Raw genomic sequence first — 288,358 nt, forward strand, 5'->3', positions numbered from 1 at the left:
GGGGCGGAAGGAAGAAGAGGGCGGGGGGGCGGAAGGAAGAAGAGGGCGGGGCGGCGGAAGGAAGAAGAGGGCGGGGGGCGGAAGGAAGAAGAGGGCGGGGGGCGGAAGGAAGAAGAGGGCGGGGGCGAAGGAAGGGCGGAAGGAAGAACGAGGGCGGGGGGCGGAAGGAAGAAGAGGGCGGGGGGCGGAAGGAAGAAGAGGGCGGGGGGCGGGAAGGAAGAAGAGGGCGCCGGGGGGCGAAGGAAGAAGAGGGCGGGGGGGCGGAAGGAAGAAGAGGGCGGGGGGCGGAAGGAAGAAGAGGGCGGGGGGCGGAAGGAAGAAGAGGGCGGGGGGCGGAAGGAAGAAGAGGGCGGGGGGCGGAAGGAAGAAGAGGGCGGGGGGCGGAAGGAAGAAGAGGGCGGGGGGGCGGAAGGAAGAAGAGGGCGGGGGGCGGAAGGAAGAAGAGGGCGGGGGGCGGAAGGAAGAAGAGCGGGGGCGGAGAAGGCGGGGCGGAAGGAAGAAGAGGGCGGGGGGCGGAAGAAGAAGAGGGCGGGGGGCGGAAGGAAGAAGAGGGCGGGGGGCGGAAGGAAGAAGAGGGCGGGGGGGCGGAAGGAAGAAGAGGGCGGGGGGCGGAAGGAAGAAGAGGGCGGGGGGGGGCGGAAGGAAGAAGAGGGCGGGGGGCGGAAGGAAGAAGAGGGGCGGGGGGGCGGAAGGAAGAAGAGGGCGGGGGGCGGAAGGAGAAGAGGGGCGGGGGGCGGAAGGAAGAAGAGGGCGGGGGGCGGAAGGAAGAAGAGGGCGGGGGGGCGGAAGGAAGAAGAGGGCGGGGGGCGGAAGGAAGAAGAGGGCGGGGGGGCGGAAGGAAGAAGAGGGCGGGGGGCGGAAGGAAGAAGAGGGCGGGGGGCGGAAGGAAGAAGAGGGCGGGGGGCGGAAGGAAGAAGAGGGCGGGGGGCGGAAGGAAGAAGAGGGCGGGGGGCGGAAGGAAGAAGAGGGCGGGGGGCGGAAGGAAGGAAGAGGGCGGGGGGGCGGAAGGAAGAAGAGGGCGGGGGGCGGAAGGAAGAAGAGGGCGGGGGGGCGGAAGGAAGAAGAGGGCGGGGGGCGGAAGGAAGAAGAGGGCGGGGGGCGGAAGGAAGAAGAGGGCGGGGGGCGAGGAAAGAGCGAAGGAAGAGGGCGGGGGGCGGAAGGAAGAAGAGGGCGGGGGCGGAAGGAAGAAGAGGGCGGGGGGCGGAAGGAAGAAGAGGGCGGGGGCGGAAGGAAGAAGAGGGCGGGGGGCGGAAGGAAGAAGAGGGCGGGGGGCGGGAAGGAAGAAGAGGGCGGGGGCGGAAGGAAGAAGAGGGCGGGGGGCGGAAGGAAGAAGAGGGCGGGGGGCGGAAGGAAGAAGAGGGCGGGGGGCGGAAGGAAGAAGAGGGCGAGGGGGGCGGCAAGGAAGAAGAGGGCGGGGGGCGGAAGGAAGAAGAGGGCGGGGGGCGGAAGGAAGAAGAGGGCGGGGGGCGGAAGGAAGAAGAGGGCGGGGGGCGGAAGGAAGAAGAGGGCGGGGGGCGGAAGAGAAAGAAGAGGGCGGGGGGGGCGGAAGGAAGAAGAGGGCGGGGGGCGGAAGGAAGAAGAGGGCGGGGGGCGGAAGGAAGAAGAGGGCGGGGGGCGGAAGGAAGAAGAGGGCGGGGGGCGGAAGGAAGAAGAGGGCGGGGGGCGGAAGGAAGAAGAGGGCGGGGGGCGGAAGGAAGAAGAGGGCGGGGGGGCGGAAGGAAGAAGAGGGCGGGGGGGCGGAAGGAAGAAGAGGGGGGCGGGGGGGGCGGAAAGGAAGAGAGGGCGGGGGGCGGAAGGAAGAAGAGGGCGGGGGGCGGAAGGAAGAAGAGGGCGGGGGGCGGAAGGAAGAAGAGGGCGGGGGGCGGAAGGAAGAAGAGGGCGGGGGGCGGAAGGAAGAAGAGGGCGGGGGGCGGAAGGAAGAAGAGGGCGGGGGGCGGAAGGAAGAAGAGGGCGGGGGGCGGAAGGAAGAAGAGGGCGGGGGGCGGAAGGAAGAAGAGGGCGGGGGGCGGAAGGAAGAAGAGGGCGGGGGGCGGAAGGAAGAAGAGGGCGGGGGGCGGAAGGAAGAAGAGGGCGGGGGCGGAAGGAAGAAGAGGGCGGGGGGCGGAAGGAAGAAGAGGGCGGGGGGCGGAAGGAAGAAGAGGGCGGGGGGGCGGAAGGAAGAAGAGGGCGGGGGGCGGAAGGAAGAAGAGGGCGGGGGGCGGAAGGAAGAAGAGGGCGGGGGCGGAAGGAAGAAGAGGGCGGGGGGCGGAAGGAAGAAGAGGGCGGGGGGCGGAAGGAAGAAGAGGGCGGGGGGCGGAAGGAAGAAGAGGGCGGGGGGCGGAAGGAAGAAGAGGGCGGGGGGCGGAAGGAAGAAGAGGGCGGGGGGCGGAAGGAAGAAGAGGGCGGGGGGCGGAAGGAAGAAGAGGGCGGGGGGCGGAAGGAAGAAGAGGGCGGGGGGCCGGAAGGAAGAAGAGGGCGGGGGGCGGAAGGAAGAAGAGGGCGGGGGGGCGGAAGGAAGAAGAGGGCGGGGGCGGAAGGAAGAAGGGCGGGCGGAGGAGAAGAGGCGGGGGGGCGGAAGGAAGAAGAGGGCGGGGGGCGGAAGGAAGAAGAGGGCGGGGGGCGGAAGGAAGAAGAGGGCGGGGGCGGAAGGAAGAAGAGGGCGGGGGGGCGGAAGGAAGAAGAGGGCGGGGGGCGGAAGGGAAGAAGAGGGCGGGGGGCGGAAGGAAGAAGAGGGCGGGGGGCGGAAGGAAGAAGAGGGCGGGGGGCGGAAGGAAGAAGAGGGCGGGGGGCGGAAGGAAGAAGAGGGCGGGGGGCGGAAGGAAGAAGAGGGGCGGGGGGCGGAAGGAAGAAGAGGGCGGGGGGCGGAAGGAAGAAGAGGGCGGGGGGCGGAAGGAAGAAGAGGGCGGGGGGCGGAAGGAAGAAGAGGGCGGGGGGCGGAAGGAAGAAGAGGGCGGGGGGCGGAAGGAAGAAGAGGGCGGGGGGCGGAAGGAAGAAGAGGGCGGGGGGCGGAAGGAAGAAGAGGGCGGGGGGCGGAAGGAAGAAGAGGGCGGGGGGCGGAAGGAAGAAGAGGGCGGGGGCGGAAGGAAGAAGAGGGCGGGGGGCGGAAGGAAGAAGAGGGCGGGGGGCGGAAGGAAGAAGAGGGCGGGGGGCGGAAGGAAGAAGAGGGCGGGGGGCGGAAGGAAGAAGAGGGCGGGGGGCGGAAGGAAGAAGAGGGCGGGGGGCGGAAGGAAGAAGAGGGCGGGGGCGGAGGAAGAAGAGGGCGGGGGGCGGAAGGAAGAAGAGGGGCGGGGGGCGGAAGGAAGAAGAGGGCGGGGGGCGGAAGGAAGAAGAGGGCGGGGGGCGGAAGGAAGAAGAGGGCGGGGGGCGGAAGGAAGAAGAGGGCGGGGGGCGGAAGGAAGAAGAGGGCGGGGGGCGGAAGGAAGAAGAGGGCGGGGGGCGGAAGGAAGAAGAGGGCGGGGGGCGGAAGGAAGAAGAGGGCGGGGGGCGGAAGGAAGAAGAGGGCGGGGGGCGGAAGGAAGAAGAGGGCGGGGGGGCGGAAGGAAGAAGAGGGCGGGGGGCGGAAGGAAGAAGAGGGCGGGGGGCGGAAGGAAGAAGAGGGCGGGGGGCGGAAGGAAGAAGAGGGCGGGGGGCGGAAGGAAGAAGAGGGCGGGGGGCGGAAGGAAGAAGAGGGCGGGGGGCGGAAGGAAGAAGAGGGCGGGGGGCGGAAGGAAGAAGAGGGCGGGGGGCGGAAGGAAGAAGAGGGCGGGGGGCGGAAGGAAGAAGAGGGCGGGGGGCGGAAGGAAGAAGAGGGCGGGGGGCGGAAGGAAGAAGAGGGCGGGGGGGAAGGAAGAAGAGGGCGGGGGGGAAGGAAGAAGAGGGCGGGGGGGGGGAAGGAAGAAGAGGGTGGGGGGGGGACGGAAGAAGAGGGTGGGGGGGGGAAGGAAGAAGAGGGTGGGGGGGGGCAAGGAAGAAGAGGGTGGGGGGGGCAAGGAAGAAGAGGGTGGGGTGGTTGAGAGAAAGTCAGGACTGCAGGGGCCAGTCGCTGTGAGCAGGTCAGGACGGAGGGGGCAAGACGCTGTAAGCGGGTCGAGACGGAGGGGGCAAGACGCTGTGAGCGGGTCAGGCGTGCGGGGGCACAGTCCCTGATAGCGCGGCAGGCCTGCGGGGGGACAGTCCCTGTGAGCGGGAGAGGGCTGCGGGGGGACAGTCCCTGATAGCGCGGGAGAGGGCTGCGGGGGGACAGGGCCTGTGAGCGGCAGAGGACTGCGGGGGCCAGTCGCTGTGAGCGGCCGAGACGGAGGGGGCAAGACGCTGTGAGCGGGTCAGGCGTGCGGGGGGACAGTCCCTGATAGCGCGGGAGAGGGCTGCGGGGGGCCAGTGCCTGTGAGCGGCAGAGGGCTGCGGGGGCCAGTGCCTTTGAGCGGCAGAGGACTGCGGGGGCCAGTCCCTGTGAGCGGGACAGGGCTGCGGGGGCCAGTCCCTGTGAGCGGGACAGGGCTGCGGGGGACAGTCCTTGTCAGCGGGTCAGGGCTGCGGGGGCCCAGTCGTCAGCAGATGTACTCTCTGAGTAACTACACTGTTTTGAAGCTGAGAGGTCCAATGATATCAGTTAAGCCCACCTTGTTTTTGTATTGTCCACTTCTGATATATGCGCAAATGGACAACCTCACTCTCCTGCAAAGCTGCAGAATGAATAATGCTGCAATATTTGTCAACTCCCAAATGGGCGTTGATACATTCGTAAATCTCACATCAATAAACTTACCTCTCAAGGTTCTCGCCTTCTAGAACTGTTTGTACTAGTAAATAACTCAAGCGAGGATGTTTGGCAAAGTGTTTCTTTGATCTGAACTTATTTCTCAGCACCTTGCTGAAATCACGCACATCTCCACCTGATGTTGTCTAAAAATGTAAAATAAATCAAATTTAGTTAAGAATGAATAATGAACCAATCTCCTCAACTCACTCTATAATCCATGCTTTCGCTGCTAAATGTCTTTGAGGATGTAAAATTAAAGAGTCTGCAATTCTGAGAGAAAAAGTCGCTATCTTTCAGGAGGATTATGATAAAAGTTAGATATGTCTGAATGTGAATTTCGAACAATTAAGCTTGAGTTTCATAGTCATACAGCATGAAAAAAGATCCTTTGGTCCAACCAGTCTATGCTGATCACAATCCCAAACTGAACTAGTTCCACCTGCCTGTGCTTGGCCCATATCTTTCCAAACATTTCTATCATCTTTCTATCTTCTGGCTACAACGTCACCTCAACAGAATTCTCCATCTTGTGGTCAAATACTAAAACTATACAATTAAGTCATTACAAATGATACACAGATCCAGGATTCACATTAGTGGCCTTTCTGGTTGAACTGCTAATTATTTTAACAGTAGCGCATTTTCTGTCCAATTATGCCATGTATAATTACTGATCCAAAATTCATCTCATTGTGTTTTTTTTTGGTTTTTTGTATTGAGTCAAAGATGAGATCAATACATTGGTGAGAAATTATCTTGGTTTGCAGATTCAAAGTCACTATAGTCCCAGACGGGACCACAGGACTGCTCTCACAGTAGACAGAGAGATAACTGGAGATGGTTTAAATTGAAGGTTGCCACACCTCAGATGAGGAGACAGGTTGACAAGGAGACTCCTTCATAGTAACTTCAGACGGTGTAGGATTTCATGCTGTTGGTATCACTCTGAATTACAAACCAGCCAACTGAGCTAACTGGCTCCCAGGCAAAATATACAATCAGTTTGGGTAGAGATATCAACACCAAAGGAAAGTCGTCACAGCTGTGACAGTTTCAGATTCATACATCCCCTGACAGAAGATACAGGCCAGGAGAGCATCCAGTCTATAGACCAAGAGGTAATCGGATCTTCTAAGAAAGATGTTACAATAAACTGTGAATCCAATTGGCACAGGCAGCCTGGAGGATTCTTCTTATATTCACGGGATGTGGATGTTGCTGGCTAAGCCCAATTGTGAGGAATGGATGGCTGGAGGGAGGAACGGATGGCTGGAGGAGGCGGGGGGGGGGGGGAGAAGGAGCAGGACGAGGGGGGGGGAAGGAGCAGGACGAGGGGGGGGGGAAGGAGCAGGACGAGGGGGGGGGAAAGGAGCAGGACGAGGGGGGGGGGAAAGGAGCAGGACGAGGGGGGGGGGAAAGGAGCAGGACGAGGGGGGGGGGAAAGGAGCAGGACGAGGGGGGGGGAAAGGAGCAGGACGGGGGGGGGAAAGGAGCAGGACGGGGGGGGGGAAAGGAGCAGGACGGGGGGGGGAAAGGAGCAGGACGGTGGGGGGAAAGGAGCAGGACGGGGGGGGGGAAAGGAGCAGGACGAGGGGGGGGGAAAGGAGCAGGACGAGGGGGGGGGAAAGGAGCAGGACGAGGGGGGGGAAAGGAGCAGGACGAGGGGGGGGAAAGGAGCAGGACGAGGGGGGGGAAAGGAGCAGGACGGGGGGGGGGAAAGGAGCAGGACGGGGGGGGGGGAAGGAGCAAGACGGGGGGGGGGATAGGAGCAGGACGGGGGGGGGGGGGATAGGAGCAGGACGGGGGGGGGGGAGAAGGAGGAAGGGAGATGAACACAGCAGACAGGCTGACATCACCTCTACACCCAGAATATTCAGACCCTCCAGAAGCGTTTCTCCCTGCGACTCCTGAAACAGACTCTCGCAGCCATGCGCCGGCACCTCCAGGCACTGCAATCCAGCCCCAGCTCAGAGCCTCCCTCTCCCAGACCTGCACAGGACCCCTGCTGTTTTTTATCCTCCGCAGCATCCACAGACTGAACACCCAGTTCCACTCAGCTTTACTGGACACCAAAAATACGAAGTACAACCAACTCACGGGCCCCGGCCACCCACAAGAGGATTCCTGCGCCTCCCAAATCCCGAGTCTGTACCTGTCCCGCCGCCATTGACTATGAAGACACGGCCGGAAACCCCACCGATGACGTCACATCCGCCTCCGCCGGCCACAGAACTTGCGGAAACGCTGCCGCAGTCACCACTTCCAGGTACAACACCTCACACACCACCCTCACCGCAGGTTTGCCGCCCACCCCGATCCTCCCACAGCCGACGGAACCCCGCCCAAGGCCGACGGAGCCCCGCCCACGGCCGACGGAACCCCGCCCACGGCCGACGCCGACGGAACCCCGCCCACGGCCGACGACCTCATCGCTCCGCCCACAGCCAGCAACCCCAGCGGAGACAGCCACACTGAGCCCTGCCGCATGTTCACCTTCCCCCCAGACCTCCCACTGACCGAGGACGAATGGTCAGTCCTCAGTCAGGGGCTCACCTTTGTCCCCCTACAACCAAACATCAACCAATACCAGTCACGATTGTGCATAGAGCAGTTTTCCCACCGTCTTCGCCTCCATGCCTCCTTCTTCAACCGGGAGCCTAACCCTCCCTCCACTGACCCCTTCACCCTCTTCCAACACAAGTCCTCCTCCTGGACACCACCCCCAGGCCTCCTACCCTCCCTCGACCTCTCCATCTCCAACTGCCATCGAGACATTAACCGCCTCAACCTCTCCACCCCTCTCTACCCACTCCAACCTCTTCCCCGCAGAACGGGCAGCCCTCCGCTCCAACCCCAACCTCAGCATCAAACCCGCAGACAAGGGTGGCGCAGTGGTAGTATGGCGCACTGACCTCTACATCGCCGAGGGAAGACGCCAACTCTCTGACACCACCTCCTACCGCCCCCTCGATCATGACCCCACACCCGAGCATCAAAACATCATCTCCAACACCGTTCATGACCTCATCACCTCAGGGGACCTCCCACCCACCGCCTCTAACGTCATTGTTCCCCAAGCCCGCATGGCCCGTTTCTATCTCCTTCCCAACATCCACAAACCTGCCTGCCCTGGTCGACCCATGGTCTCAGCCTGTTCCTGCCCCACTGAACTCATCTCCACCTATCTGGACTCCATTTTCTTCCCTGTGGTCCAGGAACACCCTACCTACATCCGTGACACCACCCACTCCCTCCACCTCCTCCAGGACTTCCAATTCCCTAGCCCCCAACACCTCATCTTCACCATGGACGTCCAGTCCCTATACACCTGCATTCCGCATGCAGATGGCCTCCAGGCCCTCCGCTTCTTCCTGTCCCGCAGGCCCGACCAGTCCCCCTCCACCGACACCCTCATCCGCCTAGCCGAACTCGACCTCACCCTCAACAACTTCTCTTTTGACTCCTCCCACTTCATACAGACTAAGGGGGTGGCCATGGGCACCCGCATGGGCCCCAGCTATGCCTGCCTCTTTGTAGGTTACGTGGAACAGCCCCTCTTCCGCACCAACACAGGCCCCGAACCCCACCTCTTCCTCCGGTACATTGATGACTGTATCGTCGCCGCCTCTTGCTCCCCAGAGGAGCTTGAACAGTTCATCCGCTTCACCAACACCTTCCACCCCAACCTTCAGTTCACCTGGGCCATCTCCAGCACATCTCTCACCTTCCTGGACCTCTCAGTGTCTATCTCAGGCAACCAGCTTGTAACTGGTGTCCATTTCAAGCCCACCGACTCCCACAGCTACCTATAATACACCTCCTCCCACCCACCCTCCTGCAAAAATTCCATCCCCTATTCCCAATTCCTCCGCCTCCGCCGCATCTGCTCCCACGATAAGACATTCCACTCCCGCACATCCCAGATGTCCAAGTTCTTCAAGGACCGCAACTTTCCCCCACAGTGATCGAGAACGCCCTTGACCGCGTCTCCCGTATTTCCCGCAACACATCCCTCACACCCCGCCCCCGCCACAACCGCCCAAAGAGGATCCCCCTCGTTCTCACACACCACCCCACCAACCTCCGGATACAACGCATCATCCTCCGACACTTCTGCCATCTACAATCCGACCCCACCACCCAAGACATTTTTCCATCCCCACCCCTGTCTGCCTTCCGGAGACACCACTCTCTCCGTGACTCCCTTGTTCGCTCCACACTGCCCTCCAACCCCACCACACCCGGCACCTTCCCCTGCAACCGCAGGAAATGCTACACTTGCCCCCACACCTCCTCCCTCACCCCTATCCCAGGCCCCAAGATGACATTCCACATTAAGCAGAGGTTCATCTGCACATCTGCCAATGTGGTATCCTGCATCCACTGTACCCGGTGTGGCTTCCTCTACATTGGGGAAACCAAGCGGAGGCTTGGGGACCGCTTTGCAGAACACCTCCGCTCAGTTCGCAACAAACAACTGCACCTCCCAGTCGCAAACCATTTCCACTCCCCCTCCCATTCTTTAGATGACATGGCCATCATGGGCCTCCTGCAGTGCCACAATGATGCCAGCCACCCAAAGGTTGCAGGAACAGCAACTCATATTCCTCCTGGGAACCCTGCAGCCTAATGGTATCAATGTGGACTTCACCATTTTCAAAATCTCCCCTTCCCCCACCGCATCCCAAAACCAGCCCAGTTCGTCCCCTCCCCACACTGCACCACACAACCAGCCCAGCTCTTCCCCTCCACCCACTGCATCCCAAAACCAGTCCAACCTGTCTCTGTCTCCCTAACCTGTTCTTCCTCTCACCCATCCCTTCCTCCCACCCCAAGCCGCACCCCCATCTACCTACTAACCTCATCCCACCTCCTTGACCTGTCCGTCTTCCCTGGACTGACCTCTCCCCTCCCTACCTCCCAACCTATACTCTCTCCACCTATCTTCTTTTCTCTCCATCTTCGGTCCGCCTCCCCCTCTCTCCCTATTTATTCCAGAACCCTCACCCCATCCCCGTCTCTGATGAAGGGTCTAGGCCCGAAACGTCAGCTTTTGTGCTCCTCAGATGCTGCTGGGCCTGCTGTGTTCATCCAGCCTCACATTTTATTATCTTGGATTCTCCAGCATCTGCAGTTCCCATGATCTCTGACATCAGCTTCCCTGCGTCTCTGATGCTGCTTGTCCTGCTGTGTTCATCCACATCAACACCTTGTTACCCCCCATTCTCCTTTGTTTGTGTTTTCTTGCTCTTCCTCCCTCCCTCTGATTCTCACCCCCTCTCTCACCTCTGCTGGCTCTAATTTCACTCCCTTGTCATGTTCCCTTATTTCCATCTTTCTGTCCCTTCTCTCTCTCTCTCCGCCCACAAACTCACTCTGGCTTTATTCACAGAGAGTACAAGAGGAAAGGAAACCAAAGCACGCAGCGCCTTCGGCTGAGAGAGAAATGAAGAAATGCCGGAGATTTTCCAAACCCTGACGCAGGGGTTGCCTCTCTCTCTCTTGACAGTCTCTGTGACTGCCCCATCAAACCCCACACCCATTCCCGTCCCATGGTGTCTCTCCACAAACCCACCTCCGGGTGGAAATGCAAACACAAGTTGCTGGAAATGCTCAGCATCTGTGAAGAAAAAGTCCCGAGGTAGCGTTTTGGGTGCGATGACCCTTTCCCTCAGAGCTCCGGCTAGAAATGCTCCAGCCTCTGAGACAGGGTCCCCTTGAGGTCGGAGAGCTGCGGCTCCATCTCGGCTGTTCGCTTGGCATCAGGAGCTCCCCTCAGCCCCAGGAAGGGGTATGATCACCCCCTAACCTTATACTGACAGTGGTTGTGTCCTTCCCTCATCCCCGGGAGCCCCTCCTGCCTTCTCACCTTGTCGCCCGGGTGCTATTCGACTACGGAGGGCTGTGCGATAAAGAACCTACTTCCCACAGCAGCAGGGGGAGGGGGCATCCCTTCACTCCTAAAACACCCCCTCCCATCCAATCTTGTGGCAATGGCTGTTCGGCTGCAGAAAGCGGCGCTGCCCGTGACCCCAAACCTCCCTGCAACACCCCTCTCCTAATCCGACCCTTTTGCAGTAGCTGTAGGCCACTCAGTCACTGGGCTGTACAATAGTGACTCTCCCCATGTCCACTCACTTCCAGGACGGCTATCGTCCAACCCCGACCCCATCCCATCCGCCTCCTTCCCTTTACCATGTGGTACGAGAGCTGCAGGCTGGTCGGCTACGGAAACCCGCGCAAGGCTGGATAATAGACACCCTCCCAATGTCCCCAGCCTTCCCCTCACCCGGGGAGGGGAATTCTCACCCCCAAAACATCCATTCCCAACACTTCGCTTTGGGATAGGAGCGGCGCACGATGTGAAACAGGGACCGTGCTCATGTCCCCAATCCTCCCTTCACCCCAAACCACCACCCCCAGCTTACCTTGCAGTAGGACATAGTTGTAGGCTGCTCAGCTACGGAAGGCGTCGCGGACCCGCGGCCGGGTGCTCGGGGAGCGCGGGCTCGGTGCCAGGCAGCTGTGCCCAGGCGCCGGGTGAAGAGGCCTTCTCCCACCTTGGATCCCCGCTCCCGACGCAGGGCCGAGCCACTGAGCAGCGAGCGCTCCAGCAGCCCGGATGCCTGCTCCCAGCCCGGTGGTCATGCTGGAGGCCGCTGGAGAACATGAGGTTGTAGGGGTCCGGGAGCGTGGTGCGATTATCCCCGCTGCCGAACAGCTGGGTCCTCAGAACCCTCCTGGGAAAAGGGATCCAGACAGCGGACTCGTCGCCGAGGGAGATCGGGGGAAAGGCGTGAGTAGGAACAGGAGAGGAAGGGGATTTACTGAGAGGGAGAAAGAGACAGACTCTGTGTGTGTGTGTGTGTGTGTGTCTCTGTGTGTGTGTGAGAGAGAGAGAGAGGGGATTAGAAATGCAGTCTGATTGCGGATGGGTTGGGTTTAAATAGAGATTTTTAAACTTCGTTCAAAAAAACTCACAATGCTCCCTGCAGAGCGGGTGGAGAGGCTCGGATAGAGAGGAAGAGAGACACATGGGGGCGGGGGAGAGGCGACAGAGAGAGGTTCACAGGGAGAGATGGAGAGACAGGGGAGACAGTGGAGAGAGAACGGCAGAAGCACACACAGAGGGAGCCAGATACAAGACGAGAGATCGAGAGGGGCGCACACAGAGACCAAAGAGACAGAGTGAGAGAGGAGAGAGACAGAAGTGCACAGCGAGGTGGGAGAGACAGAGACACAGAGTGAGGCACACACAGAGAGATGGAGAGACAGAGATTGTGTGTGTGGCGGGGGGTGGGTTTGGAGAAAATGGGAGAGAGAGAGAGACAGAGTCGTCGAGTTGTACAGCAGGGAAACAGACCCTTCAGTCCAACTCCTCCAGGCCGACCAGACACCGTAACTGACTAGTTCTGTTTGCCAGCCTGGAGCCCATATCCCTCCAGCCCCTTCCTATTCATGTGTCCCTGCAGGTGACTTCTCAATACTGTGAGTATAACAGCCTCTGTCACTCCTCTGGCAGTTCATGCCACACACAAACTACACTCGGGAGAACACGTTGGCGCCAAATCCCCCTCCCATCCTCTGAGAAAAGGAACTGGAAATGACATCACCAACCCAAGGAAACCGGAACACTTAAAGAGAAGGCGGGACCTAACTCCAGCGCTTCCCCGGATGCTCCCTGAAGATTTTACCCGGAATGGTGCCGAAACGTCTGCAAACTAACCTTCCAGCTCAGTGAGCAATCTTACATCCAGAACCTCAACCCTGAGCTACAAATCTTCTCAAAACTCGATAATGCTTTGCCACTTGATTAACAGGTGCATCCTTTTTTAAAAAAAAAATAAACTTTTTTTGCTGGATGTATGACTGACTGGCCAGTGTTTATTGTCCTTCCTTAACTGAGCCTTGGGAGCTCTGCAGACCAATGCTATCAACGTGGATTTCACAAGCTCCAAAATCTCCCCTCCCACCACTGCATCCCAAAACCAGCCCAGCTCGTCCCCTAATCTGTTCTTCCTCTGACCGATCCCCTCCTCCCAGCTCAAGCCAAACCCCCATTCCCGACCTCCAAACCTCTTCCCGCCCCCTTGACCTGTCCGTCCTCCCCAGACTGACCTAACCCCTCCCTACCTCCACACCCACACTCACCTCTACTGGCTTCATGTCCGCCCCTTTTACTTAAGACCAGAAGACATCGGAGTGGAAGTAGGGCCATTCGGCCCATCAAGTCCACTCAACCATTTAAATCATGGCTCAGGGGCATTTCAACTCCACTTCCCTGAACTCTCCCCGTTGCCCTTGATTCCTCGTGAGATCAAGAATTAGTCAATCTCTGCCTCGAAGGCATCCAACGTCCTGGCCCCGACTGCACTCCGTGGCAATGATTTCCACAAGCCCGCCACTCTCTGGCTTTTCAATTGTCATCTCATTTCCGTTTCAAATTTACCCCCTCTAATTTTAAGGCTGTGCCCACGGGTCCTAGTCTCCCGGCCTCATGGAAACAACTTCCTAGCGTCCACCACTTCCGAGGCAGACATTATGTTGTAAGTTTCTATTAGATCTCCCCTCAACCTTCTAAACTCTGATGAGTACAATCCCAGGATCCTTAGCCGTTCATCATATGTCAAACCCACCACTCCAGGGATCATCCGTGTGAATCTCCGCTGGACACGCTCCAGGGCTAGTATGTCCTTTCTGAGGTGTGGGGCTCAAAATTGGACATGGTATTCTAAATGGGGCCTAACTAGAGCTTTATAAAGCCTCAGAAGCACATCGCTGCTTTTATATTCCAACCCTCTTGCGATAAAGGACAACATTACATTCGCTTTCTTAATTACGGACTCTACCTGCAAGTTAACCTTTAGAGAATCCTGGACCAACACTTCTAGATTCCTTTGTACTTGAGCTTTACGAATTTTCTCACCATTTAGAAAATAGTCCATGCCCGTATTCTTTTTACCAAAGTGCAAAACCCCACATTGAATTTCATCAGCCATTTCCTGGACCACTCTCCTAAACTGTCTAACTCTTTCTGCCGCTTCTCCACCTCCTCAGTACCACCTGCCTGTCCACCTATCTTCGTATCATCGGAAAACTTCGCCAGAATGACCCCGGTCCCTTCATCCAGATCATCAATACGTAAGGTGTACAGCTGCGGCCCCGACACCGAAACCTGCGACACCAATCGTCACCGGTTGCCATGCCGAAAAACAGCCTTTTATCCCAACTCTCTGCCTTCTGTCAGACAGCCAATCCTCAATCCAAGCCAGTAGCTCATCTCGAACACCATGGGCCCTCACCTTGCTCAGCAGCCTCCCGTGAGACACTTACGTAAGGCCTTTTGGAAGTCTAGATAGATAACATCCACTGGGTTTCCCTGGGCTAACATACTTGTTACCTCTTCAAAGAATTCTAACAGGTTTGGCAGGCACGACCTCCCCTTACTACATCCATGCTGACTTGTTCTAATCTGACCCTGCACTTCCAGGAATTTCAAAATCTCATCCTTGACAATGATTCAAGAATTTTATTAACTACCGAAGTCAGGTTAATCGGCCTGTAATTTTCCATCTTTTGCCTTGATTCTTTCTTAAACAAGGGGGTTCCAACATCAATTTTCCAATCATCTGGGACTTACCCTGACTCCAGGGACTTTTGAAAGATCACATCCAAAGCCTCTGCTATTTCCTCAGCCACCTTCCTCAGAACTCTAGGATGTAGCCCTTCGGGGCCAGGAGATTTTGCAATTTTTAGACCTTTTAGCTTTTCTAGCACTTTCTCTTTTGTAATGCCTACCGTACTCAACTTTGCCCCCTGACTCTCCCTAAGTGTTGGCATACTACTCATGTCTTCCACTGTGAAGACTGACGCAAAGTACTTATTAAGTCCTTCAGCTACTTCCTTATCTCCCATCACTAGCCTTCCAGCATCAATTTGGAGCGGCCCAGTGTCTACTTTTGCCTCATGTTTGTTTCTTATGTATTGGAAGAAGCTTTCACTGTGATTTCTAATATGACTAGCTAGCCTACCTTCATATTTGATCCTCTCCTTCCTTATTGCTCGTCTGTCTCCTCTGCACCTATCTTCCCCTCTGTCCATCTTCAATCTGCCTTCCCCCTCTCCCTGTTTATTTCAGAACTGTCTCCTCCTCCCTCTTTTCTGATGAAGGGTCTCTGCCCGAAATGTCAGCTTTTGTGTTCCTGAGATGCTGCTTGGCCTGCTGTGTTCATCCAGCTCCACACTTTGTTATCTTGGATTCTCCAGCATCTGCAGTTCCCATTTTCTTTTTATTTTGGGGGCAGCTGCTGTCAATACCCACCCAAACAAAAGCTTCATTTGTCATTTTCAAAATTGGTAATAGCCCACAATCTGCTGAGTGAACAAAAAAAGTACCCATTTGCCTGTGACTCTCAGATGGATTTCTTTCCGATTTGTTTATTCTTTAATGAGACATAGCTGTTGCTGATTGTCCAGCATGAACTGACTTCTTGAACAGCTTCATGTTGCTGTCCAGAGACCCACAATGCTGTTCCAAAAGAGATTACGAAGATTGACTCAGTAACTACCATTCATTTCCAAATAAGTTTGTGAGTAGCTTGGAGGTGATTTTTACGAGGGTTAGTGCTACCATGTCTGATGTCCTTGCCCTTGAAGATGAGTTTTCTAAGTCTGGAAAGGTGTGCGTCAGAATAGTGGGTAAAAAATGTGGCAGTGCATCTTGTACAGGGACACATTATTGTCTCTTGGAGTTGGCTGTGGAGAGAATGGATACGGTGCCAATCAAGGGGCTGCTTTGGCCTAGACTCAAGATTGTTTTCAGTGTTGTTGGATCTGCACCGTCATTGACACACTTCTGACTTGAGAATTGGAGGAGGGCTGCAGGCTTCGGAGTGTCAGCAGTTTCTACATCAAATCGCAGAGTCGTCTTGCTTTGTCTCTGAGTCTGTGGCCCCGAGTGATATCTAAAACCAGGTCATCTCTCTTGTGAGCTTGTTATTCTAAACTGGACATTGCGGTTTCTTTACTCAGAGAGTAGTAAGGGAATGGAATGCTTTGCTTGCAACGGTAGTAGATTCGCCAACTTTCGGTACATTTAAGTCGTCATTGGATAAGCACATGGACATACATGGAATAGTGTAGGTTAGATGGGCTTCAGATCGGCATGACAGGTCGGCACAACATCGAGGGCCGAACGGCCTGAACTGCGCTGTAATGCTCTATGTTCTAATGGTCTCTTCATTATAGAAAAGAGGTGATTGCATTTGAGCATGTGTGGAGGACATTCATCAGGATGTTCAGAGGGAGTGAAGCATTTTAACTCGATGGAGAGTCTGGATAAGTTTGAGATAACAGGAACTGTCAATGCTGGAGTCTGAGATAACACAGCATGGAGCTGGAGGAACACTGCAGGCCAGGCAGCATCACTGTTTTATCTGGATAAGGTTGGCTTGTTTTCTTCCGAATAGGGAAGGTTGAAGAAGGTCCTGAAAAAATGGTCTGCATTCTGATGGGTCTCGGCGAGGGAAGCAGAACGACCATTCATGGGGTAGGAGGTCGGGGGGGCGGGGGGACGGGGGGGAAGAGATACATACATTTAAGCTAAAAGGCTCAGAAGGAATTTCAGGAAAGAAAAGACACCCAGAAGGTGCTGGGGGTTTGGAATTCATTGTCTGGGACTTTAGTTGAGGTGGTGGATAATCTTTTCACATTGAAGAAAAAGGGTTGGTACAGCACTTAAAATGAAATAACATTCAAGGCAACGGGCCTATTGCTAAAACATGAGCCGAATGTGAACTTAGTGTGGCTTCAGTGGTTACAGACACAATGGAATGAAGTGCTTGTTCAATTCACACAGATGATCCCTGGAATGGTAGGCTTCACCTACGATGAATGGCTAAGGATCCTGGGATTGTACTCACTACAGTTTAGAAAGTTGAGGGGAGAACTGATAAAAACTTACAAGATAATGTATGGTTCAGAAGAGGTGGACGCTAGGAGGTTGTTTCCGTTAGCAGGGGAGACGAGGACCCGTGGGCACAGCCTTAAAATTCGAGGGGTTCAATTTAAAACTGAAATCAGACGACATTTCTTCAGGCAGAAAGTGGTGGGCTTGTGGAATTCATTGCCGCAGAGTGCAGTGCAGGCCGGGATGTTGGACGCCTTCAAGGCAGAGATCGACAAATTCTTGATCTCAAAAGTAATCAAGGGCTACGCGGAGAGTGCAGGGAAGTGGTGTAAAAATGCCCATCAGCCATGATTTAAATGGTGGAGTGGACTTGATGGGGCGAATGGCCTTACCTCCACTCCTATGTCTCATGGCCTTATGGTCTAATTCTGGAGAATTCTCTTATTCTATGATTCTGGAGCAGGGGACAGTGAGTGGACAGCACAGGACAGTTCACCTTACTTCTCCTTTACCAATCTTCTATCTGCCTCCCCACTTCTCCCTATTTTTTTCAGAATCCCCTTCTCCTCCCCCATTTTTGAAGAAGGGTCTCGACCCGAAACGTCAGCTTTCTTGCTTCTCTGATGCTGCTCGGCCCGCTGTGTTCATCCAGTTCTACACCTTGTTCTCTCAGATTCTCCAGCATTGGCAAGTTCCTACTATCTCTTGAGGAAGCTTACTTGTTTTTGCACCCAAACTGTGGTGAGAATGTGGAACGCACCGCCTGTGTGGGTGGTAGAGTCAGAAACCATGATAACATTTAACAAGTCTTTGATTGGGCATTTGCGATGCCAAGGCATACAAGGCTCTGGGTCGAGAGCTGGGAAATGTGATGAGAATAGTTCGGGACTTGCATCTTGTGAGGGCACATACAATTTGCTGAAGGGTCTGTTCCATTGCCATAGCACTCTATTATGCTGTCCCTCAATGATCCTATGACAAGTAAGTGAAGGTTTACAGAAACAGATAGTTTTCAAGGACAATGCCAAGAGGAAAAGTGATGCACAGGCAAAGTGCATGTAAGAATTTAACCAAGGATTAACACCATTGAAGAACTGGAATTTGTGCCAATGCACCAAACCTGCAGATGAAAATGCAGTGTCCAGTTTGATTGCAAACTGCAACAACCACCAGTTAGGAACATGATCAATGGAAATATCTGAATGCCTGTTGTTATGATCTCAAGCATTGACCTGCGTCGAGTGAAATCCACCACCATAGTTCTGTTGCATCGTTGGCCACCTCGCAATCCGTGTTGCATAGTCAATATCATTCCTTGACAATGCTTGAAGCAAGGCATAAGCAGTGGTTTCCACAGTCATCGCAGAAGCCTGTGCTGCTTCAATTGGATACGGCTTCTCGTCCTCCAACAATGGAGGCTTTCCAGTTACCAACATCAGAATCTGTCATTTGTTAAAGGGATTAGCTGAGAATAAAGTTTACATCATATAGATTTTTGTTTGCATTTCACCAACACAACAATGGTTTTGCTGGTCAAGATCCAGCATTATCTCACCACTGATGTCTATAACATTCTCCATACTTTCCGCTCAGTGATGGGTCCTTTTTTTTGGGAAAAATAGGCACCTTCGAATGCAAATGAATCAAGATGAGCTTTAGTTTCTCATCAGGCTACATGGCAGTTATTACAAGATGTTCTGAACAAAAGGTGAAGGAGCAGATGAAACCATTCACCAGTCTGGATGATCTTCTTGCCCTCATCCTGAGGAGGCATCACAGATCTTAACTTACACGCAATTCAAATTATTTCATGCAATGACAAGACTGAATGTTCTGGATACTGCAAATGCCATGGCACCTGGCAGCATCCCACAAATTGTACTGGAACAATGTGCCCCAAGGTCGCCACACCAACAGTAAATGTTTTCCAGTACATTTTTAAACACTTGCGACACTCACATTTCAGAGAAAGATGACCTATCATGTAATAGTCAGACAAATTGTGCTGACCAATTATGGCCTCAATGTATTCTCAATCATCAGCAAAGTAATGCAACATCTGGATGACAGTGCTGTCAAACAGCTGCACACTTAGGTTCAGTTTACTTTTCGTCATGCTACACTTCTCATAACCTCATTCAGGATTTACCACAAATACAATCAGAGATCCTGAGCTTGAAAAGGAAGGAAAGTGCAATCTGTCATTTCCACCAAGGCAACTTCTGATTGAATGTGGTGTGAAGCAGAGGAATAGGAAGTTGAGTCAGTGGCATTCACTGGATACCTGCACTGGTTGAAGTCACGTCTTCACATGAACCAAAGTGGAGACATGAATGTTCATTGAATATTGTCCAGGTGTCCAGCAGAATTCATGACTTTTCCAACAGTGAAGTCAACGATGAGAAAATACAGTGAGACTTGGACAACGATCAGGCTTGGCCTGATAAAGGATAAGTAACATTTGCACCATACAAGTGCGAAGCAGCAATCAGCTCCAACAAGAGCGAATATGACCATATCACAAAATTCCATGTCCTTACCCTCACATCATCCTTACATTTTTTTAAATGTGCAAGTGTTATCCAAGCCATGCAGGGTAATGGGCCAGGTGTTGGAAATGAGGTTAGAACAATTCAGTCCTTGTCTTTGACTCTCACAGAATCCGTGAGCTTAAGAATTTAATTCTCCTGTACTGTAGCCCACTGAGGTGCTTGGCTATCCACTTAATCAAGGTTAACACTGATCTAAAACTAAACTGGAACGGTTATATAATCAGCAGCTGCCAGGTCCGTGGTACAAACCGCCCTGCTGTGGGACAGGGTCAGGCAAATCCAAGTGAGTGATAGTGGTTGGAGACTCATTCGTTGGGGGCATAGTTTCTGTAGCCACATTTGAGATACCAGGGCTGTGTGTTGCTTCCCTGGTACCAAGGTCAAGGACATCTCTGAGTGGTTGCAAGAAATTCTTAAGGGGGAGGGTGAGCAGCCAGAGGCCATTGTGCACATTGTTACCAATGACGTAGGTAGAAGGAGGGATGCGATCCTGTGGACTGTGTACAAGGAGTTAGCAAAGAGGCTGAAAGGCAGGACCTAGAGGGTAATAATTTATGGGTTGCCACGAGTGCCACATGTTAGTGAGTTAAGTCAGAGAAAGATAGGTGAGATGAATGCATTGGTTAAGGAGCTGGTACTGGGGGTAGGCTTTCAGGTTCATGGATAATTGCGACCGCTTCTTGGGCAAGGGGTGACCTGTGTAAGAGGGATGGGTTGCACCTAAACTGAACGGGAACAAATACCTTCACAGGGAGGTTTGCTAGTGCTACTTGGGAGGATTTAAAGACTGGCAGGCAGCTGGGAACCAGAGCAGCAGGTCAGCAAGTAGATGAATTGATGGCAGGTACATGCTAGGACCAATAAATCAGAAAAGAATGGCAGTCAGAGACAGGTACATGAACATGATGGCACGAACAAGCTGAAATATGTTTATTTCACTGCAAGGAGTATTACAGGTAAGGCAGATGAGCTTCGAGCCTGGATCAGTACATGGGACTCTGATGTTGAGGCCATTACAGAGGCTTGGTTGAGACAGAGACCGGACTGGGTGCTCAATGTTCCAGGGTTTCATTGCTTTAGACAAGATAGAGGGGAAGATAAAAGAAGGAGGTGCACTCCTAACCTGTGGGAAATGTTACATCTGTACCTAGAAAGGACATTCTGGAGGGCTTGCCCACTGAGGCAACAGAGGTAGCGTTCAAAAATAAGATAGACACAATCACTCTGATCAGATTAAACTAATAGCCTGCTCCCCTGTTGCCACTGACACACTGAGGAACAACTATGTAGGCAGCTTTTGAAACGATGCACTAACTCAGAGTTGTCACAGTCAGTGAATTTAACCTCCCCGGTATTGACTGGGACTCGCTTACAACAAGAGTTTAAATGAGGCTGAATTTGTTAAGTCTATCCAAGAGAGTTTCTTGACACAGTATGTGGATAGAAGATGGGCCATACTGGACTTTGTCCTGGTCAGGTAACTGGTGAGAAGGGTGGGAAAGCATTTTGGAAATAGTGATCACAACTCCTTAAATTTTAAGATTGCTATGAAGAAGTATAAGTCAGGACCTTGGGGGAGATCAATTATATCAATTTTAGGTAGGAGCTGGGGAGTGTTAATTGGGAGGAGCTGTCACATTTGCCATATGGGAATTGTTTAAAGGCCTGCTTATGAGTTGAGGATCAGGAAGGAGGAAGGACAAGGATGGCAAGGTAAAAGACCCTTGGATAATTGGGGAGGTTGTGAAGTTAGTCAAAAGGGAAAAACAAAAATATGTCAGGTTTAGGAAGCTAAAATCGAACAGGGCTGACATAAAGAAAGCAGAAAAAGAAAGGCGATCAAATGACCTTGGCAAGGAGGGTTGAAGGAAATCCCAAGGCATTCTGTGCATACATCTAAAACAAGGGGATAAATAGCAAGAAGGTACGACCATTCAGGATAAAGGAGGGAACTTGTGTTTGGAAGCAGAGGATGTGGGCAAGATCCTAAATTAAGTCCGTGCATCACTATTCACTCAGGCGAAGGGTGTGGAGGATAGTGGGATTTGTGTGGAGCATGCTCATATGATAACAGCATTTTGAAATCAAGAAAGAGCATTAAGGTGGATAAGTCCTCAGGACCCAATGGTATCTCCTCAAGGTTTTTGAGCGAGGTGAGAGAAGAGATTGTCGGGGCATTCAGCAATATCTTTGTATCCTTGGTAGCCACTGGAGGGGTACTGGAGGATTAGCAAGTTGCTAAACGTTCTTCTTCTGTTCAAGAAGGGAAATAGGGTCAATCCAGGAAACTCTCGACTCGCGAGTTTCTCATCGTTCATTGGAAGCTATTGGAGAGAATTCTTAGGGATTGTATTTATCTGTATTTGGAGCAGCATGGCCTCATTCGGGACAGTCAGCATGGCTTTGTGCAGGGCAGGTCATGTCTTACTAACTTGACTGAATTTTTTGAGGAGGTGACGAATGTGATCAATGAAGGTAGAGCAGTGGATATTGTTGACATGGATTTTAGCAATGCTTTCAACAAGGTGCCTCATGATAGGATCATCCAGAAAATTAAGATGCACCGAGTCAATGGTGGCTTGGATGCTTGGATTCACAACTGGCTTGCCCAGAGAAGACAGAGGCAAGAGGTGGAATGGTGCTTTTCAGGCTGTAGATCCAGGACGATTGGTGTTCCGCAGGGATCTGTGCTGGGACCTCTGCTGTTTGTGGTCTATACAAAATGACTGAGGTGAAAATATAGATGGATGGGTTAGCAAGTTTGCAGACAATAGAATGATTGGGAGAATCAGGATGAGTGTCGACGTCATAAAAGGATACAGATCAGTTGCAGAAACGGCAAGTGGATTTTAATCCATTAAATGTGAGATGCTCCACTTTGGGAAATCAACTATTACAGAAAAATATACAGTTAATGGCACCCCTCAGTGCAGAATTGTTAAGGTGGGGATGCAGGTGCACTCAATCTGTTCATTGAGAACTATCGACGTGATATCACCTCAATTTCTCTGTTCCCTGCACCAAACCCAACCTACGTCCTGCCCAACTGACTGCCCTCCACGCACTCATATCTCACCCTGACTTTGTGATTAAGCCTGCCGATAAGGCGGTGCTGTTGTGGTCTGGTGACCTGAAGTCTACCTTGCAGAGGCTGAGCGCCAGCTCTCAGATACCTCCTCCGACTTCTCCTGGACCATGACCGCACCGGGCCATTGTATCTACTACAGTCACTGATCTTGGTCTATCTGGTGATCTTCCCCCTCTGTTTCCAAGCTGAAAGGCCACAGCTCCCCACAGGTTGCTCCTACGTCCCCCTAAAAATCCACAAATGAGACTGTCCTGGCAGACCCATTGTTTCAGCCTGTTCCTGCCCCACAGAACTCATCTCTTCCGACCTTGACTCAATCTTCTGTCCCCTGGTCCAAGCACTGCCCACGTACATCCAGAAATACTCTGATAGTTTACGCAGTTTTAAAAACATCAGTTTGCCGGTTCCAGCTGCGTCCTCTTTACCATGAACGTGTAATTCCTTTACACATCCATTCCCCACCAGGAGGTTCTTAGGGCTGTCCCCTTCTTCTTGGAGCAAAGACCTGAACATGCCCCTCCCACAACCACCCTCCTCCACTTGGTCGACCTCATCCTCACCCTCAACAACTTGTTGTTTAACTCCTCTCATTTTCTTCGGGTAAGAGGAGCAGCTCCGGGCACCTGCGTGGGCCCGAGTTCAACCTGTCTCTTCACGGGGTACGTGGAACATTCCCACCCACAACACTTTCTCCGATACATCAATGATATCATCCGGCTGCTTCTCTCTCTTGTCTGAAATTGGAAAACTTCATCAACTTCGCCTCCAATTTCCATTCTGCCCTCACTTTCACCTGCTCTACCTCTGACTCCACCCTTCCCTTCCTCAACATTTCTGCTTCCATTCCTGGGGGTAGGCTTCGCACTAATACCCATTACAAACTCTCTGACTCTCACAGCTACCTGGTCTAAATATCCTCACACCCCACTTTCTGTAAAGACTCCAACCTCTTACCTCACTTCCTCCATCTCCATCGAACATGTTCTCATGAGGCCAACATCAACAAGGGAGCCTCCAAAATGTCCATCTTCTTCCTCAACTGAGGATTCTCCGGCTCCGTGGTCGACAGGGCCCTCAACTGTGTCCAACCCAGCACTTCTGCCCTCACCTTTTCTCTTCCCTCCCAAGATAGCAATAAGGTTCCACTTGACCTTACCTATCAACCCACATGCCCACATCCATACAAACATCAGGCACCATTTCCACCACCACCAGCAGGATGCCGCCACCAGACACATATTCCCCTCCCCTCCCTTATCCGCCTTAACCGGATCACCAGGAGGAAATGCAAGCAGACACGGGGAGAACGTGCAAACTTCGCACAGACAATTGCCCGAGGCTGCAGTGCGAACCACTGAGCCACCGTGCTGCCCAGAATCTTGGTGGTGTGGATGAGCAGAGAGATCTCGGTGTCCATGTGCGTAGATCCCTGAAAGTTGCCACGCAGATTGATAGGCTTGTTCAGAAGGCGTACGGCGTGTTAGGTTTTATTGGTACAGAGATTGAGTTTCGGAGCCATGAGGTCATGTTGCAGCTGTACAAAACACTGGTGCGGCCGTGCTTGGAGTATTGCGTACAGTTCTGATCGCCACATTATCGGAAGGATTTGGAGGGGGTTTAATAGGATCTTGTCTGGTGTGGAAGGAAGGTCTTATGGGGAAAAGCTTCGGGACTTGAGGCTGTTTTTGTCAGAAGAAGGTGAAGAGGCAACTTAATAGAGACATACAAGATAATCAAAGGATTAGATAGGTGGACAGCGATAGTCTTTTTCCTCGATGGTGATGGTGAGCACGAGTGGAGATAGGTTTAAATTGAGGGGAGATAGATATGGGACACATGTCAGAGGGAGGTTCTTTATTCAGAGAGTAGTATGGGTGCGGAATGCCCTGCCTGCAACAGGAGTAGATTGCCAAGTTTAAGGGCATTTAAATGAACATTGCTAAATATATGGATGGTAATGGAATAGTGTCGGTTAGATGGGCTTCAGGTTGGATTCACAGGTTGGCGCAACATCGAGGGCCGAAGGGCCTGTACTGCGCTGTAATGTTCTATGTTCTATGTCATAATACTTCAGTGAATTCTGGTTACCCTGCCGTAGGAAGAATGCTGTTAAACTATACAGAGTGCAAAAATAATTACAAAAGGTCATTGCCGGGACTGGAGGGTTTACGAGGAGTGGTGGATAGGCTCGGACTTTTTCCCTGGTGTATCGGAGACGAAGGGGTGACTTTCCAGAGGTGTAAAAAATCATGATGGGCATTGATAAGGGGAATAACCAAGGTAGGGGAGTCCAAAGCTAGAAGGGAGTAGGTTCAAATGTGAAAGGGGAAAGATTTAAAAGTGACCCGACCGGCAACTTTTCCCACACAGAGGGTTGTGCGTGAATGCAATGAGCTGCCAACAGACGTGGTAGAGGCAGATAAAATTTCTGTATTTAAAAGACATTTGGACAGGTACACAATGAGGAAAGGTTTAGACGGATACCAAACTCAGGCAAATGGGACCGGTTAAGTTTGGGACACCTGATCAGTACAGATGATTAGGAGTGAGGGTCCTGATTCTGTGCTGTATGACTCTGAATCTATGACTGAAGAGCTAACTGGGTGTGTGGATGAGGGCAATGCATTTGACACAGTCTACTTGGGCTTCAGCAGAGCTTTTGACAAGATTCCCCATTTGAAGACTGTTAGAACAGGAAACAGTCCACGGGATCCGAGGACACATGTGCACAGGAAATCATAACTCATGTAATTTGAATGAGTTTTTTAAAGTAGTAATGAAGAGCATTGATTGAGGCAGAAACATGGACGTATATGGGTTTCAGTAAGGCGTTCAAGAAGGTTCCTCACAGTAGTCCAAGAGGGAAGTTAAATCACACGGAGCACAGGGAGAGCTCGCCATAGAAGATAGAACATAGAACATTACAGCACAGTACAGGCCCTTCGGCCCTCGATCTTGTGCTGACCTGTCATGCCGATCTCAAGCCCATCTAACCTGCACTATTCCATGTACGTCCATATGCTTGTCCAATGACCACTTAAATGTACCTGAAGTTGGCGAATCTACTACCGTTGCAGGCAAAGCGTTCCATTCCCTTACTACTGTCTGAGTAAAGAAACTACCTCTGACATCTGTCCTGTATCTTTCACCCCTCAATTTAAAGCTCTGCCCCCTCGTGCTCGCCATCACCATCCTAGGAAAAAGGCTCTCCCTATCCACCCTATCTCACCCTCTGATTATTTTATATGTTTCAATTAAGTCACCCCTCAACCTTCTTCTCTCTAATGAAGACAGCCTCAAGTCCCTCAGCCATTCCTCGTAAGACCTTCCCTCCATACCAGGCAACATCCTAGTAAATCTCCTCTGCACCCTTTCCAAAGCTTCCACATCCTTCTTATAATGCGGTGACCAGAACTGTATACAATACTCCAATGCGGCCGCACCAGAGTTTTGTACAGCTTCACCATAACCTCTTGGTTCCGGAACTCGATCCCTCTATTAATCAAAGCTAAAACACTGTATGCCTTCTTAACAGCCCTGTCAACCTGGGTGGCAACTTTCAAGGATCTGTGTTCATGGACACCGAGATCTCTCTGCTCATCTATACTACTAAGAATCTTACCATTAGCCCTGTACTTTGCCTTCTGGTTACTCTTGCCGAAGTGCATCACCTCACGCTTGTCTGCATTAAACTCCATTTGCCACCTCTCAGCCCAGCTCTGCAGCTTATCTGTGTCTCTCTGCAACCAATCCTTTGTCACTATCCACAACTCCACCTATCTTAGTGTTATCTGCAAATTTACTAACTCATCCTTCACTGCCCTCATCCAGGTCATTTATAAAAATGACAAACAGCAGTGGACCCAACACCGACCCTTGCGGTACCACCAGAAACTGGTCTCCAGGATGAACGTTTCCCATCAACTACCACCCTCTGTCTTCTTTCAGCAGGCCAATTTCCGATCCAAACTGCTATATCTCCCACAATTCCATTCCTCTGCATTTTGTACAATAGTCTGTTATGGGGAACCTTATCGAACGCCTTGCTGAAATCCATATACACCACATCAACCGGTTTACTCTCATCTATCTGTTTGGTCACCTTCTCAAAGAACTCAATAAGGTTTGTGAGGCACGACCTACCCTTCACAAAACTGTGCTGACTATCCCTAATCAATTTATTCTTTTCTAGATGATTATAAATCCTGTCCCTTAGAACCTTTTCCAACACTTTACCAACAACTGAGGTAAGGCTCACTGGCTGATAATTACCAGGGTTGTCTCTACTCCCCTTCTTGAACAGGAGAACCACAATTGCTATCCTCCAGTCATCTGGCACTATTCCTGCAGACAATGACGAGTTAAAGATCAATGCCAAAGGCTCGGCAATCTCCTCCCTGGATTCCCCGAGGATCCGAGGATAAATCCCATCCGGCCCAGGGGTCATAGCTGTCTTCACCCTCTGTAGGATTTCAAATACCTCTTCCTTGTGAACCTCAATCCCACCTCGTCCAGTAGCCTGTATCTCTGTATTCTCCTCGACAACGTTGTCCTTTTCTAGAGTGAATACTGTTGAAAAATATTCATTTCACGCTTCCCCTATCTCATCTGACTCCACAAACAACTTCCCACTACTATCCTTGATTGGGCCTAATCTTACTTTTCTCATTCTTTTATTTCTTAAATACCGATAGAAAACCTTACGGTTTACCCTGATCCTATCCGCCAACAAATTCTCAAGTCTCCTCCTGGCTCTTCTGAGCTCTCTCTTTCGGTCTTTCCTGGCTACCTTGTAACCCTCAAGCACCCTGACTGAGCATTCACATCTTATAGTAACAGAAGCCTTCTGCTTCCTCTTGACCAGAGATTCCACTTCCTTCGTAAACCACGGCTCAAGCGCTCTACAGCTTCCTCCCGGCCTGACAGGTACATACTTATCTAGGACACACAGGAACTTTTCCTTGAATAAGCTCTACATTTCTATTGTGCCCATCCCTTGCAGTTTCCTTCCCCATCCTATGCTCCCAAAATCTTGCCAAATCTCATCGGAATTGCCTTTCCCCCAGATATAACTCTTGCCCAGTGGTGTACACCTCTACCTTTCCATCACTAAAGTAAACATAACAGAATTGTGATCGCTGAGGTTGGCAGTTTATTATCTTAGAATTGTGATCGCTATCACCAAGGTGATCACCTACTTCCAAATCTAACACCTGGCCAGGCTCATGACCCAGTTCCAAATCTGATGCGGTCACTGCACTCCAATTCCATTAGTCACTACATCCCACTTCCCTCAGTCACTGCATCCCACTTCACTCAGTCACTGCACCCCAAGGCCCGTCAGGCACTGCATCCCTATTACCTCATTCACTCCTTCCCATTACGTCAGTCACTGCATCCCATTTCACTCAGTCACTGCCTCCCATTACCCTCAGTCACTGCATCCCATTTCCCACGGTCACATCATCCCATTTCACTCAGTGACTGCATCCCATTTCACTCAGTCACTGCCTCCCATTTCAGTGAGTCACTGCCACCCATTTCAGTGAGTCACACCCTCCCATTTCAGTGAGTCACACCCTCCCATTTCAGTGAGTCACACCCTCCCATTTCAGACAGTCACTGCATCCCATGTCCCCAGAGTCACTGCGTCCCATTACACTCAGTCACTGCATCCTATTTCCCTCAGTCACTGCATCACATTTCACTCAGTCACTGCGTCCCATTTCCCTCAGTCACTGCAAACCATTTCCATCAGTCACTGCAAACCATTTCTGACAGTCACTGCAACCCATTTCACACAGTCACTGCATCCCATTTCACACAGTCACTGCATCTCATTTCGTTCAAAAACTGAAACCCATTTGCATTAGTCACTGCATCCCATTTCACGGAGACAGTGAATCCTATTCAACTGAGACAGTGAATCAATTTCCATCAGTCACCGCACCCTATTCCCCACAGTCACGGCATCACATTACACGTGGTCACTACATCCTATTTCACTCAGTCACTGTGTCCCATTACCCTCAGTCACTGCATCCCATTTCACTCAGGCACTCCCTCCCATTTCACTCAGTCACTGCCTCCCACTTCACTCAGTCACTGCCTCCCACTTCACTCAGTCACTGCCTCTCAAATTCAGTCAGTCACTCCCTCCCATTTCAGTCAGTCACTACCTCCCATTTCACTCAGTCACTGCATCTCCTTTCCCTCAGTCACTGCATCACATTTCACTCAGTCACAGCATCACATTTCACTCAGTCACTGCATCCCATTTCCCTCAGTCATTGCATCCCATTTCACTCAGTCACTGCATCCCATTTCACTCAGTCACTGCAACCCATTTCCCACAGTCACTGCATCGCATTTCACTCAGTCACTGCATCCCATTTAACTGAGACAGTGAATCTCATTGAACTGAGACAGTGCATCCCATTTCCCTCAGTCACAGCATCTCCTTTAACTCAGTCACTGTATCCCATTTCACAGAGTCACAGCACCCCATTTCACTCAGTCACTGCACCCCATTTCACAGAGTCACTGCACCCCATTTCACAGAGTCACTGCACCCCATTTCACAGAGTCACTGCACCCCATTTCACTCAGTCACTGCAGCCCATTTCACTCAGTCACTGCAGCCCATTTCACTCATTCACAGCTTCCCATTTCACTCATTCACAGCTTCCCATTTCACTCAGTCACTGCCTCCCTTTTCCCACAGTCACTGCAAACTTTTCCCACAGTCACTGCAACCCATTTCCCTCAGTCACAGCATCCCATTTCACTCAGTCAGCGCATCCCATTTCCCTCAGTCACTGCATCTCATTTCACTCAGCCACTGCATCCCATTTCACTCAGCCACTGCATCCCATTTCACTCAGCCACTGCATCCCATTTCACTCAGCCACTGCATCCCATTTCACTCAGCCACTTCATCCCATTTCACTCAGTCACTGCATCCCATTTCACTGAGCCACTTCATCATATTCACGCAGTCATTGCATCCCATTTCATTCAGTCACAGCATTCCATTTGACTCAGTCACTGCATGCTATTTAACGGCGACAGTGAATCCTATTCAACTGAGTCACTGCATCCCATTTCACACAGTCACAGCATCACATTTCACACAGTCACTTCATCTCGTTTCCCACAGTCACTGCATCCCATTTCCCACAGTCACTGCATCCCATTTCCCTTAGTCAATGCATCCCATTTCCCTCAGTCAATGCATCCCATTTCCCTCAGTCACTGCATCTCATTTCACTCAGCCACTGCATCCCATTTCACTCAGCCACTGCAACCCATTTCCCTCAGTCACCGCACCCTATTCCCCTCAGTCACCGCATCCCATTTCACTCAGTCACGGCATCCCATTTCACTCAGTCACCGCATCCCATTTCCATCAGTCACTGCATCCCATGACCCTCAGTCAGTGAATCCCTTTACACTCAGTCACTGCATCTCATTTCACTCAGTCACGGTGTCCCATTTCACTCAGTCACTGCATCCCAATTCACTCAGTCACTACAACCCATTTCCCACAGTAATTGCAGCCAATTTCTCTCACTGCATTCAATTTCCATCCGTCAGTGCATTCAATTTCCGTCAGTCACTGCATCGCATTTCACTCAGTCAGGGCATCCTATTTCACTCAGTCGGGGCATCCTATTTCACTCAGTTCCTGCATCCCATTTCCCTCAATCACTGCATCCCATTTCATGCAGTCACTGCATCCCATTTCACGCAGACACTGCATCCCATTTCAAGCAGTCACTGCATCACATTTCAGGCAGTCACTGCATCAGATTTCACTCAGTCACTGCATCGCATTTCACTCAGTCAATGCATCTCCTTTCCATCAGTCACTGCATCTCCTTTCCATCAGTCACTGCATCTCACTTCACTCATTCACTGCATCCCATTTCACACAGTCACTGCATCGCAGTTCACACAGTCACTGCATCCCGTTTATCATCTGACGCTGCATTCAAGTTCCATCAGGTACTGCATCCCATTTCCTCAGTCACTGCATCCCATTTCCCTCAGTCACTGCGTCCCATTTCACTCAGTCACTGCGTCCCATTTCACTCTGTCACTGCATCCAATTTCCCTCAGTCACTGTAACCCATTTCACTCAGACACTGCATCCCATTTCTCTCAGTCACTACATCACATTTCCCACAGTCACTGCATCCCATTTCACTCAGTCACTGCATCCCATTTCACTCAGTCATTGCATCCCATTTCACACAGTCACAGCATCACATTTCACACAGTCACTTCATCTCGTTTCCCACAGTCACTGCATCCCATTTCCCACAGTCACTGCATCCCATTTCACGCAGACACTGCATCCCATTTCACGCAGACACTGCATCACATTTCACGCAGTCACTGCATCACATTTCACGCAGTCACTGCATCCCATTTCACACAGTCACTGCATCCCGTTTCTCATCTGACGCTTCATTCAAGTTCCGTCAGATACTGCATCCCATTTCACTCAGCCACTGCATCCCATTTCACTCAGTCACTGCATCCCATTTCACACAGTCACTGCAACCCATTTCCCACAGTCACTGCGTCTCCTTTCCCTCAGTCACCGCATCCCATTTCACTCAGTAAGCGCATCCCATTTCCCTCAGTCACTGAATCCCATTTAACTGAGACAGTGAATCTCATTGAACTGAGACGGTGCATCCCATTACCCTCAGTCACAGCATTCCATTTCCCACAGTCACTTCATCTCCTTTCCCTCAGTCACTGCATCTCATTTCCCTCAGTCAATGCATCTCATTTCCCTCAGTCAATGCATCTCATTTCCCTCAGCCACTGCATCCCATTTCACTCAGCCACTGCATCCCATATCACTCAGTCACTGCATCCCATTTCCCTCAGTCACTGCATCCCATTTCCCTCAGTCACTGCATCCCATTTCACTCAGCCACTGCATCCCATTTCCATCAGTCACTGCATCCCATTTCCATCAGTCACTGCATCCCATGACCGTCGGTCCCTGAATCCCATTTCACTCAGTCACTGCATCCCATTTCACTCAGTCACTGCATCACATTTCACTCAGTGACTGCATCCCATTTCACTCAATCATTGCCTCCCATTTTCCTCAGTCACTGCAACCCATTTCCCACAGTCACTGCGTCTCCTTTCCCTCAGTCACAGCATCCCATTTCACTCAGTCAGCGCATCCCATTTCCCTCAGTCACTGCATCCCCTTTCACTCAGCCACTGCATCCCATTTCAATCAGCCACTGCTTCCCATTTCACTCAGCCACTGCATCCCATTTCACTCAGTCACTGCATCCCATTTCAATCTGTCACTACATGCTATTTAACGGAGACAGTGAATCCTATTCAACTGAGACAGTGCATCCTATTTCACTCAGTCACTGCGTCCCATTACCCTCAGTCACTGCATCCCATTTCACTCAGGCACTCCCTCCCAAATTCAGTCAGTCACTACCTCCCATTTCACTCAGTCACTGCTTCACATTTCACTCAATCACTGCATCCCATTTCCCTCAGTCATTGCATCCCATTTCACTCAGTCACAGCAGCCCCTTTCACTCAGTCACTGCATCCCATTTCACTCAGTGACTGCATCCCATTTCCCTCAGTCACTGCCTCCCTTTTCCCAGTGTCACTGCAATCCTTTCCTGCAGTCACTGCAACCCATTTCCCACAGTCACTGCATCGCATTTCACTCAGTCACTGCATCCCATTTAACTGACACAGTGAATCTCATTGAACTGAGACAGTGCATCCCATTTCCCTCAGTCACAGTATCTCCTTTAACTCAGTCACAAAATCCCCTTTCACTCATTCACAGCATCCCATTTCACTCATTCACAGCTTCCCATTTCACTCAGTCACTGCAACCCATTTCCCTCAGTCACTGCAACCCATTTCACAGAGTCACTGCACCCCATGTCACTCAGTCACTGCAGCCCATTTCACTCATTCACAGCTTCCCATTTCACTTATTCACAGCTTCCCATTTCACTCAGTCACTGCATCCCATTTCCCTCAGTCACTGCATCCCATTTCCTTCAGTGACTGCATCCCATTTCCCTCAGTCACTGCATCCCATTTCTCTCAGCCAGTGCATCCCATTTCACTCAGTGACTGCATCACATTTCAGTCACCCAGTGCATCCAATTTCCCTACATCAGTGCATCTCATTTCCCTCAGTCACTGCATCTCATTTCATTCAGTCACTGCATCCCATTTAGCTCAGTCACTGCATCCCATTTCCATCAGTCACTGCATCCCATTTCCATCAGTCACTGCATGCCATTACCCACAGTGACTGCATCTCCTTTCCATCAGTCAACGCATCACATTTCACTCAGTCACTGCATCCCATTTCATTCAGTCACAGAATCCATTTCCCCACAGTCTCCGCATCAGATTTCACAGAGACACGGCGTCCCATTTCACTTAGCCACTGCAACCCGTTACCCTCTGTCACAGCATCCCGTTTCCACAGTCACTGCATCTCCTTTCCCCAGGTCACTGCATCCCATCTCCATGGTCACTCGTACCCGTTTCATTCAATCACTGCCTCTCATTTACATCACTCACTTCATCCCATTTCCAAAAGTCACTGCATCCTACTTCCCTCAGTAACTGCATCCCATTTCCCTCAGTCACTGCATCCCATTTCCCTCAGTCAGTGCATCCCATTTCAGTCAGTCACTGCATCCCATTTCAGTCAGTCACTGCATCCCATTTCACTCAGTCACTACATCCCATTTCCATCAGTCACTGCATCCCATTACGCTCAGTCACAGCATGCCATTTCCCACAGTGACTGCATCCCATTTCCTTTAGTCACTGCATCCCAGTTCAATCAGTCACTGCATCCCAGTCCACTCAGTCACTGCATCCCATTAACCTCAGTCACTGCATCCCATTACCCTCAGTCACTGCCTCCCATTACCCTCAGTCACTGCATCCCATTTCCAGCAGTCACTGCATCCCATTTCCAGCAGTCACTGCATCCCATTTCCAGCAGTCAGTGCATCCCATTTCCATCAGTCACTGCATCCCATTCCCCTCAGTCACTGCATCCCATTTCCATCAGTCACTGCATCCCATTCCCCTCAGTCACTGCATCCCATTTCCCTCAGTCACTGCATCCCATTTCCCACAGTCCCTGCAGCCCATTTCACAGTCACTGCATCCCATTTCCTTCAGACACTGCATCCCACTTCACACAGTCATTGCAGCTCATTTCACTCAGTCACTGCATCCCATCTCTCTCAGTCACTGCATCCCATTTCCCACAGTCACTGCATCCCATTTCACACTGTCACAGCATCACATTTCACACAGTCACAGCATCACATTTCCCACAGTCACTGCATCCCATTTCCCTCAGTCACTGCATCCCATTTCACGCAGTCACTGCATCCCATTTCACGCAGTCAGTGCATCCCATTTCACTCCGTCACTGCATTCAATTTCCATCAGTCACTGCATTCAATTTCCATCAGTCACTGCAATGCATTCCACTCTGTTACTGCATCCCGTTTCACTCAGTCATGGTATCCCACTTCACTCAGTCACTGCATCGCAATTCACTCAGTCACTACAACCCATTTCCCACACTCACTGCATCCCATTTCACTGCGTCACTGCATTCAATTTCCATCAGTCACTGCATTCAATTTCGGTCAGTCACTGCATCGCATTTCACTCAGTCAGGGCATCCTATTTCACTCAGTCAGGGCATCCTATTTCACTCAGTCACTGCATCCCATTTCCCTCAGTCACTCCATCCCATTTCACGCAGTCACTGCATCACATTTCACGCAGTCACTGCATCACATTTCACTCCATCACTGCATCTCACTTCACTCATTCACTGCGTCCAATTTCCCTCAGTCACTGTATCCCATTTCACTCAGACACTGCATCCCATTTCTCTCAGTCACTACATCCCATTTCCCACAGTCATTGCATCCAATTTCACTCTCTCACTGCATTCAATTTCCATCTGTCACCTCATCCCATTTCCCTCAGTCACTGCATCCCATTTCACTCAGTCACTGCATCCAATTTCCCTCAGTCACTGCATCCAATTTCACTCAGACACTGCATCCCATTTCACTCAGCCACTGCATCCCATTTGCATCACACACTGCATTCAATTTCCATCAGTCACTGCATCTCACTTCACTCATTCACTGCAACCCATTTCCCACAGTCACTGCATCGCATTTCACTCAGTCACTGCATCCCATTTCACGCAGTCACTGCATCCCATTTCACGCAGTCACTGCATCCCATTTCACTCCGTCACTGCATTCAATTTCCATCAGTCACTGCATTCAATTTCCATCAGTCACTGCAATGCATTCCCCTCTGTTACTGCATCCCGTTTCACTCAGTCATGGTATCCCACTTCACTCAGTCACTGCATCCCAATTCACTCAGTCACGACAACCCATTTCCCACAGTCACTGCATCCCATTTCACTGCGTCACTGCATTCAATTTCCATCAGTCACTGCATTCAATTTCGGTCAGTCACTGCATCGCATTTCACTCAGTCAGGGCATCCTATTTCACTCAGTCAGGGCATCCTATTTCACTCAGTCAGGGCATCCTATTTCCCTCAGTCACTCCATCCCATTTCATGCAGTCACTGCATCACATTTCACGCAGTCACTGCATCACATTTCACTCCATCACTGCATCTCACTTCACTCATTCACTGCATCCTATTTCACGCAGTCACTGCATCCCATTTCCCTCAGTCACTGCGTCCCATTTCACTAAGTCACTGCATCCCATTTCACTCAGTCACTGCATCCAACTTCCCTCAGTCACTGTATCCCATTTCACTCAGACACTGCATCCCATTTCTCTCAGTCACTACATCCCATTTCCCACAGTCATTGCATCCAATTTCACTCTCTCACTGCATTCAATTTCCATCTGTCACCTCATCCCATTTCCCTCAGTCACTGCGTCCCATTTCACTAAGTCACAGCATCCCATTTCACTCAGTCACTGCATCCAATTTCCCACAGTCACTGTATCCCATTTCACTCAGACACTGCATCCCATTTCTCTCAGTCACTACAACCTATTTCCCACAGTCATTGGAGCCAATTTCACTCTCTCACTGCATTCAATTTCCATCCGTCAGTGCATTCAATTTCCGTCAGTCACTGCATCGCATTTCACTCAGTCAGGGCATCCTATTTCACTCAGTCAGGGCATCCTATTTCACTCAGTCGGGGCATCCCATTTCCCTCAGTCACTGCATCCCATTTCCCTCAGTCACTGCATCCCATTTCCCTCAGTCACTGCATCCCATTTCCCTCAGTCACTGCATCCCATTTCATGCAGTCACTGCATACCATTTCACGCAGTCACTGCATACCATTTCACGCAGTCACTGCATCACATTTCAGGCAGTCACTGCATTACATTTCACGCAATCACTGCATCACATTTCAGGCAGTCACTGCATCACATTTCACGCAGTCACTGCATCACATTTCACGCAGTCACGGCATCACATTTCCCTCAGTCACGGCATCCCATTTCCCTCAGTCACGGCATCCCATTTCCCTCAGTCACTGCAACCCATTTCACTCAGTCACTACATCCCATTTAACGGTGACAGTGAATCCTATTCAACTGAGACAGTGAATGTATTTCCATCAATCACCACACCCAATGCCACACAGTCACGGCATCCCATTTCATTCGGTCACTGCATCCCATTTCACTCAGTCACTGCATCCCATTTCCCTCAGTCACTGTATCCCATTTCTCTCAGTCACTACATCCCATTTCCAAACAGTCATTGCATCCAATTTCACTCTCTCACTGCATTCAATTTCCATCTGTCACTGCATCCCATTTCACTCAGTCACGGCATCCCATTTCCCTCAGTCACGGCATCCCATTTCCCTCAGTCACGGCATCCCATTTCACTCAGTCACTGCATCCCATTTAACGGAGACAGTGAATCCTATTCAACTGAGACAGTGAATGTATTTCCATCAATCACCACACCCAATGCCACACAGTCACTGCATCCCATTTCACTCAGTCACTGCATCCCATCTCCATCAGTCACGGCATCCCATTTCCATCAGTCACTGCATCCCATTTCCCTCAGTCAGTGCATCCCATTTCAGTCAGTCACTGCATCCCATTTCAGTCAGTCACTGCATCCCATTTCACTCAGTCACTACATCCCATTTCCATCAGTCACTGCATCCCATTACGCTCAGTCACAGCATGCCATTTCCCACAGTGACTGCATCCCATTTCCTTTAGTCACTGCATCCCAGTTCAATCAGTCACTGCATCCCAGTCCACTCAGTCACTGCATCCCATTAACCTCAGTCACTGCATCCCATTACCCTCAGTCACTGCATCCCATTACCCTCAGTCACTGCATCCCATTTCCAGCAGTCAGTGCATCCCATTTCCAGCAGTCACTGCATCCCATTTCCAGCAGTCACTGCATCCCATTTCCAGCAGTCAGTGCATCCCATTTCCATCAGTCACTGCATCCCATTCCCCTCAGTCACTGCATCCCATTTCCCTCAGTCAGTGCATCCCATTTCCCACAGTCCCTGCAGCCCATTTCACAGTCACTGCATCCCATTTCCTTCAGACACTGCATCCCACTTCACACAGTCATTGCAGCTCATTTCACTCAGTCACTGCATCCCATCTCTCTCAGTCACTGCATCCCATTTCCCACAGTCACTGCATCCCATTTCACACTGTCACAGCATCACATTTCACACAGTCACAGCATCACATTTCCCACAGTCACTGCATCCCATTTCCCTCAGTCACTGCATCCCATCTCCATCAGTCACGGCATCCCATTTCCATCAGTCATGGCATCCCATTTCCATCAGTCACTGCATCCGATTTCCATCAGTCACTGCATCTCCTTTCCCTCAGTCACTGCATCCCATTTCACTCAGTCACTGCATCCCATTTCACTCAGTCACTGCATCCCATTTCCATCAGTCAATGCATCCCATTTCACTCAGACACTGCATCCCATTTCCCTCAGTCACTGCATCACATTCCCCTCAGTCACTGCATCGCATTAACCACAGTCACAGCATGCCATTTCCCACAGTGACTGCATCCCATTTCATTTAGGCACTGCATCCCAGTTCAATCATTCACTGCATTCCAGTTCACTCAGTCACTGCATCCCATTTCCCTCAGTCACTGCATCACATTCCCCTCAGTCACTGCATCGCATTAACCTCAGTCACAGCATGCCATTTCCCACAGTGACTGCATCCCATTTCATTTAGGCACTGCATCCCAGTTCAATCTTTCACTGCATCCCAGTTCACTCAGTCGCTGCATCCCAGTTCACTCAATCGCTGCATCCCATTCCCCTCAGTCACTGCATCCCATTCCCCTCAGTCAGTGCATCCGATTTCCAACAGTCCCTGCAGCCCATTTAACGGTCACTGCATCCCATTTCACTCAGTCAGTGCATCCCAGGACACTCAGTCACTGCATCCCCGTTCACTCAGTCACTGCATCCCAGTTCACTCAGTCACTGCATCCCAGTTCACTCAGTCACTGCATCCCATTCCCCTCAGTCACTGCATCTCCTTTGCCTCATTCACTGCATCCCATTTCACAGAGTCACAGCACCCCATTTCACTCAGTCACTGCAGCCCATTTCACTCATTCACAGCTTCCCATTTCACTCATCCACAGCTTCCCATTTCACTCAGTCACAGCATGCCATTTCCAACAGTGTCGGCATCTCCTTTCCATCAGTCAACGCATCACATTTCACTCAGTCACTGCATCCCATTTCATTCAGTCACTGCATCCATTTCCCCACAGTCTCCGCATCACATTTCACAGAGACACGGCGTCCCATTTTACTTCGCCACTGCAACCCGTTACCCTCAGTCACAGCATCCTGTTTCCACAGTCACTGCATCTCCTTTCCCCAAGTCACTGCATCCCATCTCCACGGTCACTTGCACCCATTTCATTCAATCACTGCCTCCCATTTCCATCACTCACTGCATCCCATTTCCAAAAGTCACTGCATCCCATTTCCCTCAGTCACTGCATCCCATTTCACTCAGTCAGTGCATCCCATTTGCATCAGACACTGCATTCAATCTCCATCAGTCACTGCACCTCACTTCACTCATTCACTGCATCCCATTTCCCACAGTCACTGCATCCCACTTCACACAGTCATTGCAGCTCATTTCACTCAGTCACTGCATCCCATTTCACTCAGTCACTGCATCCCATTTCACTCAGTCACTGCATCCCATTTGCATCATACACTGCATTCAATTTCCATCAGTCACTGCATCTCACTTCACTCATTCACTGCATCCCATTTCCCACAGTCACTGCATCCCATTTCACTCAGTCACTGCATCCCATTTCACTCAGTCACTGCATCCCATTTCACACAGTCACTGCATCCCATTTCACACAGTCACAGCATCACATTTCACACAGTCACTTCATCTCGTTTCCCACAGTCACTGCATCCCATTTCCCACAGTCACTGCATCCCATTTCACGCAGACACTGCATCCCATTTCACGCAGACACTGCATCCCATTTCACGCAGACACTGCATCCCATTTCACGCAGTCACTGCATCACATTTCACGCAGTCACTGCATCACACTTCACGCAGTCACGGCATCACATTTCACGCAGTCACGGCAACACATTTCACTCTGTCACTGCATCACATTTCACTCTGTCACTGCATCCTATTTCACGCAGTCACTGCATCCCATTTCACACAGTCACTGCATCCCGTTTCTCATCTGACGCTTCATTCAAGTTCCGTCAGGTACTGCATCCCATTTCACTCAGCCACTGCATCCCATTTCACTCAGCCACTGCATCCCATATCACTCAGCCACTGCATCCCACATCACTCAGTCACTGCATCCCATTTCACTCAATCACTGCCTCCCATTTTCCTCAGTCACCGCAACCCATTTCCCACAGTCACTGCGTCTCCTTTCCCTCAGTCACCGCATCCCATTTCACTCAGTCAGCGCATCCCATTTCCCTCAGTCACTGAATCCCATTTAACTGAGACAGTGAATCTCATTGAACTGAGACGGTGCATCCCATTACCCTCAGTCACGGCATCCCATTTCCATCAGTCATGGCATCCCATTTCCATCAGTCACTGCATCCGATTTCCATCAGTCACTGCATCTCCTTTCCCTCAGTCACTGCATCCCATTTCACTCAGTCACTGCATCCCATTTCACTCAGTCACTGCATCCCATTTCCATCAGTCAATGCATCCCATTTCACTCAGACACTGCATCCCATTTCCCTCAGTCACGGCATCACATTCCCCTCAGTCACTGCATCGCATTAACCACAGTCACAGCATGCCATTTCCCACAGTGACTGCATCCCATTTCATTTAGGCACTGCATCCCAGTTCAATCATTCACTGCATTCCAGTTCACTCAGTCACTGCATCCCATTTCCCTCAGTCACTGCATCACATTCCCCTCAGTCACTGCATCGCATTAACCTCAGTCACAGCATGCCATTTCCCACAGTGACTGCATCCCATTTCATTTAGGCACTGCATCCCAGTTCAATCTTTCACTGCATCCCAGTTCACTCAGTCGCTGCATCCCAGTTCACTCAATCGCTGCATCCCATTCCCCTCAGTCACTGCATCCCATTCCCCTCAGTCAGTGCATCCGATTTCCAACAGTCCCTGCAGCCCATTTAACGGTCACTGCATCCCATTTCACTCAGTCAGTGCATCCCAGGACACTCAGTCACTGCATCCCCGTTCACTCAGTCACTGCATCCCAGTTCACTCAGTCACTGCATCCCAGTTCACTCAGTCACTGCATCCCATTCCCCTCAGTCACTGCATCTCCTTTGCCTCATTCACTGCATCCCATTTCACAGAGTCACAGCACCCCATTTCACTCAGTCACTGCAGCCCATTTCACTCATTCACAGCTTCCCATTTCACTCATCCACAGCTTCCCATTTCACTCAGTCACAGCATGCCATTTCCAACAGTGTCGGCATCTCCTTTCCATCAGTCAACGCCTCACATTTCACTCAGTCACTGCATCCCATTTCATTCAGTCACTGCATCCATTTCCCCACAGTCTCCGCATCACATTTCACAGAGACACGGCGTCCCATTTTACTTCGCCACTGCAACCCGTTACCCTCAGTCACAGCATCCTGTTTCCACAGTCACTGCATCTCCTTTCCCCAAGTCACTGCATCCCATCTCCACGGTCACTTGCACCCATTTCATTCAATCACTGCCTCCCATTTCCATCACTCACTGCATCCCATTTCCAAAAGTCACTGCATCCCATTTCCCTCAGTCACTGCATCCCATTTCACTCAGTCAGTGCATCCCATTTGCATCAGACACTGCATTCAATCTCCATCAGTCACTGCACCTCACTTCACTCATTCACTGCATCCCATTTCCCACAGTCACTGCATCCCACTTCACACAGTCATTGCAGCTCATTTCACTCAGTCACTGCATCCCATTTCACTCAGTCACTGCATCCCATTTCACTCAGTCACTGCATCCCATTTGCATCATACACTGCATTCAATTTCCATCAGTCACTGCATCTCACTTCACTCATTCACTGCATCCCATTTCCCACAGTCACTGCATCCCATTTCACTCAGTCACTGCATCCCATTTCACTCAGTCACTGCATCCCATTTCACACAGTCACAGCATCACATTTCACACAGTCACTTCATCTCGTTTCCCACAGTCACTGCATCCCATTTCCCACAGTCACTGCATCCCATTTCACGCAGACACTGCATCCCATTTCACGCAGACACTGCATCCCATTTCACGCAGACACTGCATCCCATTTCACGCAGTCACTGCATCACATTTCACGCAGTCACTGCATCACACTTCACGCAGTCACGGCATCACATTTCACGCAGTCACGGCAACACATTTCACTCTGTCACTGCATCACATTTCACTCTGTCACTGCATCCTATTTCACGCAGTCACTGCATCCCATTTCACACAGTCACTGCATCCCGTTTCTCATCTGACGCTTCATTCAAGTTCCGTCAGGTACTGCATCCCATTTCACTCAGCCGCTGCATCCCATTTCACTCAGCCACTGCATCCCATATCACTCAGCCACTGCATCCCACATCACTCAGTCACTGCATCCCATTTCACTCAATCACTGCCTCCCATTTTCCTCAGTCACCGCAACCCATTTCCCACAGTCACTGCGTCTCCTTTCCCTCAGTCACCGCATCCCATTTCACTCAGTCAGCGCATCCCATTTCCCTCAGTCACTGAATCCCATTTAACTGAGACAGTGAATCTCATTGAACTGAGACGGTGCATCCCATTACCCTCAGTCACAGCATTCCATTTCCCACAGTCACTTCATCTCCTTTCCCTCAGTCACTGCATCTCATTTCCCTCAGTCAATGCATCTCATTTCCCTCAGTCAATGCATCTCATTTCCCTCAGCCACTGCATCCCATTTCCCTCAGCCACTGCATCCCATTTCACTCAGCCACTGCATCCCATATCACTCAGTCACTGCATCCCATTTCCCTCAGTCACTGCATCCCATTTCACTCAGCCACTGCATCCCATTTCACTCAGTCACTGCATCCCATTTCCATCAGTCACTGCATCCCATGACCGTCGGTCCCTGAATCCCATTTCACTCAGTCACTGCATCCCATTTCACTCAGTCACTGCATCACATTTCACTCAGTGACTGCATCCCATTTCACTCAATCATTGCCTCCCATTTTCCTCAGTCACTGCAACCCATTTCCCACAGTCACTGCGTCTCCTTTCCCTCAGTCACAGCATCCCATTTCATTCAGTCAGCGCATCCCATTTCCATCAGTCACTGCATCCCATTTCACTCAGCCACTGCATCCCATTTCAATCAGCCACTGCTTCCCATTTCACTCAGTCACAGCATTCCATTTGACTCAGTCACGACATGCTATTTAACGGAGACAGTGAATCCTATTCAACTGAGACAGTGCATCCGATTTCACTCAGTCACTGCGTCCCATTACCCTCAGTCACTGCATCCCATTTCACTCAGGCACTCCCTCCCAAATTCAGTCAGTCACTACCTCCCATTTCCCTCAGTCATTGCATCCCATTTCACTCAGTCACAGCAGCCCCTTTCACTCAGTCACTGCATCCCATTTCACTCAGTGACTGCATCCCATTTCCCTCTGTCACTGCCTCCCTTTTCCCAGTGTCACTGCAATCCTTTCCTGCAGTCACTGCAACCCATTTCCCACAGTCACTGCATCGCATTTCACTCAGTCACTGCATCCCATTTAACTGAGACAGTGAATCTCATTGAACTGAGACAGTGCATCCCATTTCCCTCAGTCACAGTATCTCCTTTAACTCAGTCACAAAATCCCCTTTCACTCATTCACAGCATCCCATTTCACTCATTCACAGCTTCCCATTTCACTCAGTCACTGCAACCCACTTCCCTCAGTCACTGCACCCCATGTCACTCAGTCACTGCAGCCCATTTCACTCATTCACAGCTTCCCATTTCACTCATTCACAGCTTCCCATTTCCCTCAGTAACTGCATCCCATTTCCATCACTCACTGCATCCCATTTCCAAAAGTCACTGCATCCTATTTCCCTCACTAACTGCATCTCATTTCCCTCAGGCACTGCATTCAATCTCCATCAGTCACTGCATCTCACTTCACTCATTCACTGCATCCCATTTCCCACAGTCACTGCATCCCACTTCACACAGTCATTGCAGCTCATTTCACTCAGTCACTGCATCCCATTTCACTCAGTCACTGCATCCCATTTGCATCAGACACTGCTTTCAATTTCCATCAGTCACTGCATCTCACTTCACTCATTCACTGCATCCCATTTCACTCAGTCACTGCGTCCCATTTCACTCAGTCACTGCATCCCATTTCACTCAGTCACTGCATCCCATTTCACTCAGTCACTGCATCCCATTTCACACAGTCACAGCATCACATTTCACACAGTCACTTCATCTCGTTTCCCACAGTCACTGCATCCCATTTCCCACAGTCACTGCATCCCATTTCCGTCAGTCACTGCATCCCATTTCACGCAGTCACTGCATCCCATTTCACGCAGTCACTGCATCCCATTTCCCACAGTCATTGCATCCAATTTCACTCTCTCACTGCATTCAATTTCCATCTGTCACTGCATCCCATTTCACTCAGTCACTGCATCCCATTTCACTCAGTCACTGCATCCCATTTCACTCAGTCACGGCGTCCCATTTCCATCAGTCACGGCATCCCACTTCCATCAGTCACGGCATCCCATTTCCATCAGTCATGGCATCCCATTTCCATCATTCACTTTATCTTCTTTCCCTCAGTCACTGCATCCCATTTCACAGAGTCACTGCACCCCATGTCACTCAGTCACTGCAGCCCATTTCACTCATTCACAGCTTCCCATTTCACTCATTCACAGCTCCCCACTTCACTCAGTCACTGCATGCCATTTCCCACAGTGACGGCATCTCCTTTCCATCAGTCAACGCATCACATTTCACTCAGTCACTGCATCCCATTTCATTCAGTCACTGCATCCATTTCCCCACAGTCTCCGCATCACATTTCACAGAGACACGGTGTCCCATTTCACTTAGCCGCCTCAACCCGTTACCCTCAGTCACAGCATCCCGTTTCCACAGTCACTGCATCTCCTTTCCCCAAGTCACTGCATCCCATCTCCACGGTCACTTGCACCAATTTAATTCAATCACTGCCTCCCATTTCCATCACTCACTGCATCCCATTTCCAAAAGTCACTGCATCCTATTTCCCTCAGTAACTGCATCCCATTTCCATCACTCACTGCATCCCATTTCCAAAAGTCACTGCATCCTATTTCCCTCACTAACTGCATCTCATTTCCCTCAGGCACTGCATTCAATCTCCATCAGTCACTGCATCTCACTTCACTCATTCACTGCATCCCATTTCCCACAGTCACTGCATCCCACTTCACACAGTCATTGCAGCTCATTTCACTCAGTCACTGCATCCCATTTCACTCAGTCACTGCATCCCATTTGCATCAGACACTGCTTTCAATTTCCATCAGTCACTGCATCTCACTTCACTCATTCACTGCATCCCATTTCACTCAGTCACTGCGTCCCATTTCACTCAGTCACTGCATCCCATTTCACTCAGTCACTGCATCCCATTTCACACAGTCACAGCATCACATTTCACACAGTCACTTCATCTCGTTTCCCACAGTCACTGCATCCCATTTCCCACAGTCACTGCATCCCATTTCCGTCAGTCACTGCATCCCATTTCACGCAGTCACTGCATCCCATTTCACGCAGTCACTGCATCCCATTTCCCACAGTCATTGCATCCAATTTCACTCTCTCACTGCATTCAATTTCCATCTGTCACTGCATCCCATTTCACTCAGTCACTGCATCCCATTTCACTCAGTCACGGCATCCCATTTCCATCAGTCACGGCATCCCACTTCCATCAGTCACGGCATCCCATTTCCATCAGTCATGGCATCCCATTTCCATCATTCACTTTATCTTCTTTCCCTCAGTCACTGCATCCCATTTCACAGAGTCACTGCACCCCATTTCACTCAGTCACTGCAGCCCATTTCACTCAGTCACAGCTTCCCATTTCACTCATTCACAGCTTCCCATTTCACTCAGTCACTGCATGCCATTTCCCACAGTGACGGCATCTCCTTTCCATCAGTCAACGCATCACATTTCACTCAGTCACTGCATCCCATTTCATTCAGTCACTGCATCCATTTCCCCACAGTCTCCGCATCACATTTCACAGAGACACGGCGTGCCATTTCACTTCGCAACTGCAACCCGTTACCCTCAGTAACAGCATCCCGTTTCCACAGTCACTGCATCCCATCTCCATGGTCACTTGCACCCATTTCATTCAATCACTGCATCCCATTTCCAAAAGTCACTGCATCCTATTTCCCTCAGTCACTGCATCCCATTTCCCTCAGTCAGTGCATCCCATTTCCCTCAGTCAGTGCATCCCATTTCCCTCAGTCACTGCATCCCATTTCCCTCAGTCACTGCATCCCATTTCCCTCAGTCACTGCATTCAATCTCCATCAGTCACTGCATCCCACTTCACACAGTCATTGCAGCTCATTTCCCACAGTCACTGCATCCCATTTCACTCAGTCACTGCATCCCATTTCACACAGTCACAGCATCACATTTCATACAGTCACAGCATCACATTTCACACAGTCACTTCATCTCGTTTCCCACAGTCACTGCATCCCATTTCCCACAGTCACTGCATCCCATTTCCGTCAGTCACTGCATCCCATTTCACGCAGTCACTGCATCCCATTTCCTCAGTCACTGCATCCCATTTCACGCAGTCACTGCATCCCATTTCACTCAGTCACGGTATTCCATTTCACCCAGTCACTGCATCCCAATTCACTCAGTCACTACAACCCATTTCCCACAGTCGTTGCAGCCAATTTCACTCTCTCACTGCATTCAATTTCCATCCGTCAGTGCATTCAATTTCCGTCAGTCACTGCATTGCATTTCACTCAGTCAGGGCATCCTATTTCACTCAGTCAGGGCATCCTATTTCACTCAGTCGGGGCATCCTATTTCACTCAGTCGGGGCATCCTATTTCACTCAGTCACTGCATCTCATTTCCCTCAGTCACTGCATCCCATTTCATGCAGTCACTGCATCCCATTTCACGCAGACACTGCGTCCCATTTCACGCAGTCACTGCATCACATTTCAGGCAGTCACTGCATCACATTTCACGCAGTCACTGCATCACACTTCACGCAGTCACGGCATCACATTTCACTCAGTCACTGCATCACATTTCACTCAGTCACTGCATCACATTTCACTCAGTCACTGCATCTCCTTTCCATCAGTCACTGCATCTCACTTCACTCATTTACTGCATCCTACTTCACCCAGTCACTGCATCCCATTTCACACAGTCACTGCATCCCGTTTCTCATCTGATGCTGCATTCAAGTTCCGTCAGGTACTGCATCCCATTTCCTCAGTCACTGCATCCCATTTCCTCAGTCACTGCATCCCATTTCCCTCAGTCACTGCGTCCCATTTCACTCAGTCACTGCATCCCATTTCCCTCAGTCACTGTATCCCATTTCTCTCAGTCACTACATCCCATTTCCCACCGTCATTGCATCCAATTTCACTCTCTCACTGCATTCAATTTCCATCTGTCACTGCATCCCATTACCCTCAGCCACTGCATCCCATTTATCTCAGTCACGGCATCCCATTTCACTCAGTCACTGCATCCCATTTATCTCAGTCACTGCATCCCATTTATCTCAGTCACTGCATCCCATTTATCTCAGTCACTGCATCCCATTTCACTGAGTCACTGAATCGCATTTGTTGTTCTCACTTGAATGCAATGGTCATGAATCTCCTCCAATGGCTGGTCATGTATTTCCAATGCAAAATTTTACCAAGTTTTGATTTTCAATTTTGATTACATGTGTCTCCTCTAATCTATAAGATGCTGCAATAAACTCAAATTTTATAAATCATAATTCAACCACCATTACCTACAGAGTTAATTTCACCAAACAGATCCAATTAGAATTGTCACATTCCCAAAACCTGATTCAAGTTTTTCTCATTATGGGCCACGTAGTTCGGAAAAAAACACTGAGAGTCAGAGAGATGTACAGTAGGGAAACAGATCCTTTGGCCCAATTTGTCTATGTTGACCAGATATACTAAGTTAATTTAGTCCCATTTGCCAGCATTTGGCCCATATTCCTCTCAACCTATCCTATTCATATACCCATCCACATGCCTTTTAAACGTACAAGCCTCCACCACTTCCTCTGGCAGCTCATTACATACATGCACCACTATGAAAAAAATCCGGTCCATTTTAAATCTTCCCTCTCTCATTTTCAACCTATTCTCTCCAGTTTTGGATTCCAGCAACCCGGGGAAAAGATCTTGGCTGTTCGCTCTATCCACGTCCCTCGTAATTGTATAAACTTCTATATGGTCAGCCCTGAACTCCAAAGTTCCAAGAAATCGCTGCCTGTTCAAGCCCACGGTATACCTTCAACCTCCGATGCTGGTAACATCCTTGTAGATCTTCTCTGAGCCCTTTCAAGTTTACAACATACAACAATACAGCGCAGAACAGGCCCTTCGGCCCTCAATGTAGCGCCGACATCCATCCTCTCGCAAGGAGACCAAAAGCGATTGCAGTAGTCCAAAAGCAGCCGAACCAACGTCCTACATGGCTGCTAAGTGATCTCCCAACTCCTATTCTCAATGCACTGACCGATAAAGGCGAGCACACCAAATGTCTCCTCAATATCCTTTCTACCGGTGGCTGTACTTTGATGGAACTACGAAACTGCACTCCAGTGTCTCTTTATTAAGCAACACTCCCCACAACTTCAGTGTAAACGTGCTGCCCTGATATGCCTTTCCAAAATGTAGCACCTCACATTTGTCTAACCTCAACTCCATCTGCCACTCCTCAGTTTATTCGCCCTTGTCAATGTCCCATTGTATTCTGAGGTGACCTTCTTGGCTGGCTACTACACCTTCAATCATTGGGAAACTTACTAACCACACCTTCTATTTTCATATCCAAATCATTGCATCACTTCAACTCCCCGTCCCACTTCCTAGACGACATGTCCATCCTGGGTCTCTTCCAGTGTCACAACCACACCACCCAGAAACTGGAGGAGCAGCACCTCATATTCCGCCTCGGGAGCTTCCAACTCAATGGCCTCAATATGGACTTTGCCACCCTCAAAATCTCCCCACCCGTCAGCCTCATCCCAAGACTAGTTCCTCCACTCATCCCCCACTCCATGACCTGTCCGCCTTCTCTCCCACCTATCCACTCCTCCCATCTCACTGACCAACTCCCACCACTGCTTGGAATTATTCTTCTTTTCACACTTCATCAGCTCGATGTTATTTCTAAAATCTATTTTCCAATTTTGGAAAAAGTGAGATAAAGAGAAGTAAAAGAAGTTACATTCTTATTACTCGTGAAATCTCTGAATATTCTTCTGTTGAAAGGCTGCCAAGGAACGATGCAATTCTTGTGTCACAAACGCTGTGAGGGAGACATCTTTTTCAGTTCCACTAACTCCACCCTAAGGAAGACAAACGCACGTAACATATCTAGTGACTTAAAGCATACTCTATTGTTGCCCAAGGTGGAGACCTGGATGAACACAGCAGGCCAAGCAGCATCAGAGGAGCAAGAAAGCTGATGTTTCGGGACGAGACCCTACTTCAGAAAATTGGTGGTGGAGAATCTGAGATAACAAGGTGTAGAGCTGGATGATACTGCTTGACCTGCTGTGTTCATCCAGCTTTACACCTTCTTATCTCAGATTCTCCAGCATCTGCAGTTCCTACTACCTCTATTGTTGCCCTTTCACTTTACTGAACTAATATGAGCCAGTAGTTTTGTTTAGGCTCGTGTAATCTTACGGTTATTGGCCTGTACAAAATCCTGAATTAATTTTGATCGACTGACGGGAGGAGAGCTGAATTTTATAGAAATTTTTGTTTTCTACCAATTTGCAGAGGGCATCGTGGGCGATTGAAGGACAGTGTTATTATCCTCCAGGTCTGCGGACTGCATCATTACCAACTTGCCCATTTGCTTATACATACAGTATTCATGATGTACCAATGAAACATAATAAACCAATACTACGTACTAAAAACAACGTTCACATATCAATGGAAAGTTAAATATTTATCATAGAGTTTGAAGGATTGAATTCAATGATACAAAGCAAAAACCAGTGAAGATGAGTGCAGGTGGTCAGCACTTTTGCCACGAAGTGGAGGTTGGCAGTTTGAGGCCACCCAGGAACAAGCAAGCTCTGTCTAACTCCAAGGGCAGCACTGTAGCTCAGTGGTTAGCACTGCTGACTCACAGCACCAGGGACCCAGGTTCGATCCCACCGTTGGACGATTTTCTGTGCAGAGTTTGTACATTCAGCCCATGCCTGCATGGGTTCCTCCTGGGTGCTCTGGTTTCCTCCCACTGTCCAAAGATGTGCAGGCTAGTTGTATGGGCCATGCCAAACTTGCCCATTGTGTTTCGGGATGTGTAGATTAGGTGTGTTAGTCATGGGAAATGTAGGGTTACTGAGGAAAGGGTCGGGGAATGAGTCAGGGTGAGATGCTCTTTGGAGGGTGGCTGTGGACTTGTTGGGTCAAAAGGGGCTTGTTTCCACACCGTAGGGATTCTATGATATGGAAGTATCTTTTGAAGTGGGCATTCATGGGTATGCTGTAACAGAGACCTTGTAATACTACACAACAAATATTTGGAACTAGACTGTCAATTCAGACATAGCATCAAAAAAGGTCATGGAAGTTGTCACCGATATAAAGCAGGATTGATGAAAATCCAGCAGGAAATGGTGTCAAAAGGCACAGTTTCTTTTATTCACCTCCAGTTATTTTGTCCAAGGCACTGGATCCTGGCAGGATTGAAACATTTAAGAAATGCTTCACAAATCACATATAAGGACCTGCACATCTTTGAACAATGGGAGGAAACTGCAGCACCTGGCAGAAGCCCCTCGCAGACGCGGGGAGGACGTGTCAGTTCCACACAGATAGTTACCCAAGACTGGAATCTCAATTGGCTCCCCAGTGCATGAGCAGCTCTAACCACTGAGCAACTACCTTGCCCAGAAGGGGTTTTATAAGCGCATACATTATTTCCATTCATAGTTGGGGTAAGACAGATCCAATCCTCTATGTCCAATCAAAATAACATATCGTAGATATCATGACAACAATCATAAATGATTTTGAATAAGTAAATCAAAAAAATAGAAATTGTTTCCAAGCCTAAATACTAGATATGGTGCAGTTAAGATGAATAGCGCAACAACAAAAAGGCCATATTTTATGTGACCATCGGTAACACTTGAAAACTTGCAACAATATAGTCACCAGTAGAGATCTGGAGTGGTTTGATGATGCACTCCTTCAGACACTGGAATGAAACTCCAAAGATCACAAATTCTCCTTCAATACCGTGTTATAACAGTGACTGCATCAACCTGTGTTTATGGGCCTGACTGGAAGCCCACACAACACGCACAAACAAAAATATAATCTAAGGTGATAGGAGAAATTAATGTATGTATGCAACGTCTTTGAAAAGCAATCATTTCTAGCGGATGCAAGCCCATAAGGAATCTCGTTTCGCAGATTATATTCATTTGCACTGCAGTTCACGCCAGTCAGAATCAGTTTTCGTTTCATGACAGATAACTAAAATGTCCATTACAATGAACTTTGTTTGATCAGAAGATTTTAAGTAAGGACTATGTCTTGTGTGAGCTGACGGCATTAGGGGATGGAGAAGGTACGCTCACTGCTGGCATCTTGACACCATTGAATGAGCAAGCGTGGACGCAAAGGTTGTAACAGGTAACAATTGTACAGGCAATATCTTTTGAGCTCCTTCCGAGCAGGCCTGGAATACTCTAAAGCTGTGCTAGACCCTCACTTACTCCACCTTACGTACGCTGCCTTTTTCTTTTCGACAAGAAGCACCTCTGCACCCGTCATCCAAGGCTCCTTAATCTTACCCCTTCTTACCTGTCTCAGAGGAACAAATTCATACATCACTCGCAACAACTGCTCCTTGAACAGCTCCACATGTCTGCTGTGCCCTTTCTGTGGAACAATTGCTCCCAATCTGTAGTTCCCAACTCCTGTCTGATAGCATCATAGTTTCCTTTTCCCCAGTTAAATATCTTCCCCTGGTAACTGCTCCTTTCCCTTTCCATGGCTCTGGTAAATGTGAGGCTGTTGTAGTCACTGTCGCCAAAGTGCTCTCCCACCACGATATCTGACACCTGTCCTGGCTCATTGCCGAGCACCAAATCCAAAATGGCCTCCCTCCTCGGCCTGTCCACATACTGAGTAAGGAAACCCTCCTGAACACACCTGACAAAAACGGCACCATCCAAACCATCTGCACTAAGGAGGTTTCAATCTATATTGGAAAAGTTGAAGTCACCCTGAACAACAACCCTGCTACGTTTGCACTTTTCAACTATCTGCCGGCCAATGAGTTCTTTGATCTCCCAACTGCTATTTGGGGGCCGTAGAAAACCCCCAGTGAGGTGACTGCTGCCTTGCTGTTCCGAACTTCCACCCACACTGACTCAGTCGACAAACCTTCCTTGGCAACCTCAGCCCATACCACCGCAGGAGACGAGTCCTCAAAGGTTCTTTCAGCCGCCGTTATAGTGTCCTTGACCAACAAAGCCACACCTCCCCATCTTTTACCACCTTCCCAGACCTTAATCAAAGATCTAAACCCTGGAACCTGCAACATCCATTCCTGACTCTGCTCTATCCATGTCTCCGAAATGGCCACAACATCGAAGTCCCAGGTACCTATCCAAGCTGCAACCTCACCTAACTTATTCCGGATACTCCCGGCATTAAAGTCGTCACACTTCAATCCAGCTTGCTGTCTGCCAGCACACTCGTGTGACAGTGAGGTCCTGACCATGTCCTCCCTACGCTCATCCTCCTGTGTACTAGGACTACACCTCAGTTTCCCATCCCCCTTCTGAGCTCGTTTAAATCCACCCGAATGGCACTAGCCAATTTCCCACCCAGGATATTCGTGCCCCTCTGGTTCAAGTGGAGACCGTCCTGTTTGTACAGGTCCCACCTTCCCCAGAATGAGCCCCAATTGTCCATGTACCTGAAGCCCTCCCACCTGCACCATCCCTGCAGCCACGTCTTCAGCTGAAATCTCTCCCTGTTCTTTGCCTCGCTATCACGTGGTACGGGTGACAAACAGAGATGACCACGCTCTTTGTTCCAGCTCTCAGCTTCCACCCTAGCTCCCTCAAATCCTGCCTGGCATCCCTATCCCTCTTTCTACCTACGTCGCTGGTGCCTACGTGGACCACGACTTGGGGCTGGTCACCCTCTCCCCTCAGGACCCTAAACACACTATCCGAGACATCACGGACCCTGGCTCCTGGTAGGCAACACACCAATCGTCAGTCTCTTTCGTTCCCGGCAAATCTTCTGTCAGTCCCTCTAACTATTGAGTCCCCAATGACTATCACTCTCTTCCTATCCCCGCTTCCCTTCTGTGCAAGAGGGACAGACTCTGTGCCAGAGACCTGCACCCTACTGCATGCCCCTGGTAAGTCGTCCCCCGGAACAGTATCCAAAACCGTATACTTGTTTTTCAGGGGAGCGACCGCAGGGGATTTCAGGGGAACGACCACAGGGGAAGGTTGGTCGAGCTACGCCGGGTAAACGTACATTTTTGGCTGAAGAAACATGTGTTTCAATGTGAGCTAATGGAAGAAGCCATGGAGTCAAAGCTAAACATTTCGACAGTGAGACAACCATTCTTAAAAGCAGCAGACAGCATGAAAAAGAAATCAGCGGCTTTAATATCCGGTTAAAATTTGTGGAATATCAGATGGAATTTTCTTATTGACTCCATTGTGCAATCATATCGATCTAAAAATGTCAACTGCATTCATTAATACTAACCAGAAACGGACTTTGTAGTAAATGGTTTGACTATTTTCTGTATCTGGAACATCCCTTTTCCTTCTCCAACGAAGATCGTACCAACCTATGGTACCAAACTCTGAGTCAAACGGACGGGACTCGTAATCTTTAAGTTCCTCATCAAAACAGTCTAATTGTATGGTTCTGTGCAATAAAAGAGAAAGAATAAACATGTTTCCCACAATTTTGCTGATGTTTACGAACAGAATGCACAAATTCAACAAGTTTGAGCTGGCATGTCTGCTTCCTCCAGCCTGTTTAAACTGTTCCATTCAATGTGAAATTTGTCATAAGTTTTAGCACACAGGTCTACTTGATCTGTGCCACCACCTTCTATTAGTCATACATGCTTTTCCCACCTTCCTGTAATACATTCCTTGAAGTGTTCAATGAGATTTTGATTTTAAATCTTATCGTCATATTCTTTTGATTCTCAAGCATCAATGAATCTGATGTCGCCGCCATTCCATGCAGTGCATAGCACGTCAAACAGGAGTCTTACTCTTGCCATGAGCACTGAGGGAGTACGGGATCATAACTGTCTCATAGTTCAGAACGAAATTCTACATCTAGGGCTATGTAGAGTCATGCAGTTAATTTTATTTGACATGCTATTTCTTTTCTTCACAAATATGCTGGATTTAAAGTGATCTTCACCCTCATTTAAAATGAATCCAATATCCAACCATGTGTAAAACAAGCAGATCGAAATTTTAATTGGAGTTTAGTGTTTCACAAATATATTACTTTCTTAAAAATTATATTTGAGTCAACATTATCATTTCATTCCCTGACAGCGGGTGAACCTACTTTTAAACTCCAATTTTCCTTCGGTATTAACGGAGAGGTGAGCCTTTTTGCAAGCACCGAAAGGCTGCACCAGTTTATGCTGAAACTTACGGAACTGTAAGTTTCACAAATATGTTCCTCTTAAACACTAATTCCTATTGAAGCAGTATGAAGCTAAATTCATTCAACTGGACAGCAAAAATGGTCAAGATTTTAAAAGCAAGCAACTATTTTGAAGTCACTCTTTGAACTAAATTCCGTCTTGGTGTGTGAGAGTCCATAGGTTCCTCACTCTCAAAGAACCATTCAAACTGTCATGCAATTACTGAAACACACAGACAAAAAACATGAATGTTAACAGTCACTAAGATTTTGAGAGTGATTTGGAATTCGTACTCAATACCCCCTGGGGAAAATCTGTTCCAATCTGGATAGTACTCACTTATCACCATCCCACCTACCTTCCCCAGCACCTCCTCCCCCTCCACACTGTTTGTTTCTGAGCTCCCTTCCACCCTCCATTTCTGAGGAAGGGTCCTGACCCAAAACCTCACCTTTCTTGAGCCTCTGATGCTGCCTGCCCTGCTGTGTTCCTCCAGCTCCACAATGTGTTATCTCAGACACCAACATTGGCAGTTCTTACTATCTGGATAACTCATTCTCACCTTGTCACAAGTGATTTATACTCATTTTCTTTTCAGATTACGCATGTACATGTATATACATAGATATACATTTACACTTTTGTGTCTGAACCACTAACCTAGAGGATATTTTAAAATAGTCTCTTCATATCTGCATGAAAGAGAAATCATCAAGGTCATAACTTTCATTTTAGGAATAACTCGAACATTCAAAGTACTCACAGTCAGTGTCCCATTTCCTTGACCAGTCAACTTGATGTGAATCTTTCTTCCAAGTGGAAACTATAACAACAATTATATTTGAGAATCAAACTCTTCATTGCATCACCAATATTTCCTTGTCTGTTTGAAACATAAGATAATGAAATAATCATGGACAGATTGGCCAACAGTGTAATTTAATGCGTGTTACAACCATTGAAGTGATCTTTAAAAAGCTGTTGTCACACAACACACCACTTTTTGAGATGCAGTGATGAACATACTTCCTGAGACGCAAATAATATATGCCGAATTAATTCCAAAGAATACATTTACAATTAAAAAGAAGCTAAAAATCTCTTTACATTGTGATGCTTGTCAGATTGTTATTCGTCAATGGAAATCGTTCAGAACAGTTGTTTATTCCCAGATGAAAAGGAGGTGTATACATTTCATTTTCACATCTTATCCAAGAGAGAAAAAAAAACACCTTCATGAATGCATTGTCAAACAAGAAGACTCAGAAAAAAAGTCATTTGGCCCATTGAATTTCCTCCATCATTCGGTGAGATCATGGTTGATCTCATTACATTTATCATGACACAACATTTCCACCAAACCCTCCTTACAGCTAATACATTCCGATCCAAGTAACATCCTGGTAAATCTCTGTTTCTGTGCCATGCCTTGTCTTTCTAAATATTTTTTCAGTCATCTACAAATTTAGCCACAGCACATGCACCTCTTTCCTCCAAGTCATTAATAAACAAGCACAAGAGCTGTGGTTCCTTCAGCGCGACCTCATTTCTTACTGACAAGCCAATCCTGGCATCTCTGTCCACTTGTATCGGAGATAATGGGAACTGCAGATGCTTCAGAATCCAAGATGACAAAGTGTGGAGCTGGATAAACACAGCAGGACGAACACACAGAAGTAGAAGGGTCTCGGCACGAAACGTCAGCTTTTACGCTCCTGAGATGCTTCTTGGCCTGTTGTGCTCATCCAGCTCCACACTTTGTTGTCTCTGTCCATTTGCCTGTTCTTTCTATTGGACATGAATCATTGGATATTTCGTTCCCAACACTTATCCCCTAACAACCACCTCTCAGTGATACCCAGAGTGATGTATCTGTCAATTTCAATCTGCTCCACAAACTCATTCACTTTGTTTCATACACTCCCTGCAATTCAATACAAGATCTTCAGTCTGGCATTTACAGCCACCCTTCTTATCTGCTGCAGCTGAAGTGAGATTCCTGACCATTTCGATACTTTTTGTCCTATTACTTGCTCTGGAAACTTTGCTGAGCACTTACCAGCTTCTAACTCTTTCCACAATTTTCCATGCAACTGAGCTCACCCACTCCACACTTTTTATTTTAACGCCCTACCCCAAGACCGAGCTCTGTATTTTGCCAGGATACTTGTCCCAAAATGATTCTCGTCGAGCCTATAACACCAGAACGACTCCCTCCTTCCCCATACCGATGCCAATGTCCCATGAATTCAAACACATTTCTGCCATGCCACCATTTGAACAATGCATTTGCATCTATAATTATGCTCACACCGTGCCAAATTGCTCAGATAATAATCCAGAGATTATTACCATTCTGGTTCTGCTTTCTCATTCAGCACCTCAGTGCTCATAATCCCTCAGCAGAACCTCTTTCCTCTTTCTTCCATATCAATGGTACCTGTGTGGACCACGATAGCTGGATTTCTACTCCTCCCACTTCAAGTTCCTTTGTAGCCGAGATGGAATATCCTGAACCTGGGCACCAGGCAGGCAACACTACTTTCGAGACTCTCGATCCTAGTCACAACGAACAGTGTTCATTCCCCAAACTATACTACCTCTGATTATAACTACATTTCACTTTTTATCCCCTCTTGAACGTCCCCTGTACCACAGTGCTACAGTCAGTTTACTCATCTTCCCTATACCCTGCACTCTCATCCACACAGGAAGAAAGAATCTCAAACCTGTTAGATAAGATCAAAGGCCAAGGTTCCTTCTGCACTACATCCTGGATCCTTCCACCTGCCCTGTTCTTTGTCACAGTCTCACGTCTCTGGCCACTGACCGAGTTTCTTCGAGTTAATCTAAGGTGTGTGACTGCTTCCTGAAGCAGGGCATTCTCTGGTAACTCTGCCCCACATGATTTGTTGATTGGTCGAAACTGAGATTCCAGTTCATCAACCCTGAGCTGGAGTATGGGGTCTGACCACTCCCCCATCATGTAGGGATAAATCATCATCTGGCCTGGCATCTCCATTTCAATTACTTCGATCTTAATTTGATTTGAAAACATTCTGGTCTTTTAGTTTGTAGCCTGTAAATATTTCTCCGATTTACTTTCAATCTGAAAGCTACCGATAATAGATTCTTAAACCAGCAGCGATCACCAACCAATGAACCTGGTTCACCCTCTCGGTCCCTGATTCTGGCTTCAATTCACCCTGTCTCAACAAAAACTGCTTACGAACTATCAGGCAAAAAAAAGCAAGCAAATGGCACCTCTTACCCTCTGCACTGACTTGCCACATTGCCACCAACTTCCCCAAAATATATATTCATTTGGTGCATTTCACTCGAGATGTGATCTCTCCTTCCAGGACGTGCAAAGCATACTGAACCATCGCAATATACTACCTTCAAAACCTCAGCTCTTAGCTTATTACTTTTGAGTACATTCTCAAATGCTTTCTCCAAGTCCAAACACAACACATGTACTGGTTTTCCTCTATTAATTCTCCTTCCAAAACTTCCTCCAAAAACCCAAACAAATTAGCCAGACATAATTTCTCTTTCACCAGGCTATGGTGATTCTGTTTGATTAGATTCTGATTTTCCAAATGTCCTGCTATTATTTTCTTCATAGTTGATCACCGCATATTTCCAACAATCGATGTTAGGCTGTTTCGATTGTAGTTATCTTCTTTTTGCCTCTCTCCTTTTTAAATAGGAATGTCACATCAGCAGTTTTCCAGCCCTCAGATGCTTCTCTCGAATCTAAACCTTTTTGGGAAATTACAATCAATGCATACACCGACTCTGAAGCTCATTGTTTAGAATCTTAGAAAGTCAAACATCACGGCAAAGAGTCTAATCTGCTTTCACTCCATTAGATTGTCTACTGCTACTTCTCTCATGGTAGTGATGGTGTGGTAGTGATGTGTTTAATTCCTCCCTGTATTCTTTACTAATAAGGGGATCCTTGAAGTATCTTCCACTGTAAATACTACCCTTTTCTCATTGTCGTTGTTCCTTGATTTAAAAATTAACCTGGCCATCTCAGCCGTGCATATAATTAATGGCATTACCTCTAAAACCTTCTCTGCCAAAGTGTTCAATAGATTGCTGCAACCTGAAAGAAGTAATTCTTCCCCTAAATTAACCGGCAACCAATTTGAAAATGTGGCCTCTGGTCGCAAAATCTTTCACAATGGGAGTAATCTCTACGGATATACACTATCAAGCCTCTTAAGAATCTTAAATGTTGAAAAAATAAGATTTTTTTCAATCTTATAAACTCCAATGAATGTCGTCTCAGCCTGCCCAACATTCCTAAGCATGGCGATTCCCTCCGCCATTTCCGAAATCAACCCAGTCAACATGAGGTGTACGGCCTCCGCAGCATTCACTCTGTGGCCGTAGACGACTTATAAGTTACCATCCTGCTGCTACTTCTCGACTTCTATTTGCGATGCAGTCCTCTGTCCATCCTAACATACTACCCTTGAACACGTGGGCTCTTTTCTTTTGAGACACCTTATGAGCTGTACCTTATCAAATGCTTTGTTGAAATCTCAATGGACTACATCAACTGGTGGTCCTTCATCAGTAATGTTTGTTTCCTTCTCAAAGCACTGTAGCAAGTTTGTCAAGTATTATTTCCCCTTTATGAAAGGATGTTAACTCTGTAGGATGTTATAGCACACTAAGTACCCTGTTATTTCATCTTTCATTGCCGGCATGAACATCTACCCAGGTTGACCTAAATTGGCAATACTTGCTTGCTATTTTGTCGAAGTATTTTTCTCATCATGGTGTTATGTTCACAATCTTTCAATCCTCTGAGAATTTTCCCCAATCTAAGGATTTTTGCGACATTATCATCAGTGCCTCCATTGTATCTGTAGCTGCATTGTTCAACATGAGAGGATACAACTCATCATACCCCTTGGATATTTTCTCTACTGATTGGAGTCATGTTTGGAATTCTGTGCAGTGACATTCACTTTTAACAGTTTGCTAAATACTACCAGGAACAGAAATTGTGATCCAGCTGCAACTAAACTGAAGCTTTCAGCACGGAAGAAAGTATTTGAATTCATTATGACCCGAATAACTCCTGAAAAGGGCAATACAATTTGCCTCAGTCCATAAAAGTTCTTTCTCCAACATCCTGAGATGCATTATCTGTATTTCTTCAAATTTACCACAGATTCTGTTTCAATCACCCTTTCAGCAATATGCATGACAACATTTCAGCATTCTTAGTCCCCCTGTAGCCTCCGTTGCACATGTGCATTGTTGGACGATTATTTGTTTGTGTGCCTGCTTTTTTGCTCAAATGGTTAAAGGTAAGTTGGTGTTCTTTAGTCATCAGAGCTATTGCCTCCTCATTCTCATCTTCCTTGTTTTATCCTGTGCTGGAATATTTAATTTGTTGACATATCTGAAATATGTGGTTGAATGGATTGGGTTTTGTAACATTGCATTCCCCATAGACCATCTACCGATATTGTTGCTTGTTCTAACAGTTATTAACTTGCAGAGTGGAAAATGCAGTTTGAAAGCAATGGAACATTATCGATGAAGAAGTTGATGCGTTAATTGCTGCGATCTTCCAAACTACAAGCTCACCTTCAATTCTTTCTCGGTCAGAGCATTATGCTGGCGCAAATGAATCGTGTTCTCAATGGGACTTCCAAAACCATGGAATTGAATTTGCATGTTGATTTCTTCTTCCCTCTTCAGAAATGCAATGTCGTATCGTGATGAAGCTTCCAAGGCAATGATTGTGTCCTTCAATGAAGGGAAAAGTGACTTTTAGATTCATGGAAATATTTCAGTACTTCCACATGCATGAAATGCAAACATTCTCCCTGCATGCTGACAAGTCCGCAAGACTAGGGCATGACCCAGTCTCATTTTACCGTATCTTTCTGATTTTACATGCCACGGGATAATCATTCAGGCGTAACAGAAATGTTGATCATGGAAATTTATCAGTGTTTTAATAAATAATGGCAAATTTTCAACATCCTGCAAGTGTATGAAGGCTCAATCTCGTGACACCTTGCCTGCTGCACAAAGACATTCTTACACTGCTTTGAACGTTGGGGCTCAAACAAAACACAATCATTACACAAATGCATCAACACACTACTTTCAATAGGATCTGGCGCAGGCTTGGAGGGCCGAAGGGCCTGTTCCTGTGCTGTAATTTTCTTTGTTCTTTGACCACATAAAAAGGAAAACAGAAGTGTATAACAGTCATCAAGGGAACAAGAGTCCTTGTAGACGCACTAACGTCAACCAGGCCAACATCCCCAGCACTGAGGCACTGACCATCCTCGATCAGCTACAATGGGCTGGACACTTCATCTGTATGACTGACACGAGGCTCTCCACATGTTCTCATCCCAGCTTCAAAACAGCAGGTGCGACCCAGATGTGCAGAGGAAGCACTCGGTGATAAACTCAAGTCCTCAATGGTGAAGTGCGACATTCCTGCAGACACCTGGGAATCGCCGGCCTAAGACGGTCCAAAGCCTGAAGAGCACCTGGGAAGGCATCAAACACTTCGAGGCTTGCCTTTGGAAGCAGCGGAAGCCATGCAGCCACACCAACACCTCCCTCACCCCTTCCCACGACTGCCTTCTGCCCCGAGTGCAACAGAGCCGACGGTAGCTGCATCGGTCTGTACAGCCGGCGATCAATTCAGCCTGAGAGTGGGAGAGTGTCATCCATATCTGCGAGAAACCACCATGATGATGATGTATAGTGTGCAGGGGCATCTCGTCATAGCAATTCAGAGAACAAATACAGGGCAAGAGAACACTGGTGACCAAGATTAGGATTAGGGAGAATCTCACAATCTTCTCCAAGTGTCTCAGAGGGAAAGAGAAAACCCAGGGAAAACCAGGTCTCATTAGGGATGAAGAGGCAAATGAATGGTTTGAACTGGAGGGCAATTGTCAGGTGTTAAACGAGAACTTCACATCAGCTTTTACATGTGAGAAGGAGCACACAATTCTTGGACAGAATTAACAGAGGCTGGGGAGATATTAGGTGTTTCGGTGAATTTAAAATTGGACAAATCCCAGGTTTGGATGAGGTGTATGCCAAGATGCCCAGGGAGATGAGAGCAAAAATTCCACTCGCCCTCATACAGAGCTTTCAAAAGTACCAAAGGACTGGAGAACAGGTAACATAGTTCCACTTATCAAAATGCGTGACAAACATAAAGCAGAGTATTACAGACCGGTGAGTATCACATCAGTAGATAAGAAAATATTAGAGAAAATTCTGAACGGCAGACGTAATTTCCATTTCAAGAAGTGGGGTCTGATCAGCGATCGTCAGCATAGTTTTGTCAGAGGGAGGTCACGCCTCACAAACTTAGATGATTCTTTCAAAGAGCTGACAGAGTGTGCAGATGGGAGTTGATGTAGTGAAAATAGATTTCAGCAAAGACTTGGACAGGGTCCCAAATGGGAGCGTGGCAAAGAAGGTAAAGCTCGGGGGGTCCAGGAAAATACAGCAAGTTGAATCCAAAGTCACAGATTGGTCAAATGGGCAGGTCAGTGGGAGATGGAATGTTAACCCTGATCAATAAGGCAATTTGGACAAACTAACAAGGCAAGGAATCATTCAAAGAAATGCCAGGACACTAGGAAGATCAGAGGAATGGTGTGATCTTGGGGTGCTTGTCCACAGATTCCTGAACATGGAATGGCAGCTTAAAAGGACAGTTCAGAAAGCATATGGCTCAAGAGCTGTACAGGACTTTGGTTAGGCCCCAGCTGAAGTGCTCAGTGCAGTTCTGGTCTCTCCATTACAGAAAGGAGGTGTTTGCATTTGAGCATGTGTGGAGGACATTCATCAGGATGTTCTGAGGGGGTGAAGCATTTTAACTCTTGGGAGAGTCTGGATAAGTTTGCGTTAGCAATAACTGCCAATGCTGGAGTCTGAGATCACACAGTGTGGAGCTGGAGGAACACTGCAGGCCAGGCAGCATCACTGTTGCCGATCTCTGATTAAGGGTCTAGGCCTGAAACATCAGCTTTTGTGCTCCTGAGATGCTGCTTGGCCTGCTGTGTTCAGCCAGCTCCACACTTTGTTCTCTTGGATTCTCCAGCATCTGCAGTTCCCATTGTCTCTAGCATCACTGTTTTATCTGGATAAGGTTGGATTGTTTTCTTTCGAGTAGAGAAGGTTGAAGGAGGTCCTGAAAAAACTGTTTGGATTAATATGGGTAGGGGCGAGGTAAAAAGAAGGTCCATAATGGGGTCGGTCGGGGGGCGGTGGTGGTAGAGGAAGAGATACATACATTTAAGCTAAAAGCTCAGAAGGAATTTCAGGAAGGAAAAGACACCCAGAAGGTGCTGGGGGTTTGGAATTCATTGTCTGGGACTTCAGTTGAGGTGGATAATCTTTTCACATTAAAGAAAAAGGGTTGGTACAACACTTAAAATGAAATAACATTCAAGGCAATAGGCCGATTGCGAGAACATGAGCTGAATGTCAACTTAGTGTGGCTTCAGTGGTTACAGACACAATGGAATGAAGTGCCTGTTCAATTCTGTAGAATTCTCTGATTCTATGATTCTGGAGCAGGGAACAGTGAGTGGACAGCACGGGACAGTTCACCTATCTTCTCCTTTATCCATCTTCTATCTGCCTCCCCACTTCTCCCTATTTTTTACAGAATCCCCTTCTCCTCCCCCATTTTTGAAGAAGGGTCTCGACCCGAAACGTCAGCTTTCTTGCTTCTCTGATGCTGCTCGGCCCGCTGTGTTCATCCAGTTCGACACCTTGCTCTCTCAGATTCTCCAGCATTGGCATGTTCCTACTATCTCTTGAGGAAACTTACTTGTTTTTGCACCCAACCTGTGGTGAGAATGTGGAACGCACCGACTGTGTGGGTGGTAGAGGCAGAAAGCATGATAACATTTAACAAGTCTGTGATTGGGCATTTGCGATGCCAAGGCATACAAGGCTCTGGGTCGAGTGCTGGGAAATGTGATGAGAATAGTTCGGGACTTGCATCTTGTGAGGGCACATACAATTTGCTGAAGGGTCTGTTCCATTGCCATGGCACTCTATTATGCTGTCCCTCAATGATCCTGTGACAAGCAAGTGAAGGTTTACAGAAACAGGTACTTTTCAAGGACAATGCCAAAAGGAAAAGTGATGCACAGTCAAAGTGCATGTAAGAATTTAACAAAGGATTAACACCATTGAAGAACTGGAATTTGTGCCAATGCACCAAACCTGCAGATGAAAATGCAGTGTCCAGTTTGATTGCAAACTGCAACAACCACCAGTTAGGAACATGATCAATGGAAATATCTGAATGCCTGCTGTTGTGATCTCAAGCATTTACCTGCGTCGAGTGAAATCCACCACCATAGTTCTGTTGCATCGTTAGCCACCTCGCAATCGGTGTTGCATAGTCAATATCATTCCTTGACAATGCTTGAAGCAAGGCATAAGCAGTGGTTTCCACAGTCATCGCAGAAGCCTGTGCTGCTTCAATTGGATACGGCTTCTCGTCCTCCAACAATGGAGACTTTCCAGTTACCAACATCACAATCTGTCATTTGAGAAAGGGATTAGCTGAGAATAAAATTTACATCATATAGATTTTTGTTTGCATTTCACCAACACAACAATGGTTTTCTGGTCAAGATCCACCATTGTCTCACCACTGATGTCCATAACATTCTCCATACTTCCCGCTCAGTGATGGGTCCTTTTGTTTGGGAAAAATAGGCACCTTCGAATGCAAATGAATCAAGATGAGGTTTAGTTTCTCATCAGGCTACATGGCAGTTATTACAAGATGTTACAAACAAAAGGTGAAGAGGCAGATGAAACCATTCAGAGCATCAGTCTGGATGATCTTCTTGCCCTCATCCTGAGGAGGCATCACAGATCTTAACTTACACGCAATTCAAGTTATTTCACGCAATGACAAGACTGAATGTTCTGGATACTGCAAATGCCATGGCACCTGGCAGCATCCGACAAACTGTATTGGAACAATGTGCCCCAAGGTCAGCACACCAACAGTAAATGTTTTCCAGTACATTTTTAAACACTTGCGACACTCACATTTCAGAGAAAGATGACCTATCACGCAATCGGCAGACAAATTGTGCTGACCAATTATGGCCTCAATGTATTCTCAATCATCAGCAAAGTAATGCAACATCTGGATGACAGTGCTGTCAAACAGCTGCACACTGAGGTTCAGTTTACTTTTCGTCAGGCTCGCACTTCTCATAACCTCATTCAGGATTTACCACAAATATGATCAGAGATCCTGAGCTTGAAAAGGAAGGAAAGTGCAATCTGTCATTTCCACCAAGGCAACTTCTGATTGAATGTGGTGTGAAGCAGAGGAATAGGAAGTTGAGTCAGTGGCATTCACTGGATACCTGCACTGGTTGAAGTCATGTCTTCATTTGAACCAAAGTGGAGACATGAATGTTCACTGAATATTGTCCAGGTATCCAGCAGAATTCATGACTTTTCCAACAGTGAAGTCAACGATGAGAAAATACAGTGAGACTTGGACAACGATCAGGCTTGGCCTGATAAAGGATAAGTAACATTTGCACCACACAAGTGCTAAGCAGCAATCAGCTCCAACAAGAGAGAATATGACCATATCACAAAATTCCATGTCCTTACCTGAACATCATCCTTACATTTTTGTTTTAAATGTACAAGTGCTATCCAAGCCATGCAAGGCTATGCGCCAGGTGTTGGAAATGAGGTTAGAACAATTCACTGCTTCTCTTTGACTGTCACAGAATCCGTGAGCTTAAGAATTTAATTCTCCTGTATTGTAAACTACTGAGGTGCTTGGCTATCCACTTAATCAAGGTTAACACTGATCTAAAACTAAACCGGGTCAGTTATCTAATCAGCAGGAGCCAGGTCCATGGTACAAACCGCCCTGCTGTGGAACAGGGTCAGGCAAATCCAAGTGAGTGATCGTGGTTGGAGATTCATTCATTGGGGGCAGAGTGTCTGTAGCCACATTTGAGACACCAGGGCTGTGTGTTGCTTCCCTGGTGCCAAGGTCAAGGACATCTCTGAGTGGTTGCAACAAATTCTTAAGGGGGAGGGTGAGCAGTCAGGGGCCATTGTGCACATTGGTACCAATGACGTAGGTAGAAAGAGGGATGTGATCCTGTGGACTGTGTACAAGGAGTTAGCAAAGAGGCTGAAAGGCAGGACCTAGAGGGTAATAGTTACTGGGTTACTACCAGAGTCACATGTTCGTGAGCTAAATTATAGAAAGATAGGTGAGACGAATGCATGGTTAAGGAGCTGGTACTGGGGCCAGGGTTTCAAGTTCATGGATAACTGGGTCCACTTCTTCGGCAAGGGGTGACCTGTGTAAGAGGGATGGGTTGCACCTGAACTGAACGGGAACAAATATCTTCACACGGAGGTTTGCTAGTGCTACTTAGGATGATTTAAAGACTGGCAGGCAGCTGGAAACGAGAGCAGCAGGTCAGCAAGTCGATGAATTGATGGCAGGTACATGTTAGGACCAACAAATCAGAAAAGAATGGCAGTCAGAGACAGGTACATGAACATGATGGCACAAACAAGCTGACGTATGTTTCTTTCACTGCAAGGAGTATTATAGGTAAGGCAAATGAGCTTAGAGCCTGGATCAGTACATGGGACTCTGATGTTGAGGCCATTACAGAGGCTTGGTTGAGACAGAGACCGGACTGGTTGCTCAATGTTCCAGGGTTTCATTGTTTTCGACAAGATAGAGGGGAAGGTAAAAGAAGGAGGTGCACTCCTAACCTGTGGGAAATGTTACATCTGCACCGAGAAAGGACATTCAGGAGGGCTTGCCCACTGAGGCAATAGAGGTAGCGTTCAAAAACAAGATAGACACAATCACTCTGATCAGATTAAACTAATAGCCTGCTCCCCTGTTGCCACTGACACACTGAGGAACAAATATGTAGGCAGCTTGTGAAACGATGCACTAACTCAGTTGTCACAGTCAGTGAATTTAACCTCCACGGTATTGACTGGGACTCCCTTACAACAAGAGTTTAAATGAGGCTGAATTTGTTAAGTCTATCCAAGAGAGTTTCTTGACACAGTATATGGATAGAAGATGGGCCATGCTGGACTTTGTCCTGGTCAGGTAACTGGTGAGAAGGGTGGGAAAGCATTTTGGAAATAGTGATCACAACTCCTTAAATTTTAAGATTGCTATGAAGAAGGATAAGTCAGGACCTTGGGGGAGAGTAAATTATATCAATTTTAGGTAGGAGCTGGGGTGTGTTAATTGGGAGGAGCTGTCACATTTGCCATATGGGAATTGTTTAAAGGCCTGCTTATGAGTTTAGGATCAGGAAGGAGGAAGGACAAGGATGGCGAGGTAAAGACCCTTGGATAATTGGGGAGGTTGTGAAGTTAGTCAAAAGGGAAAAAAACAGAAATATGTCAGGTTTAGGAAACTAAAATCGAACAGGGCCGACATAAGAAAAAGCAGAAAAAGAAAGGGCGATGAAATGACCTTGGCAAGGAGGGTTGAAGGAAATCCCAAGGCATTCTGTGCATACATCAAAAACAAGGGGATAAATAGTGAGAAAGTAGGACCATTCAGGATAAAGGAGGGAGCTTGTGTACGGAAGCAGAGGATATGGGCAAGATCCGAAATGAGTACTGTGCATCACTATTCACTCAGGCGAAGGGTGTGGAGGATAGTGGGATTTGTGTGGAGCATGCTCATATGATAACAGCATTTTGAGATCAACAAAGAGCATTAAGGTGGATAAGTCCTCAGGACCCAATGGTATCTACTCAAGGATTTTGAGCGAGGTTAGAGAGGAGATTGTCGGGGCATTCAGCGATATCTTTGTATCCTTGGTAACCACTGGAGATGTACTGAGGACGAGCAAGTTGCTAAATGTTCTTCTTCTGTTCAAGAAGGTAAATAGGGTCAATCCAGGAAACTATAGACTAGAGAGTCTCTCATCGTTCATTGGGAAGCTATTGGACAGAATTCTTAGGGATTGTATTTATCTGTATTTGGAACAGCATGGCCCAATTAGGGACAGTCAGCATGGCTTTGTGCAGGGCAGGTCATGTCTTGTCTTACTAAATTGATTGAATTTTTTGAGGAGGTAACTAATGTGATCATTGAAGATAGAGTGGTGGATATTGTTGACATGGATGTTAGCAAGGCTTAAAACAAGGCGCTTCACCGTAGGATCATCCAGAAGATGAAGATCCATGGGGTCCGTGGTCACTTAGCTGCTTGGATTCACAACTGGCTTGCCCAGAGAAGGCAGAGGGTGGTGGTGGAAACGTGCTTTTTAGGCTGCAGATCCAGGACTATTGTGTTCTGCAGGGATCTGTACTGGGACCTCTGCTGTTGTGGTATATATATAAAATGACTGAGGTGACAAGATAGATGGATGGGTCAGTAAGTTTTTAGACGATAGAATGATTGGTAGAGTGGTAGTTAGGGTAGAAAGTCATAAAAGGATACAGAAGGATACAGATCCATTGCAGAAATGGCAAGTGAATTTTAATCCATTAAGTGTGAAGTGCTCCACTTTGGGAAATTAAATGTTCAGGAAAAATATACAGTTAATGGCAGGACCCTGAGCAGCATTTGTGTACACAGGGATCTTGGGATTCAGTTCATAGCTCCCCGAACGGGGCCACACAAGTTGATAGAGTGGCAAAGAAGACGCATGGCATGCTTGCCTTTATTCGTTCAGGAATCGAGCACAAGAATCAGGATGTCACGTTCCAGCTTTAGAACACTTTGGTTCGGCCTTAAGTATTGCACTCTTAAGAATTGTATCCAATTCTGGTCGTCATGTTACAGGAAGGGCGTGGAGGTTTTGAATAGGGTGCAAAAGAGGTTGCCTGGATTTGAGGGCTTGAGCTAGAAAGGGGAGGCTGGAAAGACTCAGACTATTTTCTCTGCAGACGTTGAGGGAAGACTTGATCGAGGTTTACAAATTTATGACATGCATAGACAGATTCTGACTTGTAACCCTTCTCCCAGATTTGAAATGTCTAAAACTGGGGGCATGTATTTAAGGTGAGAGGGGGAAAGTTCAAAGGAGATGTCAGAGACAATTCTTATATACAGAGAGTGGTAGGAGTCTGAAAAGCACTGCCGGGGTGGCTGTGGAAGCAGATACAATAGGGCCATTTAAGACACTTTTATATATGTACATGAATATACAAGGAACGTAGGGATATGAATCAAGGACATTCAGAAGGCTTTAGCTAAATTTGGCATCATGTTTGGCACAACATTGCATGCCAAAGGGCCTGTTCCTCTGCTGAAGTGTTCTCGGATCTATGTTAATCAATGTGACTGGAACCGTAGATCAGAGACAATAGATTCTACAGCAAGTAACTCACTTTGGACTTCTCAACATCTGTCCACTGCCGATAAACTCCAAATCCGGGTGTCAATGAAATACTCTTCACTCAGCTGAACGAGTGCGACTCCGACAACACTATCGATAAACGACAGCAATGCAGTCAAATCATCCCATTGATTGATCCCCCTTCTTACGTAAGGATATAGGAAAACAAGTCAGCCATTCAACCCTTCAAACACTTTCTACCATCCAATGAGATTATAACTTAATTGTGGCCTACCTCCATATTGCCTTTGGTCCATATCCCTCAATGCTGTTTTTCCTTTCGGTCGAACTGAAAATTTACAATTAACAATGGATCTAGAATGAACTGTTGTTTGAGATGGGGAGTTACAATGAGACAATGCACCAATTCATCAAACTCCTTCCACAGTACCTGATAATTGTGTGAACCCTACCACCCAAAAATATTTAAACAGCAGCTCCAGAATCTGCATGTTCCCTGTCAAAATCAGCAGAATCCTGATCTGGAACTGTATGACTGTTACTTCATTTCCACTGAGTAAAAGCAATTCATCTCCTGTCCTCAGTCGTTCATTAATATATTCATACCACGTGCATTGCAGCTATTCAACAGGCCAATTCTCCACAACCCTCTCAACAGCAATTCTGGATGGAAAGCAAATGCAGCCCAAGAAAGCAACATCAATGACATGCTCGTGAATTTTAAAAATTATAATGACAATATTTGCGGATTATAACAAATCTCCGACTTCATGACGTCGCAAATCCATTCTCCCCCTCTCCCCACTGCTTGGATGTGCATTCATGATTGTGATTTACAAAGAACAGCAACTAATTTGAAACAATTAACTTGCAAAAATAGAACAGAAATCTAGTTTTGTGCAAAACCGATGCGAAACAGATAGTAGCGGATAGCGAAGGGGACTGTTGGAGAATGCAGAATATAGACAGATTGGAGAGTTAGGTGGAGAAATGGCAGATGGAGTTCAATCTGGGCAAATGTGAGGTGATCCATTTTGGAAGATCCAATTCAAGAGCGAACTTTACGGGAAATGGAAAAGCCCTGGGGAAAATTGATGCACAGAGAGATCTGGGTGTTCAGGTCCATTGCACCCAGACGGTGGCAACGCAGGTCAATAGAGTGGTCAAGGAGGCATACGGCATGCTTTCATTCATCAGACGGGGTATCAAGTATAAGAGTTGGCACGTCATGTTGCAGTTTTATAGGACTTTGATTCACATTTGGAATACGGCGTACAGTTCTGGTCGCCACATTACCAATAGGACGTGAATACTTTGGAGATGGTGCAGAGGAGGTTCACCAGGATGTTACCTGGTTTGGAGGGCACTAGCTATGAAGAGAGGTTGAGTAGATTGGGATTATTTACATGAGAAACACGGAGGTTGAAGGGGGGGACCTGATTGATGTCGACAAAATCATGAGAGGTATAGGCAGCGTGGATAGCAAGAAGCTTTCTATCTCAGAGTGGGGGGATTACTAGACGTCACAATTTCAAGGTGAGAGGGGAAAAGTTTAAGGCATATGAGTGGAAAGTTCTTTCTGCAGAGAGTCGTGGGTGCCTGAAACGCATTGCCAACCAAGGCGGTAGAGGCGGGCACAATAGCGTCATTTAAGATGTATCCAGACAGAAACATGAATGGGCAGGGAGCAAAGGGAACAGATCCTTGGAAAATAGGTGACAGGTTTACATAAAGGATCTGGAACGGCACATGCTTGGAGGGCCAAAGGGCCTGTTCCTGTGCTGTAATTTTCTTTGTTCTTTTCCTCTTTGCAACAGTTTGAAGGCTGGCTATCAGCTTGACAACAGCAGTGAAACCTGGGATTCGTCATTAGAAACATGAAGGAGTTTCCAGCATCAATTGGAGAGAGAGCATATATGAAGATTCAAGTCACTATTTCATCTACAACTTTCCACTCACACCGGTGAAATGCCCTTTCAGAACTACAGTGCACGTTAGTCCAGAACCTGCTGCACTCAAGCCACTTCCATTTTTCCACTTCCTGAACTACAATTTGATCCCTTCATTTCCTGCTTTGTTTGCTTTTATGTTTTTCTAGTCTTGAAGATTTCTACAGTACAAATTTACAATTGCCCTATTTTAGAAGGATATTATTAAGCAAGAGTGGGCACAGAAGAAATTTACCAGATTGTTGCTGAGCATGGAAGGTTTCAGTGTTAAAGGAAGGTTGGGTCAGCTAGAACATTTTTCACTGGAGCAAAGGGGATAAAAGGTGGCCTGATCGAGGTTTATAAATAGGACAAGGCTGAAGGGATATGGGCCACGAAGAGGCAGTTGGGACTAGTTTAGTTTGGGATTATGTTGGACCTAAGGGCCCATTTCCACGCTGTACGACTATGACTCTATAAAATAGGCTGACAAGGTCAAGTAACACTACCGTACCAAAACGAGAAAAAAAAGCACAGCATCCCCTTCAAATTACATCTCACCACAGGACAAGTTAAGGCCAGGCTACTACATAGAACAAACATCAACACTGCATCTCAAACATCACTGGAATTGAATAGTTTTGCATTTATCTTGATAAGTGAAACCACATTCTCTTCTCCAACCCTCTGGTACTTCCCTTGTGAGAGGAATTGAAAAACTGGTCAGGGCCACTGAGAGATAATGGGAACTGCAGATGCTGGAGATTCCAAGATAATAAAATGTGAGGCTGGATGAACACAGCAGGCCAAGCAGCATCTCAGGAGCACAAAAGCTGACGTTTCGGGCCTAGACCCTTCAGCAGAGAGGGGGATGGGGGGATTTTCTTTGAGGTAACAAGGTGTACAGCTAGACGAAAACAGCCGGCCAAGCAGCATCAGAGCAACAGGAAGGCTGACGTTTCAGGCCTAGACACTTCTTCAGAAATGGAGGAGGCACGGGGGTTCTGAAATAAATAGGGAGAGAGTGGGAGGCGGATAGAAGTTGGATAAAGGAATAGATAGGTGGACAGGAGACAGGCAGGTCAAAGAAGCAGGGATGGAGTGCAGGTGGGAAGTTAGGGAGCAGACAGGGCAGTCCAGAGAGGACGAACAGGTCAAGGGGGCGGGAAGAGGCTAGTAGGTAGGAGCTGGGGGTGGGGCTTGAGGTGGCAGGATGGAATAGGTGGGTTGGTTTTGGGTTGCGGGAGCAGGATGGGAGATTTTGAAGCTTGTGAAGTCCACATTGATACCACTGAGCTGCAGGGTTCCCAAGCGGAATATGAGGTGCTGCTCCTGCAATCTTCTGGTGGCACTGCAGGAGACCCAGGATGGACATATAATCTGAGGATTGGGAGGGAGAGTTGAAACGGTTCGCGACTGGTAGGTGCAGTTCTTTCGTGCATTAGTGACTTGCAAAGGTCCCGAAGCCTCCGCTTGGTTTCCCCGATGTAGAGGGGGCTACAATGGGAACAGCGAATACAGTATATCACATTAGCAGATGTGCAGGTGAACATCTGCTTGATGTGGAAATTTCTTCTTGGCGCTTGGGATGGGGGTGAGGGGGGAGGTATTGAGACAGGTGAAGCACTTCCTGCAGTTGCAGGGAAAAGTGCCGCATGTACGGGGTGCTGGAGGGGAGTGTGGAGCGCACAAGGGAGTCACCTAAGGGTGGCGAGGGAAAAAATGTCTTCGGTGGTAGGGTCAGAGTGCAGATGGCAGAAGCGTCGGCGATGATGCATTGAATCCGAAGGTTGGTGGGGTGGTACGTGAGGGCGAGGAGGACTCTGTTTTGGTTGTTGTTACGGGGAGCGGGTGTGAGGGGTGAGTTGTGGGAAATGTGGGTGACCCGGTCGAGGATGTTTTCGACCACTGCGGGGGGGTGGGGGGTAGTTGCGGTCCTTGAAAACTAAAACTTCTCTTTTAAATCCTCCCACCTCCTACAGGCAAAGTGGGTGGCCAGGGTATCCACATGGGCCCAAGCTATGCCTGCTTCTTTGCAGGTTACATGGAACGATCCCTCTTCCGTACCTACACTGGCCCTAAACCCCACCTCTTCCTCCGTTACATTGATGACCGTATCGGCGCCACTAATGTGGTATGCTACAAAATGTGCTATGTGGTAATCCTTTCACCATGTAGATTTCGTAATCAAACAACAACCTAAAGGAAGACAACAAAATGTGGGGCTGGATGAACACAGTAGGCCAAGCAGCATCTCAGGAGCACAAAAGCTGACGTTTCGGGCATAGACCCTTCATCAGAGAGGGGGATGGGGAGAGGGTTCTGGAACACATAGGCGGAGAGGGGGAGGCGGACCGAAGATGGAGAGAAAATTATATAGGTGGAGAGGAGAGTATAGGTGGGGAGGTAGGGAGGTGATAGGTCAGTTCAGGGAAGACGGACAGGTCAAGGAGGTGGGATGAGGTTCGTAGGCAGAAAATGGAGGTGCGGCTTGAGGTGGGAGGAAGGGATGGGTGAGAGGAAGAACAGGTTAGGGAGGCAGAGACAGGCTGGGCTGGTTGTGTGATGCAGTGGGGGGAGGGGACGAACTGGGCTGGTTTTGGGATGCAGTGGGGGAAGGGGAGATTTTGAAGCTGGTGAAGTCCACATTGATACCATTGGGCTTCAGGGTTCCCAAGCGGATTATGAGTTGCTGTTCCTGCAACCTTCGGGTGGTATCATTGTGGCATTGCAGGAGGCCCAGGATGGACATGTCGTCTGAGGAACGGGAGGGGGAGTTAAAATGGTTCGCGACTGGGAGTTGCAGTTGTTTATTGTGAACCGAGCGGAGGTGTTCTGCAAAGCGGTCCCCAAGCCTCCGCTTGGTTTCCCCAATGTAGAGAAAGCCACACAGGGTACAATGGATACAGTATACCAACTGCACCTCCCAGTCGCGAACCAATTTAACTCCCCCTCCCATTCTTTAGATGACATGTCCATCATGGGCCTCCTGCAGTGCCACAATAATGCCACCCCAAGGTTGTAGTAACAGCAACTCATATTCCGCTTGGGAACCCTGCAGCCCAATGGAATCAATGTGGACTTCACCAGCTTCAAAATCTCCTCTTCCCCCACCGCATCCCAAAACCAGCCCAGCTCATCCCCTCCCCCCACTGCAACCCAAAACCAGTCCAGCCGGTCTCCGCTTCCCTAACCTGTTCTTCCTCTCACCCATCCCTTCCTCCTACCTCAAGCCGCACCTCCATTTCCTACCTACTACCTCATCCCGCCTCCTTGACCTGTCCGTCTTCCCTGGACTGACCTATCCCCTCCCTACCTCCCCACCTATACTCTCCTCTCCACCTATCTTCTTTTCTCTCCATCTTCGGTCCGCCTCCCCCTCTCCCACTATTCATTCCCGAAACCTCTCTGATGAAGGGTCTACACCTGAAACGTCAGTTTTTGTGCTCCCGAGATGCTGCTTGGCCTGCTGTGTTCATCCAGCTTCACACTTTATTATCTTGGATTCTCCAGCATCTGCAGTTCCCATTATCTCCTGGGGGTTACCATTGACTAGAAACTCAACTAGGCTTGGCACACAAATAGATTGGCTACAAGAGCACATCAGAGGCGAGGAATACTGTGGTGAATAATTTACCTCTTGACTCCCTAAAGCCTGTGCATCGTCGACAAGGCACAAGTCAGGAATATGATGGAATACACCCTTCTCGCCTGGACAGCTGCAGCTCCAACATTCAAGAAACTTGACACCTTCCAGGACAAAGCAGCATGCTTGATTGGTCCCATATCCTTTCCCACAACTACTGACACTCAGTAGCAGCACTCTGTACTATCTACAAGATGCACTGCAGAAATTCACCAAAGACTCTCAGACAGCACCTTCCAAATCCACTACCAATTCCATCTAGGACAAGCACAGCAAATACATGGGAACACCACCACATGCCTGTTCCCCGCCGAGCCACTCAGCATCCTGACTTGGAAATATATCACTTTTTTTTCCACTGTTGCTAGGTCAAAAGGCTGGAATTCCCTCCCTGATAGCATTGTGGGTCAACTTACAGCACGCGGATTGCAGTGGTTCAAGAAGGCAGCTCACCACCACCTTCCCAAGGGCAACCAGGGACGGGCAATAATGCTGACCCAGATAGTGATGGCCCACGTCCCACAACTGAATAAAAATAAACATAAGAACACACACACAGTAACATGACAATGACTAGAAAATCTGTTTTTTTTTTGTTTGCTTTCATGATACTTCTTGTGGGAATAAATCCCAGCCAGATGAGCAAGAAGAATGTCCATGATTACATGTGGGATTTTTTGCATCGAGCTGAGAGGGTTAATGTTTCATCTTAATTACAATACCTCAGGCAGTGTTGCACTCTATATGTCGTCCCCTGCTGTGGGATTTGAACCCCTGAACTACCAGGCAATATATCTCATAAATTTCACTTCTGAGGGTAGGAGATAATAACTTGCAGAAACTGTCCTGATGTATCAATGGATTTCCCCTTAGACACAGAACCTTTTCATCATGTTTGTGCAGAAATGACCAAGTTTCTGCATTCAAAGGACAAGCAACAGGTAACACTGCTGGAGACTCGGGGAGAGAGAGAGAGAGAGAGAGAGAGAGAGAGAGAGAGAGAGAGAGAGAGAGAGAGAGAGAGGGAGAGAGAGAGAGAGAGAGAGCACCAAAAGATGAAAGCGCCATGTAAAGAAATTTCAGTGAGAAATGCAAAAACGTTCCAAATGAAAATTCAAACACAGAAAGCACAATTGCAGTATTATACTGAACGCTGAATTTAATGGAAGTGATGGACATTAAGCGAAGAAAAAAAACAACACTGAACGGTTTGTGTCTTGTATTTTATAGCTGTACTAGCATGATAGATTTTCATACAGCTCCTGGTCCATTATTAATTGGTGGGTTTTCAGTGATGGTAGCTATACCCATATTTAAAGCCCACCTCTAGCTGCCCACAGTGAATTGTATTGAATTATTTATTGTCACTTGCAGTGAATAATACGGTAAGATACAGTGAAAAGCTCCAACTGTTTCCGCAATACAGTGCCATTATGGATGGTCTGAGAATAAAAAGAGTAAAAAGAAAGTTTTTGTTCCACTGCCTCCAGGATGACTCTGAGCCGGCTCACCAAAGACATCTGCACTGCCAGCCCTCTTGCGCCGTCTTGCACCATCTGTGCCAGGTCCACCAACATAGGTGTCGCCACTCTTCAGGAGCCTTGCCACGGGGCTCACATCACTGTCACCAAGTCCCGTGCTCAACACATAATCGCCCCACATACGGGAATTCCCGATTGCAATCCGTCGCCACCTTGCCAATAACCAGGGGTCCCTGCTCCAGGCCTGCAATCAGCGGTGCCTGCCCGCACTGCCACCTTGATGATGCCAGGAGTTCCCACTCTAGGCCCACCACATCCAGGAGTCCCTGGCTCTGCTGGCGACCACCTCGCCAAGAGCCTCGCTCTGGCTGCCTTCACCCAAGGTGTTGTCTTGCCGGTGCCGGCATCTTGAAGCGTGCGCAGCAGCTGCTGGCCCCACGTGACGACATCCCTGATGCCATTGCCATGGTTTCTGACTGCGAGGAAGCAGCTGCCAGTCTTCACGTGGCCCGTGCTCACTGCAACGTCAATCCGGGTGACTCACACGCCAAAAAGATAATCCAGGAAAAAAAAGCAGAAATAAAAAGAATAAAAAGTGAAAGAAAACAGATGGGAGTGGGTGAGCCCCAGGCAAGAGCCCAGACACAACACTGCTACTCCCTCCTACAAGCAGTGCAGTGGTTTCAGGCACTTGAAGAGTTTGAGTAACAGGCTGAGGTCCAGTTCCTGTTCCTATCTCAGCCAGAGATAACAAGGTGCAGAGTTGGATGAACACAGCAGGCCAAGCAGCATCATAGGAGCAGGGAAGCTGACGTTTTGGGCCTAGGCCCCTCTTCAGAAATTTCTGAAGAAGGGCCTAGGCCCAAAACATCAGGTCTCCTGCTCCTATGATGCTGCTTGGCCTGCAGTGTTCATCTAGCTCTACACCTTGTTATCTCAGATTCTCCACCATCTGCAGTTCCTACTGCTTATGTCAACCATCTTGTGTGGAAATGTTGTTCAGTGCAGAAAATACAACAAATGCAGACTAGCGTGGTGGCTTGCCTGACAGATATCAGGATGCCATTTAGGAGTTTGCGACAAACCAAAAGCTTTTGTCGTCATTTCCTGATGCCAGTCTGTTGTTTCCAGCATGCACTGAGAGACCACTTACTTACTGATTTTCAATCATGAAGGAGCCACGGGTTTCCATGAAAGACACTTGGAACATTGAAGGCAATGCCAGGGGCTCATGTCTTTGGAGTGTTCTGCCAGTCATGTCTAAAATAGACCAGCAGGTGAAGCAAAGTGATAATGGGAACTGCAGATGCTGGAGAATCCAAGATAATAAAATGTGAGGCTGGATGAACACAGCAGGCCCAAGCAGCATCCTGAGATGCTGCTGGGTCTGCTGTGTTCATCCAGCCTCACTTTTTATTATTAAAGGTGAAGCAAAGGGCAGTTTTCAACCTTAAAAGCTCCAACACGCTGCCACAATCAGCAGCTCTCACTGCACAATGGACGGTTCCTGCTTATTATTTCACGTTTGGAGTGTGCTCTAATGAGTACAGTTCATTTTTAATACACGAATTATTTCAAACATCAATTCAGAATGCGTAAACATTTTTGCATTAATTCAGCTTTAATTGGCCAATTTGCTCTCATAACAAGCATTGTTGCAAAACAATCTGACCCAGAGCTGAAAGATTAAAACATCCTGTAAAAGCCAACACATGAGAATTGTTAAGAATGATATTCACTCGTTCACATCACCCATTTGGATCTTTGCAGCTCTTAAAAAGGTGAATCCTGCTCTCTGTGTTTAAATAGGTTTCCAGTGGATGCTTCTGTTGCTGGTCATGAATGCCTCTGTTGGCATTGCTGAGATGTTGACTGCTCTGCGCTAACCCTCTACTAATTTTGCATTTATGGGCCTTATATCATACTAATGTACCGATCACAGCAACTTTATTCAGAACTGCAGATCATCCAGCTTGTTTAAATCTGAGCAAGGTGAAGAACTTTGAATATGGGAAAAGAAAAGCATACTTTGTGTATCATTGTCAGCTGTTTATCTCTAGCATTAGAAAGTTAGGCAGTTCTGAACAGTTTGATTAGAAAAGTAGGTCAATCATAATTTCTATTTAAAAAATGGACCAAAAGAGTGGGCACTGCAGGGGATAGGGTGCTTTATTTCCCCATGAGAAGAAAGAAAGCAAAAAGGGGAAAAAATCTAGGCAGTTATGATTCCATTATTTCCCACTCCCAGACTTAGAGTTCCACTACCTTGAATCAGTATTCAACAACCTTTTGTCATCCAACCATCCTGAGAGACTAATTGGAACAGTCTTAAAGAAAAACTGCATTAGTGCAATGTTTTTCACAAGTTCAGGGCATCTCAAAGCAATCAAAGCCAATGAAATACTTTCTGAATTGTAGACACCACTGTAAAGTAGAAAACAGCAAACTACTGCAAGCAACAATGTAACCTTGTTTTGCCCATGAAAACACAAATTTTGATTGCATTATGTTAACTGTTGAGCTCAATGACATTCAAAAAGAAAGTCAGAATTCCATTTAATAGTTAAAAACAGTAACACTACTGAAACTTATTTTAAAACCTGTACTGCAACAGATGACCAAAACACCATTGATTAAGCATTATTATGAAAGACAACTTAGATTTTGAACTACAAAAAGGATCATTTGCCTTTTAAACTTACCCACACATTGCACATTCCATGCACATTGTAAACCATATGCAGTAGCTCCAACCCTACAATGGATTTGTATTTCCATGTTTTACATTCTAGCAGCTTCAAGTGGCCCTCTCCAGGTACTTCCCTCAATTTTTATAGTTTCCTAATCCACCAGGAGTAGTAAATTCTATCTCAATGGATTTTCTTCCCCGACCATGTCAAGACAAATCTCCTGCAATCTTTATATCTCTATGCCTATGAAATGCATCTCTTCAACTAGAGTTGGTCTCATACCACAGCCAGTTCACAAAGTCAAGTGATAATGGGAACTGCAGATGTTGGAGAATCCAAGATCATAAAATGTGAGACTGGATGAACACAGCAGGCCCAGCAGCATCTCAGGAGCACAAAAGCTGACGCTTTGGGCCTAGACCCTTCATCAGAGAGGGGGATGGGGTGAGGGGGTGGCACACCGAAGATGGAGAGAAAAGAAAATAAGTGGAGAGGAGAGTATAGGTGGGGAGGTAGGGAGGGGATAGGTCAGTCCAGGGAAGACAGACAGGTCAAGGAAGTGGGATGAGGTAAGTAGGTTGGAGATGGAGGTGTGGCTTGGGGTGGGAGGAAGGGATGGGTGTGGTGCAGTCGGTGGAGGGGACGAACTGGGCCCAGTTCGTCCCCTCCCCCCACTGCACCACACAACCAGCCCAGCTCTTCCCCTTCACCCACTGCATCCCAAAAGTTGAGGGAGGCAGAGACGGGCTGGACTGGTTTTGGGATGCAGTGGGTGGAGAGGAAGAGCTGGGCTGGTTGTGTCGTGCAGTGGGGGGAGGGGACGAACTGAACTGGTTTTGGGATGCGGTGGAGAACTAAAAAAAAATTATACAGGTTTTAATCAAACAGAGACTCAAAAAGGGAGTGGGTTGGAGGTGATGTTGGTGGTAGGAAAGAGCTCAGAGGGGCAAAATCAAATGATGTTACAAAGGGGGAATTGGGCACGTCTGACTCTACGTTGTGGATAAGTGATTGGAAGCTCATCTCAGAGTCACATATGACACCACCGAGTGCGCAAACAGGCTCCAGCCTCTGACAGACGCCAGGAAAAGGAATCTGTGGCCAGGAAGCGTAGTTTGTTTTGGGTTTGAAGATAATGGTTTGCAATACAGAATAGAATCACGACAAAAGGGAGATGAAAAATCGAGCACAATATCGGATTCCTCATATAACGAAAATATAATAACAATGACGTGATTGCAAGCTTTCAGGATCTCTGCCATATATTCATTAAGTGGTAATGGAAAACAATGTTGCATTGTTTGGATACAAGTGCATTTTTACAGTAGAAACATTAGAAAAAAAATTATACTGCAATATAGACAGATTAGAGAGAAGTTAAAAATAGTCTTCTGAACTTAAGTTGATGAAAGCTCCGTTAAGCCGATGGTTATGGATCTGTGCCGTTCTTTGCATTAAATCTGTCAGTGCTGGAATTTCACAGAATCTCAAACAGGGCTTTGGGTCAGCTTGGATTGAGGTGAAGTCCAAGACAAATATACAGCTATTATCACAATTCTCCAGCACAAAATAGCCACAAAACATTTGGAAGCAAACAAGACCCCATTTTCTGTTGTCAAAATTGGTTCTGCACCAACAGAATATACAGATGCAAAGACGGCATTCTGAAAAGATTCAACACTGACCAGTGGGCCGTCTAAAAACTGGATTGAGGCCATTGGCTATTGTGTGTGAACAGTCCTTCCACCTCTCTGGAAGAAACTTGTGAAAATGGCAAAGGAAATGAGAATGCTTCTTGGCCTGTAGCAATGTAGAACCAATGAGATAAAGGAGAAAAATTGGGTTTCTGATATACAGCGGAAGGGGCAGTATGGTGACTCAGTGGTTAGGCCTCAAGTGCCAGAGACCCAGGTTCGCAGATGAGTGTCTGTGTGCAGTTTGCACGTTCTCCCTCTGTCTGTGTAGGTTTCCTCCAGGTGCTTTGGTTTTCTCCACAGTTCAAACAAGTGCAGGTTAGGTGGATTGGCCATGCTCAATTGTCCATAGTGCCCAGGGATGCGCAAGCTGGGTGGGTTAACCATGGGAAATGCAGGGTTACGGTGATAGGGGGTTGGGTTTGGGTGGGATACTCTTTGGAAGGTCAGTGTGAGCTCAATGGGTCGCATGGTCTGCTTCCATTCTGTGGGGATTCTACGAACTGAATTATCAGTGAGGAGGACCTGATCTTCAAACTTTACATGAGACAAATCAAAATATCTTCCAGCCACACTCTGATAAATGAGCACATATTAGAAATCAGCATTTAGCATACAAGAGCAGCTACAGCTAAATGCATTGTTACTGTTGATTACTGGCTTTAGATATGTAGAAGAAGTACATCCAACAGATTTTCATGTAGGCAGTGTGGTATTCTGCAAAGCTGCATTTGGTCAGTTGATGAGGACACTACTTCTACAACCTCCTCTTAAACAAGCAGATCTCTGATCTCCTACAACTCAGGCCTTGTGTGCAAGCCTTACTCCTTTGACCCATTGCTGGTCAAGCATTTAGCCATTTCCAACCTGAGGTTTGGAATTCATTCCAGAGACCTCTTTATCCCTGTCTCCTCCTATAAGATACTTCTCAAACACTTTCTTTCACTCAGTATGGCTCCCTGTTTGATTCTGCTCCTCTGACATGCCTTGGGGCTTGGTAGCTATGGCAAAGGAACTATACAAATGCAACTTTGATTACAGATGACAAGTGAATGTGAAGTGTACAGAATCTGTTAGTTCGTGCCAGTTTTAGCAGCTCTGCTGATAGGTTCCTAAAGATTAGCCCTTAGGATCATCCAGACACTTGACTGCATTTACTTAATCCTGGAAAGCATCATTTTGGTCCACTTATCAATAACATTCACACTCGGAGAGAAACAAAAAATGTTGCCAAACCAGAAGTTTGTTGATTTAACAAAACAGAAATAAATCAAGAGTTAAAGAAAAATCTGCTCTCATAAAGACAGATCAGAATATCTGTTTATTTGACAATCATCCAGGACTCTAAGGGCAGAGATCTTCACCTCGTCATTGAGCTAGCTAGGAAAACACATTGCATTGAACGGAACTAATTACAATGGGAAACAAAAACACTTGTCAATAGAAGGGTGACAACTGATAGTCAGCATGTGACATTGCTGTGTTGCTGTTGCCAGGTCTATTTAAGTCACAGTAAACCTTTAGGCTCCTTGTGTCTTAGAAACAGCAGCAGCTTTCCTGAATAAAATACTACATCAAAGTCATTAGATTTCTGACAGCCTGGAACAGTTGCAAGGCCAGATTTGAAACAATAGCTGGTTGAAAATAGGCCACATAAGAATCTTTGCATGAGGTTTTTCTGTACTTGGGATGAAAATCTAATGTCTCATTTAGTTAAAGAACAAAGCAAAACAAAGGTCATTTTAAAAAATTGAAAAATGCAATCAAAGTTCAACAATGAAGAGAAGGAACAATTGCACTCAAACAGGGAAGTTGGTGCTTAATCGTACAAATTGATTGCTTTGGTTTTGTGTGAATTATAATGGCACTTTTACTTCACACTTAATTTTCAACCTTTTGACTGAGGCGGTCAGTCATATACAGGAAAGTTGAGTTGTGTGTGCACATGCTCTGTTTTATCTGTCCAGAAAATAAGAACAGGAGGCCATTCAGTCCTTGAACTTCTTCTACTGTTCAATTACATCATGACTGTTCTCTGATTTAACTCCAAAAGCCCAACTTGCTTCAACAAGACTCTTATAAAATCTCAGTCACCTTCCAAACTGGTGATCACTACTATTTAGATAAACAGGAGAACTGACTCATGGGAGCACCACCTTAAAGTCACTCACTATACGTACTTGGAACTATATCGCTGCTTCTTTGCTGCTGAGTCAGATCCTTCAAACTCCCTCCCTGACAACACTGTGATGTCCTACACCACATCAAAAGCAGACGTTCAAGAAGGCAGTTCATGACCTTTTTCTCAAGCGCAGATAGGGATGAACAATAAATATGCATTCCAAACTCAAACAGACAAAAAGGATTGATCTCCCACCTCGATAGGTTTTGAGAAGAAGAGCTTTCCAATGCTTTCAGCAACCTTTGTTCAAGAAGTACGTCTGGAACAGCCTAGCTCTGATTTCAAGGTTACACGCTCCTTGAGCTGCAATAGGATGAAACTGACATTGAGGGTCCTGAGCTCGCTGGGCCTGACATCAGTGAGTTCCAGCTGGTTTCAGAGCTCCATGTGTAGAAATTGCATTGTAAATGCATGTTTTGCAATGAGTTCGGAAACCACGCCATCTATCAGCATCACTGAGAGCACTTTCACTGCACAAACTGCCAGCAATTCAGCAAGGCAGCCCCTTTCGCAAGTTCAATAAACAATGATCAGCAAATGTCGACTTTGTCACCAACATCCCATGAGTTATTTTTTTCCAAAAACACATTGCAAAACATTGAAATTTCTTTTACCAAGATAAAGATCTTTTACCGCATGACTGTCAACCGGAATTGCCACTGAACATATTCTTGGACTATAATCACACAAGATGTCCAAGTACTGGACTGTTTTCCTCTATTTCCAAAATTTGTTTAATTAAGAAATTGAAGTATTTAAAGAAACACCATTTTCAACGTCCCTGGATTTTTCTCTCACAATCTTCAATCCTCAAGGAATTCCAGAGAAATCCGAGAAGGTTGGAAATCCTACTCTAAGGCATGTTGATTACAGTTCAGCCACATGAAGACCCACAGCAGAAATTTGCAATCCTGAGTAGACATCATCCTCAAATGCAGGGATAGCTGATGATGGTGACTAACAATGGTGGGCTTACAATGGAAGTTAGACAAGTACATGAATAAAAAAGGAGCAGAAGGACGTGCTGATAAAGTGAAGATGAGGAAGGTATGAGGACTCATACGAAGTATAAATAGCAGCTTACCCTAGTTGAGCAGAATGGCCTGTTTCTGTGCTGTAAATTCAACATAATTCTACACAGGAGTCAGGAAATATATCCTGTACGATGAAACATTGAGAAGGCCATGATGAGACTGAGCTGGCAAAAACCAATTCTATCATACTCCCATATCAAAAAAACCTGAAGAGTTCTGAGGAATGGTCACTGGACCCGAAACATTAACTCTGTTTTTCCCTTTGCAGATGCTGCCAGACCTGCTGAGCTTTTCCAGCATCTTTGTTTTTGTTCTATCATACCCTTTCTGGATAGAAACACAAAAAAATAGGAATAGGAGTAGGCCATTCAGCCCTTTGAGCCAGCTCTGCCATTATGATCGTGCTGGTCATCCAACTCAAGTACCCTGTTCCCTCTTTTAACTATACTGTTTCATCCCTTTCACTGCAGGAACTATGCTTGTCTCCTTCTTGAAAATATTCAATGTATTGGCCCCAGCTGATTTCTTTGGCAGTGAATTCCACAGGCTCACCACTCTCTGCGTGAAGGAATCTCTCCTCATCTAAGTCCTAAATGGCCTACCCATATCTTTACATTATCACTCCTGGTTCTGAACTCCCCACTCCTCAGAAATATCCTTTCTTGGGTTTACTCTGCCTATCCCAGTTAGAATTTTACAGGTGTTTCGGATGCACCCCTTCCCCCGCCCCCCCACCCCCAATCTGCTGAACAGCACTGAATACAGTTCAAATTGATCTTGACTCTCTTCATACAACAATCCTGTCATCCCAGGAATCAGTCAATTTCAACCTCAACATTGGATTGAATATTTCATGGTATTATTTCAAGAAATTCAGTAGCAGTGCCCAAGTTTGAATACAGTGTAGGTCAATATTTTTCTCTCAGCTTTGCTTAACAATTCCAGATTATCAGAGGGTATTTGGGATGTTTTTGTCTGCACAATGATATTGGGGCTACAGGAGTTAAAGTGTGGGGCAGGCTGCAAAAACTTGGCTTAATTCCCAAATTTAGAAGATTAGGGAGTTTACAAATTGATCTGCTTAAAATGATTTGATGAGGTATATGAAGAGAAACTATTTTTTTCTGGTCATACAGTCTGAAATAAGGGAATATAATGTTAAACTTAGAACTAGGCTGTTCAGGCTGATGTCAGAAAGCATTTCTTCACCCACTGCAGAGTTGAATCCTGAAATTGGGACCTCACCCCCACCAACTCAAACCCCCTCAAAAAGCTGTTAAATGTGAGGATCAACTGAAAATCTCAAATCTGAGTTTATTTATTTAGGTAAGGGTAGTAAGGAATACAGAATCAAGTTAGGAAATCTATTTTTTTAAAATTCATTCACGGGACCTGGGAATCTCTGGCTACATTAACATTGATTGTTCATCGATAATCACCTTTGACTACCAGCGAAGGTAGTGAGAAGCATTTTTTGAATCATTGCATGTTCTGAAATGTAGAAACACCACATGAAAGGAATTTCCAGGATTTTGCCCCAGTTGACAGTGAAGGAATAATGATAAATATTTCTGAGTCAGGATCATGTGTGACTCGGAGGGGAACCTGCAGGTGGTGGTGATCCTATGTATCTACTGGCCCAATCCTTCGAGCTGGGAGAGGTCGCAGATTTGGAAGGTACTGTCAAAGGAGCTATAGAGAGTATTTCACTGCTTTTTCCACATGGTAGCTGTCACTGTCCATCCTGTGGTTGGAGGGCATGACTGTTGAAGTTGTTGGATGGGGTACCAATCAAGTGGGTTGTTTTAGCTGGGCTGGAGTCACACTGCTCAAGTATTGTCGGGGTTATACTAATCAAGACAGTGGCCCCAGTTTGCTGTCAGCTGTTTGGATGTGCTGGGAAAGCAGGGCTTAGAGCTGATTTGTTTCTGGGCTGACCTTAGCTCTGTCTATCACTGAATGGCATGCAAGTAGTCCCATGTTGTGGCTTCACCAGGTTGACACCTCATTTTTAGGTATGTCTGGCATTGCTTCTAGCATGTCCTCCTGCCCTTTTCACGGAATAAGGGTTGTTGCCCTAGTTTGATGGTAAGGGTAGAGTGGGGGATATGTCTGGATGTGATTATGTAAGAGTAAAATTCCGCTGCTGTTGATGCCCCTTCTGAATGCCCTGTCTTAAGCTGATGCCCTTTTGGAATGCCCAGTCTTGAGCTGCTAGGTGTGTTTGAAGCCTGTCCCATTTACCATGGTGTTAGTGCCACATGACAAAATGGAGGGTACACTCAAAGCCAAAACAAGACTTTGTCTCCGCAAAGACTGTGCAGTGGTCTCTCTCACCAATACAATCAGGGACAGACACCTCTTGGTGAGAACAAGATCAAATAGATTTTTCCCTCTTGTTGGTTCTTTCAGCACCTGCCACAGATCCAGTCAAGCAGGCTCATCCTTTCAGACTTGACCAATTCGATCAGTAGGGTACTTAATGAAACAGTCCAGAGCAGAGTTAGTAGTGAAGTCCCTCACCCAGAGAGCCCTGTGTGCCTTTAACACCCTCAATGCCACCTCCAAGTGATGTTCAACATGGAGCAGCTGTGGAGAAAGGGTGAGGAGTGGTTGTAGGTAGTAATCAGTGGGATGTTTCCTTGCTCATGTTTGATTTGACGCCATCAGACTTCATATGGGCTAGAATCAAAACCAGGGACTCGCAGGGTAATTGCTTCTTGGCTGTAGTTTCTGTGCTACCATCTCTGTCAGGTCTGTCCTGTTGGACCGGGCACACCCAGGATGGTAATGGTGGTGTCTGGGTTATTGTCTGTCCGCTATGACTCAGTGAGCATGAGAATGACAGGTTGTTGATTGCCTCGTTTGTGGAACAGCTCTCCCTATTTTGGTGCAGATGTTAATAAGGAAGGCTTTGCAGCGTCAGGGGGTGTTAGGTTTACCATTGGTTTGACGCTGACCAGTCAATCTACTTTAGTCCCTTTGTACGGGCTTTGTAGTAGTTTGACTGGCTTGCCGAGCCATTTCAGGGGGCAGTCAAGAGTGAACCATATTGCAATGGGTCTGGAGTCACATGTAAGCCAGTCCAGGTAAAGACAGCAGATGTCGTATCCTAAAGGACACTGGCAAACCAGCTGAATTTTCATGACAATTAGCAATAATTTGATTGCTGCCATTAGTCTCTTTTTTATCTCCAGATTTTATTGAATTAAAATTTCACCATCTGCTGCCTTGGGATTTAAGGCCAATCAACCTTAATCTAACTGCATAATAGCACCAGCTTTAGAATGATGTGTCTTCTAGATATGATATGGTCTGAGTGCTGTCCTATATGTTAGCTCACATAACATATACCACAAAGACTGGGTACTCCTTGAGACAGATGTCTTGAAGTTCATTAACAACACTAACTATTTACACTGCTATAGCATCTCGTACTCATAGTCTGGTTTCAGTGCTTATTGATGTTACTACAAATTACATGCACGTAGCTGACTGAACATGCCAGACTGACCTAATTGTCTGAGAGCTTGACTGAAGGTGAGGTGGGTATCTTTATGCAAGAGTGTTACACATGATGTCAAGTAACTGTTTTAAAGGTACACTGCCTGTCTGCGCTGGAATCTCTGTAATAACAAACAGAAAAGCTGATTGGCCTACACCAGTGCATATGTCAGACAAGGAAAGGCAGCAAGTTAGCCATGATTTGAGGTTTTTTAGTCAATATGCATCTAGCAGTGCAGTGTAGGCACAGCCATTATACAAAAGCAGTGTTGCACTCCAGTATCCCACAAAGTCTTTAACAGGCTGGTAGAGCTTATAGGCACCACTGCAAAGTATTTAATTTCCATCAGATGGTGTCCTTTCAAGTGCAAGAATTTGTTTGCAGACCATCAGTCAAACCTGGCTGTTAAAATTATCCCCATTACTACAAAACACCAATTCTGCAACACTCTTTAAAAGAACTGCTGAGGTGGGAGATCAGCATTTATTCATAGTGATAATGGGAACTGCAGATGCTGGAGAATCCAAGATAATAAAATGTGAGGCTGGATGAACACAGCAGGCCAAGCAGCATCTCAGGAGCACAAAAGCTGACGTTTCGGGCCTAGACCCTTCATCAGAGAGCATTTATTCATACATCTGTTTAAGGTCACGAGTGAGCCGAGTCGAAAAACATCAGGCTCCAAGGTTGGGTACACATAATTCTATGTTTCTTCCCAAATCTGTCCTCCCCGCTACGTCTGCAAAACTATAATTGTTCTTGGCATTTAAAAGCCGGAAGAAAAGAGTGGTGTTTAGAAAGGTGGGGGGTCGGGGGGGAGAAAGAGGGAGAGCTGCACATCTGATTTGTCATGAAAGGAGAAGCTTCAATTTGTAATTAGATTCAGTGACAGCAGTCGCAAATATGACCATTCTTATCAACAACTCCTCAAGTCAATTAGCTGTAGAGAGCTCTTTTCCAATCGAGTGCTGGAGAGAAAGAGTGATAAAAAGCTGCTTCATTAAAAAAAAGACAGAATTTTAATAGCCTGCCAGAGAAGAGTGGACTCACCTCTTAAAAGAACAATGGCAAACATGGACAGATGATTTTTTTTCAGGCAACTTTAGTTCGTGGGAGTTGTCATGTATTAGAGTGTCATCCCAAACCCTGCAGTAGGTACATTTTTGTTTATTTAAAAATATAATGCTGCTTTATTTGAAATGAAATGTCTGTGTGGATTTCCTCCAGGTGCTCCAATTTCCTTCCACAAGATGTGCAGGTTAGGTGGACTGGCTATTCTACGTTGCCCATAGTGTCCAGGGGTGTGTGGGCTAGCCATGGGAAATGCAGGGTTATAGGGATAGGATGAATTGGGTGGGATGCTCTTTGGAAAGTCGGTGCAGATTCACTCGGCAGAATCTTGTCGGGATTCTATGATTCTAGGAAATTCCAACAAAAGTGAAGTTGTGGTTGATCTGAAGTCAAGGACAATGATGTTGTTGTCAGCAAATATGGCTGCAAGAGAAGTCACCCTTTAAAATGAAATAGCCTTTCTGCCAGCATGAAGCTTATTTCTGAATAGAACAATTAAAACTAATAGCAAACTTGCATAAGTATTGCTTAAGAATGTATTTCTTCAGGAGGGAAGTTTCAAATTGACAGTGTACTTGGCAACATTTCTCAGAAATTATTATGTTTTCTATATGCCAGGATGTCTCAGCTGAGAAAAGGAAAGGCTTTCCAGACCTTGCATCTTGTACCAATATCAAGCACTCCTAGGTCAGGTAGAATATGGGTTGATAGTAGGGAATTGGTCCCATACTGAAAATGTATGACATTATCCATCACATGAACTATTGTTTTAGAGATTCTAAGACTGCCAATGCCGTGCCAAGTAATTCCAAATCAGAATTACAGCAGCAATGGTTTACTTTATGTGGACCAATGAATAATCTAATTGCATATATTTGGTGGTTTTCACCACTGTTCTTTTTCAACTAGCATCCTATCCTCCCCATCTGAAATAAGCATCAACCAAATGCACCAAAATGGACCACATCAGCTGAATAGTTAGTTTCTATGCTGTAAAAATCTATGTAAATGTTAAATCACTCCATTCCCTATTTGTGGGATCTTTCTGTGCATGGGTAGCCACCAGCTTTGTCTACGAATTGTCATTGTACTGTAAGATGATCTACTCTAAGAGTTACTTTGAAGGATTTCTGAGGGCTAGGCATGTTTTTTTTTCTTTCGAAACTGGCTGGCTCGATGGAAGACATTGGAACATATTCATTGGCTTCCATCATTGGAAAAGATTTCTGACTTCCCGTTGCTCACTGAGGACAACTAGTGGCAGAAACTCAGTGCTGCAGCTTTAGCACAGCACTCCATGTGATCTTTCCCAAAATGATCTGAAATGTTGAGGCCACAAGTTCTGAGGTAGGAATGATATTCACAAAGTTCTGACCATGTTCTATCAACTGTGTGCCTATTCTAACAGTTTCCTGTTCTCACAGGCCACCCAACAACTCACAACTTCCCCCAATGACCCGCACCCATACATGCCTCACAGAGGGGATGCAAGATGTTTTAGGCCTCAAAATGGGTCACAGTGGCAAGATGTTTAAGGAGCACTGGCTCATTGGATCCTAACTCAGTTCCCAGTGTGTACACCAGCCACAGACTCCAGTTTTAGACAAATGTGGCTATCTGACATCACTATTAATATGGCACAGTGGCTCAGTGGTTCGCACTGCTGCCTCACAGCACCAGGGACCCAGTTCAATTCTAACCTCTGGCAAATGTCTGTGTGGAGTTTGCACATTCTGCCCTTTGTCTGCGTGGGCTTCCTCTAGGTGCCCCAGCTTCCTCCCACAGTCCAAAGATGTGCAGGTCGGGCAGATTGGCCATGGTAAATTAAGACCGTAAGACCATAAGACATAGGAGTGGAAGTAAGGCCATTCGACCCATCAAGTCCACTCCGCCATTTAAATCATGGCTGATGGGCATTTCACCTCCACTTCCCTGCACTTTCCCCGTAGCCCTTGATTCCTTCTGAGATCAAGAATTTGTCGATCTCTGCCTTGAAGGCATCCAACGTCCTGGCCTCCACTGCACTCCGTGGCAATGAATTCCACAAGCCCACCACTCTCTGGCTGAAGAAATGTCGTCTCATTTCAGTTTTAATTTTACCCCCTCTAAGTTTAAGGCTGTGCCCACCGGTCCTAGTCTCCCCACCTAACGGAAACAACTTCCTAGCGTCCACCCCTTCTAAACCACACATTATCTTGTAAGTTTCTATCAGATCTCCCCTCAACCTTCTAAACTCTAATGAGCACAATCCCAGGATCCTTAGCCGTTCACCATATGTTAAACCTACCATTCCAGGGATGATCCGTGTGAATCTCCGCTGGACACGCTCCAGGGCTAGTATGTCCTTCCTGAGGTGTGGGGGCCAAATTGACTGTCGTGTCCAGAGATGAGCAGGCTTCGTAAATGCTGGGTTACAGGGATAAGGCAGGTGCGATACTCTGCAAAGAGTTGGTGCTGACCTGATGGGCTGAATAGCCTCTATCAGTACCGTAGGGATTCTGTGGTATCAATTACAAAACTTACACTTCTAAGGGGTTAAGTACAGTAGCTATCTTGAGTTGGACAAGGGACTGAAATTTTGTGCCGTTCTATTTTCAAGGAACTGCCAGAAAACCAGCCCCATTTTACCTCAGTACCAATCACAGACATTAATGCTTTGCTCTGACGTGTTGAAAGAACAAATCAAGTCCTGCTCGGCCCTCTGCAAGTATAGGCAGAATGGTTTTGATCCAGATAGGGAGACCCAGAAACAGTCCAGGGTTCGTTGTTTTGACCATACAGTGGTCTATTCTTTTCTTTAGGTTTTGTCAAATTTTGATGTAACTGGGTGCCTTGCTAAGCCACCCCAGAGAGCAGGCACCCATCGCTGTGGGTATCAAGTCACAAGCAGGAGGCAAGTGACCAGCTAAGAATAGCAGTTAAAGGGTACTAGTGAACCAAATGAGTTTTCACAACATTCAACGTGGTTGCCACTAATTCCATTTCAGTTACTGCCATGGCAGGGTTTGAACCAACGACCTCAGTACATTGCCCTCGTCCTCGGGACTCCTCAGACAGTAAGACTGTCTTCGCCTTGCCGCCTCCCCATTTTCTCAGCACTTCTGTATGATGATGCTTGGCATAAAGGATCCCATGGCTGCTGTTGTCAAGTTTTTCCTGGTATCCTTGCTATTACTGGGATCTTGCTGTGTGCAGCCCTGTCAACCTACATTTCCTCCATCACAACTGCACCTACACTTCAGAAGTGTCTCTTAGGTTGTAACACATCCCAAAATAATGAAATATGCCAAATAAATGCAAGAATTGTCATTTTTTCATCTTTTTGTATAAGGCTAAAACCATGATAAAAGTAAAAGTAGAGGCAAGCTCAAATTAACTTAACTACAAAAGGTTCTGACTACGAGAAGCCACATTGATGCATTGATTAAAATGAATGGCTAGGTCATCAAGCAATAAGGTGAAACACACAAGAATCATGGAGCCAATTAAATTTGTGTTGCATGTGTGACAGGGTCACGGGATCATAACACACTCCTTTACAATGGGCACATATTTCACAGAATGTTACCCGATCAAAATAAGTCAATTTTTTCTCAGATTGATGCTGCATATAATTAACACAATGGTTTCCATCTGGAAGTGTTTTAACACATGAACATTCTATTTTAATATGGGACGGGAGACAAGAACTTCAATAAAGCCAGTCCATACTGGATGTAAATGCTGTTAAATACAACAAGAATAACTTGTTAATAAAATGTGAGACTGGATGAACACAGCAGGCCCAGCAGCATCTCAGGAGCACAAAAGCTGATGTTTCGGGCCTAGAACATAGAACATAGAACATAGAACAGTACAGCACAGAACAGGCCCTTCAGCCCACAATGTTGTGCCGGCCATTGATCCTCATGGATGCACCCTCAAATTTCTGTGACCATATGCATGTCCAGCAGTCTCTTAAATGACCCCAATGACCTTGCTTCCACAACTGCTGCTGGCAACGCATTCCATGCTCTCACAACTCTCTGCGTAAAGAACCTGCCTCTGACATCCCCTCTATACTTTCCACCAACCAGCTTAAAACTATGACCCCTCGTGCTAGCCATTTCTGCCCTGGGAAATAGTCTCTGGCTATCGACTCTATCTATGCCTCTCATTATCTTGTATACCTCAATTAGGTCCCCTCTCCTCCTCCTTTTCTCCAATGAAAAGAGACCGAGCTCAGTCAACCTCTCTTCATAAGATAAGCCCTCCAGTCCAGGCAGCATCCTGGTAAACCTCCTCTGAACCCTCTCCAAAGCATCCACATCTTTCCTATAATAGGGCGCCCAGAACTGGACGCAGTATTCCAAGTGCGGTCTAACCAAAGTTTTATAGAGCTGCAACAAGATCTCACGACTCTTAAACTCAATCCCCCTGTTAATGAAAGCCAAAACACCATATGCTTTCTTAACAACCCTGTCCACTTGGGTGGCCATTTTAAGGGATCTATGTATCTGCACACCAAGATCCCTCTGTTCCTCCACGCTGCCAAGAATCCTATCCTTAATCCTGTACTCAGTTTTCAAATTCGACCTTCCAAAATGCATCACCTCGCATTTATCCAGGTTGAACTCCATCTGCCACCTCTCAGCCCATCTCTGCATCCTGTCAATGTCCCGCTGCAGCCTACAACAGCCCTCTACACTGTCAACGACACCTCCGACCTTTGTGTCGTCTGCAAACTTGCTGACCCATCCTTCAATTCCCTCGTCCAAGTCATTAATAAATGACCCTCCTGAGATGCTGCTGGGCCTGCTGTGTTCATCCAGCCTCACATTTTATTATCTTGGATTCTCCAGCATCTGCAGTTCCCATTATCACTCAAGAATAACTTGTTAATATGTAGTGTTTTTAGAGTCCCAAGTTGCTTCACGAGAAGTCATTGGGTAATTTTTTACATTGAGCTCCATCGTGATATATTAGGACAAGTGACCAAAAGGTGAGCACTTTAAGTGAGCAGAAACAGACAGTGGAGATTCAGAGAGAGGTTTGTGAGGGAATTACAATGGTAAGGCAGGAGGAACCTGAAGCTAAAACTGCTGGAACAGTGAAGACAAAGCAAAGTTAAGTACATTTAAGACGTCATTGGACAAGCATATGGAATAGTGTAGGTTAGATGGGCTTCAGATTGGTCTGGCTGGTCGGCACAACATCAAGGGCCGAAGGGCCTCTACTGTGCTGTAATGTTCTATGTTATATTCTATGAAATTAAGGATGTGGAAGAAGCCAGATTTGAAGGAATGAAAGAATCACAGAGAGTTTTAGATTTGGAGGGATTGACCAAGATAAGGAGGAATGGGGCCAAGGAGGGCCTTGGACTGTGTAGCCAAAGACCCGAGTAATATTCTGGGCACCTGGATTCATATCCTGCCGTGACAGACGGTGGAATTTGAATGTAATTTAAAAATCTGGAATTAAGAGTCTAAACAATGACCACGAATCCATCGTTGATTGTCGGAAAAAGCCGTCTGGTTCACAAATGTCATTTAGGGAAGGAAACTGCTTTCCTTACCTGGTCTGGCCTACACGTGACTTCAGACCCACAGCAACATGGTTGACTCTTAACTGGCCTCTGGGCAAATAGGGAAGGGCAATAAATACTGGCTTAACCAGCAACGCCCCCACCCTGTGAATGAATAAATAAAAATTTTGTTTCCCGAATCCTTCAGTTCTCTGATTTTTCTTTGTGTTTCCTTCACTGCTTCATAGGAGGCACAGAGTGACCAGTTCACAAATTACAAAGTCTTTGGCTTATCGGTTAAAAGCAACAGCTTACAACAAGTGTTGAGCGAAACAACTGGTTTTCTTTTAGTTCCAAGTATTATTTACTGCAGAGACAAAGAGAGACTCTACCTTCCATTTCTGAGGCCTGAAGGCTTCCACGGTATCATTCACACCCACAAGCTGTTCACTTTCCCAGGAACCAGAGAGCTGTCGTCAGGCTGATGACCTGTAGCATCCACAACTAGTCACAATTCCACAAACCAATCAGCAACCACAGCATGTACTGCATGATACGGCCCAGGCCATAAGCAGCAGGAGGCTGACTTGGGTTTTCAACTTGTGAAAGAAATAGAAAACTGGGAAAGCTAAAGACAATTTCATTGCATTGAAGAGGGAGTGAATTAGCTGAGAGAATGTGTTTTGAACTTTAATTTCAAAAAGAGGCAAATTATTCCACAGGTAAGTCCATGTAATGGACATAACATTACAGGTTCAATATCTGCCTCAGTTTCGAATACCTTCTACCCCAAGGTACCAACTTGAGGCAAGACATTTTGCTGAGGGGAATCAACAGATCTCCCATTGCTTCCTGGTATGTATGGTGATTAAAGCACTCTATTGGGTAGACAGGGGAAAATGAAATAATTGAATAGGCTAATGGCCTTACTAGAATGCAACAGGATAGAAATCATGCTTCAGTGATATGAAGCTCCAGACAGACCACATCTCAAGAGGAGTTTTGGACACCATGTCTTAGAAAGGATATTCTAACCTTGTAAATGTCGGTTTATCAGAATAATACTTCTAAAAACCTACAAGGGTGAAATAATGAAGAGAGATTACACAAACAAGGGCTGTACCTGCTATAATTCAAAAATATTAAGGCATAAATTGATTGAAGATTTTAAAATAATAAGGGGAAAAGTCGTAAAAAGATGTTTCTGCTCATTTGAAAGTCTACGGCGGCGAGCGTCTTCAAAAAATTTGAGTCAGGCCTTTCAGGAATAATTGTTTTATACAAAGGGTGGCTGCATTTAGACCTTACTTCACAATTGTCAATTTTTTTAAAAAAATGATTGATTTATTTTTGTTAGCTGAGGGTATCAAAGAACATAGAGCAAAGGTGGCTATACAGAGTTGGGTCACATATTGGCTATGATCTCACAAAGTGGCAGAACAGGCTTGAGAGACTAAATGGCCTCTTCCTGTTCCAATGTTCCGGCTGTTTCATTTGGTTTGGGAATTCTGAACAACACAGCATAAACGTAACATCAGGGCTAGGCCGATCTTGGGCACCGTCAGGAAGCAGCGTTGTACACAGTGTGACGGAAATCTGGAACTCTGACATCCAAAAAGGTTAAATTTCAATTGAAAGTTTCAGAACTGAGAGACTGGTAGATTTTCATTTGGCAAAATGAAGCAATATGGAATCAGGGCAGGTCAATGGAGTTCGGATTCAGTTTGTCCGTTATCTCAGTTAAAGGTAGAATAAGCTTAAGGAGCTGTAAGGCCTCCCATGATACAGAAACACCAGTTTGTGTGTGTCTGAGCAGTTTGCCTTCCTGCCATTACCTGTTCAATTGATTCAGTGATCCACTGGGGTTTAAATGAACAGAGAACAGTAAAATAATGTGAGAATTCATAGTGATAAGGAGATAGAGCCTTACAGTCATTACAAATGAGGGGGGCGTTCCATCAATAGTACTTAATCATCATCCATGAGTAATTCCTTCAATCTATATAAATATCATACTGAACAACAGTTAGATTGTCCTATTCCTATTAATAAAATATAATACTTGAGGCATTTGGAGCCTGAAGAGCATATGAAGCAGACACAGGGCACACAGTAATTCCATCAGAATTATAAAGCAATCAAATAGAGACGAAATAACATCTAAAATCCAGGTTCACCTATTTTAGTTCTACTGTGAAAATTTGGCCCAATATAATTTAAAAAATTAATATAACGAAAAGCATCATATTAAGTTGTCAAAACATAGTCTTTGAAATTAACCTCGAGCTACAGCTTTGAGAGGTTGACTGAGCTCGGTCTCTTTTCATTGGAGAAAAGGAGGAGGAGAGGGGACCTAATTGAGGTATACAAGATAATGAGAGGCATAGATAGAGTTGAAAGCCAGAGACTATTTCCCAGGGCAGAAATGGCTAGCACGACGGGTCATAGTTTTAAGCTGGTTGGTGGAAAGTATAGAGGGGATGTCAGAGGCAGGTTCTTTACGCAGAGAGTTGTGAGAGCATGGAATGCGTTGCCAGCAGCAGTTGTGGAAGCAAGGTCATTGGGGTCATTTAAGAGACTGCTGGACATGTATATGGTCACAGAAATTTGAGGGTGCATACATGAGGATCAATGGTCGGCACAACATTGTGGGCTGAAGGGCCTGTTCTGTGCTGTACTGTTCTATGTTCTATGTTCTACAGGGAAAATTTGGCAATATTCTACAGTGGTGTATGAATAATATGTTTTCCAGGAGCAAAGCAGAGTCCTCCCACTGAAATACTAATGCACACCTTTTTTTTTATCTTTTGTGAATAAAGGCAAAAGTCTATGGTATTTGCATGCAAGAGAAAACACCCTGACCTCTGTATCGTACACACATTGTTTGTGCATCTTATATCATTAAAAAACAAATACTTTATTCTTCCTGTAATTTAAGGTATTATAACGGGCACCCTTGCATTTAGTCTTCACATCGTCAACTTTTTCACTCCTCACCAGTGATTTCTTTGCTGACATTTACAGTAGCATGTAGATGTCCTTTGGTTTCCTACTAATCGGAAACAAAGGCACCAAATGACATGAATCAGTTTCAATTGTGGGTTGACTGTTGATCACAAGTTTTATTGACCATAACTGATATGTGTCAGAGTCGTCAGTTCATCTTATGTCCGTTGAGATTATCGTGGGTTTCATATCACATTGATGTTGCCAATTGAAAATACTATTGTATCTGAGCCCGAGTACATACTGAGTTAATTTGGTTACATTGCTTTATTTTAAAGTTCTGTCTTTCTCAGTTTGAAGAGATTAAAGCAAGACATCATCACCTTGAAACCTCTATGTGATGTACACGCTTCACAAATAATGTTCATTAAAACATTCAAATAGGCCGGCTCCATCATTCAATTGGATTATTGATGATCCCAGCTCAACTTCATCTTCCCATGCTTTGCTCTAAATTCCTTCAAAACCTCACTGAACAAAAGAAAACTATCAGAAAATTTATACAGAGATAGTAGGAACTGCCGATGCTGGAGAATCTGCTGTGTTCATTCAGCTTCACACCATGTTATCAGAAAATTTGAAATGATGCACAAACACAGCCTTCTGGAGAGAATTTCAGATTTCCCCTGTCTTCTGTAGAGACAGCTGCTCCTGCTCAGCTTGGGTTCCAATATTAAGTATTAATCTTTTGTTCTGGATTCACCCCAAGAGGAAACAGTTCCTCTATATTTATCCTAATGAATCTATTCATCATGTTAAATATTTTGTTGAGATCAATGTGGACCATCTAAACTGAAGAGATAAGCTATGTCCAGACAACCGGTCTCCATAACTTAACTCTTTAAGCCCTGCTATCATTCTGGTGAATCTACAATTTACCTCCTCAAAAGGCCTTCTCTGAGGCATGCTGACCAAAACTGAACATTGAATTCCAGATGCAGTCTGGCCAAGCTTCATGAATTTGAACTGCCTTGAGATAAAAGCAATCTTTTCTACTTGAAATCTATCCTGTAATGGTCTGTTTGTCTTGACACACCAATCTTTTAAAGCTCCTGGTCTCATCATTAAGGAGATCGGCCTCAGACTTGTCCACATTGCGATGCTTTGACCCATTCCCCTTCTTTTTGTTTCTGCGCTGTATCCTCCTGACTTTTGAAGAGATAACTCGGTGAAAATGCAGAATTTCCTATTGACAGCTTTGTTTTTTCAAATATTATTGAAATTACAACTTCTCCCTGGCATACAGTCCTTCACGGTAAACTCAGCCGGTACAAGAATCGGACTCACACTATTGGTATCATTTTGCATCCCAAACCAGCAATCCAGCCAACTCAGCTAACCAACCAAGTATATGCTGAAATATTTCAAGTTGAATGTTATGGAAAGTGCATTAGAATTCAACTTTCCTCCTTACAACATATTCCGCTCTGAGGCATCTCAGAGAGCAATTTCCGTACTATTAGTATTTACTGCATACATACCATGCCAAACGTACAACCTTCGGGAATCTATGTCGTTTTGGCCACTAGGGTAGAATAGCTAAATGGCTATGGTGATCCTTCCCCAGTACCATCTTTATTTTATATCCACCAAAGGCTCAGGCAGTACAAAAACTGTCTGGTTTGGAATTGAATGACACAGACCAGTCTGTGATATGTTATCTGATCGAAGTGATGAAGAAGACATTACTAGTAATCTCTGCATGCCAGATTAAAGGAAGGAATGGGAATCAGAGCTACCCACAACCGCTGCTCATAAGTAATATCTCTTTTCAAAAGGTTGCTATGCACAGTCACTCGGAGATATCAAGAGCTGCAGATGTTGGAGTCAGAGTCAACACAGTGTGGAGCTGGAGGAACATGACAGGTCGGGCAGCATAAGAGGAGCAGAAAAATTGACGTTTCAGATTTACAGCCCTGATAGAATGTATGGTCACTACTCGGTGCCCTGTGATGCTCCCACTGAGAACAAGTCAATTCTTGGTCTCATGACACTCCTGCAAATAGTGGGTGCTCAATTGGAGAACCAAATCCTGGCAGCTGGTGTTCTTTCTCAAATGTTGGCCTCATATAAGATGTGTGAAAGATATGTGAGCCCTCCGATGTTTGCTGGATGATTGTGCATTCTGCTACATTCAAATACCATGCCTCTTAACCTTAATCTTGAATAACTTATACAAAGGGATAATGCAATGATGCACATTAGTATTTAAGACTGCAGACTCAGCTTTACTCGTGAAAAAATACATTGCTCATACTTTGCAGTACTGCCTCATTTTAGCTTGTAATTTAATTGTAAAAGGCTACGTTTTGACTAATCATCGTTTCTTAACATAGAACTTCTATTTCACTCCACAAGAAAGGATCTTCAATGCAGCTGAAAGCTGGGTGAACTTCGCTTTGAAATGGTATTATTTCTCTGTCATTTGATAGTGATTGGTTCATCATGAACCACAGCTCTGGTAAATGCCAGTGTCTTCAGTCAGGGAAAAGGATTGGTTTTGTGCCTTCATACATGTGTTCCAATATGGTTATGAAATGCAATTGCGATATTAAAAAGAAACATCCACCAGCTCTGACTATTGGATGTCACAGTCATTCAAATTCACTCACAAGTAATTGGCTACAGCCAGTCATCAAGCATCAATGGGCAGGAGTCTCTTGCTTCTGTCAGGGAGGATCATTCACTCTTCAAACACCAATAAAACATGTCACTCAATGATACAAACTCATCTGATGTTTGTCTGATAGTTCAATAGAATAAAGCACTTTGTTTTCTTTGCCAGAAATTCTTCACTGAACTAGAACCCACATTAACCATCAGGATTGTGAGAGTGTGGGGTAGAAATTACATGTAATTCATTCATTTTATTACAGCATCTGGTACTTTCATAACTTTTCTTTCCACTGGTAGATAGGTCAACACATTGAAATATCAAGCACTACTCTGGTTTGATAAGCTCCAGGCTTCTGGAAATAATAATAAATACAGATAAAATAAGGCCAGCCTCCTCCTCCCATCCAATCGCCACTCCAAATACAATGAGCATCTCTGTATTTTAGATCATAGGAGGACTCTGTAAAGCTGCACCTACTCATCCAAATTACACTTAACTGCTCGATGTACCCCACATTATTAAAAAGCACCTAATTTGTATTATCATGACTTCTGCAAAGTGAAGCATGGTGTTTAGTTATTAAATATGGTTGTAATCTCATCATTTTTCTAAATGAAATTATACTATGTCCAATATTATACAAGCCACTGGAGAATCCTCATGCAACAGAATTCCTCTTCTTTCGTTTTTAAAAAGATGAACAATACATAGTGCCTTATAGTGCATCAAACATTTCAGGAATAGATTGTAAAATTTGAAAGTTACGAATATTAGCTTCAAATCACACAGAAGAATGAGCTGTTGAGAAAATATAACTGGAGCCAACTCTCCGACAGAAATCCACAAATAACTTGCCTTTATATAATCTCTCTCTGAGCTTCAGGACATCTCCAAAGCATTTTTTTCAGCCAAATAAGTACAATATTTGGTGAAGGCCAAACCTTAACTTAATTTCTCACCCAATAAAAAGTACCTCTGACATTGCAGCACTCCTTCAATACTGCAGTGAAACGTGCTCATATCTCTAGAAAGTGACTGAATCCACAACCTTTTGACTCAATGGTGATATTTCTACTAAGCCAATACAGTAACAATGGAATCTGTCATGTACCTTCACATCACAGCTATTTCTTTTCTCCGTGACTTCATCTTGATTGGCAGCTTGTAAAAGTCAGCACCATGCAATACTAGCATAGTAAGTGGCTCCCTACACTCAGAATAGAGAATCTCGAATGAGGATGCAAGTAGATGCCTTAAAGTGGATGCTCCAACTGGAATCTACAAGATACAGTGCAGTAACGCAACAACATTTCTTCAAAGGTTTCTCCAGAACCCACAACATCTACCAACCAGCAGGGCAAGGACAGCAGGCACATGGGGGCATCACTTCTCAGTTTCCCTCCAATCTTCGGATGTACACACAATCCTGACATGAAAATGTTGCCATTCCATCATCTTTACTGATTGAGAATTCTGCAGCTCCCTCCTTATCATCGCTTTGGGAATACTGTGGTTTTGGAAGGCAGCTCAGGAGCATCTGCTCATGAGCAATTAATGATGCCCACATTCAAGAAATAAATAATATTTTAAAAAGAGGCATTCAGAATGAATCACCTCTCTTGCCACCTACTTTGCCAATAGTGTTTCGAGGGCAACCCAAGCAGCACAATGAAAGCAAGATGCTCTGAGGCAGGAGGAATGAAGTAGTTTAAAATGGGAAATATTTGCAGTGGTGCAGAGAAAAGACTGGGAAGTGGGGCAGATCAGAAATCTCTTTCCGCCAGTCAACCCAGGCATAATGGATTGAATGGACTCATTCTGTGCTGTACAATTTAATGATTTTAACCATTGTGGGAAGTGGATGGCAAAGCACAAAGCCATCTATACAAAGTCTAAGTGCTTCAACAAGCAGCTAGGCTGCCACATTACTTTCTGATTTATTGTGCAATTCCATTTCTTTGGTTTAATAGCTTTTTTAAAAAATAAATCTGTATGTACTTACAATGTGTTCTGCAAAACCCACAGCAATTGCTATTCTCCTTCCTTGAAGTTATAAGCAGTTTTACGACAAGGTACGAGAGGCAAGCAAAATCAATAAGGCCATACAAAGCAACCAATTCTGTTCAGGCCAGCATTCATTTCCTCAATCTGAATACACCTTTTACTTTCCCTCACCATGATACAGTACATTCCACATGCACCCACAAAAAAACTATTCATTTCCTGAGTTAGATGCTATAACACTTAAAAGACACTTAGAATCGTACATGAACAGGAAAGATTTGGAGAGTTATGGACCAGGAGCAGGCAGGTGGGACTAGTTTAGCTCGAAAATATGTTTGGCACGGGCTGGTTTGACTGAAGAATCTGTTTCCATGCTGTATGATTCTATGACTCTGTTTCTCAAGCAGTTCTCAGAAATATTATAAAAAGATTGAATCTAAAATGAGAAGAACAAAAGGTACTCATATACTCCTTTTTCCTCTCTCCAAGTTTAATAAGTGACACCCAGAAAAAAACAGTCACAACTTTGGCTATTTGATCTGAGCTTACAAGCTAAGAGATTCTGGACAGCAGCAGGAAGAGGGGTCAACCTATGTGCAGTTGGATGATGGATGTTAGAACGGAATATAGGAACATGTCATTTGAGAGCAACAGAAAGCCATTCAGCCCTTTAACTCTGCTCCACCATTCAGTGGCTGATCTGCTTGTGGACTCAAGCCCCTCTGTCCCTTTTCCCCAAGCCTTCGTCTCCCACATCTATCAAAAAACCATCTAACTCAACCTAGAATAAAGTCAATGGTACAGCCGCCAATACTTTTTGGGGAAGAGAATTCCACAGACCCATACCCCTCTGATGGAAATCCTCCTCGTCTCCATCATAGAAAGAAGACCTCCTGTTCTTAAATTGTACCCCCTTTTTTGAGATTCCCTCACAAGAGGAAACATTTTCCCTGTACACAATGTATCAAGTCCCCTCAGGATTTTATATATTGCCATAGGGTCAATTCTCATTCTTCTAAGTTCCAACCGGTACAGATCCGATCATTCCTCACAGGAGAACCCTATCTTCCCAGGAACAGGTCACAGAGTGGTGTCACAGAATGGCTGCCAACAAACCACAACCGATGTATGAGGGTGGCATAAGACAGACAGAATTGGCACACCATGACAGCAGGTCTCCTGGCAGGAGCGGCTACAAGCAGCAGCTTAATAAGAAGGTGCACTCACAATCTACTGGCAAGTTTCTGAAAATTTGCTCTGAGTGAGTGAATGAGAGCAGGCTGCACAGTGTGGTGTTTACACCATTTTCCTTTCACTCACTATACAGATCAATCATTGGATATTAGCTGCAGCTCAGTGGGTTTCACTCCAACCGTTAAGACAGAATGTCATTGTTCAAGTCAGGATCGAGAGACCTGAGAAGAAAATCTCGGCTAACATACCCAGTGCTCCATTGTTGGAGGTGCTGACCTTTGGATGATACCATTCGAACCAACACTCTACCCTTGGAAATTGTGGCTTCAGGTGTCTAGTTGTTAAATACTCGTATTCCCTCTCAGGTAATATAATGCCTCTGTTGTCAAGCAGAGTTATCCTGGTGTTTTGGTCAATACTAAGCTCTGAACTGATATTACTGAAGGGGTTTTCTGGTCACTGTGATGTTGCCGTTTGTGAGATCTCACTGTGCACAAATGGACTGCCATGTTTCCACATTACGACAGTGACTCCAATTCTCAACTATTCTCTTGGCCAGAAGTTGTTTGGGATATCCTAAAGCTGTGAAATGCACAATGTTAAGAAAGAAAGCCTTCTCTTTCTTCCCTTTCATGACCTCAGGACATTCCAAAGCACTTTACAGCCAATGAAGTATTTTGGCAGTAATCAGTTGGTAATACAGAACTTGAAAAATATACATTTTGTTTATTCTTTTCATCTTGCACTTATTGGGGCAATTTGCAAGAAGTGAAGGGAAAAGCTGTACACAAAGAGAGTGCTGATTCATTTGGAAGTGGAACCACATCAATATTTAGGAACAGGTACAGCAAATGGTTGAAGTAAAGATGAATAAAGCAATTACAGTGGACTCTGAGGTGTTTCCACAGGGAAAACACCAGGACTCACTTCTTATTTACTATAATAGTTGATCCTTTCACATTGTATTTGATGTGAATTGTCCTGTTAAGTGCAAGTTGAAAAACTGGAGCAATATATGCCTTTTCTCAGCAGTATTCATATTTTGGAAGTGTAGTCACTATTGCAATGTCAGGAAATGCAGCAGTCAATTTAGGCACAGCAAGCTGCTACAGTTAACAAAGCAATAGCGAGAAAAATTCATTCCCTCCACCAGTGATGGGAAGTAGCAGCTGTGCACATCATCTACAAAATCCCCTGCATAAATTCACCAAGGCTCTTTAGAAACCAACACTTTCATAAATACTACCATCTAGAAGGATAAGGGCAGCAAATTTATGGGAATACCACCACCTGCAAGTTGCCCTCCAAGCCATGGTTCAAGAAGGCAGCTCACCAACACCTTGTCAAGGGCAGCTATGAGTGGGCAATAAATACTGGCCAGCCAGCAGCAGCTCCATTCTAAGAATGAATACAAAAAAACCCCAGGTAATTTATTCAGTGCCAGTTCTTCCTTTCTTTAATGACTATTTAAAGTCTCTATTGATGGTATAACTAAAGCAGCACAAGCCCTTGTTTCCAACTGCTGCATCAAACACATAGAGTTCAAAACGTGCAACCAGAATTAATGACTGAACAGGCAGCCAAGTCAATATTTAGGAATAGGTTAAGCAAGTGGTCAAAGTAAGGATGAATAAAGCATTCACTGGAACAGAGTGGGCACATGGGATTAAGACTCATGTCCACGTAGAGGGTAAAATCTTTATACAAAAACGTTGGTTAGAGTGAGTGGCAACTGTTTGCCTTTATTCACGTCTTTAATGGATTCTAAGGCATGTCTCAGAAACTGATACTGCAATAACAAGTAGATAGTAGCAAGGGGAAGAGGTAGGTTTTCATCAGACTGATGTTCTATGTCATGAGCGAACTTCTGGAAGAGCTTTACATTCTACTTCAATATTCAAAGGGGAGATCAAAACCTCTCCAAAGTAATGCCACTGATTATATCAAATGATTATATCAAATATCACAAGGTATATACACACACACACACACACACACACACACACACACACACACACACACAGTATCCATATTGTAATTTCCACGTCATTTTCATTGTGATTGTGTTGAAGGTCAAAAGGCATGGAATTGTCACAGCAAACCTCAAACTGCTGAAGTCTGGCAGAAATCCAAGAATCATCCCAACTGAAATAAAATGCACCTTTCAATCTGTGAAGACATGTCACAGCACAGGAGTTGACATAGGTGCAGTTGGAATTTTGAGTTTTATCATTAAGAGAATAAAAATGTCTCATCATTTTAATTTGTCAATCACTGTATCCGATTTCTATCAGTCACTGCGCGCATTTCCCTCAGTCACTGCATCTCATTTCACTCATTCACTGCATCCCATTTCACGCAGTCGCTGCTTCCCATTCCACTCAGTCACTGCATCCCATTTCCCTCAGTCACTGCATCCCATCGACCTCAGTCACTGCATCCCATTGTCCTCAGTCACTGCATCCCATTTCACTCAGTCACTGCATCCCATTTCACTCAGTCACTGCATCCCATTTCATTCAGTCAGTGCGTCACATTTCACTCAGGCACTGTATCCCATTTCCCTAAGTTACTGCACCCCAAGCCCGCTCGGGCACTGCATCCCTATTAACTCAGTCACTCCTTCCCAGTACCTCCGTCACTGCATCCCATTTCACTCAGTCACTGCTTCCATTTCCATCAGTCACTGCATCCCATTACCCTCAGTCCCAGCAGCCATTTCCCACAGACACTGCATTTCATTTCCACCAGACACTGCATCTTATTTCCACCAGTCACTGCATCCCATTTCATTCCCCACTGCATCTCATTTCACGCAGTCACTGCATCGCATTTCACTCAGTCACTGCATCCCATTCCACTCAGTCACTGCATCCCATTTCACTCAGTCAGTGCATCACATTTCCCTCAGTCACTGCATCCTATTTCCTCAGTCAATGCATCTCCTTTCCACAGTCACGGCAATTCCATTTCACTCAGTCACTGCGTCCCATTTCACTCAGTCACTGCGTCCCATTTCCATCAGTCACTGCATCCCATTTCCCACTGTCACTGCATCCCATTTCACTCAGCCACTGCATCCCAGTTCACATAGTCACCGCATCCCAGTTCACACAGTCACCACATCCCAGTACACAAAGTCACCGCATCCCATTTCCTTCAGCCACTGCGTCCCATTTCACTCAGTCACTGCATCCCATTGTCCTCAGTCACTGCATCCCATTTCCCAGTCACTGCATCCCATTTCCCTCAGTCACTGCATCCCATTTCACTCAGCCACTGCATCCCAGTTCACATAGTCACCGCATCCCAGTTCACACAGTCACCACATCCCAGTACACAAAGTCACCGCATCCCATTTCCTTGAGTCACTGCATCCCAGTTCCAACAATCACTGTATCCGATTTCTATCAGTCACTGCATCCATTTCCATCAGTCACTGCATCCCATTACCCTCAGTCGCAGCATCCCATTTCCCACAGACACTGCATTTCCTTTCCCTTCGTCACTGCATCTCATTTCCACCAGTCACTGCATCCCATTTCACTCCGCACTGCATCCCATTTCACTCAGCCACTGCATCCCATTTCACTCAGCCACTGCATCCCAGTTCACATAGTCACCGCATCCCAGTTCACACAGTCACCACATCCCAGTTCACACAGTCACCGCATCCCACTTCCGTCAGTCATTGCATCCCAGTTCCATCAGTCACTGTATCCGATTTCTATCAGTCACTGCGCGCATTTCACTCAATCACTGCATCTCATTTCACTCATTCACTGCATCCCATTTCACGCAGTCACTGCATCCCATTTCACTCAGTCACTGCACCCCAAGCCCACTCGGGCACTGCATCCCTATAAACTCAGTCACTCCTTCCCAGTACCTCAGTCACTGCATCGCATTTCACTCAGTCACTGCATCCCATTTCACTCAGTCACTGCATCCATTTCCATCAGTCAGTACATCCCATTACCCTCAGTCACTGCATCCCATTACCCTCAGTCGCAGTATCCCATTTCCCACAGACACTGCAGTTCCTTTCCCTTAGTCATTGCATCTCATTTCCACCAGTCACTGCATCCCATTTCACGCCCCACTGCATCCCATTTCACTCAGTCACTGCATCTCATTTCACTCATTCACTGCATCCCATTTCACTCAGTCACTGCATCCCATTTCATTCAGTCAGTGCGTCACATTTCACTCAGGCACTGTATCCCATTTCCCTAAGTTACTGCACCCCAAGCCCGCTCGGGCACTGCATCCCTATTAACTCAGTCACTCCTTCCCAGTACCTCGGTCACTGCATCCCATTTCACTCAGTCACTGCTTCCATTTCCATCAGTCACTGCATCCCATTACCCTCAGTCCCAGCAGCCATTTCCCACAGACACTGCATTTCATTTCCACCAGACACTGCATCTTATTTCCACCAGTCACTGCATCCCATTTCATTCCCCACTGCATCCCATTCCACTCAGTCACTGCATCCCATTCCACTCAGTCACTGCATCCCATTTCACTCAGTCAGTGCATCACATTTCCCTCAGTCACTGCATCCTATTTCCTCAGTCAATGCATCTCCTTTCCACAGTCACGGCAATTCCATTTCACTCAGTCACTGCGTCCCATTTCACTCAGCCACTGCGTCCCATTTCACTCAGTCACTGCGTCCCATTTCCATCAGTCACTGCATCCCATTTCCCACTGTCACTGCATCCCATTTCCCAGTCACTGCATCCCATTTCCCTCAGTCACTGCATCCCATTTCCCTCAGTCACTGCATCCCATTGCCCTCAGTCATTGCATCCCATTGTCCTCAGTCACTGCATCCCATTTCACTCTGTCACTGCATCCCATTTCACTCAGTCACTGCATCCCATTACCCTCAGTCACTGCATCCCATTAACTTCAGTCGCAGGATCCCATTTCAAACAGACACTGCATCCCATTTCCGTCAGTCACTGCATCCCATTTCCCACAGTCACTGCATACCATTTCCATCAGTCACTGCATCCCATTTCCCTCAGTCACTGCATCCCATTTCCCTCAGTCACTGCATCCCACTTCCCTCAGTCAGTGCATCCCATTTCAATCAGTCACTGCATCCCATTTCACTCAGTCACTGCATCCCATTTCGCTCAGACACTGCATCCCATTTCCGTCAGTCACTCCATCCCATTTCGCTCAGACACTGCATCCCATTTTCGTCAGTCACTCCATCCCATTTCCCTCAGTCGCAGCATCCTATATCCGACAGACACTGCATTTCCATTCCTTAAGTCACTGCATCGCATTTCACTCAGTCACTGCACCCCAAGCCCGCTCGGGCACTGCATCTCTATTAGCTCAGTCACTCCTTCCCAGTACCTCAGTCACTGCATCCCATTACCCTCAGTCACTGCATCCCATTACCCTCAGTCACTGCATCCCATTTCCCACAGACACTGCATTTCCTTTCCCTGAGTCACTGCATCTCATTTCCACCAGTCACTGCATCCCATTTCACTCCCCACTGCATCCCATTTCACTCAGCCACTGCATCCCATTTCACTCAGCCACTGCATCCCAGTTCACAAAGTCACCGCATCCCAGTTCCGTCAGTCACTGCATCCCAGTTCCATCAGTCACTGTATCCGATTTCTATCAGTCACTGCGCGCATTTCACTCATTCACTGCATCCCATTTCACTCCCCACTGCATCTCATTCCACTCAGTCACTGCATCCCATTCCACTCAGTCACTGCATCCCATTCCACTCAGTCACTGCATCCCATTCCACTCAGGCACTGTATCCCATTTCCCTAAGTCACTGCACTCCAAGCCTGCTCGGGCACTGCATCCCTCTTAATTCAAACACTCCTTCCCAGTACCTGAGTCACTGCATCGCATTTCACTCAGCCACTGCATCCCAGTACACACAGTCACCGTGTCCCAGTTCACACAGCCCCTGCATTCCATTTCAAACAGTCACTGCATCTCATTTCACACATTCAATGCTTCACATTCCACTCAGTCACTGCTTCCCATTTCCCACAATCAGTGCATCTCCTTTCCTCAGTCACTGCATCCCATTTCACTCAGTTACTGCAGGCCATTTCTCTCAGTCACTGCATCCCATGACCATCAGTCACTACATCCCATTACCCTCAGTCACTGCATCACAGTACGCTCAGTAACAGCATCCCATTTCAATCAGTCACTGCATCCCATTTCCCTCAGTCACTGCATCCCATTGCCCTCAGTCACTGCATCCCATTGTCCTCAGTCACTGCATCCCATTTCACTCAGTCACTGCATCCCATTTCACTCAGTCACTGCATCCCATTTCACTCAGCCACTGCATCCCATTTCACTCAGCCACTGCATCCCAGTTCACATAGTCACCGCATCCCAGTTCACACAGTCACCACATCCCAGTACACAAAGTCACCGCATCCCATTTCCTTCAGTCACTGCATCCCAGTTCCATCAATCACTGTATCCGATTTCTATCAGTCACTGCGCGCATTTCCCTCAGTCACTGCATCTCATTTCACTCATTCACTGCATCCCATTTCACGCAGTCACTGCTTCCCATTCCACTCAGTCACTGCATCCCATTACCCTCAGTCACTGCATCCCATTAACTTCAGTCGCAGGATCCCATTTCAAACAGACACTGCATCCCATCTCCGTCAGTCACTGCATCCCATTTCCCTCAGTCACTGCATACCATTTCCATCAGACACTGCATCTCATTTCACTCAGTCACTGCATCCCATTTCCGTCAGTCACTGCATCCCTATTAACTCAGTCACTCCTTCCCAGTACCTCAGTCACTGCATCGCATTTCACTCAGTCACTGCATCCCATTTCACTCAGTCACTGCATCCATTTCCATCAGTCACTGCATCCCATTACCCTCAGTCGCAGCATCCCATTTCCCACAGACACTGCATTTCCTTTCCCTTCGTCACTGCATCTCATTTCCACCAGTCACTGCATCCCATTTCACTCCGCACTGCATCCCATTTCACTCAGCCACTGCATCCCATTTCACTCAGCCACTGCATCCCAGTTCACATAGTCACCGCATCCCAGTTCACACAGTCACCACATCCCAGTTCACACAGTCAGCGCATCCCACTTCCGTCAGTCATTGCATCCCAGTTCCATCAGTCACTGTATCCGATTTCTATCAGTCACTGCGCGCATTTCACTCAATCACTGCATCTCATTTCACTCATTCACTGCATCCCATTTCACGCAGTCACTGCATCCCATTTCACTCAGTCACTGCACCCCAAGCCCACTCGGGCACTGCATCCCTATAAACTCAGTCACTCCTTCCCAGTACCTCAGTCACTGCATCGCATTTCACTCAGTCACTGCATCCCATTTCACTCAGTCACTGCATCCATTTCCATCAGTCAGTACATCCCATTACCCTCAGTCACTGCATCCCATTACCCTCAGTCGCAGTATCCCATTTCCCACAGACACTGCAGTTCCTTTCCCTTAGTCATTGCATCTCATTTCCACCAGTCACTGCATCCCATTTCACGCCCCACTGCATCCCATTTCACTCAGTCACTGCATCTCATTTCACTCATTCACTGCATCCCATTTCACTCAGTCACTGCATCCCATTTCATTCAGTCAGTGCGTCACATTTCACTCAGGCACTGTATCCCATTTCCCTCAGTTACTGCACCCCAAGCCCGCTCGGGCACTGCATCCCTATTAACTCAGTCACTCCTTCCCAGTACCTCGGTCACTGCATCCCATTTCACTCAGTCACTGCTTCCATTTCCATCAGTCACTGCATCCCATTACCCTCAGTCCCAGCAGCCATTTCCCACAGACACTGCATTTCATTTCCACCAGACACTGCATCTTATTTCCACCAGTCACTGCATCCCATTTCATTCCCCACTGCATCCCATTCCACTCAGTCACTGCATCCCATTCCACTCAGTCACTGCATCCCATTTCACTCAGTCAGTGCATCACATTTCCCTCAGTCACTGCATCCTATTTCCTCAGTCAATGCATCTCCTTTCCACAGTCACGGCAATTCCATTTCACTCAGTCACTGCGTCCCATTTCACTCAGCCACTGCGTCCCATTTCACTCAGTCACTGCGTCCCATTTCCATCAGTCACTGCATCCCATTTCCCACTGTCACTGCATCCCATTTCCCAGTCACTGCATCCCATTTCCCTCAGTCACTGCATCCCATTTCCCTCAGTCACTGCATCCCATTGCCCTCAGTCATTGCATCCCATTGTCCTCAGTCACTGCATCCCATTTCACTCTGTCACTGCATCCCATTTCACTCAGTCACTGCATCCCATTACCCTCAGTCACTGCATCCCATTAACTTCAGTCGCAGGATCCCATTTCAAACAGACACTGCATCCCATTTCCGTCAGTCACTGCATCCCATTTCCCACAGTCACTGCATACCATTTCCATCAGTCACTGCATCCCATTTCCCTCAGTCACTGCATCCCATTTCCCTCAGTCACTGCATCCCACTTCCCTCAGTCAGTGCATCCCATTTCAATCAGTCACTGCATCCCATTTCACTCAGTCACTGCATCCCATTTCGCTCAGACACTGCATCCCATTTCCGTCAGTCACTCCATCCCATTTCGCTCAGACACTGCATCCCATTTTCGTCAGTCACTCCATCCCATTTCCCTCAGTCGCAGCATCCTATATCCGACAGACACTGCATTTCCATTCCTTAAGTCACTGCATCGCATTTCACTCAGTCACTGCACCCCAAGCCCGCTCGGGCACTGCATCTCTATTAGCTCAGTCACTCCTTCCCAGTACCTCAGTCACTGCATCCCATTACCCTCAGTCACTGCATCCCATTACCCTCAGTCACTGCATCCCATTTCCCACAGACACTGCATTTCCTTTCCCTGAGTCACTGCATCTCATTTCCACCAGTCACTGCATCCCATTTCACTCCCCACTGCATCCCATTTCACTCAGCCACTGCATCCCATTTCACTCAGCCACTGCATCCCAGTTCACAAAGTCACCGCATCCCAGTTCCGTCAGTCACTGCATCCCAGTTCCATCAGTCACTGTATCCGATTTCTATCAGTCACTGCGCGCATTTCACTCATTCACTGCATCCCATTTCACTCCCCACTGCATCTCATTCCACTCAGTCACTGCATCCCATTCCACTCAGTCACTGCATCCCATTCCACTCAGTCACTGCATCCCATTCCACTCAGGCACTGTATCCCATTTCCCTAAGTCACTGCACTCCAAGCCTGCTCGGGCACTGCATCCCTCTTAATTCAAACACTCCTTCCCAGTACCTGAGTCACTGCATCGCATTTCACTCAGCCACTGCATCCCAGTACACACAGTCACCGTGTCCCAGTTCACACAGCCCCTGCATTCCATTTCAAACAGTCACTGCATCTCATTTCACACATTCAATGCTTCACATTCCACTCAGTCACTGCTTCCCATTTCCCACAATCAGTGCATCTCCTTTCCTCAGTCACTGCATCCCATTTCACTCAGTTACTGCAGGCCATTTCTCTCAGTCACTGCATCCCATGACCATCAGTCACTACATCCCATTACCCTCAGTCACTGCATCACAGTACGCTCAGTAACAGCATCCCATTTCAATCAGTCACTGCATCCCATTTCCCTCAGTCACTGCATCCCATTGCCCTCAGTCACTGCATCCCATTGTCCTCAGTCACTGCATCCCATTTCACTCAGTCACTGCATCCCATTTCACTCAGTCACTGCATCCCATTTCACTCAGCCACTGCATCCCATTTCACTCAGCCACTGCATCCCAGTTCACACAGTCACCGCATCCCAGTTCACACAGTCACCACATCCCAGTACACAAAGTCACCGCATCCCATTTCCTTCAGTCACTGCATCCCAGTTCCATCAATCACTGTATCCGATTTCTATCAGTCACTGCGCGCATTTCCCTCAGTCACTGCATCTCATTTCACTCATTCACTGCATCCCATTTCACGCAGTCACTGCTTCCCATTCCACTCAGTCACTGCATCCCATTACCCTCAGTCACTGCATCCCATTAACTTCAGTCGCAGGATCCCATTTCAAACAGACACTGCATCCCATCTCCGTCAGTCACTGCATCCCATTTCCCTCAGTCACTGCATACCATTTCCATCAGACACTGCATCTCATTTCACTCAGTCACTGCATCCCATTTCCGTCAGTCACTGCATCCCTATTAACTCAGTCACTCCTTCCCAGTACCTCAGTCACTGCATCGCATTTCACTCAGTCACTGCATCCCATTTCACTCAGTCACTGCATCCATTTCCATCAGTCACTGCATCCCATTACCCTCAGTCGCAGCATCCCATTTCCCACAGACACTGCATTTCCTTTCCCTTCGTCACTGCATCTCATTTCCACCAGTCACAGCATCCCATTTCACTCCGCACTGCATCCCATTTCACTCAGCCACTGCATCCCATTTCACTCAGCCACTGCATCCCAGTTCACATAGTCACCGCATCCCAGTTCACACAGTCACCACATCCCAGTTCACACAGTCAGCGCATCCCACTTCCGTCAGTCATTGCATCCCAGTTCCATCAGTCACTGTATCCGATTTCTATCAGTCACTGCGCGCATTTCACTCAATCACTGCATCTCATTTCACTCATTCACTGCATCCCATTTCACGCAGTCACTGCATCCCATTTCACTCAGTCACTGCACCCCAAGCCCACTCGGGCACTGCATCCCTATAAACTCAGTCACTCCTTCCCAGTACCTCAGTCACTGTATCGCATTTCACTCAGTCACTGCATCCCATTTCACTCAGTCACTGCATCCATTTCCATCAGTCAGTACATCCCATTACCCTCAGTCACTGCATCCCATTACCCTCAGTCGCAGTATCCCATTTCCCACAGACACTGCAGTTCCTTTCCCTTAGTCATCGCATCTCATTTCCACCAGTCACTGCATCCCATTTCACGCCCCACTGCATCCCATTTCACTCAGTCACTGCATCTCATTTCACTCATTCACTGCATCCCATTTCACGCAGTCACTGCATCGCATTTCACTCAGTCACTGCATCCCATTTCACTCAGTCACTGCATCCCATTTCATTCAGTCAGTGCGTCACATTTCACTCAGGCACTGTATCCCATTTCCCTAAGTTACTGCACCCCAAGCCCGCTCGGGCACTGCATCCCTATTAACTCAGTCACTCCTTCCCAGTACCTCCGTCACTGCATCCCATTTCACTCAGTCACTGCTTCCATTTCCATCAGTCACTGCATCCCATTACCCTCAGTCCCAGCAGCCATTTCCCACAGACACTGCATTTCATTTCCACCAGACACTGCATCTTATTTCCACCAGTCACTGCATCCCATTTCATTCCCCACTGCATCTCATTTCACGCAGTCACTGCATCGCATTTCACTCAGTCACTGCATCCCATTTCACTCAGTCACTGCATCCCATTCCACTCAGTCACTGCATCCCATTCCACACAGTCACTGCATCCCATTTCACTCAGTCAGTGCATCACATTTCCCTCAGTCACTGCATCCTATTTCCTCAGTCAATGCATCTCCTTTCCACAGTCACGGCAATTCCATTTCACTCAGTCACTGCGTCCCATTTCACTCAGTCACTGCGTCCCATTTCCATCAGTCACTGCATCCCATTTCCCACTGTCACTGCATCCCATTTCCCAGTCACTGCATCCCATTTCCCTCAGTCACTGCATCCCATTTCCCTCAGTCACTGCATCCCATTGCCCTCAGTCATTGCGTCCCATTTCACTCAGTCACTGCATCCCATTTCACTCAGTCACTGCATCCCATTACCCTCAGTCACTGCATCCCATTAACTTCAGTCGCAGGATCCCATTTCAAACAGACACTGCATCCCATTTCCGTCAGTCACTGCATCCCATTTCCCACAGTCACTGCATACCATTTCCATCAGTCACTGCATCTCATTTCACTCAGTCACTGCATCCCATTTCCCTCAGTCACTGCATCCCACTTCCCTCAGTCAGTGCATCCCATTTCAATCAGTCACTGCATCCCATTTCGCTCAGACACTGCATCCCATTTCCGTCAGTCACTCCATCCCATTTCGCTCAGACACTGCATCCCATTTTCGTCAGTCACTCCATCCCATTTCCCTCAGTCGCAGCATCCTATATCCGACAGACACTGCATTTCCATTCCTTAAGTCACTGCATCGCATTTCACTCAGTCACTGCACCCCAAGCCCGCTCGGGCACTGCATCTCTATTAGCTCAGTCACTCCTTCCCAGTACCTCAGTCACTGCATCGCATTTCACTCAGTCACTGCATCCATTTTCACTCAGTCACTGCATCCCATTACCCTCAGTCACTGCATCCCATTACCCTCAGTCACTGCATCCCATTTCCCACAGACACTGCATTTCCTTTCCCTAAGTCACTGCATCCCATTTCACTCAGCCACTGCATCCCATTTCACTCAGCCACTGCATCCCAGTTCACAAAGTCACCGCATCCCAGTTCCGTCAGTCACTGCATCCCAGTTCCATCAGTCACTGTATCCGATTTCTATCAGTCACTGCGCGCATTTCACTCATTCACTGCATCCCATTTCACTCCCCACTGCATCTCATTCCACTCAGTCACTGCATCCCATTCCACTCAGTCACTGCATCCCATTCCACTCAGTCAGTGCATCACATTTCACTCAGGCACTGTATCCCATTTCCCTCAGTCACTGCACTCCAAGCCTGCTCGGGCACTGCATCCCTCTTAATTCAAACACTCCTTCCCAGTACCTGAGTCACTGCATCGCATTTCACTCAGCCACTGCATCCCAGTACACACAGTCACCGTGTCCCAGTTCACACAGCCCCTGCATCCCATTTCAAACAGTCACTGCATCTCATTTCACACATTCAATGCTTCACATTCCACTCAGTCACTGCTTCCCATTTCCCACAATCAGTGCATCTCCTTTCCTCAGTCACTGCATCCCATTTCACTCAGTTACTGCAGGCCATTTCTCTCAGTCACTGCATCCCATGACCATCAGTCACTGCATCCCATTACCCTCAGTCACGGCATCACAGTACGCTCAGTAACAGCATCCCATTTCCCTCAGACACTGCATCCCATTTCCATCAGTCACTGCATCCCATTTCAATCAGTCACTGCATCCCATTACCCTCAGTCACTGCATCCCATTTCACTCAGTCACTGCATCCCATTTCCCATAGTCACTGCATCTCCTTTCCACAGTCACAGTATCCCATTTCACTCAGTCACTGCATCCCATTCCCCTCAGTCACTACATCCCATTACCCTGAGTCACAGTATGCCATTTCCCACAGTCACTGCATCTCCTTTCCCTCAGTCACTGCATCCCATTTCCCACACTCACTGCATCCCATTTCCAACAGTGACTGCATCCCATTGCCAACAGTCACTGCAATCCATTTCCAACAGTCACTGCATCCCATTTCCAAGAGTCAGAGCATCCCATTTCACTCAGCCACTGCATCTCATTTCCCTCAGTCACTGCATCACAGTACGCTCAGTCACAGCATCCCATTTCCCACATTCACTGCATCCCATTTCCCTCAGTCACTGCATCCCACTTCCCTCAGTCAGTGCAGCCCATTTCACTCAGTCACTGCATCCCATTTCACTCAGTCACTGCAACCTATTTCACTCAGTCACTGCATCCCATTTCGTTCAGTCACTGCATCCCATTTCCGTCAGTCACTCCATCCCATTTCCCTCAGTCGCAGCATCCCATTTCCCACAGACACTGCATTTCCATTCCTTAAGTCACTGCATCCCATTTCACTCAGTCACTGCACCCCAAGCCCGCTCGGGCACTGCATCCCGATGAATTCAGTCACTCCTTCCCAGTACCTCAGTCACTGCATCCCTTTTCACTCAGTCACTGCATCCGTTTCCATCAGTCACTGCATCCCATTACCCTCAGTCGCAGCATCCCATTTCCCACAGACACTGCATTTCCTTTCCCTAAGTCACTGCATCTCATTTCCACCAGTCACTGCATCCCATTTCACTCCCCACTGCATCCCATTTCACTCAGCCACTGCATCCCATTTCACTCAGCCACTGCATCTCAGTTCACATAGTCACCGCATCCCAGTTCACACAGCCACTGCATCCCATTTCACTCAATGCTTCACTTTACACTCAGTCAGGGCATCCCATTTCCATCTGTCACTGCGTCCCATTTCCTCAGTCACTGCATCTCCTTTCCACAGTCACGGCAATCCAATTTCACTCAGTCACTGCATCCCATTGCCCGCCGTCACTGCATCCCATTGTCCTCATTCACTGCATCTGATTCCCCTCAGTCACTGCATCCATTTTCACAAAGTCACTGCATCCCATTACCCTCAGTCACTGCATCCCATTACCCTCAGTCACTGCATCCCATTTCCCTCAGTCACTGCATCCCATTTCCCTCAGACACTGCATCCCATTTCCCTCAGACACTGCATCTGATTTCCATCAGTCACTGCATCCCATTTCCCTCAGTCATTGCATCCAATTTCCCACATTCACTGCATCTCCTATCCCTCATTCACTGCATCCCATTAACCACAGTCACTGCATCGCGTTGCCCTCAGTCACTGCATCACATTACCCACAGTCAGAGCATCCCATTTCCCACATTCACTGCATCTCCTTTCCCTCAGTCAATGCGTCACATTCCACTGAGTCACTGCATCCCATTACCCTGAGTCACAGTATGCCATTTCCCACAGTCACTGCATCTCCTTTCCCTCAGTCACTGCATCCCATTTCCATCAGTCACTGAATCCCATTTCCCTCATTCACTGCATCCCATTTCCATCAGTCACTGCATCCCATTTATCTCAGTCACTGAATCCCATTTATCTCAGTCACTGAATCCCATTTCCCTCAGTCACTGCATCCCATTCCCCACAATCACTGAATCCCATTTCCCTCATTCACTGCATCCCATTTCCATCAGTCACTGCATCCCATTTATCTCAGTCACTGCATCTCATTCCCCACAGTCGCTGCACCCCATTCCCCACAGTCACTGCATCCCATTCCCCACAGACACGGCATCCCATTCACTTCAGTCGCAGCATCCCATTTCAAACAGACACTGCATCTCCTTTCCCTCAGTCACTGCATCCCTATTCACACAGCCACTGCATCCCAATTCACACAGCCAGTGCATCCCATTTCACTCAATGCTTCACCTTACACTCAGTCAGGGCATCCCATTTCCATCCGTCACGGCAATCCCATTTCACTCAGTCACTGCATCCCATTTCACTCAGTCACTGCATCCCATTTCCCAGTCACTGCATCCCATTTCCCTCAGTCACTGCGTCCCATTCCCCATAGTCACTGCGTCCCATTCCCCATAGTCACTGCATCCCATTTCCCAGTCACTGCATCCCATTGTCCTCATTCACTGCAGCCGATTCCCCTCAGTCACTGCATCCCATTTCACTCAGTCACTGCATCACATTACCCTCAGTCACTGCATCCCATTACCTTCAGTCGCAGGATCCCATTGCACACAGACACTGCATCCCATTTCCGTCAGTCACTGCATCCCATTCCCCTCAGTCACTGCACCCCAAGCCCCCTCGGGCACTGCATCCCTATTAACTCAGTCACTCCTTCCGAGAGCCTCAGTCACTGCATCCCATGTCCCACAGTAACTGCATCACAGTTCCATCTGGCACTGCAGCGCATGTCACTCTGTCAGTGCATCCCATTTCCGTAAGTCACTGCATCCCATTTCCCACAGTCACTGCATCTCCTTTCCCCAAGTCACGGCGTCTCATTTCCATCAGTCACTGCTTCCCATTTCACTCAGTCACTGCATCCCATTTCCCTCAGTCACGGCATTCCATTTCCCTCAGTCACTGCATCCCATTTCACAGAGTCACTGCATCTCCTTTCCATCAGTCACTGTGTCCCATTTCACTCAGTCACTGCGTCCCATTTCCCATAGTCACTGCATCTCATTTCCCAGTCACGGCATCCCATTACCTTCAGTCGCAGGATCCCATTTCCAACAGACACTGCATTCCATTTCCGTCAGTCACTGCATCCCATTTCCCTCAGTCACTGCATACCATTTCCATCAGTCACTGCATCCCAGTTCACTCAGTCAGTGCATCCCATTTCCCTCAGTCACTGCATCCCATTTCCTCAGTCACTGCATCCCATTTCCTCAGTCACTGCATCTCCTTTCCACAGTCATGGCAATCCCATTTCACTCAGTCACTGCATCCCATTTCACTCAGTCACTGCATCCCATTTCACAGAGTCACTGCATCTCCTTTCCATCAGTCACTGCATCCCATTTCACTTAGTCACTGCGTCCCATTTCCATCAATCACTGCATCCCATTTCCCAGTCACTGCATCCCATTTCCCTCAGTCACTGCATCCCATTCTCCTCAGTCACTGCATCGCATTTCACTCAGCCGATGCATCCCATGTCCCTCAGTCACTGCATCCCATGTCCCTCAGTCACTGCATCCCATGTCCCTCAGTCACTGCATCCCATTTCCCTCAGTCACCGCATCTCATTTCACTCAGTCACCGCATCCCATTTCACGCAGTCACTGCATCCCATGTCCCTCAGTCACTGCATCCCACGTCCCTCATTCACTGCATCCCACGTCCCTCATTCACTGCATCCCATGTCCCTCAGTCACTGCATCCCATGTCCCTCAGTTACTGCATCCCATTGCCATCAGTCACTGCATCTCATTTCACTCAGTCAAAGCATCCCATTTCCCTCATTCACTGCATCCCATTTCCCTCAGTTACTGCATTCCATTTCACTCAGTCAATGTATCTCATTTCACTGAGTCACTGCATCCCATTTCCATCAGTCACTGCATCCCATTTCACTCAGTCACTGCACCCCAAGCCCGCTCGGGCACTGCATCCCCATTAACTCAGTCACTCCTTCCCAGTACCACAGTCACTGCATTCCATGTCCCACAGTAACGGCATCACATTTCCATCAGGCACTGCAGCGCATGTCACTCTGTCACTGCATCTCATTTCACTAATTCACTGCATCCCATTTCCCTCAGTCACTGCATCCCATGTCCGTGTGTCACAGGATCCGATGTCCCTCAGTCACTGTATCCCACTTCCCTCAGTCACTGCAACCCAAGCCCGCTCGGGCACTGATTCCCTATTAACTCAGTCACTCCTTCCCAGTACCTCTGTCACTGCATCCCATGTCCCTCAGTCAGTGCATCCCATGTCCCTCAGTCACTGCATCTCATTTCAGTCAGCCACTGCATCACAGTGACTGAATCACAGTTCACTCAGTGACTGAATCACAGTTCACTCAGTGACTGAATCACAGTTCACTCAGTCACTGCATCCCATTGTCCTCAGTCACTGCATCCCATTTCCATCAGTCACTGCATCCCATTTCCCACAGTCACTGCATCCCATTTCCCACAGTCACTGCATCGCCGTTCCTCAATCACTGCATGCCATTTCACTCAGTCTCTGCAGCCCATTTCACCTCAGTCACTGCATCCCATTACCATCAGCCACTACATCCCATTACCCTCAGTCACTGCATCCCAGTACGCTCAGTCATAGCATCCCATTTCCCTCAGACACTGCATCCCATTTCCCTCAGACACTGCATCTGATTTCCATCAGTCATTGCATCCAATTTCCCACATTCACTGCATCTCCTATCCCTCATTCACTGCATGCCATTAACCACAGTCACTGCATCGCGTTGCCCTCAGTCACTGCATCACATTACCCTCAGTCAGAGCATCCCATTTCCCACATTCACTGCATCTCCTTTCCCTCAGTCAATGCGTCACATTCCACTGAGTCACTGCATCCCATTCCACAGTGTCACAGCATCCCATTTCACTCAGTGACTGCAACCCATTACGCTCAGTCACTGCAACCCATTTCCATCAGTCAATGCGTCCCATTCATCTCAGTCACTGAATCCCATTTCCCTCATTCACTGCATCCCATTTCCATTAGTCACTGCATCCCATTTATCTCAGTCACTGCATACCATTACCTTCAGTCGCAGGATCCAATTTCCAACAGGCACTGCATCCCATTTCCGTCAGTCACTGCATTCCATTTCCCTCAGTCACTGCATACCATTTCCATCAGTCACTGCATCCCAGTTCACTCAGTCTCGGCATCTCATTTCCCTCAGTCACTGCATCCCATTTCCCTCAGTCACTGCATCCCATTTCCTCAGTCACTGCATCTCCTTTCCATCAGTCACTGCGTCCCATTTCACTTAGTCACTGCGTCCCATTTCCATCAATCACTGCATCCCATTTCCCAGTCACTGCATCCCATTTCCCTCAGTCACTGCATCCCACGTCCCTCATTCACTGCATCCCACGTCCCTCAGTCACTGCATCCCATTTCACCAAGTCACTGCATCCCATTTCCCTCAGTCACTGCATCCCATGTCCCTCAGTCACTGCATCCCATGTCCCTCAGTTACTGCATCCCATTGCCATCAGTCACTGCATCCCACTTCACTCAGTCACTGCATCCCACTTCACTCAGTCACTGCATCCCACTTCACTCAGGCACTGCATCCCATTTCACTCAGTCACTGCATCCCATTAACTTCAGTCACTTCATACCATTTCCCTCAGTTACTGCATTCCATTTCACTCAGTTAATGTATCTCTTTTCACTCAGTCACTGCATCCCATTTCCATCAGTCACTGCACCCCAAGCCCCCTTGGGCACTGCATCCCTATTAACTCAGTCACTCCTTCCCAGTACCTCAGACACTGCATCCCATGTCCCACAGTAACTGCATCACATTTCCATCTGGCACTGCAGCGCATGTCACTCTGTCAGTGCATCCAATTTCCATCAGTCACTGCATCTCATTTCACTCATTAACTGCATCCCATCTCACTCAGACACTGCATCCCATTTCACTCAGACACTGCATCCCATCTCACTCAGTCACTTCATCCCATTTCCTTCAGTCACTGCATCCCATTTCCGTAAGTCACTGCATCCCATTTCCCACAGTCACTGCATCTCCTTTCCCCAAGTCACGGCGTCCAATTTCCATCAGTCACTGCTTCCCATTTCACTCAGTCACTGCATCCCATTTCCCTCAGTCACGGCGTTCCATTTCCCTCAGTCGCTGGATCCCATTTCTCTCAGTCACTGCATCCCGTTTCTCACTGATGCAGCATTCAATTTCCGTCAGACACTGTATCCCATTTCCATCAGTCACTGCATCCCATTTCCATCAGTCACTGCATCCCATTTCACAGAGTCACTGCATCTCCTTTCCATCAGTCACTGCGTCCCATTTCACTCAGTCACTGCGTCCCATTTCCCATCGTCACTGCATCCCATTTCCCAGTCACTGCATCCCATTTCACTCAGTCACTGCATCCCATTACCCTCAGTCACGGCATCCCATTACCTTCAGTCGCAGCATCCCATTTCCAACAGACACTGCATTCCATTTCCGTCAGTCAGTGCATCCCATTTCCCTCAGTCACTGCATACCATTTCCATCAGTCACTGGATCCCAGTTCACTCAGTCTCGGCATCTCATTTCCCTCAGTCACTGCATCCCATTTCCCTCAGTCGCTGCATCCCATTTCCTCAGTCACTGCATCCCATTTCCTCAGTCACTGCATCTCCTTTCCACAGTCACGGCAATCCCATTTTACTCAGTCACTGCATCCCATTTCACTCAGTCACTGCATCCCATTTCACAGAGTCACTGCATCTCCTTTCCATCAATCACTGCGTCCCATTTCACTTAGTCACTGCGTCCCATTTCCATCAATCACTACATCCCATTTCCCAGTCACTGCATCCCATTTCTCTCAGTCGCTGCATCCCATTTCACTCAGTCACTGCATCACTTTTCACTCAGTCACTGCATCACTTTTCACTCAGTCACTGCATCTCATTTCCGTCAGTTACTCCATCATATTTCCATCAAACAAGGCATCTCATTTCACTCAGTCACTGCATCGCATTTCACTCAGTCAGTGCTTCCCATTTCACTTAGTCACTGCATGTCATTTCACTCAGTGACTGCGTCCCATTTCCCTCAGTCACTGCGTCCCATTTCACTCAGTGACTGCAACACATTTCACTCAGTGGCTGCAACACATTTCACTCAGAGACTGCATCCCATTTCCCTCAGTCACTCAGTCACTGCATCACATTTCACTCAGTCACTGCATCACATTTCACTCAGTCACTGCATCACATTTCACACAGTCACTGCATCACATTTCACTCAGTCACTGCATCTCGTTCACCATAGTCACTGCATTCCATTTCCCTCGGTCACTGTTTCCCGTATCTCACAGGTGCTGCATTCAATTTCCCACACTCACTGCATCCCATTTCCCATAGTCACAGCATCTCCTTTCCCGCAGTCTCTGCATCGCATTTCACTCAGTCAATGCTTCCCATTTCCCTCAGTCACTGCATCTCATTTCACTCAGTCACTGCATCTCATTTCACTCAGTCACTGCATCCCATTTCACTCAGGCACTGTATCCCATTTCCCTCACTCACTGCACCCCAAGTCCGCTCGGGCACTGCATCCCCATGAACTCAGTCACTCCTTCCCAGTACCTCAGTCACTGCATCCCATTTCACGCAGTCACTGCATCCCATTTCCCTCAGTCACTGCATCTCCTTCACCACAGTCACTGCATCACATTTCACTCAGTCACTGAATCCCATTTCCCTCATTCACTGCATCCCATTTCCATCAGTCACAGCATCCCATTTATCTCAGTCACTGAATCTCATTTTCCTCAGTCACTGCATCCCATTCCCCACAGTCACTGAATCCCATTTCCCTCATTCACTGCATCCCATTTCCATCAGTCACTGCATCCCCTTTATCTCAGTCACTGCATCTCATTCCCCACAGTCGCTGCACCCCATTCCCCACAGTCACTGCATCCCATTCCCCACAGACACGGCATCCCATTCACTTCAGTCGCAGCATCCCATTTCAAACAGACACTGCATCTCCTTTCCCTCAGTCACTGCATCCCTATTCACACAGCCACTGCATCCCAATTCACACAGCCAGTGCATCCCATTTCACTCAATGCTTCACCTTACACTCAGTCAGGGCATCCCATTTCCATCCGTCACGGCAATCCCATTTCACTCAGTCACTGCGTCCCATTTCACTCAGTCACTGCATCCCATTTCCCTCAGTCACTGCATCCCATTTCACTCAGTCACTGCATCCCATTTCACTCAGTCACTGCGTCCCATTTCCCATAGTCACTGCATCCCATTTCCTAGTCACTGCATCCCATTTCCCAGTCACTGCATCCCATTTCCCTCAGTCACTGCGTCCCATTCCCCATAGTCACTGCATCCCATTTCCCAGTCACTGCATCCCATTGTCCTCATTCACTGCAGCCGATTCCCCTCAGTCACTGCATCCCATTTCACTCAGTCACTGCATCACATTACCCTCAGTCACTGCATCCCATTACCTTCAGTCGCAGGATCCCATTTCCCTCAGTCACTGCATCCCATTTCCCTCAGTCACTGCATCCCATTTCCCTCAGTCACTGCATCTCCTTTCCACAGTCACGGCAATCCCATTTCAGTCAGTCACTGCATCTCCTTTCCATCAGTCACTGTGTCCCATTTCACTTAGTCACTGCGTCACATTTCCATCAATCACTGCATCCTAGTGTATACGTGCTGCCCTGATTTGCCTTTCCAAAATGTAGCACCTCACATTTGTCTAACCTCAACACCATCTGCCATTCCTCAGTTTATTGGCCCTTGTCAATGTCCCATTGTATTCTGAGGTGACCTTCTTGGCTGGCTACTACACCTTCAATCATTGCGAAACTTACTAACCACACCTTCTATTTTCATATCCAAATCATTGCATCACTTCAACTCCCCCTCCCACTCCCTGAATGACATGTCCATCCTGGGCCTCTTCCAGTGTCACAACCAGACCACCCAGAAACTGGAGGAGCAGCACCTCACATTCCGCCTCGGGAGCTTCCAACTCAATAGCCTCAATGTGGACTTGGCCACCCTCAAAATCTCCCCACCCGCCAGCCTCATCCCAAGACTAGTTCCTCCCCTCATCCCCGCCTCCATGACCTGTCCGCCTTCTCTCCCACCTATCCACTCCTCCCACCTCACTGACCTACTCCCACCACTGCTTGGAATTATTCTTCTTTTCACACTTCATCAGCTCGACGTTATTTCTAAAATCTATTTTCCAATTGTTGGAAAAAGTGAGATAAAGAGAAGTAAAAGAAGTTACATTCTTACCACTCGGGAAATCTCTGAATATTGTTCTGTTGAAAGGCCGCCAAGGAACGATGCAATTCTTTTGTCACAAACGCTGTGAGGGAGACATCTTTTTCGGTTCCACTAACTCCACCCTAAGGAAGACAAACCCATGTAACATATCTAGTGACTTAAAGCATACTCTATTGTTGCCCAAGGTGGAGAGCTGGATGAACACAGCAGGTCAAGCAGCATCAGAGAAGCAAGAAAGCTGATGTTTCGGGACGAGACCCTACTTCAGAAAATTGGCGCTGGAGAATCTGAGATAACAAGGTGTCGAGCCGGATGATACTGCTTGGCCTGCTGTGTTCATCCAGCTTTACACCTTCTTATCTCAGATTCTCCAGCATCTGCAGTTCCTACTACCTCTATTGTTGCCCTTTCACTTTACTGAACTAATATGAGCCAGTAGTTTTGTTTAGGCTCGTGTAATCTTGCGGTTATTGGCCTGTACAAAATCCTGAATTAATTTTGATCGACTGACGGGAGGAGAGATGAATTTTATAGAAATTTTTGTTTTCTACCAATTTGCAGAGGGCATCGTGGGCGATTGAAGGACAGTGTTATTATCCTCCAGGTCTGTGGACTGCATCGTTACCAACTTGCCTATTTGCATATACATAAAATATTCATTATGTACCAATGAAACATAATAAACCAATATTGCGTACTAAAAACAACGCTCACATATCAATGGAAATTTAAATATTTATCATAGAGTTTTAAGGATTGAATTCAATGATACAAAGCAAAAACCAGTGAAGATGAGGGCAGTTGGTCAGCACTTTTGCCACTAAGTGGAGGTTGGCAATTTGAGGCCACCCAGGAACAAGCAAGCTCTGTCTAACTCCAAGGGCAGCACGGTGGCTCAGTGGTTAGCACTGCTGACTCACAGCGCCAGGGACCCAGGTTCGATCCCACCGTTGGACGATCTTCTGTGCGGAGTTTGTACATTCTGCCCATGCCTGCATGGGTTCCTGCTGGGTGCTCTGGTTTCCTCCCACAGTCCAAAGATGTGCAGGCTCAATGTATGGGCCATGCCAAACTTGCCCATTGTGTTTAGGGATGTGTAGATTAGGTGTGTTAGTCATGGGAAATGTAGGGTTACTGAGGAAAGGGTCGGGGGATGAGTCAGGGTGAGACGCTCTTTGGAGGGTGACCGTGGACTTCTTGGGTCAAAAGGGGCTTGTTTCCACACCGTAGGGATTCTATGATATGGAAGTATCTTTTGAAGTGGACATTCATGGGTATGCTGTAACAGAGACCTTGAAATACTGCACAACAAATATTTGGAACTAGACTGTCAATTCAGACAGAGCATCAAAAAAGGTCATGGAAGTTGTCACTGATATAAAGCAGGATTGATGAAAATCCAGCAGGAAATGGTGTCAAAAGGCACAGTATCTTTTATTCATCTCCAGTTATTTTGTCCAAGGCACTGGATGCTGGCAGGATTGAAACATTTAAGAAATGCTTCACAAATCACATATAAGGACCTGCACATCTTTGAACAATGGGAGGAAACTGCAGCACCTGGCGGAAGCCCCTCGCAGACGCGGGGAGGACATGTCAATTCCACACAGATAGTTACCCAAGACTGGAATTTCAATTGGCTCCCCAGTGCATGAGCAGCTCTGACCACTGAGCAACTACCTTGCACAGAAGGGGTTTTATAAGCGCATACATTATTTCCATTAAGACAGATCCAATCCTCTATGTCCAATCAAAATAACATATTGTAGATATCATGACAACAATCATAAATGATTTTGAACAAGTAAATCAAAAAACTTGAAATAGTTTCCAAGCCTAAATACTAGATATGGTGCAGTTAAGATGAATAGCACAACAACAAAAAGGCCATATTTTATGTGACGATCGGTAACACTTGAAAACTTGCAACAATTTGTCGCCAGTAGTGCTCTGAAGTGGCTTGATGATGCACTCCTTCATACACTGGAATGAAACTCCAAAGATCACAAATTCTCCTTCAATACCCTGTTGTAACAGTGACTGCATCAACCTGTGTTTATGGGCCTGACTGGAAACCCACACAACATGCATAAACAAAAAAATAATCTAAGGTAATAGGAGAAAAAAATGTATGTGTGCAACGTCTTTGAAAAGCAATTATTTGTAGCGGCTGCAAGCCCATAAGGAATCTCGTTTCGCAGATGATATTCATTTGCACTGCAGGTCATGCCAGTCAGAATCAGTTTTCGTTTCATGACAGATAACTAAAATGTCCATTACAATGAACTTTGGTTGATCAGAAGATTTTAAGTATGGCTATGTCTTGTGTGAGCTGATGGCATTAGGGGATGGAGAAGGTACATGCACTGCTGGCATCTTGACACCATTGAATGAGCAAGCGTGGACGCAAAGGTTGTAACAGGTAACAATTGGACAGGCAATATCTTTTGAGCTCCTTCCCAGCAGGCCTGTAATACTCTAAAGCTGTGCTAGACCCTCACTTCCTCCACCTGACGTACGCTGCCTTTTCTTTTTGACAAGAAGCACCTCTGTACCCGTCATCCAAGGCTCCTTAATCTTACCCCTTCTACCCTGTCTCAGAGGAACAAATTTATACATCACTCGCAACAACTGCTCCTTGAACAGCCTCCACATGTCTGCTGCGCCCTTTCTGTGGAACAATTGCTCCCAATCTGTACTTCCCAACTCCTGTCTGACAGCATCATAGTTTCCTTGACCCCAGTGAAATATCTTCCCCTGGTAACTGCTCCTTTCCCTTTCCATGGCGATGGTAAATGGGAGGCTCTTGCGGTCACTGTCGTCAAAGTGTTCTCCCACCACGAGATCTGACACGTGTCCTGGCTCATCCCCAGCACCAAATCCAAAATGGCCTCCTGCCTCGTCGGCCTGTCCACATACTGAGTCAGGAAACCCTCCTGAACACACCTGACAAAAACGGCTCCATCCAAACAATCTGCACTAAGGAGGTTTCGATCTATATTGGGAAAGTTGAAGTCACCCACAACAACAACCCTGATACGTTTGCACTTTTCAACAATCTGCCGGCCAATGAGTTCTTCGATCTCCCAACTGCTATTTGGGGTCTGTAGAAAACCCCCAGTGAAGTGACTGTTGCCTTGCTGTTCCGAACATCCACCCACACTGACTCAGTCGACAAACCTTCCTTGGCAACCTCAGCCCATACAACCGCAGTAGACGAGTCCTCAAAGGTTCTTTCAGCCGCCGTTATACTGTCCTTGACCAACAAAGCCACACCTCCCCCTCTTTTACCACCTTCCCAGACCTTAATGAAAGATCTACACCCGAGAACCTGCAACATCCATTCCTGACCCTGCTCTATCCATGCCTCCGAAATGGCCACAACATCGAAGTCCCAGGTACCTATCCAAGCTGCAAGCTCACCTACATTATTCCGGATACTCCCGGCATTAAAGTCGTCACACTTCAATCCAGCTTGCTGTCTGCCAGCACACTTCTGTGACAGTGAGGTCCTGACCATGTCCTCCCTATGCTCATCCTCCTGTGTACTAGGACTACACCTCAGTTTCCCATCCCCCTTCTGAGCTCGTTTAAATCCAACCGAATGGCACGAGCCAATTTCCCACCCAGGATATTCGTGACATCACAGACCCTGGCACCTGGTAGGCAACACACCAATCGTGAGTCTCTTTCGTTCCCGGCAAATCTTCTATCAGTGCCTCTAACTATTGAGTCCCCAATGACTATCACTCTCTTCCTATCCCCGCTTCCCTTCTGTGCAAGAGGGACAGACTCTGTGCCAGAGACCTGCACCCTACTGCATACCCCTGCTAAGTCATCCCCCGGAACAGTATCCAAAATGGTATAGTTGTTTTTCAGGGGAGCTACTGCAGGGGATTTCAGGGGAACGACCACAGGGGAAGGTTAGTCAAGCTACACCGAGTAAACGTGCATTTTTGGCTGAAGAAACATGTGTTTCAATGTGAGCTAATGGAAGAAGCCATGGAGTCAATGCTAAACATTTCGACAATAAGACAACCATTCTTGAAAGCAGCAGACAGCGTGAAAAAGAAATGAGCTGCTTTAATATCCACTTAAAATTTATGTGGAATATCAGATGGAATTTTCTTATTGACTCCATTGTGCAATCATGTCAATCTAAAAATGTTAACTGCATTAATTAATACTAACCAGAAACGGACTTTGTAGTAAATGGTTTGACGATTTTCTGTATCTGGAACATCCCTTTTCCTTCTCCAACGAAGATCGTACCAACCTATGGTACCAAACTGTGAGTCAAACGGATGGGACACATAATCTTTAAATTCCTCATCAAAACAGTCTAATCGTATGGTTCTGTGCAATAAAAGAGAAAGAATAAACATGTTTCCCACAATTTTGCTGATGTTTACGAACAGAACGCTCAAATTCAAAAAGTTTGGGCTGGCATGTCTGCTTCCTCCAGCCTGTTTAAACTGTTCCATTCAATGTGAAATTTGTGCTAAGTTTTAGCACACAGGTCTATGTGATCTGCGCCACCACCTTCTATTAGTCATACATGCTTTCCCCCTCTTCCTGTAATACATTCCTTGAAGTGTTCAATGAGATTTTGATTTTAAATCTTATTGTCATATTCTTTTGATTCTCAAGCATCAATGAATCTGATGTTGCCGCCATTCCATGCAGTGCACAGCACGTCAAACAGGAGTCTTACTCTTGCCATGAGCACTGAGGTAGTATGGGGTCACAACTGTCTCATAGTTCGGAATGAAATTCTACATATAGGGCTATGAAGAGTCATGCAGTTAATTTTATTTGACATGCTATTTCTTTTCTTCACAAATATGCTGGATTTAAAGTGATCTTCACACTCATTTAAAATGAATTCAATATCCAACCATCTGTAAAACTAGCATATCCAAATTTTAATTTGAGTTCAGTGTTACACAAATATATGACTTTTTTAAAAATTATGTTCGAGTCAACATTAACATTTCATTCCCTGACAGCAGGTGAACTTACTTTTAAACTCCAATTTTCCTTCGGTATGAATGGAGAGATGAGCCTTTTTGCAAGCACCGAAAGTCTCCACCAGTTTAAGCTAAAACTTGCGAAACTGTAAGTTTCACAAATATGTTCCTATTAAACACTAATTCCTATTGAAGCAGTATGAGCTAAATTCATTCAACTGGACAGCAAAAACGGTCAAGATTTTAAAAACAAGCAACTATTTTGAAGTCACTCTTCGAACTAAATTCCATCTTGGTGTGTGAGAGTCCATAGGTTCCTCACTCTCAACGAACCATTCAACTGTCATGCAATTACTGAAACACACAGACAAAAAACATCAACGTTAACAGTCACTAAGATTTTGAGAGTGATTTGGAATTCGTATTCAATACCCCCTGGGGAAAATCTGTTCCAATCTGGATAGTACTCACTTATTACCATCCCACCTACCTTCCCCAGCACCTCCTCCCCCTCCATGCTATTTGTTTCTGAGCTCCCTTCCATCCTCCATTTCTCAGGAAGGGTCCTGATCCAAAACCTCAACTTTCTTGAGCCTCTGATGCTGCCTGCCCTGCTGTGTTCCTCCAGCTCCACAATGTGTTATCTCAGACACCAACATTGGCAGTTCTTACTATCTGGATAACTCATTCTCACCTTGTAACAAGTGATTTATACTCATTATCTTTTCAGATTACGCATGTACATGTATATACATAAATATACATATCACACTTTTATGCCTGAACCACTAACCTAGAGGATATTTTAAAAGAGTCTCTTCATATCTGCATGAAAGAGAAATCATCAAGGTCATAACTTTCATTTCAGGAATAACTCGAACATTCAAAGTACTCACAGTCAGTGTCCCATTTACTTGACCAGTCAATTTGATGTGAATCTTTCTTCCAAGTGGAAACTATAACAGCAATTATATTTGAGAATCAAACTCTTCATTGCATCACCAATATTTCCTTGTCTGTTTGAAACATAAGATAATGAAATAATCATGGACAGATTGGCCAACAGTGTAATTTAATGTGTGTTATGGCAACTGAAAATCACAACCATTGAAGTGATCTTTAAAAAGCTGTTGTTATACAACAGAGCACTTTTTGAGATGCAGTGATGAACACACTTCCTGAGATGCAAATAATATATGCCAAATTAATTCCAAAGAATACCTTTACAATGAAAAAGAAGCTAAAAATCTCTTTACATTGCGAAGCTTGACAGATTGCTATTAGTCAATGGAAATCGTTCAGAACAATTATTTATTCCCAGATGAAAAGGAAGTGTATACATTTCATGACAACAAAATGTGAGGCTGGATGAACACAGCAGGCCAAGCAGCATCTCAGGAGCACTTTTGTCCTCCTGAGATGCTGCTTGGCCTGCTGTGTTCATCCAGCCTCACATTTTGTTGTCTTGGATTCTCCAGCATCTGCAGTTCCCATTATCTCGTATACATTTCATTTTCACATCTTATCCAAGAGAGAAAAAAAAAACACCTTCATGAATGCATTGTCAAACAAGAAGACTCACAAAAAAAGCCATTTGGCCCATTGAATATTCCTCCATCATTCGGTGAGATCATGGTTGATCTCATTACATTTATCATGACACAGCACTTCCACCAAACCCTCCTTATAGCTAATACATTCCGATCCAAGTAACATCCCGGTAAATCTCTGTTTCTGGGCCATGCCTTGTCTTTCTAAATATTTTTTCAGTCATCTGCAAATTTAGCCACAGCACATGCACCTCTTTCCTCCAAGTCATTAATAAACAAGCACAAGAGCTGTGGTTCCTTCAGCGCGACCTCATTTCTTACTGACAAGCCAACCCTGGCATCTCTGTCCATTTGTATCGGAGATAATGGGAACTGCAGATGCTTCAGAATCCAAGATAACAAAGTGTGGATCAGGATGAACACACAGAAGTAGAAGGGTCTCGGCACAAAACGTCAGCTTTTACGCTCCTGAGATGCTGCTTGGCCTGCTGTGCTCATCCAGCTCCACACTTTGTTATCTCTGCCCATTTGCCTGTTCTTTCTATCGGACATGAATCATTGGCTATTTCGTTCCCAACACTTATCCCCGAACAACCACCTCTCTGTGATACCCAGAGTGATGTATCTGTCAATTTCAATCTGCTCCACAAACTCATTCACTTTGTTTCATACACTCCCTACAATTCAATACAAGATCTTCAGTCTGGCATTTACAGCCACCCTTCTTATCTGCTGCAGCTGAAGTGAGACTCCTGACCATTTCCATACTTTTTGTCCTATTACTTGCTCTGGAAACTTTGCTGAGCACTTACCAGCTTCTAATCTTTTCCACAATTTTCCATGCAACTGAGCTCACCCACTCCACACTTTTTATTTTAACGCCCTAGCCCCAGGCCTAGCTCTGTATTTTGCGAGGATACTTGTCCCAATATGATTCTCGTCGAGCCTATAACACCAGAACGACTCCCTCCTTCCCCGTACCGATGCCAATGTCCCATGAATTCAAACACATTTCTGCCATGCCACCATTTGAACAATGTACATCTATAATTATGTTCACACCGTGCCAAATTGCTCAGATAATAATCCAGAGATTATTACAATTCTGGTTCTGCTTTCTCACCTCAGCACCTCGGTGCTCATAATCCCTCAGGAGAACCTCTTTCCTCTTTCTTCCATATCAATGGTACCTGTGTGGACCACGATAGCTGGATTTCTACTCCTCCCACTTCAAGTTCCTTTGTAGCCGAGATGGAATCTCCTGAACCTGGGCACCAGGCAGGCAACACTACTTTCGAGACTCTCGATCCTGGTCACAACGAACAGTGTTCATTCCCCTAACTATACTACCTCTGATTATAACTACATTTCACTTTTTATCCCCTCCTGAATGTCCCACCTATACCACAGTGCTACAGTCAGTTTACTCATCTTCCCTATACCCTGCACTCTCATCCACACACGAAGAAAGAATCTCAAACCTGTTCGATAAGATCAAAGGCCAAGGTTCCTTCTGCACTACATCCTGGATCCTTCCACCTGCCCTGTTCTTTGTCATTGGCCACTGACCGAATTTCAGCTAGTTAATCTAAGGTGTGTGACTGCCTCCTGAAGCACAGCATTCCCTGGTAACTCTGCCCCACATGATTTGTTGATTGGTCAAAACTGAGATTCCAGTTCATCAGACGTAAGCTGGAGTATGGGGCCTGACCACTCGCCCGTCATGTAGGTACAAATCATCATCTGGCCTGGCATCTCCATTTCAATTACTTCGATCTTAATTTGATTTGAAAACATTCTGGTCTTTTAGTTTGTAGCCTGTAAATATTTCTCCGATTTACTTTCAATCTGAAAGCTACCGATAATAGATTCTTAAACCAGTAGCGATCACCAACCAATGAACCTGGTTCACCCTGATTCTGGCTTCAATTCACCCTGTCTCAAAAAAAAATGCTTATGAACTATAAGGCAAAAAAAGCAAGCAAATGGCACCTCTTACACTCTGCACTGACTTACCGCATTGCCACCAAGTTCCCCAAAATATATATTCACTTGGTGCATTTCACTCGAGATGTGATCTCTTCTTCCAGAACATGCAAAGCATACTGATCCATAGCAATATACTACCTTCAAAACCTCAGCTCTTAGCTTATTACTTTTGTGTACATTCTCAATGCTTTCTCCAAGTCCAAACACAACACATTTACTGGTTTTCCTCTGTTAATTCTCCTCCCAAAACTTCCTCCAAAAACCCAAACAAATTAGCCAGACATAATTTCTCTTTCATCAGGCTATGGTGATTCTGTTTGATTAGATTATGATTTTCCAAATGTCCTGCTATTATTTTCTTCATAGTTGATTGCCACACATTTCCAACAATATTAGACTGGTTCGGTTGTAGTTATCTTCTTTTTGACTCTCTCCTTTTTAAATAGGGACATCACATCAGCATTTTTCCAGCCCTCAGATGCTTCTCGAGAATCTGAACCTTTTTGGGAAATTACAGTCAATGCATATACCGACTCTGAAGCTCATTGTTTAGAATCTTAGAAAGTCAACCATCACGGCGAAGAGTCCAATCTGCTTTCACTCCATTAGATTGTCTACTACAACTTCTCTCATGGTAGTGATGGTGTGGTAGTGATGTGTTTAATTCCTCCCTGTATTCTTTAGTAATAAGGGGATCCTTGAAGTATCTTCCACTGTAAAGGCTACCCTTTTCTCATTGTCGTTGTTCCTTGATTTAAAAATTAACCTGGCCATCTCAGCCGAGCATATAATTAATGGCATTACCTCTAAAACCTTCTCTGCTAAAGTGTTCAATGGATTGCTACAACCTGAAAGAAGTAATTCTTCCCCTAAATTAATTGGCAACCAATTTGAAAATGTGGCCTCTGGTCGTAAAATCTTTCACAATATTAAGGGAGTGCTGCACTGTCACTGGAGGCCCCAAACCCCACCTCTTCCTCCGGTACATTGATGACTGTATCGGTGCCGCCTCTTGCTCCCCAGAGGAGCTCAAACAGTTCATCCACTTCACCAACACCTTCCACCCCAACCTTCAGTTCACCTGGGCCATCTCCAGCACATCCCTCACCTTCCTGGACCTCTCAGTCTCCATTTCAGGCAACCAGCTTGTAACTGATGTCCATTTCAAGCCCACCGACTCCCACAGCTACCCAGAATACACCTCCTCCCACCCACCATCCTGCAAAAATTCCATCCCCTATTCCCAATTCCTCCGCCTCCGCCGCTTCTGCTCCCACGATAAGACATTCCACTCCCGCACATCCCAGATGTCCAAGTTCTTCAAGGACCGCAACTTGCCCCCCACAGTGATCGAGAACGCCCTTGACCGCATCTCCCATATTTCCCGCAACACATCCCTCACACCCCGCCCCCACCACAACCGCCCCAAGAGGATCCCCCTCGTTCTCACACACCACCCCACCAACCTCCGGATACAACGCATCATCCTCTGACACTTCCGACATCTACAATCCGACCTCACCACCCAAGACATTTTTCCATCCCCACCCCTGTCTGCTTTCCGGAGAGACCACTCTCTCCGTGACTCCCTTGTTCGCTCCACACTGCCCTCCAACCCCACCACACCCGACACTTTCCCCTGCAACCGCAGGAAATGCTACACTTGCCCCCACACCACCTCCCTCACCCCTATCCCAGGCCCCAAGATGACATTCCACATTAAGCAGAGGTTCATCTGCACATCTGCCAATGTGGTATACTGCATCCACTGTACCCGGTGTGGTTTCCTCAACATTGGGGAAACCAAGCGGAGGCTTGGGGACCGCTTTGCAGAACACCTCCGCTCAGTTCGCAACAAACAACTGCACCTCCCAGTCGCAAACCATTTCCACTCCCCCTCCCATTCTTTAGATGACATGGCCATCATGGGCCTCCTGCAGTGCCACAATGATGCCACCCCAAGGTTGCAGGAACAGCAACTCATATTCCGCCTGGGAACCCTGCAGCATAATGGTATCAACGTGGACTTCACCAGTTTCAAAATCTCTCCCACCACATCCCTAAACCAGCCCAATTCGTCCCCTCCCCCCACTGCACCACACAACCAGCCCAGCTCTTCCCCTTCACCCACTGCATCCCAAAACCAGTCCAACCTGTCTCTGCCTCCCTAATCTGTTCTTCCTCTCACCCATCCCTTCTCCCACCCCTAGCCGCACCCCCATCTACCTACTAACCTCATCCCACCTCCTTGACCTGTCCGTCTTCCCTGGACTGACCTATCCCCTCCCTACCTCCCCACCTATACTCTCTCCACCTATCTTCTTTTCTCTCCATCTTCAGTCCGCCTCCCCCTCTCTCCCTATTTATTCCAGAACCCTCACCCCATCCCCCTCTCTGATGAAGGGTCTAGGCCCGAAACGTCAGCTTTTGTGCTCCTGAGATGCTGCTTGGCCTGCTGTGTTCATCCAGCCTCACATTTTGTCATCTTGGATTCTCCAGCATCTGCAGTTCCCATTATCTATGGTGATTCTGTTTGATTAGATTCTGATTTTCCAAATGCCCTGCTATTATTTTCTCCATAGTTGATTGCCACATATTTCCAACAATTGATGTTACGTTGTTTCGGTTGTAGTTATCTTCTTTTTGCCTCTCTCCTTTTTAAATAGGTATGTCACATCGGCAGTTTTCCAGCCCTCAGATGCTTCTCTGGAATCTAAACCTTTTTGGGAAATTACAATCAACGCAGACACCGACTCTGAAGCTCATTGTTGAGAATCTTAGAAAGTCAACCATCACGGCAAAGAGTCTAATCTGCTTTCACTCCATTAGATTGTCTACTGCTACTTCTCTAATGGTAGTGATGGAGTGGTAGTGATGTGTTTAATTCCTCCCTGTATTCTTTAGTAATAAGGGGATCCTTGAAGTATCTTCCACTGTAAAGACTACCCCTTTCTCATTATCACTGATAATGGGAAGCTCAGATGCTGGAGAATCCAAGATAACAAAGTGTGAAGCTGGATGAACACAGCAGGCCAAGCAGCATCTCAGGAGCACAAAAGCTGACGTTTCAGGCCTCGACCCTTTTCTCATTATCATTGTTTCTTGATTTAAAAATTAACCTGGCCGTTACAGCCTAGCATATGATTAATGGCATTACCTCTAAAACCTTCTTGGCTAAAGTGTTCAATAGAGTGCTACAACCTGAAAGAAGTAATTCTTCCCTGAATTAATAGGCAACCAATTTGAAAATGTGGCCTCTGGTCGTAAAATCTTTCACAAATGGGAGTAATCTCTACGGATATACACTATCAAGCCTCTTTAGAATCTTACATGTTGAAAAAATAAGATTTTTTCAATCTTATAAACGCCAATGAACGTAGTCCCAGCCTGCCCAACTTTCCTAAGCATAGCAATCCCCTACGCCATTTCCGAAATCAACCCAGTCAACATGAGGTGTATGGCATCCGCGGCATTCGCTCTGTGGCCGTACATGACTTGTCAGTTACCATCCTGCTGCTACGACTCTACTTCTATTTACGATGCAGTCCTCTGTCCATCCGAACAAACTACCCTTGAACACATGGGCTCTTTTCATTTGAGACACCTTATGAGCTGTACCTTATCAAATGCTTTGTTGAAATCTCAATGTACTACATCAACTGGTGGTCCTTCATCAGTAATGTTTGTTTCCTTCTCAAAGCACTGTAGCAAGTTTGTCAAGTATTATTTCCCCTTTATAAAAGGATGTTAACTCTGTAGGATGTTATAGCACACTAAGTACCCTGTTATTTCATCTTTCATTGCCGGCATGAACATCTACCCAGGTTGACCTAAATTGGCAAGACTGGCTTGCTATTTTGTCGAAGTATCTTTGTAATAATGGTGTTATGTTCACAATCTTTCAATCCTCTGAGAATTTTCCACAATCTAAGGATTCTTGGAAGATTATCATCAGTGCCTCCATTGTATCTGTAGCTGCATTGTTCAACATGAGAGGATACAACTCATGTTACCCCTTGGATATTTTCTCTACTGATTGGAGTCATGTTTGGAATTCTGTGCAGTGACATTCACTTTTAACAGTTTGCTAAATACTACCAGGAACAGAAATTGTCATCCAGCTGCAACTAAACTAAAGCTTTCAGCACAGAAGGAAGTCTTTCAATTCATTATGAACCTAATAACTCCTGTAAAGGGCAATACAATTTGCCTCAGTCCACAAATGTTCTTCCTCCAACATCCTGAGATGCATCATCTGTATTTCTTCAAATTTACCACAGATTCTGTTTCAATCATCCTTTCAGCAATACGCATGACAACAATTCGGCATTCTTAGTCCCCCTGTAGCCTCCGTTGCACACGTGCATTGTTAGATGATTATTTATTTGTGTGCCTGCTTTTTTGCTCGAATGGATAAAGGTAAATTTCTGTTCTTTTGTCATCAGAGCTATTGCCTCCTCACTCTCATCTTCCTTGTTTTATCCTGTGCTGGAATATTTAATTTGTCGACATATCTGAAATATGTGGTTGAATGGATTGGGTTTTGTAACATTGCATTCCCCATAGACCATCTACCGATACTGTTGCTTGTTCTAACAGTTATTATCTTGCAGAGTGGAAAATACAGTTTGAAAGCAATGGAACATTATCGATGAAGAAGTTGATGCATAAATTGCTGCGATCTTCCAAACTACAAACTCACCTTCAATTCTTTCTCGGTCAGAGCATTGTGCCGGCGCAAATTAATCGTGTTCTCAATGGGACTTCCAAAACCATGGAATTGAATTTGCATGTTGATTTCTTCTTCCCTTTTCAGAAATGCAAAGTAGTATCGTGATGAAGCTTCCAAGGCGATGATTGTGTCCTTCAATGAACGGAAAAGTGACTCTTAGATTCATGGAAATATTTCACTACTTCTATAGACATGAAAGGCAAACATTCTCCCTACATATGACCCAGTCTCATTTTATCGTATCTTTCTCATTTTACATGCCACGGGATAATCATTGCAGTGTAACAGAAATGTTGATCATGGAAATTTATCACTGTTTTCATAAATAATGGCAAATTTTCAACATCTTGCAATTGTATGAAGGCTCAGTCTCATCACAACTCGCCTGCTGCACAAAGACATTCTTGCACTGCTTTGAATGTTAGGGCTGAAACAAAACACAATCATGACACAAATGCATCAACACCCCACTTTCAACAGGATCTGATATCCTTGCCAGGCACTGGAGGGGTTGCGGAGACTGATGAGTGGATAAAGTTGTTCCTCTGTTCAAGCAGGAAAACAGGAACTTTCCAGCAAACTACAGACTGGTGAGTGTCTCATGTCTCAAAGGTATGGGCTAATAAGGGACAGCCAGCATGGCATTATGCGGGGCAGGTTATGTCTTACCAAGTCAGTTGAAGTTTTCAAGGAGGTGACAAGGGTGATCAATTAGGGCAGAACAGTTGATAACATATACATGGATTTTACGAAGGTTTTCAACAAGGTCCCTCATGGTATGCTCATCCAGAAGATTAAGATCCATCAGATCCGTGGTGACTTGGCCTGCCCATATAAGGCAGACGGTAGCGGTGGAAGGCTAACAAAGAGAACACAGCAGGCCAGGCAGCATCAACAATGTCAGCTTTCCTGTTCCTCTGATGCAGCCTGACCTGCTGCATTCCTCCAGCTCCACACTTGGTTATCTCTGATTCCAGCATCTACAGTTCTTGCCGTCTCAGTGGTGGAAAGCTGTTTTTCTGGCTGCAGCTCAGTGACGAGTGGTGTTCCGCATCGATGTGACTTCAGCTGTTTGTGATATATGTAAATGACTTGGTTGCAAATGTAGATGGGGGATTACTAAGTTTGCAGATGATATAAGGACCAGTGGACTTGTGGACAGCATGGAAGGTTGTCAAAGGACACAGCAAGATACAGACCAATTGCAAACACGAGCGGAGAAATGGCCGATGGAATTTAATCTGGGCAGGCATGAGGTGTTGCATTTTAGGAGACCAAGTGTTAAGGAAAGGGATACACAGTTAATGGCAGGACCCCAAACAGCAGTGATGTCCAGAGGGATCTTGGGGTCCTAGACCATAACTCCCTGACAGTAGCCACACAAGTAGATAGGGTGGTCAAGAAGGCATATCGCATGCTTGCCTTTATTCATAGGGGAACTCAGTGCAAGAGTCAGGATGTCACATTGCAGCTTTACAAGACTTTGGTGAGACCACACAGAGTATTGCATTCAATTCTGGCCGCCACATTACACTAAGGACGTGCAGGCTTTGGACAGGGTGCAGAAGAGATTTACCAGCATGCTGACTGGAATAGAGGGTATGAACGAGAGGGAGAAGCTGGAAAAACTCTTCGTTTTCTCTGGAGCAGTAGAAGCTGAGGGCAGGCTTGATAGAAGTCTATAAAATTAGGAGATACATAAATACAGCTAACGGTCAGAAAATTTCTCCCCCGGAGTTGAAGTGTCCACTATTAGGGGGCATGCATTTCAGCTGAGAGGGGGGGAAGTTCAAAAGAGATGTGAGGGGCAAATATTTCACACTGAGCATGTTACAAGTGTGGAATACATTGCCCGGGGTGGTATGGATGCAGATACGATGAAAGCATTTAAAAGGGACTTTTAGTTAAGTGCACGAATATGCAAGGAATGGAGGACTATGGATCAAGGACAGGCAGAAGGGATTATTTCATTTGTTGTCATGTTTGGCCCAACATGGTGGGCCAAAGGGCACATTCCTGTTGCTGTCGTGTTCCAAGTTTTATGCTCACCTGTGTCATGATTGCAAAAAGTAGGATTGGGAAGAATTTTTGAGAAGCGCTTGTGAACATTATTTCATGTAAGGACAAATGGGATAAGGATTAGGTGACACAGCACAATCAGATCTTGGAGCCCATGATGAATCATAGGGACCTCACAAGCACCAATGATCAGAGGGATCTCAGGATCTTGATGTGCATGCCTGTTGATCCCCCAATGTAATGGACCAGGTCGTTGAAGTGGTTTGGAAGGCAGATTGGATACTTGTCTTTATTAGACTTAATATTAAGTGGTAGAGTTTCAGAATAGGCAGGGTATGTACAACACTGTTGGGCCGAACCAACATTAAGTCAACGATGAGAAAATACAGTGAGACTTGGACAACGATCAGGCTTGGCCTGATAAAGGATAAGTTACATTTGCACCATACAAGTGCTAAGCAGCAATCAGCTCCAACAAGAGAGAATATGACCATATCAAAAAAATTCCATGTCCTTACCCTCACATCATCGTTACATTTATTTTTTTTTGATGTGCAAGTGCAATCCAAGCCATGCAAGGCTACGAGCCAGGTGTTGGAAATGAGGTCAGAACAATTCAGTGCTTGTTCTTGACTGTCACAGAATCTGTCAGCTTATAATGTATTTCTCCTGTATTGTAGACTACTGAGGTGCTTGGCTATCCACTAAACCAAGGTTAACACTGATCTGAAACTAAACTGGGTCAGTTATATAATCAGCAGTAGCCAGGTCCATAGTACAAACCACCCTGCTGTGGGACAGAGTAAGGCAAATCCAAGTGAGCGAACGTGGTTGGAGACTCATTCGTTGGGGGCATAGATTCTGTTGCCACATTTGAGACACAAGGGCCGCGTGTTGCTTCCCTGGTGCCAAGGTCAAGGACATCTCTGAGTGGTTGCAACAAATTCTTAAAGGGGAGGGTGAGCAGCCAGAGGCCACGGGGCACGTTGGTACCAATGACATAGGCCGAAAGAGGGATGACATCCTGCGGACTATGTGCAAGGAGTTAGCAAAGAGGCTGAAAGGCAGGACCGAGAGGGTAATAATTTATGGGTTGCCATGAGTGCCACATGTTAGTGAGCTAAGTCATAGAAAGATAGGTGAGATGAATGCATGGTTAAGGAGCTGGCACAGGGGGCAGGGTTTCCGGTTCATGGATAATTGGGACCGTTTCTGAGCAATGGGTGACCTGTCTAAGAGGGATGGGAGGCAAGACGCTGTGAGCGGGTCAGGACGGAGGGGGCAAGTGCCTGTGAGCAGGACAGGAAGGAGGGGCAAGTCGCTGTGAGCAGGTCAGGGCTGCGGGGGCAAGTCCCTGTCAGCGGGACAGGTCTGCGGCGGCCAGTCCCTGTCAGCGGGAGAGGGCTGCGGGGGTCAGTCCCTGTCAGCGGGAGAGGGCTGCGGGGGCCAGTACCACTGAGCGCGACAGGACTGCAGGGGGCAAATCGCTGTGAGCGGGTCAGGGATCGGGGGCCAGTCCCTCTGAGCGGGTCAGGACTGCAGGGGGCAAATCGCTGTGAGCGGGTCGGGGCTGCGGGGGCCAGCCGCTGTGAGTGGACAGGGCTACGGAGGCCAATCCCTGTGAGCGGGACAGGGCTGCGGGGGCCAGTCCCTGTGAGCGGGTCAGGGCTGCGGGGGGGCAGTCCCTGTGAGCAAGTCAGGGCTGTGGGGGCCAGTCCCTGCGAGCGGGTCAGGACTGCGGGGGCCAGAGCCTGTGAGCGGGTCAGGGCTGCGGGGGCCAGTAACTGTGAGGGGGTCAGGGGTGCGGGGGAAAATCGCTGTGACCGAGAGGGCTGCAGGGGACAGTCCCTGTGAGCAGGTAATGGCTGCGGGGGCCAGTGCCTGTGAGAGGGTCGGGGCTGCGGGGGCCAGTGCTTGTGAGCGGGTCAGGGCTGCGGGTCCAGACCGTCTGAGCGGGTCAGGGCTGCAGGGGGCCAGCCCCTGTGAGCGGGTCAGGGATGTGGGGGCGAGCCCCTGTGAGCGGGTCAGGGCTGCGAGGGCAAGTCCCTGTCAGCGGGACTGGACTGCGGGGTAAATCGCTGTGAGCGGATCAGGGCTGTGGGGGCCAGTCTCTGTGAGCGGGTCAGGACTGCAGGGGGACTGTCCCTGTCAGCGGGACAGGACTGCAGGGGGCAAATCCCTGTTAGCGGGTCAGGGCTGCGGGGGCCAGTCCCTGTGTGCGGGTCAGGGCTGCGGGGGCCAGAGCCTGTGAGCGGGACAGGGCTGCGGGGGGCCAGTCCCGGTGAGCGCGAAAGGACTGCAGGGGGCAAATCACTGCGAGCGGGACAGGGCTGCGGGGGCCAGTTCATGTGAGCGGGTCTGACTGCAGGGGGCCAGTCCCTGTGAGCGGGTCAGGGCTGCGGGGGCCAGTAACTGTGAGGGGGTCAGGGGTGCGGGAGAAAATCGCTGTGACCGGGAGAGGCCTGCGGGGGACAGTCCCTGTGAGCAGGTCATGGCTGCGGGGGCCAGTTCCTGTGAGCGGGTCAGGGCTGCGGGGGCCAGTGCCTGTGAGCGGGTCGGGGCTGCGATGGGCCAGTGCTTGTGAGCGGGTCAGGGCTGCGGGTCCAGTCCCAGTGAGCGGGTCAGGGCTGCAGGGGGCCTGCCCCTGTGAGCGGGTCAGGGATGTGGGGGCGAGCCCCTGTGAGCGGGTCAGGGCAGTGGGGGCCAGTCCCTGTGAGCGGGTCAGGGCTGCGGGGGCCAGACCCTGTGAGAGGGTCAGGGCAGCGGGGGCGAGACCCTGTGAGCGCGAAAGGACTGCAGGGGGAAAATCACTGCGAGCGGGTCAGGGCTGTGGGGCGAACCCCTGTGAGCGGGTCAGGGCTGCGGGGGCCAGTCCCTGTCAGCGGGACAGGTCTGCGGGGGCCAGTCCCTGTCAGCGGGAGAGGGCTGCGGGGGTCAGTCCCTGTCAGCGGGAGAGGGCTGCGGGGGCCAGTCCCTCTGAGCGGGTCAGGACTGCAGGGGGCAAATCGCTGTGAGCGGGTCAGGGCTGCGGGGGCCAGCCGCTGTGAGTGGACAGGGCTACGGAGGCCAATCCCTGTGAGCGGGATAGGGCTGCGGGGGCCAGTCCCTGTGAGCGGGTCAGGGCTGCAGGGGGGCAGTCCCTGTGAGCGGGTCAGGGCTGTGGGGGCCAGCCGCTGTGAGAGTGACAGGAATGCAGGGGCCAGTCGCTGTGAGCGGGTCAGGGCTGCAGGGGCCAGTCGCTGTGAGCGGGTCAGGGCTGCGGGGGCCAGTCCCTGCCAGCGGGACAGGACTGCAGGGGGCAAATCCCTGTTAGCGGGTCAGGGCTGCGGGGGCCAGTAACTGTGAGGGGGTCAGGGGTGCGGGGGAAAATTGCTGTGACCGGGAGAGGGCTGCAGGGGACAGTCCCTGTGAGCAGGCAATGGCTGCGGGGGCCAGTGCCTGTGAGAGGGTCGGGGCTGCGGGGGCCAGTGCTTGTGAGCGGGTCAGGGCTGCGGGTCCAGTCCCTCTGAGCGGATCGGGGCTGCAGGGGGCCAGCCCCTGTGAGCGGGTCAGGGCTGCGAGGGCAAGTCCCTGTCAGCGGGACAGGACTGCGGGGTAAATCGCTGTGAGCGGATCAGGGCTGTGGGGGCCAGTCCCTGTGAGCGGGTCAGGACTGCGGGGGCCAGTCCCTGTGAGCGGGTCAGGGCTGCGGGGGCCAGTCCATGTGAGTGGGTCAGAGCTGCGGGGGCAAGTCACTGGGAGCGGATCAGGGCTGTGGGGGCCAGTCCCTGTGAGCGGGTCAGGACTGCAGGGGGACTGTCCCTGTCAGCGGGACAGGACTGCAGGGGGCAAATCGCTGTGAGCGGGTCAGGGCTGCAGGAACCAGTCCCTGTGTGCGGGTCAGGGCTGCGGGGGCCAGTTCATGTGAGCGGGTCGGACTGCAGGGGGCCAGTCCCTGTGAGCGGGTCAGAGTTGCGGGGGCCAGTCCCTGTGAGCAGGTCAGGGCTGCAGGGTCCAGTGCTTGTGAGCGGGTCAGGGCTGCGGGGGCCAGTGCTTGTGAGCGGGTCAGGGCTGCGGGGGCCAGTGCTTGTGAGCGGGTCAGGGCTGCGGGGGCCAATCCCTGTGAGCGGGAGAGGGCTGCGGGGGCCAGTCCCTGTGAGCGGGTCAGGGCTGCGGGGGCCAATCCCCGTGAGCGGGTCAGGGCTGCGGGGGAAAGTCCCTGGGAGCGGGTCAGGGCTGCGAGGGCAAGTCCCTGTCAGCGGGACAGGACTGCGGGGTAAATCGCTGTGAGCGGATCAGTGCTGCGGGGGCCATTCCCTGTCAGCGGGACAGGGCTGCGGGGGCCAGTCACTGTCAGCGGGACAGTGCTGCGGGGGCCAGTCCCTGTCAGCGGGAATGGACTGCAGGGGGCAAATCACTGTGAGCGGGTCAGGGCTGCAGGGGGCAAGTCGCTGTGAGCGGGTCTGGGCTGCGTGGGCCAGTCCCTGTGAGCGGGTCAGGGCTGCGGCAGCCAGTCCCTGTGAGCGGGTCAGGGCTGCGGGGGGAAGTCCCTGTCAGCGGGACAGGACTGCAGGGGGCCAGTCCCTGCGAGCGGGTCAGGACTGCGGGGGCCAGTCCCTGTCAGCGGGACAGGACTGCAGGGGGCCAGTCCCTGCGAGCGGGTCAGGACTGCGGGGGCCAGTCCCTGTGAGCGGGTCAGGGCTGCGGGGGCAAGGCCCTGCGAGCGGGTCAGGACTGCGGGAGCCAGAGCCTGTGAGCGGGTCAGGGCTGCGGGGGCCAGTCCCTGTGAGAGGGTCAGGGCAGCGGGGGCCAGTCCCTGTGAGAGGGTCAGGGCAGCGGGTCCAAGTCACTGTGAGGGGGTCAGGGGTGCGGGGGAAAATCGCTGTGACCGGGAGAGGGCTGCGGGGGACAGTGACTGTGAGCGGGTCAGGGCTGCGGGGGCCAGTCCATGTGAGTGGGTCAGAGCTGCGGGGGCAAGTCACTGGGAGCGGATCAGGGCTGTGGGGGCCAGTCCCTGTGAGCGGGTCAGGACTGCAGGGGGACTGTCCCTGTCAGCGGGACAGGACTGCAGGGGGCAAATCGCTGTGAGCGGGTCAGGGCTGCACGACCCAGTCCCTGTGTGCGGGTCAGGGCTGCGGGGGCCAGTTCATGTGAGCGGGTCGGACTGCAGGGGGCCAGTCCCTGTGAGCGGGAGAGGGCTGCGGGGGCCAGTCCCTGTGAGCGGGTCAGGGCTGCGGGGGCCAGTAACTGTGAGGGGGTCAGGGGTGCGGGGGAAAATCGCTGTGACCGGGAGAGGGCTGCGGGGGACAGTGCCTGTGAGCAGGTCATGGCTGCGGGGGCCAGTGCCTGTGAGCGGGTCGGGGCTGCGGGTCCAGTTCCTCTGAGCGGGTCAGGGCTGCAGGGGGCCAGCCCCTGTGAGCGGGTCAGGGATGTGGGGGCGAGTCCCTGTGAGCGGATCAGGGCTGCGGGGACCAGTCCCTGTGAGCGCGAAAGGACTGCAGGGGGCAAATCGCAGTGAGCGGAATAGGGCTGCGGGGGCCAGTCCATGTGAGCGGGTCAGGGCTGCGGGGGCCAATCCCTGTGAGCGGGTCAGGGCTGCGGGGGCCAGTCCCTGTGAGCGGGTCAGGGCTGCGGGGACCAGTCCCTGTGAGTGGGTCAGGGCTGCGGGGGCAAGTCCCTGGGAGCGGGTCAGGGCTGCGAGGGCAAGTCCCTGCCAGCGGGACAGGACTGCAAGGGGCAGGTCCCTGTCAGCGGGACAGGACTGCGGGGGGCAAGTCGCAGTGAGCGGGTCAGGGCTGCGGGGGCAAGTCGCAGTGAGCGGGTCAGGGCTGCGGGGGCCAGTCCCTGTGAGCGGGTCAGGTCAGCGGGGGCCAGTCACTCTGAGCGGGTCAGGGCTGCGGGGGCCAGTCCCTGTGAGCGGGTCAGGGCTGTGGGGGACAGTCCCACTGAGCGGGTCAGGGCTGCGGGGCGCAGTGTCGCAGTGAGGGGGGTCAGGGCTGCGGGGGGCCAGTCCCCGTGAGCGGGTCAGGGCTGCGGGGGGCAGTGTCGCAGTGAGCGGGTCAGGGCTGCGGGGGCCAGTCCCTGTCAGCGGGACAGGGCTGCGGGGGGCAAGTCACAGTCAGCGGGACACGACTGCGGGGGGCAAGTCGCAGTGAGCAGGTCAGGGCTGTGGGGGGCAAGTTGCAGGGAGCGGGTCACGGCTGCGGGGGGGCAGTGTCGCACTGAGCGGGTCAGGGCTGCGGGGGGCAAGTGGGGGACAGTCCCTCTGAGCGGGTCAGGGCTGCGGGCGGCAAGTCCCTGTCAGCGGGACAGGACTGCGGGGGGCAAGTCGCAGTGAGCGGGTCAGGTCTGCGGGGGACAAGTCGCAGTGAGCGGGTCAGGGCTGCGGGGGGCCAGTCCCTGTGAGCGGGTCTGGGCTGCGGGGGCCAGTCCCTGTGAGCGGGTCAGGGCTGTGGGGGGCCAGTCCCTGTGAGCGGGTCAGGACTGTGGGGGGCAAGTTGCAGTGAGCAGGTCAGGACTGCGGGGGGCAAGTCACAGAGAGTGGGTCAGGGCTGCTGGGGGCCAGTCCCTGTGAGCGGGTCTGGGCTGCGGGGACCAGTCCCTGTGAGCGGGTCAGGGCTGCGGGGGGCCAGTCCCTGTGAGCGGGTCAGGGCTGCGGGGGGCAAGTGACAGTGAGTGGGACAGGACTGCGGGGGCCAGTCCCTGTGAGCGGGTCAGGGCTGCGGGGGCCAGTCCCTGTGAGCGTGTCAGGGTTGCGGCAGGCCAATCCCTGTGAGCGGGTCAGGGCTGCGGGGGGCATGTTGCAGTGAGCGGGTCAGGGCTGCAGGGGCCAGTCCCTCTGAGGGGGTCAGGACTGCGGGGGCAAAGTCGCACTGAGTGGGTCAGGACTGCGGGGGGCCAGTTCCTGTGAGCGGGTCAGGGCTGCGGAGGACAGTTCCTGTGAGCGGGTCAGGGTGCGGGGACCAGTCCCTGTGAGTGGGTCAGGGCTGCGGGGGAAAAGTCGCAGTGAGTGGGTCAGGGCTGCGGGGGCCAGTGTCGCAGTGAGCTGGTCAGGGCTGCGGGGGGCCAGTCCCCGTGAGCGGGTCTGGGCTGCGGGGGCAGGTCGCAGTGAGCGGTTCAGGGCTGCGGGGGGCCAGTCGCAGAGAGCGGGTCAGGGGTGCGGGGGCAAGTCCCAGTCAGCGGGACAGGACTGCGGGGGTCAAGTCGCAGTGAGCGGGTCAGGGCTGCGGGGCCAGTCGCAGTGAGCGGGTCAGGGCTGCGGGGGCCAGTCGCAGTGAGCGGGTCAGGGCTGCGGGGGCAAGTCCCTGTGAGCAGGTCACGGCTGCGGGGGCCAGTCACTGTGAGCAGGTCACGGCTGCGGGGGCCAGTCCCTGAGAGCAGGTCAGGGATGCGGGGGCCAGTCCCGGTGAGCGGGTCAGGGCTTCGAGGGCATGTCCCTGTCAGCGGGACAGGGCTGCAGGGGGGCAGGTCCCCGTCAGCGGGACAGGACTGCAGCGGGGCAGGTCGCAATGAGCGGTTCAGGGCTGCGGGGGCCAGTCCCTGTGAGCGAGTCAGGGCTGCGGCTGAGAGTCCCTGTGAGCGGGTCAGGGCTGCGGCGGGCCAGTTCCTGTGAGCGGGTCAGGGCTGCGGCGGGCCAGTTCCTGTGAGCGGGTCAGGGCTGCGGGGTGCAAGTCGCAGTCAGCGGGTCAGGGCTGCGGGGTGAAAGTCGCAGTGAGCGGGTCAGGGCTGCGGGGGGAAAGTCGCAGTGAGCAGGACAGGGCTGCAGGGGCAAGTCCCTGTCAGTGGGACAGGACTGCGGGGGGCAAGTCGCAGTGAGGGGGTCAGGGCTGCGGGGTGCATTGTCGCAGTGAGCGGGTCAGGGCTGCAGGGGCAAGTCCCTGTCAGTGGGACAGGACTGCGGGGGGCAAGTCGCAGTGAGGGGGTCAGGGCTGCGGGGTGCAGTGTCGCAGTGAGCGGGTCAGGGCTGCAGGGGCAAGTCCCTGTCAGTGGGACAGGACTGCGGGGGGCAAGTCCCCGTCAGCGGGTCAGGGCTGCGGGGTGCAAGTCGCAGTGAGCGGGTCAGGGCTGCGGTGCCAAGTCCCTGTCAGCGGGACAGGACTGCGGGGGGCAAGTCGCAGTGAGCGGGTCAGGGCTGCAGGGGGCAGTGTCGTAGTGAGCTGGTCAGGGCTCTGGGGGGCAAGTCGCAGTGAGTTGGTCAGGGCTGCAGGGGGGCCAGTCGCAGTAGGCGGGTCAGGGCTGTGGGGGCCAGTCCCTGTGAGCTGGTCAGAGCTGCGGGGGCCAGTCCCTTTCACCGGGTTAGGGCTGCGGGGGGCAGTGTCGCAGTGATGCGGTCAGGGCTGCAGGGGCAAGTCCCTGTCAGCGGGTCAGGGCTGCGGGGGGCAAGTTGCAGTGAGCAGGTCAGGGCTGCGAGTGGCAGTGTCGCAGTGAGCGGGTCAGGGCAGCGGGGGGCAAGGCCCCGTGAGCGGATCAGGGCTGCGGGGGGGCCAGTCACAGTTAGCGGGTCAGGGCTGCGGGGGGCCAGTCGCAGTAGGCGGGTCAGGGCTGTGGGGGCCAGTCCCTGTGAGCTGGTCAGAGCTGCGGGGGCCTGTCCCTTTCACCGGGTCAGGGCTGCGGGGGCCAGTCGCAGTGAGCGGGTCAGGGCTGCGGGGGCAAGTCAATGTGAGCGGGACAGGACTGCGGGGGCAATTCCCCATGAGCGGGTCAGGGCTGCGGGGTGCAAGTCGCAGTGAGCGGGTCAGGGCTGCGGGGGGGGCCAGTCGCAGTGAGCGGGTCAGGGCTGCGGGGGGCCAGTCGCAGTAGGCGGGTCAGGGCTGTGGGGGCCAGTCCCTGTGAGCTGGTCAGAGCTGCGGGGACCAGTCCCTTTCACCGGGTTAGGGCTGCGGGGGGCAAGTCGCAGTGAGCGGGTCAGGGCTTGGGGGACCGGTCCCCGTAAGCGGGTCAGCGCTGCGGGGGGCCGGTCCCCCTGAGCGGGTCAGGGATGCGGGGGGAAGGTCGCAGTGAGCGGGGAGGTCTGCGGGGGGCAAGTCGCAGTGAGCGGGTCAGGGCTGCGGGGGGCAGTGTCACAGTGAGCGGGCCAGGGCTGCGGAGGCCAGAACCTGTGAGCGGGTCAGGGTGCGGTGACCAGACCCGGTGAGTGGGTCAGGGCTGCGGGGAGAAAGTCGCAGTGAGTGGGTCAGGGCTGCGGGGGCCAGGTCGCAGTGAGCGGGTCAGTGCTGCGGGGGACCAGTCGCAGTGAGCGGTCAGGTCTGCGGGGGGCCAGTCGCAGTGAGCGGGTCAGGTCTGCGGGGGGCCAGTCGCAGTGAGCGGGTCATGGCTGCTGGGGGCAAGTCGCAGTGAGCGGGTCAGGGCTGCGGGCGGCAAGTCGCAGTGAAATGGGTCAGGTCTGCGGGGGGCAAGTCGCAGTGAGCGGGTCAGGTCTGCGGGGGCTCGTCCCTGTGAGCGGGTCAGGGGTGCGGCGGGCCAGTCCCTGTGAGCGGGTCAGGGCTGCAGGGGCCAGTCCCTGTTAGTGGGTCACAGCTGCGGGGGCCAGTCCCTGTGAGCGGGTCTGGGCTGCGGGGGCCAGTCCCTGTGAGCGGGTCAGGGCTGCGGGGGGCAAGTTGCAGTGAGCGGGTCGGGGCTGCAGGGGACAGTCCCTCTGAGGGGGTCAGGGCTGCGGGGGGCAAGTCGCAGTGAACGGGTCAGGGCTGCGGAGGACAGTTCCTGTGAGCGGGTCAGGGCTGCGGGGGAAAGTCGCAGTGAGCGGGTCAGGGCTGCGGGGGCAAGTCCCTGTCAGCGGGACAGGACTGCGGGGGTCAAGTCGCAGTGAGCAGGTCAGGGCTGCGGGAGGGCATTGTCACAGTGAGCGGGTCAGGGCTGCGGGGGCCAGTCGCAGTGAGTGGGTCAGGGCTGCGGGGGCAAGTCAATGTGAGCGGGACAGGACTGCGGGGGCAATTCCCCATGAGCGGGTCAGGGCTGCGGGGTGCAAGTCGCAGTGAGCGGGTCAGGGCTGCGGGGGGGGCCAGTCGCAGTGAGCGGGTCAGGGCTGCGGGGGCAAGTCCCTGTCAGCGGGACAGGGCTGCGGGGTGCAAGTCGCAGTGAGCGGGTCAGGGCTGCGGGGGCCAGTCGCTGTGAGCGGATCAGGGCTGCGGGGGGCAAGTCGCAGTGAGCAGGTCAGGTCTGCGGGAGGCAAGTCGCAGTGAATTGGGTCAGGTCTGCGGGGGGCAAGTCGCAGTGAGCGGGTCAGGTCTGCGGGGGCCAGTCCCTGTGAGCGGGTCAGGGCTGCGGCGGGCCAGTCCCTGTTAGCGGGTCACGGCTGCGGGGGCCAGTCCCTGTGAGCGGGTCAGGGCTGCGGGGGGATAGTTGCAGTGAGTGGGTCAGGTCTGCGGGGGGCAAGTCGCAGTGAGCGGGTCAGGTCTGCGGGGGCCAGTCCCTGTGAGCGGGTCAGGGCTGCGGCGGGCCAGTCCCTGTTAGCGGGTCACGGCTGCGGGGGCCAGTCCCTGTGAGCGGGTCAGGGCTGCGGGGGGATAGTTGCAGTGAGTGGGTCTGGGCCGCAGGGGCAAGTCGCAATGAGCAGGTCAGGGCTGCGGGGGGCCAGTCCCTCTGAGCAGGTAAGGGATGCGGGGGCCAGTCCCTGTGAGTGGGTCAGGGCTGCGGGGGCATGTCCCTGTCAGCGGGACAGGACTGCCGGGGGGCCAGTCCCTGTGAGCGAGTCAGGGCTGCAGCAGGCCAGTCCCTGTGAGCGGGTCAGGGCTGCGGGGGGCAAGTCGCAGTCAGCGGGTCAGGGCTGAGGGGGGCAAGTCGAAGTGAGTGGGTCACGGCTGCGGGGGGCGAGTCCCTGTGAGCGAGTCAGGGCTGCAGCGGCCAGTACCTGTGAGCGGGTCAGGGCTGCTGGGGGCAAGTCGCAGTGAGCGGGTCAGGGCAGCGGGGGCAAGTCCCTGTCAGCGGGACAGGACTGCAAGGGGCAGGTCCCTGTCAGCGGGTGAGGCCTGCGGGGGGCAAGTCGAAGTGAGCAGGTCAGGGCTGCGGGGGACAAGTCGCAGTGAGCAGGTCAGGGCTGCGGGGGGCCAATCGCAGTGAGCGGGTCAGGGCTGCGGGGGGCCAGTCCCTGTGAGCGAGTCAGGGCTGCGGCGGAGAGTCCCTGTGAGCAGGTCAGGCTGCGGGGGCCAGTCCCTCTGAGCGGGTCAGGGCTGCGGGGGCCAAGACCTCCGAGCGGGTCAGGGCTGCGGGGTCCAGTCCCTCTGAGCGGGTCAGGGCTGCGGGGGCCAGTCACTCTGAGCGGGTCAGGGCTGCGGGGGCCAAGTCCTCTGAGCGGGTCAGGGCTGCGGGGGCCACGCCCTCTGAGCGGGTCAGGGCTGTGGGGGACAGTCCCACTGAGCGGGTCAGGGCTGCGGGGCGCAGTGTCGCAGTGAGGGGGGTCAGGGCTGCGGGGGGCCAGTCCCCGTGAGCGGGTCAGGGCTGCGGGGGGCAGTGTCGCAGTGAGCGGGTCAGGGCTGCGGGGGCCAGTCCCTGTCAGCGGGACAGGGCTGCGGGGGGCAAGTCACAGTCAGCGGGACACGACTGCGGGGGGCAAGTCGCAGTGAGCAGGTCAGGGCTGTGGGGGGCAAGTTGCAGGGAGCGGGTCACGGCTGCGGGGGGGCAGTGTCGCACTGAGCGGGTCAGGGCTGCGGGGGGCAAGTGGGGGACAGTCCCTCTGAGCGGGTCAGGGCTGCGGGGGACAGTCCCTCTGAGCGGGTCAGGGCTGCGGGGGCCAATCCCTCTGAGCGGGTCAGGGCTGCGGGGGCCAGTCCATCTCAGCGGGTCAGGGTTGCGGCGGCCAGTCCCTCTGAGCGGGTCAGACCTGCGGGGGCATGTCCCTGTCAGCAGGACAGGACTGCGGGGGGACAAGTCCCTGTCAGCGGGACACGACTGCGGGGGGAAAGTCGCAGTGAGCGGGTCAGGGCTGCGGGCGGCCAGTCGCAGTGAGCGGGTCAGGGCTGCGGACGGCAAGTCCGTGTCAGCGGGACAGGACTGCGGGGGGCAAGTCGCAGTGAGCGGGTCAGGTCTGCGGGGGACAAGTCGCAGTGAGCGGGTCAGGGCTGCGGGGGGCCAGTCCCTGTGAGCGGGTCTGGGCTGCGGGGGCCAGTCCCTGTGAGCGGGTCAGGGCTGTGGGGGGCCAGTCCCTGTGAGCGGGTCAGGACTGTGGGGGGCAAGTCGCAGTGAGCGGGTCAGGGCTGTGGGGGGCAAGTTGCAGTGAGCAGGTCAGGACTGCGGGGGGCAAGTCACAGAGAGTGGGTCAGGGCTGCTGGGGGCCAGTCCCTGTGAGCGGGTCTGGGCTGCGGGGACCAGTCCCTGTGAGCGGGTCAGGGCTGCGGGGGGCCAGTCCCTGTGAGCGGGTCAGGGCTGCGGGGGGCAAGTGACAGTGAGTGGGACAGGACTGCGGGGGGCAAGTCCCTGTCAGCGGGTCAGGACTGCGGGGGGCAAGTCGCAGTGAGCGGGTCAGGGCTGCGGGGGGCAAGTCGCAGTGAGCCGGTCAGGGCTGCGGGCGGCCAGTCCGCGTGAGCGGGTCAGGGCTGCGGGGGGCAGTGTTGCAGTGAGCGGGTCAGGTCTGCGGGGGCAAGTCCCTGTCAGCGGGACAGGACTGCAAGGGGGAAGTCCCTGTCAGCGGGTCAGGTCTGCGGGGGGCAAGTTGCAGTGAGCGGGTCAGGACTGCAGGGGGCAAGTCGCAGTGAGCGGGTCAGGACTGCAGGGGGCAAGTCGCAGTGAGCGGGTCAGGGCTGCGGGGGCTAGTCCCTCTGAGCGGATCTGGCTGCGGGGGCCAGTCCCTCTGAGCGGGTCAGGGCTGCGGGGGCCAGTCCCTCTGAGCGGGTCAGGGCGGCGGGGGCCAGGCCCTCTGAGCGGGTCAGGGCTGCGGGGGCCAGTCCCTCGGAGCAGGAGACAGTGACACCTGTCCAAGTCAGGCAGGGAATCCACTTCCATCAGTCACCACACCCTATTCCCCACAGTCACTGCATCCCATTTCAGTCAGTCACTGCATCCCATTACACTCAGTCACTGCATCCCATTTCACTCAGTCACTGCATCCCATTTCACTCAGTCACTGCATCCCTTTTCTCTCAGTCACTGCTTCCCATTTCCCTCAGTCACTGCATCCCATTTCATGGAGACAGTGAATCCTATTCAACTGCGACAGTGAATCCATTTCCATCAGTCACCGCACCCTATTCCCCACAGTCACGGCATCACATTACACTCAGTCACTGCATCCTATTTCACTCAGTCACTGCGTCCCATTTCACTCAGTCACTGCGTCCCATTTCCCTCAGTCACTGTATCCCGTTTCTCACTGACGCTGCATTCAATTTCCGTCAGGTACTGCAACCCATTTCCTCAGTCACTGCCTCCCATTTTCCACATTCACTGCATCTCCTTTCCCACATTCACTGCATCTCCTTTCCCTCACTCACCGCATCGCATTTCGCTCAGGCACTGCATCGCATTTCCCTCAGTCACTGCATCCCATTTCCCTCCGTCACTGCGTCCCATTTCACTCCGTCAGTGCGTCCCATTACCCTCAGTCACTGCGTCCCATTTCACTCAGTCACGGCATCCCATTTCACTCAGTCACTGCCTGCAATTTCCTCAGTCACTGCCTCCCACTTCACTCAGTCACTGCCTCCCATTTCACTCAGTCACTGCCTCCCATTTCACTCAGTCACTCCCTCCCATTTCACTCAGTCACTCCCTCCCATTTCACTCAGTCACTCCCTCCCATTTCAGTCAGTCACTCCCATTTCAGTCAGTCACTGCATCCCATTTCACGCAGTCACTGCATCCCATATCCCACAGTCACTGCATCTCCTTTCGTCAGTCACTGCATCCTATGTCACTCAGTCACTGCATCACATTTCCCACGTTCACTGCATTTCCTTTCCCTCAGTCACTGCATCCCAATTCACTCAGCCACTGCATCCCATTTTACTCAGCCACTGCATCACATTTCACTCAGCCACTGCATCCCATTTCACTCAGCCACTGCATCCCATTTCACTCAGCCACTGCATCCCATTTCACTCAGCCACTGCAACCCATTACCCGAGTCACTGCATCCCATTATCCCAGTCACTGCATCCCATGTCCCCACAGTCACTGCATCTCATTTCCCTCAGTCACTGCATCCCATTATCCCAGTCACTGCCTCCCATTTCACTCAGTCACTGCCTCCCATTTCACTCAGTCACTGTTTCCCATTTAACAGAGACAGTGAATCCTATCCAAGTGAGACAGTGAATCCATTTCCAACAGTCACCGCACCCTATTCCCCACAGTCACGGCATCACATTTCCCTCAGTCACTGCGTCCCATTTAACTGAGACAGTGAATCTCATTGAACTGAGACAGTGCATCCCATTACCCTCAGTCACTGCATCTCTTTTCCCTCAGTCACTGCATCTCTTTTCCCTCAGTCACTGCATCTCATTTTCCTCAGCCACTGCATCCCATTTCACTCAGCCACTGCATCCCATTTCACTCAGCCACTGCATCCCATTTCACTCAACCACTGCAACCCATTTCACTCAGTCACTGCATCCCATTTCACTCAGTCACTGCATCCCATTTCACTCAGCCACTTGATCATATTCACTCAGTCACTGCATCCCATTTAACTGAGTCACAGCATCCCATTTGACTCAGTCACGACATCCTATTTAACGGAAACATTGAATCCTATTCAACTGGGATCGTGCATCCATTTCCCTCAGTCATCGCACCCTATTCCCCACAATCACCGCATTCCATTTCCCTCAGTCACCACATCCCATTTCCTTCAGTCATTGCATCCCATGACCCTCGCTCACTGCATCCCATGACCCTCACTCACTGCTTCCCATTTCACTCAGTCACTGCGTCCCATTTCACTCAGTCACTGCCTCCCACTTCACGCAGTCACAGCCTCCCACTTGACGCAGTCACAGCCTCCCACTTCACGCAGTCACAGCCTCCCACTTCACGCAGTCACAGCCTCCCACTTCACGCAGTCACTGCATCTCCTTTTGCCATTAACTGCATCGCATTTCACTCAGTCACTGCATTACATTACCCTCAGTCACAGCATCCCAATTCACTCAGTCACTGCATCCCATTTCACTCTGTCACTGCACCCATTTCAGTCAGTCACTCCCTCCCATTTCAGTCAGTCACTCCCTCCCATTTCCCTCAGTCACTGCATCCAATTTCCCACATTCACTGCATGTCCTTTCCCTCAGTCACTGCAGCCCATTTAACGGAGACAGTGAACACTATTCAGCTGAGACAGAGCATCCGTTTCCGTCAGTCACCGCACCCTATTCCCCACAGTCACCGCATTCCATTTCCCTGGTCACTGCTTCCCATTTCACTCACTCACTGCATCCCATTTCACTCTGTCACTGCACCCATTTCACTCAGTCACTGCTTCCCATTTCACTCAGCCACGGCATCCCATTTCACTCAGCCACGGCATCCCATTTCACTGAGCCACTGCATCCCATTTACATCAGTCACTGCATCCTATTTCACGCTGTCACTGCATCCCATTTCACGCAGTCACTGAATCCCATTTCCCTCAGTCACTGCATCACATTCCCCACAGTCACCGCATCCCGTTTCCCACAGACACGGGATCCCACTTCACTCAGCCACTGCGTCCCATTTCCCTCCGTCATTGCATCCCATTTCCCACAGTCACTGCATCTCCTTTCCTCAGTCACAGCTTGCCATTTCTCACAGTCACTGAATCACCTTTCCCTCAGTCACTGCATCCCATTCCACTGAGGCACAGCATCCCATTTCACTCAGTCACTGCATCCCATTTCACTCAGCCACTGCATCCCATTCCACTCAATCACTGCTACCTATTTCACTCAATCACTGCAACCCGTTTCCAAAAGTCACTGCGTCTCCTTTCCTTCAGCCACTGCATCCCAATTCCCTCAGTCACTGCATCCCATTTCACGCAGTCACTGCATCCCATTTCACTCAGTCACTGCATCCCATTTTACTCAGTCACTGCATCCCATTTCACTCAGTCACTGACTCCCATTTCACTCAGTCACTGACTCCCATTTCACTCAGTCACTCCATCCCATTTCACTCAGTCACTCCATCCCATTTCACTCAGACACTCCATCCCATTTCAGTCAGTCACTCCATCCCATTTCATTCAGTCACTGCACCCCATTTCACCGAGTCACTGCCTCCCACTTCACACAGTTACTGCCTCCCACTTCACACAGTCACTGCCACCCATTTCACTCAGTCACTGCCACCCATTTCACTCAGTCACTGCATCTCCTTTTGCCATTAACTGCATCTCATTTCCCTCAGTCACTGCCTCCCACTTCACACAGTTACTGCCTCCCACTTCACACAGTCACTGCCTCCCATTTCACTCAGTGACTGCCACCCATTTCACTCAGTCACTGCCTCCCACTTCACTCAGTCACTGCCACCCATTTTACTCAGTCACTGCATCTCCTTTTGCCATTAACTGCATCTCATTTCCCTCAGTCACTGCATCCCATTTCCATCAGTCACTGCATCCCATTTCCATCAGTCACTGCATCCCAGTTCACTCAGTCACTGCATCCCAGTTCACTCAGTCACTGCATCCCAGTTCACTCAGTCACTGCATCCCATTTCCCTCAGTCACTGCATCCCATTAACTTCAGTCGCAGGATCCCGTTTCAAACAGACACTGCGTCCCAGTTCACAGTCACTGCATCCCATTTCACACAGCCACTGCATCCCATTTCACTCAGTCACTGCAGCTCATTTCACTCAGTCACTGCATCCCATTACCATCAGTCACTGCATCCCATTACCCTCAGTCACTGCATCCCATTACCCTCAGTCACTGCATCCCATTTCCCGCAGTCACTGCATCCCATTTCCCGCAGTCACTGCATCCCATTTCGCTCAGTCACTGAATCCCAGTTCACTCAGTCACTACATCTCCTTTCCATCAGCCACTGCATCCCATTTCCCACAGTCACTGCATCCCATTTCCCTCAGTCACTGCATCCCATTTCCATCGGTCACTGCCCCCATTTCCTTCAATTACTGCATCCCATTCCACTCAGTCACTGCATCCCATCTCACTCAGTCACTGCATCTCCTTTCCCTCAGTCAGTGCATCTCCTTTCTCGCAGTCACTGCATCTCCTTTCCTGCAGTCACTGCATCTCATTACCCTCAGTCACTGCATCCCATGACCCTCAGTCACTGCATCCCATTACCCTCAGTCACTGCATCCCATTACCCTCAGTCACTGCATCCCAGTACCAAGAGTCACTGCATCCCATTTCCCACAGTCAGTGAATCTCCTTTCCCTCAGTCACTGCATCCCATTTCCCTCAGTCAGTGCATCCCATTTCCATAAGTCACTGCATCCCATCTCCACAAGCCACTGCATCCCATTTCACTGAGTCACTACATCCCGTTTCACAGAGTCACTGAATCGCATTTGGTGTTCTCACTTGAATGCAATGGTCATGAATCTCCTCCAATGGCTGGTCATGTATTTCCAATGCAAAATTTTACCAAGTTTTGATTTTCAATTTTGATTACATGTGTCTCCTCTATTCTATAAGATGCTGCAATAAACTCAAATTTGATAAATCATAATTCAACCACCATTACCTACAGAGTTAATTTCATCAAACAGATCCAATTAGAATTGTCACATTCCCAAATCCTGATTCAAGTTTTTCTAATTATGGGCCACGTGGTTCAGAAAAAAGACACTGAGAATCAGAGAGATGTACAGTCGGGAAACAGATCCTTTGGCCCAATTTGTCTATGTTGACCGGATATCCTAAATTAATTTAGTCCCATTTGCCAGCATTTGGCCCATATTCCTCTCAACCCGTCTTATTCATATACCCATCCACATGCCTTTTAAACGTACAAGCCTCCACCACTTCCTCTGGCAGCTCATTCCATACATGCACCACTATGAAAAAAATCCGGTCCATTTTAAATCTTCCCTCTCTCATTTTTAACCTATTCCCTCCAGTTTTGGATTCCAGCAACCCGGGGAAAAGATCTTGGCTGTTTGCTCTATCCACGTCCCTCGTAATTGTATAAACTTCGATATGGTCAGCCCTGAACTCCAAAGTTCCAAGAAATAGCTGCCTGTTCAAGCCCACGGTATACCTCCAACCTCCGATGCTGGTAACATCCTTGTAAATCTTCTCTGAACCCTTTCAAGTTTACAACAGACAACAATACAGCGCACAACAGGCCTTCGGCCCTCAATGTTGCGCCGACATCCTTCCTCTCGCAAGGAGACCAAAATCGATTGCAGTATTCCAAAAGCAGCCGAACCAACGTCCTACATGGCTGCTAAGTGATCTCCCAACTCCTATATTCAATGCACTGACGAATAAAGGCGAGCACACCAAATATCTCCTTCATATCCTTTTTACCGGTGGCTGTATTTTGATGGAACTACGAAACTGCCTTCCAGCGTCTCTTTATTAAGCAACACTCCCCACAACCTTCAGTGTAAACGTGCTGCCCTGATTTGCCTTTCCAAAATGTAGCACCTCACATTTAGCTAACCTCAACACCATCTGCCATTCCTCAGTTTATTCGCCCTTGTCAATGTCCCATTATATTCTGAGGTGACCTTCTTGGCTGGCTACTACACCTTCAATCATTGGGAAACTTATTAAACACACCTTCTATTTTCATATCCAAATCATTGCATCACTTCAACTCCCCCTCCCACTCCCTGAATGACATGTCCATCCTGGGCCTCTTCCAGTGTCACAACCAAACCACCCAGAAACTGGAGGAGCAGCACCTCATATTCTGCCTCGGGAGCTTCCAAATCAATAGCCTCAAGATGGACTTGGCCACCCTCAAAATCTCCCCACCCGCCAGCCTCATCCCAAGACTAGTTCCTCCCCTCATCCCCGCCTCCATGACCTGTCCGCCTTCTCTCCCACCTATCCACTCTTCCCACCTCACTGACCAACTCCCACCACTGCTTGGAATTATTTTTCTTTTCACACTTCATCAGCTCGACGTTATTTCTAAAATCTATTTTCCAAATGTTGGAAAAAGTGAGATAAAGAGAAGTAAAAGAAGTTACATTCTTCCCACTCGGGAAATCTCTGAATATTCTGTTGAAAGGCCGCCAAGGAACGATGCAATTCTTTTGTCACAAACACTGTGAGGGAGACATCTTTTTCGGTTCCACGAACTCCACCCTAAGGAAGACAAACCCACGTAACATATCTAGTGACTTAAAGCATACTCTATTGTTGCCCAAGGTGGAGAGCTGGATGAACACAGCAGGCCAAGCAGCATCAGAGAAGCAAGAAAGCTGATGTTTCGGGACGAGACCCTACTTCAGAAAATTGGCGCTGGAGAATCTGAGATAACAAGGAGTAGAGCCGGATGATACTGCTTGGCCTGCTGTGTTCATCCAGCTTTACACCTTCTTATCTCAGATTCTCCAGCATCTGCAGTTCCTACTGCCTCTATTGTTGCCCTTTCACTTTACTGAACTAATATGAGCCAGTAGTTTTGTTTAGGCTCATGTAATCTTACGGTTATTGGTCTGTACAAAATCCTGAATTAATTTTGATCGACTGACGGGAGGAGATGAATTTTATAGAAATTTTTGTTTTCTACCAATTTGCAGAGGGCATTGTGGGCGATTGAAGGACAGTGTTATTATCCTCCAGGTCTGTGGACTGCATCGTTACCAACTTGCCCATTTGCATATACATACAATATTCATTATGTACCAATGAAACATAATAAACCAATACTGCGTACTAAAAACAACGCTCACATATCAATGGAAATTTAAATATTTATCATAGAGTTTGAAGAATTGAATTCAATGATACAAAGCAAAAGCCAGTGAAGATGAGTGCAGTTGGTCAGCACTTTTGCCACGAAGTGGAGGTTGGCAGTTTGAGGCCACCCAGGAACAAGCAAGCTCTGTCTAACTCCAAGGGCAGCACGGTGGCTCAGTGGTTAGCACTGCTGACTCACAGCGCCAGGGACCCAGGTTCGATCCCACCGTTGGGCGATCTTCTGTGCGGAGTTTGTACATTCTGCCCATGCCTGCATGGGTTCCTGCTGGGTGCTCTGGTTTCCTCCCACAGTCCAAAGATGTGCAGGCTAGGTGTATGGGCCATGCCAAACTTGCCCATTGTGTTTAGGGATGTGCAGATTAGGTGTGTTAGTCATGGGAAATGTAGGGTTACTGAGGAAAGGGTCGGGGGATGAGTCAGGGTGAGATGCTCTTTGGAGGGTGGCTGTGGACTTCTTGAGTCAAAAGGGGCTTGTTTCCACACTGGAGGGATTCTATGATATGGAAGTATCTTTTGAAGTGGACATTCATGGGTATGCTGTAACAGAGACCTTGAAATACTGCACAACAAATATTTGGAACTAGACTGTCAATTCAGACATAGCATCAAAAGAGGTCATGGAAGTTGTCACCGATATAAAGCAGGATTGATGAAAATCCAGCAGGAAATGGTGTCAAAAGGCACAGTATCTTTTATTCATCTCCAGTTATTTTGTCCAAGGCACTGGATGCTGGCAGGATTGAAACATTTAAGAAATGCTTCACAAATCACATATAAGGACCTGCACATCTTTGAACAATGGGAGGAAACTGCAGCACCTGGCAGAAGCCTCTCGCAGACGCGGGGAGGACGTGTCAATTCCACACAGACAGTTACCCAAGACTGGAATCTCAACTGGCTCCCCAGTGCATGAGCAGCTCTAACCAGTGAGCAACTACCTTGCCCAGAAGGGGTTTTATAAGCGCATACATTATTTCCATTAAGACAGATCCAATCCTCTATTTCCAATCAAAATAACATATTGTAGATATCATGACAACAATCAGAAATGATTTTGAATAAGTCAATCAAAAAAATTGAAATAGTTTCCAAGCCGAAATACTAGATATGGTGCAGTTAAGATGAATAGCGCAACAACAAAAAGGCCATATTTTATGTGACCATCGGTAACACTTGAAAACTTGCAACAATTTGTCGCCAGTAGTGCTCTGAAGTGGCTTGATGATGCACTCCTCCATACACTGGAATGAAACTCCAAAGATCACAAATTCTCCTTCAATACCCTGTTGTAACAGTGACTGCATCAACCTGTGTTTATGGGCCTGACTGGAAACCCACACAACATGCATAAACAAAAAAATAATCTAAGGTAATAGGAGAAAAAAATGTATGTGTGCAACGTCTTTGAAAAGCAATTATTTGTAGCGGCTGCAAGCCCAGAAGGAATCTCGTTTCGCAGATGATATTCATTTGCACTGCAGGTCATGCCAGTCAGAATCAGTTTTCGTTTCATGACAGATAACTAAAACGTCCATTACAATGAACTTTGGTTGATCAGAAGATTTTAAGTAAGGACTATGTCTTATGTGAGCTGACAGCATTCGGGGATGGAGAAGGTACACTCACTGCTGGCATCTTGACACCATTGAATGAGCAAGCGTGGACACAAAGGTTGTAACAGGTCACAATTGTACAGGCAATATCTTTTGAGCTCCTTCCCAGCAGGCCTGTAATACTCTAAAGCTGTGCTAGACCCTCACTTCCTCCACCTTACGTACGCTGCCTTTTCTTTTTGACAAGAAGCACCTCTGTACCCGTCATCCAAGGCTCCTTAATCTTACCCCTTCTACCCTGTCTCAGAGGAACAAATTTATACATCACTCGCAACAACTGCTCCTTGAACAGCCTCCACATGTCTGCCGCGCCCTTTCTGTGGAACAATTGCTCCCAATCTGTACTTCCCAACTCCTGTCTGATAGTATCATAATTTCCTTGACCCCAGTGAAATATCTTCCCCTGGTAACTGCTCCTTTCCCTTTCCATGGCTATGGTAAATGTGAGGCTCTTGCGGTCACTGTCGCCAAAGTGTTCTCCCACCACGAGATCTGACACCTGTCCTGGCTCATCGCCGAGCACCAAATCCAAAATGGCCTCCCCCCTCGTCGGCCTGTCCCCAAACTAAGTCAGGAAACCCTCCTGAACACACCTGACAAAAACGGCTCCATCCAAACCATCTGCACTGAGGAGGTTTCAATCTATATTGGGAAAGTTGAAGTCACCCATAACAACAACCCTGCTACGTTTGCACTTTCCAACAATCTGCCGGCCAATGAGTTCTTCGATCTCCCAACTGCTATTTGGGGGCCGTAGAAAACCTCCAGTGAGGTGACTGCTGCCTTGTTGTTCCGAACTTCCACCCACACTGACTCAGTCGACAAACGTTCCTTGGCAACATCAGCCCATACCGCCTCAGTAGACGAGTCCTCAAAGGTTCTTTCAGCCGCCGTTATACTGTCCTTGACCAACAAAGCCACACCTCCCCCTCTTTTACCACCTTCCCAGACCTTAATGAAAGATCTAAACCCGAGAACCTGCAACATCCATTCCTGACCCTGCTCTATCCATGTCTCCGAAATGGCCACAACATCGAAGTCCGTGGTACCTATCCAAGCTGCAAGCTCACCTACATTATTCCGGATACTCCCGGCATTAAAGTCGTCACACTTCAATCCAGCTTGCTGTCTGCCAGCACACTTCTGTGACAGTGAGGTCCTGACCATGTCCTCCCTACGCTCATCCTCCTGTGTACTGGGACTACACCTCAGTTTCCCATCCCCCTTCTGAGCTCGTTTAAATCCAACCGAATGGCACTGGCCAATTTCCCACCCAGGATATTAGTGCCCCTCTGGTTCAAGTGGATATCGTCCTGTTTGTACAGGTCCCACCTTCCCCAGAATGAACCCCAATTGTCCATGTACCTGAAGCCCTCCCACCTGCACCATCCCTGCAGCCACGTCTTCAGCTGAAATCTCTCCCTGTTCTTTGCCTCGCTATCACGTGGTACGGTGACAAACTAGTGACGACCACTCTGTTTGTTCTCGCTCTCAACTTCCACCCTCGATCCCTGAAAGCCTGCCTGACATCCCTATCCCTCTTTCTACCTATGTCGTTGGTGCCTACGTGTCCCACGACTTGGGGCTGGTCAACCTCTCCCCTCAGGACCCTAAACACATGATCCGAGACATCACAGACCCTGGCACCTGGTAGGCAACACACCAATCGTGAGTCTCTTTCGTTCCCGGCAAATCTTCTATCAGTCCCTCTAACTATTGAGTCCCCAATGACTATCACTCTCTTCCTATCCCCGCTTCCCTTCTATGCAAGAGGGACAGACTCTGTGCCAGAGACCTGCACCCTACTGCATACCCACTGCCAACTCGTCCCCCGGAACAGTATCCAAAATGGTATAGTTGTTTTTCAGGGGAGCGACCGCAGGGGATTTCAGGGGAACGACCACAGGGGAAGGTTAGTCAAGCTACACCGGGTAAACGTGCATTTTTGGCTGAAGAAACATGTGTTTCAATGTGAGCTAATGGAAGCAGCCATGGAGTCAAAGCTAAACGTTTTGACAATAAGACAACCATTCTTAAAAGCAGCAGACAGTGTGAAAAAGAAATGAGCTGCTTTAATATCCACTTAAAATTTATGTGGAATATCAGATGGAATTTTCTTATTGACTCCATTGTGCAATCATGTCGAGCTAAAAATGTTAACTGCATTAATTAAAACTAACCAGAAACGGACTTTGTCGTAAATGGTTTGACGATTTTCTGTATCTGGAACATCCCTATTCCTTCTCCAACGAAGATCGTACCAACCTATGGTACCAAACTGTGAGTCAAATGGATGGGACACATAATCTTTCAATTCCTCATCAAAACAGTCTCATCGTATGGTTCTGTGCAATAAAAGAGAAAGAATAAACATGTTTCCCACAATTTTGCTGATGTTTACGAACAGAATGCTCAAATTCAAAAAGTTTGGGCTGGCATGTCTGCTTCCTCCAGCCTGTTTGAACTGTTCCATTCAATGTGAAATTTGTGTTAAGTTTTAGCACACAGGTCTATTTGATCTGCGCCACCACCTTCTATTAGTCATACATGCTTTCCCCCTCTTCCTGTAATACGTTCCTTGAAGTGTTCAATGAGATTTTGATTTTAAATCTTATCGTCATATTCTTTTGATTCTCAAGCATCAATGAATCTGATGTTGCCGCCATTCCATGCAGTGCACAGCACGTCAAACAGGAGTCTTGCTCTTGCCATGAGCACTGAGGTAGTATGGGGTCACAACTGTCTCATAGTTCGGAATGAAATTCTACATATAGGGCTATGAAGAGTCATGCAGTTAATTTTATTTGACATGCTATTTCTTTTCTTAACAAATATGCTGGATTTAAAGTGATCTTCACCCTCATTTAAAATGAATCCAACGTAAAACCAGCAAATCGAAATTTTAATTTGAGTTCAGTGTTACACAAATATATGACTTTTTTAAAAATTATATTCGAGTCAACATTAACATTTAATTCCCTGACACCGGGTGAACTTACTTTTAAACTCCAATTTTCCTTCGGTATTAACGGACAAGTGAGCCTTTTTGCAAGCACCGAAAGGCTGCACCAGTTTATGCTAAAACTTGCGGAACTGTAAGTTTCACAAATATGTTCCTATTAAACACTAATTCCTATTGAAGCAGTATGAAGCCAAATTCATTCAACTGGACAGCAAAAACGGTCAAGATTTTAAAAACAAGCAACTATTTTGAAGTCACTCTTCGAACTAAATTCCATCTTGGTGTGTGAGAGTCCATAGGTTCCTCACTCTCAACGAACCATTCAACTGTCATGCAATTACTGAAACACACAGACAAAAAACATCAACGTTAACAGTCACTAAGATTTTGAGAGTGATTTGGAATTCGTACTAATTCCCCCCTGGGGAAAATCTGTTCCAATCTGGATAGTACTCACTTATTACCATCCAACCTACCTTCCCCAGCACCTCCTCCCCCTCCACGCTATTTGTTTCTGAGCTCCCTTCCACCCTCCATTTCTCAGGAAGGGTCCTGACCCAAAACCTCAACTTTCCTCAGCCTCTGATGCTGCCTGACAAAACGTCAGCTTTTACGCTCCTGAGATGCTGCTTGGCCTGCTGTGCTCATCCAGCTCCACACTTTGTTATCTCTGTTCATTTGCCTGTTCTTTCTATCGGACATGAATCATTGGCTATTTCGTTCCCAACACTTATCCCCTAACAACCACCTCTCTGTGATACCCAGAGTGATGTATCTGTCAATTTCAATCTGCACCACAAACTCATTCACTTTGTTTCATACACTCCCTGCAATTCAATACAAGATCTTCAGTCTGGCATTTACAGCCACCCTTCTTATCTGCTGCAGCTGAAGTGAGACTCCTGACCATTTCCAAACTTTTTGTCCTATTACTTGCTCTGGAAACTTTGCTGAGCACTTACCAGCTTCTAACTTTTTCCACAATTTTCCATGCAACTGAGCTCACCCACTCCACACTTTTTATTTTTACGCCCTAGCCCCAGACCTAGCTCTGTATTTTGCGAGGATACTTGTCCCAATATGATTCTCATCGAGCCTATAACACCAGAACGACTCCCTCCTTCCCCATACCGATGCCAATGTCCCATGAATTCAAACACATTTCTGCCATGCCACCATTTGAACAATGTACATCTATAATTATGTTCACACCGTGCCAAATTGCTCAGATAATAATCCAGAGATTATTACCATTCTGGTTCTGCTTTCTCACCTCAGCACCTCGGTGCTCATAATCCCTCAGCAGAACCTCTTTCCTCTTTCTTCCATATCAATGGTACCTGTGTGGACCACGATAGCTGGATTTCTACTCCTCCCACTTCAAGTTCCTTTGTAGCCGAGATGGAATATTCTGAACCTGGGCACCAGGCAGGCAACACTACTTTCGAGACTCCCGATCCTGGTCACAACGAACAGTGTTCATTCTCCTAACTATACTACCTCTGATTATAACTACATTTCACTTTTTATCCCCTCCTGAATGTCCCCCCTGTACCACAGTGCTACAGTCAGTTTACTCATCTTCCCTCTCCCCTGCACTCTCATCCACACACGAAGAAAGAATCTCAAACCTGTTCGAGAAGATCAAAGGCCAAGGTTCCTTCTGCACTACATCCTGGATCCTTCCACCTGCCCTGATCTTTGTCATTGGCCACTGACCGAGTTTCAGCTAGTTAATCTAAGGTGTGTGACTGCCTCCTGAAGCACAGCATTCCCTGGTAACTCTGCCCCACATGATTTGTTGATTGGTCAAAACTGAGATTCCAGTTCATCAACCGTAAGCTGGAGTCTGGGGCCTGACCACTCCCCCGTCATATAGGTACAAATCATCATCTGGCCTGGCATCTCCATTTCAATTACTTCGATCAGCGGGGGGCCAGTCGCAGTGAGCGGGTCAGGGGTGCAAGGGGCAGTGTCGCAGTAAGCGGGAAAGGACTGCGGGGGGCAAGTCGCAGTAAGCGGGTCAGGGCTGCAGGGGCAAGTCCCTGTCAGCGGGACAGGACTGCGGGGGGCAAGTCGCAGTGAGGGGGTCAAGTCGCAGTGAGGGGGTCAGGGCTGCGGGGTGCAGTGTCGCAGCGAGCGGGTCAGGGCTGCGGGGGCAGGCCCTCTGAGCGGGTCAGGGCTGCGGGGGGCAAGTCGCAGTGAGCGGGTCTGGGGTGCGGGGGGCATTGTCGCGGTGTGAGGGTCAGGGATGCAGGGGCCAGTCCCTGTGAGTGGGTAAGAGCTGCGGGGGCCAGTCCCTGTGAGCGTGTGAGGGCTGCGGCGGCATGTCCCAGTCAGCGGGACAGGACTGCAAGGGGGCAGGTCCCTGTCAGCGGGAGAGCACTGCAGGGGGGCAGGTCGCAGTGAGCGGGTCAGGTCTGCGGGGGGCAAGTCGCAGTGAGCGGGTCAGGGCTGCGGGGGGCCAGTCCCCCTGAGTGGGTCAGGTCTGCGGGGGGCAAGTCGCAGAGAGGGGTCAGGGCTGCGGGAGGCGGGTCGCAGTGAGCGGGTCAGCTCTGCGGGGGGCAAGTCGCAGTGAGCGGGTCAGGGCTGCAGAGGCCATTCCCTGTGAGCAGGTCAGGGCTGCGGGGGCAGGCTCTCTGAGCGGGTCAGGGCTGCGTGGGGCAAGTCGCAGTGAGCGGGTCTGGGGAGCGGGGGGCAATGTCGCACTGAGCGGTTCAGGGCTGCGGGGGGCCAGTGCCTGTGAGCGGGTCAGGGCTGCGGGGGCATGTCCTTGTCAGCGGGACAGGACTGCAGGGGGGCCGGCCCCTGTCAGCGGGACAGGACTGCAGGGGGGCAGGTCCCTGTCAGCGGGACAGGACTGCAGGGGAGCAAGTCGCAGTGAGCGCGTCAGGGCTGCGGGGACCCATCGCAGTGAGCGGGTCAGGGCTGCGGGGGGTCAGTCCCTGTGAGCGGGTCAGGGCTGCGGGGGCCAGTCCCTGTCAGCGGGACAGGACTGCGGTGGGCAGTGTCGCAGTGAGCGGGTCAGGGCTGCGGGGGCCAGTCCCTGTCACCGGGTCAGGGCTGCGGGGGGCAAGTCGCAGTGAGCGGGTCAGGGCTGCGGGGGGCCGGTCCCCCTGAGCGGATCAGGGCTGTGGGGGGCAGTGTCGCAGTGAGCGGGTCAGGGCTGAGGGGGCAAGTCGCAGTGAGGGGGTCAGGGCTGCGGGGGGCAAGTCGCAGTGAGCGGGTCAGGGCTGAGGAGGGCAGTGTCGCAGTGAGCGGGTCAGCTCTGCGGGGGGCAAGTCGCAGTGAGCGGGTCAGGGGTGTGGGGGGCCAGTCCCTGTGAGCGGGTCAGGGCTGCGGGGGCCAGTCCCTGTCAGCGGGACAGGACTGCGGTGGGCAGTGTCGCAGTGAGCGGGTCAGGGCTGCGGGGGCCAGTCCCTGTCACCGGGTCAGGGCTGCGGGGGGTCAGTACCTGTGAGCGAGTCAGGGCTGCGGCGGCCAGTCCCTGCGAGCGGGTCAGGGCTGGGGGGGGCAGTGTCGCAGTGAGCGGGTCAGGGCTGCGGGGGGCAGGTCGCAGTGAGGGGGTCAGGGCTGCGGGGGGCAAGTCGCAGTGAGCGGGTCAGGGCTGAGGAGGGCAGTGTCGCAGTGAGCGGGTCAGCTCTGCGGGGGGCAAGTCGCAGTGAGCGGGTCAGGGGTGTGGGGGGCCAGTCGCAGTGAGTGGGTCAGGGCTGCGGAGGGCCAGTCCCTGTGAGCGGGTCAGGGGTGCGGGTATCAGTCCCTGTCAGCAGGACAGGACTGCAGGGGGCAAGTCGCAGTGAGCGGGTCAGGGCTGCGGGAGGCAGGGTCGCAGTGAGCGGGTCAGCTCTGCGGGGGGCCAGTCGCAGTGAGCGGGTCAGGGGTGCGGGTACCAGTCCCTGTCAGCAGGACAGGACTGCAGGGGGCAAGTCGCAGTGAGCGGGTCAGGGCTGCGGGGGGCAAGTCGCAGTGAGCGGGTCAGGGCTGCGGGAGGCTGGGTAGCATTGAGCGGGTCAGGGCTGCGGGGGGTCAGTACCTGTGAGCGAGTCAGGGCTGCGGCGGCCAGTCCCTGCGAGCGGGTCAGGGCTGGGGGGGGCAGTGTCGCAGTGAGCGGGTCAGGGCTGCGGGGGGCAGGGGGCAGGTCGCAGTGAGCGGGTCAGGGCTGCGGGTGGCAGTGTCGCAGCGAGCGGGTCAGGACCGCGGAGGGCAAATGGCACTGAGCGGGTCAGGTCTGTGGGCAACAAGTCGCAGTGAGCGGGTCACGGCTGCGGGGGCCAGTCCATGTGAGCGGGTCGGCGCGGTGGGGGCCAGTCCCTCTGAGCGGGTCAGAGCTGCGGGGCCAAGTCGCAGTGAGCGGATCAGGGCTGTCGGGGGCAGTGTCGCAGTGAGCGGGTCAGGGCTGCGGGGGGTAGTTCGCAGTGAGCGGGTCAGGGCTGCAGGGGGCCATTCGCAGTGAGCGGGACAGGACTGCGGGGGCAAGTCGCAGTGAGCGGGTCAGGACTGCGGGGGGCAAATCGCAGTGAGCGGGTCAGGACTGCGGGGGGCAAGTCACAGTGAGCGGGTCAGGGCTGCGGGGGGTAGTGTCGCAGTGAGCGTGTCAGGGCTGCGGGGGACCGGTCGCCCTGAGCGGGTCAGGGCTGCCGGGGGCAAGCCGCAGTGAGCGGGTCAGGGCTGCGGGGGGCCAGACGCAATGAGCGGGTCAGGGCTGCGGGGGCAAGTCCCTGTCAGCGGGACAGGACTGCAGGGAGCAAGTCGCAGTGAGCGGGTCAGGGCTGTGGGGGCCAGTCCCTGTGAGCTGGACAGGGCTGCGGGGGCCAGTCCCTGTCACCGGGTCAGGGCTGCGGGGGGCAAGTCGCAGTGAGCGGGTCAGGGCTGTGGGGGGCCGGTCCCCGTGAGCAGGTCAGGGCTGCGGGGGGCCGGTCCCATTGAGCGGGTCAGGGCGGCGGGGGGCCAGTCGCAGTTAGTGGATCAGGACTGCGGGGGGCAAGTCGCAGTGAGCGGATCAGGTCTGCGGGGGGGCAAGTCGCAGTGAGCGGGTCAGGTGTGCGGGGGGGCAAGTCGCAGTGAGCGGGTCAGGGCTGCGGGGGGCCAGTTCCTGTCACCGGGACAGGACTGCAAGGGGCAGGTGGCAGTGAGCGGGTCAGTGCTGCGGGGTGCCGGTTTGCGTGAGCGGGTGAGGGCTGCGAGGGGCCGGTCCCCCTGAGCGGGTGAGGACTGCGGGGGTCAGTGTCGCAGTGAGCGGGTCAGGGCTGCGGGGGGCAGGTCGCAGTGAGCGGATCAGGGCTGCGGGGGGCCATTCGCAGTGAGCGGGTCAGGGGTGCGGGGGGCAGTGTCGCAGTGAGCGGGTCAGGACTGCGGAGTGGCAGGTCGCAGTGAGCGGGTCAGGACTGCAATGGGCATGTCCCTTTCAGCGGGACAGGACTGCGGGGGCAGGTGGCAGTGAGCGGGTCAGGACTGCAAGGGGCAAGTCCCTGTGAGTGGGTCAGGGCTTTGGGGGGCAAGTCGCAGTGAGCGGCTCAGGGATGCGTGGGGCAAGTCGCAGAGAGCGGGTCAGGGCTGCGGGGGCCAGTCCCTGTGAGTGGGTCAGGATGGCGGGGGCCAGTACCTCTGAGCGGGTCAGGGCTGCCGGGGCAAGTCCCTGTCAGCGGGACAGGACTGCAAGGGGCAGGTCACTGTGAGCGGGTCAGGACTGCGGGGAGCAGGTCGCAGTGCGAGGGTCAGGACTGCAAGGGGCAAGTCCCTGTGAGCGGGTCAGGTCCGCGGGGGTCAAGTTGCAGAGAGCGGGTCAGGGCTGCGGGGGGCATTCCCTGCGAGCGGGTCAGGGCTGCAGGGGCATGCCCTCATAGCGGGTCAGGGCTGCGGGAGGCAAGTCGCAGTGAGCAGGTCTGGGGTGCGGGGGGCAATGTCGCATTGAGCGGGTCAGGGTTGCGGGGGACCAGTCCCTGTGAGCGGGTCACGGCTGCGGGGGCCAGTCCCTGTCAGCGGGTCAGGGCTGCGGGGGCCAGTCCCTCTGAGCGGGTCAGGGCTGCGGGGGCCAGTCGCTGTCAGCGGGTCAGGGCTGCGGGGGCCAGTTCCTGTCAGCGGGAAAGGACTGCAAGGGTCAAGTCGCAGTGAGCGGGTCAGGGCTGCGAGGGCAAGTCCCTGTCAGCGGGACAGGGCAGCGGGGGAACAGTCCGCGTGAGTGGGTCAGGGCTGCGGGGGGCAGTGTCGCAGTGAGCGGGTCAGGGCTGCGGGGGGCAAGTCGCAGTGAGCGGGACAGGACTGCGGGGGTCAAGTCGCAGTGAGCGGAGTCAGGGCTGCGGGGGCCCAGCCCTCTGAGCGGGTCAGGGCTGCGGGGGCCAGTCCCTCTGAGCGGGTCAGGGCTGCGGGGGCCAGTCCCTCTGAGCGGGTCAGGGCTGCGGGGGACAGTCCCTCTGAGCGGGTCAGGGCTGCGGGGGCCAGTCCATCTCAGCGGGGCAGGGCTGCGGCGGCCAGTCCCTCTGAGCGGGTCAGACCTGCGGGGGCATGTCCCTGTCAGCAGGAAAGGACTGCGGGGGGAAAGTCGCAGTGAGCGGGTCAGGGCTGCGGGGGCCAGTCCCTGTGAGCGGGAGAGGACTGCGGGCGGCAAGTCCCTGTCAGCGGGACAGGACTGCGGGGGGCAAATCGCAGTGAGCGGGTCAGGGCTTCCGGGGGCAGTGTCGCAGTGAGCGGGTCAGGGCTGCGGGGGGCAGTGTTGCAGTGAGCAGGTCAGGGCTGCGGGGGGCAAGTCGCAGTGAGCGGGTCAGGTCTGCGGGGGGCAAGTCGCAGTGAGCGGGTCAGGACTGCAGGGGGCAAGTCGCACTGAGCGGGTCAGGGCAGCGGGGGCTAGTCCCTCTGAGCGGCTCTGGCTGCGGGGGCCAGTCCCTCTGAGCGGGTCAGGGCTGCGGGGGCCAGTCCCTCTGAGCGGGTCAGGGCAGCGGGGGCTAGTCCCTCTGAACGGCTCTGGCTGCGGGGGCCAGTCCCTCTGAGCGGGTCAGGGCTGCGGGGGCCAGTCCCTCTGAGCGGGTCAGGGCGGCGGAAGCCAGTCCCTCTGAGCGGGTCAGGGCTGCGGGGGCCAGTCCGTCTGAGCAGGAGACAGTGAATCCTATCCAAGTGAGACAGTGAATCCATTTCCATCAGTCACCGCACCCTATTCCCCAGTCACGGCATCACATTTCCCTCAGTCACTGCGTCCCATTTCACTGAGACAGTGAATCTCATTGAACTGAGACGATGCATCCCATGACCCTCAGTCACTGCATCTCTTTTCGCTCAGTCACTGCAACTCATTTTCCTCAGTCACTGCATCCCATTTCACTCAGCCACTGCATCCCATTTCACTCAGCCACTGCATCCCATTTCACTCAGCCACTGTATCCCATTTCACTCAGCCACTGCATCCCATTTCACTCAGCCACTGCATCCCATTTCACTCAGCCACTTCATCATATTCACTCAGTCATTGCATCCCATTTCCTTCAGTCACTGCATCCCATGACCCTCGCTCACTGCATCCCATGACCCTCACTCACTGCTTCCCATTTCACTCAGTCACTGCTTCCCATTTCACTCAGTCACTGCTTCCCACTTCACTCAGTCACTGCATCCCATTTCACCGAGTCACTGCCTCTCAATTCAACACAGTCACTGCCTGCCACTTCACACAGTCACTGCCTGCCACTTCACACAGTCGCTGCCACCCATTTCACTCAGTCACTGCCTCCCACTTCACTCAGTCACTGCCTCCCACTTCACTCAGTCACTGCCTCCCACTTCACTCAGTCACAGCATCCCATTGCCCTCAGTCACAGCATTCCATTTCCAAGTCACTGCATCTCCATTCCCTCAGTCACTGCATCTCATTTCCCTCAGTCACTGCATCTTATTTCCCTCAATCACTGCATCCCATTTCACTCAGTCACTGCATGCCATTTCACTCAGTGACTGCATCCCATTACCGTCAGTCTCAGCCACCTATTTCACTCAGTCACTGCATCCCAATTCACTCAGTCACTGCATCCCATTTCACTCAGTCTCAGCACCCCATTTCACTCAGTCACTCCATGTCCCTTCCTCAGTCACAGCATCGCATTTCACTCAGTCACTGCATCACATTACCCACAGTCACTGCATCTCATTTCCCTCAGTGACTGCATCACATTTCACTCAGTCACTGCATCCCATTTCACTCAGTCACTGCATCCCATTTCACTCAGTCACTGCATCCCATTACGCTCAGTCACTGCATCCCATTACGCTCAGTCACTGCATCCCATTCCCCTCTGTCACTGCATCCCATTACCCTCAGTCACTGCCTCCCACTTCACTCAGTCACTGCCTCCCACTTCACTCAGTCACTCCCTCTCATTTCACTCAGTCACTACCTCCCATTTCAGTCAGTCACTGCATCTCCTTTCCCTCAGTCACTGCATCACATTTCACTCAGTCTGAGCACCCCATCTCATTCAGTCAGTGCATCCCATTTCCCAGAGTCACTGCCTCCCATTTCCCTCAGTCACTGCTTCCCATTTCCCTCAGTCACTGCCTCCCATTTCCCTCAGTCACTGCCTCCCATTTCCCTCAGTCACTGCCTCCCATTTCCCTCAGTCACTGCCTCCCATTTCCCTCAGTCACTGCCTCCCATTTCACTCAGTCACTGCCTCCAATTTCACTCAGTCACTGCATCCCTTTTCACTCAGTCACTGCATCCCATTTAACTGAGACAGTGAATCTCATTGAACTGAGACAGTGCATCCCATTACCCTCAGTCAGAGCAATCCATTTCCCTCAGTAACGGCACCTCCTGTCCCTCAGTCACTGCCTCCCATTTCCCTCAGTCACTGCGTCCCATTTCACTCAGTCACTGCATCCCATTTCACTCAGTCACTGCATCCCATTTCACTCAGGCACTGCACCACATTACCCTCAGTCACTGCATCCCTTTTCACTCAGTCACTGCATCCCTTTTCACTCAGTCACTGCATCCCTTTTCACTCAGTGATTGCATCCCATTACACTCAGTCACTGCGTCCCATTTCCCTCAGTCACTGCCTCCCGTTTCCCACAGTCACAGCAAACGTTTCCCACAGTCACTGCAACCCATTTCCCACAGTCACTGCATCCCATTTCACTCAGTCACAGCATCCCATTTCTCTCAGTCACAGCATCCCATTACCCTCAGTAACAGCATTCCATTTCCCACAGTCACTGCATTTCCTTTCCCTCAGTCACTGCATCGCATTTCACTCAATCACTGCAACCTTTTCGTACAGTCACTGCATCCCATTTCCCACAGTCACTGCATCCCATTTCACTCAGGCACTGCATCCCATTTCACACAGGCACTGCATCTCATTTCCCTCAGTCACTGCATCTCCTTTCCCGCAGTCACTGCATCTCATTTCCCTCAGTCACTGCGTCCCATTACCCTCAGTCACTGCGTCCCATTATCCTCAGTCACTGCATCCCATTTCACTCAGTCACTGCATCCCATTTCACTCAGTCACTGCATCCCTTTTCAGTCAGTCACTGCATCCCTTTTCACTCAGTCACTGCATCCCATTTCACTCAGACACTGCCTCCCTTTTCCCACAGTCACTGCAAACTTTTCTCACAGTCACTGCAACCCATTTCCCACAGTCACTGCATCTCCTTTCCCACAGTCACTGCATCTCATTTCCCACAGTCATGGCATCTCCTGTCCCTCAGTCACAGCACCTCCTGTCCCTCAGTCACGGCACCACCTGTCCCTCAGTCACGGCACCACCTGTCCCTCAGTCACTGCATCTCATTTCCCTCTGTCACTGCATCTCATTTCCCTCAGTCACTGCATCTCATTTCGTTCAGTCACTGCATCTCAATTCCCTCAGTCACTGCATCCCATTTCCATCAGTCAATGCATCCCATTATCCCTCAGGCACTGCAGCCCATTTCACTCAGGCACTGCAGCCCATTTCACTCGGGCACTGCAGCCCATTTCACTCGGGCACTGCAGCCCACGTACCTCAGTCACTGCATCCCATTTCAGTCAGTCACTGCATCCCATTTCACTCAGGCACTGCAGCCCATTTCACTCAGGCACTGCATCCCATTTCACTCAGGCACTGCATCCCATTTCCCTCAGTCACTGCAATCCATTTCCCACGGTCACTGCATCTCCTTTCTCTCAGTCACTGCATCTACTTTCCCTCAGTCATGGCACCTCATTTCATTCATTCACGGCACCTTCTGTCCCTCATTCACTGCATCTCATTTCCCTCTGTCACTGCAACTCATTTCGATCAGTCACTGCATCCCATTTCAATCAGTCACGACATAACATTTCACTCAGTCACTGCATCCCATTTAACGGAGACAGTGAATCCTGTTCAACTGAGACAGTAAATCAATTTCCATCAGTCACCACACCCTACTCCCCACAGTCCCGGCACCCCATCTCACTCAGTCAGTGCATCCCATTTCCCATAGTCACTGCATGTCCTTTCCTTTGTCACTGCATCGCATTTCACTCAGTCACTGCATCGCATTACCCTCAGTCCCCACCCCTTATTCCCCACAGTCACGGCATCCCATTTCCCACAGTCACTGCATCGCATTTCATTCAGTCAGTGCACCCCATTACCCTCAGGCACTGCGTCCCATTTCACTCAGGCACTGCATCCCATTTCACTCAGGCACTGCATCCCATTTCACTCAGGCACTGCGGCCCATTTCACTCAGGCACTGCGGCCCATTTCACTCAGGCACTGCAACCCATTTCCCACAGTCACTGCATCTCCTTTCCCTCAGTCACTGCATTTCATTTCACTAAGTCACTGCATCCCATTTCCCACAGTCACTGCATCGCATTTCATTCAGTCACTGCGTCTCATAACCCTCAGTCCCTGCATTTCATTTCCCTCAGTGACTGCTTCCCATTTCACTCAGTGACTGCATCCCATTTCACTCAGTGACTGCATCCCATTTCACTCAGGCACTGCATCCCATTTCACTCAGGCACTGCATCCCATTTCACTCAGGCACTGCGGCCCATTTCACTCAGGCACTGCGGCCCATTTCACTCAGGCACTGCAACCCATTTCCCACAGTCACTGCATCTCCTTTCCCTCAGTCACTGCATTGCATTTCACTAAGTCACTGCATCCCATTTCCCACAGTCACTGCATCGCATTTCATTCAGTCACTGCGTCTCATAACCCTCAGTCCCTGCATTTCATTTCCCTCAGTGACTGCTTCCCATTTCACTCAGTGACTGCATCCCATTTCACTCAGTGACTGCATCCCATTTCACTCAGCCACTGCATCACATTACCCTCAGTCACTGCATCTCATTTCCCTCAGTGACTGCATCACATTTCACTCAGTGACTGCATCCCATTTCCCTCAGTCACTGCATCCCATTTCACTCAGTCACAGCATCCCATTTCACTCAGTCACTGCAGCCCATTTCCCTCAGTCACTGCCTCCCATTTCCCTCAGTCACTGCATCCCATTTCCCTCAGTCACTGCAACCTTTTCCTATAGTCACTGCAACCCAATTCCCACGTCACTGCATCCCATTTCCCTCAGTCACTGCATCCCATTTCACTCAGTCACAGCATCCCATTTCACTCAGTCACTGCAGCCCATTTAACTGAGACAGTGAATCTCATTGAACTGAGACAGTGCATCCCATTACCCTCAGTCACAGCATTCCATTTCCCACAGTCACTGCATCTCCTTTCCACAGTCACTGTATCTCCATTCCCTCAGTAACGGCACCTCCTGTCCCTCAGTCACTGCATCCCATTGCCCTCAGTCACTGTGTCCCATTACCCTCAGTCACTGCATCTCATGTCCCTCAGTCACTGCATCCCATGTCCCTCAGTCACTGCATCCCATTTCACTCATGTCAGTGCGTCCCTTTTCGGTCAGGCACTGTATCCCATTTCCCTCAGTCACTGCATCCCATTTCAATCAGTCACTGCATCCCATTTCACTCAGGCATTGCATCCCATTTCACTCAGGCACTGCAGCCCATTTCCCCCAGTCACTGCAACCCATTTCCCCCAGTCACTGCATCACATTTCAATCAGACACTGCATCTCATGTCACTCTGTCACTGAATCCAATTTCCATCAGTCACTGCATCCCATTTCAAGCAGTCACTGCATCGCATTTCACTCAGTCACTGCATCACATTGCACTCAGTGACTGCATCGCATTTCGCTCAGTCACTGCATTCCATTACACGCAATCACTGCATCGCAATTCCCTCAGTCACTGCATCCCATGTCCGTGTGTCACTGCATCCCATGTCCCTCAGTCACTGCATCCCATGTCCCTAAGTCACTGCATCCCATGTCCCTCAGTCACTGCATCCCATTTCACTCAGCCACTGCATACTATTTCACTCAGCCACTGCATCACAGTTCACTCAGTGACTGAATCACAGTTCACTCAGTGACTGAATCACAGTACACTCAGTGACTGAATCACAGTACACTCAGTGAGTGCATCATATTTCACTCAGTGACGTAATCACATTTCACTCAGTGACGGAATCACATTTCACTGAGTCACTGCGTCCCATTTCACACAGTCACTGCATCCCATTTCACATAGTCACTGCATCGCATTTCACTCAGTCGCTGCATCCCCTTCACCACAGTCACTGCATCCCATTTCCATCAGTCACTGTTTTCGTATCTCACAGACAGTGCATTCTATGCTTCTCATTTCACTCAGTCACTGCAGCTCATGTCGCTCTGTCACTTCATCCAATTTCCATCAGTCAGTGCATCTCATTTCACTCAGTCAGTGCATCTCATTTCACTCAGTCAGTGCATCTCATTTCACTCAGTCACTGCATCGCATTTCACTCCGCCACTGCATCGCATTTCACTCCGCCACTGCATCGCATTTCACTCAGTCACTGCATCACATTTCAATCAGACACTGCATCTCATTTCACTCGGTCACTGGACCTCATGTCACTCTGTCACTGCATCCAATTTCCATCAGTCACTGCATCCCATTTCACTCAGTGATGCATCCCATTTCACTCAGTGACTGCATCCCAATTCACTCAGTGACTGAATCACATTTCACTCAGTCACTGCATCGCATTTCACGCTGTCACTGCATCCTATTTCACTCAGTTACTGCATCCCATTTCACTCAGTCACTGCATCTCCTTCAACACAGTTACTGCATCCCATTTCCATCAGTCACTGTTTCCCGTATCTCACAGACGCTGCATTCAATTTCCCATACTCAGTGCATCCCATTTCCCATAGTCACAGCATCACCTTGCCCTCAGTCTCATCATCTCATTTCACTCAGTGATTGCATCCTTCTTCCCACAAATACTGCACCCCATTTCACTCAGTCACTGCATCCCATTTCCGTCAGTCACTGCATCTCATTTCACTCGGTCAGTGCATCCCATTTCCCTCAGTCACTGCATCCGATTTCACTCAGTCACTGCATCCCATTTCATCCAGTCACTGCATCCCATTGTACTCAGTAATGCATCCCATTTCACTCAGCGGCTGCATCCCATTTCACTCAGTGACTAAATCACATTTCACTCAGTCACTGCATCCGATTTCACTCAGTCACTGCATCCCATTTCCCTCAGTCACTGCATCCCATTTCAAGCAGTCACTGCATCACATTTCAAGCAGTCACTGCATCACATTTCAAGCAGTCACTGCATCACATTTCAAGCAGTCACTGCATCTCCTTCACCACAGTCACTGCATCACACTTCCATCAGTCACTATTTCCCTTATCTCACAGATGATGCATTCAATTTCCCACACTCACTGCATCCCATTTCCCATATTCACAGCATCTCCTTTCCCTCAGTCTCTGCATCGCATTTCACTCAGTGATTGCATCCTCCTTCCGACAAATACTGCATCCCATTTCCCTCAGTCACTGCATCCCATGTCTGTGTGTCACTGCATCCCATGGCTCTCAGTCACTGCATCTCATGTCCCTCAGTCACTGCATCCCATATCCCTCAGTCACTGCATCCCATTTCACTCAGTCAGTGCGTCCCTTTTCGGTCAGGCACTGTATCCCATTTCCCTCAGTCACTGCACCCCAAGCCCGCTCGGGCACTGATTCCCTATTAACTCAGAAGCTCCTTCCCAGTACCTCTGTCACTGCAGCTCATGTCCCTCAGTCACTGCATCCCATGTCCCTCAGTCACTGCATCACATTTCACTCAGTCACTGCATCACATTTCACTCAGTCACTGCATCACATTTCACTCGGTCAAAGCATCCCATTTACTAAATCACTGCATCTCCTTCACCACAGTCACTGCATCACATTTCCATCAGTCACTGTTTCCCGTATCTCACAGACTATGAATTCAATTTTCCACACTCACTGCATCCCATTTCCCTCAGTCACTGCGTCCCATTTCCCTCAGTCACTGCATCACATTTCCATCAGACACTGCAGCTCATGTCACTCTGTCACTGCATCCAATTTCCATCAGTCACTGCATCCCATTTCACCCAGTCACTGCATCCCATGTCCGTGTGTCACTGCATCCCATGTCCCTCAGTCACTGCATCCCATGTCCCTAAGTCACAGCATCCCATGTCCCTCAGTCACTCCATCCCATTTCACTCAGCCACTGCATCCTATTTGACTCAGTGACTGCATCACAGTTCACTCAGTGACGGAATCACATTTCACTCAGTGACGGAATCACATTTCAGTGAGTCACTGCGTCCCATTTCACGCAGTCACTGCATCCCTTTTCACTCAGTCACTGCATCCCATTTCACTCTGCCACTACATGACATTTCACGCAGTCACTGCATCCCATTTCCATCAGTCACTGCATCCCATTTCACACAGTCACTGCATCGCATTTCAGTCAGTCACTGTATCCCATTTCAGTCAGTCGCTGCATCCCCTTCACCACAGTCACTGCATCCCATTTCCATCAGTCACTGTTTTCGTATCTCACAGACAGTGCATTCTCAGCTTCTCATTTCACTCAGTCACTGCAGCTCATGTCGCTCTGTCACTGCATCCAATTTCCATCAGTCAGTGCATCTCATTTCAATCAGGCACTGCATCTCATTTCACTCAGTCAGTGCACCTCATGTCACTCTGTCACTGCATCCAATTTCCATCAGTCACTGCATCCCATTTCACTCAGTGACTGCATCCCAATTCACTCAGTGACTGAATCACATTTCACTCAGTCACTGCATCGCATTTCACGCAGTCACTGCATCCCATTTCCCTCAGTCACTGCATCCCAATTCCCTCAGTCACTGCATCCCATGTCCGTGCGTCACTGCATCCCATGTCTCTCAGTCACTGCATCTCATGTCCCTCAGTCACTGCATCCCATGTCCTTCAGTCACTGCATCCCATTTCACTCAGTCAGTGCGTCCCTTTTCGCTCAGGGACTGTATCCCATTTCCCTCAGTCACTGCACCCCAAGCCCGCTCGGGCACTGATTCCCGATTAACTCAGTCACTCCTTCCCAGTACCTCTGTCACTGCAGCTCATGTCACTCTGTCACTGCATCACATTTCCATCAGACAGTGCATCTCCTTTCAGTCAGTCACTGCATCCCATTTCCCTCAGTCACGGCATCCCATTTCCCTCAGTCACGGCATCCCATGTCCCTCAGTCACTGCTTCCCATGTCCCTCAGTCACTGCATCCCATTTCACTCAGTCACTGCATCCCATTTCACTCAGTCACTGCATCCCATGTCCCTCAGTCACTGCATCCCATTTCACTCAATCACTGCATCCCATTTTACTCAATCACTGCATCCCATTTCACTCAGTCACTGTATCCCATTTCCTTCAGTCACTGCATCTCCTTCACCACAGTCACTGCATCCCATTTCACGCAGTCACTGCATCACATTTCACTCAGTCACTGCATCGTATTTTACTCAGTCACTGCATCCCATTTCACTCAGTCACTGCATCTCCTTCACCATAGTCACTGCATCCCATTTCCATCACTCACTGTTTCCCTTATCTCACAGATGCTGCATTCAATTTCCCACAGTCACTGCATCCCATTTCCCATCGTCACAGCATCTCCTTTCCCTCAGTGTCTGCATCGCAATTCACTCAGTGATTGCATCCCATTTCCCTCAGTCGCTGCATCTCATTTCACTCGGTCAGTGCATACCATTTCACTCAGTCACAGCATCACATTTCACTCAGTCACAGCATCACATTTCACTCAGTCACTGCATCACATTTCACTCAGTCACTGCATCACATTTACTCAATCACTGCATCTCCTTTCACCACAGTCACTGCATCACATTTCCATCAGTTAGTGTTTCCCGTATCTCACAGACGATGAATTCATTTTCCCAGACTCACTGCATCCCATTTCCCTCAGTCACTGCATCCCATTTCCCTCAGTCACTGCATCACATTTCCTTCAGACACTGCAGCTCATGTCACTCTGTGACTGCATCCAATTTCCATCAGTGACTGCATCCCGTTTCACCCAGTCACTGCATTCCATTGCACTCAGTGATGCATCCCATTTCAAGCAGTCACTGCATCACATTGCACTCAGTGACTGCATCGCATTTCACGCAGTCACTGCATCCCAATTCCATCAGGCACTGCATCCCATGTCCGTGTGTCACTGCATCCCATGTCCGTGTGTCACTGCATCCCATGTCCGTGTGTCACTGCGTCCCATGTCCCTCAGTCACTGCATCACATTTCACTGAGTCACTGCATCACATTGCACTCAGTGACTGCATCGCATTTCACTCAGTCACTGCATCCCATTTCACGCAGTCACTGCATCCCATTTCGATCAGTCATTGCATCCCATGTCCGTCTGTCACTGCATCCCATGTCCCTCAGTCACTGCATCCCATGTCCCTCAGTCACTGCATCCCATTTCACTCAGTCACTGCTTCTCATTTCACTCAGTCACTGCTTCTCATTTCACTCAGTCACTGCATCCCATTTCACTCTGCCACTTCATCCTATTTCACTCAGTGACGGAATCACAATTCACTCAGTGACAGAATCACATTTCACTGAGTCACTGCGTCCCATTACACGCAGTCACTGCATCCCATTTCACGCAGTCACTGCATCGCATTTCACGCAGTCACTGCATCCCATTTCACGCAGTCACTGCATCCCATTTCACGCAGTCACTGCATCACATGTCACTCAGTCACTGCATCACATTTCAGTCAGTCACTGCATCCCAATTCACTCCATCACTGCATCTCCGTCACCACAGTCACAGCATCCCATTTCCATCAGTCACTGGTTCCCCTATCTCACAGACGCTGCATTCAATTTCCGACACTCACTGTATCCCATTTCCCATAGACACAGCATCTCCTTTCCCACAGTCTCTGCATCTCATTTCAATCAGTGATTGCATCCTACTACCCAAAAATCGTGCATCCCATTTCCCTCAGTCACAGCATCCCACTTCCCTCAGTCACTGCATCCCATTTCACTCAGTCACTGCATCCCATTTCACTCAGTCACTGCATCCCACTTTCCTCAGTCACTGCATCCCATTTCACTCAGTCACTGCATCCCATTTCACTCAGTCACTGCAACCCATTTCACTCAGTCACTGCATCCCATTTCGCTCAGTCACTGCATCCAATTTCCGTCAGTCACTCCATCCCATTTCCCTCAGTCGCAGCATTCCATTTCCCACAGACACTGCATTTCCTTTCCTTAAATCACTGCATCCCATTTCACTCAGTCACTGCACCCCAAGCCCGCTCGGGCACTGCATCCCTATTAACTCAGTCACTCCTTCCCAGTACCTCAGTCACTGCATCGCATTTCACTCAGTCACTGCATCTCATTTCACTCAGTCACTGCATCTCATTTCACTCAGTCACTGCATCCCATTTCACTCAGCCACTGCATCCTATTTCACTCAGTGACTGCATCACAGTTCACTCAGTGACTGAATCACAGTACACTCAGTGACTGAATCACAGTACACTCAGTGACTGAATCACAGTACACTCAGTGAGTGCATCATATTTCACTCAGTGACGGAATCACCTGTCACTCAGTGACTGAATCACATTTCACTGAGTCACTGCGTCCCATTTCACGCAGTCACTGGATCCCATTTCACGCAGTCACTGCATCCCATTTTACTCAGTCACTGCATCCCATTTTACTCAGTCACTGCATCCCATTTCACTGAGTCACTGCATCACATTTCACTCAGTCACTGCATCACATTTCACTCAGTCACTGTATCCCAATTCACTCCATCACTGCATCTCCTTCACCACAGTCACGGCATCCCATTTCCATCAGTCACTGGTTCCCGTATCTCACAGACGCTGCATTGAATTTCCGACACTCACTGTATCCCATATCCCATAGACACAGCATCTCCTTTCCCACAGTCTCTGCATCTCATTTCAATCAGTGATTGCATCCTACTTCCCAAAAATACTGCATCCCATTTCGCTCAGTCACTGCATCTCATTTCACTCGGTCACTGCATCCCATTTCCCTCAGTCACTGCATCCCATTTCCCTCAGTCACTGCATCCCATTTCACTCAATCACTGCATCACATTTCACTCAGTCACTGCATCACATTTCACTCAGTCACTGCATCCCATTTACTCAATCACTGCATCTCCTTCACCACAGTCACTGCATCAAAATTCTTTCAGTCACTGTTTCCCGTATCTCACAGACGATGAATTCAATTTCCCACACTCACTGCATCCCATTTCCATCAGTCACTGCATCCCATTTCCCTCAGTCACTGCATCACATTTCCATCAGACACTGCAGCTCATGTCACTCTGTCACTGCATCCAATTTCCATCATTCACTGCATCACATTTCACTCAGTCACTGCATCACATTGCACTCAGTGACTGCATCGCATTTCACTCAGTCACTGCATCCCATTTCACGCAGTCACTGCATAATAATTCCCTCAGTCACTGCATCCCATGTCCGTGTGTCACTGCATCCCATGTCCGTGTGTCACTGCATCCCATGTCCCTCAGTCACTGCATCCCATATCCCTCAGTCACTGCATCCCATTTCACTCAGTCAGTGCATCCCATTTCGGTCAGGCACTGTATCCCATTTCCCTCAGTCACTGCACCCCATGCCCGCTCGGGCACTGATTCCCTATTAACTCAGAAACTCCTTCCCAGTACCTCTGTCACTGCAGCTCATGTCACTCAGTCACTGCATCCCATTTCCCTCAGTCACTGCATCCCATTTCACCCAGTCACTGCATCCCATGTCCGTGTGTCACTGCATTCCATGTCCCTCAGTCACTGCATCCCATGTCCCTAAGTCACAGCATCCCATGTCCTAAGTCACAGCATCCCATGTCCCTCAGTCACTGCATCCCATTTCACTCAGCCACTGTATCCTATTTGACTCAGTCACTGCATCCCAATTCACTCCATCACTGCATCTCCCTCACCTCAGTCACCGCATCCCATTTCGATCAGTCACTGCATCCCATTTCCACCAGTTACTGCATCCCATTTCACTCAGCCACTGCATCCCATTTCACTAAGACAGTGCATCCCATTTCTCTCAGCCACTGTATCCCATTTCCCTCAGTCACTGTACTCCAAGCCGGCTCGGGCACAGCCTCCCTATTAACTCAGTCACTGCATCCCATTTCACTCAGTCACTGCATCGCTTTTCACTCTGTCACTGCATCTCATTTCCGTCAGTTACTGCATCATATTTCCATCAAACAAGGCATCTCATTTCACGCAGTCACTGCATCGCATTTCACTCTGTCAGTGCTTCCCATTTCACTTAGTCACTGCATCCCATTTCCGTCAGTCACTGCATCCCATTTCCCTCAGTCACTCCTTCCCAGTACCTCAGTCACTGCATCCTATTTCCCTCAATTACTGCATCACATTGCACTCACGCACTGTATCCCATTTCCCTCAGTCACTGCACCCCAAGCCCGCTCGGGCACTGCATCACTATTCACTCAGTCACTGCATCCCATGTCCCACAGTAACTGCATCACATTTCCATCAGTCACTACATCTCATTTCACTAATTCACTACATCTCATTTCACTAATTCACTGCATCCCATTTCACGCAGTCACTGCATCCCATTTCCCTCGGTCACAGCATCTCATTTCACTCGGTCACTGCATCCCATTTCCCTCAGTCATTGCATCCCAATTCTCAAAGTCACTGCATCCCATGTCCGTGTGGCAGTGCATCCCATGTCCGTGTGTCACTGCATCCCATGTCCCTCAGTCACTGCATCACATGTCCCTCAGTCACTGCATCCCATGTCCCTCAGTCACTGCATCCCATTTCACTCTGTCACTGCATCTCATTTCCGTCAGTTACTGCATCATATTTCCATCAAACAAGGCATCTCATTTCACTGAGTCACTGCATCGCATTTCACTCACTCAGTGCTTCCCATTTCACTCAGTCACTGCAACCCATTTCCCTCAGTCACTGCATCCCATTTCACTCAGTGATGCGTCCAATTTCACTCAGTGACTGCAACACATTTCGCTCAGAGACTGCATCCCATTTCACTCAGTCACTGCATCCCATTTCACTCAGTCACTGCTTCCCATTTCACTCAGTCACTGCATCACATTTCACTCAGTGACTGCAACACATTTCACTCAGAGACTGCATCCCATTTCACTCAGTCACTGCATCCCATGTCCCTCAGTCACTGCATCCCATTTCACTCAATCACTGCATCCCATTTTACTCAATCACTGCATCCCATTTCACTCAGTCACTGTATCCCATTTCCCTCAGTCACTGCATCTCCTTCACCACAGTCACTGCATCCCATTTCACTTAGTCACTGCATCCCATTTCCGTCAGTCACTGCATCCCATTTCCCTCAGTCACTCCTTCCCAGTACCTCAGTCACTGCATCCTATTTCCCTCAATTACTGCATCACATCGCACTCAGGCACTGTATCCCATTTCCCTCAGTCACTGCACCCCAAGCCCGCTCGGGCACTGCATCACTATTCACTCAGTCACTGCATCCCATGTCCCACAGTAACTGCATCACATTTCCATCAGTCACTACATCTCATTTCAGTAATTCACTACATCTCATTTCACTAATTCACTGCATCCCATTTCACGCAGTCACTGCATCCCATTTCCCTCAGTCACAGCATCTCATTTCACTCGGTCACTGCATCCCATTTCCCTCAGTCATTGCATCCCAATTCTCTCAGTCACTGCATCCCATGTCCATGTGACAGTGCATCCCATGTCCGTGTGTCACTGCATCCCATGTCCCTCAGTCACTGCATCACATGTCCCTCAGTCACTGCATCACATGTCCCTCAGACACTGCATCTCATTTCACGCAGTCACTGCATCACATTTCACTCAGTCACTGCATTGTATTTTACTCAGTCACTGCATCCCAATTCACTCAGTCACTGCATCCCATTACACTCAGTCACTGCATCACATTTCACTCAGTCACTGCATCACATTTCACTCAGTCACTGCATCTCATTTCACTAATTCACTACATCTCATTTCACTAATTCACTGCATCCCATTTCCCTCAGTCACGGCATCCCATGTCCCTCAGTCACGGCATCCGATGTCCCTCAGTCACTGCATCCCATGTCCCTCAGTCACTGCATCCCATTTCACTCAGTCACTGCATCTCATTTCACTCAGCCATTGCATCCCATTTCACTCAGTGACTGCATCACAGTTCACTCAGTGAGTGCATCATATTTCACTCAGTGACGGAATCACATTTCACTCAGTGACTGAATCACATTTCACTGAGTCACTGCATCCCATTTCGCTCAGTCACTGCATCTCATTTCACTCGGTCACTGCATCACATTTCACTCAGTCACTTCATCCCATTTCACACAGTCACTTCATCCCATTTCACTCAGTCACTGCATCCCATTTCCATCTGTCACTGCATCCCATTTCACTCAGTGATGCATCCCATTTCACGCAGTCACTGTACCGCATTTCACGCAGTCACTGCACCGCATTTCACGCAGACACTGCATCCCATTTCCCTAAGTCACTGCATCCCATTTCCCTCAGTCACTGCATCTCATTTCCGTCAGTTACTGCATCATACTTCGATCAAACAATGCATCTCATTTCGCTCAGTCACTGCAGCTCACGTCACTCTGTCACTGCATCCAATTTCCATCAGTCAGTGCATCTCATTTCACTCATTCACTGCATCCCATTTCACTCAGTCACTGCATCGCATTTCACTCAGTCACTGCATCCCATTTCACTCAGTCACTTCATCCCATTTCACACAGTCACTTCATCCCATTTCACTCAGTCACTGCATCCCATTTCACTCTGTCACTGCATCTCATTTCCGTCAGTTACTGCATCATATTTCCATCAAACAAGGCATCTCATTTCACTGAGTCACTGCATCGCATTTCACTCAGTCAGTGCTTCCCATTTCACTCAGTCACTGCATCCCATTTCCCTCAGTCACAGCGTCCCATTTCACTCAGTGATGCGTCCAATTTCAGTCAGTGACTGCAACACATTTCGCTCAGAGACTGCATCCCATTTCACTCAGTGACTGCAACACATTTCGCTCAGAGACTGCATCCCATTTCACTCAGAGACTGCATCCCATTTCACTCAGAGACTGCATCCCATTTCACTCAGTCACTGCATCCCATGTCCCTCAGTCACTGCATCCCATTTTACTCAATCACTGCATCCCATTTCACTCAGTCACTGTATCCCATTTCCCTCAGTCACTGCATCTCCTTCACCACAGTCACTGCATCCCATTTCACGCAGTCACTGCATCACATTTCACTCAGTCATTGTATTTTACTCAGTCACTGCATCCCAATTCACTCAATCACTGCATCTCCTTCACCATAGTCACTGCATCCCATTTCCATCACTCACTGTTTCCCTTATCTCACTGACGATGCATTCAATTTCCCACACTCACTGCATCCCATTTCCCATCATCACAGCATCTCCTTTCCCTCAGTCTCTGCATCTCATTTCAATCAGTGATTGCATCCTACTTCCCAAAAATAGTGCATCCCATTTCGCTCAGTCACTGCATCTCATTTCACTCAGTCACTGCATCCCATTTCCCTCAGTCACTGCATCCCATTTTCCTCAGTCACTGCATCGCACTTCCCTCAGTCAGTGCATCCCATTTCACTCAGTCACTGCAACCCATTTCACTCGTCACTGCCACCCATTTCGCTCAGTCACTGCATCCCATTTCCGTCAGTCACTCCATCCCATTTCCCTCAGTCGCAGCATTCCATTTCCCACAGATGCTGCATTTCCTTTCCTTAAGTCACTGCATCCCATTTCACTCAGTCACTGCACCCCAAGCCCGCTCGGGCACTGCATCCCTATTAACTCAGTCACTCCTTCCCAGTACCTCACTCACTGCATCGCATTTCAGTCAGTCACTGCATCTCATTTCACTCAGTCACTGCATCTCATTTCACTCAGTCACTGCATCCCATTTCACTCAGTCACTGCATCCCATGTCCCACAGTAACTGCAGCACATTTCCATCAGTCACTACATCTCATTTCACTAATTCACTACATCTCATTTCACTAATTCACTGCATCCCATTTCACGCAGTCACTGCATCCCATTTCCCTCAGTCACAGCATCTCATTTCACTCGGTCACTGCATCCCATTTCCCTCAGTCATTGCATCCCAATTCTCTCAGTCACTGCATCCCATGTCCGTGTGACAGTGCATCCCATGTCCGTGTGTCACTGCATCCCATGTCCCTCAGTCACTGCATCTCATTTCACTCAGTCACTGCATCCCATTTCCCTCAGTCACTGCATCCCATTTCCCTCAGTCACTGCATCCCATGTCCCTCAGTCACTGCATCCCATGTCCCTCAGTCACTGCATCTCATTTCACTCAGTCACTGCATCCCATTTCCCTCAGTCACTGCATCCCATGTCCCTCAGTCACTGCATCCCATTTCACTCAGTCACTGCATCCCATTTCCCTCAGTCACTGCGTCCCATTTCACTCAGTGATGCGTCCAATTTCAGTCAGTGACTGCAACACATTTCGCTCAGAGACTGCATCCCATTTCACTCAGAGACTGCATCCCATTTCACTCAGAGACTGCATCCCATTTCACTCAGAGACTGCATCGCATTTCACGCAGTCACTGCATCCCATTTCACTCAGTCACTGCATCTCCTTCAACACAGTTACTGCATCCCATTTCCATCAGTCACTGTTTCCCGTATCTCACACACGCTGCATTCAATTTCCCACACTCAGTGCATCCCATTTCCCATAGTCACACCATCTCCTTGCCCTCAGTCTCATCATCTCATTTCACTCAGTGATTGCATCCTTCTTCCCACAAATACAGCATCCCATTTCACTCAGTCACTGCATCACATTTCCCTCAGCCACTGCATCCCATTTCCCACCGTCACAGCATCTCCTTTCCCACAGTCTCTGCATCTCATTTCAATCAGTGATTGCATCCTCCTTCCCAAAAATAGCGCATCCCATTTTGCTCAGTCACTGCATCTCATTTCACTCGGTCACTGCATCCCATTTCCCTTAGTCACTGCATCCCATTTCCCTCAGTCACTGCATCTCATTTCCGTCAGTTACTGCATCATATTTCCATCAAACAATGCATCTCATTTCACTCAGTCACTGCATCCAAATTCCCTCAGGTCACTGCATCCCATGTCCATGTGTCACTGCATCCCATGTCCCTCATTCACTGCATCCCATTTCCCTCAGTCACGGCATCCCATGTCCCTCAGTCACGGCATCCCATGTCAATCAGTCACGGCATCCCATGTCCCTCAGTCAGTGCATCCCATGTCCCTCAGTCACTGCATCCCATGTCCCTCAGTCACTGCATCCCATTTCACTCAGTCACTGCATCTCATTTCACTCAGCCATTGCATCCCATTTCACTCAGTGACTGCATCACAGTTCACTCAGTGACTGCATCACAGTTCACTCAGTGACTGAATCACAGTACACTCAGTGAGTGCATCATATTTCACTCAGTGACGGAATCACATTTCACTCAGTGACTGAATCACATTTCACTGAGTCACTGCATCCCATTTCGCTCAGTCACTGCATCTCATTTCACTCGGTCACTGCATCCCATTTCCCTAAGTCACTGCATCCCATTTCCCTAGGTCACTGCATCCCATTTCCGTCAGTTACTGCATCATACTTCCATCAAACAATGCATCTCATTTCACTCAGTCACTGCAGCTCATGTCACTCTGTCACTGCATCCAATTTCCATCAGTCAGTGCATCTCATTTCACTCATTCACTGCATCGCATTTCACTCAGTCACTGCATCGCATTTCATTCAGTCACTTCATCAAATTTCACACAGTCACTTCATCAAATTTCACACAGTCACTTCATCCCATTTCACTCAGTCACTGCATTCCATTTCCATCTGTCACTGCATCCCATTTCACTCAGTGATGCATCCCATTTCACGCAGTCACTGCACCGCATTTCACGCAGTCACTGCACCGCATTTCACGCAGACACTGCATCCCATTTCACTCAGTCACTGCATCCCATTTCACTAAGACAGTGCATCCCATTTCTCTCAGCCACTGTATCCCATTTCAGTCAGTCACTGTACTCCAAGCCTGCTCGGGCACTGCATCCCTATTAACTCAGTCACTGCATCCCATTTCACTCAGTCACTGCATCTCATTTCCGTCAGTTACTGCATCATATTTCCATCAAACAAGGCATCTCATTTCACTCAATCACTGCATCGCATTTCACTCTGTCAGTGCTTCCCATTTCACTTAGTCACTGCATCCCATTTCCCTCAGTCACTGCACCCCAAGCCCGCTCGGGCACTGCATCACTATTCACTCAGTCACTGCATCCCATGTCCCACAGTAACTGCATCACATTTCCATCAGTCACTACATCTCATTTCACTAATTCACTACATCTCATTTCACTAATTCACTGCATCCCATTTCACGCAGTCACTGCATCCCATTTCCCTCAGTCACAGCATCTCATTTCACTCGGTCACTGCATCCCATTTCCCTCAGTCATTGCATCCCAATTCTCTCAGTCACTGCATCCCATGTCCGTGTGACAGTGCATCCCATGTCCGTGTGTCACTGCATCCCATGTCCCTCAGTCACTGCATCACATGTCCCTCAGACACTGCATCTCATTTCACTCAGTCACTGCATCCCATTTCCCTCAGTCACTGCATCCCATGTCCCTCAGTCACTGCATCCCATGTCCGTCAGTCACTGCATCCCATTTCACTCTGTCACTGCATCTCATTTCCGTCAGTTACTGCATCATATTTCCATCAAACAAGGCATCTCATTTCACTGAGTCACTGCATCGCATTTCACTCAGTCAGTGCTTCCCATTTCACTCAGTCACTGCATCCCATTTCCCTCAGTCACTGCGTCCCATTTCACTCAGTGATGCGTCCAATTTCAGTCAGTGACTGCAACACATTTCGCTCAGAGACTGCATCCCATTTCACTCAGTGACTGCAACACATTTCGCTCAGAGACTGCATCCCATTTCACTCAGTCACTGCATCCCATTTCACTCAGTCACTGCATCCCATTTCACTCAGTCACTGCATCACATTTCACTCAGTGACTGCAACACATTTCGCTCAGAGACTGCATCCCATTTCACTCAGGGACTGCATTCCATTTCACTCAGTCACTGCATCCCATGTCCCTCAGTCACTGCATCCCATTTTACTCAATCACTGCATCCCATTTCACTCAGTCACTGCATCCCATTTCCCTCAGTCACTGCGTCCCATTTCACTCAGTGATGCGTCCAATTTCAGTCAGTGACTGCAACACATTTCGCTCAGAGACTGCATCCCATTTCACTCAGAGACTGCATCCCATTTCACTCAGTCACTGCATCCCATTTCACTCAGTCACTGCATCCCATTTCACTCAGTCACTGCAACCCATTTCACTCAGTCACTGCATCCCATTTCGCTCAGTCACTGCATCCAATTTCCGTCAGTCACTCCATCCCATTTCCCTCAGTCGCAGCATTCCATTTCCCACAGACACTGCATTTCCTTTCCTTAAATCACTGCATCCCATTTCACTCAGTCACTGCACCCCAAGCCCGCTCGGGCACTGCATCCCGATTAACTCAGTCACTCCTTCCCAGTACCTCAGTCACTGCATCGCATTTCACTCAGTCACTGCATCTCATTTCACTCAGTCACTGCATCTCATTTCACTCAGTCACTGCATCCCATTTCACTCAGCCACTGCATCCTATTTCACTCAGTGACTGCATCACAGTTCACTCAGTGACTGAATCACAGTACACTCAGTGACTGAATCACAGTACACTCAGTGACTGAATCACAGTACACTCAGTGAGTGCATCATATTTCACTCAGTGACGGAATCACCTGTCACTCAGTGACTGAATCACATTTCACTGAGTCACTGCGTCCCATTTCACGCAGTCACTGGATCCCATTTCACGCAGTCACTGCATCCCATTTTACTCAGTCACTGCATCCCATTTCACTGAGTCACTGCATCACATTTCACTCAGTCACTGCATCACATTTCACTCAGTCACTGTGTCCCAATTCACTCCATCACTGCATCTCCTTCACCACAGTCACGGCATCCCATTTCCATCAGTCACTGGTTCCCGTATCTCACAGACGCTGCATTGAATTTCCGACACTCACTGTATCCCATATCCCAAAGACACAGCATCTCCTTTCCCACAGTCTCTGCATCTCATTTCAATCAGTGATTGCATCCTACTTCCCAAAAATACTGCATCCCATTTCGCTCAGTCACTGCATCTCATTTCACTCGGTCACTGCATCCCATTTCCCTCAGTCACTGCATCCCATTTCCCTCAGTCACTGCATCCCATTTCACTCAATCACTGCATCACATTTCACTCAGTCACTGCATCACATTTCACTCAGTCACTGCATCCCATTTACTCAATCACTGCATCTCCTTCACCACAGTCACTGCATCAAAATTCTTTCAGTCACTGTTTCCCGTATCTCACAGACGATGAATTCAATTTCCCACACTCACTGCATCCCATTTCCATCAGTCACTGCATCCCATTTCCCTCAGTCACTGCATCACATTTCCATCAGACACTGCAGCTCATGTCACTCTGTCACTGCATCCAATTTCCATCATTCACTGCATCACATTGCACTCAGTGACTGCATCGCATTTCACTCAGTCACTGCATCCCATTTCACGCAGTCACTGCATAATAATTCCCTCAGTCACTGCATCCCATGTCCGTGTGTCACTGCATCCCATGTCCGTGTGTCACTGCATCCCATGTCCCTCAGTCACTGCATCCCATATCCCTCAGTCACTGCATCCCATTTCACTAAGTCAGTGCATCCCATTTCGGTCAGGCACTGTATCCCATTTCCCTCAGTCACTGCACCCCATGCCCGCTCGGGCACTGATTCCCTATTAACTCAGAAACTCCTTCCCAGTACCTCTGTCACTGCAGCTCATGTCACTCAGTCACTGCATCCCATTTCCCTCAGTCACTGCATCCCATTTCACCCAGTCACTGCATCCCATGTCCGTGTGTCACTGCATTCCATGTCCCTCAGTCACTGCATCCCATGTCCCTAAGTCACAGCATCCCATGTCCCTAAGTCACAGCATCCCATGTCCCTCAGTCACTGCATCCCATTTCACTCAGCCACTGTATCCTATTTGACTCAGTGACTGCATCACAGTTCACTCAGTGACGTAATCACATTTCACTCAGTGACGGAATCACATTTCACTGAGTCACTGCGTCCCATTTGACGCAGTCACTGCATCCCTTTTCACTCAGTCACTGCATCCCATTAAACTCTGCCACTACATCACATTTCACGCAGTCACTGCATCCCATTTCCATCAGTCACTGCAACCCATTTCACACAGTCACTGCATCGCATTTCAGTCAGTCACTGCATCCCATTTCACTCAGTCGCTGCATCCCCTTCACCACAGTCACTGCATCCTATTTCCATCAGTCACTGTTTTCGTATCTCACAGACAGTGCATTCTCAGCTTCTCATTTCACTCAGTCACTGCAGCTCATGTCGCTCTGTCACTGAATCCAATTTCCATCAGTCAGTGCATCTCATTTCACTCAGTCACTGCATCCCATTTCCCTCACTCACTGCATCACATTTCAATCAGGCACTGCATCTCATTTCACTCAGTCAGTGCACCTCATGTCACTCTGTCACTGCATCCCATTTCCATCAGTCACTGCATCCCATTTCACTCAGTGATGCATCCCATTTCACTTAGTGACTGCATCCCAATTCAGTCAGTGACTGAATCACATTTCACTCAGTCACTGCATCGCATTTCACGCAGTCACTGCATCCCATTTCACTCAATCACTGCATCCCATTTCACTCAGCCACTGCATCCTATTTCACTCAGTGACTGCATCTCATTACACTCAGTGACTGAATCACAGTTCACTCAGTGACTGAATCACAGTACACTCAGTGAGTGCATCATATTTCACTCAGTGACGGAATCACCTTTCACTCAGTGAGTGATTCACATTTCACTGAGTCACTGCGTCCCATTTCACGCAGTCACTGCATCCCATTTCACGCAGTCACTGCATCCCATTGCACTCAGTCACTGCATCCCATTACACTCAGTCACTGCATCACATTTCACTCAGTCACTGCATCACATTTCACTCAGTCACTGCATCACATTTCACTCAGTCACTGCATCCCAATTCACTCCATCACTGCATCTCCCTCACCTCAGTCACCGCAACCCATTTCGATCAGTCACTGCATCCCATTTCCACCAGTTACTGCATCCCATTTCACTCAGCCACTGCATCCCATTTCACTAAGACAGTGCATCCCATTTCTCTCAGCCACTGTATCCCATTTCCCTCAGTCACTGTACTCCAAGCCGGCTCGGGCACAGCCTCCCTATTAACTCAGTCACTGCATCCCATTTCACTCAGTCACTGCATCGCTTTTCACTCTGTCACTGCATCTCATTTCCGTCAGTTACTGCATCATATTTCCATCAAACAAGGCATCTCATTTCACTCAGTCACTGCATCGCATTTCACTCTGTCAGTGCTTCCCATTTCACTTAGTCACTGCATCCCATTTCCGTCAGTCACTGCATCCCATTTCCCTCAGTCACTCCTTCCCAGTACCTCAGTCACTGCATCCTATTTCCCTCAATTACTGCATCACATTGCACTCACGCACTGTATCCCATTTCCCTCAGTCACTGCACCCCAAGCCCGCTCGGGCACTGCATCACTATTCACTCAGTCACTGCATCCCATGTCCCACAGTAACTGCATCACATTTCCATCAGTCACTACATCTCATTTCACTAATTCACTACATCTCATTTCACTAATTCACTGCATCCCATTTCACGCAGTCACTGCATCCCATTTCCCTCGGTCACAGCATCTCATTTCACTCGGTCACTGCATCCCATTTCCCTCAGTCATTGCATCCCAATTCTCAAAGTCACTGCATCCCATGTCCGTGTGTCACTGCATCCCATGTCCCTCAGTCACTGCATCCCATGTCCCTCAGTCACTGCATCCCATGTCCCTCAGTCACTGCATCCCATGTCCCTCAGTCACTGCATCCCATTTCACTCTGTCACTGCATCTCATTTCCGTCAGTTACTGCATCATATTTCCATCAAACAAGGCATCTCATTTCACTGAGTCACTGCATCGCATTTCACTCACTCAGTGCTTCCCATTTCACTCAGTCACTGCAACCCATTTCCCTCAGTCACTGCATCCCATTTCACTCAGTGATGCGTCCAATTTCACTCAGTGACTGCAACACATTTCGCTCAGAGACTGCATCCCATTTCACTCAGTCACTGCATCCCATTTCACTCAGTCACTGCATCCCATTTCACTCAGTCACTGCATCCCATGTCCCTCAGTCACTGCATCCCATTTCACTCAATCACTGCATCCCATTTTACTCAATCACTGCATCCCATTTCACTCAGTCACTGTATCCCATTTCCCTCAGTCACTGCATCTCCTTCACCACAGTCACTGCATCCCATTTCACTTAGTCACTGCATCCCATTTCCGTCAGTCACTGCATCCCATTTCCCTCAGTCACTCCTTCCCAGTACCTCAGTCACTGCATCCTATTTCCCTCAATTACTGCATCACATCGCACTCAGGCACTGTATCCCATTTCCCTCAGTCACTGCACCCCAAGCCCGCTCGGGCACTGCATCACTATTCACTCAGTCACTGCATCCCATGTCCCACAGTAACTGCATCACATTTCCATCAGTCACTACATCTCATTTCAGTAATTCACTACATCTCATTTCACTAATTCACTGCATCCCATTTCACGCAGTCACTGCATCCCATTTCCCTCAGTCACAGCATCTCATTTCACTCGGTCACTGCATCCCATTTCCCTCAGTCATTGCATCCCAATTCTCTCAGTCACTGCATCCCATGTCCATGTGACAGTGCATCCCATGTCCGTGTGTCACTGCATCACATGTCCCTCAGTCACTGCATCACATGTCCCTCAGTCACGGCATCCGATGTCCCTCAGTCACTGCATCCCATTTCCCTCAGTCACTGCATCCCATGTCCCTCAGTCACTGCATCCCAGGTCCCTCAGTCACTCCTACCCAGTACCTCAGTCACTGCATCGCATTTCCCTCAGTTACTGCGTCACATTTCCATCAGACACTGCAGCTCATGTCACTCTGTCACTGCATCCCATTTCCCTCAGTCACTGCATCCCATGTCCCTCAGTCACTGCATCCCATGTCCCTCAGTCACTGCATCCCATGTCCCTCAGACACTGCATCCCATGTCCCTCAGACACTGCATCTCATTTCACTCATTCACTGCATCCCATTTCACGCAGTCACTGCATCCCATTCCACTCAGTCACTGCATCCGATTTCACTCAGTCAGTGCGTCACATTTCACTCAGGCACTGTATCCCATTTCCCTAAGTCACTGCACCCCAAGCCCGCACGGGCACTGCCTCACTATTAACTCAGTCACTCCTTCCCAGTACCTCAGTCACTGCATCGCATTTCACTCAGTCACTGCATCCCATTTCACTCAGTCACTGCATCCATTTCCGTCAGTCACTGCATCCCATCACCCTCAGTCGCAGCATCCCATTTCCCACAGACACTGCATTTCCTTTCCCTAAGTCAGTGCATCTCATTTCCACCAGTCACTGCATCCCATTTCACACAGCCACTGTATCCCATTTCACACAGCCACTGCATCCCATTTCACACAGCCACGGCATCCCATTTCACACAGCCACGGCATCCCATTTCACTCAATGCTTCACTTTACACTCAGTCAGAGCATCCCATTTCCATCCGTCACCGCGTCCCATTTCCTCAGTCACTGCATCTCCTTTCCACAGTCACGGCAATCCCATTTCACTCAGTCACTGCATCCCATTTCAATCAGTCACTGCATCTCCTTTCCATCAGTCACTGCGTCCCAATTCCCAGTCACTGCGTCCCATTTCCCTCAGTCAGTGCATCACATTTCCCACAGTCACTGCATCCCATTCCCCTCAGTCACTGCATCCCATTCCCCTCAGTCACTGCATCCCATTGTCCTCAGTCACTGCATCCCATTGTCCTCCGTCACTGCATCCCATTGTCCTCCGTCACTGCATCCCATTGTCCTCAGTCACTGCACCCCATTGTCCTCAGTCACTGCATCCCATTGCCCTCAGTCACTGCATCCCATTGTCCTCATTCACTGCATCCCATTTCACTCAGTCACTGCATCCCATTACCCTCAGTTACTGCATCCCATTTCACTCAGTCACTGCATCCCATTTCACTCAGTCACTGCATCCCATTACCCTCAGTCACTGCATCCCATTACCTTCAGTCGCAGGATCCCAATTCCAACAGACACTGCATCCCATTTCCGTCAGTCACTGCATCCCATTTCCCTCAGTCACTGCATCGCATTTCCTTCAGTCACTGCATCCCAGTTCACTCAGTCTCGGCATCTCATTTCCCTCAGTCACTGCATCCCATTTCCCTCAGTCACTGCATCCCATGTCCCTCAGTCACTGCATCCCACGTCCCTCATTCACTGCATCCCACGTCCCTCAGTCACTGCATCCCATTTCACTCAGTCACTGCATCCCATTTCCCTCAGTCAGTGCATCCCATGTCCCTCAGTCACTGCATCCCATGTCCCACAGTCACTGCATGTCATTTCACTCAGTCAGTGCGTCCCTTTTCGGTCAGGCACTGTCTCCCATTTCCCTCAGTCACTGCACCCCAAGCCCGCTCGGGCACTGATTCCCTATTAACTCAGTCACTCCTTCCCAGTACCTCTGTCACTGCATCCCATGTGCCTCAGTCAGTGCATCCCATGTCCCTCAGTCAGTGCATCCCATGTCCCTCAGTCACTGCATCCCATTTCCGTCAGTCACCGCATCCCATTTCCCTCAGTCACTGCATACCATTTCCATCAGTCACTGCATCCCAGTTCACTCAGTCTTGGCAGCTCATTTCCCTCAGTCACTGCATCCCATTTCCCTCAGTCACTGCATCCCATTTCCCTCAGTCACTGCATCGCATTTCACTCAGTCACTGCATCACATTTCACTCAATCACTGCATCCCATGTCCCACATTCACTGCATCCCATTTCCATCAGTCACTGTTTCCCGTATCTCTCAGACGCTGTATTCAATTTCCCACACTCACTGCATCCCATTCCCCTCAGTCACTGCATCCCATTACCCTGAGTCACAGTATGCCATTTCCCACAGTCACTGCATCCCATGTCCCTCAGTCACTGCATCCCATGTCCCTCAGTCACTGCATCCCATGTCACTCAGTCACTGCATCCCATTGTCCTCAGTCACTGCATCCCACTTCATTCAGTCACTGCATCTCATTTCACTCACTGACTGCATCCCATTTCCGTCAGTCACTGCAACCCATTTCCCTCAGACACTGCATCCCATTTCCACCAGTCACTGCATCGCATTTCACTCAGTCACTGCATCGCATTTCACTCAGTCACTGCATCGCATTTCACTCAGTCACTGCATCCCCTTTCACTCAGTGACTGCAACACATTTCACTCACAGACTGCATCCCATTTTCCTCAGTCACTGCATCTCATTTCACTCAGTCACTGCATCCCATTTCACTCAATCACTGCATCCCATTTCCAACAGTCACTGCAGCCCATTTCACTCAGTCACTGCATCACATTTCACTCAGTCACTGCATCACATTTCACTCAGTCACTGCATCACATTTCACTCAATCACTGCATCACATTTCACTCAATCACTGCATCCCATTTTCATCAGTCACTGTTTCCCATATCTCTCAGACGCTGCATTCAATTTCCCAGACTCACTGCATCCCATTCCCCTCAGTCACTGCATCCCATTTCCCTCAGTCACTGCATCACATTTTCCTCAGTCACTGCATCACATTTCCCTCAGTCACTGCATCACATTTCCCTCAGTCACTGTTTCCCGTATCTCTCAGACGCTGTATTCAGTTTCCCACACTCACTGCATCCGACTCCCCTCAGTCACTGCATCCCATTACCCTGAGTCACAGTATGCCATTTCCCACAGTCACTGCATCTCCTTTCCCTCAGTCACTGCATCCCATGTCCCTCAGTCACTGCATCCCATGTCCCTCAGTCACTGCATCCCATGTCCCTCAGTCACTGCATCCCATTTCCATCAGTCACTGCAGCTCATGTCACTCTGTCACTGCATCACATTTCCATCAGACACTGCATCTCATTTCACTCATTCACTGCATCCCATTTCACGCAGTTACTGCATCCCATTCCACTCTGTCACTGCATCCGATTTCACTCAGTCAGTGCGTCACATTTCACTCAGGCACTGTATCCCATTTCCCTAAGTCACTGCACCCCAAGCCTGCACGGGCACTGCATCCCTATTAACTCAGTCACTCCTTCCCAGTACCTCAGTCACCGCCTCCCATTTCACTCAGTCACTGCATCCATTTCCATCAGTCACTGCATCCCATTTCCCACAGACACTGCATTTCCTTTCCCTAAGTCAGAGCATCTCATTACCACCAGTCACTGCATCCCATTTCACACAGCCACTGCATCCCATTTCACACAGCCACTGCATCCCATTTCACACAGCCACTGCATCCCATTTCACTCAAAGCTTCACTTTACACTCAGTCAGAGCATCCCATTTCCATCCGTCACCGCGTCCCATTTCCTCAGTCACTGCTTCTCCTTTCCACAGTCACGGCAATCCCATTTCAATCAGTCACTGCATCTCCTTTCCATCAGTCACTGCGTCCCATTTCACTCAGCCACAGCGTCCCAATTCCCAGTCACTGCATCCCATTTCCCTCAGTCACTGCATCACATTCCCCTCAGTCACTGCAGCCCATTGTCCTCAATCACTGCATCCCATTGCCCTCAGTCACTGCATCCCATTGCCCTCAGTCACTGCATCCCATTGTCCTCAGTCGCTGCATCCCATTGTCCTCAGTCACTGCATCCCATTGCCCTCAGTCACTGCATCCCATTGCCCTCAGTCACTGCATCCCATTGTCCTCAGTCACTGCATCCCATTGTCCACCCTAAGGAAGACAAACCCACGTAACATATCTAGTGACTTAAAACATACTCTATTGTTGCCCAAGGTGGAGAGCTGGATGAACACAGCAGGTCAAGCAGCATCAGAGAAGCAAGAAAGCTGATGTTTCGGAACGAGACCCTACTTCAGAAAATTGGCGCTGGAGAATCTGAGACAACAAGGTGTAGAGCCGGATGATACTGCTTGGCCTGCTGTGTTCATCCAGCTTTACACCTTCTTATCTCAGATTCTCCAGCATCTGCAGTTCCTCCTACCTCTATTGTTGCCCTTTCACTTTACTGAACTAATATGAGCCAGTAGTTTTGTTTAGGCTCGTGTAATCTTACGCTTATTGGCCTGTACAAAATCCTGAATTAATTTTGATCGACTGACGGGAGGAGAGATGAATTTTTTAGAAATTTTTGTTTTCTACCAGTTTGCAGAGGGCATCGTGGGCGATTGAAGGACAGTGTTATTATCCTCTAGGTCTGCGGACTGCATCATTACCAACTTGCCCATTTGCATATACATACAATATTCATTATGTACCAATGAAACATAATAAACCAATACTGCGTACTAAAAACAACGCTCACATATCAATGGAAATTTAAATATTTATCATAGAGTTTGAAGAATTGAATTCAATGATACAAAGCAAAAACCAGTGAAGATGAGTGCAGTTGGTCAGCACTTTTGCCACGAAGTGGAGGTTGGCAGTTTGAGGCCACCCAGGAACAAGCAAGCTCTGTCTAACTCCAAGGGCAGCACGGTGGCTCAGTGGTTAGCACTGCTGACTCACAGCGCCAGGGACCCAGGTTCAACCCCACCGTTGGACGATTTTCTGTGCGGAGTTTGTACATTCCCATGCCTGCATGGGTTCCTGCTGGGTGCTCTGGTTTCCTCCCACAGTCCAAAGATGTGCAGGCTCGGTGTATGGAAGATGCCAAACTTGCCCATTGTGTTTAGGGATGTGTAGATTAGGTGTGTTAGTCATGGGAAACGTACGGTTACTGAGGAAAGGGTCGGGGGATGAGTCAGGGTGAGATGCTCTTTGGAGCGTGGCCGTGGACTTCTTGGGTCAAAAGGGGCTTGTTTCCACACCGTAGGGATTCTATGATATGGAAGTATCTTTTGAAGTGGACATTCATGGGTATGCTGTAACAGAGACCTTGAAATACTGCACAACAAATATTTGGAACTAGACTGTCAATTCAGACATAGCATCAAAAAAGGTCATGGAAGTTGTCACCGATATAAAGCAGGATTGATGAAAATCCAGCAGGAAATGGTGTCAAAAGGCACAGTATCTTTTATTCATCTCCAGTTATTTTGTCCAAGGCACTGGATGCTGGCAGGATTGAAACATTTAAGAAATGCTTCACAAATCACATATAAGGACCTGCACATCTTTGAACAATGGGAGGAAACTGCAGCACCTGGCAGAAGCCCCTCGCAGACGCGGGGAGGACGTGTCAATTCCACACAGATATTTACCCAAGACTGGAATCTCAATTGGCTCCCCAGTGCATGAGCAACTCTAACCACTGAGCAACTACCTTGCCCAGAAGGGATTTTATAAGCGCATACATTATTTCCATTAAGACAGATCCAATCCTCTATGTCCAATCAAAATAACATATTGTAGATATCATGACAACAATCAGAAATGATTTTGAATAAGTCAATCAAAAAAATTGAAATAGTTTCCAAGCCGAAATACTAGATATGGTGCAGTTAAGATGAATAGCGCAACAACAAAAAGGCCATATTTTATGTGACGATCGGTAACACTTGAAAACTTGCAACAATTCGTCGCCAGTAGTGCTCTGAAGTGGCTTGATGGTGCACTCCTTCAGACACTGGAATGAAACTCCAAAGATCACAAATTCTCCTTCAATACCGTGTTATAACAGTGACTGCATCAACCTGTGTTTATGGGCCTGACTGGAAACCCACACAACATGCATAAACAAAAAGATAATCTAAGGTGACAGGAGAAAAAAATGTATGTATGCAACGTCTTTGAAAAGCAATTATTTGTAGCGGCTGCAAGCCCATAAGGAATCTCGTTTCGCAGATTATATTCATTTGCACTGCAGGTCATGCCAGTCAGAATCAGTTTTCGTTTCATGACAGACAACTAAAATGTCCATTACAATGAACGTTGGTTGATCAGAAGATTTTAAGTAAGGACTATGTCTTGTGTGAGCTGACGGCATTAGGGGATGGAGAAGGTACATGCACTGCTGGCATCTTGACACCATTGAATGAGCAAGCGTGGATGCAAAGGTTGTAACAGGTAACAATTGTACAGGCAATATCTTTTGAGCTCCTTCCGAGCAGGCCTGGAATACTCTAAAGCTGTGCTAGACCCTCACTTCCTCCACCTTACGTACGCTGCCTTTTCTTTTTGACAAGAAGCACCTCTGTACCCGTCATCCAAGGCTCCTGAATCTTACCCCTTCTTATCTGTCTCAGAGGAACAAATTTATACATCACTCGCAACAACTGCTCCTTGAACAGCCTCCACATGTCTGCTGCGCCCTTTCTGTGGAACAATTGCTCCCAATCTGTACTTCCCAACTCCTGTCTGATAGCATCATAGTTTCCTTGACCCCAGTGAAATATCTTCCCCTGGTAACTGCTCCTTTCACTTTCCATGGCTATGGTAAATGTGAGGCTCTTGCGGTCACTGTCACCAAAGTGTTCTCCCACCACGAGATCTGACACCTGTCCTGGCTCATCGCCGAGCACCAAATCCAAAATGGCCTCCCCCCTCGGCCTGTCCACATACTGAGTCAGGAAACCCTCCTGAACACACCTGACAAAAACGGCTCCATCCAAACCATCTGCACTAAGGAGGTTTCAATCTATATTGGGAAAGTTGAAGTCACCCACAACAACAACCCTGATACGTTTGCACTTTTCAACAATCTGCCGGCCAATGAGTTCTTCGATCTCCCAACCGCTATTTGGGGTCCGTAGAAAACCCCCAGTGAAGTGACTGCTGCCTTGCTGTTCCGAACGTCCACCCACACTGGCTCAGTCGACAAACCTTCCTTGGCAACCTCAGCCCATACCACCACAGTAGACAAGTCCTCAAAGGTTCTTTCAGCCGCCGTTATACTGTCCTTCACCAACAAAGCCACACCTCCCCCTCTTTTACCACCTTCCCAGACCTTAATCAAAGATCTAAACACGAGAACCTGCAACATCCATTCCTGACCCTCCTCTATCCATGCCTCCGAAATGGCCACAACATCGAAGTCCCAGGTACCTATCCAAGCTGCAACCTCACCTACATTATTCCGGATACTCCCGGCATTAAAGTCGTCACACTTCAATCCAGCTTGCTGTCTGCCAGCACACTCCTGTGACAGTGAGGTCCTGACCATGTCCTCCCTACGCTCATCCTCCTGTGTACTGGGACTACACCTCAGTTTCCCATCCCCCTTCTGAGCTAGTTTAAATCCAACCGAATGGCACTAGCCAATTTCCCACCCAGGATATTCGTGCCCCTCTCATTCAAGTGGAGACCGTCCTGTTTGTACAGGTCCCACCTTCCCCAGAACGAGCCCCAATTGTCCATGTACCTGAAGCCCTCCCACCTGCACCATCCCTGCAGCCACGTCTTCAGCTGAAATCTCTCCCTGTTCTTTGCCTCGCTATCACGTGGTACGGGTGACAAACCAGAGATGACCACTCTGCTTGTTCTAGCTCTCGGCTTCCACCCTAGCTCCCTCAAATCCTGCCTGACATCCCTATCCCTCTTTCTACCTATGCCGTTGGTGCCTATGTATATCACGACTTGGGGCTGGTCAGCCTCTCCCCTCAGGACCCTAAACACACGATCCGAGACATCACAGACCCTGGCACCTGGTCGGCAACACACCAATCGTGAGTCTCTTTCGTTCCCGGCAAATCTTCTATCAGTCCCTCCAACTATTGAGTCCCCAATGACTATCACTCTCTTCCTATCCCCGCTCCCCTTCTGTGCAAGAGGGACAGACTCTGTGCCAGAGACCTGCACCCTACTGCATACCCCTGCTAAGTCGTCCCCGGAACAGTATCCAAAATGGTATAGTTGTTTTTCAGGGGAGCTACTGCAGGGGATTTCAGGGGAACGACCACAGGGGAAGGTTGGTCAAGCTACACCGGGTAAATGTGCATTTTTGGCTGAAGAAACATGTGTTTCAATGTGAGCTAATGGAAGAAGCCATGGAGTCAAAGCTAAACATTTCGACAATAAGACAACCATTCTTAAAAGCAGCATACAGCGTGAAAAAGAAATGAGCTGCTTTAATATCCACTTAAAATTTATGTGGAATATCAGATGGAATTTTCTTATTGACTCCATTGTGCAATCATGTCAAGCTAAAAATGTTAACTGCATTAATTAATACTAACCAGAAATGGACTTTGTTGTAAATGGTTTGACGGTTTTCTGTATCTGGAACATCCCTTTTCCTTCTCCAACGAAGATCGTACCAACCTATGGTACCAAACTGTGAGTCAAACGGATGGGACACGTAATCTTTAAATTTCTCATCAAAACAGTCTAATCGTATGGTTCTGTGCAATAAAAGAGAAAGAATAAACATGTTTCCAACAATTTTGCTGATGTTTATGAACAGAATGCTCAAATTCAAAAAGTTTGGGCTGGCATGTCTGCTTCCTCCAGCCTGTTTAAACTGTTCCATTCAATGTGAAATTTGTCATAAGTTTTAGCACACAGGTCTATGTGATCTGCGCCACCACCTTCTATTAGTCATACATGCTTTCCCCCTCTTCCTGTAATACATTCCTTGAAGTGTTCAATGAGATTTTGATTTTAAATCATATCGTCATATTCTTTTGATTCTCAAGCATCAATGAATCTGATGTTGCCGCCATTCCATGCAGTGCACAGCACGTCAAACAGGAGTCTTACTCTTGCCATGAGCACTGAGGTAGTATGGGGTCACAACTGTCTCATAGTTCAGAATGAAATTCTACATATAGGGCTATGAAGAGTCATGCAGTTAATTTTATTTGACATGCTATTTCTTTTCTTCACAAATATGCTGGATTTAAAGTGATCTTCACCCTCATTTAAAATGAATTCAATATCCAACCATCTGTAAAACTAGCATATCCAAATTTTAATTTGAGTTCAGTGTTACACAAATATATGACTTTTTTAAAAATTATTTTCGAGTCAACATTAACATTTCATTCCCTGACAACGGGTGAACTTACTTTTAAACTGCAATTTTCCTTCGGTATTAATGGAGAGGTGAGCCTTTTTGCAAGCACCGAAAGGCTGGACCAGTTTATGCTAAAACTTACGGAACTGTAAGTTTCACAAATATGTTCCTATTAAACACTAATTCCTATTGAAGCAGTATGAAGCTAAATTCATTCAACTGGACAGCAAAAACGGTCAAGATTTTAAAAGCAAGCAACTATTTTGAACTCACTCTTCGAACTAAATTCCATCTTGGTGTGTGAGAGTCCATAGGTTCCTCACTCTCAACGAACCATTCAACTGTCATGCAATTACTGAAACACACAGACAAAAAACATCAATGTTAACAGTCACTAAGATTTTGAGAGTGATTTGGAATTCGTACTCAATACCCACTGGGGAAAATCTGTTCCAATCTGGATAGTACTCACTTATCACCATCCCACCTACCTTCCCTACCACCTCCTCCCCCTCAAAACTATTTGTTTCTGAGCTCCCTTCCACCCTCCATTTCTCAGGAAGGGTCCTGACCCAAAACCTCAACTTTCCTCAGCCTCTGATGCTGCCTGCCCTGCTGTGTTCCTCCAGCTCCACAATGTGTTATCTCAGACACCAACATTGGCAGTTCTTACTATCTGGATAACTCATTCTCACCTTGTCACAAGTGATTTATACTCATTATCTTTTCAGATGACGCATGTACATGTATATACATAAATATACATATTGCACTTTTATGCCTGAACCACTAACTGAGAGGATATTTTAAAAGAGTCTCTTCATATCTGCATGAAAGAGAAATCATCAAGGTCATAACTTTCATTTTAGGAATAAGTCGAACATTCAAAGTACTCACAGTCAGTGTCCCATTTCCTTGACCAGTCAATTTGATGTGAATCTTTCTTCCAAGTGGAAACTATAACAGCAATTATATTTGAGAGTCAAACACTTCATTGCATCACCAATATTTCCTTGTCTGTTTGAAGCATAAGATAATGAAATAATCATGGACAGATTGGCCAACAGTGTAATTTAATGTGTGTTATGGCAACTCAAAATCACAACCATTGAAGTGATCTTTAAAAAGCTACTGTCATACAACAGAGCACTTTTTGAGATGCAGTGATGAACATACTTCCTGAGATGCAAATAATATATGCCAAATTAATTCCAAAGAATACCTTTACAATTAAAAAGAAGCTAAAAATCTCTTTACATTGCGAAGCTTGTCAGATTGCTATTAGTCAATGGAAATCGTTCAGAACAATTATTTATTCCCAGATGAAAAGGAAGTGTATACATTTCATGACAACAAAATGTGAGGCTGGATGAACACAGCAGGCCAAGCAGCATCTCAGGAGCACTTTTGTGCTCCTGAGATGCTGCTTGGCCTGCTGTGTTCATCCAGCCTCACATTTTGTTGTCTTGGATTCTCCAGCATCTGCAGTTCCCATCATCTCGTATACATTTCATTTCCACATCTTATCCAAGAGAGAAAAAAAAAACACCTTCATGAATGCATTGTCAAACAAGAAGACTCAGAAAAAAAGTCATTTGGCCCATTGAATATTCCTCCATCATTTGGTGAGATCATGGTTGATCTCATTACATGTATCATGACACAGCATTTCCACCAAACCCTCCTTATAGCTAATACATTCCGATTCAAGTAACATCCTGGTAAATCTCTGTTTCTGGGCCATGCCTTGTCTTTCTAAATATTTTTTCAGTCATCTACAAATTTAGCCACAGCACATGCACCGCTTTCCTCCAAGTCATTAATAAACAAGCACAAGAGCTTTGGTTCCTTTAGCGCGTTCCTTCATTTGGTTCCTTCATTTCTTACTGACAAGCCAACCCTGGCATCTCTGTCCATTTGTATCGGAGATAATGGGAACTGCAGATGCTTCAGAATCCAAGATAACAAAGTGTGGATCTGGATGAACACAGCAGGATGAACACACAGAAGTAGAAGGGTCTCGGCACAAAACGTCAGCTTTTACGCTCCTGAGATGCTGCTTGGCCTGTTGTGCTCATCCAGCTCCACACTTTGTTATCTCTGTTCATTTGCCTGTTCTTTCTATCGGACATGAATCATTGGCTATTTCGTTCCCAACACTTATCCCCTAACAACCACCTCTCTGTGATACCCAGAGTGATGTATCTGTCAATTTCAATCTGCACCACAAACTCATTCACTTTGTTTCATACACTCCCTGCAATTCAATACAAGATCTTCAGTCTGGCATTTACAGCCACCCTTCTTATCTGCTGCAGCTGAAGTGAGACTCCTGACCATTTCCAAACTTTTTGTCCTATTACTTGCTCTGGAAACTTTGCTGAGCACTTACCAGCTTCTAACTTTTTCCACAATTTTCCATGCAACTGAGCTCACCCACTCCACACTTTTTATTTTAACGCCCTAGCCCCAGACCTAGCTCTGTATTTTGCGAGGATACTTGTCCCAATATGATTCTCGTTGAGCCTATAACACCAGAACGACTCCCTCCTTCCCCATACCGATGCCAATGTCCCATGAATTCAAACACATTTCTGCCATGCCACCATTTGAACAATGTACATCTATAATAATGTTCACACCGTGCCAAAATTGCTCAGATAATAATTCAGAGATTATTACCATTCTGGTTCTGCTTTCTCACCTCAGCACCTCGGTGCTCATAATCCCTCAGGAGAACCTCTTTCCTCTTTCTTCCATATCAATGGTACCTGTGTGGACCACGATAGCTGGATTTCTACTCCTCCCACTTCAAGTTCCTTTGTAGCCGAGATGGAATCTCCTGAACCTGGGCACCAGGCAGGCAACACTACTTTCGAGACTCTCGATCCTGGTCACAACGAACAGTGTTCATTCTCCTAACTATACTACCTCTGATTATAACTACATTTCACTTTTTATTCCCTCTTCAATGTCCCCCTGTACCACAGTGCTACAGTCAGTTTACTCATCTTCCCTATACCCTGCACTCTCATCCACACAGGAAGAAAGAATCTCAAACCTGTTAGATAAGATCAAAGGCCAAGGTTCCTTCTGCACTACATCCTGAAACCTTCCACCTGCCCTGTTCTTTGTCATTGGCCACTGACCAAGTTTCAGCTAGTTAATCTAAGGTGTGTGACTGCCTCCTGAAGCACAGCATTCCCCAGTAACTGTCCCCCACGTGATTTGTTGATTGGTAAAAACTGAGATTCCAGTTCATCAACCCTAAGCTGGAGTATGGGGCCTGACCACTCGCCCGTCACGTAGGTACAAATCATCATCTGGCCTGGCATCTCCATTTCAATTACTTCGATCTTAATTTGATTTGAAAACATTCTGGTCTTTTAGTTTGTAGCCTGTAAATATTTCTCCGATTTACTTTCAATCTGAAAGCTACCGATAATAGATTCTTAAACCAGTAGCGATCACCAACCAATGAACCTGGTTCACCCTCTCGGTCCCTGATTCTGGCTTCAATTCACCCTGTCTCAAAAAAAATGCTTACGAACTATCAGGCAAAAAAAGCAAGCAAATGGCACCTCTTACCCTCTGCACTGACTTACCGGATTGCCACCAAGTTCCCCAAAATATATATTCACTAGGTGCATTTCACTCGAGATGTGATCTCTCCTTCCAGAACGTGCAAAGTATACTGATCCATAGCAATATACTACCTTCAAAACCTCAGCTCTTAGCTTATTACTTTTGAGTACATTCTCAATGCTTTCTCCAAGTCCAAACACAACACATTTACTGGTTTTCCTCTGTTAATTCTCCTCCCAAAACTTCCTCCAAAAACCCAAACAAATTAGCCAGACATAATTTCTCTTTCATCAGGCTATGGTGATTCTGTTTGATTAGATTCTGATTTTCCAAATGTTCTGCTACTATTTTCTTCATAGTTGATTGCCACATATTTCCAACAATAGATGTTAGGCTGGTTCGGTTGTAGTTATCTTCTTTTTGCCTCTCTCCTTTTTAAACAGGGATGTCACATCAGCAGTTTTCCAGCCCTCAGATGCTTCTCTGGAATCTAAACCTTTTTGGGAAATTACAGTCAAAGCAGACACCGACTCTGAAGCTCATTGTTTAGAATCTTAGAAAGTAAACCATCACGGCAAAGAGTCCAATCTGCTTTCACTCCATTAGATTGTCTACTGCTACTTTTCTCATGGTAGTGATGGTGTGGTAGTGATGTGTTTAATTCCTCCCTGTGTTCTTTAGTAATAAGGGGATCCTTGAAGTATCTTCCACTGTAACGACTACCCTTTTCTCATTATCACTGATAATGGGAACTGCAGATGCTGGAGAATCCAAGATAACAAAGTGTGAAGCTGGATGAACACAGCAGGCCAAGCAGCATCTCAGGAGCACAAAAGCTGACGTTTCAGGCCTCGACCCTTTTCTCATTATCATTGTTTCTTGATTTAAAAATTAACCTGGCCGTTACAGCCTAGCATATGATTAATGGCATTACCTCTAAAACCTTCTTGGCTAAAGTGTTCAATAAATTGCTGCAACCTGAAAGAAGTAATTCTTCCCTGAATTAATGGGCAACCAATTTGAAAATGTGGCCTCTGGTCGTAAAATCTTTCACAAATGGGAGTAATCTCTACGGATATACACCATCAAGCCTCTTAAGAATCTTAAATGTTGAAAAAATAACATTGTTTTCAATCTTAAAAACGCCAATGAACGTAGTCCCTGCCTGCCCAACTTTCCTAAGCATAGCAATCCCCCCCGCCATTTCCGAAATCAACCCAGTCAACATGAGGTGTACGGCCTCCGCAGCATTCGCTCTGTGGCTGTACATGACTTGTCAGTTACCATCTTGCTGCTACAACTCTACTTCTATTAACGATGCAGTCCTCTGTCCATCCGAACATACTACCGTTGAACACACGGGCTCTTTTCCTTCGAGACACCTTACGAGCTGTACCTTATCAAATGCTTTGTTGAAATCTCAATGTACGACATCAACTGGTGGTCCTTCATCAGTAATGTTTGTTTCCTTCTCAAAGCACTGTAGCAAGTTTGTCAAGTATTATTTCCCCGTTATGAAAGGATGTTCACTCTGTAGGATGTTATAGCGCACTCAGTACCCTGTTATTTCATCTTTCATTGCCGGCATGAACATCTACCCAGGTTGACCTAAATTGGCAATACTTGCTTACTATTTTGTCCAAGTATCTTTGTAATAATGGTGTTATGTTCACCATCTTTCAATCCTCTGCGAATTTTCCACAATCTAAGGATTCTTGGAACATTATCATCAGTGCCTCCATTGTATCTGTCGCTGCGCTGTTCAACATGAGAGGATACAACTCATCACACACCTTGGATATTTTCTCTACTGATTGGAGTCATGTTTGGAATTCTGTGCAGTGACATTCACTTTTAACAGTTTGCTAAATACTACCAGGAACAGAAATTGTGATCCAGCTGCAACTAAACTAAAGCTTTCAGCACAGAAGGAAGTGTTTCAATTCATTATGAACCCAATAACTCCTGAAAAGGGCAATACAATTTGCCTCAGTCCATAAATGTTCTTCCTCCAACATCCTGAGATGCATCATCTGTATTTCTTCAAATTTACCACAGATTCTGTTTCAATCATCCTTTCAGCAATACGCATGACAACAATTCGGCATTTTTAGTCCCCGTGTAGCCTCCGTTGCACATGTGCATTGTTAGATGATTATTTATTTGCGTGCCTGCTTTTTTGCTCGAATGGATAAAGGTAAATTTCTGTTCTTTTGTCATCAGAGCTATTGCCTCCTCACTCTCATCTTCCTTGTTTTATCCTGTGCTGGAATATTTAATTTGTTGACATATCTGAAATATGTTGTTGAATGGATCGGGTTTTGTAACATTGCATTCCCCATAGACCACCTACCGATGCTGTTGCTTGTTCTCACAGTTATTATCTTGCAGAGTGGAAAATGCAGTTTGAAAGCAATGGAACATTATCGATGAAGAAGTTGATGCATAAATTGCTGCGATCTTCCAAACTACAAACTCACCTTCAATTCTTTCTCGGTCAGAGCATTATGCCGGCGCATATGAATCGTGTTCTCAATGGGACTTCCAAAACCATGGAATTGAATTTTCATGTTGATTTCTTCTTCCCTCTTCAGAAATGCAAAGTAGTATCGTGATGAAGCTTCCAAGGCGATGATTGTGTCCTTCAATGAACGGAAAAGTGACTTTTAGATTCACGGAAATATTTCACTACTTCTATAGACATGAAAGGCAAACATTCTCCCTGCATATGACCCAGTCTCATTTTATCGTATCTTTCTGATTTTACATGCCACGGGATAATCATTGCAGTGTAACAGAAATGTTGATCATGGAAATTTATCACTGTTTTCATAAATAATGGCAAATTTTCAACATCTTGCAATTGTATGAAGGCTCAGTCTCATCACACCTCGCCTGCTGCACAAAGACATTCTTACACTGCTTTGAATGTCAGGGCTGAAACAAAACACAATCATGACACAAATGCATCAACACACCACTTTCAACAGGATCTGATATCCTTGCCAGGCACTGGAGGGGTTGCGGAGACTGGTGAGTGGATAAAGTCATTCCTCTGTTCAAGCAGGAAAACAGGGACTTTCCAGGAAACGACAGACTGGTGAGTGTCTCATGTCTCAAAAGTATGGGCTAATAAGGGACAGCCAGCATGGTATTATGCAAGGCAGGTTATGTCTTACCAAGTCAGTTGAAGTTTTCAAGGAGGTGACAAGGGTGATCAATTCGGATCGAACAGTTGATAACATATACATGGATTTTACGAAGGTTTTCAATAAGGTCCCTCATGGTATGCTCATCCAGAAGATTAAGATCCATGAGATCCATGGTGACTTGGCCTGCCCATATAAGGCAGACGGTAGCGGTGGAAGGCTGACAAAGATAACACAGTATAGGGCTGGAGGAACACAGCAGGCCAGGCAGCATCAACAATGTCAGCTTTCCTGTTCCTCTGATGCTGCCTGACCTGCTGCGTTCCTCCAGCTCCACACTTGGTTAACTCTGATTCCAGCATCTGCAGTTCTTGCCGTCTCAGTGGTGGAAAGCTGTTTTTCTGGCTGCAGCTCAGTGACGAGTGGTGTTCCGCATCGATGTGATTTCTGCTGTTTGTGATATGTGTAAATGACTTGGTTGCAAATGCAGATGGGGGATCACTAAGTTTGCAGATGATATAAGGACCAGTGGACTTGTGGACAGCATGGAAGGTTGTCAAAGGACACAGCAAGATACAGACCAATTGCAAACACGAGCGGAGAAATGGCCGATGGAATTTAATCTGGGCAGGCATGAGGTGTTGCATTTTAGGAGACCAAGTGTTAAGGAAAGGGATACACAGTTAATGGCAGGACCCCAAACAGCAGTGATGTCCAGAGGGATCTTGGGGTCCCAGACCATAACTCCCTGACAGTAGCCACACAAGTAGATAGGGTGGTCAAGAAGGCATATTGCATGCTTGCCTTTATTCATAGGGGAACTCAGTGCAAGAGTCAGGATGTCACATTGCAGCTTTACAAGACTTTGGTGAGACCACACAGAGTATTGCATTCAATTCTGGCCACCACATTACACTAAGGATGTGCAGGCTTTGGACAGGGTGCAGAAGAGATTTACCAGCATGCTGACTGGAATAGAGGGTATGAACGAGAGGGAGAAGCTGGAAAAACTCTTCATTTTCTCTGGAGCAGTAGAAGCTGAGGGCAGGCTTGATAGAAGTCTATAAAATTAGGAGATACATAAATACAGCTAACGGTCAGAAAATTTCTCCCCCGGAGTTGAAGTGTCCACTATTAGGGGGCATGCATTTAAGCTGAGAGGGGGGGAAGTTCAAAAGAGATGTGAGGGGCAAATATTTCACACTGAGCATGTTAAAAGTGTGGAATACAGTGCCCGGGGTGGTAGTGGATGCAGATACGATGAAAGCATTTAAAAGGGACTTTTAGTTAAGTGCGCGAATAGGTAAGGAATGGAGGACTATGGATCAAGGACAGGCAGAAGGGATTATTTCATTTGTTGTCATGTTTGGCCCAACATGGTGGGCCAAAGGGCACATTCCTGTTGCTGTCGTGTTCCAAGTTTTATGCTCACTTGTATCATGATTGCAAAAAGTAGGATTGGGAAGAATTTTTGAGAAGCGTTTGTGAACATTATTTCATGTAAGGACAAACGGGATAAGGATCAGGTGACACAGCACAAACAGATTTTGGAGCCCATGATGAATCATAGGGACCTCACAAGCACCAATGATCAGAGGGATCTCAGGATCTTGATGTGCATGCCTGTTGATCCCCCAATGTAATGGACCAGGTCGTTGAAGTGGTTTGGAAGGCACATTGGATACTTGTCTTTATTAGACTTAATATTAAGTGATAGAGTTTCAGAATAGGCAGGGTATGTACAAAATGTTGGTTAGGCCCAACAGTGAAGTCAACGGTGAGAAAATACAGTGAGACTTGGACAACGATCAGGCTTGGCCTGATGAAGGTTAAGTTACATTTGCGCCACACAAGTGCTAAGCAGCAATCAGCTCCAACAAGAGAGAATATGACCACATCAAAAAAATTCCATGTCCTTACCCTCACATCATCCTCACATTTATTTTTTTTTTTAAACGTGCAAGTGCTATCCAAGCCATGCAAGGCTATGGGCCAGGTGTTGGAAATGAGGTTAGAACAATTCAGTGCTTGTCCTTGACTGTCACAGAATCCGTGAGCTGAAGAATGTATTTCTCCTGTATTGTAGACGACTCAGGTGCTTGGCTATCCACGAAACCAAGGTTAACACTGATCTAAAACTAAACTGGGTCAGTTATACAATCAGCAGTAGCCAGGTCCATGGTACAAACCACCCTGCTGTGGGACAGGGTCAGGCAAATCCAAGTGAGCGAACGTGGTTGGAGACTCATTCGTTGGGGGCATAGATTCTGTAGCCACATTTGAGACACCAGGGCTGCGTGTTGCATCCCTGCTGCCAAGGTCAAGGGCATCTCTGATTGGGTGTCAGAAATTCTTAAGGGGGAGGGTGAGCAGCCAGAGGCCACTGTGCACGTTGGTACCAATGACATAGGCAGAAAGAGGGATGACATCCTGCGGACTGTGTACAAGGAGTTAGCAAAGAGGCTGAAAGGCAGGACCGAGAGGGTAATAATTTATGGGTTACCACGAGTGCCACATGTTAGTGAGTTAAGTCAGAGAAAGATAGGTGAGATGAAAATGCATGGTTAAGGAGCTGGCACAGGGGGCTGGATTTCCGATTCATGGATAATTGGGACCATTTCTGAGCAAGGGGTGACCTGTGTAAGAGGGATGGGAGGCAAGACGCTGTGAGCGGGTCAGGGCTGCGGAGGCCGGTCCCTGTGAGCGGGTCAGGGCTGCGGGGGCCAGTCCCTGTGAGCGGGTCAGGGCTGCGGGAGCAGGTCCCTGTGAGCGGGTCAGGGCTGCGGGGGCCGGTCCCTGTGAGCGGGTCAGGGCTGCGGGGGCGGGTCCCTGTGAGCGGGTCAGGGCTGCGGGGGCGGGTCCCTGTGAGCGGGTCAGGGCTGCGGGGGCCGGTCCCTGTGAGCGGGTCAGGGCTGCGGGGGCCGGTCCCTGTGAGCGGGTCAGGGCTGCGGGGGCCGGTCCCTGTGAGCGCGACAGGGCTGCGGGGGGCAAGTCGCTGAGAGCGGGTCAGGGCTGCGGGGGGCAAGTCGCTGTGTGCGGGTAAGGCCTGCGGGGGGCAAGTCGCTGTGAGCGGGTAAGGGCTGCGGGGGGCAAGTCGCTGTGAGCGGGAGAGGGCTGCGGGGGGCAAATCCCTGTCAGCACGACAGGGCTGCAGGGGCCAGTCCCTGTGAGCGGGTCGGGCTGCGGCGGCCAGTCCCTGTGAGCGGCTCAGGGCTGCGGGGGCCAGTCCCTGTGAGCGGGACAGGGCTGCGGGGGCCTGTCCCCTGAGCGGGACATGGATGCGGGGGCCAGTCCCTGTGAGCGGGACAGGGCTGCGGGGGCCAGTCCCTGTGAGCGGGACAGGGCTGCGGGGGCCAGTCCCTGTGAGCGGGACAGGGCTGCGGGGGACAGTCCCTGTGAGAGAGTCAGGGCTGCGGGGGCCAGTCCCTGTGAGCGGGTCAGGGCTGCGGGGGCCAGTCCCTGTGAGCGGGTCAGGGCTGCGGGGGCCAGTCCCTGTGAGCGGGACAGGGCTGCGGGGGACAGTCCCTGTGAGCGGGACAGGGCTGCGGGGGACAGTCCCTGTGAGCGGGTCAGGGCTGCGGGGGACAGTCCCTGTGAGCGGGTCAGGGCTGCGGGGGACAGTCCCTGTGAGCGGGACAGGGCTGCGGGGGCCAGTCCCTGTGAGCGGGACAGGGCTGCGGGGGCCAGTCCCTGTGAGCGGGACAGGGCTGCGGGGGCCAGTCCCTGTGAGCGGGACAGGGCTGCGGGGGCCAGTCCCTGTGAGCGGGTCAGGGCTGCGGAGGCCAGTCCCTGTGGCGGAACAGGGCTGCGGGGGCCAGTCCAAGTCAGCGGGACAGGGCTGCGGGGGACAGTGCCTGTGAGCGGGACAGGTCTGCGGAGGCCAGTCCCTGTGATCGGGTGAGGGCTGCGGTGGCAAATAGCTGTCAGGGGGTCAGGGCTGCGGGGCCAGTCCCTGTGAGCGGGTCAGGGCTGCGGGGGACAGTCCCTGTGAGCGGGTCAGGGCTGCGGGGGACAGTCCCTGTGAGCGGGTCAGGGCTGCGGGGGCCAGTCCCTGTGAGCGGGTCAGGGCTGCGGGGGCCAGTCCCTGTGAGCGGGTCAGGGCTGCGGGGGCCAGTCCCTGTGAGCGGGTCAGGGCTGCGGGGGCCAGTCCCTGTGAGCGGGTCAGGGCTCCGGGGGCCAGTCCCTGTGAGCGGGTCAGGGCTGCGGGGGCCAGTCCCTGTGAGCGGGTCAGGGCTGCGGGGGCCAATCCCTGTGAGCGGGCGAGGGCTGCGGTGGCAAATAGCTGTCAGCGGGACGGGGCTGCGGGGGCCATTCCCTGTGAGCGGGTGAGGGCTGCGGTGGCAAATAGCTGTCAGGGGGTCAGGGCTGCGGGGGCCAGTCCCTGTGAACGGGTCTGGGCTGCGGTGGCAAATAGCTGTCAGGGGGTCAGGGCTGCGGGGGCCAGTCCCTGTGAGCGGGTCAGGGCTGCGGGGGACAGTCCCTGTGAGCGGGTCAGGGCTGCGGGGGACAGTCCCTGTGAGCGGGTCAGGGCAGCGGGGGCAAGTCCCTGTGAGCGGGTCAGGGCAGCGGGGGCCAGTCCCTGTGAGCGGGTCAGGGCTGCGGGGGACAGTCCCTGTGAGCGGGTCAGGGCTGCGGGGGACAGTCCCTGTGAGCGGGTCAGGGCTGCGGGGGACAGTCCCTGTGGCGGGACAGGGCTGCGGGGGCCAGTCCATGTCAGCGGGACAGGGCTGCGGGGGACAGTGCCTGTGATCGGGTCATGGCTGCGGGGGCCAGTCCCTGTGAGCGGGTGAGGGCTGCGGTGGCAAATAGCTGTCAGGGGGTCAGGGCTGCGGGGGCCAGTCCCTGTGAGCGGGTCAGGGCTGCGGGGGCCAGACCCTGTGAGCGGGTCTGAGCTGCGGGGGACAGTCCCTGTGAGCGGGTCACGGATGCGGGGGACAGTCCCTGTGAGCGGGTCAGGGCTGCGGCGGACAGTCCCTGTGAGCGGCTCAGGGCTGCGGGGGACAGTCCCTGTGAGCGGCTCAGGGCTGCGGGGGACAGTCCCTGTGAGCGGCTCAGGGCTGCGGGGGACAGTCCCTGTGAGCGGCTCAGGGCTGCGGGGGACAGTCCCTGTGAGCGGCTCAGGGCTGCGGGGGACAGTCCCTGTGAGCGGCTCAGGGCTGCGGGGGACAGTCCCTGTGAGCGGCTCAGGGCTGCGGGGGACAGTCCCTGTGAGCGGCTCAGGGCTGCGGGGGACAGTCCCTGTGAGCGGCTCAGGGCTGCGGGGGACAGTCCCTGTGAGCGGGTCAGGGCTGCGGGGGACAGTCCCTGTGAGCGGGTCAGGGCTGCGGGGGCCAGTCCCTGTGAGCGGGTCAGGGCTGCGGGGGCCAGTCCCTGTGAGCGGGCGAGGGCTGCGGTGGCAAATAGCTGTCAGCGGGACGGGGCTGCGGGGGCCATTCCCTGTGAGCGGGTGAGGGCTGCGGTGGCAAATAGCTGTCAGGGGGTCAGGGCTGCGGGGGCCAGTCCCTGTGAACGGGTCTGGGCTGCGGTGGCAAATAGCTGTCAGGGGGTCAGGGCTGCGGGGGCCAGTCCCTGTGAGCGGGTCAGGGCTGCGGGGGACAGTCCCTGTGAGCGGGTCAGGGCTGCGGGGGACAGTCCCTGTGAGCGGGTCAGGGCAGCGGGGGCAAGTCCCTGTGAGCGGGTCAGGGCAGCGGGGGCCAGTCCCTGTGAGCGGGTCAGGGCTGCGGGGGACAGTCCCTGTGAGCGGGTCAGGGCTGCGGGGGACAGTCCCTGTGGCGGGACAGGGCTGCGGGGGGCAAGTCGCTGTGAGCGGGTCAGGGCTGCGGGGGGCAAGTCGCTGTGAGCGGGTCAGGGCTGCGGGGGGCCAGTCCCTGTGAGCGGGTCAGGGCTGCGGGGGCCAGTCCCTGTGAGCGGGACAGGGCTGCGGGGGACAGTCCCTGTGAGCGGGACAGGGCTGCGGGGGCCAGTCCCTGTGAGCGGGTCAGGGCTGCGGAGGCCAGTCCCTGTGGCGGAACAGGGCTGCGGGGGCCAGTCCATGTCAGCGGGACAGGGCTGCGGGGGACAGTGCCTGTGAGCGGGACAGGTCTGCGGAGGCCAGTCCCTGTGATCGGGTGAGGGCTGCGGTGGCAAATAGCTGTCAGGGGGTCAGGGCTGCGGGGCCAGTCCCTGTGAGCGGGTCAGGGCTGCGGGGGACAGTCCCTGTGAGCGGGTCAGGGCTGCGGGGGACAGTCCCTGTGAGCGGGTCAGGGCTGCGGGGGCCAGTCCCTGTGAGCGGGTCAGGGCTGCGGGGGCCAGTCCCTGTGAGCGGGTCAGGGCTGCGGGGGCCAGTCCCTGTGAGCGGGTCAGGGCTCCGGGGGCCAGTCCCTGTGAGCGGGTCAGGGCTCCGGGGGCCAGTCCCTGTGAGCGGGTCAGGGCTGCGGGGGCCAATCCCTGTGAGCGGGCGAGGGCTGCGGTGGCAAATAGCTGTCAGCGGGACGGGGCTGCGGGGGCCATTCCCTGTGAGCGGGTGAGGGCTGCGGTGGCAAATAGCTGTCAGGGGGTCAGGGCTGCGGGGGCCAGTCCCTGTGAACGGGTCTGGGCTGCGGTGGCAAATAGCTGTCAGGGGGTCAGGGCTGCGGGGGCCAGTCCCTGTGAGCGGGTCAGGGCTGCGGGGGCCAGTCCCTGTGAGCGGGTCAGGGCTGCGGGGGACAGTCCCTGTGAGCGGGTCAGGGCAGCGGGGGCAAGTCCCTGTGAGCGGGTCAGGGCAGCGGGGGCCAGTCCCTGTGAGCGGGTCAGGGCTGCGGGGGACAGTCCCTGTGAGCGGGTCAGGGCTGCGGGGGACAGTCCCTGTGAGCGGGTCAGGGCTGCGGGGGACAGTCCCTGTGGCGGGACAGGGCTGCGGGGGCCAGTCCATGTCAGCGGGACAGGGCTGCGGGGGACAGTGCCTGTGATCGGGTCATGGCTGCGGGGGCCAGTCCCTGTGAGCGGGTGAGGGCTGCGGTGGCAAATAGCTGTCAGGGGGTCAGGGCTGCGGGGGCCAGTCCCTGTGAGCGGGTCAGGGCTGCGGGGGCCAGACCCTGTGAGCGGGTCTGAGCTGCGGGGGACAGTCCCTGTGAGCGGGTCACGGATGCGGGGGACAGTCCCTGTGAGCGGGTCAGGGCTGCGGCGGACAGTCCCTGTGAGCGGCTCAGGGCTGCGGGGGACAGTCCCTGTGAGCGGCTCAGGGCTGCGGGGGACAGTCCCTGTGAGCGGCTCAGGGCTGCGGGGGACAGTCCCTGTGAGCGGCTCAGGGCTGCGGGGGACAGTCCCTGTGAGCGGCTCAGGGCTGCGGGGGACAGTCCCTGTGAGCGGCTCAGGGCTGCGGGGGACAGTCCCTGTGAGCGGCTCAGGGCTGCGGGGGACAGTCCCTGTGAGCGGCTCAGGGCTGCGGGGGACAGTCCCTGTGAGCGGGTCAGGGCTGCGGGGGACAGTCCCTGTGAGCGGGTCAGGGCTGCGGGGGACAGTCCCTGTGAGCGGGTCAGGGCTGCGGGGGCCAGTCCCTGTGAGCGGGTCAGGGCTGCGGGGGCCAGTCCCTGTGAGCGGGCGAGGGCTGCGGTGGCAAATAGCTGTCAGCGGGACGGGGCTGCGGGGGCCATTCCCTGTGAGCGGGTGAGGGCTGCGGTGGCAAATAGCTGTCAGGGGGTCAGGGCTGCGGGGGCCAGTCCCTGTGAACGGGTCTGGGCTGCGGTGGCAAATAGCTGTCAGGGGGTCAGGGCTGCGGGGGCCAGTCCCTGTGAGCGGGTCAGGGCTGCGGGGGACAGTCCCTGTGAGCGGGTCAGGGCTGCGGGGGACAGTCCCTGTGAGCGGGTCAGGGCAGCGGGGGCAAGTCCCTGTGAGCGGGTCAGGGCAGCGGGGGCCAGTCCCTGTGAGCGGGTCAGGGCTGCGGGGGACAGTCCCTGTGAGCGGGTCAGGGCTGCGGGGGACAGTCCCTGTGGCGGGACAGGGCTGCGGGGGCCAGTCCATGTCAGCGGGACAGGGCTGCGGGGGACAGTGCCTGTGATCGGGTCATGGCTGCGGGGGCCAGTCCCTGTGAGCGGGTGAGGGCTGCGGTGGCAAATAGCTGTCAGGGGGTCAGGGCTGCGGGGGCCAGTCCCTGTGAGCGGGTCAGGGCTGCGGGGGCCAGACCCTGTGAGCGGGTCTGGGCTGCGGGGGACAGTCCCTGTGAGCGGGTCACGGATGCGGGGGACAGTCCCTGTGAGCGGGTCAGGGCTGCGGCGGACCGTCCCTGTGAGCGGCTCAGGGCTGCGGCGGACAGTCCCTGTGAGCGGCTCAGGGCTGCGGGGGTCAGTCCCTGTGAGCGGCTCAGGGCTGCGGGGGGCAAGTCGCTGTGAGCGGGTCAGGGCTGCGGGTGGCAAGTCGCTGTGAGCGGGTCAGGGCTGCGGGGGGCCAGTCCCTGTGAGCGGGTCAGGGCTGCGGGGGGCAAGTCGCTGTGAGCGGGTCAGGGCTGCGGGGGGCCAGTCCCTGTGAGCGGGTCAGGGCTGCGGGGGGCCAGTCCCTGTGAGCGGGTCAGGGCTGCGGGGGGCCAGTCCCTGTGAGCGGGTCTGGGCTGCGGGGGACAGTCCCTGTGAGCGGGTCACGGATGCGGGGGACAGTCCCTGTGAGCGGGTCAGGGCTGCGGCGGACAGTCCCTGTGAGCGGGTCAGGGCTGCGGCGGACAGTCCCTGTGAGCGGCTCAGGGCTGCGGGGGACAGTCCCTGTGAGCGGCTCAGGGCTGCGGGGGACAGTCCCTGTGAGCGGCTCAGGGCTGCGGGGGACAGTCCCTGTGAGCGGGTCAGGGCTGCGGGGGGCCAGTCCCTGTGAGCGGGTCAGGGCTGCGGGGGGCCAGTCCCTGTGAGCGGGTCAGGACTGCAGGGGGCCAGTCCCGGTGCGCGGGTCAGGGCTGCGGGGGCCAGTCCCTGTCAGCGGGACAGTACTGCGGAGTAAATCGCTGTGAGCGGGTCGGGACTGCAGGGGGCAAGTTGCTGTGAGCGGGTCAGGGCTGCGGGACCCAGTCCCTGTGAGCGGGACAGGGCTGCGGGACCCAGTCCCTGTCAGAGGGTCAGGGCTGCAGGGGCAAGTCGCTGTGAGCGGGTCAGGGCTTCGGGGCCCAGGCCGCTGTGAGCGGGTCAGGCCTGCGGGGCCCGGTCCCTGGAAACGGGTCAGGGCAGCGGCGGCAAGCCGCTTCGAGCGGGTTAGGGCGGTGGGGGCAGGCCGCTGCGAGCGGGTCTGGGCTGCGGGGGCAATACGCTGTGAGCGGGACAGCGCTGATGGGGCCAAGCCGCTGTGAGCGGGTCAAGGCGGCGGGGCCCAGTCCATCCAGCGGGTGAGGAGGGCGGGGGCAGGTCGCTGCGAGCGGGTCAGGGCGGCGGGGACCCGTCCCTGTGAGCGGGACACGACTGCGGGGAGGCAATACCATGTGAGCGGGACAGGGCTGCGGGGCCCAGTCCGCTGTGAGCGGGACACGGCTGCGTGGGCCAGTCCCTGTGAGCGGGACACGGCTGCAGGGGGCAATACGCTGTGAGCGGGTCAGGGCTGCGGAACCCAGTCCCTGTGAGCGGGTCAGGGCTACTAGGCCCAGGCCGCTGTGAGCGGCTCACGGCTGCGGGGCCCAGGCCCTGTCAGCGGGTCAGGGCGGCGGGGGCAGGCCGCTGTGAGCGGGTCAAGGCGCAGGGGTCAGGCCGCTGTGAGCGGGACAGGGCTGCGGGGCCCAGGCCACGGTGAGTGGGTCAGGGAGAAGGGGGCAAGCCGCTGTGAGCGGGTCAGGGCGGCGGGGCCCAGGCCGCTGCAAGCGGGTCAGGGCGGCGGGGGCAGGCCGCTGCGAGCCTGTCAGGGCGGCGGGGGCAGGCCGCTGCGAGCGGGTCAGGGCGCCGGGGCCCAGTCACTGCCAGCGGGTCAGGACTGAGGGGGCAGGCCGCTGTGAGCGGGTCAGGACTGCAGGGGGCAATACGCTGTGAGCGGGTCAGGGCTTCGGGGCCCAGGCCGCTGTTAGCAAGTCAGGGCGGCGGGGCCTGGTCCCTGTCAGGGCGACAGGGCTGCGGGGGCCAGTCCGGGAGCGGGTCAGGGCTGCGGGGGACAGTCCCTGTGAGTGGGACAGGGCTGTGGGGGGCATTACGCAGTCAGCGGGACACGGCTGCGGGGGTCAGTCACTGTGAGCGGGACAGGGCTGTGGGGGGCAGTACGCTGTGAGCGGGACAGGACTGCGGGGGGCAAGTCGCTGTGAGCGGGACACGGCGCGGGGGCCCGTTCCTGTGAGCGGGTCAGGGCGGCGGGGCCCAGGCCGCAGCAAGCGGGTCAGGGCAGCGGAGCCAGAGTCCCTGTGAGCGGGTCAGGGCTGCGGGGGCCAGTCCCTGTGAGCGGAACACGGCTGCGGGGGGCAGTACGCTGTGAGCGGGTCAGGGCTGCGGGGCCCAGGCCGCGGTGAGTGGGTCAGGGCGGCGGGGGCAGGCCGTTGTGAGCGGGTCAGGGCTTCGGGGCCCAGGCCGCTGTTAGCAAGTCAGGGCGGCGGGGCCTGGTCCCTGTCAGGGCGACAGGGCTGCGGGGGCCAGTCCGGGAGCGGGTCAGGGCTGCGGGGGACAGTCCCTGTGAGGGGGTCAGGACTGAGGGGGCAGGCCGCTGTGAGCGGGTCAGGACTGCAGGGGGCAATACGCTGTGAGCGGGTCAGTGCTTCGGGGCCCAGGCCACTGCGAGCGGGTCAGGGCGGCGGGGCCAGGGTCCCTGTCAGGGCGTCAGGGATGCGGGGGACAGTCCCTGTGAGGGGGTCAGGGGTGGAGGGACCAGACCCTGTAAGCGGGACACGGCTGCGGGGGGCAGTACAATGTGAGCGGGTCAGGACTGCTGGGGGCCAGGCCCTGTGAGCGGGTCAGTGCTGCGGGGGGCAATACCAAGTGAGCGGGACAGGGCTGCGGGGCCCAGTCCGCTGTGAGCGGGACACGGCTGCGGGGGGCCGTACGCTGTGAGCGGGTCAGGGCTGCAGGGCCCAGTCCCTGTGAGCGGGTCAGGGCTGCAGGGCCCAGTCCCTGTGAGCGGGTCAGGGCTGCAGGGCCCAGTCCCTGTGAGCGGGTCAAGGCTGCGGGGGCCAGACCCTGTGAGCGGGACAGGGCTGCAGGGGGGCAGTGAGCTGTGAGCGGGACAGGACTGCTGAGGGCCAGTCGCTGTGAGCAGATCAGGGCTTTTGGGGCCAGTTTCTGTGAGCAGGACACGGCTGCGGGGGGCAGTACGCTGTGAGCAGGTCAGGGCTGCGGGGGCCAGACCCTGTGAGCGGGACAGGGCTGCAGGGGGGCAGTGCGCTGTGAGCGGGACAGGGCTGCTGAGGGCCAGTCCCTGTTAGTGAGCCACAGCTGCGGGGGGCAGTCCCTGTGAGCGGGTCAGGGCTGCGGGGGCCAGTCGCTGTGAGCAGATCAGGGCTTTTGGGCCAGTTTCTGTGAGCAGGACACGGCTGCGGGGGGCAGTACGCTGTGAGCAGGTCAGGGCTGCGGGGGCAAGTCCCTGTTAGTGGGTCAGGGCTGCGGGCGCCAGTCGCTGTGAGCGGGACATGGCTGCAGGGTCAGTACGCTGTGAGCGGGTCAGGGCTCCGAGGGCCAGACCCTGTAAGCGGGACACGGCTGCCGGGGGCAGTACGCTGTGAGCGGGACAGGACTGCTGGGGACAAGTCACTGTGAGCAGGACACGGCTGCGGGGGGCAGTACGCTGTGAGCGGGTCAGGGCTGCGGGCGCCCGTCCCTCTGAGCGGGACACGGCTGCGGGGGGCAATACCATGTGAGCGGGACAGGGCTGCGGCTTCAATCCGCTGTGAGTAGGACAGGGCTGCGGGGGCCAGTCCCTGGCTGCGGGACAGGACTGCGGGGGACAAGTCGCTGTGACCGGGTCATGGCTGCAAGGGCCAGTCCCTGTGAGCGGGTCAGAGCTGCGGGGGCAAGTCACGATGAGCGGGTCAGGGCTGCGGGGGCAAGTCACGATGAGCGCTCAGGGCTACGGGCTCCAGTCCCTGTGAGTGGGACACGGCTGCGGGGGCCAGTACGCTGTGTGCGGGACAGGGCTGCAGGGCCCAGGCCCTGTGAGCGGGACACGTCTGCGGGGGGCAGTACGCGGTGAGCGGGACAGGACTGCGGGGTGCAAGTCGCTGTGAGCGGGTCATGGCTGCGGGGGCAGGTCCCTGTCAGCGGGTCAGGGCTGCTGGGGGCAGTACGCTGTGAGCGGGACATGGCTGCGGGGCCAGTCCCTGTGAGCTCCAGCTCCAGTTCCCTAACGCGGTTTTCAAGGAGCTGGAGTTGGGTGCACTTCCCGCAGATGTAGTCAGCAGGGACACTAGTGGTGACCCTTACCTCCCACATTCTGCAGGAGGAGCATTCAACTGCCCTGACCTCCGTTCCCATTATTCTAAATTCCCAAAGAGACTGTTTAAAATATAGAATAAAAAATAAACTAGTTACCTTCTGTCGCACAGAAACTTTTTTTTTTGCTTCGAGGAGGAGGATGGGTGGGAGACACTACCCGAGTAGTGTTTCGGGTAATGCAACCAACACAAATATATTCATATAAATATTATATATATATAATATTTTATATATTACATATATATATATATAAATATTATATACACAAATATAAATTAGTACATATATTTTCTCATTAGGTTTACCCATGCAACGAATTAAGTGACTATGTAGAGTGTTTAAAGGAGTTTAAATTGCTTACTCCCTGTGCACAATGTCCACGAGCATTCATCAAATGCCACTTTAAACAGAAACACATGAGTTAACCACAATAATAGTGAAAACAATGCAAGGTCCAATGGCTGGAATATTGAACTCTCATGTTAATGAAATAATAACTTACAACTAGCAGCAGCTAACCACTATTTCACAATACACAGTTCGAATGAGAAACACTCCACTTTCCATAGTGGAGAACAAATTTAAAACAACCATTGATCCAACTTTGTCCACGAAGACATTCTACGAATTCGGGAAATGTTTTCTGTGTGGTGTATTCCTGATGAAGTTGATGCTAATAATGAAGCATCATTTCACTGAACTCTTGAACTTCCTGGTACGGTTACAGCCAGGAAACGTACAGATTTATCACCAATGCAGCACAGCAGGACAAGAAATGAGAACCGTTACGATTCCAGCTGCTTCAGCAAGTGGAATAGTCAAACCCCAGAATAAAACCTGCCTCGCTCGATCTTTTTCCCCTTTGTCAAACCTTGTGGTCTTTCACTGAAACATAAGCACATCAGACTACAGATTAGATTTTACCAATAAAACAGAAGTTTATTACATTGAAGAAATAAAATAAACCAAAATATCAAATATAGCAGTTTCAAAAATTTCAGAACACATTGCAAAAGAAAGTTACCCATGAGAACTTTCCCCTTGACTACTCACAAACTTAAGCTTAGCCTTCCTCAGTTTTTTCACAGTCTGCAGAATTCAAACAAAATACTCGGGGTCTGAAAGATTCACAAATAATAACCCTTACTCTGAGACAACTTATTCCTTTAACTGTTCTAAACAATCGCCTTTTCTGGAGAGACTGTGCTTAATTCTGAAGTCAATGCTTAACAAACAGAGCTTGCAGTACAGAAACAGGCTCATGATGTTATCTATGTTTCACACAAGACTCTTTCTACCCCTTTTTAACCCTACCATCCCCTTTACCTCATGTGCTCCTCTGGCTTCCTCTTAAAAGTATCTGTGCTATCATTTCAGCCACTCTTCCTGGTTCAAATTTTAACCACTTTCTGGGCAAAGTTGCTTCTCCTGAGTTTCCTGTTAGATTTATTAGTGGTTATGTAGCATCTATATGAATAAAACATTCTTCTATCTGGTCTCAAGAATGAAGCTCCAATAATAGAATTACGAGGTGTGAAGATTTGATAGAGTATAAAACTTGTGCTCTTTCCCCAACATTTTCCACTGAGGAATGAACAAGGAGAGTTCAAGAGCATCCCTGTCACATCCATTGATCAGGAGACTAAAATATCCATTAAACATTCAGTCGGCATTCCACAGCAGTAACACTGATCATATTGTAGTATTCCTCAGAGAGTTTCATGACTGATTCACTGAGAAGCAATCTTGGCTGAGGTTTCTCAGTGGATATTATGCAGAATAAAGCAACATGTTGCCTTCGGCTGTATTGGAAAGCTGCTGGTAATGGAACTGTTGAAAGCATTCACACCTTTTCTGGATCCATCTTTTATTCCTGTACTTATCTCATTGCTACACTTTTTGTGCTTTACAAAAGCATTTCCTTTGTCATTTAAAACAATGCAGTCTCTGTCTCTGTAACTTCTATCTCTGTCTAATTTTACATTGTTGCATTTTTCTTGATTCATTCACAAGATGAGGGCGTCACCGGTCAGGCAGCATTTATTGCCCATCCCTTATTGCCCGGAGGGCAGTTAAGAGTCAACCACATTGCTGTGGGTCTGGAGTCACATGTAGGGCAGACCAGGTAAGGAATGCAGTTTTCTTTCCTAAAGGACATCAGTGAACCTAGACAGGTTTTTCCAACAATCGACAATGGATTCACGGCCATCATTAGATTGTTAATTCCAAATATTTATTGAATTCAAATTCTACCATCTGCCGTGGTGGGTTTCGAACCCAGGTCCCCAAAACATTACTTGGGTTTCTGGATTAACAGTCCAGCGATAATATCACTAGACCATCACCCCTCCTCCAACTTTTAGCTGCCTAGGCCCGAATCTCTGGAATTCCCTTCCCATGCCCCTCCATTTTCACTCTTTCCTCCTGAAAGCTGCCTTTTTGGCAATACTTTATGTCACTTGTCCTAATAACTACCGATTTGTAATTAAATACACTCAGTGTGGATTTGTTCACGGGTGATCACGTCTGGGTAGTACAACAGCAAAATACTGCAAATGCTGGCAATCTAAAGTAAGACCAAAACACGCTGGAAATATTCAGCACAATGGACCTATCTTTGGACTTCTGATGGCAGGTTAATGAAACATTAATTCTGTTTCTCTGTCCACAGACGCTGCCAGACCTTCTGAGCAGTTCTGGGATTTTCTGATTTCATTTGTGTCTGATGAACTTGATTCTATATTTGAATTTCATGATTCATAGAATCCCTACAGGGTGCAAGCAGGCGATTCATCCCATCAAGTCAACACCAACCCTCCAAACAGCGTCCCAGCCAACACATCCCCTATCCTATCCCTGTAACCCTTCATCTCCAATGGCTAATCCACCTAATCTACACGTCCCTGCACACTATGGGTAATTTCGCATAGGCAATTTAGCATGGCCAATCCACCTACCCTCCACATCTTTGGACTGTGGAAGGAAACCAGAGCACCTGGAGGAAGCCCACACAGACATGGTGAGAGTGTGCAAACTCCGCACAGACAGTCTCCTGAGGCTGGAATCAAACCCTGATCCCTGGTGCTGTGAGTCAGCAGTTCTAACCACAGAGTCACTATGCCGCACCAATTTGAATTGGTGTTAAAGAGGGTCAAGGAGAGTAGAGCATTTGATGCAGCTTACGGAGGTTTCAAGGTGGCTTTGGACTAGTTCACACATGATGAATTGGTCAAAACAGAAGGTGGTGATGGAATCTGAGGGAAAGTAGCAAATGGAACAAAATAAACTCAGTGACTGCAGACAAAGGGTAATGCTCACTGTAGTTGTAGTTGAAAGGTCATTTCTATTGGGATTCCACAGGGTTCAGTATTGGGTCCTTTCCCTTTCATGGTAGATAGCAAAGAAGCAAACTTAAGTGCAGGGGGCACCATTAAAAATTTGCAGATGATAGACTAAAAATGAGTGCATGGTTGATAAAGAGGAAGAAAGCTGCAGACTTGGAATATAGTAACAATGGGCTGATCGGTTAACAGAAAGGGACAAATAGAATTTAATCTGCCGGAATGTGCAGTAAGGCATTTGGGGAGGGCAAACTAGTCAATAGGATACACAATAAATGATACAATACTGATCAGCTTAGAGGCACAGCGTATGTTTCCAGATACTGGGGGGGAGCAATGAGCAGCACATGGTTTGCAACTCTATCAGCTACAAGTTCCCCTCCAAGTCATACTCTCAACTCAACTGGGGTCAGAACCAAGTATAATCTATCCTAGAAATGGAGACTGTTCAGAGGGGCTAAGGAAATAAGCTATTTTTGTGAAAGGGTGTAGTTAGTGAAACTTCCAGAGCTGGAATGTCTGGGGAGAACCGTGTGGATTAGTAAAACACTGAGGAAGTCTAAACTCTCAGTTGTGTGAATGGTGAAGGAGGAAGACCCCACAATTTGAGGGACAGAAACTGAGCAGAAGCAGTTAAATCTAACATGCAGATTTGATAGAGAAAGAAAACCGCTCCAGATTGTTAAGTAACTGTAAAGTGACTGTTTTAGGGAGTACATGGGATGCTGTTTTGTTGTGTTTTGCAACCTTTCAAACTGTGTTATATAGTTAGTTTGGTTTGCTTTATTGTATTTTACTTTCTTGAGTGCAATGAACTGTTTTATTGTTAAAACCAAATGTGCAGCTTTGTGTGCTTATGTTTCAGTGAAAGGCTGCCACACTAAATTGAAGAAAAATTGATAATCAAGTCAGATTTCATTCTCGGATGTGGCCTGGCTTGTAACAACAGCAGCTGGAATCATAGCACCAGCAAAAGAAGAATAAATGAAAAAACTTTGTTGGGAGCAGACTGTATAGTTTTCGACATTGTAGAAGAGAAAGAGGACTAACAGAGGTGCTTCTGATCCGGAAGGGAAACAACCAATGATTCTGTTGTGCACATTATTTGCCCAAAGACAAGCATTGAATACAAGTTAATTGTGCCCTTGGACACAGCACTGTTTTAGTAGGATATGAAATTTCACTTTAGAATCCATTTTCACTCGCAAATATTGATGGGGAGCACTATTTAATAAAGTGAATTTCTTCAACATCTTCAGAGCTGCATGTTTATCATTCGTATACATGGGAAATCTCAAATTCATTTTGCAGTTACATGAAAATAATGTACAAGGAAAGGAATTTAAACTCAGTATTTTGCACTTCAATTGAGCACAGGCCTTACTCATAAAAATCTCATCTCCTGAATCCCTCTCCAGAATTGATTAACAATGGATACTATATTCATTACAGACAGTATAGGAGATTTTCCGTGTTGTAGCCCATTCCGAAATCTAGGCAAAGCTTCTTGGCGCCTCGCTGCAGGAGTTAAAGATCTGGGGAAATTGCTACATCTTACATCCCTGCCTAGGGGATGCTTCAACATCATTTCCTAAGATAACCACATGTCCATATACATGTTTTCATATTGGGGAGGTCTAAACAGGACACAAACACCTCCAAGGGTATGCCAGCTGACGCCTACATTGAAAGCGTAATACTGAGAATGCTGGAAATCTGAAATAACAGCAAGCGCTGGAGAAACTCAACAGGCCTGGCAGAATTTATGGAGAGAAAAAGGCCGAATTTTACTGTCAGCTATACATCAGTGACTAATACTATTTATTTCAGAGGAAAGGTGACCGGACCTGAAGCCTTAACTTTGATTTCTCTTCACAAATGCTGCCCAGACCGGCTGAGCTTTTTCAGCAACTTCTGTTTTTTGTCTCTTATTTACAGCATCCACAGTTCTTTTGGTTTTTAACACTATTTATTTCTTGAGTTGTAAGGTTTTTGGATTTAAGTTCTTGCCCACTGAGGTGAAAGCTATATCTAGCCCATGTAGTATGGTAGTAAAGGGATGGTGCACTGACTGTGGGGCTGCCTTATGGATGTGTGGTTAAACATTAAACATTCAGTAGGCATTCCACAGCAGTAACACTGATCATATTGTAGTATTCCTCAGAGAGTTTCATGACTGATTCACTGAGAAGCAATCTTGGCTGAGGTTTCAGAATAAAGCAACATGTTGCCTTCGGCTGTATTGGAAAGCTGCTGGTAATGGAACTGTTGAAAGCATTCACACCTTTTCTGGATCCATCTTTTATTCCTGTACTTATCTCATTGCTACACTTTTTGCGCTTTACAAAAGCATTTCCTTTGTCATTTAAAACAATGCAGTCTCTGTCTCTGTAACTTCTATCTCTTGTTTAGAACAGTTAAAGTATTTTGTTAGAATTCTGCAGACTATGAAAATACTGAGAAAGGCTAAGCTTTAAGTTTGTGAGTAGTCAAGGGGAAAGTTCTCATGGGTAACTTTCTTTTGCAATGTGTTCTGAAATTTTTGAAACTGCTATATTTGATATTTTGGTTTATTTTATTTCTTCAATGTAATAAACTTCTGTTTTATTGGTAAAATCTAATCTGTAGTCTGATGTGCTTATGTTTCAGTGAAAGACCACAAGGTTTGACAAAGGGGAAAAAGATCTAGCGAGGCAGGTTTTATTCTGGGGTTTGACTATTCCACTTGCTGAAGCAGCTGGAATCGTAACAATTCTCATTTCTTGTCCTGCTGTGCTGCATTGGTGATAAATCTGTACCTTTGTTTGCTCTCCCAGGTGGAAGTAAAAAAAATCACATGGTATTCTTTAGAGGAAAAACAGGTGAGATCTCACTGGAATCAACATTGCTAAAAGTGATTATCAGGTCATTATCACATTACAGTTTGTGGGAGCTCATGCAAGTAAATTTACTGTTTGTAGGAACTTATGTAAATACATTCTCTATGTTACAGCAGTGACTACACTTTGTCTGTTTCAAAGCACTTTGGTTTGTCCTTATTGGGGAATATCAATCAAGTCTGAATCCTATTTATGTGTGTTTGGAACTAGGTCAGTGAGTTATAAATGTTCAGTTTAATTTTATGCTTAAAGCAATAATTAATTAACTACCGGATTATCCATTCCCCTTTCCCAATTTAACATAGAAACAGAGAAAATTGGACTGGGAGTAGGCCATTCAGTTCTTGAGCCTGCTCCACCATAAAATATGAGCATGCCTGCTCATTGCTGTTCCTGCTTTCTCCCCATATTCTTTGATCTCTTTAGCTCGAAGAACAATATCTAACTCTGTCTTAAAAATATTCAATGATAGAAAATTCCACTGGCTCACCATTCTCTTGGCGAAGACATTTCTCCTCATCTTCGTTCTACTGTGCATCCTTAGTCTGTGACCTTTGGTTCTGCAATCTCCAGTCATGAGGAACACCCTTCTTCACTTACCCTCTCTGATACTCTCCAGCTGTGTGACTTGAATCCACAACCTTTTGACTCAATGGTGATATTTCTACTAAGCCAATACAGTAACAATGGAATCTGTCATGTACCTTCACATCACAGCTATTTCTTTTCTCCATGACTTCATCTTGATTGGCAGCTTGTAAACAGTCAGCACCATACAATACTAGCATAGTAAGTGGCTCCTTACACTCAGAATAGAGAATCTCGAATGAGGATGCAAGTAGATGCCTTAAAGTGGATGCTCCAACTGGAATCTACAAGATACAGTGCAGTAACGCAACAACATTTCTTCAAAGGTTTCTCCAGAACCCACAACATCGACCAACCAGCAGGGCAAGGACAGCAGGCACATGGGGGCATCACTTCTCAGTTTCCCTCCAATCTTCGGATGTACACACAATCCTGACATGAAAATGTTGCCATTCCATCATCTTTACTGATTGAGAATTCTGCAGCTCCCTCCTTATCATCGCTTTGGGAATACTGTGGTTTTGGAAGGCAGCTCAGGAGCATCTGCTCATGAGCAATTAATGCTGGCCCCGTATCAGTGATGCCCACATTCAATAAATAAATAATATTTTAAAAAGAGGCATTCAGAATGAATCACCTCTCTTGCCACCCACTTTGCCATTTGTGTTTCTAGGCCAACCCAAGCAGCACAAGGAAAGCAAGATGCTCTGAGGCAGGAGGAATGAAGTATTTTAAAATGGGAAATATTTGCAGTGGTGCAGAGAAAAGACTGGGAAGTGGGGCAGATCAGAAATCTCTTTCCGCCAGTCAACCCAGGCATAATGGATTGAATGGACTCATTCTGTGCTGTACAATTTTAATGATTTTAACCATTGTGGAAAGTGGATGGCAAAGCACAAAGCCATCTATACAAAGTCTAAGTGCTTCAACAAGCAGCTAGGCTGCCACGTTACTTTCTGATTTATTGTGCAATTCCATTTCTTTGGTTTAATAGCTTTTTTAAAAAATAAATCTGTATGTACTTACAATGTGTTCTGCAAAACCCACAGCAATTGCTATTCGCCTTCCTTGAAGTTATAAGCAGTTTTACGACAAGGTACGAGAGGCAAGCAAAATCAATAAGGCCATACAAAGCAACCAATTCTGTTCAGGCCAGCATTCATTTCCTCAATCTGAATACACCTTTTACTTTCCCTCACCATGATACAGTACATTCCACATGCACCCACAAAAAAACTATTCATTTCCTGAGTTAGATGCTATAACACTTAAAAGACACTGAGAATCGTACATGAACAGGAAAGATTTGGAGAGTTATGGACCAGGAGCAGGCAGGTGGGACTAGTTTAGCTCGAAAATATGTTTGGCACGGGCTGGTTTGACTGAAGAGTCTGTTTCCATGCTGTATGATTCTATGACTCTGTTTCTCAAGCAGTTCTCAGAAATATTATAAAAAGATTGAATCTAAAATGAGAAGAACAAAAGGTACTCATATACTCCTTTTTCCTCTCTCCAAGTTTAATAAGTGACACCCAGAAAAAAAGAGTCACAATTTTGGCTATTTGATCTGAGCTTACAAGCTAAGAGATTCTGGACAGCAGCAGGAAGAGGGGTCAACCTATGTGCAGTTGGATGATGGATGTTAGAACGGAATATAGGAACATGTCATTTGAGAGCAACAGAAAGCCATTCAGCCCTTTAACTCTGCTCCACCATCCAGTGGCTGATCTGCTTGTGGACTCAAGCCCCTCTGTCCCTTTTCCCCAAGCCCTCGTCTCCCACATCTATCAAAAAACCATCTAACTCAACCTAGAATAAAGTCAATGGTACAGCCGCCAATACTTTTTGGGGAAGAGAATTCCACAGGCCCATACCCCTCTGAAGGAAATCCTCCTTGTCTCCATCATAGAAAGAAGACCTCCTGTTCTTAAATTGTACCCCTTTTTTTGAGATTCCCTCACGAGAGGAAACATTTTCCCTGTACACAATGTATCAAGTCCCCTCAGGATTTTATATATTGCCATAGGATCAATTCTCATTCTTCTAAGTTCCAACTGGTACAGATCCAACCTTTCCTCACAGGAGAACCCTATCTTCCCAGGAACAGGTCACAGAGTGGTGTCACAGAATGGCTGCCAACAAACCACAACCGATGTATGAGGGTGGCATAAGACAGACAGAATTGGCACACCATGACAGCAGGTCTCCTGGCAGGAGCGGCTACAAGCAGCAGCTTAATAAGAAGGTGCACTCACTATCTACTGGCAAGTTTCTGAAAATTTGCTCCGAGTGAGTGAATGAGAGCAGGCTGCACAGTGTGGTGTTTACACCATTTTCCTTTCACTCACTATACAGATCAATCATTGGATATGAACCCTTTGAAGAGCAGGTGTGCATGCTGGAATGGATAGAGATAGAGGAAGCTGATGTGCTGAAAATTTTGTCAAACATTAACATTGACAAGTCGCCAGGCCAGGACCAGATTTGTCCTCGGCTGCTTTGGGAAGCGAGAAATGCAATTGCTTCGCCACTTGCGAAGATCTTTGCATCCTCGCTCTCCACTGGAGTCGTACCTGAGGACTGGAGAGAGGCAAATGTCATTCCTCTCTTCAAGAAAGGAAATAGGGAAATCCCCGGCAATTATAGACCAGTAAGTCTCACGTCTGTCGTCTGCAAGGTGTTAGAAAGGATTCTGAGGGATAAGATTTATGACCATCTGGAAGAGCATGGCTTGATCAAATACAGTCAACACGGCTTTGTGAGGGGTAGGTCATGCCTTACAAACCTTATCGAGTTTTTTGAGGATGTGACTAGAAAAGTTGATGAGGGTCGAGCTGTGGATGTGGTGTATATGGATTTCAGTAAGGCATTTGATAAGGTTCCCCATGGTAGGCTCATTCAGAAGGTCAGGAGGAATGGGATACAGGGGAACTTAGCTGCTTGGATACAGAATTGGCTGGCCAACAGAAGACAGCGAGTGGTAGTAGAAGGAAAATATTCTGCCTGGAAGTCAGTGGTGAGTGGGGTTCCACAGGGCTCTGTCCTTGGGCCTCTACTGTTTGTAATTTTTATTAATGACTTGGATGAGGGGATTGAAGGATGGGTCAGCAAGTTTGCAGACAACACAAAGGTCGGAGGTGTCGTTGACAGTGTAGAGGGCTGTTGTAGGCTGCAGCGGGACATTGACAGGATGCAGAGATGGGCTGAGAGGTGGCAGATGGAGTTCAACCTGGATACATGCGAGGTGATGCATTTTGGAAGGTCGAATTTGAAAGCTGAGTACAGGATTAACGATAGGGTTCTTGGCAGTGTGGAGGAACAGAGGGATCTTGGTGTGCAGATACATAGATCCCTTAAAATGGCCACCCAAGTGGACAGGGTTGTGAAGAAAGCATATGGTGTTTTGGCTTTCATTAACAGGGGGATTGAGTTTAAGAGTCGTGAGATCTTGTTGCAGCTCTATAAAACTTTGGTTAGACCGCACTTGGAATACTGCGTCCAGTTCTGGGCGCCCTATTATAGGAAAGATGTGGACGCTTTGGAGAGGGTTCAGAGGAGGTTTACCAGGACGCTGCCTGGACTGGAGGGCTTATCTTATGAAGAGAGGTTGACTGAGCTCGGTCTCTTTTCATTGGAGAAAAGGAGGAGGAGAGGGGACCTAATTGAGGTATACAAGATAATGAGAGGCATAGATAGAGTTGATAGCCAGAGGCTATTTCCCAGGGCAGAAATGGCTAGCACGAGGGGTCATAGTTTTAAGCTGGTTGGTGGAAAGTATAGAGGGGATGTCAGAGGCAGGTTCTTTACGCAGAGAGTTGAGAGAGCATGGAATGCGTTGCCAGCAGCAGTTGTGGAAGCAAGGTCATTGGGGTCATTTAAGAGACTGCTGGACATGTATATGGTCACAGAAATTTGAGGGTGCATACATGAGGATCAATGGTCGGCACAACATTGTGGGCTGAAGGGCCTGTTCTGTGCTGTACTGTTCTATGTTCTATGTTCTATATTAGCTGCAGCTCAGTGGGTTTCACTCCAACCGTTAAGACAGAATGTCATTGTTCAAGTCAGGATCTATAGACCTGAGAAGAAAATCTAGGCTAACATACCCAGTGCTCCATTGTTGGAGGTGCTGACCTTTGGATGATACCATTCGAACCAACACTCTACCCATTGAAATTGTGGCTTCAGGTGTCTAGTTGTTAAATACTCGTATTCCCTCTCAGGTAATGTAATGCCTCTGTTGTCAAGCAGAGTTATCCTGGTGTTTTGGTCAATACTAAGCTCTGAACTGATATTACTGAAGGGGTTTTCTGGTCACTGTGATGTTGCCGTTTGTGAGATCTCACTGTGCACAAATGGACTGCCGTGTTTCCACATTACGACAGTGACTCCAATTCTCAACTATTCTCTTGGCCAGAAGTTGTTTGGGATATCCTAAAGCTGTGAAATGCACAATGTTAAGAAAGAAAGCCTTCTCTTTCTTCCCTTTCATGGCCTCAGGACATTCCAAAGCACTTTACAGCCAATGAAGTATTTTGGCAGTCATCAGTTGGTAATACAGAACTTGAAAAAATACATTTTGTTTATCCTTTTCATCTTGCACTTATTGGGGCAATTTGCAAGAAGTGAAGGGAAAAGCTGTACACAAAGAGAGTGCTGATTCATTTGGAAGTGGAACCACATCAATATTTAGGAACAGGTACAGCAAATGGTTGAAGTAAAGATGAATAAAGCAATTACAGTGGACTCTGAGGTGTTTCCACAGGGAAAACACCAGGACTCACTTCTTATTTACTATAATAGTTGATCCTTTTACATTCTATTTGATGTGAATTGTCCTGTTAAGTGCAAGTTGAAAAACTGTAGCAATATATGCCTTTTCTCAGCAGTATTCATATTTTGGAAGTGTAGTCACTATTGCAATGTCAGGAAATGCAGCAGTCAATTTAGGCACAGCAAGCTGCTACAGTTAACAAAGCAATAGTGAGAAAAATTTATTCCCTCCACCAGTGATGGGAAGTAGCAGCTGTGCACATCATCTACAAAATCCCCTGCATAAATTCACCAAGGCTCTTTAGAAACCAACACTTTCATAAATACTACCATCTAGAAGGATAAGGGCAGCAAATTTGTGGGAATACCACCACCTGCAAGTTGCCCTCCAAGCCATGGTTCAAGAAGGCAGCTCACCAACACCTTGTCAAGGGCAGCTATGAGTGGGCAATAAATACTGGCCAGCCAGCAGCAGCTCCATTCTAAGAATGAATACAAAAAAAACCCAGGTGATTTATTCAGTGCCAGTTCTTCCTTTCTTTAATGACTATTTAAAGTCTCGATTGATGGTATAACTAAAGCAGCACAAGCCCTTGTTTCCAACTGCTGCATCAAACACATAGAGTTCAAAACGTGCAACCAGAATTAATGACTGAACAGGCAGCCAAGTCAATATTTAGGAATAGGTTAAGCAAGTGGTCAAAGTAAGGATGAATAAAGCATTCACTGGAACAGAGTGGGCACATGGGATTAAGACTCATGTCCATGTAGAGGGTAAAATCTTTATACAAAAACGTTGGTTAGAGTGAGTGGCAACTGTTTGCCTTTATTCACGTCTTTAATGGATTCTAAGGCATGTCTCAGAAACTGATACTGCAATAACAAGTAGATAGTAGCAAGGGGAAGAGGTAGGTTTTCATCAGACTGATGCTCTATGTCATTAGCGAAACTTCTGGAAGAGCTTTACATTCTACTTCAATATTCAAAGGGGAGACCAAAACCTCTCCAAAGTAACACCACTGATTATATCAAATGATTATATCAAATATCACAAGGTACACACACACACAGTATCCATATTGTAATTTCCACGTCATTTTCATTGTGATTGTGTTGAAGGTCAAAAGGCATGGAATTGTCACAGCAAACCTCAAACTGCTGAAGTCTGGCAGAAATCCAAGAATCATCCCAACTGAAATAAAATGCACCTTTCAATCTGTAAAGACATGTTACAGCACAGGAGTTGACATAGGTGCAGTTGGAATTTTGAGTTTTATCATTAAGAGAATAAAAATGTCTCATCATTTTAATTTGTCATACCAACTTGCAGAGAAATCATGTACTACACATCTGGCACGATAGTAAAATAACAGTGGGACACATAGATGCTCTACAATAGCGATAACAAGGTGTACAGCTGGATGTACACAGCAGGCCAAGCAACATCAGAGGAGCAGGAAGGCTGATGTTTCAAGCCAAAACCCTTCTTCAGAAATCTTTGACATGATTTTGGAGTATCGTGGAAATTTGCAGCAATGGAAGGAGAGCATTTGGCCCAGCGCATCTTTGCCAGCCAAATTAAAACTATCAAGTTGAATCCTGTTTTCCAGCTCTTGGCCCTCTACAGTAATGTTAGTTCAAATACAGATCCAAGTTATTTTTAAACTCTAGCAGCTTTTATGTCTTCAGTTGCAAAACTTTATGGACCCTCTCGACACTCTAAATATTTTGTCTCATCCTCTCCTAAAAACACTGCTTCGTGTTTTTGGCTGCCAACTAAGTGACCACAGTCTCAGCCAAGAAACCAATCAGTCAGTACCTTGTATTATCATGGGAGGTGGAGACAGAACACTGGGCTTAGCCAGGATCTGTACTTCCATTAGCATTGCACACACCACACAGAGTTCCCAATTTAATAAAGAAAAGTTCTAATTATGTGGATTATGCTGGCAAAGTCACCATTTTATTGCCCATTTTTATGAACTATTTGCTATACTACTTCAGAAGGCAAGTAAGGGTCAACTGCCTCAGGGCTGAATGACACAAGACTCTGGGTTCCCCACCTCTTTGACAAAAGCACAGAGGTGGGGAAGTCTGCCAAGCTCTGCAACCATCTGATGGGTTGATTGCTCCGCTTATACATGAAGATGTCCTGCCTCAGAGAGATTCAGGCCAGTAAGAGATTGGCAGCATTCCAGCATTGTACCAGCAGCACCACCAGAAGACGTGATCATTACTGGTATTGCACTTGGGACTTAGACAATTGTTCCAGATTCAGCTCACCAAGTGAGAAGAATTGGTAGGCCCTAGTGAGGATATGTTGGGGAGTTGGGGTGTTGTCAGAATTTTGAAGACTGGTGATAAGCAAGGCATTACATATGATCCTCTAATGGGAGCATGGGCTAATTTAGAAGAGACAGTCACCATCTGCCACCCCACCCTCAAACCCAGCCCCAACACAGCTACCTGCTGGGTATTTGGCGTTAGGCCTCTCCAGCCATTTAAATCCCAATGATACCGCACCCTCCCACCTCGACTTATTGTCTAATAACAACAGCATGTATGCATCTTGCATTGGTAAAAGTAAAATGTCTCACAATATTTCATAGGAGGAATGATCTAATCAAACGCGACACTGGCGATATCAACACAGGTAACCGCTCTGGTATTTTATAACCAATAATGTAAAGGAGAACATGGTCGGTGGGGGGGGGGGGGGGGTGGTAAAGGAGTGGTGAGGTTTATGGAAGAAATTCCAGAGCTTAAGGCATTGTCAGCTGAAGGCATGGTCACCAATTATGGAGCACCAATAGACACGAAGACAGACTTTGTGAAGCATGGAGATTTTCATTATCTGTCCCAAGGAAAATATCATCATCACAGATATGATCATTATTGGTAAACATTGATACAGTGTTGCATTCAGTCAGTGAACTTAGAGAACCAATAGAGAGAAATCCAACAAATGCACAGGCCACGCATTCAAAATCTAAACTCAACAGGGATCATGAGGTCAAAGGGAGAGTCAACCCACAAAGGTTCTCAACACCAGAGAATAAGCCAGAAAATTACAAATCAAAGTACTGTGTGTGACATGATAAATCAGTAAGAAACTATTTTTAAAAGGGACATGGTGTCTTCTCCTGAAAGACTTCCACTGCATCCAACAATTGGAGTCTTGTAGAACACAACTACAGCAGCTCTTCATAACTGGATAGCAGAGCAGCGCATCTCCAGACTATGACAGAATCTCATCCTGGCAAATAATGCTTTTAGTTTATTCCATCATCCTTAATCACAATATGTTTTACTCATGTAGGAGCAAGTCACATCAAAATAAATTAACATTTTCCCACGATTTACTCGCAGTGTACCCTTCAAATCCCATTATTCTTTTATTTTTAACAAAATATCTGGAGTGAAGCTTTAGGCAAATATAGAACTGAATAAGATTCCCCCTCCCACATTGTGGCGTACATTATCAAGTTTCCAGTTAAGCGATACATAAATGTTTCAGAAATCCTCACTGTGCCTTGTTCGGAAAGGGTTGCCTTTTCCTCCTCCATGCAGCCAGGATAGCTGGGAGAGACATCACTCCTGCGTCTCAGACAATCTTTCCGAAAATACTGTTATTACTACATCATAGATCAGCCAGCTCGAGGTCTCCCCCGTTTAATCCTGGTTAATTTTAGAATTGAAATCTATCAATTAAAGCGTCTCCCAGCAAAACTGCTTCTCATTACCAGATCTGCAGCATCTATTGCTTTGTCATCAACAGGCACTTGTCAGCCCATCAATCAAGGGGTTAAATTTAAAATAGCCCCGGTTGTTTGGGGCGTGCGAGCCAGTGAGCATCCGGCAGTAAGGGAACAGCGTCAGAGGGCTGCAAGCTAACGGGGTCCGAATCATGTTGCCAAACCACTGCCCGGGTGTGGAGTCACTGCATTTGTCACATCCAAGTCCCCCCTCACGTCTCTAGGCTCTCTTTGCAACACAGCAGCAACAACCTGCACAGAGTGGGTCAAACAAGATCTCCAGTTTGCACTTCCTCAGAAGCGAGACTCTGAGCTATTACCTTCTTGACAGCTTTCCACTAGAATTAGCTGTTTAACCATCTTAGTCACTGGCCTGATATTCTCTGGTCGGGCACTTTTTTTGCCGAAACAGAACAGTGCAAACCTCCAGAACCACCTTTCCCCTTATACGAACTGATTCTGTGCGTTGTATCTCAACCGTGGATTCGCTACAAACCATCTGTAATCTCTTGCCCGGTTGATAGGGAATCTAGGATTCCCAGTATTGACCTTATCTATCCTCAACGTCCAATCTGCGCTGTTAGGAGCAGAAAGCGCCGGCTTGTGAAGCTAAGGGATGCAGGGGAGCTGTCTGAGGGAGAGAGAACGCACTATTCAGGCTAATGCTACATTCCCACCGATTGCACTGTATCAAGAGTCACTAACAGCATCGGTCAAGATAGGAGAGCCCATATTGAACAACAGACCAAACTCCCTCCCCTCCTACTCCACAATAACAGGACATTTGCAAAACACACACACACACACAAAAAAACGCAGGCACATTCACATCAGCCAATGGAACGGTGTGTAAAGGGTACTCACTCGCTTTGCCTTGTTTCGGCCTTTGCAACAGCTTCTGCATTGCAGCTACATCTTCGGTTTTGACAGCTTGCAGTAATTCCTGATCTTTCTCCATGGCTTGTTGATGTGTGTGTGTGTGTGTGTGTGTGTGTGTTTATGTGCGTGTTTTTATATCCGATGCATCTTAGGTTTAGGAGCTGAAGCGAGAGAGACACACACACACACACACACACACACACACACACACACACAGAGGGAGGAAGACTATGCCTGGCAGAGTGTGTGCATAGAGGCAGGGACAGGAGGAGAGCTACCGATGGGTGAAAGGCATAGACAGCCTCGTCTCTTGTATCACAAACCAAAACAGCTCTCTCTCCTAAAATAATAAAATGTGAGGCTGGATGAGCACAGCAGGCCAAGCAGTATCTCAGGAGCACAAAAGCTGACGTTTCGGGCCTAGACCCTTCATCAGAGAGGGGGACGGGGAGAGGGAACTGGAATAAATAGGGAGAGAGGGGGAGGCGGACCGAAGGTGGAGAGGAGAGAAAAGGTCAGTCCAGGGAAGACGGACAGGTCAAGGAGGTGGGATGAGGTTAGTAGGTAGCTGGGGGTGCGGCTTGGGGTGGGAGGAAGGGATGGCTGAGAGGAAGAACAGGTTAGGGAGGCAGAGACAGGTTGGACTGGTTTTGGGATGCAGTGGGTGGAGGGGAAGAGCTGGGCTGGTTGTGTGGTGCAGTGGGGGGAGGGGACGAACTGGGCTGGTTTAGGGATGCGGTGGGGGAAGGGGAGATTTAGCATCCCTAAACCAGCCCAGTTCGTCCCCTCTCCCCACTGCACCTCACAACCAGCCCAGCCCAGCTCTTCGCCCCCACCCACTGCATCCCAAAACCAGTCCAACCTGTCTCTGCCTCCCTAACCGGTTCTTCCTCTCACCCATCCCTTCCTCCCCCCGACAAGCCGCACCTCCATCGACCTACTAACCTCATCCCACCTCCTTGACCTGTCCGTCTTCCCTGGACTGACCTATCCCCTCCCTACCTCCCCACCTATCTTCTTTACTCTCCATCTTCGGTCCGCCTCCCCCTCCCTACCTCCCCACCTATCTTCTTTACTCTCCATCTTCGGTCCGCCTCCCCCTCTCTCCCTGTTTATTCCAGTTCCCTCTCCCCATCCCCCTCTCTGATGAAGGGTCTAGGCCCGAAACGTCAGCTTTTGTGCTCCTGAGATGCTGCTTGGCCTGCTGTGTTCATCCAGCCTCACATTTTATTATCTTGGAATTCTCCAGCATCTGCAGTTCCCATTATCTCAGCTCTCTCTCCCCTTCCCCACCCCGGATTATTGCAAATAAAAAGGACAACACAAAATTCTCCTTGCTGTCCTCCCCCGAGAGCCTGGTGGCTGCACTAAGTACACAGCGGCGATGCCATGGTTCTTCCGTCCGTCCTGACTCCCATCGCGTTTCGCAGCCGCTGCCTCACGCTTTCTCTCTCTCTCCACAAGAGCTGAGATCTGCTTTCAATGCTCCTACCCTGCCGCATGGCGGAGGAAGATTGTACAGGAGCCAAATCATCACATCCCTCTCATACCAAATAGGACAGAACCTGGGCCAAGGCAGGTTTATTTCTGGAAGCGCTCTTAAAGGAAACCCCTACCAAAAAGTGCGTGTTGGGGGTGGGGTGGGAAAGGGGTGGAACTAATCCTTTTAAAATCTCTGGTTTGTAACCATTTTCTGAAAATAACACCGCTTTGCTTTCTAACATCCCGCTAATCCTTCCCACCATTGCAACATCTGTATTTATTGGTCGATAGACAAGAATTGAACAGGTGAAACTGCACATTTAAACATTATGCTCGTCACAATATTAACTGATGGAAATGGATGCTGTAACTTCAACTTGGCCGGGACTGTTCCAAACTCTCTATCATCCTGGATTAAGAACTGCAAGGTGATGCAGCGTTGGTACCTGGTCCCTTTTCACTGGGGGTTGCCAACCTGCTGTCTCAGGAGTCAGCATAACATTTGGCGATTGCAATTTTACGCTGCAAATAGCGCCAATTTGAAAATAATACCGGCGTCTCCGGAAGTGAATTAAACTTGGACAAGAAGCAAATGCGGCTTCCATCAATCATTCCACCCGCCACCACAGCCCTCTCCCACTTCTTACGCCCCTTCAATTATACTTAACACACAAATACAGCTCAATTCCGATTAGCACGTCTCGTTATTTTTTCACTCCCTTCCCCGCCATGTTAACCAGTTATCATTGAGCACCCTGGCTGGTTCCTTATCTGGTCAATCCATAATTGTACATCCCATCTATGGTCTGGGATCAAGCTAGTTATTTGGGAATTATCTCCACACCTGTCTGAAAGGCAGTGTCTTGTTCTCCCTGGGTTATTTTTAATCTGGAAGCAATGCTAATGATGCTGTCTGACTTGGGGCCATGCTTGTCATCAAGATTTGTATGTGCACTCTGCGCAGGGTGGCAATTAACTCGGAAATGTTTTCACCTAGCGGCTGAATGGCTCTAAGTGTCTGCACCCCTCTCATGTGCGTAAATTATCACCGACATGTAAATCTCTGATGGTTCTAATTTGGGATACCACATTATCAATGAGTTATTTTCCGTGTCTTAAGATCCAATAACGTCAGTATCCACTTGCCCACATCATTTGGATGCTTGAGATAGTCGCAGGTAACAGAGAAGGTTGAAAAGGACAAAGATGCTGTTGTGCTGTGCATGGGCTATCCAAAAGCATTTTGTACAATTTTTGAAGAAAATCTCAGAATGAAAGGGATCCAAAATTGTCTGAGGGATAAGAAAGAGAGTGTAATATAACAAAGTGTGTAGGTGGATGAACACAGCAGGCCAAGCAGCATCTCAGGAGCACCAAAGCTGACGTCAGCTGCTGTGTTCCTGAGATGCTGCTCAGCCTGCTGTGTTCATCCAGCTACACACTTTGTTATCCTGGATTCTCCAGCATCTGCAGTTCCCATTATCTCTGATCACAAGAAAGAGAGTGTGATGGGTGTTTTTCTGATTGAGAGGATGTTTGTTGTGGAGTTCCCCTGAGGCTGGTATTGAGACCCTTGCTTTCCTGATACGGACATAAATGATCTAGGCTTGGGTGTGCAGGGGACAACATTGTACTGTGCAGATGACACAAAACTCCAATGTACTGCGACCTGTTATGAGACATAGAGTCATAGAAATGTACAGCACAGTCGTTGGTCCATTTCATGGGCGCCATTAGACTTTCATTCCTGGGTGTTGTTTTTAAATTGAAATTGGATTCAAACATGCGTCATGGTGAAAGTTGATTCTGATTACCTGAATCTCCGGATTACTAGTCCAGTGATGTTGTCACAACGCCTCCATTTATGAGAATGATTCTCAGGGATGAGAAACTCAGTTATGAGGATTTTTTCAAGGTACTGGGACTGCTTTCCTTGGAAACTTGATAGAAACTTTCCAAAACCATGAGTGCTCAGGAGAAAGCAGATGGGAATAAAATGCTTCAGAGATAGTAGGAACTGCAGATGCTGGGGAATCTGAGATAACAAGGTGCTGAGCTGGATGAACGCAGCAGGCCCAGCTGCATCAGAGGAGCAGGAAGGCTGACATTTCAGGCCTAGACCCTACTTCATTTTTCTGAAGAAAGTTCAGAAAGCTCTTCATCCAGTTCTACACCTTGTTATCTAGGAATAAAATGTTCCCACTCCTAAAATGAATCTAGAACCAGAGGGCACAGTTTCAAAGATGCTAACAAAAGAAGCAAATGGCCAGTGAGAAAAAATACTTTATTCAACCAGTGAGTGATCTGGGCCTGGAATCCACTGCCCGGAAATGTGGTGGTGGCAGATTAAGCGAAGGCACGCAAGAGGGATGGTTACTTAAACAGAAAAAAAAATACATGCAGGGTTTTTGGAAAAAGGTAGAAGATTGGCCTTAAATTAGAGTGCTCAGAGAGCTTGGCAAGTATGATGGGCTGAATGTCTTCCTTCTGCGTTGTAGCAATTCTGCGTTTCTGCCAGGTTCACTCTTCTGTTGTGGGCAGTGATGGATGGCATTTTTGCAGGCAATCACGTAGGTGCTGGATTTTGTACATGAAGGGTAGAATTTAACACCCCTCTCTTTATGCGGGGTTTGAGCTGGAGAGTGTAAGTACGGACCTGACTGTCTTTCAAGTTTTACCCTGATGCAGTCTCGATTGGGAAGGCTGGTAAATGGTCTTTACTCCCCTGAGTGGGCAATTAATAACTTAGGCTGAACAGATATCACACAGAAAGTTTGAGAAGTAAAACTCTTAATTATAGAATCCCTACAGTGTACAATCAGACCCTTTGACCCAACATTGACCTTTGCAGCATTCCACCCACACCCATTCCACTATAACCCACCTAACCCACACATACCTGGACACTCTGGGAAACTTAGCATGGCCAAGCCATCTAACCTGCACATCTTTGGACTGTGGGAGGAAACTGGAGCACCCAGAGGAAACCCATGCAGACATATACAGAATGTGCAAACTCCACACAGACAGTCACCTGAGGTTGGAATTGAACCTGGGTCCCTGGAGCTGTGAGGCAGCAGTGCTAACCGTTGATCCGCCATGCCATATTAGTAGCGATGGCTAACAGATAGCACCTGACTACCTTTTCTTACAACCTCCTGATTCCCTGGCCAGAAAACCTCTCCCACGACCCCAATTTGTTCATGACTCACTAATAGCATTGGATTAATTGCAGTACCAGCATCAGCCACCCTTCCTGGTGGCACCACCTGCAATGGCGAGACACTAGTCTCTGTTTGGCCAGCATCTCTCAGTGAGTGGGGTTTTAGCCACAGACTGCCCCCGAATGGTGAGTGCTCGGTTGGCACTTCATTCACTGGAACTTTCCTGACACAGTAACCTGGGGTTTCTGTCAGTTCTCCAAGTGCTAGGTATAATCCCTGTCATCTGATTCACATTCTGATGGAAGTATGCGTAATGCTGCTTGGATGCTAATGGTATATGTTTTGACCTCAGTATTCCAGTTACAATCCTCTCTTAATCCAGTGCAGTGAGGATAGAGATATCACCAACTACTTACAGGTTAGATGCAAGTGGATTTCCGCTGACTCTTGTAAAAGTGTTTAGTGGTTTTCAGAGCTGTTTAAGCCAGCTGAAATCTCTCAGGAATGGGGAAGCATTCCCTGACTGTGAGGATACTGCACAAGTCAACAACAGGGCTACAGTAGTGGCTATCCCCTCAGACAAGCATGACTGAGAGAATGGACAGAAATCACACAGAGCAGGACAGGTGACTGGAATAAGGTGAATGATGAAGGAGACAACGATTCTCAGTGGGATACCTGAATCTCCAGAGTCTGAATGGAGCCATTTTTCCCGTCGTGAAGAACTGTGCGTGAGCTTTCACCTTAGTACAGACATCCTCACTGGAATTGATCACTTCTGAAACTGTAACTACAACCTCCAAGCAGGGTCACAAGGTCATGGCCAGAGGATGGGAAGATTCCAGGCTGGCCCAAAGATTACTTGCAAAATTTTCCAGCTTGTCATTTTTCCTGTTCCCGTAAGGACCTGTAATGGGAATCAAAATTACATGAAAATCAAGTACATTTCAGTTTTCCTTGTCAGAGAGCAGCAGGATACTGAACAGAAGACTTTGTAATAATTCTTCAATATTCTGCCCTGCCATCCTCATTTGAACAACTTGAAGTAATGAGGAGGTGACAAGAGCCTTTGTTTGATGACGTGGTCCATATGGGAGTGTGTATTACACACTCAGAGGGGCTGCATAAAGTACCACAGGAAATGTAATGGTGCAGACCACTGGAGTAGTTCAATGTTGTTTCTGCTGCCTGGAGCACTCTGGGGCAGTCCTGCAGTACAGAGAAGGGCCGGTGTCGTCATGATTCTTGATAGTCTCCAACCTTGGCATCATGAGGGTACGCTGTCGCTGCCAGTGATCGGGCACCAGCTGAGAAAGAGGAGGAGTTGGAAGCAGTGACGAGGTAACCATTGCAGCTTTTTTGTTGCCAGACTTTCTGTGATCCACTCGACCAACTGTAATACAGGTAAATGTAAGCTCAAATTCCACTAACAAGGCTGAACCTTCCCTCTCCTTGGCTGTTGACTACCACTGCACCACTTGTCTACAAACAACAGTAAATGCCATCACAATATCGATATTTCAAAACAATAATAATGTTGAACAATCTATGCCATAATGCATGCAAATATCAACTGCCCTCATTTATTTCCTTCATACCAGTATTACAGGTGCCTTTTTCTTGCTTAATGCTCCCACAGAGTGCGATCCCTGTGACTGTGGCACTGCAGGTGAAAGCTGATGATTTTTATTGTGTTTATCCTGAGTAACTCGAGCTCCAGAAGGGCCCACCCACGACTGTACCACAACAGCTTCTGCTTTTTCTGGAGCAGAGATACCAATCATGACTCAGTCTGTAACTGTTCCCATCAGGTTGGCCACAACTCAGTGCTGGAGTGGATGGGTTCCAAACACTGCGCCAGATTGAAGCCAGAGTCTTTCATGCTCCGTGACATTAATGGCAGGCTTTCTAACCTGCCAATGCACCAATCCTTATTCTGTCGGCCACCCCATCCCCATTGCAGTTCTCATCTGAATCCCCTGTAGCTGAAATGGAGTGTGACTTCATCCTCTGGTGAACTGGCACCAATTCCTTGAGACCTCACTGCAGGTCACTCATGCTCAGTGTACGAAATGAGGAATAACTGGTTGAGGGACAGAGTGGTTGAGGAAAGAAATTCCAGTGTTAGTACCTTGGCAGCTCACAGCAATGCCACCTGTGAGCTAACTACAACTGGAAATGTTCAGGAATGAGTTAGTGTAATACTGTAGATAGCTCTGAAAACTAGGAGACTGGAGGGGATTACAGAGATTAGGGGAGGGATTCAAGACCGTGGAGGGATTTGAAACCGAAACTAGAGTTTATTAATTAATATTAAAATTGAGGATTTGCTGAACTTGGAATTGATGCAGGTCAAGGGGCACAGGATGTGCTATGAACGGTTAACATAAACAGCAGAAGACCCTGATTTTATCGAGAATAGAAAGCGGGAGGTGCGCAGGGTGCATTGGAATAATTAAGTGCAAAGGGACCAATAGCAAGAAAGTCTGTTTCAGCAACAAATAAACTGGGATTGGAACAAAGTAAGATGTTACAACAGCATTCGTTTGATCGTTCTTTGTGAAAGGGGTGGGGAGCGGTTGTGAGGAAAGAAGGGGTGAGGGCAGGACATTTCCATAATTCTTCTTTCTTTCAATTAGAGTTTCTTTATTTAGTTTTACTGTCTTCTGTCCCTGTAGAGTGCACTGGGTTAATGGCAGGAAATGTACAAGGAGAAGTCCCCTCAGTGACAGCCAACTGTGTGAGAGCTATTAAAAGAGGAATTACTAAATAATGTTTACTAAATCTGGAGAACTATGATTTTGTTTACTAATGAGATTTATCAGCTCTGGTTTCTTTCAGTTGACAGCAAGAGGTTTGTTGATGAATCTCTAACATTCACAGCTTTGACTTTCAACCAACTTTCCACAAGGGGTGGGGGGGGTGGGGTTCGTGAATGGAAGGAGCTGCCAACAGATGTGGTCGAGGCAGATAAAATTGCTGTATTTAAAAGACATTTGGACAGGTACACAATTAGGAAAGGTTTAGACGGATACCAAACACAGGCAAATGGGACCGGTTAAGTTTGGGACACCTGATCAGTACAGATGATTGGGACTGAAGGTCCTCATTCTGTGCTGTATGACTCTATGAATCTATGATTGAAGAGCTAACTAGGTGTGTGCATGAGGGCAATGCATTTGATACAGTCTACTTGGGCATCAGCAAAGCTTTTGACAAGATCCCCCATTTGAAGACTGTTAGAACAGGAAACAGTCCATGGGATCCGAGGACACATGTGCACAGGAAATCATAACTCATGTAATTTGATTGAGTTTTTTAAAGTAGTAATCAAGAGCATTGACGAAGGCAGAAAGATGGACGCATACGGGCTTCAGTAAGGCGTTCAAGGTGGTTCCTCACGGTACTCCAAGAGGGAAGTTAAATCACACGGAGCACAGGGAGAGCTAGCCATAGAACATAGAACATTACAGCACAGTACAGGCCCTTCGGCCCTCGATCTTGTGCCGACCTGTCATGCCGATCTCAAGCCCATCTAACCTGCACTATTCCATGTACGCCCATATGCTTATCCAATGGCGACTTAAATATACCTAAAGTTGGCAAATCTACGACCGTTGCAGGCAAAGCGTTCCATTCCCTTACTACTCTCTGAGTAAACAAACTACCTCTGACATCTGTCCTATATCTTTCACCCCTCAATTTAAAGCTATGCCCCCTCGTGTTCGCCGTCACCATCCGAGGAAAAAGGCTCTCCCTATCCACCCTATCTAACCCTCTGATTATTTTATATGTCTCAATTAAGTCACCTCTCAGCCTTCTTCTCTCGAATGAAAACAGCCTCAAGTCCCTCAGCCATTCATTCTAAGACCTTCCCTCTATACCAGGCAACATCCTAGTAAATCTCCTCTGCACCCTTTTCAAAGCTTCCACATCCTTCTTATAATGCGGTGACCAGAACTGTACGCAATACTCCAAGTGCGGCCGCACCAGAGTTTTGTACAGCTTCACCATAACCTCTTGGTTCCGGAACTCGATCCCTCTATTAATCAAAGCTAAAACACTGTATGCCTTCTTAACAGCCCTGTCACCCTGGGTGGCAACTTTCAAGGATCTGTGTTCATGGACACCAAGATCTCTCTGCTCATCTATACTACTAAGCATCTTACCATTAGCCCTGTACTTTGCCTTCTGGTTACTCCTACCAAAGTGCATCACCTCACACTTGTCTGCATTAAACTCCATTTGTCACCTCTCAGACCAGCTCTGCAGCTTATCTATGTCCCTCTGCAACCAATCCTTTGTCACTATCCACAACTCCACCGATCTTAGTGTCGTCTGCAAATTTACTAACCCATCCTTCTACGCCCTCATCCAGGTCATTTATAAAAATGACAAACAGCAGTGGACCCAACACCCACCCCTGCGGTACACCACCAGTAACTGGTCTCCAGGATGAACGTTTCCCATCAACTACCACCCTCTGTCTTCTTTCAGCAAGCTAATTTCCGATCCAAACTGCTATATCTCCCACAATTCCATTCCTCTGCATTTTGTACAATAGTCTGTTATGGGGAACCCTATCGAACGCCTTGCTGAAATCCATATACTCCACATCAACCGGTTTACTCTCATCTATCTGTTTGGTCACCTTCTCAAAGAACTCAATAAGGTTTGTGAAGCACGACCTTCCCTTCACAAAACCGTGCTGACTATCCCGAATCAATTTATTCTTTTCTAGATGATTGTAAATCCTATCCCTCAGAACCTTTTTCAACACTTTACCGACAACTGAGGTAAGGCTCACTGGCCGATAATTACCAGGGTTGTCTCTACTCCCCTTCTTGAACAGGGGAACCACAATTGCTATCCTCCAGTCATCTGGCACTATTCCTGTAGACAATGATGAGTTAAAGATCAATGCCAAAGGCTCGGCAATCTCCTCCCTGGATTCTCAGAGGATCCGAGGATAAATCCCATCCGGCCCAGGGGACATAGCTATCTTCACCCTCTGTAGGATTTCAAAAACCTCTTCCTTGTGAACCTCAATCCCACTTAGTCCAGTAGCCTGTATGTCTGTATTCTCCTCGACAACATTGTGGTTTTTTAGAGTGAATACTGTTGAAAAATATTCATTTAGCGCTTCCCCTATCTCATCTGACTCCACACACAACTTACCACTACTATCCTTGATTGGGCCTCATCTTACTTTTGTCATTCTTTAATTCCTTAAATACCGAGAGAAAGCCTGAGGGTTTACCCTGATCCTATCCGCCAACAACTTCTCATGTCTCCTCCTGGATCTTCTGAGCTCTCTCTTTCGGTCTTTCCTGGCTACCTTGTAACCCTCAATCACCCTAACTGAGCCTTCACATCTGAAAGTAACAGAAGCATTCTTCTTCCTCTTGACCAGAGATTCCACTTCCTTCGTAAACCACGGCTCCCGCACCCTACAGCTTACTCCCTGCCTGACAGGTACATACTTACCTAGGACACACAGGAGCTTTCCCTTGAATAAGCTCCACATTTCTATTGTGCCCATCCACTGCAGTTTCCTTCCCCATCCTATGCTCCCTAAATCTTGCATAATCTCTTCGTAATTGCCTTTCTGCCAGCTATAACTCTTGCACAGTGGTGTACACCTATCCCTTTCCATCACTGAAGTAAACATAACAGAATTGTGATCGCTATCACCAAGGTGATCAACGACTTTGAAATCTAACACCTGGCCAGGATCATCACCCAGTACTGATGTGGTCACTGCACCCCAATTCCATCAGTCACTGCATCCCATTTCACTCAGTCACTGCATCTCCTTCACCATAGTCACTGCATTCCATTTCCATCAGTCACTGTTTCCCGTATCTCACAGGGGCTGCATTCAATTTCCCACACTCACTGCATCCCATTTCCCATAGTCACAGCATCTCCTTTCCCTCAGTCTCTGCATCGCATTTCACTCAGTCAATGCTTCCCATGTCCCACAGTCACTGCATCCCATTTCTCTCTCTCTCACTGCATCTCATTTCACTCAGTCACTGCATCCCATTTCCCTCAGTCACTGCATCTCATTTCACTCAGGCACTGTATCCCATTTCCCTCACTCACTGGACCCCAAGTCCGCTTGGGCACTGCATCCCCATGAACTCAGTCACTCCTTCCCAGTACCTCAGTCACTGCATCCCATTTCCATCAGGTACTGCATCACATTTCCATCAGACACTACAGCTCACGTCACTCTGTCACTGCATCCCATTTCCCTCAGTCACTGCATCTCCTTCACCACAGTCACTGCATCCCATTTCACGCAGTCACTGCATCCCATTTCACGCAGTCACTGCATCACATTTCACTCAGTCACTGCATCGTATTTTACTCAGTCACTGCATCGTATTTTACTCAGTCACTGCATCGTATTTTACTCAGTCACTGCATCCCATTTCACTCAATCACTGCGTCTCCTTCACCACAGTCACTGCGTCCAATTTCCATCAGTCACTGTTTCCCGTATCTCACAGACGCTGCATTCAATTTCACACCCTCACTGCATCCCATTTCCCATCGTCACAGCATCACCTTTCCCTCAGTCTTTGCATTGCAATTCACTCAGTGATTGCATCCCATTTCCCTCAGTCACTGCATCCCATTTCCGTCAGTCACTGCATTCCATTTCCGTCAGTCACTGCATTCCATTTCACTCAGCCACTGCATCCCATTTCACTCAGCCACTGCATCCCATTTCACTCAGCCACTGCATCCCATTTCACTCGGTGACTGCATCACAGTTTTCTCAGTGACTGAATCACAGTACACTCAGTGAGTGCATCATATTTCACTCAGTGATGGAATCACATTTCACTGAGTCACTGCGTCCCATTTCAGGCAGTCACTGCATCCCATTTCAGGCAGTCACTGCATCCCATTACCCTCAGTCACTGCATCCCATTAACTTCAGTCGCAGGATCCCATTTCAAACAGACACTGCATCCCATTTCCATCAGGCACTGCAGGTCATGTCACTCTGTCACTGCATTCAATTTCCATCAGTCCCTGCATCCCATTACACTCATTAACTGCATCTCATTTCACTCAGTCACTGCATCCCATTCCATTCAGTCACTGCATCCCGTTTCACTCAGTCAGTGCATCACATTTCACTCAGGCACTGTATCCCATTTCCCTAAGTCACTGCACCGCAAGCCCGCTCGGGCACTTCATCCCTATTAATTCAGTCATTCCTTCCCAGTACCTGAGTCACTGCATCGCATTTCACTCAGCCACTGCATCCCAGTTAACACAGTCACCGCATCCCAGTTCACACAGCCACTGCATCCCATTTCAAACAGTCACTGCATCTTATTTCACTCATTCAATGCTTCACATTCCACTCAGTCACCGCTTCCCATTTCCCACAGTCACTGCATCTCCTTTCCTCAGTCACTTCCTCCCATTTCACTCAGTCACTGCAGGCCATTTCCCTCAGTCACTGCATCCCATTACCATCAGTCACTACATCCCATTACCCTCAGTCACTGCATCACAGTACGCTCAGTCACAGCATCTCATTTCACTCAGTCACTGCATCCCATTTCCCTCAGTCACTGCATCCCATTTCCCTCAGTCACTGCATCCCACTTCCCTCAGTCAGTGCATCCCATTTCCCTCAGTCAGTGCATCCCATTACCATCAGTCACTACATCCCATTACCCTCAGTCACTGCATCACAGTACGCTCAGTCACAGCATCTCATTTCACTCAGTCACTGCATCCCATTTGACTCAGTCACTGCAACCTATTTTACTCAGTCACTGCATCCCATTTCGTTCAGTCACTGCATCCAATTTCCGTCAGTCACTCCATCCCATTTCCCTCAGTCGCAGCATCCCATTTTCCACAGACACTGCATTTACTTTCCCTAAGTCACTGCATCTCATTTCCACCAGTCACTGCATCCCATTTCACTCCCCACTGCATCCCATTTCACTCAGCCACTGCATCCCATTTCACTCAGCCACTGCATCCCATTTCACTCAGCCACTGCATCCCATTTCACTCAGCCACTGCATCCCAGTTCACACAGTCACCGCATCCCAGTTCACACAGCCACTGCATCCCATTTCACTCAATGCTTCACTTTACACTCAGTCAGGGCATCCCATTTCCATCTGTCACTGCGTCCCATTTCCTCAGTCACTGCATCTCCTTTCCACAGTCACGGCAATCCAATTTCACTCAGTCACTGCATCCCATTGCCCGCCGCCACTGCATCCCATTGTCCTCAGTCAATGCATCCCATTGTCCTCAGTCACTGCATCCCATTGTCCTCATTCACTGCATCCGATTCCCCTTAGTCACTGCATCCATTTTCACTCAGTCACTGCATCCCATTTCACTCAGACACTGCATCCCATTTCACTCAGACACTGCATCCCATTTCCCTCAGACACTGCATCTGATTTCCATCAGTCACTGCATCCCATTTCCCTCAGTCATTGCATCCAATTTCCCACATTCACTGCATCTCCTATCCCTCATTCACTGCATCCCATTAACCACAGTCACTGCATCGCGTTGCCCTCAGTCACTGCATCACATTACCCTCAGTCAGAGCATCCCATTTCTCACATTCACTGCATCTCCTTTCCCTCAGTCAATGCGTCACATTCCACTGAGTCACTGCATCCCATTACCCTGAGTCACAGTATGCCATTTCCCACAGTCACTGCATCTCCTTTCCCTCAGTCACTGCATCCCATTTCCATCAGTCAATGCGTCCCATTCATCTCAGTCACTGAATCCCATTTCCCTCATTCACTGCATCCCATTTCCATTAGACACTGCATCCCATTTATCTCAGTCACTGAATCCCATTTCACTCGGTGACTGCATCACAGTTTTCTCAGTGACTGAATCACAGTACACTCAGTGAGTGCATCATATTTCACTCAGTGATGGAATCACATTTCACTGAGTCACTGCGTCCCATTTCAGGCAGTCACTGCATCCCATTTCAGGCAGTCACTGCATCCCATTACCCTCAGTCACTGCATCCCATTAACTTCAGTCGCAGGATCCCATTTCAAACAGACACTGCATCCCATTTCCATCAGGCACTGCAGGTCATGTCACTCTGTCACTGCATTCAATTTCCATCAGTCCCTGCATCCCATTACACTCATTAACTGCATCTCATTTCACTCAGTCACTGCATCCCATTCCATTCAGTCACTGCATCCCGTTTCACTCAGTCAGTGCATCACATTTCACTCAGGCACTGTATCCCATTACCCGGAGTCACAGTATGCCATTTCCCACAGTCACTGCATATCCTTTCCCTCAGTCACTGCATCCCATTTCCATCAGTCAATGCGTCCCATTTCACACAGCCACTGAATCCCATTTCCCTCATTCACTGCATCCCATTTCCATTAGACACTGCATCCCATTTATCTCAGTCACTGAATCCCATTTCCCTCAGTCACTGCATCCCATTCCCCACAATCACTGAATCCCATTTCCCTCATTCACTGCATCCCATTTCCATCAGTCACTGCATCCCATTTATCTCAGTCACTGCATCTCATTCCCCACAGTCGCTGCACCCCATTCCCCACAGTCACTGCATCCCATTCCCCACAGACACATTCACTTTAGTCGCAGCATCCCATTTAAAACAGACAATGCATCTCCTTTCCCTCAGTCACTGCATCCCTATTCACACAGCCACTGCATCCCAGTTCACACAGCCACTGCATCCCATTTCACACAGCCACTGCATCCCATTTCACTCAATGCTTCACCTTACACTCAGGCAGGGCATCCCATTTCCATCCGTCACGGCAATCCCATTTCACTCAGTCACTGCATCCCATTTCACAGAGTCACTGCATCTCCTTACCATCAGTCACTGCGTCCCATTTCACACAGTCACTGCATCCCATTTCCCAGTCACTGCATCCCATTGTCCTCATTCACTGCAGCCGATTCCCCTCAGTCACTGCATCCCATTTCACTCAGTCATTGCATCACATTACCCTCAGTCACTGCATCCCATTACCTTCAGTCGCAGGATCCCATTTCCCTCAGTCACTGCATCCCATTTCCCTCAGTCACTGCATCTCCTTTCCACAGTCACGGCAATCCCATTTCACTCAGTCACTGCATCCCATTCCCCTCAGTCACTGCATCCCATTCCCCTCAGTCACTGCATCCCATTCCCCTCAGTCACTGCATCCCATTCCCCTCAGTCACTGCATCCCATTTCCCTCAGACACTGCATCCCATTTCCCTCAGACACTGCATCTGATTTCAATCAGTCACTGCATCCCATTTCCCTCAGTCATTGCATCCAATTTCCCACATTCACTGCATCTCCTATCCCTCATTCACTGCATCCCATTAACCACAGTCACTGCATCGCGTTGCCCTCAGTCACTGCATCACATTACCCTCAGTCAGAGCATCCCATTTCACACATTCACTGCATCTCCTTTCCCTCAGTCAATGCGTCACATTCCACTGAGTCACTGCATCCCATTACCCTGAGTCACAGTATGCCATTTCCCACAGTCACTGAATCCCATTTCCCTCATTCACTGCATCCCATTTCCATCAGTCACTGCATCCCATTTATCTCAGTCACTGAATCCCATTTCCCTCAGTCACTGTATCCCATTACCCTCAGTCACTGTATCCCATTACCCTCAGTCACTGTATCCCATTACCCTCAGTCACTGTATCCCATTACCCTCTGTCACTGCATCCCATTTCCCTCAGTCACTGCATCTCCTTCACCACAGTCACTGCATCCCATTTCACGCAGTCACTGCATCACATTTCACTCAGTCACTGCATCGTATTTTACTCAGTCACTGCATCGTATTTTACTCAGTCACTGCATCCCATTTCACTCAATCACTGCGTCTCCTTCACCACAGTCACTGCGTCCAATTTCCATCAGTCACTGTTTCCCGTATCTCACAGACGCTGCATTCAATTTCACACCCTCACTGCATCCCATTTCCCATCGTCACAGCATCACCTTTCCCTCAGTCTTTGCACTGCAATTCACTCAGTGATTGCATCCCATTTCCCTCAGTCACTGCATCCCATTTCCGTCAGTCACTGCATTCCATTTCACTCAGCCACTGCATCCCATTTCACTCGGTGACTGCATCACAGTTTTCTCAGTGACTGAATCACAGTACACTCAGTGAGTGCATCATATTTCACTCAGTGATGGAATCACATTTCACTGAGTCACTGCGTCCCATTTCAGGCAGTCACTGCATCCCATTTCAGGCAGTCACTGCATCCCATTACCCTCAGTCACTGCATCCCATTAACTTCAGTCGCAGGATCCCATTTCAAACAGACACTGCATCCCATTTCCATCAGGCACTGCAGGTCATGTCACTCTGTCACTGCATTCAATTTCCATCAGTCCCTGCATCCCATTACACTCATTAACTGCATCTCATTTCACTCAGTCACTGCATCCCATTCCATTCAGTCACTGCATCCCGTTTCACTCAGTCAGTGCATCACATTTCACTCAGGCACTGTATCCCATTTCCCTAAGTCACTGCACCGCAAGCCCGCTCGGGCACTTCATCCCTATTAATTCAGTCATTCCTTCCCAGTACCTGAGTCACTGCATCGCATTTCACTCAGCCACTGCATCCCAGTTAACACAGTCACCGCATCCCAGTTCACACAGCCACTGCATCCCATTTCAAACAGTCACTGCATCTTATTTCACTCATTCAATGATTCACATTCCACTCAGTCACCGCTTCCCATTTCCCACAGTCACTGCATCTCCTTTCCTCAGTCACTTCCTCCCATTTCACTCAGTCACTGCAGGCCATTTCCCTCAGTCACTACATCCCATTACCATCAGTCACTACATCCCATTACCCTCAGTCACTGCATCACAGTACGCTCAGTCACAGCATCTCATTTCACTCAGTCACTGCATCCCATTTCCCTCAGTCACTGCATCCCATTTCCCTCAGTCACTGCATCCCATTTCCCTCAGTCACTGCATCCCATTACCATCAGTCACTACATCCCATTACCCTCAGTCACTGCATCACAGTGCGCTCAGTCACAGCATCTCATTTCACTCAGTCACTGCATCCCATTTCACTCAGTCACTGCAACCTATTTCACTCAGTCACTGCAACCTATTTCACTCAGTCACTGCATCCCATTTCGTTCAGTCACTGCATCCAATTTCCGTCAGTCACTCCATCCCATTTCCCTCAGTCGCAGCATCCCATTTTCCACAGACACTGCATTTACTTTCCCTAAGTCACTGCATCTCATTTCCACCAGTCACTGCATCCCATTTCACTCCCCACTGCATCCCATTTCACTCAGCCACTGCATCCCATTTCACTCAGCCACTGCATCCCAGTTCACATAGTCACCGCATCCCAGTTCACACAGCCACTGCATCCCATTTCACTCAATGCTTCACTTTACACTCAGTCAGGGCATCCCATTTCCATCTGTCACTGCGTCCCATTTCCTCAGTCACTGCATCTCCTTTCCACAGTCACGGCAATCCAATTTCACTCAGTCACTGCATCCCATTGCCCGCCGCCACTGCATCCCATTGTCCTCAGTCACTGCATCCCATTGTCCTCATTCACTGCATCCCATTGTCCTCATTCACTGCATCCGATTCCCCTTAGTCACTGCATCCATTTTCACTCAGTCACTGCATCCCATTTCACTCAGACACTGCATCCCATTTCACTCAGACACTGCATCCCATTTCCCTCAGACACTGCATCTGATTTCCATCAGTCACTGCATCCCATTTCCCTCAGTCATTGCATCCAATTTCCCACATTCACTGCATCTCCTATCCCTCATTCACTGCATCCCATTAACCACAGTCACTGCATCGCGTTGCCCTCAGTCACTGCATCACATTACCCTCAGTCAGAGCATCCCATTTCTCACATTCACTGCATCTCCTTTCCCTCAGTCAATGCGTCACATTCCACTGAGTCACTGCATCCCATTACCCTGAGTCACAGTATGCCATTTCCCACAGTCACTGCATATCCTTTCCCTCAGTCACTGCATCCCATTTCCATCAGTCAATGCGTCCCATTTCACACAGCCACTGAATCCCATTTCCCTCATTCACTGCATCCCATTTCCATTAGACACTGCATCCCATTTATCTCAGTCACTGAATCCCATTTCCCTCAGTCACTGCATCCCATTCCCCACAATCACTGAATCCCATTTCCCTCATTCACTGCATCCCATTTCCATCAGTCACTGCATCCCATTTATCTCAGTCACTGCATCTCATTCCCCACAGTCGCTGCACCCCATTCCCCACAGTCACTGCATCCCATTCCCCACAGACACATTCACTTTAGTCGCAGCATCCCATTTAAAACAGACAATGCATCTCCTTTCCCTCAGTCACTGCATCCCTATTCACACAGCCACTGCATCCCAGTTCACACAGCCACTGCATCCCATTTCACACAGCCACTGCATCCCATTTCACTCAATGCTTCACCTTACACTCAGGCAGGGCATCCCATTTCCATCCGTCACGGCAATCCCATTTCACTCAGTCACTGCATCCCATTTCACTCAGTCACTGCATCCCATTTCACTCAGTCACTGCATCTCCTTACCATCAGTCACTGCGTCCCATTTCACACAGTCACTGCATCCCATTACCCAGTCACTGCATCCCATTGTCCTCATTCACTGCAGCCGATTCCCCTCAGTCACTGCATCCCATTTCACTCAGTCATTGCATCACATTACCCTCAGTCACTGCATCCCATTACCTTCAGTCGCAGGATCCCATTTCCCTCAGTCACTGCATCCCATTTCCCTCAGTCACTGCATCCCATTTCCCTCAGTCACTGCATCTCCTTTCCACAGTCACGGCAATCCCATTTCACTCAGTCACTGCATCCCATTTCACTCAGTCACTGCATCCCATTCCCCTCAGTCACTGCATCCCATTACCCTCAGTCACTGCATCCCATTACCCTCAGTCACTGCATCCCATTTCCCTCAGACACTGCATCCCATTTCCCTCAGTCATTGCATCCAATTTCCCACATTCACTGCATCTCCTATCCCTCATTCACTGCATCCCATTAACCACAGTCACTGCATCGCGTTGCCCTCAGTCACTGCATCACATTACCCTCAGTCAGAGCATCCCATTTCCCACATTCACTGCATCTCCTTTCCCTCAGTCAATGCGTCACATTCCACTGAGTCACTGCATCCCATTACCCTGAGTCACAGTATGCCATTTCCCACAGTCACTGCATCTCCTTTCCCTCAGTCACTGCATCCCATTTCCATCAGTCAATGCGTCCCATTCATCTCAGTCACTGAATCCCATTTCCCTCATTCACTGCATCCCATTTCCATCAGTCACTGCATCCCATTTATCTCAGTCACTGAATCCCATTTCCCTCAGTCACTGTATCCCATTACCCTCAGTCACTGTATCCCATTACCCTCAGTCACTGTATCCCATTACCCTCAGTCACTGTATCCCATTACCCTCAGTCACTGTATCCCATTACCCTCAGTCACTGCATCCCATTACCCTCAGTCACTGCATCCCATTCCCCTCAGTCACTGCATCCCATTCCCCTCAGTCACTGCATCCCATTACCCTCAGTCACTGCATCCCATTTCCCTCAGTCACTGCATCCCATTTCCCTCAGACACTGCATCCCATTTCAATCAGACACTGCATCCCATTTCCCTCAGACACTGCATCTGATTTCCATCAGTCACTGCATCCCATTTCCCTCAGTTACTGCATTCCATTTCACTCAGTCAATGTATCTCTTTTCACTCAGTCACTGCATCCCATTTCCCTCAGTCACTGCATCCCATTTCACTCAGTCACTGCACCCCAAGCCCCCTCGGGCACTGCATCCCCATGAACTGAGTCACTCCTTCCCAGTACCTCAGTCACTGCATCCCATTTCAATCAGTCACTGCATCCCATTTCCATCAGTCACAGCATCTCCTTCACCACAGTCACTGCATCCCATTTCACTCAGTCACTGAATCCCATTTCCCTCATTCACTGCATCCCATTTCCATCAGTCACTGCATCCCATTTATCTCAGTCACTGCATCCCATTTATCTCAGTCACTGCATCCCATTTCACTCAGTCACTGCACCCCAAGCCCCCTCGGGCACTGCATCCCCATGAACTGAGTCACTCCTTCCCAGTACCTCAGTCACTGCATCCCATTTCCATCAGTCACAGCATCTCCTTCACCACAGTCACTGCATCCCATTTCACTCAGTCACTGAATCCCATTTCCCATAGTCACTGCATCCCATTTCCCAGTCACTGCATCCCATTGTCCTCATTCACTGCAGCCGATTCCCCTCAGTCGCAGGATCCCATTTCCCTCAGTCACTGCATCCCATTTCCCTCAGTCACTGCATCCCATTTCACTCAGTCACTGCATCCCATTTCACTCAGTCACTGCGTCCCATTTCCCATAGTCACTGCATCCCATTTCCCAGTCACTGCATCCCAGTTCCCTCAGTCACTGCGTTCCATTCCCCATAGTCACTGCATCCCATTTCCCAGTCACTGCATCCCATTGTCCTCATTCACTGCAGCCGATTCCCCTCAGTCACTGCATCCTATTTCACTCAGTCACTGCATCACATTACCCTCAGTCACTGCATCCCATTACCTTCAGTCGCAGGATCCCATTTCCCTCAGTCACTGCATCCCATTTCCCTCAGTCACTGCATCCCATTTCCCTCAGTCAATGCGTCCCATTCCCCATAGTCACTGCATCCCATTTCCCAGTCACTGCATCGCATTGTCCTCATTCACTGCAGCCGATTCCCCTCAGTCACTGCATCCCATTTCACTCAGTCACTGCATCACATTACCCTCAGTCACTGCATCCCATTACCTTCAGTCGCAGGATCCCATTTCCCTCAGTCACTGCATCCCATTTCCCTCAGTCACTGCATCCCATTTCACTCAGTCACTGCATCTCCTTTCCATCAGTCACTGCGTCCCATTTCACTTAGTCACTGCGTCCCATTTCCGTCAATCACTGCATCCCATTTCCCAGTCACTGCATCCCATTGCCATCAGTCACTACATCCCATTACCCTCAGTCACTGCATCACAGTACGCTCAGTCACAGCATCCCATTTCCCTCAGACACTGCATCCCATTCCCATTAGTCACTGCATCCCATTTCCATCAGTCACTTCATCCCATTACTCTCAGTCACTGCATCCCATTTCACTCAGTCACTGCATGCCATTTCCCACAGTCACTGCATGCCATTTCCCACAGTCACTTCATCTCCTTTCCATCAGTCACTGCATCCCATTTCCATCAGTCAATGCGTCCCATTCATCTCAGTCACTGAATCCCATTTCCCTCATTCACTGCATCCCATTTCCATCAGTCACTGCATCCCATTTGTCTCAGTCACTGAATCCCATTTCACTCAGTCACTGCATCCCATTCCCCACAATCACTGAATCCCATTTCCCTCATTCACTGCATCCCATTTCCATCAGTCACTGCATCTCATTCCCCACAGTCGCAGCACCCCATTCCCCACAGTCACTGCATCCCATTCCCAACAGACACGGCATCACATTCACTTTAGTCGCAGCATCCCATTTAAAACAGACAATGCATCTCCTTTCCCTCAGTCACTGCATCCCTATTCACACAGCCAATGCATCCCTATTCACACAGTCACCGCATCCCATTTCACTCAGTCACTGCATGCCATTTCCCATAGTCACTGCATCTCCTTTCCTCAGTCACAGTATCCCATTTCACTCAGTCACTGCATCCCATTCCCCTCAGTCACTGCATCCCATTACCCTGAGTCACAGTATGCCATTTCCCACAGTCACTGCATCTCCTTTCCCTCAGTCACTGCATCCCATTTCCATCAGACAATGCGTCCCATTCCCCACAATCACTGAATCCCATTTCCCTCATTCACTGCATCCCATTTCCATCAGTGACTACATCCCATTACCCTCAGTCACTGCATCCCATTTCACACAGCCACTGCATCCCATTTCACTCAATGCTTCACCTTGCACTCAGTCAGGGCATCCCATTTCCATCCGTCACGGCAATCCCATTTCACTCAGTCACTGCATCCCATTTCCCATAGTCACAGCATCTCCTTTCCTCAGTCACAGTATCCCATTTCACTCAGTCAATGCTTCCCATTTCCCTCAGTCACTGCATCTCATTTCACTCAGTCACTGCATCTCATTTCACTCAGTCACTGCATCCCACTTCACTCAGGCACTGTATCCCATTTCCCTCACTCACTGCACCCCAAGTCCGCTCGGGCACTGCTTCCCCATGAACTGAGTCACTCCTTCCCAGTACCTCAGTCACTGCATCCCATTTCATGCAGTCACTGCATCCCATTTCCCTCAGTCACTGCATCTCCTTCACCACAGTCACAGTATCCCATTTCACTCAGTCACTGCATCCCATTCCCCTCAGTCACTGCATCCCATTACCCTGAGTCACAGTATGCCATTTCCCACAGTCACTGCATCTCCTTTCCCTCAGTCACTGCATCCCATTTCCATGAGTCAATGCGTCCCATTCCCCACAATCACTGAATCCCATTTCCCTCATTCACTGCATCCCATTTCCATCAGTGACTACATCCCATTACCCTCAGTCACTGCATCACAGTACGCTCAGTCACTGCATCCATTTCACACAGCCACTGCATCCCATTTCACTCAATGCTTCACCTTGCACTCAGTCAGGGCATCCCATTTCCATCCGTCACGGCAATCCCATTTCACTCAGTCACTGCATCCCATTTCCCATAGTCACAGCATCTCCTTTCCTCAGTCACAGTATCCCATTTCACTCAGTCAATGCTTCCCATTTCACTCAGTCACTGCATCCCATTTCACTCAGTCACTGCATCGCATTTCACAGAGTCACTGCATCTCCTTTCCATCAGTCACTGCATCCCATTTCACTCAGTCACTGCATCGCATTTCCATCAATCACTGCATCCCATTACCATCAGTCACTACATCACATTACCCTCAGTCACTGCATCACAGTACGCTCAGTCACTGCATCCCATTTCCCTCAGACACTGCATCCCATTCCCATCAGTCACTGCATCCCATTTCCAACAGTCACTGCATCCCATTACTCTCAGTCACTGCATCCCATTTAACTCAGTCATTGCATGCCATTTCCCTCAGTCACTGCATCTCCTTTCCATCAATCACTGCATCCCATTCCCCATAGTCACTGCATCCCATTTCCCAGTCAAGGCATCCCATTGTCCTCATTCACTGCAGCCGATTCCCCTCAGTCGCAGGATCCCATTTCCCTCAGTCACTGCATCCCATTTCCCTCAGTCACTGCATCCCATTTCCCTCAGTCACTGCATCCCATTTCCCTCAGTCACTGCATCCCATTTCCCTCAGTCACTGCGTCCCATTTCCCATAGTCACTGCATCCCATTTCTCAGCCACTGCATCCCATTTCACACAGCCACTGCATCCCATTTCACTCAATGCTTCACCTTACACTCAGTCAGGGCATCCCATTTCCATCCGTCACGGCAATCCCATTTCACTCAGTCACTGCACATCATTTCCCAGTCACTGCATCCCATTTCCCTCAGTCACTGCATCCCATTCTCCTCAGTCACTGCATCCCATTTCACAGAGTCACTGCATCTCCTTTCCATCAATCACTGCGTCGCATTTCACTTAGTCACTGCGTCCCATTTCCATCAATCACTGCATCCCATTTCCCAGTCACTGCATCCCATTTCCCTCAGTCACTGCATCCCATTCTCCTCAGTCACTGCATCCCATTTCACTCAGTCACTGCATCACTTTTCACTCAGTCACTGCATCTCATTTCCGTCAGTTACTCCATCATATTTCAATCAAACAAGGCATCTCATTTCACTCAGTCACTGCATCGCATTTCACTCAGTCAGTGCGTCGCATTTCACTCAGGCACTGTATCCCATTTCCCTGAGTCACTGCACCCCAAGCCCGCTCGGGCACCGCATCCCTATTAACTCAGTCACTCCTTCCCAGTACCTCAGTCACTGCATCCCATGTCCCACAGTAACTGCATCACATTTCCATCTGGCACTGCAGCGCACGTCACTCTGTCAGTGCATCCAATTTCCATCAGTCACTGCATCTCATTTCACTCATTAACTGCATCCCATTTCCCTCAGTCATGGCGTTCCATTTCCCTCAGTCGTTGGATCCCATTTCTCTCAGTCACTGCATCCCGTTTCTCACTGATGCTGCATTCAATTTCTGTCGGACACTGTATCCCATTTCCATCAGTCACTGCATCCCATTAACGTCAGTCACTGCGTCCCATTTCACTCAGTCACTGCGTCCCATTTCCCATCGTCACTGCATCCCATTTCCCAGTCACTGCATCCCATTTCACTCAGTCACTGCATCCCATTTCACTCAGTCACTGCATCCCATTACCTTCAGTCGCAGGATCCCATTTCCAACAGACACTGCATTCCATTTCCGTCAGTCAGTGCATCCCATTTCCCTCAGTCACTGCATACCATTTCCATCAGTCACTGGATCCCAGTTCACTCAGTCTCGGCATCTCATTTCCCTCAGTCACTGCATCCCATTTCCTCAGTCACTGCATCCCATTTCCTCAGTCACTGCATCTCCTTTCCACAGTCACGGCAATCCCATTTCACTCAGTCACTGCATCCCATTTCACTCAGTCACTGCATCCCATTTCACAGAGTGACTGCATCTCCTTTCAATCAATCACTGCATCCCATTTCACTTAGTCACTGCGTCCCATTTCCAACAATCACTGCATCCCATTTCCCAGTCACTGCATCCCATTTCCCTCAGTCACTGCATCCCATTCTCCTCAGTCACTGCATCCCATTTCACTCAGTCACTGCATCACTTTTCACTCTGTCACTGAATCTCCTTTCCGTCAGTTACTCCATCATATTTCCATCAAACAAGGCATCTCATTTCACTCAGTCACTGCATCGCATTTCACTCAGTCAGTGCTTCCCACTTCACTTAGCCACTGCATGTCATTTCACTTAGTGACTGCATCCCATTTCCCTCAGTCACTGCGTCCCATTTCACTCAGTGATGCGTCCCATTTCACTCAGTGATGCGTCCCATTTCACTCAGTGACTGCAACTCATTTCACTCAGTGGCTGCAACTCATTTCACTCAGAGACTGCATCCCATTTCACTCAGAGACTGCATCCCATTTCACTCAGTCACTGCATCCCATTTCCCTCAGTCACTGCATCCCATTTCCTCAGTCACTGCATCTCCTTTCCACAGTCACGGCAATCCCATTTCACTCAGTCACTGCATCCCATTTCACTCAGTCACTGCATCCCATTTCACTCAGTCACTGCATCTCCTTTCCATCAATCACTGCATCCCATTCCCCATAGTCACTGCATCCCATTTCCCAGTCAAGGCATCCCATTGTCCTCATTCACTGCAGCCGATTCCACTCAGTCGCAGGATCCCATTTCCCTCAGTCACTGCATCCCATTTCCCTCAGTCACTGCGTCCCATTTCCCATAGTCACTGCATCCCATTTCCCAGCCACTGCATTCCATTTCACACAGCCACTGCATCCCGTTTCACTCAATGCTTCACCTTACACTCAGTCAGGGCATCCCATTTCCATCCGTCACGGCAATCCCATTTCACTCAGTCACTGCACATCATTTCCCAGTCACTGCATCCCATTTCCCTCAGTCACTGCATCCCATTCTCCACAGTCACTGCATCCCATTTCACAGAGTCACTGCATCTCCTTTCCATCAATCGCTGCGTCCCATTTCACTTAGTCACTGCGTCCCATTTCCATCAATCACTGCATCCCATTTCCCAGTCAAAGCATCCCATTTCCCTCAGTCACTGCATCCCATTCTCCTCAGTCATTGCATCCCATTTCACTCAGTCACTGCATCACTTTTCACTCTGTCACTGCATCTCATTTCCGTCAGTTACTCCATCATATTTCCATCAAACAAGGCATCTCATTTCACTCAGTCACTGCATCGCATTTCCCTCAGTCACTGCGTCCCATTTCACTCAGTGATGCGTCCCATTTCACTCAGTCACTGCATCACATTTCACTCAGTCACTGCATCACATTTCACTCAGTCACTGCATCACATTTCACTCAGTCACTGCATCACATTTCACTCAGTCACTGCATCACATTTCACTCAGTCACTGCATCACATTTCACTCAGTCACTGCATCACATTTCACTCAGTCACTGCATCACATTTCACACAGTCACTGCATCACATTTCACACAGTCACTGCATCACATTTCACTCAGTCACTGCACCTCGTTCACCATAGTCACTGCATTCCATTTCCCTCGGTCACTGTTTCCCGTATCTCACAGGCGCTGCATTCAATTTCCCACACTCACTGCATCCCATTTCCCATAGTCACAGCATCTCCTTTCCCTCAGTCTGTGCATCGCATTTCACTCAGTCAATGCTTCCCATTTCCCTCAGTCACTGCATCTCATTTCACTCAGTCACTGCATCTCATTTCACTCAGTCACTGCATCTCATTTCACTCAGTCACTGCATCTCATTTCACTCAGTCACTGCATCTCATTTCACTCAGTCACTGCATCCCATTTCACTCAGGCACTGTATCCCATTTCCCTCACTCACTGCACCCCAGGTCCGCTCGGGCACTGCATCCCCATGAACTCAGTCACTCCTTCCCAGTACCTCAGTCACTGCATCCCATTTCACGCAGTCACTGCATCCCATTTCCCTCAGTCACTGCATCTCCTTCACCACAGTTACTGCATCCCATTTCACTCAGTCACTGAATCCCATTTCCCTCATTCACTGCATCCCATTTCCATCAGTCACTGCATCCCATTTATCTCAGTCACTGAATCCCATTTCCCTCAGTCACTGAATCCCATTTCCCTCAGTCACTGCATCCCATTCCCCACAGTCACTGAATCCCATTTCCCTCATTCACTGCATCCCATTTCCATCAGTCACTGCATCCCATTTATCTCAGTCACTGCATCTCAATCCCCACAGTCGCTGCACCCCATTCCCCACAGTCACTGCATCCCATTCCCCACAGACACGGCATCCCCTTCACTTGAGTCGCAGCATCCCATTTCAAACAGACACTGCATCTCCTTTCCCTCAGTCACTGCATCCCTATTCACACAGCCACTGCATCCCAGTTCACACAGCCACTGCATCCCATTTCACACAGCCACTGCATCCCATTTCACACAGCCACTGCATCCCATTTCACACAGCCACTGCATCCCATTTCACTCAGTCACTGCATCACATTTCACTCAGTCACTGCATCACATTTCACTCAGTCACTGCATCACATTTCACTCAGTCACTGCATCACATTTCACTCAGTCACAGCATCACATTTCCCTCAGTCACAGCATCACATTTCCCTCAGTCACAGCATCACATTTCCCTCAGTCACAGCATCACATTTCCCTCAGTCACAGCATCACATTTAACGGGGACAGTCAATCCTATTCAAATGAGATGGTAAATCAATTTCCATCAGTCACCACACCCTATTCCCCACAGTCACGGCATCCCATTTCACTCAGGCACTATATCCCATTTCACTCAGTCACTGCATCCCATTACCCTCAGGCACGGCATCCCATTTCACTCGGGCACTGCATCCCATTTCACTCGGGCACTGCGGCCCATTTCACTCGGGCACTGCGGCCCATTTCACTCGGGCACTGCGGCCCATTTCACTCGGGCACTGCGGCCCATTTCACTCGGGCACTGCGGCCCATTTCACTCGGGCACTGAAGCCCATTTCACTCGGGCACTGAAGCCCATTTTACTCAGGCACTGCAGCCCATTTCACTCAGTCACTGCATCCCATTTCGCTCAATCACTGCAACCCATTTCGCACACTCACTGCAACCCATTTCCCACATTAACTGCAACCCATTTCCCACAATCACTGCATCTCCTTTCCCATAGTCACTGCATCGCATTTCACTCAGTCACTGCGTCTCATTGCCCTCAGTCACTGCATGTCATTTCACTCAGTGACAGCACCACATTTCACTCAGTCACTGCACCACATTTCACTCAGTCACTGCCTCCCACTTCACTCAGTCACTGCCTCCCATTTCAGTCAGTCACTGCATCCCATTTCCCTCAGTCACTGCATCCCATTTCCCTCAGTCACTGCATCCCATTTCCTTCAGTCACTGCATCCCATTTCCTTCAGTCACTGCATCCCATTTCCCTCAGTCACTGCATCCCATTTCCGTCAGTCACTGCATCCCATTTCCGTCAGTCCCTGCATCCCATTTCCTTCAGACACTGCAGCTCATGTCACTCTGTCACTGCATCCAATTTCCATCAGTCACTGCATCCCATTTCACCCAGTCACTGCATCCCATTGCACTCACTGATGCATCCCATTTCAAGCAGTCACTGCATCACATTTCCATCAGTCACTGTTTCCCGTATCTCACAGACGATGAATTCAATTTCCCACTCACTGCATCCCATTTCCCTCAGTCACTGCATCCCATTTCCCTCAGTCACTGCATCACATTTCCTTCAGACACTGCAGCTCATGTCACTCTGTCACTGCATCCAATTTCCATCAGTCACTGCATCCCATTGCACTCACTGATGCATCCCATTTCAAGCAGTCACTGCATCACATTGCACTCAGTAACGGCATCGCATTTCACGCAGTCACTGCATCCAAATTCCCTCAGTCACTGCATCCCATGTCCATGTGTCACTGCATGCCATGTCCGTGTGTCACTGCATCCCATGTCCCTCAGTCACTGCATCCCATCTCCTTCAGTGACTGCATCACATTTCACTCAGTCACTGCATCACATTGCACTCAGTCACTGCATCACATTTCACTCAGTCACTGCATCACATTTCACTCAGTCACTGCATCACATTTCAGCAAGTCACTGCATCCCAATTCCATCAGTCACTGCATCCCATGTCCGTGTGTCACTGCATCCGATGTCCGTGTGTCACTGCATCCCATGTCCCTCAGTCACTGCATCCCATGTCCCTCAGTCACTGCATCCCATGTCCCTCAGTCACTGCATCCCATGTCCCTCAGTCACTGCATCCCATGTCCCTCAGTCACTGCATCCCATGTCCCTCAGTCACTGCATCCCATGTCCCTCAGTCACTGCATCCCATGTCCCTCAGTCACTGCTTCTCATTTCACTCAGTCACTGCTTCTCATTTCACTCAGTCACTGCTTCTCATTTCACTCAGTCACTGCTTCTCATTTCACTCAGTCACTGCTTCTCATTTCACTCAGTCACTGCATCTTATTTCACTCAGTCACTGCATCTTATTTCACTCAGTCACTGCATCTCATTTCACTCAGTCACTGCATCTCATTTCACTCAGTCACTGCATCCCATTTCACTCAGCCACTTCATCCTATTTCACTCAGTGACTGCATCACAGTTCACTCAGTGACTGAATCACAGTACACTCAGTGACTGAATGACAGTACACTCAGTGACTGAATCACACTACACTCAGTGAGTGCATCACATTTCACTCAGTGACGTAATCACATTTCACTCAGTGACGGAATCACATTTCACTGAGTCACTGCGTCCCATTTCACGCAGTCACTGCATCCGTTTTCCCTCAGTCACTGCATCCCATTTCACTCTGTCACTGCATCTCATTTCACTCAGTCACTGCATCTCATTTCACTCAGTCACTGCATCTTATTTCACTCAGTCACTGCATCTCATTTCACTCAGTCACTGCATCCCATTTCACTCAGTCACTGCATCCCATTTCACTCAGCCACTTCATCCTATTTCACTCAGTGACTGCATCACAGTTCACTCAGTGACTGAATCACAGTACACTCAGTGACTGAATCACACTACACTCAGTGAGTGCATCACATTTCACTCAGTGACGGAATCCCATTTCACGCAGTCACTGCATCCGTTTTCCCTCAGTCACTGCATCCGTTTTCCCTCAGTCACAGCATCCGTTTTCCCTCTGTCACTGCATCCGTTTTCACTCTGTCACTGCATCCCATTTCACTCTGTCACTGCATCCCATTTCACTCTGTCACTGCATCCCATTTCACTCTGTCACTGCATCCCATTTCACGCAGTCACTGCATCCCATTTCACGCAGTCACTGCATCCCATTTCACTCTGTCACTGCATCCCATTTCCCTCTGTCACAGCATCCCATTTCCCTCAGTCACTGCATCCCATTTCACGCAGTCACTGCATCCCATTTCACGCAGTCACTGCATCCCCTTCACCACAGTCAGTGCATCCCATTTCCATCAGTCACTGTTTTCGTATCTCACAGACAGTGCATTCTATGCTTCTCATTTCACTCAGTCACTGCAGCTCATGTCGCTCTGTCACTGCATCCAATTTCCATCAGTCAGTGCATCTCATTTCACTCAGTCAGTGCATCGCATTTCCGTCAGTTACTGCATCATATTTCCATCAAACAAGGCATCTCATTTCACTCAGTCACTGCATCTCATTTCACTCAGAGACTGCATCCCATTTCACTCAGTCACTGCATCCCATTTCCCTCAGTCACTGCATCCCAATTCCCTCAGTCACTGCATCCCAATTCCCTCAGTCACTGCATCGTATTTTACTCAGTCACTGCATCCCATTTCACACAATCACTGCATCTCCTTCACCACAGTCACAGCGTCCAATTTCCATCAGTCACTGTTTCCCCTATCTCACAGACGCTGCATTCAATTTCCCACACTCACTGCATCCCATTTCCCATCGTCACAGCATCTCCTTTCCCTCAGTCTCTGCATCGCATTTCACTCAGTGATTGCATCCCATTTCCCTCAGGCACTGCATCCCATTTCCCTCAGTCACTGCATCCCATTTCAGTCAGTCACTGCATCCTATTTCCCTCAATTACTGCATCACATTGCACTCAGGCACTGTATCCCATTTCCCTCAGTCACTGCTCCCCAAGCCCGCTCGGGCACTGCATCACTATTAACTCTGTCACTGCATCCCATGTCCCACAGTAACTGCATCACATTTCCATCAGTCACTACATCTCATTTCACTAATTCACTGCATCACATTTCACTCAGTCACTGCATCACATTGCACTCAGTCACTGCATCACATTTCACTCAGTCACTGCATCACATTTCACTCAGTCACTGCATCACATTTCAGCAAGTCACTGCATCCCAATTCCATCAGTCACTGCATCCCATGTCCGTGTGTCACTGCATCCGATGTCCCTCAGTCACTGCATCCCATGTCCCTCAGTCACTGCATCCCATGTCCCTCAGTCACTGCATCCCATGTCCCTCAGTCACTGCATCCCATGTCCCTCAGTCACTGCATCCCATGTCCCTCAGTCACTGCATCCCATGTCCCTCAGTCACTGCATCCCATGTCCCTCAGTCACTGCATCCCATGTCCCTCAGTCACTGCATCCCATGTCCCTCAGTCACTGCATCCCATGTCCCTCAGTCACTGCATCCCATGTCCCTCAGTCACTGCTTCTCATTTCACTCAGTCACTGCTTCTCATTTCACTCAGTCACTGCTTCTCATTTCACTCAGTCACTGCTTCTCATTTCACTCAGTCACTGCATCTTATTTCACTCAGTCACTGCATCTTATTTCACTCAGTCACTGCATCTCATTTCACTCAGTCACTGCATCTCATTTCACTCAGTCACTGCATCCCATTTCACTCAGCCACTTCATCCTATTTCACTCAGTGACTGCATCACAGTTCACTCAGTGACTGAATCACAGTACACTCAGTGACTGAATGACAGTACACTCAGTGACTGAATCACACTACACTCAGTGAGTGCATCACATTTCACTCAGTGACGTAATCACATTTCACTCAGTGACGGAATCACATTTCACTGAGTCACTGCGTCCCATTTCACGCAGTCACTGCATCCGTTTTCCCTCAGTCACTGCATCCCATTTCACTCTGTCACTGCATCTCATTTCACTCAGTCACTGCATCTTATTTCACTCAGTCACTGCATCTTATTTCACTCAGTCACTGCATCTCATTTCACTCAGTCACTGCATCCCATTTCACTCAGCCACTTCATCCTATTTCACTCAGTGACTGCATCACAGTTCACTCAGTGACTGAATCACAGTACACTCAGTGACTGAATCACACTACACTCAGTGAGTGCATCACATTTCACTCAGTGACGGAATCCCATTTCACGCAGTCACTGCATCCGTTTTCCCTCAGTCACTGCATCCGTTTTCCCTCAGTCACAGCATCCGTTTTCCCTCTGTCACTGCATCCGTTTTCCCTCTGTCACTGCATCCCATTTCACTCTGTCACTGCATCCCATTTCACTCTGTCACTGCATCCCATTTCACTCTGTCACTGCATCCCATTTCACTCTGTCACTGCATCCCATTTCACGCAGTCACTGCATCCCATTTCACGCAGTCACTGCATCCCATTTCACTCTGTCACTGCATCCCATTTCCCTCTGTCACAGCATCCCATTTCCCTCAGTCACTGCATCCCATTTCACGCAGTCACTGCATCCCATTTCACGCAGTCACTGCATCCCCTTCACCACAGTCAGTGCATCCCATTTCCATCAGTCACTGTTTTCGTATCTCACAGACAGTGCATTCTATGCTTCTCATTTCACTCAGTCACTGCAGCTCATGTCGCTCTGTCACTGCATCCAATTTCCATCAGTCAGTGCATCTCATTTCACTCAGTCAGTGCATCGCATTTCCGTCAGTTACTGCATCATATTTCCATCAAACAAGGCATCTCATTTCACTCAGTCACTGCATCTCATTTCACTCAGAGACTGCATCCCATTTCACTCAGTCACTGCATCCCATTTCCCTCAGTCACTGCATCCCAATTCCCTCAGTCACTGCATCCCAATTCCCTCAGTCACTGCATCGTATTTTACTCAGTCACTGCATCCCATTTCACACAATCACTGCATCTCCTTCACCACAGTCACAGCGTCCAATTTCCATCAGTCACTGTTTCCCCTATCTCACAGACGCTGCATTCAATTTCCCACACTCACTGCATCCCATTTCCCATCGTCACAGCATCTCCTTTCCCTCAGTCTCTGCATCGCATTTCACTCAGTGATTGCATCCCATTTCCCTCAGGCACTGCATCCCATTTCCCTCAGTCACTGCATCCCATTTCAGTCAGTCACTGCATCCTATTTCCCTCAATTACTGCATCACATTGCACTCAGGCACTGTATCCCATTTCCCTCAGTCACTGCTCCCCAAGCCCGCTCGGGCACTGCATCACTATTAACTCTGTCACTGCATCCCATGTCCCACAGTAACTGCATCACATTTCCATCAGTCACTACATCTCATTTCACTAATTCACTGCATCCCATTTCACGCAGTCACTGCATCCATTTCCCTCAGTCACATCATCTCATTCCACTCGGTCACTGCATCCCATTTCCCTCAGTCATTGCATCCCAATTCTCTCAGTCACTGCATCCCATGTCCGTGTGTCACTGCATCCCATTTCCCTCAGTCACTGCATCCCATGTCCCTCAGTCACTGCATCCCATGTCGCTCAGTCACTGCATCCCATGTCGCTCAGTCACTGCATCCCATGTCGCTCAGTCACTGCATCCCATGTCGCTCAGTCACTGCATCCCATTTCACTCAGTCACTGCATCACATTTCTCTCAGTCACGACATCACATTTCACTCAGACACTGCATCACATTTCACACAGTCAGTGCATCCCATTTCACTCACTCACTGCATCTCCTTCACCATAGTCACTGCATCCAATTTCCATCAGTCACTGCATCCCATTTCACTCAGTGATGCATCCCATCTCACTCAGTGACTGCATCCCAATTCACTCAGTGGCTCAATCACATTTCACTCAGTCACTGCATCCCATTTCACTCAGTCACTGCATTCCATTTCACTCAGTCACTGCATTCCATTTCACTCAGTCACTGCATCCCATTTCACTCAGTCACTGCATCCCATTTCACTCAGTCACTGCATCCCATTTCACTCAGTCACTGCAACTCCTTCAACACATTTACTGCATCCCATTTCCATCAGTCACTGTTTCCCGTATCTCCCAGACGCTGCATTCAATTTCCCACACTCACTGCATCCCATTTCCCAAAGTCAGAGCATCTCCTTTCCCTCAGTCTCTGCATCGCATTTCACTCAGTCAGTGCTTCCCATGTCCCTCAGTCACTGCATCCCATGTCACTCTCACACTGCATCTCATTTCACTCAGTCACTGCATCCCATTTCCCTCAGTCACTGCATCTCATTTCACTAAGGCACTGTATCCCATCTCCCTCACTCACTGCACCCCAAGTCCACTCGGGCACTGCATCCCCATGAACTCAGTCACTCATTCCCACTACCTCAGTCACTGCATCCCATTTCCCTCAGGTACTGCATCACATTTCCATCAGACACTGCAGCTCATGTCACTCTGTCACTTCATCCCCTTTCCCTCAGTCACTGCATCCCATTTCACTCAGTGACTGCATCACAGTTCAGTCAGTGACTGAATCACATTTCACTGAGTCACTGCATCCCATTTCCCATCGTCACAACATCTCCTTTCCCACAGTCTCTGCATCTCATTTCAATCAGTGATTGCATCCTACTTCCCAAAAATAGTGCATCCCATTTGACTCAGTCACTGCATCTCATTTCACTCGGTCACTACATCCCATTTCCCTTAGTGACTGCATCCCATTTCCCTCAGTCACTGCATCTCATTTCCGTCAGTTACTGCATCATATTTCCATCAAACAATGCATCTCATTTCACTCAGTCACTGCATCCCACTTCCCTTAGGTCACTGCATCCCATGTCCGTGTGTCACTGCATCCCATGTCCCTCATTCACTGCGTCCTATTTCCCTCAGTCACGGCATCCCATGTCCCTCGGTCATGGCATCCCATGTCCCTCATTCACTGCATCCTATTTCCCTCAGTCACGGCATCCCACGTCCCTCAGTCACGGCATCCCACGTCCCTCAGTCACGGCATCCCACGTCCCTCAGTCACGGCATCCCACGTCCCTCAGTCACGGCATCCCACGTCCCTCAGTCACGGCATCCCACGTCCCTCAGTCACGGCATCCCACGTCCCTCAGTCACTGCATCCCACGTCCCTCAGTCACTGCATCCCACGTCCCTCAGTCACTGCATCCCACGTCCCTCAGTCACTGCATCACACTTCACTCAGTCACTGCATCACATTTCACTCAGTCACTGCATCACATTTCACTCAGTCACTTCATCCCATTTCCCTCAGTCACGGCATCCCATGTCCCTCAGTCACGGCATCCCATGTCCCTCAGTCACGGCATCCCATGTCCCTCATTCACTGCATCCCATTTCCCTCAGTCACTGCATCCCATTTCCCACAGTCACTGCATCTCATTTCCGTCAGTTGCTGCATCATACTTCCATCAAACAAGGCATCTCATTTCACTCAGTCACTGCAGCTCATGTCACTCTGTCACTGCATCCAATTTCCATCAGTCACTGCATCTCATTTCACTCAGTCACTGCATCTTATTTCACTCAGTCACTGCATCTTATTTCACTCAGTCACTGCATCTCATTTCACTCAGTCACTGCATCCCATTTCACTCAGCCACTTCATCCTATTTCACTCAGTGACTGCATCACAGTTCACTCAGTGACTGAATCACAGTACACTCAGTGACTGAATCACACTACACTCAGTGAGTGCATCACATTTCACTCAGTGACGGAATCCCATTTCACGCAGTCACTGCATCCGTTTTCCCTCAGTCACTGCATCCGTTTTCCCTCAGTCACAGCATCCGTTTTCCCTCTGTCACTGCATCCGTTTTCCCTCTGTCACTGCATCCCATTTCACTCTGTCACTGCATCCCATTTCACTCTGTCACTGCATCCCATTTCACTCTGTCACTGCATCCCATTTCACTCTGTCACTGCATCCCATTTCACGCAGTCACTGCATCCCATTTCACGCAGTCACTGCATCCCATTTCACTCTGTCACTGCATCCCATTTCCCTCTGTCACAGCATCCCATTTCCCTCAGTCACTGCATCCCATTTCACGCAGTCACTGCATCCCATTTCACGCAGTCACTGCATCCCCTTCACCACAGTCAGTGCATCCCATTTCCATCAGTCACTGTTTTCGTATCTCACAGACAGTGCATTCTATGCTTCTCATTTCACTCAGTCACTGCAGCTCATGTCGCTCTGTCACTGCATCCAATTTCCATCAGTCAGTGCATCTCATTTCACTCAGTCAGTGCATCGCATTTCCGTCAGTTACTGCATCATATTTCCATCAAACAAGGCATCTCATTTCACTCAGTCACTGCATCTCATTTCACTCAGAGACTGCATCCCATTTCACTCAGTCACTGCATCCCATTTCCCTCAGTCACTGCATCCCAATTCCCTCAGTCACTGCATCCCAATTCCCTCAGTCACTGCATCGTATTTTACTCAGTCACTGCATCCCATTTCACACAATCACTGCATCTCCTTCACCACAGTCACAGCGTCCAATTTCCATCAGTCACTGTTTCCCCTATCTCACAGACGCTGCATTCAATTTCCCACACTCACTGCATCCCATTTCCCATCGTCACAGCATCTCCTTTCCCTCAGTCTCTGCATCGCATTTCACTCAGTGATTGCATCCCATTTCCCTCAGGCACTGCATCCCATTTCCCTCAGTCACTGCATCCCATTTCAGTCAGTCACTGCATCCTATTTCCCTCAATTACTGCATCACATTGCACTCAGGCACTGTATCCCATTTCCCTCAGTCACTGCTCCCCAAGCCCGCTCGGGCACTGCATCACTATTAACTCTGTCACTGCATCCCATGTCCCACAGTAACTGCATCACATTTCCATCAGTCACTACATCTCATTTCACTAATTCACTGCATCCCATTTCACGCAGTCACTGCATCCATTTCCCTCAGTCACATCATCTCATTCCACTCGGTCACTGCATCCCATTTCCCTCAGTCATTGCATCCCAATTCTCTCAGTCACTGCATCCCATGTCCGTGTGTCACTGCATCCCATTTCCCTCAGTCACTGCATCCCATGTCCCTCAGTCACTGCATCCCATGTCGCTCAGTCACTGCATCCCATGTCGCTCAGTCACTGCATCCCATGTCGCTCAGTCACTGCATCCCATGTCGCTCAGTCACTGCATCCCATTTCACTCAGTCACTGCATCACATTTCTCTCAGTCACGACATCACATTTCACTCAGACACTGCATCACATTTCACACAGTCAGTGCATCCCATTTCACTCACTCACTGCATCTCCTTCACCATAGTCACTGCATCCAATTTCCATCAGTCACTGCATCCCATTTCACTCAGTGATGCATCCCATCTCACTCAGTGACTGCATCCCAATTCACTCAGTGGCTCAATCACATTTCACTCAGTCACTGCATCCCATTTCACTCAGTCACTGCATTCCATTTCACTCAGTCACTGCATTCCATTTCACTCAGTCACTGCATCCCATTTCACTCAGTCACTGCATCCCATTTCACTCAGTCACTGCATCCCATTTCACTCAGTCACTGCAACTCCTTCAACACATTTACTGCATCCCATTTCCATCAGTCACTGTTTCCCGTATCTCCCAGACGCTGCATTCAATTTCCCACACTCACTGCATCCCATTTCCCAAAGTCAGAGCATCTCCTTTCCCTCAGTCTCTGCATCGCATTTCACTCAGTCAGTGCTTCCCATGTCCCTCAGTCACTGCATCCCATGTCACTCTCACACTGCATCTCATTTCACTCAGTCACTGCATCCCATTTCCCTCAGTCACTGCATCTCATTTCACTAAGGCACTGTATCCCATCTCCCTCACTCACTGCACCCCAAGTCCACTCGGGCACTGCATCCCCATGAACTCAGTCACTCATTCCCACTACCTCAGTCACTGCATCCCATTTCCCTCAGGTACTGCATCACATTTCCATCAGACACTGCAGCTCATGTCACTCTGTCACTTCATCCCCTTTCCCTCAGTCACTGCATCCCATTTCACTCAGTGACTGCATCACAGTTCAGTCAGTGACTGAATCACATTTCACTGAGTCACTGCATCCCATTTCCCATCGTCACAACATCTCCTTTCCCACAGTCTCTGCATCTCATTTCAATCAGTGATTGCATCCTACTTCCCAAAAATAGTGCATCCCATTTGACTCAGTCACTGCATCTCATTTCACTCGGTCACTACATCCCATTTCCCTTAGTGACTGCATCCCATTTCCCTCAGTCACTGCATCTCATTTCCGTCAGTTACTGCATCATATTTCCATCAAACAATGCATCTCATTTCACTCAGTCACTGCATCCCACTTCCCTTAGGTCACTGCATCCCATGTCCGTGTGTCACTGCATCCCATGTCCCTCATTCACTGCGTCCTATTTCCCTCAGTCACGGCATCCCATGTCCCTCGGTCATGGCATCCCATGTCCCTCATTCACTGCATCCTATTTCCCTCAGTCACGGCATCCCACGTCCCTCAGTCACGGCATCCCACGTCCCTCAGTCACGGCATCCCACGTCCCTCAGTCACGGCATCCCACGTCCCTCAGTCACGGCATCCCACGTCCCTCAGTCACGGCATCCCACGTCCCTCAGTCACGGCATCCCACGTCCCTCAGTCACTGCATCCCACGTCCCTCAGTCACTGCATCCCACGTCCCTCAGTCACTGCATCCCACGTCCCTCAGTCACTGCATCACACTTCACTCAGTCACTGCATCACATTTCACTCAGTCACTGCATCACATTTCACTCAGTCACTTCATCCCATTTCCCTCAGTCACGGCATCCCATGTCCCTCAGTCACGGCATCCCATGTCCCTCAGTCACGGCATCCCATGTCCCTCATTCACTGCATCCCATTTCCCTCAGTCACTGCATCCCATTTCCCACAGTCACTGCATCTCATTTCCGTCAGTTGCTGCATCATACTTCCATCAAACAAGGCATCTCATTTCACTCAGTCACTGCAGCTCATGTCACTCTGTCACTGCATCCAATTTCCATCAGTCAGTGCATCTCATTTCACTCATTCACTGTATCGCATTTCACTCATTCACTGCATCGCATTTCACTCATTCACTGCATCGCATTTCACTCAGTCACTGCATCGCATTTCACTCAGTCACTGCATCGCATTTCACTCAGTCACTGCATCGCATTTCACTCAGTCACTGCATCGCATTTCACTCAGTCACTGCATCACATTTCACTCAGTCACTGCATCACATTTCACTCAGTCACTGCATCACATTTCACTCAGTCACTGCATCACATTTCCATCTGTCACTGCATCCCATTTCCGTCAGTCACTGCATCCCATTTCCGTCAGTCACTGCATCCCATTTCCGTCAGTCACTGCATCCCATTGCACTCAGTCACTGCATCCCATTTGAAGCAGTCACTGCATCCCATTTCACGCAGTCACTGCACCGCATTTCACGCAGTCACTGCACCGCATTTCACGCAGTCACTGCACCGCATTTCACGCAGTCACTGCATCCCATTTCACTCAGTCACTGCATCCCATTTCACTCAGTCACTGCATCCCATTTCACTCAGTCACTGCATCTCCTTCACCACAGTCACTGCATCCCATTTTCATCACTCACTGTTCCCCGTATCTCTCACACGCTGCTTTCAATTTCCCACACTCAGTGCATCCCATTTCCCATAGTCACAGCATCTCCTTTCCCTCAGTCTCTGCATCGCATTTCACTCAGTGATTGCATCCTACTTCCCAAAAATTCTGAATCCCTTTTCCCTCAGTCACTGCATCTCATTTCACTCAGTCCCTGCATCCCATTCAACTCAGTGATGCATCACATTTCACTCAGAGACAGCAACAGATTTCACTCAGTGACTTCAGCCCATTTCTCTCAGTCACTTTAGCCCATTTCACTCAGTCACTTCAGCCCGTTTCACTCAGTCACTGCATCTCATTTCACTCAGTCACTGCATCCCATTTCACTCAGTCACTGCATCCCATTTCACTCAGTCACTGCATCCCATTTCACTCAGTCACTGCATCCCATTTCACTCAGTCACTGCATCTCATTTCACTCAGCCACTGCATCCCATTTCACTCAGCCACTGCATCCCATTTCACTCAGTGACTGAATCACAGTACACTCACGGAGTCCATCATATTTCACTCAGTGACGGAATCACATTTCACTCAGTGACTAAATCACATTACAGTCAGTCACTGCGTCCCATTTCACGTAGTCACTGCATCCCATTTCACGCAGTCACTGCATCGCATTTCACGCAGTCACTGCATCGCATTTCACGCAGTCACTGCATCGCATTTCGCTCAGTCACTGCATCTCATTTCACTCAGTCACTGCATCCCATTTCCCTTGGTCACTGCATCCCATTTCCCTCAGCACTGCATCTCATTTCCGACAATTACTGCATCATATTTCCATCAAACAATGCATCTCATTTCACTCAGTCACTGCAGCTCATGTCACTCTGTCACTGCATCCAATTTCCATCAGTCAGTGCATCTCATTTCACTCATTCACTGCATCCATTTCACTCAGTCACTGCATCGCATTTCACTCAGTCACTGCATCCCATTTCACTCAGTGATGCATCCCATTTCACTCAGTGATGCATCCCATTTCACTCAGTGATGCATCCCATTTCACTCAGTGATGCATCCCATTTCACTCAGTCACTGCATCCCATTTCCCGCAGACACTGCATCCCATTTCACTCAGTCACTGCATCCCATTTGAAGCAGTCACTGCATCCCATTTCACGCAGTCACTGCACCGCATTTCACGCAGTCACTGCACCGCATGACACGCAGACACTGCATCCCATTTCACTAAATCACTGCATCTCCTTCACCATAGTCACTGGATCCCATTTTCATCACTCACTGTTCCCCGTATCTCACACACGCTGCATTCAATTTCCCACACTCACTGCAGCCCATTTCCCATAGTCACAGCATCTCCTTTCCCACAGTCTCTGCATCGCATTTCACTCAGTGATTGCATCCTACTTCCCAAAAACACTGAATCCCTTTTCCCTCAGTCACTGCATCTCATTTCACTCAGTCCCTGCATCTCATATCCCTCAGTCACTGCATCCCATTCAACTCAGTGATGCATCACATTTCACTCAGTGACTACAACAGATTTCACTCAGTGACTACAACAGATTTCACTCAGTGACTACAACAGATTTCACTCAGTCACTGCAGCCCATTTCACTCAGTCACTGCAGCCCATTTCTCTCAGTCACTGCAGCCCATTTCTCTCAGTCACTGCAGCCCATTTCTCTCAGTCACTGCAGCCCATTTCACTCAGTCAGTGCATCCCATTTCACTCAGGCACTGCATCCCATTTCAATCAGGCACTGCATCCCATTTCACTCAGTCAAAGCGTCCTATTTCCCTCAGTCAAAGCGTCCCATTTCCCTCAGTCAAAGCGTCCCATTTCCCTCAGTGAAAGCGTCCCATTTTACTCAGTCACTGCTTCTCATGTCCCTCAGTCACTGCATCCCATTTCACTAAGTCACTGCATCCCATTTCAGTCAGTCACTGCATCCCATTTCACTCAGTCACTGCATCCCATTTCACTCAGTCACTGCATCCCATTTCACTCAGTCACTGCATCCCATTTCACTCAGTCACTGCATCCCATTTCACTCAGTCACTGCATCCCATTTCACTCAGTCACTGCATCCCATTTCACTCAGTCACTGCATCACATTTCACTCAATGACGGAATCACATTTCACTAAGTGACTGAATTACATTTCACTCAGTCACTGCATCCGATTTCACGCAGTCACTGCATCGCAATTCACGCAGTCACTGCATCGCATTTCACTCAGTCACTGCATCGCATTTCACTCAGTCACTGCATCGCATTTCACTCAGTCACTGCATCGCATTTCACTCAGTCACTGCATCGCATTTCACGCAGTCACTGCATCACATTTCACGCAGTCACTGCATCACATTTCACGCAGTCACTGCATCGCATTTCACACAGTCACTGCATCGCATTTCACGCAGTCACTGCATCACATTTCACTCAGTCACTGCATCCTATTTCACTCAATCACTGCATCTCCTTCACCACAGTCACTGCATCCCATTTCCATCAGTCACTGGTGCCCGTATCTCACAGACGCTGCATTCAATTTCCCACACTCACTGCATCCCATTTCCCATAGACACAGCATCTCCTTTCCCTCAGTCTCTGCATCTCATTTCAATCAGTGATTGAATCCTACTTCCCACAAATACTGCATCCCATTTCCCTCAGTCACTGCATCTCATTTCAATCGGTCACTGCAACCCATTTACAACAGTCACTGCATCTCATTTCACTCACTCACTGCATCCCATTTCCATCAGTCACTGCATCCCATTTCCCTCAGTCACTGCATCCCATTTCCTCAGTCACTGCATCTCCTTTCCACAGTCATGGCAATCCCATTCCACTCAGTCACTGCATCCCATTTCAGTCAGTCACTGCATCCCATTTCACTCAGTCACGGCATCTCCTTCACCACAGTCAGTGCGTCCCATTTCACTTCGTCACTGCGTCCCATTTCCATCAATCACTGCATCCCTTTCCCAGTCACTGCTTCCCATTACCCTCAGTCACTGCTTCCCATTACCCTCAGTCACTGCTTCCCATTACCCTCAGTCACTGCTTCCCATTACCCTCAGTCACTGCTTCCCATTACCCTCAGTCACTGCTTCCCATTACCCTCAGTCACTGCATCCCATTTCACTCAGTCACTGCATCCCATTTCACTCAGTCACTGCATCCCATTTCACTCACTGACTGCATCCCATTTCACTCACTGACTGAATCACATTTCATTCAGCCTCTGCATCACATTTAACTCAGTCAGTGCATCCCATTTCACTCAATCATTGCATCTCCTTCACCACAGTCACTGCATCCCATTTCCATTCGTCACTGTTTCCCGTATCTCACAGACACTGCACTCAATTTCCCACACTCACTGCATCCCATTTCCCACAGTCAGAGCATCTCCTTTCCCTCAGTCTCTGCATCGCATTTCACTCAGTCGATGCATCCCATGTCCCTCAGTCACTGCATCCCATTTCCCTCAGTCACCGCATCTCATTTCACTCAGTCACTGCATCCCATTTTACGCAGTCACTGCATCCCAAGTCCCTCAGTCACTGCATCCCACGTCCGTCATTCACTGCATCCCACGTCCCTCAGTCACTGCATCCATTTCCCTCAGTCACTGCATCCCACGTCCCACAGTCACTGTATCCCACGTCCCACAGTCACAGCATCCCATTTCACTCACTCACTTCATCCCATTTCACGCAGTCACTGCATCCCATTTAAGGCGGTCACTGCTTCGCATTTCACTCAGTCACTGCATCCCATTTCACTCAATCACTGCATCTCCTTCACCACAGTCACTGCATCCAATTTCCAACAGTCACTGCAGCCCATTTCACTCAGGCACTGCATCCCATTTCACTCAGGCACTGCATCCCATTTCACTCAGGCACTGCATCCCATTACCCTCAGGAACGGCATCCCATTTCACTCGGGCACTGCATCCCATTTCACTCGGGCACTGCATCCCATTTCACTCGGGCACTGCATCCCATTTCACTCGGGCACTGCATCCCATTTCACTCGGGCACTGCATCCCATTTCACTCGGGCACTGCATCCCATTTCACTCGGGCACTGCAGCCCATTTCACTCAGGCACTGCAGCCCATTTCCCTCAATCACTGCAACCCATTTCGCACACTCACTGCAACCCATTTCCCACATTCACTGCAACCCATTTCCCACAATCACTGCATCTCCTTTCCCTCAGTCACTGCATCGCATTTCACTCAGGCACTGCATCCCATTTCACTCAGTCACTGCATCCCATTTCCCTCAGTCACTGCATCCGATTTCCCTCAGTCACTGCATCCGATTTCCCTCAGTCACTGCATCCCACTTCTCTCAGTCACTGCATCGCATTTCACTCAGTCACTGCGTCTCATTACCTTCAGTCACTGCATGTCATTTCCCTCAGTGACTGCATCCCATTTCACTCAGTAACTGCATCCCATTTCACTCAGAGACTGCATCCCATTTCACTCAGTCACTGCATCCCATTTCACTCAGTCACTGCATCTCCTTCACCACAGTCACTGCATCCCATTTTCATCTCTCACTAATCCCCGTATCTCACAGACGCTGCATTCAATTTCCGACACTCACTGCATCCCATTTCCCATCGTGGCAGCATCTCCTTTCCCTCAGTCTCTGAATCGCATTTCACTCAGTGACTGCATCCCAATTCACTCAGTCACTGCATCCCATTTCACTCAGTCACTGCATCCCATTTCACTCAGTCACGGCATCCCATGACCCTCAGTCACAGAATCACATTTCCCTCAGTCACAGCATCACATTTCCCTCAGTCACAGCATCACATTTCCCTCAGTCACAGCATCACATTTCCCTCAGTCACAGCATCACATTTCCCTCAGTCACAGCATCACATTTAACGGGGACAGTCAATCCTATTCAAATGAGATGGTAAATCAATTTCCATCAGTCACCACACCCTATTCCCCACAGTCACGGCATCCCATTTCACTCAGGCACTATATCCCATTTCACTCAGTCACTGCATCCCATTACCCTCAGGCACGGCATCCCATTTCACTCGGGCACTGCATCCCATTTCACTCGGGCACTGCGGCCCATTTCACTCGGGCACTGCGGCCCATTTCACTCGGGCACTGCGGCCCATTTCACTCGGGCACTGAAGCCCATTTCACTCGGGCACTGAAGCCCATTTCACTCGGGCACTGAAGCCCATTTTACTCCGGCACTGCAGCCCATTTCACTCAGTCACTGCATCCCATTTCCCTCAATCACTGCAACCCATTTCGCACACTCACTGCAACCCATTTCCCACATTAACTGCAACCCATTTCCCACAATCACTGCATCTCCTTTCCCACAGTCACTGCAACGCATTTCACTCAGTCACTGCGTCTCATTGCCCTCAGTCACTGCATGTCATTTCACTCAGTGACAGCACCACATTTCACTCAGTCACTGCACCACATTTCACTCAGTCACTGCCTCCCACGTCACTCAGTCACTGCCTCCCATTTCAGTCAGTCACTGCATCCCATTTCCCTCAGTCACTGCATCCCATTTCCTTCAGTCACTGCATCCCATTTCCCTCAGTCACTGCATCCCATTTCCCTCAGTCACTGCATCCCATTTCCGTCAGTCACTGCATCCCATTTCCGTCAGTCCCTGCATCCCATTTCCTTCAGACACTGCAGCTCATGTCACTCTGTCACTGCATCCAATTTCCATCAGTCACTGCATCCCATTTCACCCAGTCACTGCATCCCATTGCACTCACTGATGCATCCCATTTCAAGCAGTCACTGCATCACATTTCCATCAGTCACTGTTTCCCGTATCTCACAGACGATGAATTCAATTTCCCACTCACTGCATCCCATTTCCCTCAGTCACTGCATCCCATTTCCCTCAGTCACTGCATCACATTTCCTTCAGACACTGCAGCTCATGTCACTCTGTCACTGCATCCAATTTCCATCAGTCACTGCATCCCATTGCACTCACTGATGCATCCCATTTCAAGCAGTCACTGCATCACATTGCACTCAGTAACGGCATCGCATTTCACGCAGTCACTGCATCCAAATTCCCTCAGTCACTGCATCCCATGTCCATGTGTCACTGCATGCCATGTCCGTGTGTCACTGCATCCCATGTCCCTCAGTCACTGCATCCCATCTCCTTCAGTGACTGCATCACATTTCACTCAGTCACTGCATCACATTGCACTCAGTCACTGCATCACATTTCACTCAGTCACTGCATCACATTTCACTCAGTCACTGCATCACATTTCACTCAGTCACTGCATCACATTTCAGCAAGTCACTGCATCCCAATTCCATCAGTCACTGCATCCCATGTCCGTGTGTCACTGCATCAGATGTCCGTGTGTCACTGCATCCCATGTCCCTCAGTCACTGCATCCCATGTCCCTCAGTCACTGCATCCCATGTCCCTCAGTCACTGCATCCCATGTCCCTCAGTCACTGCATCCCATGTCCCTCAGTCACTGCTTCTCATTTCACTCAGTCACTGCTTCTCATTTCACTCAGTCACTGCTTCTCATTTCACTCAGTCACTGCATCTCATTTCACTCAGTCACTGCATCTCATTTCACTCAGTCACTGCATCTTATTTCACTCAGTCACTGCATCTCATTACACTCAGTCACTGCATCTCATTTCACTCAGTCACTGCATCCCATTTCACTCAGCCACTTCATCCTATTTCACTCAGTGACTGCATCACAGTTCACTCAGTGACTGAATCACAGTACACTCAGTGACTGAATGACAGTACACACAGTGACTGAATGACAGTACACACAGTGACTGAATGACAGTACACTCAGTGAGTGCATCACATTTCACTCAGTGACGTAATCACATTTCACTCAGTGACGGAATCACATTTCACTGAGTCACTGCGTCCCATTTCACGCAGTCACGGCATCCGTTTTCCCTCAGTCACTGCATCCGTTTTCCCTCAGTCACTGCATCTCATTTCCCTCAGTCACTGCATCCCATTTCACTCTGTCACTGCATCCCATTTCACTCTGTCACTGCATCCCATTTCACTCTGTCACTGCATCCCATTTCACTCTGTCACTGCATCCCATTTCACTCTGTCACTGCATCCCATTTCACGCAGTCACTGCATCCCATTTCACGCAGTCACTGCATCCCATTTCACGCAGTCACTGCATCCCATTTCACGCAGTCACTGCATCCCATTTCACGCAGTCACTGCATCCCATTTCACGCAGTCACTGCATCCCATTTCACGCAGTCACTGCATCCCATTTCACGCAGTCACTGCATCCCATTTCACTCTGTCACTGCATCCCATTTCACTCTGTCACTGCATCCCATTTCACGCAGTCACTGCATCCCATTTCACGCAGTCACTGCATCCCATTTCACGCAGTCACTGCATCCCATTTCACGCAGTCACTGCATCCCCTTCACCACAGTCAGTGCATCCCATTTCCATCAGTCACTGTTTTCGTATCTCACAGACAGTGCATTCTATGCTTCTCATTTCACTCAGTCACTGCAGCTCATGTCGCTCTGTCACTGCATCCAATTTCCATCAGTCAGTGCATCTCATTTCACTCAGTCAGTGCATCGCATTTCCGTCAGTTACTGCATCATATTTCCATCAAACAAGGCATCTCATTTCACTCAGTCACTGCATCTCATTTCACTCAGAGACTGCATCCCATTTCACTCAGTCACTGCATCCCATTTCCCTCAGTCACTGCATCCCATTTCCCTCAGTCACTGCATCCCAATTCCCTCAGTCACTGCATCACATTTCACTCAGTCACTGCATCGTATTTTACTCAGTCACTGCATCCCATTTCACACAATCACTGCATCTCCTTCACCACAGTCACAGCGTCCAATTTCCATCAGTCACTGTTTCCCCTATCTCACAGACGCTGCATTCAATTTCCCACACTCACTGCATCCCATTTCCCATCGTCACAGCATCTCCTTTCCCTCAGTCTCTGCATCGCATTTCACTCAGTGATTGCATCCCATTTCCCTCAGGCACTGCATCCCATTTCCCTCAGTCACTGCATCCCATTTCAGTCAGTCACTGCATCCTATTTCCCTCAATTACTGCATCACATTGCACTCAGGCACTGTATCCCATTTCCCTCAGTCACTGCTCCCCAAGCCCGCTCGGGCACTGCATCACTATTAACTCTGTCACTGCATCCCATGTCCCACAGTAACTGCATCACATTTCCATCAGTCACTACATCTCATTTCACTAATTCACTGCATCCCATTTCACGCAGTCACTGCATCCATTTCCCTCAGTCACATCATCTCATTCCACTCGGTCACTGCATCCCATTTCCCTCTGTCATTGCATCCCAATTCTCTCAGTCACTGCATCCCATGTCCGTGTGTCACTGCATCCCATTTCCCTCAGTCACTGCATCCCATGTCCCTCAGTCACTGCATCCCATGTCGCTCAGTCACTGCATCCCATGTCGCTCAGTCACTGCATCCCATGTCGCTCAGTCACTGTATCCCATGTCGCTCAGTCACTGCATCCCATGTCGCTCAGTCACTGCATCCCATGTCGCTCAGTCACTGCATCCCATGTCGCTCAGTCACTGCATCCCATGTCGCTCAGTCACTGCATCCCATGTCGCTCAGTCACTGCATCCCATGTCGCTCAGTCACTGCATCCCATTTCACTCAGTCACTGCATCACATTTCTCTCAGTCACGACATCACATTTCACTCAGACACTTAATCACATTTCACACAGTCAGTGCA

At 49.1% G+C, this 288,358-nt stretch overlaps 1 protein-coding gene and 2 long non-coding RNA genes across 4 annotated transcripts in view; all 3 read right to left on the reverse strand.

Annotated features, from left to right (window-relative positions):
- Positions 1–4,728: 4,728 nt before the first annotated feature.
- Positions 4,729–128,509, reverse strand: LOC132207930 (complement C4-like). Its single transcript, XM_059643743.1, has 9 exons — positions 128,397–128,509; positions 124,215–124,327; positions 68,547–68,600; positions 63,256–63,465; positions 59,508–59,669; positions 54,655–54,714; positions 52,979–53,143; positions 48,438–48,558; positions 4,729–4,860 (listed from the first exon to the last, which is right to left on the reverse strand). Exons 3-7 carry the CDS (start codon positions 68,550–68,552, stop codon positions 53,120–53,122), a joined length of 462 nt encoding a protein of 153 aa, XP_059499726.1. The 5' UTR covers positions 68,553–68,600; positions 124,215–124,327; positions 128,397–128,509; the 3' UTR covers positions 4,729–4,860; positions 48,438–48,558; positions 52,979–53,119.
- Positions 128,510–163,077: 34,568 nt separating this feature from the next.
- Positions 163,078–240,692, reverse strand: LOC132207932 (uncharacterized). The gene is made up of 3 exons (XR_009444021.1): positions 240,017–240,692; positions 203,978–204,142; positions 163,078–163,230 (listed from the first exon to the last, which is right to left on the reverse strand). It is a non-coding gene; the product is annotated as an uncharacterized LOC132207932 (long non-coding RNA).
- A 4,126-nt stretch (positions 240,693–244,818) lies between these two features.
- LOC132207931 (uncharacterized) overlaps positions 244,819–288,358 on the reverse strand; it is a 161,328-nt gene continuing 117,788 nt past the window's right edge. The window contains exon 6 of one of the 2 annotated variants that reach the window (XR_009444019.1): positions 244,819–245,584. This is a non-coding gene — a long non-coding RNA (uncharacterized LOC132207931). Of the gene's footprint in view, positions 246,071–288,358 lie in introns of both variants that reach the window. The other variant, XR_009444020.1, reaches the window with a different exon arrangement.

Source organism: Stegostoma tigrinum, unplaced genomic scaffold, assembly GCF_030684315.1.
Source record: "Stegostoma tigrinum isolate sSteTig4 unplaced genomic scaffold, sSteTig4.hap1 scaffold_213, whole genome shotgun sequence".
In the NCBI taxonomy this organism is placed as follows: domain Eukaryota; kingdom Metazoa; phylum Chordata; class Chondrichthyes; order Orectolobiformes; family Stegostomatidae; genus Stegostoma; species Stegostoma tigrinum.

Excerpts from the sequence above, each read along its gene's own strand:
- LOC132207930 (XM_059643743.1), bottom strand. Across the intron at positions 54,715-59,507 it reads TGACCGAGAAAGAATTGAAG|TTTCCACTTGGAAGAAAGAT; the intron begins GTGAGCTTGTAG and ends TTGTTGTTATAG. Across the intron at positions 53,144-54,654 it reads AAGGAAATGGGACACTGACT|AACCATACAATTAGACTGTT; the intron begins GTGAGTACTTTG and ends TTTATTGCACAG.